We start from the raw sequence: 287,540 nt of genomic DNA on the forward strand, positions 1-287,540 counted from the left end.
CCTCTGGTAGTAGGTTGTTCTTTGTGGAAATATCTCCAAAGCCAACGACAGAAAAAGGATATAGTGATCACTTAGAACATTCAAGAAAAACACGCAAAACTGCCCCAAATTTCCTCTTCATTTGTGGTGCGATTTCTCTCTGCTTCTCCTTCCTTTCCTCTGTCTAAAATTGCAGTATCTGAAACTGGCTTTAGAGTAAAAAGGAAGACTCATTGAGTTGTTTATGTTAGTAGCTGAAAATCTGGTTTTACTTTAAAAGGAACTCTTTACATAAAATAATAATATGAAAAAATAACATAATCAGTATTTCAAAATGTTCCTATTTCAAAACCCAAACAAACGCCTTTGAAAACTCTACTTTCCTAGTTCTGTTTTTTACCAGACATGGAAAACATTGAAACCAAACCAATCCCTCAGAAATGTGTTCCTAACCACAACTCCATGTAGGCAGACAAACAGAATTGATGTCAGTTCCTGGAAAAGTCAGACTCGGGAGCCACATTAACTATTTCACCTCCTCTGCTCCTCATTCCTGGTCTGCTCCTATTCAGAGATAGTGATGGCCAGTCAGACATATCCCTTCTCTTCCTGACTCTGCTCTGGTTGGACCATCTCTCTTCTGGGTTCTGGAACATCTGCCCTGGATTTCCAGGAGGCCTTTTGCTGGCCCCTGGCTCCTTTGTAAGAAACCACCACACCCTCTTCCAAAGCGTGCGTGCTCCCTAAATAGATTTAGTAGTGTCTGACTGTTGTGACCCCATGGGCTGTAACCTCCCAGGCCTCTCCGTGCATGGAATTCTCCAGGCAAGAATACTGGAGTGGGTTGATTTCCTCCTCCAGGGGATCTTCCTGACCCAGAAATCAAACCCACGTCTCTTCTGTCTCCTGCACTGACAGGCAGGTTATCACTAGCGCCACCTGGGAAGCCCCTTCCAAAGTGTACAATTTTGCATTCCCACCACCAGTGAAGGAGGGTCCCTGTTGTTCTACATCCTCACCAGCATTTGTTTTGATATTGTTTTGAATTTAGCTGTTCTGATAGGTGTACAGTGGTATCTTGCAGTGGTATCTGGAAATTTGCAATTTCCCAGTAATATACGACATTGAGAATCTTTTCATATGTCTGTTTGTCATCTGTGTGTCTTATTTGGTGAGGCGTCTGTTCAGGTCTTTTACTCATTTTTAAACTGGGTTGTTCTTTTTTTTTTTTACTGTTGAGTGTTAAGAATTCTTTGTACATTCCACATTTGTTTTTGTTTGCCATTGTGTACTAGTGCCTACTGAGTGATTGAAGACGTGAAAGCAAAATGGCAGATAATTCAAGCTGTGGCTAAGGATAGTTATTGAAATAAAAAGTGTAAGAGTGAGTTGAGAAGAGAATATTAGGACCAAGACTGTGAGGATTTCTCTCATTTAAATGCTGGATAGAAGAAACTCTCCAAATGGATGTTTGGAACACAAAGCAACTCGACCTCATTAACCATTAGAAATGCAGATTATAACCACGATGAAACAGTATAACACACCCACCAGAATGGTTGCAATTCTTGGAAAGGATGGAATTACCAAGTCTGAGCATCTGGAATGCTCATACTCGGAGGGAACTGTAAATTCATACAAACAACTTGGAAAACCAGTGGCATCAATTAAAGCTGAATGTAGGGGGGTGGGAGGGAGGCATAAGAGGGAGGGAATGTATGTGTACTTACAACTGATTCACGCTGTTGTACATTGGAAACTAACACAACGTTGTAAAGCAATTATACTCCAATTAAAAATAAATTAAAATTGTATTTTAGTATTTAAAATATATGATTAAAAATAACAAATATTTAATACTGAGTAGAAAAAAAAGCTGGATGCATTTACATTTAATCACCTAGCAATTACATGATTGCTCCGTTTCCGTTTCCGTTCCGTCGCTCAGTCGTGTCCGACTCTATGCGACCCCGTGGACTGTAGCCTACCAGGCTTCTCCGTCCATGGGATTCTCCAGGCAAGAATACTGGAGTGGGTTACCGTTTCCTTCTCCAGGGGATCTTCCCGACCCAGGGATCGAACCCAGGTCTCCCACATTGGAGGCAGAACCTTTAACCTCTGAGCCACCAGGGAAGCCCTATACAATACAAATACAGCCAACCGACTGATATATAGAACTTCATGGTTCTATTTATAAAACATTCAAAACCAGGCAAAATGAATCTGTTGTATTAAAAGCCAGGATAGTCATTATTTCTAGAGAAAGATACTAACTTGCAGGGGGAGGTCAAGGTGAGGATGAGTCTAAGCTTCTGGCATTTCCTGATCTGGGAGTTGGTTATCTGACTGTGTTCAGTTAATGATGATTCATCAAGCTATTCATTTTATGGTTTGTGAGCTTGTGTTTATACATTAATTAAAAATGTATTTAAAAAGAAAAAGATAAGTCTGTTTGGAATCCTCCAAAAGGAAGCCATAATGCTTTTTTCCATCCCCTCAGTGCCTGAAAAACTGTGACTCTATGAGCCATTATAAGAGCAAAGGAATTTGTTTGTAAAAACTTGTCAACTGTTTTTAGTGTTGATGCTTCAACTTAGAACCTAATATTATTGTTAAGAAGAGACTTACCTGATGGTCATGGAATGATAAAAATATTTGGGAAGTTGTCTAGGATGTTTTGGAGAAGGAAATGACACCCCACTCCAGTATTCTTGCCTGGAGAATTCCATGGACAGAAGAGCCTGGCGGGCTACATACAGTCCATGGGGTCACAATGAGTCAGACACGACTGAATGACTATCACTAGGATATTAATGGGTCAGGAGAGAAAACACGTGGGCCTCCAAACTGTGTTCTGCTATCGGTTCTTATCAACATAAACTTCTTTAGCCAAGACAGTTGTAACACACAAATGAAATGATTTATTGCCAGGATGCTTGCTCTGGTGTTTGTAAATCCACTGTTGATGAATAGCAGAGTCAAAAGGAGCTCTCAGCTGAGCTTTAGGAAGTTGCTGAGAAATGCTGCGACAGTTTCCACCTCTGAAACAGGGTTGAGCATGGAAGGTTGTCCACAGGGCTGGGTGGATTCTCAGCTCTCCCGCTTCCTGGAGAGAGGTGATTGTTAGTGCCTTGAATTGAGGTGACTGGGGTGAAACAATCAAATTCTAGCAGAACAAAAGTATGCCAGAATTCTGACCAGAAGAAATGGTTTGTGCCCTCATCCTGACACTGGCTACGTGACTGTGGGTCCTCTCTGCACCCTGGGGTCCTCATCTATAACCTGGGGGTGATTCACCAGCTCCCTGGGTGGGATGATGGCCTCACAGACGTGAAAGCATTTAGCATGTGGTGTTCAATAAACATCCTCCTTGTTCTTTTCATAACTGAGAAATGAGGGGAAAAAACACGTGTTATACAGACATGGAGATGAGACTTGTGGTTGCCAGGGGGGAGGGGATGGGGGAGGGAAGGATGGGGAGTTTGGGATAGCAGATGCAAACTAGTATATATGGAATGAATAAATAACAAGGTTCTACTCTATAGCATGGGGAACTATAGTCAATATCCTGCGGTTAAACCATAATGGAAAGAATATTTTAAAAAGAATATCTATATATGTATAGCTGTGTAAAGTGAAAAGCAATGGAGAAAAGGAAAAATATACCCATTTGAATGCAGAGTTCCAAAGAATAGCAAGGAGAGATAAGAAAGCCTTCCTCAGCGATCAACGCAAAGAAATAGAGGAAAACAATAGAATGGGAAAGACTAGAGATATCTTCAAAAAAGTAGAGATACCAAGGGAACGTTTCATGAAAAGATGGACATAATAAAAGACAGAAATGGTAGGGACCTAACAGGAGCAGAAGATATTAAGATGAGGTGGCAAGAATATACAGAAGAACTATACAAAGAAGATTTTAGTGACCCAGACAATCATGATGGTGTGATCATTCACCTAGAGCCATACATCCTGGAGTGTGAAGTCAAGTGGGCCTTAAGAAACATCACTACAATCAAAGCTAGTGGAGGTGATGGAATTCCAGTTGAGCTATTTCAAATCCTAAAAGATGATGCTGTGAAAGTGCTGCATTCAATATTCCAGCAAATTTGGAAAACTCAACAGTGGCCACATGATTGGAAAAGGTCGATTTTCATTCCAACCCCAAAGAAAGGCAATGCCAAAGAATGTTCAAATTACCCCACAATTGCACTCATCTCACACGCTGGCAAAGTAATGCTCAAAATTCTTTAAGCCAGGCTTCAACAGTACTTGAACTGTGAACTTCCAGATGTTCAAGCTGGATTTAGAAAAAGCAGAGGAATCAGAGATCAAATTGCCACTATCCACTGGATCATCAAATAGGGAAAGGAGTATGTCAAGGTTGTATATTGTCACCGTATTTATTTAATTTACATGCAGAGTACATCATGAGAAATGCTGGACTGGATGAGGCACACGCTGGAATCAAGATTGCTTGGTGAAATATCAATAACCTCAGATACGCAGATGACATCACCCTTATGGCAGAAAGTGAAAAAGAACTAAAGAGCCTCTTGATGAAAGTAAAAGAGGAAAGTGGAAAAGTTGGCTTAAAACTCAACATTCAGAAAACTAATATCATGGCATCTGGTCCCATCACTTCATGGCAAATAGATGGGGAAACAGTGGAAACAGTAGCAGACTTTATTTTGGGGAGCACCATCACTGCAGATGGTGACTGCAGCCATGAAATAAAAAGATGCTTACTCCTTGGAAGAAAAGTTATGACCAATCTAAACAGCATATTAAAAAGCAGAGACATTACTTTGCCAACAAAGGTCCATCTAGTCAAAGCTATGGTTTTTCCGGTAGTCGTGTATGGATGTGAGAGTCGGACTATAAAGAAAGCTGAGCGCCAAAGAATTTATGCTTTTGAACTGTGGTGTTGCAGGAGACTCTTGAGAGTCCCTTGGACAGCAAGGAGATCCAAACAGTCCATCCTAAAGGAAATCAGTTCTGAATGTTCATTGGAAGGTCTGATGTTGAAGCTGAAACTCCAATACTTTGGCCACCTGACGTGAAGAACTGACTCATTTGAACCGCACAATTGCACTCATCTCACACGCTAGTAAAGTCATGCTCAAAATTCTCCAAGCCAGGCTTCAGCAGTATGTAAACCGTGAACTCCCAGAGGTTCAAGCAGGTTTTAGAAAAGGCAGAGGCACCAGAGATCAAATTGCCAACATCCGCTGGATCATGGAGAAAGCAAGAGAGCTTCAGAAAAACATCTATTTCTGCTTCATTGACTATGCCAAAGCCTTTGACTGTGTCGATCACAATAAACTGTGGAACATTCTGAAAGAGATGGGAATCCCAGACCACCTGACCTGCCTCTTGAGAAACCTGTATGCAGGTCAGGAAGCAACAGTTAGAACTGAACATGGAGCAACAGACTGGTTCCAAATAGGAAAAGGTGTACGTCAAGGTTGTATATTGTCACCTTGCTTATTTAACTTATATGCAGAGTACATCATGAGGAACACTGGGCTGGAAGAAGCACAAGCTGGAATCAAGATTGCTGGGAGAAATATCAATAACCTCAGATATGCAGATGACACTACCCTTATGGCAGAAAGTGAAGAGGAACTCAAAAGCCTCTTGATGAAAGTGAAAGAGGAGAGTGAAAAGGTTGGCTTGAAGCTCAACATTCAGAAAACAAAGATCATGGCATCTGGTCCCATCACTTCATGGGAAATAGATGGAAAAACAGTGGAAACAATGTCAGACTTTATTTTTTTGGGCTCCAAAATCACTGCAGATGCTGATTGCAGCCATGAAATTAAAAGGCGCTTGCTCCTTGGAAGGAAAGTTATGACCAACCTTGATAGTATATTAAAAAGCAGAGACATTACTTTGCCAACCAAGGTCCGTCTAGTCAAGGCAATGGTTTTTCCCGTGGTCATGTATGGATGTGAGAGTTGGACTGTGAAGAAGGCTGATCGCCGAAGAATCGATGCTTTTGAACTGTGGTGTTGGAGAAGACTCTTGAGAGTCCCTTATACTGCAAGGAGATCCAACCAGTCCATTCTAAAGGAGATCAATCCTGGGTGTTCATTGGAGGGACTGATGCTGAAGCTGAAACTGCAATACTTTGGCCACCTCATGCGATGAGTTGACTCACTGGAAAAGACTCTGATGCTGGGAAAGGTTGGGGGCGGGAGGAGAAGGGGACGATGGAGAATGAGATGGCTGGATGACATCACGGACTCTGTGGACATGAGTTTGAGTGTACTCCGGGAATTGGTGATGGACAGGGAGGCCTGGCGTGCTGTGATTCATGGGGTCGCGGAGAGTCGGACACGACTGAGCGACTGAACTGAACTGAACTGATACTGGGAGAGATTGAAGGCGGGAGGAGAAAGGGACGACAGAGGATGAGATGGTTGGATGGCATCACCGATTCAATGGACATGAGTTTGAGTAAACTTCGGGAGTTGGTGATGGACAGGGAGGCCTGGTGTGCTGCAGTCCACAGCGTCTCAAAGAGTCAGACACAACTGAGCTACTGAACTGAACTGATATATGTATAACTGAATCACTTTGCTCTACAACAGAGATTGGCACAACATTGTAAGTCAACTATAGTTCATAAAAAAAACCCATGTTGTAATCGATATATTTTTCAGTAAACATACACTTTTTGTTAGTAGAGTTGTTGAATATATAACTTATCCAACGGCTTAATCTCCTGATAAGTGTTTCATCCTCAGAGGACCTTGGTTTAAATCCTTCTTGCCATTTGTTAAATATATGATCTTAAATAAGATACTTCCAGGGCTTCCCAGGTGGCACTAGTGGTAAAGAACCCACCTGCCAATGCAAGAGATGCAGGAGACACAGGTTCAATCCCTGGGGAGTTTGATCCCTGAGTTGGGAAGATCCCCTGGAGAACGGAACAGCAACCTACTCCAGTATTCTTGCCTGGTGAATTCTGTGGACAGTGGAGCCTGTTGGGTTGCAGTCCTTTGGGTTGCAAAAAGAGTCAGATACAACTGAACATCTGAGCGCACAAGTTACTTACGGTGTCTGTAATTTAGTTTTTTTCCTTACAAAACAGCAAAATGTTACTAGTTTCCCTACAGGCTATTGTAAGGGTGAAGAGTGATGTGCAGACTAGTCAGGGGTCTTTGTTTGCAAGTGAAGCCCCCTCACCTCACCTCAACCACAACAGCGAGTGTACTGGCTCTTGCTGCCGAATTCAGGCCAAGGCAGAGGTGACCTGGTCTTGCTGTAACTGCTATTGTGGACCCATGTTGGCAGTTCAATTTTTCTGCAACAGACACCATGAAAGAGGACCAAGCTAGGCTCTCCAGGCTTAAAACCAACAGTATCAATGCTGGGACATCCCTGGTGGTCCAGTGGCTGAGTCTCCACGCTCCCAGGGCAGAGGGAGCTAGAGCCCATGTATTGCACCTTAGAGTTCTCAGGCCACAGTTAAGACCTGGCGCAGCCAAATAACTATTAATGACTAAATAATTAAATATTAAAAAAATAATAAATGCTGTCTCCTTTGAAATTTTCCTAGTCACCTGCCCATGCTCCCTCAAGGTAAAGTCTGTGACCCTCGGCCATTCCCCTTTTTTCCCTGTGGATGTTGGTGGGGTCATCACAGCTCTTCCCCATCTCTCTGAAACGGGGGAAATTGAAGCAATCTTGAGCTTTCTTGGACTGACTTGGACATGTCAATTCTTTCTTTCCTAAGGGTGAGTTCTTTTCCAGCAGACACATTGCTGGCAGACATAAAATAAGGGGTGGCTTTAGGGGGGTCTTGGTGATGGGTATTGCCTTTAACCCCAGTGCACTTCAGTCATGCTCTCCTCCTTGTGCATATAAATGCAAATCAACCTGTTCATTTTTCTTTATGCATATGAGAAATAGTATCATATATTTGTATTTTACATTTTTATGTTTTATATTGTTTATGAATGTATAGTGAATAGTTTTTCTACAGGTTCATTGAAATCCTTATTAACTGTTACTATTCCTTGAAGTATTGGAGAAGGCAATGGCAAGCCACTCCAGTACTCTTGCCTAGAAAATCCCATGGATGGAGGAGCCTGGTAGGCTGCAGTCCGTGGGGTCGCTAAGGGTCAGACACGACTGAGCGACTTCACTTTCACTTTTCACTTTCACACATTGGAGAAGGAAATGGCAACCCACTCCAGTGTTCTTGCCTGGAGAATCCCGGGGACAGGGGACCCTGGTGGGCTTCTGTCTATGGGGTCACACAGAGTCGGACATGACTGAAGTGACGCAGCAGCATTCCTTGAAGTATATAGCACAGTATTTAAAAGCATGTGCTTTGATCTAGGAAAAAATGTGACTTTCAATCATTGTTTCATCACTGTCTGCTGGTCTTGAATGTTTTAGGTTAACCTCTGTTTCAGGCTTGGTTTCCCTACAAAATTATCTCATATGTGGCATTAATAACCATAATTTATGCTGAGACATTTGATGCATATTTGCTTGTCTATTACTTTTATTATTTATTTGTATGTTCATTCAGTCTAGGACTGTAGTCTTCTAAAGAAATGAATGCCTCAGATTCCTATAAAAAACTAACAATATATATAAAAGAATAAAGCAAAATGTATCACTCAATTCAGATTGTCACAGCAAAGTATAATAGGTGGGGGACTTAAACAACAGAAATTAATTTTCTCCTAGTTCTGGAAGTTAGTCGGATCAGGGTTCAGCCAATTCCGATTTTGGTGAGGGCTCCCTTCCTGGCTTGCAGATGTCGCCTTCTTGCTGCCTTTCCTCCATGTGTACACAAAGAGAGTGAGCAGAAAGCAATCTGATGTCTCTTCTTATAAGGACACTAATCCTATCAGATCAGGGCCCCATCCTATGACTTCATTTGATCTTAATTACCTCCAGGGGAAAAAAAAATTACCCTTCCCTGCTGGCTCAGTGGTAAAGAATCCGCCTCCAATGCAGGAGATCAGGGCTTGATCCCTGGGTTGGGAAGATCCCCTAGAGAAGAGAAAGGCAACCTACTCCAGTATTCTTTCCTGGAGAATCCCATGGACAGAGGATACTGGCAGGCTACAGTCCATGGGGTCACAAAGAATAGGACATGACTGAAGGACTAACACTTTCACTTTACACCTCCAGAAAAGCCCCATTTCCAAATACAGTTACACTGGGGATGGGGCTTCAACATATGAATTTGTGAAGAGGACACAATTTAGTCCATAGTATTAATACAAAAATAACAAAATTAATCTAAAATTGAATAAACTAGAAACAAACAAAAACTAACTGTACATTAAATAATTACATAGCCACACAGAAAAAAAAATTAATTCAATTAGCTTTTGAACCAAGCACTCTGATTGTGTACCCTTAGTAGATAGAAGGAAAAAAAAAAAGAACTGCAGAGGAACTGTGGATTTCCTTAGTATTTTTGTCATTGTAAAGGTATTGATTTAGTGATGTTGGAATTATTTTGTGTGTATTGAAGGATACATGTGTTATGGTTTGTTGGGAATCATGGGAAAGGGAAATATAATTGTCATGAGAAAGAAAAGCTGTGGTTCTATTAGCTGTCCACAGGTTTATCCAGGCAAGAATACTGGAGTGGGATGCCATTTCCTTCTCCAGAGGATCTTCTTTGCCTAGGGGTTGAACCAGCGCCGCCTATGTCTCTTGTTTTGGCAGGTGGATTCTTTACCACTGAGCCACCTGGAAACTCCTGGTGTTTAAGTACTATTTCGTATTAAAAGGAATCAGGGCTGCTTAGAGAAATAGTTGACTGCAGGTCTGGGGCAGGAAGTATTATAAAAGTGAATCTGAGACCTTTATTAGGTCAGATAACTTATTAAATATAAAGGGAAAAGATATCTTAAATGGAGAAGTCTGGTGGACACCACCTGCCCTGAGTTAGCATCACTGGTAATGGGATAAATTGACATCTGTGTCCCATGCCAGGACACAGTGGGAAGGACAGAGCATTACCTTTGTAGTTTTCCTGCCAAACCATTTGACCTGAATCTAATTAGGAGGAAAGAAGGATTCATAGCCAAATTATGGAAGATATTCTACAGGACAACGAGCTCTTCAAAAATGTCAAAAATCTGAAAGATAGGAGGAGACAGGAAACTGGATTATGTAATAGAGGTCAGTTAATATAAAGTTAGTTATCATAATTGTTGCCACCTGATGTGAAGAGCCAACTCATTGGAAAAAGACTCTGATGCTGGGAAAGATGGAGGGCAGGGGGACAAGGGGGTGACAGAGGATGAGATGGTTGGATGGCATCACCGACTCAATAGACACGAATTTGAGCAAACTCTGGGAGATAGGGAAGGACAGGGAAGCCTGGAATGCTGCAATCCATGGGGTTGCAAAGAGAAGGACATGACTTAGTGACTGAATAGTAACAACATGTTAACTATCTCTGGAACAATAATATTATTTTAATTTTATATAAGAATGTTTTGTTCTTGGGAGATACAGGCTGGAGTACTTAAATGATGGTTAATTTGCTTTATTTAAATATATATATATTTCTGTACTTCCAGACTCCTGGATTTCATGGGCCAAAATAAATTTAAAGATAACAATATACACACACATATAAAACAAAATAAACCAAAAAATGGGGGAACTGATACAAAGCTGATGTAAACAATTAAAAAAAAACTCATCTATTATTCCATCTGTTATGTCATTTAAAATGTTATTTTAATGAAATAATGACCGCAAAGGAAAAGGCAGTCTATTATCTCAGGGTGAAAAGTTTTCAAGCTGGCTGCCTTGGTCCGTGTGAACGCACACATTGTTCTTGTACATTGCGGACAAATGAAAATGGTGGCGGCTGGCGTGGCCCCTGGACAGGTGATGGGGGCCTCCTGGTGAGGAATCGCATCAGCAACATCCTGGCTGGGCAGCTCTGCTTCCAGCCTCCAGGAGAGAGAGGAGGAAGTGAGATCCTTCCTCCGGAGCCTACCCCGCTGGACACCTCGGAGAGTATGAGTCTTGTGTAGAGGAGCTGAAAGCGGCTGCTCAGGGCTCCCCCTCTGCTCCTGTGCTTCTGAATGCAGCACATCAGAATTTAGTCAGTTCAGTTTTTCCCCTTGGATGAGGTAAGCTATGAATCCAGAAAGAAATAAACTGGGAACCTATCTTCCCCCACTTTTATGAATATGCTTGTGACATCTGAAGGCTGTCATGTTTTCCTCAGTCATCTCTAGATCTAACACGCCCATCTTTCAAACATCCTTCTTAAGTTGTGGGTTGGTTACTTGATTTTTTCACTTTTAAGTTTTCCTTATATAGCACTGAGAAGGTATTCACTCCATCTGTAATTTCTCAAAGTCTAGACTCTGAGATCACTGGAACTGTCTCTACAGCTCTAGTTAGTGCTTGCTTGTGTGTGTTGTGTGTGTGTTTGTGTGGTTGTGCACATACGTGCTAAGTCACTTCAATTGTGTCTGACTCTTTATGACCCAAAGGACTGTAGCCCGCCGGTCTTCTCTGTCCATGGGGATTCTCCAGGCAGGAATACTGGAGTGGGTTGTCATGCCCTCCTCCAGGGGGTCTTCCCAAACCAGCGATTGAACCATGTCTCTTATGTATCCTGCATTGGCAGGGGGGCTCTTTACCACTAGTGTCACCTGCGAAGCGCACATGTATGTTAAAATCATGAGGCTGAAATGCAGGTTTGCTTTCCTTGAAAATGCTTTACATCACGCGTGTTGGAGACCCTCATCTGCTCAGAGGTGGGGTTTCCCTATTTTCCATCTTTCTCTTTCTTAGCTGAGCTCTCTAATCTCTGGCTCCTGGACTATGCAGAAGTCAGGTCCTCCTGGCTGCCCCAGAGTGATGCTACCAAACGCCCCTCTGGCAGAGCTTCTTCTGACCCCAGTGTCTTTCTAGGCCAAAGGTTCCCAGACAGAGCAGTTAAGCGAGGATGTCTTACATCTGATAATAGACTTGTAAACAACAAGGAAAACAAAAACTAAAAAATCCAAACATTGCCAGTATTACTACTTTCATTCATAAAAGAAAGGGCATTTTAATATCCACAGAGTACAAAAGTCATAGGCTTGGGATAACTTAGGAGCCGTGCTTTCAGCTGTGACATCGATTGGGGCCACAAGAAAATGCCACACCTGCATTTGGGAGCTCATGCCCAGAACCTCAGCCAGAGACAACCTTCAGTGTCTCCCTGAACAACGTACTTCTTAGGGTTTAGATGAAATACATTACTCAGGTGATGTCTAGTAGTGGTGGCACAGCTATGACACAGTGTAAAAAGTGGGAAATCCTCTCAAAAAGGAAGGATGATGTCCAATGGGACATGAGAGGACAGAGAAAATAGAAAGGCTCAGGGTGCAGCCTAAGAAAGAGACTTAAAGAAGTAATGCAGTTGAGACCAAAGTTTCTCAGATTTCAGTTTCTCAGACATCAGCATCACTCACAGGGCTTGTTGAAACACAGAATCTGGGCTCTGATTCAGTGATTTGGGGAGAGGCCTGAGAACTTGAGTTTAGGACGATTTCCCAGGTGATTCTGCTGCTGGTCTGGGGACCAGAGCATCAGAGATGCAGAGATTGGGGCTTCGGCAGAGGTGCAGAAGTAAAAAAGCAGAGTGGCTTGGTGCAGGTAAGACGGACAGCGGGCTTCTGCAGAAGAGCGAATGCCATGTGAAAAAGCTTGGACTTCTCCTGGACAGGCAATGCAGAGCCATGCAAGGTTTCTGAGCCAAAGAGTAGAATTTAAAACAGAAGCGCATAAACAGGAATGAAGTGCTGACACAGGCTACAACAGGGACAGACTTTGAAAACATTATGCTCAATGAGAGAAGCCAGTCACCAAAGACCACATATCCTATGATTCCATTTATGTGAAATATCCAGAGTCAGCAAGTCCATGGAGACAGAAAGCAGATTAGTGGGTACTAGAGGCTGGGGAGAGGAGGGGGTGAGCAATGACTGCTTAATGGGAATGAGGTTTCCCTTTTGAGGTGATGAAAATGTTCTGGCATTAGATCCTGGTGACAGTCATAACACTCTGAATGCGCTAAATGTCACCAATGGTAAGTTTTATGTTATATGCACATTTATCATGATTTTAAAAAAACACCCAGTGTCATATTTCCTACAAAATTAGGTTATATCACAATGAAATACTCTGGATATAATTCTAACAGTTAAAATATGTATATTTGTATATATAGAATAGTTATAAGCATTTCTTTTCTCAGCTATTTGTAAGGCCTCCTCAGACAACCATTTTCCCTTTTTGCATTTCTTTTTCATGGGGATGGTCTTGTTCACTGCCTCCTGTACAATGTCACAAACCTCTGTCCTTAGATCTTCAGGCACTCTGTCTATCAGATCTAATCCCTTTAGAATTTATTTGCTTTGAATCTATTTGTTACTTCCATTGTATAATCGTGAAGGATTTGACTTCAGTCATACCTGAATGGTCTAGTGGTTTTCCCTACTTTCTTCAATTTAAGTCTGAATTTGGCAATAAGGAGTTCATGATCTGAGCCACAGTCAGCTACCAGTCTTGTTTTGCTGACTGTATAGAGTTTCTCCATCTTTGGCTGCAAAGAATATAATTAATCTGATTTTGGTACTGACCATCTGGTGATGTCCATGTGTAGAGTCTTCTCTTGTGTTGTTGGAAGAGGGTGTTTGCTATGACCAGTGCGTTCTCTTAGTGAAACTCTGTTAGCTTTTGCCCTGCTTCATTTTGTACTCCAAGGCCAAACTTGCCTGTTATGCCAAGTATCTCTTGACTTCTTATTTTTGCATTCCAGTCCCCTATAAGGAAAAGGACATCCTTTTTGGGGTGTCAGTTCTAGAAGGTCTTGTAGGTCTTCATAGAACCGTTCAACTTTGGCTTCTTCTGCATTACTGGTTGGGGCATAGACCTGGATTACCGTGATATTGAATGGTTTGCTGTGGAAATGAACAGAGATCATTCTGTCATTTTTGAGGCTGCACCCAAGTACTGCATTTCGGACTCTTGTTGACTATGAGGGTTACTCCATTTCTTCTAAGGGATTCTTGCCTACAGTAGTAGATGTAATGGTCATCTGAGTTAAATTCACCCATTCTAGTCCATTTTAATTCACTGATTCCTAAAATGTCAATGTTCACTCTTGCCATCTCCTGTTTGACCACTTCCAATTTACCTTGGTTCATGGGTCTAATATTCCAGGTTCCTATGAAATATTGTTCTTTACAGCATCGGACTTTACTTCCATCACCAGTCACATCCACAACTGGGAGTGTTTTCGCTTTGGCTCCGTCTCTTCATTCACTCTGGAGTTATTTCTCCACTCTTCTCCAATATCATATTGGGCACCTCCCGACCTGGGGAGTTCATCTTTCAGTGTCATATCTTTTTTTCTTTTCATACTGTTCATGGGGTTCTCAAGAAGAGAATACTGAAGTTGTTTGCCATTCCCTTCTCCAGTGGATCAAGTTTTGTCAGAACTCTCCACCATGACCTGTCCATCTTGGGTGGCCCTATATGGCATGGCTCACAGTTTCATTGAGTTAGACAAGGCTGTGGTCCACGTGATCAGTTTGATTAGTTTTCTGTGACTGTGGTTTTCATTCTGTCTGCCCTCTGACTGATAAGGATAAGAAGGTTATGGAAGCTTCCTGATGGGAGAGACTGATGAGGGGGGGAAACTGGGTCTTGTTCTGATGGGCTGGGACCATGCTCAGTAAATCTTTAATCCAATTTTCTGTTGAGGTGTGGGGCTGTGTACCCTCCCTGTTGTTTGACCTGAGACCAAACTATGGTGGAGGCAATGAAGATAATGGTGACCTCCTTCAAAAGGAAAACTAAATAACCTCTTGATGAAAGTGAAGGAGGAGAGTGAAAAAGTTGGCTTAAAACTGAACATTCAAAAAACTAAGATCATGGCATCCGGTTCCATCACTTCATGGCAAATAGATGGGGAAACAGTGGAAACAATGAGAGACTTTATTTTGGGGGGCTCCAAAATTACTGCAGATAGTGACTGCTGCTGCTGCTGCTGCTGAGTCACTTCAGTCGTGTCTGACTCTGTGTGACCCCACAGACAGAAGCCCACCAGGCTCCCCCATCCCTGGGATTCTCCAGGTAAGAACACTGGAGTGGGTTGCCATTTCCTTCTCCAGCAGATAGTGACTACAGTCATCAAATTAAAAGACCTTTGCTCCTTGGAAGAAAAGCTATGACCAACCTAGACAGCATATTAAAAAACAGAGACATTTACTTTGACAACAAAGGTCTGTCTAGTCAAAGCTTGGTTTTTCCATTAGTCATGTGTGGATGTGAGAGTTGGACCATAAAGAAAGCTGAGCACTGAAGAACTGATGCTTTTGAATTGTGGTGTTGGAGAGACATTGAGAGTCCCTTGGACTGCAAGGAGATCCAGTCAGTTAATCCTCAAGGAAATCAGTCCTGAAAATTCATTGAAAGAACTGATCCTGAAGCTGAAACTCCAATACTTTGGCCACCTGATACGAAGAACTGACTGATTGGAAAAGACCCTGATGCCAGTAAAAATTGAAGGCAGGAGGAGAAGGGGATGGCAGAGGATGAGATGGTTGGATGGCATCACCCACCTGATAGACAGGAGTTTGAGCAAGCTCCAAGAGTTGGTGATGGAGAGGGAAACCTGGCATGCTGCAGTCCATGGGTTCACAAAAAGTTGGACATTACTGAGTGACTGAACTGAACTGAACTAATAAGAATTTCAGGATTACAACTTTATATATAGAAAAAAGATCAGAAATAACTATGTGAGCATGTGTGTATATTCTGGATGATGAATATAATGTGATTTCCCTTGTGTTAAAGTTTAAAATTTTTTCAATAAATATGCAGATGCCAGTGTGTGTGTACACACTTAGTCTTGTCTGATTCTTTAGTACTCCATGGACTGTAGCCCACCAGGGTCCGCTGTCCATGGGATTCTCCAGGCAAGAACACTGGATTGGGTTGCCATTTCCTCCTCCAGCAGATCTTCCTGACACAGCAATCAAACCCGAGTCTCTTTTGTCTCCTGTATTGACAGGCAGATTCTTTACCACTGAGTTACCTGGGAAGCCCTAATATGCAGATCAGTTTAGTTTAGTCACTCAGTCGTGTCTGACTCTTTGTGACCCCATGGACTGCAGCGTGCCAAGTTTCCCTGTCCTTCACCAACTTCCGGAGCTTGCTCAAACTCACCATTGAGTGAGTGATGTCATCCAACCATCTCATCCTCTGTCGTTCCCTTCTCCTTTGGTCTTTCCCAGCAGAGCTTCAGCTTCAGCATCAGTTCTTCCAAAGAATGTTCAGGACTGATTTCCTTTAGGAATGACTGGTTTGATCTCTTTGCTGTCAAAGGGGCTCTCAAGAGTCTTCTCCAACATCACAGTTAAAAAAACATCAGTTCTTCGGCACTCAGCTTTCTTTATAGTCCAACTTTCACATTCATACATGACTACTGGAAAAATCATAGCTTTGTCTAGACGGACCTTTGTTGGCAAAGTAATGTCTTTGCTTTTTAACATGCTGTCTAGGTTGGTCATAGCTTTTCTTCCAAGGAGCAAGCGTCTTTTAATTTCATGGCTGCAGTCATCATCTGCAGTGATTTTGGAGCCCAAAAAAATAAAGTCTGTCACTGTTTCCATTGTTTCCCCATCTATTTGCCATGAAGTATGGGACTGGATGCCATGGCATTAGTTTTCTGAATGTTGAATTTTAAGTCAGCTTTTTAACTCTCCTCTTTCACTTTCATTGAGAGCCTCTTTGGTTCCTCTTCACTTTCTTCCATAAGGGTGATGACATCTGCATATTGAAGGTTATTGATATTTCTCCCCGCAATCTTGCTTCCAGCTTGTGCTTCTTCTAGCCCAGCATTTCTCATGATGTACTCTGCATATAAGTTAAATAAGCAGGGTGACAACGTACAGACTTGATGTGCTCCTTTCCCAATTTGAAACCAGTCCATTGTTCCATGTCTGATTCTAACTGTTGCTTCTTGACCTGCATACAGATTTCTCAGGAGGCAGGTAAGATGGTCTGGTATTCCTATCTCCTGAAGAATTTTCCACAGTTTATTGTGATCCACACACTCAAAGGCTTTAGCATAGTCAATGAAGAACATTGGTTCTTCTGGAATTCTCTTGCTTTTCCTATGAAACAAAGGATTTTGGCAATTTGATCTCTGGCTCCACTGCCTTTTCTAAATCCACCTTGAACATCTGAAAGTTCTCCATTCATGTACTGTTGAAACCTAGCTTGGAGAATTTTGAGCATTACTTATGCTAGTGTGTGAGATGAGTGCAATTGTGCATTAGTTTGAATATTCTTTGGCATTGCCTTACTTTGGGATTGGAATGAAAACTGACCTTTTCCAGTCCTGTGGCCACTGCTGAGTTTTCCAAATTTGCTGGCATATTGAGTGCAGGACTTTCACAGTGTCATCTTTTAGGATTTGAAATAGCTTAGCTGTCAGCATGTCCTTCACCTCCTCTATTTTGTTCACAGTGATGCTTTCTAAGGCCCACTTGACTTCACACTCCAGATGTCTGGCTCTAAATAAGTGATCACATCATCATGGTTATCTGGATCATGAAGAACTTTTGTGTATAGTTCTTCTGTGTATTCTTGCCACCTCTTTTTAATATCATCTGCTTCTTTTAGGTCCATATAATTGTGCCCCTTTTTGCATGAAATGTTCCCTTGCTATTTCTAATTTTCTTGAAGAGATCTCTGGTCTTTCCCATTCAATTGTTTTATTTCTTTGCACTGATAACTTAGGAAGGCTTTCTTATCTCTCCTTGCTATTCTTTGAAACTCTGCATTCAGATGGATATATCTTTCCTCTTCTCCTTTGCCTTTGGCTTCTCTTCTTTTCTCAGCTATTTGGAAGGCTTCCTCAGACAGCCATTCTTCTTCTTGGGGATAGTATTACTTATATAATTGAAACATATTTTAAAGAAGGAGAAACAGGAGAGTACCAACTCTGGTGTAATCCCACCAAGAATAACTCAGAGGTGGTGGGAAGGGGTTGAGCCTGAGCTTTGGGGCAGGCCTGGATCTCAGGTGTGAGACTCTGGAGGGCACAGGAGCGAGGAAACAAGCCATCTTGAGCAGAAGTGATGATCATCCACCATCAACCCCCAAGAGTACACACCATGGTTTTTCCAGAGACCTCCTCCAGGATATCCAGCCTCCCTCTGGTACTTCTCTTTGGGTGTTTTCCTCATTGAGGTGTCAGCATGTCCTAGGATTTCATTCATTCATCCATTCATTACTCAGCCAGTATTTATTGAGCACCTACTGTGTGCCCCGGTGCTTCATCCATGGAGTCAAGGTGCAAGCACGCAGCAGTGTGAATCCAGCCAGCAGGGTTTTTCAGGGTTTCTCTCTTTCATTTTCTAAAAACAGACTTTTTCTCTTCCTGGTCTGCACTGTAGCCCCCTCTCTCAGTTCCCTTGGGTGGGGAGGAAGTATTTTGCCTTTTTTTGTTTTCACTTCTCTGGATGATGCCCCGAATCAGGCTGGACATTGCAGGCAGGACAGGTTCCGGAGTGGTGATTGTCTATGAAGTGGTGTCATCTATGAAATCTTCCCAAGTGGTGACTTCTCCTCCTGGGTCCATGCCCCATGCAGGAGCCTGGCTAGTTTACTCTGAATGACTCTTCAGCTCTGACCCACCTCTGCTTCTGCACCAGCCCTTTCTCTCCAGTGCTGATACTTCCTGGTCTCTGGCTTCAACCTCACAGGCCACGTCTTTTCTGCTCTGGGCCTGGATCTATTATCTTCCATTTAATTTTTCTGTCATTATTGCCCTCTCCTCACAACACTGATGTGGCCCAAATGGACATGCATATTCATGGGTTCTCACTCTCTGGTATGGCCTTCAGTTCAGTTCAGTTCAGTCGCTCAGTCGTGTCCGACTCTCTGCGACCCCATGAATCACAGCACGCCAGGCCTCCCTATCCATCACCAACTCCCTGAGTTCGCTCAAACTCATGTCCACAGAGTCGGTGATGCCATCCAGCCATCTCATTCTCGGTCGTCCCCTTCTCCTCCCGCCTCCAACCTTTCCCAGCATCAGAGTCTTTTCCAGTGAGTCAACTCGTCGCATGAGGTGGCCAAAGTATTGCAGTTTCAGCTTTAGCATCAGTCCTTCCAATGAACACCCAGGATGGATCTCCCTTAGAATGGACTGGTTGGATCTCCTTGCAGTCCAAGGGACTCTCAAGAGTCTTCTCCAACACCACAGTTCAAAAGTATCAATTCTTCAGTGATCAGCTTTCTTCACAGTCCAACTTTCACATCCATACATGACCACGGGAAGGACCATAGCCTTGACTAGATGGACCTTTGTTGTCAAAGTAATGTCTCTGCTTTTTAATATACTATCAAGGTTGGTCATAACTTTCCTTCCAAGGAGTAAGTGTCCTTTAATTTCATGACTGCAATCAGCATCTGCAGTGATTTTGGAGCCCCAAAAAATAAAGTCTGACACAGTTTCCACTGTTTTTCCATCTACTTCCCATGAAGTGATGGGACCAGATGCCATGATCTTTGTTTTCTGAATGTTGAGCTTCAAGCCAACCTTTTCACTCTCCTCTTTCACTTTCATCAAGAGGCTTTTGAGTTCCTTTTCACTTTCTGCCATAAGGGTAGTGTCATCTGCATATCTGAGGTTATTGATATTTCTCCCAGCAATCTTGATTCCAGTTTGTGCTTCTTCCAGCCCAGCGTTCCTCATGATGTACTCTGCATAGAAGTTAAATAAACAAGGTGACAATATACAGCCTTGACGCACTCCTTTTCCTATTTGGAACCAGTCGGTTCCATGTACAGTTCTGACTGTTGCTTTTTGACCTGCATACAGGTTTCTCAAGAGATATGGCCTTAGAGGTTCAGGAAACAGTCTATTTCTTCGAAGGATCAAAGCCAGAGGTAAGTTTGGACTGTGGCCTCCTGAAGCCAGGGCCTCCTTGGTGACCTTCTGCATCTCTAGCTCCTGGCCTCATGTCTGGCACACTGTGGGTGCCTGGTTTACACCTGGGGAAACAGAGTCAAGACCAGTATGTATGTACACTGGGTGGCAGACTCAGGACAATGAAAAAAATAAATTAATTGTTGTTTTTCAGTTGCTCAGTTGTGTCCACCCCAAAGAACTGCAGCACACCAGGCCTTCACTATCTTCCAGAGTTTCCTCAGACTCATATTCATTGAATCGATGATGCCATCCAACTATCTCATCCTCTATTCCTGCCTTCTCCTTCTGCCCTCAATCTTTCCCAGCATCAGGGTCCTTTCCAATGAGCCAGCTCTTTGCATCAGGGGGCCAAGTATTAGAGCTTCAGCATCAGTCCTTCCAGTGAATGTTCAGGGTTGATTTCCTTTAGGATGGACTGGTTTGATCTCCTTACTGTCCAAGGAGAAATGAAATCAATAAGATGTATAAATACAGAAAGATTTACTGTAAGGAATCTGTAGGGTTGGCCAGCAGGCTGGAGACTTGGGGTGGAGTTACAGTTCAAGTCTGAAGACTGTCTTCTGGGAGAATTTCCTCTTCCTTGAGGAGATCAGTCTTTCTCTGTTAAGCTCTTTAGCTGACTAGATGAGTTCTGCTCACATAATGGAGGGTTATCTGCTTCACGCACAGCCTACTAATTGAAATGTTTATCTCATCTAAAAATACCTTCACAGAAACATTGAGAATAATTTTTAAATTTATTTTTCATTAAGGTGACATTGATTTATAGCATGATATAAGTTTAATGTGTACAACATTATATTTTCTACTTCTGTGTACAGCTGTAGCAGGCTCACTGCTAGAATGACGTTTGACCAAACACCTGGGTACCATGGCCTTGCCAAGTTGACACATATAATTAACCATCTCGAATATTATTGTTGGGTTTACTGTTTGCTCTTTAGGTAAGAATGCCAGGGTGGTAAGAATAACATGTGAAGTGGAAAATGTTGTGTTTCATAGACATGATCTCATTTGTTCTCTTTGGGAGGGACTTCCCAGCCTTGCAGAGAATTCTAAGACATTCCACGTGGCGTCCTAGTCCCCTTGGCGCTTCCAGTCAACACTCAATGGCAGCGAGTATGTAAGCATGCTGACAGCACCTCCTCTCTCATCTTTGCAGCTAATTCTTTTTATTTATTTTGGCAGCACTTCACGGTGTGTGGGATCCTAGTTCCCTGACCAGGGATCGAGCTGTGCCCACCTGCAGTGCCCACCTAAGTTAGAGTCTTAACCAACAGACAGCCAAGGAAGTCCCTGCAGCTAATTCTTGATTCTCTATGTCAGCTCGGGTATTTTCCTTCCTGCTCGGCTCATCATGTTTACCTACACACCCCTGCCAATGCCTCAAACCAAAAACCAAGTACACCTAAATGCAAGATGTGGTAGTTAAGTCGCTAAGTTGTGTCCAACTCTTTGCAACCCCATTCTCCAGGCAAGAATACTGGAGTGGGTTTCCATTTCCTTCTCCAGGGATCTTCCCAAACCAAAATCAGAACCTGGGTCTCCTGTATTACAGGCAAATTCTTTACCATCTGAGCCACCAGGGAAGCCTGCAGTAGTTACAGTGCTCACTGTCTGCGCTGGAATCCCAGGCTGGCTGCATGGGCACAGCTTCACAGAGACCATCTGCCTCCGTTGCAAGGTCAATAGCACCTTCTTCCAGGCAGGAGGAAGTGAGATGCTGGGCAGGGTTGCAGCTGGTACCTAGCTGGCAGTCAACACTCAGTAAGTGTTCGTGCTCATTGTTAAGGATCATTCTCCCTTCCAGACTTCCACGTCCAAAGGGCAGAATCTCACCAGTGACCCTGACCTAATCTTTCAGGTTCCCTTTCCTCCTCTCCTATCCTCTATATAAAAATGTCATATTTTTAGCAGAGAAATTTCAAATTTTTTATCCTTCTTCCCACCAGAATCCAAAAATAAGCTTGATGAGAGTATAAATTTGCTCATGGAGAGTAACAGAGAAAATAAACAAATACTGCTTTAGAGAAACAATGTGTGACACCCCTGTGACAGAATGACTGTGAGGATACAGGCATGTGTATGTGCCAAGTCACTCAGGCATGTCTGACTCTCTGCGACCCTGTGGACACTAACCTGCCAGGCTCCTCTGCCTGTGGGATTCTCCAGGCAAGAATACTGGAGAGGGTTACCATGCCCTTCTCCAGGGGATCTTCCCTACCCAGGGACTGATCCCGCATCTCCTGCACCTTCTGCATGGCAGGCGGGTTCTTTACCGCTGAGCCACCAGGGAAGCCCGGTGAAGATATATAAACAAACATAAAGAAAAACCATGTAAAGACACGCACACACACACAAAGAATGTGTGGCTCCAAAGGTCAAACAGTGGAGTCCAGCCAGTGTGAATGGGCCCTGCTCCTTCTGCCCCACTCACTGCCTCATGGAGTTCTAGGATTTATGATTTGCTAGTCGGATAAGTGGAAAATGATTTCTTGATGCTTTAATCTGTATTTTTCCTCACTTCCAAAGTTGAATACTTTCTTCATATATTCATTTCCAACTTGTGAATTGCCTGATCATGCCTGTTCATTTTTTTAAAAGACTTTTTTTTTTTAAGAGCAGTTTTGGTTCATAGCAAAGTTGAGAGGAAAATACAGAGATTTCCCATATGCCTTCTATACTGACACATGCACAGCGTTCCCCTTATAGACATCCCTCAGCAGAGGGTACACTTGTTACAACTGATAGCCTACATTGACACATGATAATCATTCAAAGTCTGTCATTTACATTTTACTCTTTGTGCTGTTCATTCTGTGGGTTTGGATAAATGTATGATATGTATCTAGCATTAGTTTCATGCCGAGTATTTTCACTGTTCTAAAACTCCTCTGTGCTCTGCCTGTTCATCCCTTCCCCCCGACCCCCAGTGATCTTTTACTGTCTTCATAGCTTTGCCTTTTCCAGAATGTCATAATTACCCAAATACATAGCCTTTTCAGACTGGCTTTTAGCTCCATGTCTTTCATGGTTTGATAGCTCATCCCATTTTAGTTTTGAATACTATTCCATTGCCTGGATGGACCACAGTTTATTTACCCATTTGCCTACTGAAGGACATCTTGGTTGCTTACAAGCTTTGGCAATTATAAACAAAGCTGATGTAAATAGCTGTATACAGATTTTTTTGTGTGGATATGTTTTCAACTCCTTTGGGTAAATACCAATGAGCATGATAATGGATTGAATGCTTAAAGTATGTTTAACTTTATAAGAAGCTGTCAAACTGCCTTTCAAAGTGGCTGCACCACTTTGCATTCAGCGATGCAATGACATTCTAGTTGCTCCACATCCTTGTCGGCATTTGGTATTGTCACTGTCCCTGATTTTGGCTGTGCTGACAGGTATGCAGTAGCAGTACCGCACAAGCCAGCAATCACGTTCCTTAATGTGAGTTGTAACAAACTGGCATGACTTAACTGTTTAACATGCACAGCTGATTCTTGCATCATCTTATACTCATGGAAACTTATTTACTGCAAACGTCTTTCTAAATCTACCTCACGTATACATTTTATGTATTACCTAAGTGACATATACCACAGCACACTGTAAAGATAACCGAGTAAAGATATCCGTTTGCTTAATCATTCCTAAATGCGAAGAGATTTCAGTTGTTTCACCCCTTTAATATCATGATGTATGCAGCTGTCCTCTTCCATCTCAGCAGAGATGGCTTTTTGTTTTTCAAATGTATCTGTTTCTTTGTGTGCATGTCTGTTTGTGCACAGTCAGGCTTCTATTTGCTCACTTTTCTGTGTGTTTTTCTATGTTATTGTCTGAAAGAGGATTTGCTGGATCAATCAACATGGTCAGTTTTATGACTGTTATTAACTAGATTTTAAAAAAAGAATGGGGCAATTTTTCCTGTCCCTTGGTAAACTTTTACTAAATAATATTTGTTGGTGAATTACTCATTTCTTTTAGAAGAAATCCCCAACCAGAACTTTCTGAGGTGAGGTCCAGGGTAAGTATTCAGGTCAGCCTTCCTGTTATGTGGACACACCGGTCCTGGGGTCTCCGAGACCTCCAGACCCACCAAACAAGAGTCTCATTTGAATTACATGAGAGGCCAGAGACCCTGCAGGAAAAAGTCCTACACAGACTGAGGTGAAAAGATTAATTTCTAATCACCTTTCTTTTCTGTGGCACAGCCCCATTCCCCCCCCGCCCCCAATCTAGTCATTTTCACATCCTGGTGACACAGAGGTGACCCCAGCTTCATCTATAGGCACCTCTCATACAGATAGATAATTCCATTATAAATTTAGACCCTGACCAGTTGTAAAAGTGATTTAGTAGCTAATTATGTTTGTCACCAGCAAAGTCCATTAACAATCACTGGGAAATAAAAATAGAATCTGGGTGATGAAATAAAGCCTAACATTGTTTCTGTGCTGAGTCTAGTCCCCTGGCTCCCAGGGCATGGTGTGCAGAAGCCTGGAGCCGGACACCTCAGACCAGGGTTCCTGGTGCAAAATGGTGGCCGCCTCAGCTCAGGGACCTGTGCAGAAGCTCCGCCCCCAACTCTGAGTTGATGATGGTGAGCGGGCTGTGTGCAAAGATGCTGCACCCTGCACTGCCATCTGGAGCGAGGGCACCAGCTGTGCCTGGATGCCCAAGAGAACCCCGCCCCTTCCCTTGAAAGCAGCCCAGCCCTGCAGTTGGCAGAGTGGGTGTTCTGGAGCATGACCTCTCAATTCTCCATGTTTTGATTGAAGAGTCAAGCTTTCCTTTGCTTCTGAACTGAACCTGGCTTCAGCTCTACTGGCTTCAAGGACACTTGCCCTCATGGGGGACAGGAGGGCAAGTGAGCTGCTGAGTCAATGCTAGAGAGCCCTGAGTAGAGCATGTGCAAGCCCAGGCAGAGACTTCCCTGGGAGGTGGCATCTGAGCACGTCTCTGGGGGTTGATGGGTTCTACCAGCAGGCAAAGAAAAGGTTGGTTTTGGCGCAGTGTTATCACAAGATGTACTTAAGAGTTCAGTTGCATCTTGTAGGTGCCACTGAGGACTTCACAGCAGCAGAAAAGCATAAATTCAAATTAGCCCAATGACCTTCTGGTTTACAAAGATTTCACAGGAAACTTTTGCCTATTCCATCTTTTAAAAATTTGATAAGCCCTCAGTTACATATTGGATTTTTATCTTTGCTTCTCTTCGAATTTGCAGAGAATTCCAGAGGAGTCAGGTTGGGCCCTTCCAACAGTCATCCTAGAGTATGTTAAAAACATTCCTAGGGAACATTATCGGAGAAGGCAATGGCAAGCCACTCCAGTACTCTTGCCTAGAAAATCCCATGGATGGAGGAGCCTGGTAGGCTGCAGTCTGTGGGGTCGCTAAGGGTCAGACGCGACTGACTGACCTCACTTTCACTTTTCACTTTCACACATTGGAGAAGGAAATGGCAACCCACTCCAGTGTTCTTGCCTGGAGAATCCCAGAGACAGGGGAGCCTGGTGGGCTTCCATCTATGGGGTCACACAGAGTCGGACACGACTGAAGTGACTTAGCAGCAGCAGCAGGGAACATTATACCTTTAACAAGTGGAGACCTACTCCTTACAGACACTCCCCAAATGCATCTGGGAGCAGCCACTGTCTCTCCTGCCCAGGAGAGCCTGGTGCATCACTTTGGGGTGGCCCCTGGGACCAGGGTTTCCTTGAGGCCGGTTCTTAAGCTCCCAAGGATGACTTGGCCCAGGAGAGGGTATAAATCCATGACGGTGATCCACAAAGTGTTGGCACTTCGTGAAGTGCTTGCCTGGTCAGAATGAGACACAAGTGAGGAAATTTTAATGGGGTGAGTGTGGGGAGAATAAAACAGGTGGGTGATTCTCAGAGGGAAAGCCCGGATCAGCGACTACTAAGGGGGAACCCAGAAGCCACACAAGCATGGCAGACACCTAGGCCAGCACAGAAGCAAGAGGAATGGGAGAAATGAAAGAACAGGGGGTTGGATGAGAAATTCTGCCAGCCCACTTGTCTGGGGTGGTCCTGCCCTTAAGGACCTATTGCAGTGTCAATGGAAAAGCCTCCCACCCTGGTTTGGCTAACTTTCAGGAAATGAGAACCGGTTTGGTTGACTTTGGGGAAGTGAGAAGCAAGGCCAAAGGGAAGCACTAGGACGTGGAGATTCAAGTTGTTCTGCCGGGGATGTGAGATGGCCTTGCCAGAGCCTCTTGACCACGGCCGCTCTGTGTCTGTGTGGCGCTTGTCCTCTGCTCAGCGGATCTGAAGACAGGAGGCCCAGTGCCCAGTGCTGGGAGACTCTGGGCAGGCCTTTTTTCATCCTGTCCTTGCTTTAGATACTAAACCAAGGACAGGTATCGATACAATAATCTCCATGCTGAATAAGACCTATATTTCATCCATGGCTACTTTTTGAACAATTTAGTCCCGATTTATGTGAGTGGGTAAGCCTCCAAGCCTGCCCAAGCCAGGGGAAGCTACTGCCTTGGGGGATTCACTGCCAACTGTCATGGATTTTCTTTGAGAGAAGGGCACTATTTTGACTCTGGCCTTTTAGAATTCTTCTCTGGAGGTCGTGATTGGATGTTCCCACGACATGGGTGGTGGGTAGCTTTAAGGTGGCCTCACTAGGAGCAAAACCCAGATAATCGAGGTGGGGCAGTGGTTCACTGAACTGCAAGGTCAGGACAGAGGCCTGAGAGTTTGGTTAGGGGATAAAGTTTAAAGAAAGTTGTTTCCAATCTGAAATGCCACACCTAACTCAAGTACCTATGTCCAAAAGCCTGACATTTCTGTAGTGGATGAGGTGCGCGCGCCACTGTGGAGACAAGCCCCCAGTCCCCCAAGCCCACTTCGGAAGGATGCAAAAGGTCCGCCAAGCCGCCTGTTTCTAGCGGGGGTCTGACCCCAAGCTGCAGCATTTTCTGTGCCCTGCACAGCAGCTTCCTGCCTACAATGCGCTTCCCCTTTCAGACGCGGCCCAGCCTGCTTTGGGGGGAGGGATAGGCCTTTGCTTCTAGAATCACTTCCGATGACATATGGAAAAGCGAACGTGGGGGTGAGACTGGCAAGCGACCTGGGGGTACACTGAAGCCCACTCCCCACCGCACGAGGAACTGCGGGAGAGGCGGGCTGCATGATCAGACCCTCCTTCTGTCCGACTGCCTCTGTCCAGTGCGCTTAGGCTTCAAAATGCTCCCTGAAGATCCCGGGTGGACAACATCCCCTTTACCGAGGGGGACGAGTGTCCAGTCGTGGGCCCCTGCCTCCGCGGGCCGGACCGGTCTTCCCTCCACTCCGTGGCCTGGGAGCCGGGGGCCGGGGGTGGGGTGAGCGCTGCTGAGCCGGGTCCGAGGCCGGGCTGGCTGGAAGGAGGAGGCCGGGTGCCAGGACGCCAGGGGCACGCGGGCGGGGGCCCGGGGGCTGACGCCGTCAGGGGCGGTCCTGGGAGCCGGCCGGCGAGGTTCCCCGCACCCCCGGGAGGAGCCGGCGGCGGCCACGTGACCCTCGGCGCGGCCAGAGGCCCAGAAATAGCAGCTGCCGTGGATCCGCCCGCGGGCGGCGCGAGGGGAGGCGGGGACCGCAGGAGCCGGCTGGCGGGGCGCGGAGCGTGGCGGCCCCGGAGGATGCGGAGCCCCTGCCCGGCCCGGCCCCGAGCTCATGATGGCCATCCGAGAGCTCAAAGTGTGTCTTCTCGGGGTGAGTCCTGCGCTCCTGGGGCCGCGCGCCCCCCTACCCCCAGCGCCCTCCTAGTCACCCTCCTCCCTGCGCCCTCGTCCCCGCGCCCCCTTGTCCGCCCCGCCCCCCACCAGCCCCCCGCCACGTCCCTGCGCCCCCGTGTCCCCTGCGCGCAGCCCCCTCGCCGGCCCGCTCCCTGTCCCGCCCCACCGAGTCCGGTCCGAGCCTCCCTCGGGCTTCCTGGCTCGTCCCCTCGCCGCGCCCGCGTTCCCGGAGCCCTCGTCCTCTCGGGCCGCCCCGGGCCGGGACCCCTCCGCGGGGACACCAGTCCAGGACCCCTCCTCCGTGGGCTTTCTCCTTCGCCTTTAATAATTTCCTTCCGGCGGAAACTTTAAGTTACTCAGCCAAGGCGCGGAATCCTTTTGCCTCCTGGGGGGCAATTAGTTTATTTACTTTTTTAAAAAAGAAAACAAAGCTCAACTCGGGGTGAAAAAATGCTCGAGGGGACGACCTGGCGGGAATGTAGAGGGAGAACGCACCGGAGAAAACTTTTCATGCTGCGAATCAGGGCAGGACGACAGAGTCCTCCCCTGTCCCCACTTCCCCTCCCGAAGTGGGTCCTTCTGACCCCAAAGAAACATAGAAGAAGCCGGAAACAAAGACAAACACAAACTCCCCAGTGGTGCGGACCTGCCCCTGGGGAGTGCTCAGGGAATTCAGCTGGCGTTTTGGATTGCTCGCTCTTGGGTACCCACACCACATTCCGGAATTGCTTCTTTGGGAAGAGCTGGTTTTCAGCCCTGGTTTTAGCAGCTTTTGGCACGGACGCCTAGTGTTCAGCCCTTGGCAGTTCTGGTCTCCCGAGAAAACAGTTTCCGAAAAAAGCAGCAAAGGTTGGACCAGTTCTGTTTATATCAAAGCAGTGCTAACTGGTCTGTCAAGAGGGTTGTGCAGAAGCGGATAAAGAAAGAATGGTTCTAGGTTAGGGCCGGATCGCCCAGGACCCTGAGGCTGGGAAAGATTGAAGGCAGGAGGAGAAGGGGGCGACAGAGGATGAGATGGTTGGATGGCATCACTGAATCAGTGGATATGAGTTTGAGCAAATTCCAGGAGATGGTGAAGGACAGGGAAGCCTGGCGTGCTGTAGTCCATGGGGTCACAAAGAGTGGGACACGACTGAGTGACTGAACAGCAACAACAAGGGGCTGTCTGGACTCCCTGGAGGCCTTTCTGGAACCTTGGGAGGTCTGCCCTCACTGTCCTTTGCTAAAGTCCCATTTACACTAGGTTGTCCGGTTGGCCTTGGTCTCCTGATTCATCCAGGGGCATCAGGCAGAGGCCCTCCCTTCTCTGTGCCTATCCCCATGTTGGACCATGGCCTGGATCTGGTGGATGCTGTCCCGGCCTCCCTCTGTTGACCTTTGTCAGAGCTGCAGGGGTAGGTGTCACCTACTGCCAGGCTCTCTAACATAAGCCAGACACAAATTCCAGGAATCGCGTGTTTTCCTCCTGAGGAGTCATTTCAGCCTCCAGGAAGCACTTCAAAGACTCAGAAGGTTGGGTCCCCAAGAACCAAGAGGCAACTTTGACGTATGTTGTGTATGTCAGGATTGGCCTTGGGAATAAATAAAGTCAGAAATGATATGCTTGTCCCAGCACATGAATTATGTTCAATTTTTCTGTTTAAAGATAAGTCTGTTTCCTTCTACAGTCTGGTAGGAAGAGCCCTGATCCGAAGCAGCAAGCCTGGGTTCTTATGCTCTCCTGCTCACTGGCTGTGCAGTTCTGGAAAAGTATCTTGATCACTGCATCTGTGAAGTGGACGTGATAACATTTTCCTGTTTAAGGCAGAGGACTAGAGCAGACGATCTCCTAAGATACACAGCGCCATTTCCTGCTACCCTGTGACTCCAGGATGATAATTAGCAAGCTTAGGAGATGAGAAAGCTGGGGGAAGCCCCTGCACTACTTTTTGCCTTATCTCTAAGGATGGAATGCACTTGTTCAGTGACTTCCTGGAGACAATGCCTCTCCTTGTGTGCTGGTCCTTTGCAGAGTCCCAGAGGTAGGAGGCTGGGCTTGAAAGAAAAGAACAGCCCCACAGCAGTTCAGGAAGATAAATCTGAGCAGATGAAGACTTTGAAGTTTCAATCCCATCACCCTGTATCTGTGGTCTTCTTTTTTTGAGAAGCGCTAGGTTTGTTCAGATCAGAAGCCATTTATTTGAAATCTCGGAAAGGGCCATTGCTTTTATTATCACACTGAGTAATGTGTCTTAAGTCCCCTGGTTTGGCTGGTCCCATCCTGTGTGTGTGACAGCTAGATTCTCAGCTGTTCCTCAAGCAGGGCGATGCTCTGGTTGAGATAGCACTGGTGGTGATGGTGGTTTAGTCGCTAAGTCATGTCTGGCTCTTTTGCGACCCCATGGACTGTAGCCCGCCAGGCTTCTCTGTCCATGGGATTTCGCAGGCAAGCATACTGGAGTGGGGCTGCCATTTCCTCCTCCAGGGGATCTTCCCTACCCAGGGATTGAACCCAAGTCTCCTGCATTGCAGGCAGATTCTTTTATCGCCGGGCCACTAGGGAAGCCCTGAGATCGCACTGGGTGTGGCCAAAGCCAATCTAACTCTCTTGGTGGATCCACAGGAGAGAGAATCCTGTGGATCCACCCCTGGAAAAGAGATTCAGTGCCAAGCTCACAGTCCTTTCAGAATTTTAACGGGAGCCCTGGTTCCTCTGTTCTTTGTATGGGAGGCCTGTCTTTTGTGGATGAAGTCTTGCAGGCAGTCAACACTCAGCTTCCTAGTTTCAGCCACTGCCACGCCTTCCTGAAATCTCAGGCCCTTGCAGCCACGCCCACTGCCAGCCCAACTGAGAAGGTGATGGGAGCGGGACCACATAGCTGCCGCCTTGCTGGCTCACCAGAGAGGCTGAGGGGCTGGTCCTTTAGTGCTCGGTGATTGTCCCTGGCACTCGGTGATCACTGGGCGACCTGTTTCCCATTTAAGGCCGTGGTTGTGCTCAGCTCGGGTGGTGCAGGCATACCCCCCTCTAAACTAAAGGCCCCCACGTGGGTGAAGATTCCTGACCCGAGGGTCACTTGCAGCAGATGGCAGTGGGGTTTGCCAGGTGGCATGCACCTGTGCCTTTCAGAACCCTGATCTCACTTCTCTTGGTACGTGCTTCCACATGGAACCACAGCCATCTGTGGAGCATTCCCCGAATGCTTTGTGCTCTTGGAAAAACGAAGGACTGAAAGTGTGGGGTTTATTTAGGCTACCTGTTAGAAATTCTTGGCTCTTGTTGTTTCCATGGGAGGACTTGGTCATATTTCTCCTGTGCCTTCGTGAATGCCCTCCCCTGGGATAAGCCCAGGTGTCTTGGGATAGAGCTGGGCAGCAGACTGTCCGAGTTGGACTCTTAGGACCCATGAATGTTACTCTTGCCAATTAAAGTGCCAGTCTTCCCGCTTTGTGAATCTCAGTTAGTATTATGAAACACATAGCTAAAAAACAACTCCATTAAAAACAGCAAAGTATGTTTTAAAAAAAAACTAACAAAAACAATATTGAGGCAGCAGCTGTTCCAACCCCAAAAGTGGAAAGCGTCCCAGTTTGCGTTTTTAACACACATCACCACGTGGCAAAAAGCAGGAGGGAGGGAGAGAGAGAGAGAGAAACAGGAGGGGAAGGAGGGGTAGGGCCAGGGGAGGGGGAGAGGTGCTTTCCTTTCTTTTATTATTTCCTCTGGGTGTGCGCACTTAAAGACTGCTTCCGAATGGAATCCCAGGGAGATTTATATTTGGCCTTCGGTTGTCTTGACGACAGTTTAGAGATTTCTGCCACTTCCTCCCCAGCCGTCAGGGGCCTGGTGAGGCCTCTCCTCTGGCCTCTGTTTGAAGAGCAGGCAAGTCCCTGGGATTCGCTGTGACATCTGGGCGGTGAGGACTTCACCAGAGAGGGCTGAGGGGTCCCCGGGGGCACTAGGACCCATGAGGCCTCTCACAAGAAGCAGGTCAGCCTGACCTGTGGACCTTGGCCTGGCTGCTGTGGGTGAGGGTGAGCGCCCATTACTGACAGTAGTCTGTAAGGTGATGTGACCCTGTGGGGTCCTGAGGGAGGAACACATGCATAGCATGGGGAGGAGCCGCCCAGGCAACCATCAGCGTTGTCTAAGTCTGAGGTTCTGTTGTTGGTGCTGGCGCTAAGCTGTTTAGTCATGTCCAACTCTTTGCAACCCCATGGACTGTAGCCTGCCAGGCTCCTCTGTCCATGAAATTCTCCAGGCAAGAATACTGGAGTGGGTTGCCATTCCCTTCTTCAGGGGATCTTCCAGACCAGGAATCAAACCCGGGTCTCCTGCATTGCAGGCAGATTCTTTACCATCTGAGCCACCAGGGAAACCTACACTTTGAGGTACCAGGACATGAGGAGATTTGAGCTCAGGCATTAGAAAAGGTCTTCAAGTTCACTTGTGTCCGACAGGTTAGACTAATGTCTAACCTACTCCACTTCCTTTTGTCTGAGTTTGTATAATTTGTCACATGTGTTAGGAACTGGAATAGGCTTTCCTTCCCTCCGGCTTCCCTGGTGGCTCAGCTGGTTAAGAATCTGTCCGCAGTGCGGGAGACCTGGGTTCGATCTCTGGGTTGGGAAGATGCCCTGGAGAAAGGAACAGCTACCCACTCCAGTATTCTGGCCTGGAGAATTCCATGGACTATATAGTCCATGGGGTCTCAAAGAGTCAGACACGACTGAGTGACTTTCACTCATTTTTCTTCCCTCAGTTATCCACTGATTATCGACAGCTTCTTTCGTGCCGGGAGCCGAGGGTGGCGGCAGGTGGACAGGACAGCCACGAAGGTCGTTCAGTCGTGTCCGACCCTTTGAGACCCCGTGGACTATATAGTCAGGGATTGCGTGTTACATTTGCTTCTCACATCTTTCATCTGAGACAGTCCCGCTTTTTTTTTCCCACCATGACGTTGGCACCTCTGAAGCATCCAGGCCATTTGGCATGTACAAAGCCCTGGGATCTCAGTGTTTCTGGTTTGTTTCCTCGTTGCTTCTTCTGGGTTCAGGCGGGACGACCGTGTAGGTGATGTGGAACGGTCTTATTTTTTCTGTGCCTGCGTATAACGTGGGAAACATCTTTCTCGTTTAGCTCTGTGGCTTTCAGTGAACACTCCTGGCTTCTCTGACTGTGCAGTGGTGTGTCTGGACAGAACAAAGGGCCTTGCCCTTGCGGGTCTGGCGCTCTAGCAGGGACTGAAGGTGTAGACTGAAATCTACTGGGGGTGAGTGAGATGCTGAGCTCACCCGCCCACCAGCCCAGTTCTCCTCTCAGGGCTCCGGGCCCGGTCTTTTCCCATGAGCACTGACCACCTCCTAACAGACCAGATGATTTATTTTCCACACTTGAGTGCTAAAGCTGCTGAGAGTCGCGGGTGTCCTGAGGAGTTTGTTGGCAGAAATACAGAAGAGTGGGATTTAACATCAGGGTCCCCTGGAGAGCTTCTCCCCGCAGAACCTTCGGACTCCAGGAGTCTTTTCTGATCAGTTTTCTTGCTCCTGAGGCCCAGCCTTCTCCCAGTTCTCTGGAGGTCACCATTACGCCTTCTGCTTGCTGCTGCTGCTAAATCGCTTCAGTCATGTCCGACTCTGTGTGACCCCATAGACGGCAGCCCACCGGGCTTCCCCATCCCTGGGATTCTCCAGGCAAGAACACTGGAGTGGGTTGCCATTTCCTTCTCCAGTGCATGAAAGTGAAAGTGAAGTTGCTCAGTCGTGTCCGACTCCTAGTGACCTCATGGACTGCAGCCTACCAGGCTCCTCCGTCCATGGGATTTTCCAGGCAAGAGTACTGGAGTGGCTTGCCATTTCCTTTTCCACGCCTTCTGCTTACTCCAGATCTAACCCAGAATGCAGCCTGGGCTACTTTCAGTCTCCATGGAGGCACCTGGATGACTCGGGCTGGTAGAATCTAGGGGAGGTCATGTCCCTCCTACTTTCTTTCCTTTGAGCAAGATCTGGGGAGCTGGATTCCTTTGCATCAACAGTCTGTGTTTTCTAGAAGAAACAGACACCTGAGTTTTCCAGAATAACTTCCTTTCTGCTCTCATGGAGTTGCTAGTCTAATGAGGACATGCTAATGAGATGCCTGGTCCTGAAAAGTGCCTCTTCACCAGCCAGCCCCAGAAGAGGAGGAGAAAGAAGGAGGGTGGGGGAGGGGATGGGGAGGAAAAGATAAGAGGAAGGAAGTATGAGTGAGGGAGTGAGACGATGAAGACCTGGGCTTACACACACAGACACACAGACACACACACAGACACACAGACACACACAGACACACACACAGACACACAGACACACACAGACACACACACAGACACAGACACACACACACACACACACACTGTCACATAACAAAGCCTTTCTCATTCTCCTCCCGCCCTTTCTTATCAAACAATTGACCAGGGTATTTACATTTTTAGCAAGCTTAATTAAGAAACTCTTTCTCTGTGTGTTTTTGAAGAACATCTCATAGCATCAAAGCTAAATACTTCACAGACCCCTTTCATTTTAGGAGCTAAGATACTTTCTAAACTTTTTCATAACAAACTTCTGAAAAGCTGCTTTTTTTTTTTCTTTTCATTGTCTGAGTTCGTCTTCATTGAATTTTGGATCTAATGATGAGGTTGGGGAGGGATTAGGGGTGAGATGGCAGAGACGGGGTCGTCATCAGGATGACGCCCTCAACGTTTTCTCTTTATTAGGACGTGGAACTGTATGGCTTTGCCCGGGTCTTGTTGCCTCGGGTGGGATGGAAATCCCGCAGCTGTGAAGACAGCATCCCACCTGCCCTCCTTCATCTCGCGGCCACCTCCTGATGGTTCTTCTCTCCCTGTCTTTTATGTTCAGATGACTCCTTCATTTTATGGTCAGCATCCAGCCCGCTGTCCTGCTCCCTGGTTTTCTCTGCGCTTTTCAGCCCCACAGTCTTCCATTGCTGTGTTTCCTTATGGGTGAATCTCAGTCTGTCCTTTAAAGAGACACCAGGGCTGGGCTCTTAGAAGAAAATGTTCCTGACTCTGCTTTCCAGCCCTCTGAGCAGGGGGTGTGTGCTGAGTCCCAGCGAGTGACCTTTTCTTCCGCTGCCAGTATAGACCAGAAACCCAGCCAGCTCACCCTGTGGGGAGTAACGCAGGCATTTCATGAGGCTTCTTGTTTTAGTTTTTAAAAAGGGATCTGTATAAAGTAAATGGGGATTTCACTAATGGGAAGAGTGCTGTGGGGATGAACAGAGACTCTTACAGGTGTGCGCATGTAGGCCGGTATGAGGACTTGCCACAGAGCTGGGGTGCTGAGGGTGGCTCTGTCCCTGGGTTTCCAGCCCAGCAGGGTCCTTGGGCTGATTGAACTGGAAGGGGGAGGAGAAGCAACAGCACCAGGCGACCCTGACATGTCACGTGATGTCATGTCACATGATGCTCAATTGCCAGGTAAGGGAGTGGAGCTTTTAGGGCCTTAACAGGGCCCCAGAAGCACAGCCCCGAGAATATTTTTTTAAAGAAAGACATTGCTTTAAAAAGATGCAGTGTATTATTTCTAGATCTCCATCTCAGATTAGGTTAATCTTACTTAGTAAGATAACTAGTAGAATCTTTTCTCAATAAGAATAGAAATATTTTTGAAACTCTTGCTAAAGTTATAATTTATGATTTGAGCATGTTGCTGCTATTGATGTGAATCGCATGATTGTGCGTTTTACTCCTGTCAGCCCTGTGCTTCCCATTTGTTAATGGTAATTACTGTGTCACAACTAACCACGTGCACACCCTTAGTCTTGCTTGTGAGCAGTGTAGTTGCAGATGCTCTGCTGGTGTATTCTCTGTACGTCCTCAACTTCTTCCTTATTAAAATTATCCATGGGTAGAAGAAAAACAGTAATTATAAACTTATAAGCACCATAATAATTTGCAGTTGCCCTCAGCCCTGATCACAACAACAGCGACATCAGTAACATTTGAGGAAGATTGAACACAGGCCTGGAGTTGAAGCCAAAACTTACTCTGTTCTTTCTCAGGCAGGAAAGTGCTTTGAGAGAGTAGCGTTGAAATGAACACATTCAGTTCAGTTCAGTTTAGTCGCTTAGTCGTGTCCTACTCTTAGCGACCCCATGAACCACAGCACGCCAGGCCTCCCTGTCCATCACCAACTCCCGGAGTTCACTCAAACTCATGTCCATTGAGTCAGTGATGCCATCCAGCCACCTCATTCTCTGTCGTCCCCGTCTCCTCCTACCCCCAATCGCTCCCAGCATCAGAGTCTTTTCCAGTGAGTCAACTCGTTACCCTGTGTAAAATAGCTAGCTAATGGGAAGTCGCTGTATAACACAGGGAGCTCAGCCTGGTGCTCTGTGACAGCCTAGAGGGGTGGGATGGGGTGGGAGGTAGGAGGGAGGGCAAGAGGGAGGGGACACATGTAAACCTGTGGCTGATTCATGTTGTTGTATGGCAGAAACGAACACAATATTGTAAAGCAATTGTCCTCCAATTCAAAATAAATTTAAAAATTAAAAAAAAAAGAAAAAAAAAGGAAAGCACTTCAGAATGCCTTGGATGAAGAGGGATGTCTTGAAATTACTCTAGTTTATGAGTATTTCTGTAATTAGGACAGCTGACATGTACCGAGGGTAACTCACATGCCAGACACCGTGCTGAGTGTTTTGGCTTTCCGTTGCTTTGTGACAGACCACCCCAAACTTGGTGCTTAAGACAACAGTTTATTGTTCCTCCTCACCGACTGCTCTGGGGGCTGACTGGGCTCAGAGGGGCAGTCCTTGCTCAGATGGTGGCCGGGGCTGGAGCTGAAGTTGTAGTCGCTTGGGTGAGGCTGGCTGCACCCGCTGGGTGACCAGACATCTGTATTCATGTGAGTTTTCCATGCTGTCATGTGGGCTTCCTCACAGTGTGGAGTCTCAGGGCAGTCAGACTCCCTCCACAGTGGCTGGCCATCTCCAGAGCAGGAGTTGTGTTGTGAACTCAAGTTTTCATACATGGCACACAGTGAGGCCAAACAAACTGAAATGTCAGAGTTTACAGCAGAGAATGGGGTACTGCAGGTCTGAGCAAGGAGAACAAACAGCTCATGCTCAAAAAAGTCTGAACTCCTGAATGGTTTGGGGGGAAGAGTTTTATAGGAAAATTTGGGGTAAGGGCAGGAAGCAGGTTGTGCTCCAGGAATCTTGTGCTCAGCCTGAGGTTAGCATACTCCACCAGGGTGAAAGGATTTTGAGCATGACCTTGCTAGCATGTGAAATGAGTGGTAGTTTGAACATTCTCTGGCAATACTTTGACCACCTGATGCGAAGAGCCAACTCATTGGAAAAGACTCTGATGCTGGGAAAGATAGAAAAGGCAAGAGGAGAAGGGGGCGACAGAGGATGAGATGGTTGGATAACATCACTGACTCAGTGGACGTGAGTTTGAGCAAGCTCCGGGAGATGGTGAAGGACATTGAAGCCTGGCGTGGTGTGGTCCATGGGGTCGCAAAGAGTCAGACACAACTGAGCAACTGAACAAAAACAACAGCCTGGGTGGGGGCCTTAGTTCCTGCAGAAGAGCTCAGAGATACTTTCTGTGCATCCCTGGAGCAGGAACCAGGACCTTGCCCCAAGGCTGCGCTACTATTTCCTGTGTGCTTTTCCTTTGTTTCTGCATCTCCTCCCTTCCACAATTAGAAACTGCTTGAGTCTGCCCTTTGGAACTCGGGGCAGGTCTAGGAGTCCGAAGCCTTTTTCCTACAAACAAGAAACGGGGGACAAAGAAAGGCTTTTGTTCTCACGAGGGCCCCACAGGGTCCTGCTCGGTTTCTGTTCTATGAGCTTTGGGTGGATGCTCATAGATCACAGAATGTCATTTCTGTCACATTTCACTGATCAAGTCAGACGGCCAGCCCAGAAGCAAAGGGAGGATTAGACTCCATCTCTTTTTCAGTCTGTTGAACTGGACAAGCGTTTCACCCGCATCATGCATTAAAGGAAACTGAAGCTCGGGGCCAGGTAACAGCACAAAGACTCCCAGCTGATAATAATACTAATAGTAATAAGTGAGCTTTTGAGGATTACAACCAGCTCTGCATGACCCTGGAACCAGCGCATGCAGCCTCTTTGCTGGGCTGCAGACTTTTTCAGTCACAAATTACTTGTTCTGACTGGCATGTGGCACAGTAGAATGGGGTCACAAAAATAAAGAAATAAAATAACTCATCAAATTGAACCAGGTTTGAAGTACTTCCCTGGATAAGAAAGTGAAAGTGTTAGTTGTTCAGTTGGGTCCGACTCTGGGTGACCCTATGGAGTGAGTATCCTCCCTGAAAGAAAAGGCAGGTACCCTCAGTGTCAGGGTTCTGGCCAGGGTTGGGGAGGTGAGATGACTGGCCTGAACCAGCCGTGAAGACGTGAAGTGGTGTCTGCAAGGAGGCTGGGACACACGCAGGCCACAGCATGCTTGCCACAGGGACGCCGGCCCGCCCTGGCTTCACTTAGCACCTCGCAGGGGCAAGCGTGCGGTCTGGTCCCTGAGTTGTTGCATTCAGTCTTCGGTCAGCCCTGTGTGGCAGCCCCTGCCTGTGCTTTGTGGTGTGAGATGGGCTTTGGTAGGTCCCAGGCATTCTGGACGTCACAGGGCTGTGTATGCAGAGGGACCTTGGGCTCAGCTTTATCCGTTGCCCTTTTTCCAGCTCGTGTTCAGGAAGCCCTGGATTCCAGGCCTTTTCTTCCTTCATTCCCTCAAGGGATATGTGTTAAGTGCTATAATTGTTTCAGAAAGTGTTGGTTCACAAACTGTGATCAACCTGCTGGATGCATTAGGAGTTTCTAGGGCTGCAGTTCAGCTGTCTTCACAGCTAGATGGGCCTTCTGCCAGCTGAGCACAGTGGACGCTGGGTCACCCTCGGGTTGGCAGACGTGGCTTGCTCTGGCTTTGTCACGTCCTTGCTCGATTCCCCTGGGAGATCACATAGCTACTGGGGTCCAGATTCCCACTTTGTAAAATGCTGGCAGTTTGCACAGACAACCCCTCTGACCCAGCCTGGCGTGTCATGTTGAAAATTCTCTTACCTCTTCTTTCGAAAACCATTTTACACCCTGATAATCTTGAGGCTTAAGACAGTCTAAGTAGATTCTTTGCACAAGAGAATCTCCAATTAGATTTTATTTAATCTGCTTAGCCATGGGATCTGGCAAGGCATAGGTGATAAGTAATAGCTTTTGATTTACTGTGTGATGTTGTAGAACTTCATTCTTTTCATGAATTTGACCTGATTTGTAACATACTCTTTAAAAAAAAATTGACATTAACACTGAATAAGTTTAAGGTGCGAGCTCAGTGGCTCTGTCGAGTCCAACCCTTTGCGACCCAGTGGACTTTAGCCCACCAGGCTCCTCTGTCTATGGGATTTTCCAGGCAAGAATACTGGAGTGGGTTGCCATTTCCTCTTCCAGGGGAACTTCCTGACCCAGGCATTGAACCCGAGTCTTCTGCATGTCCTGCCTTGGCAGGCAAATTCTTTACCACTGAGTTTAAGGTTAGGTGAGTGTACACTTATGTGTTGTAATACGATTGCTAATGTAGTCCTATTGGTCAAACTGCATAATTATAGTACAGTTTTTGTCTATTCTTCGTACTGTGTCTTAAATCTCAGTGGCTTATTCACTACTTGTTACAACTTCGTGTCCTTAACAATAGCAGTCTCTGCCCCCCACCCCACTGAACCCCCACCCCCTGGTTAGCACCATTTTACTGTCTGTTTTTTACAGGTTTAACTTTTTCAGATTTAACATATAAGTGGTAGCACCCAGTACTGGTCCTTCTCTGACTTTTCTCACATGGCATCGTGTGCTCAAGGTCCATACATGTGGTCACAGATGAGAGGATGTCTTCCTTCTTCATGGCTGAATAATACTCTCTTGTCTGTATGTACCACATCCTTCTTAATCCATTCATTTGTTGATGAGCCCTTGGATTGTTTCCATATCTGGGCTCTTGTGAATAATATTGTGGTTAACATGGGGTGCAGATATTTCGTTGAAATCCTGTGTTCATTTCCTTCGGGTATAAGCCCAGAAATGGAATTCCTAGATCATATGTTAGATCTGTTTTTAATTTTTTGAGGAGCCTCAATATTATTTTCCATAGTGTTAGACCAATTTACATTCCCACCACAGAGCACAGGGTTCCCTTTTCACTACATTTTCACTACAATTTGTTGTCGCTTGTCTTTTTTGGTGATGGCCATTCTAACAGGTGTAAGGTGATATCTCATGGTGATGTAACGTATTCTTTACATCTTTGTACTGAAGTGTAAGGTTCTTGCAAAAAAGCTCACAGATCTTATAGTGAGCAATGGGTTTTTACAAAGTAAACTGACCCATGTAAATGTCCAGATCTAAGAGCAGAATGGAAAAACAGTGGAAACAGTGTCAGACTTTGTTTTTTTGGGCTCCAAAATCACTGCAGATGCTGATTGCAGCCATGAAATTAAAAGACGCTTGCTCCTTGGAAGGAAAGTTATGACCAACCTTGATAGTATATTAAAAAGCAGAGACATTACTTTGCCAACCAAGGTCCGTCTAGTCAAGGCAATGGTTTTTCCTGTGGTCATGTATGGATGTGAGAGTTGGACTGTGAAGAAGGCTGATCGCCGAAGAATTGATGCTTTTGAACTGTGGTGTTGGAGAAGACTCTTGAGAGTCCCTTATACTGCAAGGAGATCCAACGAGTCCATTCTAAAGGAGATCAGTCCTGGATGTTCATTGGAGGGATTGATGCTAAAGCTGAAACTGCAATACTTTGGCCACCTCATGCGACGAGTTGACTCACTGGAAAAGACTCTGATGCTGGGAAAGGTTGGGGGCGGGAGGAGAAGGGGACGACGGAGAATGAGATGGCTGGATGGCATCACCGACTCTGTGGACATGAGTTTGAGTGTACTCCGGGAGTTGGTGATGGACAGGGAGGCCTGGCGTGCTGTGATTCATGGGGTCGCGGAGAGTCGGACACGACTGAGTGACTGAACTGAACTGAAGAGCAGAATATTCCTGGGAATTCCCTGGAGGCCTAATGGCTAGGATTCTGTGCTTCCACTGCCAGGGACCCAGGTTCAATCCATGATCAGGGAACTAAGATCTCACAAGCTATGAGGCATAGCCAAAAAAAAAAATTAAAAACCGGAATATTCCAAGTAAGTGTTTATGAATGATTTTCTGCACCTTTACCAACACTGAATATTATCAAAACTTTTTATCTTTGCTGATGTTATAGATAAAAGATGATAACCTGTTCTAATTTGATTTCTTTAATTATGGATGACTCTCAGCATCTTTTTATGTTTATTGACTAGATATATTTCTTGTTATCTACATATTCACATCATTTACCTAATTTTTATTGGGTTATTTTTCTTATTGACTTGTGAGACCTCTTTGTGTATTAAGAAACCAAACCTTTTGTCATTTGTATTGCACAAGCCTTTCTTCAATTTGTTGCTCTCTAGTTTACTTCTTTTTTTACTGAATTAAAAATCATATTAATATTTAAAAATCTTTATTTAGTCAAATATATCAATATTTTCCTTTATGATTTTGGTGTTTATGTCTTTCTTGGAAAGTGCTTCCAGATTCTAATATTGTAAAATTTTAACCTATATTTAAATTTTTCTGTTGTCCATTCATAGTGTCTTAAATTTTTTTTAATTAAAAAATATTTTTTTTTATCATGTGAAATTTATTTTGGTACAAAGAGTCAGGTTGGGATTCAGATTTTTTTTTTTACTCCAAATGTCTAGGTAGTTGTTTTAATACTGTTTATTGATTAGTTCATCATTATTCACTGGTCTGATATGTTATTTTTTATCATAAATGAAGTTCCCGTATGTATTTGGGTCTGTTTCTGGACTCTGTATTGTTCTATTAAAAAATGCACTGATTTCTGAATCTATCAGGTTCAGGATAATTTAGAAATTGTGTGAAGAAACCTGCTTTTGGGGACTGAATAGTGCTCGGGTCTTGGGCATCCAGGGCTGCAAGTATGATCTAGTTGATTGGTTTGCTGATGGAACAAATATTAATATTAATGAGCACAAGCTTTACTAAGTGCTGAGTGTATTGCGAGTTTTGTTCATCTGTGCCAGTGTTCATCTTACCGAGATGATAATCTGGAACATTGCATATATGGAATTCATTGAGTGGTTAGTGAAAGATGCTATAATGAGTGAAAAATTTGAGAGGAGCTAAAGGGAAAGAGTGATGTGAGCTGAGCCTTAGCTGGGTGGTACCCATCTCTGAAGTGTGATGACTTGTGTGTTTGGACCAGTTTTAGAAAAATAAGTAGGCGAAATGATGAGTTAACAGTTTCCACCATCTACAGCACTGGGGTATTTTCCATGCTGTGTTTCTTTATTTTTCCCCCTTCAGTATGAGTGGGATTACTTCTACTGGAGTTAGTCCAGAAAGTGCTGTCAATGGGAAAGTTAGTGATACATTGAGCTTAACGTGTAACACAGTCCGTTTAAAATGATCCTGGATCCTGGATCCTTCATCTTCCACAAATAGAGCAGGGCTGGAGTCCTTGTGACAGGCTGAAGCTTTCTGATGCCTGTGGTGATGGACTGTAAGGCATATTCTCTGGTCAGTGAAGAAATGACCCTGCATCACAGCGGGTCCAGCACTGCTTGTTGCCACTTAGGAGGTGCAGAGGCTACTTTCAGAAGGACACTCTTCAGTATCAAGTGTGAATCCAGAGGCACAGGTTCTTCTTTCTAGAAAACTGATTCCTCCTCTCTGCCAGGAGTCCCAACCTGAACCTGAAGTGTCATCCCATTCTTCTGGGCTCCCATCACTTCCAGGAGTTGGGCAAGAGAGGTATGGACAGAGTTCCTGGGACCATGGGCTGCCACTTGCCTCCCAGCTGGCAACCTCTGCTCCTGCTCTGGGGGCGGATCCACATGTCCTGGGCACTGTGTCCCAGCCTCTCTGTCTCCAGCCCCTCCTCTGTCTTTAGACTCACCTCCCTCCCATGAGCCCTCATACGTGAATCCACGCACATGACTGATGAAATCTCATGGGTGTGAAATGGGCTCATTGCTCTCTGACGGACAGAACTCCCTTTGACTGGAATGTTAACACTTCTGTTGCCTGTAATCCTCAAATATCACGGGATGGAAGACTTCCTTGGGTTAGTTTCCAGGTCACATGTAGGGTGGGCAGGATTCTCAGAGCCCCTGCAAAGTGCCCGAGGAAAGAGCTGCTTCTACCTGAGAACTAAACTGAGTTTCATCTGGAGTTGGGTGTGGTGCCCAGACTGAGTTGTAGAAGCCACAGAATTAGCCAGAACGAATGTGGTCAGTGTTTGTGTGTTATTTTAGGAAATTCTTTGGAGTCTTAAATTCGGAGGGAAGCAGATCATGCCTCTGAATAGACTCAAAGAGGCCAAGTACCTCTCGGGCAGCTCGGCTATGGGCCAGTGACCTAGTTTGGACAGCCTGAGGTCTGCGCCCTGGACCTGGCCTGGGAGCCAGGTGACAGTGGGGAGCTGTGCCCGCAGACTCATGGTTGGCCTGGGGTTGAGGCATGATTTCGGCTGTGACCATGGCTCTCCATTTTCCTGAGAATCCCATGAGGAACCCATGTGGCTCACTGTGTCCCGCAGTGGTGCTCTTCTGGTCCTGAGGTATTAACAGAGCTCACGCCTCATGGTGCCAGGTGATGGAACGGCAGTCTCACATCAGCAGCATGTGCTGGGCATCTTGTGTGTGGTCTTATTCTCACAAAATCTATTTCTTCTTTTGAAAAGGGGCACTTTTCCTCACTCTTTGCCATCTCGATGTAGAGAGTACACAGCATCTTCTTTGCCATTAAGATGTTTAATTTTGAGTCTGGACTTTGGATCTTGAACCCAGAGCTGAAGCTGTGGAAGCTGGCTGTCCACTGTTATCACCGCTCTGTCTCCCTGTCGAGGCCACAGGGGGACCGAGCTGGCCCGGGGCCTCCCCATAGGTGGTGCCCTGTGATGCTGGAGGCAGCGGAGCCTTTCCTGTGACTGAGAGGGAGTTCCTGCTTGTTCATTCATACTCAGAGCTGAAATTTGTTCATTTATAAATTTCTTGACAACTCGGAATATGAAAATAGTGCCATTCAACCTGGGAGTTCTTGGTAAATATTTACTGATTGTGTTAACATGATCTCAGGTGTCCAAAGGCAATTTGGCAAATGTTAATAATTAATTAGACTTACCGAAGGCAAAAGAAGTCTCCAGTGGGTCACACTTTCAGTTTCTAAAAAGCCCTCAGACTCCAGTGGTGATAAATTTGCTTGAAATGTTGTCTAATCTGTGTTAGAATACACAAGTGTATATTAAAAGCAGAGTACTGTTTTATGTGAATTTCTAAGCTTCCCCCTAAGACTAAAAGGTAGTGCTTTGAAATATTGGATGAGAAGAACCAGAAGTCATTATTTTTGTTTTTAAATCTGTGTGGTCTTCACTTTACTCTTTCAAGTGTCTATTAAAATATATCACCTATTTGCACTTATGAATGTTTTATATGCCAGTTGTAAAAATGGATCAATGGATTTATGTGTCTAGCAGAAGATCAGTTAATTGGTTTTGAATGGTGTGCCAAGGTGACACAGTCAGTTTTATGATTTCCATTGATGATGGATTTTGCTCCCGTGACAAGGTCAACCACATAAAAATTCCAATCAAATGCCATAAAAAGCACAGTTCCGTATGCCAGTCTGATTCTGTAGGAGGCTTTTTGTGGCAGGGCTGGCAATTCCGTCTGTCCCAGCTTAAGGTCAGCCCTGTTCTGTCTCTGTAGCAGGTGATCACACACACAGCTTCCTGATACACACAATACAGTGAAAATACATGGATAATATGGATTTCCATTACAGGTCATTTGAATCTGAAAGCGTGTTTATTTTGATCGCAATCAAAGCTGGAGTGTAGCTGCCATAATTCAGGAGGGCAAGGGCGGTGCTGGTCTCTCCTGGTGACAGTCTGTTTTTTCTCTCCTGCTTGGTATCCCGGGGGGAGCTGGTAAATACTGCTGTTAATTACGTGCCGCTCCTAATGGGCAGATGTCTGTCATCCCCGACTGCAACTCTTGATCAAAAATTGAGTAGCCAACGCGAATAGCTTGTGCTTATTATTCTGGTCATGGAAGAAAGCAGGTGTCACAGCAGATCAATCTCAGATTGGTAATAGGTCGTTGAGAAGGCAGAAAGTGGCAGGCCAGGACAAATTGACCCGTACCTGTCATATAATCTCAGGGAACAATGGTTGATTGATTATGCGTGCTGCAGCTGAAATATATAGCTTAAGGCATCTAAGTCAGGGTCAGGGGGTTCCAGCACATACCCCACCCCCTTCTGCTGCTTTCAAGGGCCCCTGTTACTGAATGGTCTTAAGAAGAGTTTTGTCTGCCCTAATGGTAACCAACAAGACAGAATTACCAACGACTTGGTGTTGGCAGGCAGCCAGCGTGTAAAGGATGCTCGCTGCCGTGGCACCCCTGCTGGGCCTTATGCGTGGAAGTGGATGCAACTGCTGAAGAAGGGCCAGAGCTGCCCTGTGGGGCAGAGAGCGCAACCCGGGTCAGATGATGTCCTGCCAGCCCCGGGTGGTGGGAAACCGAGTCTGGGCAGACAGAGCATCTGCCCAATAGCTAAATGTGGGTAAGTGGCATTTTCCAAAGAAGGGCATGGTCTAGAAAGAATATGGGTTTAAAGAAATGGTGTACTGTCATACTTGTATATAGATATATAAGTAAAGCTTATCAATTTAGATTTGGAAATTGTGAGATTTCAGACATAGGGCCAGAATGAATCTACCTTATAAATGAATGAGGAATAAGCAGATATTGAGGTCTGACAAGCTCTAAGGATAATTCTCAGCCTGTTTAGAGGGATGTGTGGGTTGTTGAATTCTTTAGAGGCACTGTGTTGATGAGGATACAGGCTGAGATCCCAAAGTCCAGGAACTTAGGCAGGAGAGAAACCATCTCTTTCTTCTTGATCAACTCTGGTAGCTGATTCAGGACTGCTGTAATGGATTTGGGGTCAATTTATTGCCTCTACTTCTATCCCATTTATTGGAACCTAGTCTCCTGACCACCTCTACAAGCAGGGGTGACCTGCTAAATCTCAGGGCTCTTTTTGTAGTGGATGAACAGCAGCAGTGATCCTCTCCCATATGCTCCTTTCATGTCCTAACAAGGTCACTGCCAGCATATGAAATTTGAAGACAGTGGGTTTATTACTTGACCAGATCTTTAATATGAGCCGTCTCTCAGACTCTGGATTCTAAGGAGAGAGAAGCAAGTGTTAAGCTGGTTTGTGGAGCCTCTTAGACTCAGATCCCTCACTTGTATAATGTTGGTAAGGGTGTCTGTTCCCTAGAGTAACAGTTACGCAGCACAGATAACATGAGACCACGGGGGCCCCTGCCTGTCATGTGATAACATCTCAATAGAAGGAAGTTCTTCCTCTCCAGGAGGACTGGTAAAGGTCATCTACTTCCCCGGTGTTTCTGGAAAAGCAAGTTGATTTGCTCAAAAGTTACCTTAGTTTCCCTTATTGCACCAGGATTACACCACGTTACTGTAAAAGTGCTTTTACCTCTCCACATGCAGATTTAAAAATTCTGTGATGAGCTAACGTTCACCCAGAGGCAACTCATACCATCCAGACACATTTTCTGGCCCCATTGCACCAGTGCTAGAAAGAAGGGGCAATAGAACAGGTGTCTGGGGCATGAGGCATGCCCCGTGAGCTACAGTCTCCGAGGCAGAGTGGATATTCTCCACCTGGCCTGTAGCCCGGGTCCCTGGCTCCCGAGCCCAGACCCTGTCAGGCGAGCTGCTGGTCCTGGGCAGGCCCCTGGCAGGTGCTGCTTTTGGGCAGGTGTGATTCCTGCTGGGGAATCTTGTGCTGGAAATGTGAGATGGCCAGTGGCACCCTGGACATGTGGACATGGCAGCTCCAGTTTTGGGGGACATCAGTAAGTGATGTATCATAGGGACTGAAGTCCTGAGGTTGGCATTGATGAGGCTTTAGTGGGAGGATCCGCCGTTTGGGAAGCCACGTTCTTTCCCATTACTGCCCCTCCCCAGCCGGGGTCCCACGTGTGGGCTCCCAAAGCAGTTCCCCTAGCGCTTTGCGGGCTTCCCTGGGCTGTGCAAGGGGGTGTTGCGGAGCACAGACTTCAGGCGCGGGCTTCAGTAGTTGCCGCTCCTGGGCTCCAGAGCACAGGCTCGGTAGTTGTGGTGCTCGGGCTTAGTTGCTCCACCGTTTGTGGGATCTTCCCAGGTCAAGAATGGAACCCATGTCTCCCATGTTGGCGGGTGGATTCTTTACCACTGAGCTGCCAGGGAAGCCCCTGAATTGTTCACTTTAAAATGATTGATTTTGTGTTATGAAAATTGCACCTCAACAAAAACTACAAGTGTAGACTACTTCCACATGTGATATGGTTTAAACGTGAGTAGTTAGGAGGCTGGAGAAGGAAATGGCAACCCACTCCACTGTTCTTGCCTGGAGAATCCCAGGGACGGGGGAGCCTGGTAGGCTTCCGTCTGTGGGGTCGCACAGAGTCGGACACGACTGAAGCGACTTAGCAGCAGCAGCAGCAGTTAGGAGGTAGAGGGTTTAGGTCACAACATTAACATTTCGCCATCAGAGACACACGACACATAGGACGTCAGCGAAGGAGCTGGCTTCCAGCAAGTTTCCTGTACGTCCACCTTTGTTTTGCTAACTCTGATTAGCACAGTCACAATGAAGCACATCCCATAGAGGCCAGAATTTGTGACTCGGGTGATGGCCGTTTAAAATTTGGATAATACAAAGGAGCATGGGGAGAACATGTTAGTGGAAAAAGTTAATGTTTATACAGAGAAACTTAAGGAAACAGAATGTGCATGCTGATTCCTCTACGTAGGATCACATCTGTTCCTACTTAAAAATAGATCCAAGGAATCCTTGTGTAGAATTACAAAGTTCAAAGGCTACAAAAAAGTACAGCCGTCCCAATTTTTGTTGTTCAGCCGCTCAGTCTTGTCTGACTCTCTGCGACCCATGGACTGCAGCACACCAGGCTTCCCTTCCTTCTCTAGCTCTTGGAATTTGCTTCCAATCTTGGATGGCTACTGTTAATGTATCTGTGTGATTTTTTTTTTTTTAAGGATGTGTTTCAGGATTGTGCTCACACCCCCAGATTTTTTAAAAAATAAAGAAGTCATTACAGATCTCTAAATGGATTTTTTAAAATCTATAGATCTTAGAACGCTTTCCATACGTAGCAGCTCCATACATCCGTGGCAGACTTCATTCTTTTGAATGACTGCATAATCACTACGATGACAGTTAGCCAGCACTGTTCTCAGTGCTGTGGATGTATTATCTTATTTAATCTTTACCACAGTCCTCCTTGGTGGGCCCTGCTACTGCTCCTGTTTCACAGAGGAAGGAACAGAAGCACAGAGAACTAGTAAGAAAATCAAATCTCGTGTGTCAGACCCCAAACACACACCCTGACCACCCCCAAATTCTGCTCCCCTGCACAGTTAGTTTGTGGGTGGGCTGGGGGCTGTCATGAGTTCCGGTTTCCCTGCAGGCCACCTCCTGTTATTTTCCATTCTTCCTTTGTCACAGCATCTCCTAGGATGCACGCCCCCTGTGTCTCACACTCTGGGTTGTGATCTCTTGGGGTCTGTTTCCTTGGAGTTCTCTTCATGTTTTCCTCCAGTTAAAAGAGACAGGGAACAACTCAGAAGAGCAAAACAATTATGATTAAGGTTTACAAAATTATTCCCTAATAGCTATCAGATTTGGATCCTTTAGCCCAGAAAAGAGAGCATGCATAATTTCTTTTGCGCACAGGAAGAAATCTCGGAGACTCATCTCCTGTAGGGGAGTCAGTCCTGGGTGTCCTCCTGGGATGCTGTCTGGTTGAGAACCACTCTGAGATTTTCTGGGTGCCCCTGTCTGCCCTGCCACGTGGTGAGTGGACTCCAGGGTATACAGCGGGGCTGGGGAAGCCCCCACCCAGGGTGCCAGGGCCCTTACTGTTTATTTCTTCCTTTTCTTGGCACTGGGTCATTGTCTCCCATGCTGAGCTTCAGATTGAACAGAAGCTGGTAACCCAGCCCATGGATCAGAGGGTAGACACTGGGTACTTGGTGACTTCATGGCATTATCAGATGCAGGATGTTGCAGAGAATAGACGTGCACTGGCATTGGTGTTTAACCTTTTTTAGAGAAGCTAATAGACACCTGGGACTTCCCAGGTGACACAGTGGAAATGAATCTGCCTGCCAATGCAGAAGACTCAGGAGATGTGATTTGATCCCTGGGTCGGGAAGATCCCCTGGAGGAGGGCCTGGAAACTCACTCCAGTATTCTTGCCTGGAGAATCCCATGGACAGAGGAGCCTGGCTACAGTCCATGGGGTCACAAAGAGTCGGCCATGACTGAGCAATTGAGCATGCAGGCAAACGGACAGTGCAGTGATGCTGGCCAGCCTTGTGGCTACTGTTTTGAGGAAGTATGAACATCGAGCTGGTTTGGATCTAGAGTCCAGATCAAACGTCACAGAAAACTCAAGTTCCAAAATGTTTTCCTTCAGTCAGCAGAATGGCAGAATGCTACCGCAGTCTGCTTGTCCTGGCTGACTCCGTGTTCCTGGTTGCCAGATACAGTTTGCCGTTTAGATCCATTTAGCAGAAAAGGATTCTGTCTTGTAAAAACACAGGCTTGATGTGTGCCGGCACTTGGGAAGCTCAGTTAAATATTCTAATCCTTTTCTGGGATAGAGGCAGGCACACAAACAGAATCGTGTCACAGATTTACCTGTGTGTTTCTATACATGTCAGACCTTGGGCAAGTCTCTTTTGTGCTAGATTGGGTAAGGCACCAGATTCGTGGGTGGGAAAGCAAAGTTTGAATTGAGCTGCTTGGGTCATGTGGTCAGGTCATGGTGGAACAGAAGTTTGTGCTCTCAGGTCAGAGAAGGTCTTTAGTCCCATCCCTGACCCCTCAAGCTGTCCAAACCACCGAGTGAAGAAACACACTTCCTTTGGTTCGTCTGACCAAATTATTATCTAGCAACTTCTGGCCTGGTTGCTTCAATCAAACTGCAGTCTTCCTGCCTGCTTGTGAGAGAGTCCGGTGGGGGAGGAGGGGGCAGTGTGGATGGGTCCCCAGAGTCAGAGCCTTAGCGGACAGAAGGGTTCAAGTTGAAACCTGAATGGTGAACTCACCCCTGGACCAAGTCATCCATCATCTTTCCCGGATCATTGCTTTTTCTTCCTTGTTTTGTTTTTAAATAAAGTCAATCAGTTGTGTTTTTGTAAAGCTAGAATGTAGAAACGGACATTCTTGTCCTGTCACTTGGATTCTGAGTGCATGTGTAGAAATGCCTTTAAGCCATGACCGTGACCTGAGATGCAGATGAAATACGCTCGAGGTTCGTGAGTGGCCGAGGGGGTGCTCCAGCTGGAGGCAGCCAGACTTTACTGCTGGCCAGGCCCAGACATCAGGTGACATTTTCCAGCCTCCTGTTTGATGGGAGAGCAGCACATGAAGTTATGGTTTGGTTGTGCTGCTGCTGCTGCTGCTAAGTCGCTTCAGTCGTGTCCGACTCTGTGCGACCCCATAGGCGGCAGCCCACCAGGCTCCCCTATCCCTGGGATTCTCCAGGCAAGAACGCTGGAGTGGGTTGCGATTTCCTTCTCCAATGCATGAAAGTGAAAGTGAAGTTGCTCAGTCGTGTCTGACTCTTCATGACCCCATGGACTGCAGCCTACCAGGCTCCTCTGTCCATGGGATTTTTCCAGGCAAGAGTACTGGAGTGGGGTGCCATCGCCTTCTCCCATGGTTTGGTTGTAACTGCCTGCAGAAAACAGTGGGTATGATGATGTGATGGCCTAGTCCAGTGGCGGGAGGAGTGGGCCTGGAGGTGGTGGGAAGTGACTGGGGTCAGCAGTAAAATCCTTACAGATGCTTCCTCCTGGGGGTCCAGCTTTGGAAGGGCAGCCTTCTGCTGTGCTTCCTGTGGCCGGCGGGGGAGGTTCCAGTGTGCCCTGTGTTAAGTCACTTCAGTCACATGCGACTCTTTGTGACCCCATGGACTGTAGCCCGCCAGGCTCCTCCGTCCATGGGATTTCCCAGGCAAGTGGATTGCCATTCCTTCTCCAGGGGATCTTCCCAAGCCAGGGATTGAACCTGAGTCTCTTGGGTCTCCTGCATTGTCAGGCAGGTTCTTTGCCACTGGTGCCACCTGTAGCCTCCTGCTGCTTCCTGTGGCCGTCAGGGGGCTTCCATGTGCCCTGAGACCCAGTTAAAAAAGAAGAAAGATACAGAGTGTCTCACAGAACCCAGAGCAGGAATGTAGCTGGTCCTCAGGAAGATACCAGAACCATCTTTGGGCCACTTGGCTTAACTTCTCTCCGCACAGCTGCCTCTGCTTTCTAGCCCAGGGAGTTGAAAGGTGGCTCCCTCCAGCCTCCCATCCACATGGTGTGGTTCTAGCCTCCGGGGCCTTCGTCCCTGTGTTTCCCTGTCTCTGTGTGTCAAGGAGGAGGGAGGGCACACTGAGATCGAGTCCTTCCCCCCAGTGCTGGACTGTATTGATTGTAAATCTGTCTGTGACACCGACAAGGCTATTTGGTTGAACAAAGACATGAAATCTGGGAGCTGGGGCAGTTGTAGCTTAGGCCAGCCTCGGCATCCAGGGATTTCTGTATTTGGTGGCATAGTATTGAGAAGATCCTAGTAGATCATTCTTTTAAAAATTTCTACTCCTGATTATGTCCTACAGGTTGTCTAATATCTTAGTACAGTTTTGCATGTGTGCAGTTTGTAAATAGATACACACCTATCAGAGGATCCACACCTCATTTTCTGCAGTCAGGGATGTGCAGTCAAAGCGGCCTGAGACTCATCCTTTATGGGATGTTCACAGTCCATGGAAGGTGTTGACCCCCAGTGTCTCTGGGAATATTCTCTTCTGGAAATATTCAGTGATTCGTACGAGGGACAGTTCCTATCTTGGGAAGCATAAACTACGTATTTTCTTTCTTGACCCTAAAATAAACTTCTTAAAGAGTTGTATGTCCACCAATCTTGATTTATCCACAAGGATGACTTCACGTTGTTGGTACATGAAGTTCAAACACGTTGATCCCCTCCTGTCAGCGTGAAGAGGTAGGGATTCTCTTGGTAACCGTGATGCGGGTACCCTTGTGTTTCCTGGTCAGATTTCTTAAACTGAGTGTGCTAGTTTAGCATTTATTCCCAAAGAACATAGATGGAAAGTGAGGGGGGCAGTATTAAATAATTTCCCTCCCAGTTAGAAATTCACTGCTGCCTTTCCTGTGTGTTTTGTAAAGTCTCTGAAACGCTCGCAGAAATGCTGGATGACAGAGGGACTGAGCCGTGAGAAAGTCAAGCCGGCGTGATGGTTATGGGAATGGCTCTCCTTGCACTCTGCAGGCTCAGCCCCCTCCTTCTGATGCCCAGACTCCCGCAAATACATCTCCCCCCTTCTGTGACCTCCCCTCCTGAATCTAGCATGGGCATCAAGTCTGGGCGGAATCCAGTTGACCCTCAGACGTATAGGATGATTCCTCCCCTGTCATGGGTCAAAAACTATCACTGTTTATGGGGAACAGTGACAGTCAGGAAGGTAGGTGAGTTGTGAGCAGAGGCTGGCGTCTCGGCTCATCAGTACCTCGCAGGTATGTTGACTGCTTCTGGCCAACGAGGGAGCACGTGTGAGTGCTGCAATCCAGCTTCGTGACTAAGGATCACAGCCGCTAACTTTCTGCATCATGTAGGAGCTCGGCTTGGGGTCAGCAAAGTGTTGAGTGTTAACTCAGGCCAGCGAGTGGTCTGAGGACAGCAGCTGTCAGGCTTGTCAGGGTCAGGACATAGGAAGGATTCCATCTGCCCACCCTGCAGAGCTGAGCATGAGCGCCTGCTGAGTCTCTGTGTGGAGTCTTAGCTCTGACACGATAGGCTGGCCACCGTCATCTGTGAAAACACCTGGCATATAGTAGATGCTCAGTAAAAATGCAGCAGGTGTCTGCAGTCTCCTCAATACCTGTTTCCTGGTTTGGTTTCCTTCCAGTCCTCTTAAAGGTCCCCCCGTGCTGGGTCTTCTTGATTCCACTGCCATTGGGATGAAGCCCAGGCTCCAGGGGCTGGTGGGGAGGAGGACCACGCCTCCTCACCCAAGCCCGAGAGCCCTTGGGGTCCACGGCTGTGCTTCCCACTTGAAGGACAAATTCATGGTGTGGTGGTACCAGCTGATCCTAAGGCCAGCAGAGCACCCTGGGTGGTCACCGAGTGCTGTGGCTCCGATGTTTCTGTTTCCAGGAGCCCCAGGCTGGGGGCGGGCAACCTGGTGAGAAAGGGGGGCCAAGTCTCAGTGTTCTAAAACCCAACATGGGGGCTGGCATCTGTCACTTCCACCATTTTTCTGCTTTTTAAGAGCGCAAGTTGTTAGGTCCAGGCCACATGTCTGTGCTAAGTGGCTTCAGTTGTGTCAGACTCTTTGCAACCCCATGGACTGTAACCCACCAGGCTCTTCTGTCCATGGGATTCTCCAGGCAAGAATACTGAAGTGGGTTCCCATGCCCTCCTCCAGGGGATATTCCTAACCCAGGAATCAAACCAGTGTCTCTTACGACTCTTGCAATGGCAGGCAGGGTCTTTACTGCTGTGCTACCTGGGAAACCCCCTAGCCTACACACAGGGGACCAAATACCAGGTGTCAGGAGTCACTGAGAACCACATTAGAAGCTGCAATTATGATCATTCTGTGTCCTTATTTGCTAGACTTGCAACTTGGGAGGAGTGAGTATTGGGTGTTTTATAAGAACATTACAGAACAATAAAATCCCACGTTGGTACAGGGAGCCTGTGCAGGCCAGCGGGTTCCCCGCTGGGAACAGGAGGCTCGTGTCTCTGCCGTTTGTCCGGAGAACCTGGCTTGCCCAGTCACCACCCCACACATGCGCTGCTTGAGCAGAAAGAAAGGTGACAGAAGAGCAGGTGGTTCCTCTGGCAGGAAGTGAGAGTAAGTAAAACACAAGATTAGCAAAATTTTTAAACAGTTAAGGGCACACTTTGTAAGACTCAGACACACGGAAATGTCTGCTTTGCTGCACAGAGTCTGTGCACTGGGACTTGAGGGCTCTCTGAAAAAGCCGAGAAGCAGCGGGGCTGCTATGCGGAAGTGGAGGGTGATGGGACTCGCCATTCTTCCCCTTTTCAGAAGCATCTTCCTTGTTCTTTTCCTTCTTTAACTTGTCTGAGGAGTGAGGCAGAGGAAGGACTTCTTTCGGAGCCGGCTGGTAGAGAGATGGAGCCCCTGGTGCTCACCTTTTCCCACGCCAAATACTCAACTTCAGTTTCCCTAGAACTCCTAGGACATGCCTTTGCCACCTGGAGGATGGAGAGGCCACCACCTGCTCTGGGGCCAGAGCACTCGATGATTGATGGAACGCTAGACTCTTTAATCCACTAGATCCGCCAGTGCTGGAACAATGAGAGGCAGATAAATGTAATGGAAGTAAGATGGGATGACATTTAAAAAAAGCATAAATATTTTCTTACTAGGAGCAGTTTTTTTGGGGGGTGGGTGACATCCCAGAATCGAGGCCACCTGTTCTTTTTAAACACCATCCCAAAGTCAGAGAAGACCTGGGGAGCGTCTTGTGCTTAGAGACCCATATCCCTGGACAGGCTGCTGTAATTCCCTGTCCTTGGGTGATGCTTCCAGGACTTAAACTTGACCAGTGATAGGAGGAGACAGGGCAGTTCAACTGAAAACTTTTCCACAAACAATAGAAACCAAACTAGAATCTAGATAATGTACTTTAAACTAGAAGATCCTCGGTGATGATACGAAAATCCAGTGTGCTTCAGCTGAGTCCCAGCACTGTCAAACACATAAATAAAATAATATTAAAAAATAAAATAATAATATATTTATGTTTATTATGTTCAAGGAAATAAAAGTCATGATTTCAGACTTTGGCATGCCATGAAAAACTGTATTGTGAAAATTTTATGGTGGAAAAAATGCAATAACTGATATCAGAAAATCAATGAATGGGTTTATCGTCATGTTCAATACATCTTTAAAAAGAACTAGAAGATAGGTCAGAATAATTCCAAACTGAAACTCAGACAAAAAAAGATGGAAAATAAAAGAAGATAAAGACGCACATGGTACTGTGAAAAAGTACAGTACAGGCACAGCTGGTCACAGAAGAAGAGAAAAGAAACACAGCTTCAGGAGATGATAGTGGACATTTCTCCATAGAAAATGCCTGGCTGGGTGCCGGGAGCTTTTATGAGCTCAGCGTTTGTCATCATCGCTGTGAATGTTTAGTCCACTCCTGCTCCGAAGAAGGGTTGGGATTATTGGCAATAGGTGTGGAGTCCAGATGCAGGAGTCCCCGAAGGCGGGCAACAGAGGATGAGATGGTTGAATTACATCACCAACTCAATGGACATGAATTTGAGCACACTCCAGGAGATGGGGAAGGACAGGGAAGCCTGGTGTGCTGCAGTCCATGGGATCGCAAAGAGTCGGACATGACTTAGCAACGGAACATCAAATGTTCCCCAAAAATCTCTTCGCTCCTGGGGTGTTCCGCTTGGACTGTAGGCCTGAGAGTCTGATTGGTACTGGCTGAAATCCCAAGTTTGAAAGTAGAATAAAGTTTCCTATGGAAATAATATTATAAATGGATGTTGGGGTCTTCATTGTAGAGAGCTATAGAGCAAGCCCAAGCTTGGGAAAGAATCATGATTTATTTAGAGCATTATGTCAACAAAAAGATGCATGCCTGAGTTTTAAAAGTTTGGAACCCAGCCATCAGCCATCCTGTTGATGTCTTGGGGTGGCCTGTGCAGTCTTGATCACCCTGGCTTTGACACCCTGTCTGATTCTTTTGAAAGTTTAGGTCTGATGTGTAAGTGACCTAGGGGTTTCCCAGGTGGTGCTAGTTATAAAGAACCTGCCTGCCAATGTAGGAGAAGTCAGAGACCCCTATTCGATCCCCGGGTTGGGAAAATCCCCTGGAGGAGGGCATGGCAACCCACTCCAGTATTCTTGCCTGGAGAATCCCACGGACAGAGGAACCTGGCTGGCTACAGTCCATGGGGTCTCACAGAGTCAGACACAATGAAGCAGGTTAGCACACAACGCAGCACAACCTATTAGGGAAAAGACTCTGACCAAGAATAAATGTAGATACAGATGTACGTGTGTGTGTGTGACTGAGTCGCTGTGCTGTACACTTGAGACTAACAATGAACGACATTGTAAATCAACTATGTTCAATTAAAAAAAGAAAATAATTGGTTTTATGCTGATGCCTCCTTCGTAGCTGACAGTCCCCTTCTCATTCGGGCAGGACCTAGCAGATGTGTCTTTAGGACTAATGACTCTCTTATGGGTGGTGAACCTGGAAAGCAGTAGGAGAGGCGCTCCTCGTGGGTCCGAGAAGTGAACTTCTTTTAAGAAGACATTTACATCTGTCGGGGCTGGTGAGAGCCTTTAGGGGTTTCACGGGACTCGGAAAACTGTGCTCTGACCCTCCAACCTGCTGTGTGACCTCAGGGAAGCCATGCAGCTTCCTTTCCTGCAGATTGGGGGCTTGATGGGCTGTGACAACGTCCTGTCATTTCAGGAAGCGGAGCCGGCTTCCTTCCAAGGGCGTTGAGTCCCCTGGAAGTCACGGGGCCAAGGAGAAGGGGTGAGCAGCCTGTGCCTCCCGGCCCTCCTCTGATGCCTTTATCCACCCAGGAGTTGCTGCATCAGAGCTTTGCAATTTCCTGTGGGACAGGCATGATCCGGGGCGTTTTCCTCCTGCCTATGTGTATGTGTGTGTGTGACCGTCTGAAAGAGGTCCTGCAGGAAAAGGAAGTCACCCAGCTCAGTGATTCATGACAACTGCCCTGCATCCTGCTCTGCCATCCTCTGCCATCCGCGGGCAGGGCCTTCCCCTGGTGGCCGGCGGGGGAATGGCAGGCCCGGAAGCAGGCCATCCCCAAGTTATCACAAAGCCTCTGACCCTACAAATGATTTTGTCGTCGTTGTTCAGTCACTCAGTTGTGTCCAACTCTTTGGGACTCCATGGACTGCGGCACACCAGGCTTCCCTGTCCTTCACTATCTCCTGGAGTTTGCTTGAACTCATGTCCGTTGAGTTGGGATGCCATTCAACCATCTTGCCCTCTGTTGTCCCCTTCTCCTCCTGCCTTCAATCTTTCCCAGCATCAGGGTCTTTTCTAGTGAGTCGGCTCTTGGCAGCTGGAACCCTTTGGTAGAGCAAGTAGATGGGCTCCGAAACGTGCCCCCTGGAGCAGAGTGCTGCCCATGAGAATGACCCCTTGGGCCAGAGCCCTGGATGCCAGCCGCTTTCTTAGAGGACAAGGGCTCTGCTGCTGGGGGGAAGCTATCAAGGGGCTGTTGTCCGCGCTGGGTACGGGGAGGCCTGGGTGCAGCCCAGTTCTTCCTGTCCAGAGTCGCTGGGGCTGCGAAGACTGCAGGGTGGTAGGGGTCTGCTCTTTCACAGGGACTTTAAGCTCAGCTGAGATGGGAAGGATGGGGCTGTGGTTTGGGGACACTGAGAAGCATTAGCTGGAGTCCCTCCTGGGGATGCAGCTGGAAATAGCAGTCGCATCGATCTGGAGTCCAAGGAGCTGGTGTTTCCTTTCTGTCGTCACCTCTTTGAACTCTGCACATCGACCCAGGGCTGTAAAGATGCAACGTCTGGTGTGGCTATTTCCCTGGGCTCAGAGCCAGTGCAGGCCACGTGCTCTGGGAGGTGACACCTTCTGGACAGTGACCTTCTGATGAGGATCCCAAGCCCGACGCCCTCCTGCTCCCGGGTTTGCTAGGATTGTCCCCTGAATGCGGGAGTGAGAGGGCATACCCGTAATTCAGATGCCGATGGTGTTTCAAATCTCATTTCATATTTCAGTGTCTGGAGTAAAACACCTTTCTTTGAGTTTCAGCATTTTCTCCTTGATCTGCGGGCTTTTAACGTGAAGCTTTGAAGAGAAGCTCATCACTGTCTTTTCCTTCTTGGACTAGGTGTGTCTCTTTTCCCTCTCACTTCTCTGTCTCGAGTCTCCGCAGTCCTCCCAGAGCAGATCTTTCCATGTGTCCTGGATCTCCTCGCCGTGCGGCCACTCTCAAAGGCTTTGTTCTCCTTTGTCCTGCTTTCTGGGCAATCTCTGGACTTCACCTTGCCAACTCTTCCTTTGAAATTCCCATTTTTGTCATTATGTTTAGTTTCTGAGGGTCCGTCTTACTTTCTGAATGATCTTCTAAAAATGCATCCTCTACTTTTCTGTGGGTGTAAATCTCCAGTATTTCTTAGATGAGTATTTCTTTGTAAAAGATTAAAATGCATCCCCAGGGACTTCCCTGGTGGTCCAGTGATTAGGGGTCCACGCTTCCAAAGCAGGGGGCATGGGTTTGATCCCTGGTCAGGGAATCAATCATGCATGCTGCATGGCTTGGCCAAAAGAAAAAAATAAAAGGAGAATGTTTAAAAAAATAAAATGCCTTTCCAAAGCTCTGTTTGCACAGGGGCTGGTGGGTGGGGGCACACGTGGCCTCTAGTTGGGGAACTCCACGTGTTCATAGCTGGGTCTGCAAGCAGGGAGACACACTCACCATCTGGGCTCGCACAGGGTGGGGCAGGGTGGGGTGAGTAGCTCCCCACCCACACCCGAGCTGTATGTAGGATCATGGTCCAGCCTGTGTTTGACACAGGTTTTCTGGAGTCAGCCTCCAGCATCCTCCCAGAACATCCCTCCTCTTATCTCATGGCTGGGGCGCCTAGGTGTGATTCTCTGCAATCTGGCCTCTGATTCCGATATTCTGATTCCAGCACTGCCTCTAGCTCTTGGTACCTTCAGGGAACGTGGGCAGGACTGACTTGTTCTCCCCGCTGAAGGCCCTTAGGCTGCAGCTCCTTCTTTCACAGTGACCCCACCCTTCCTCCCCCAGCTGTTCCTCTCTGTCCTCACTTGTCTGATGGTTGTCTCTTCTCCCATCTCTTTGACCTTGTGACTGTGTTTTTTTACTCCTTAAACCATTTGACAAGGGATTTGAAAAGGACTGGAGAAAAATGCACTTGGGACTTACCAGATGGTACTAGTGGTAAAGAACCCGCCTGTCAATGCAGGAGACTAAGAGATGCGGGTTCGATTTCTGAGTCTGGACGATCCCCTGGAGGAGGAAATAGCAACCACTCCAGTATTCTTGCCTGGAGAATCCCATGGACAGATGAGCCTGGCTGGCTACAGTCAGGTCGCAAAGAGTCAGACACGATTGAGCAACTTAGCATGCACACACAGAGAAAAATGCATGCGTCTGTTTCCAGTGTGTGAGTGGACCCCTTTCCTAACAGCTTTATAGAATTATTTAACAGAGAAAGAGCTGTACAGTTGGGCAAAACTGGAGGTTCTTATGCAGCCATCAGATTCTAGAGAGAAAATGATAAACATGCACTTAGAATTTATCGTTCTTACAGGATGATACCTAGAAAAATAGGTTACATCTTTTTAGAGTGCTAAAGGTTTGAATAAAATCAGTTTCTACCAAAACAAAGTGATGTGTTGCCATACTTCTTAGATCCCTCCCCAAATTTCCAGATTTCTGGATGTAAATGTACTGGAACATGCCACTTCTAGGTTAATTATTGTGTATAGATGGCACATGTTTCTGAAACTTATTTTAGCATACTTCTTTTATGAAGGCAATACAACTTCATTGTCAAAATTTCTGGTATGAAATAGAAGAAAATATCCCACTTCCCCCGAGCTGGAAGTAAGCTCCCCTGTGTGGTTCTGTTTATACTGGGTCAGAACCCGCACCCATGGTCTTCATGGCTGTATTCTCATCCTTTTCCAGGACACTGGCGTGGGGAAGTCCAGCATCGTGTGTCGATTTGTCCAGGATCACTTTGACCACAACATCAGCCCGACCATTGGGTAAGTTCTCATCTATTCTTCCGATTCACCTTTCTTCCTTTCTAAGTACCCAGAGAGGTCACAGTGTCTGAGCCTTCGGGGGTGTTCATCCCAGCCAGGGAGATTCAGTCTTGACTGTGAAGACTTGGACACAACTCAGGGACTTGGGCAGTGTGTCCGGTCTTCTTGTCCCTGGAGTCCCCTCCACCCTGCACCAGCCGCCCTCACTGCCGCCTCGGGTTGTTTCCTTGATCTCCGAGTGCATTATTCTGCAGATCATGCCGACTTTATTTCCAGATGGAAGTCGAGATCTGGGACGAATCCCTGAAGGTCCTGCTTGAACTTGCCTGCCAGGAAACCTGGGAACGCGTCCACTCACAGCAGAGCTGTCTGCACGGCTCGTGGGCAGATTGATTTTCCTTTCCTGGCTTAATCCAGTGTCGGCATCTCTGTTCTGATGCTTCGGAAGGGAGGGGAGGATTGCCCTCCTACCCCCTGCCCTGCCCAGACCCCAGCCTTGGGACGTGAGAGCACTTCCTGTTCGCTTTCTCCTTGCTATGGATGCCTTCACCAGATGTGCTTCTGCTGTGCTGTTTTGCAGGTGGTTAATTTTTCACCATCTTAGTACTTGGCCCAGTGTGTTTTTCTCCGTGAAGACAGCATGCTCTCTGCAGAGAGCAAAGTTTGGTTTTTCTCAGCAGGGAAACAACGGGTGTATCAATTTGGGGAACTGGGTAGGATGGATGAGGACAGGGCAACAGCCTCCATCAGCCTTGAGTGGAGGAGGTTCACGGCAGGGCACATGGCAAGCTTCTGACTCACAGCCGTCGAGTCCACTGGGAGTCCACCCGCCTCCCACGGTGATCACTGCCTTGGGAAAGACTTCAGGCTGTGAAAGGGCATCGTTTCTGCACCGAAAGTTCATCCTTGTCACCCGGTGACTCATGAGAAACCCTGACTGCTGTTCAAGCAGATTGTTGGCATCATGAACAGACGTGTGCACCTCTCTTTCTAGTTTGACCTTTACAAGGACATCATGTTTCTTCTCTGCCAGATTCTGCTTCCCGCAGGTAATGAAGCCAGTTCAGCATTGCTCACCCCCATCGCTTAGGAAACGAAGACGCCTGAGAGTCTGAAGTTGAAAGCTAGCAAGGAGGCAGAAAAACAAACAAAAAAAACCCAAAAACCCAACCAAAAGAGCAACAGTTGTCAGTCTTCATTTCAAACAGTAATCATCTTTCTCCTAGTGGCAGGAAATCAGGAACAGAGAGAGGTGTCTGCACATATAGGGATGTGTGTGTGTGTGCATGCTCAGCCGTGTCCAACTCTTTGCGACCTCATGGACTGTAGCCCACCAGCCTCCTCTGTCCATGGGATTCTCCAGGCAAGAATCCTGGAGTGTGTTGCCATGCCCTCCTCCAGGGGATCTTACCGACTCAGGGATCAAACCTGCATCTCTAGCATCTCCTGCATTAGCAGGCAGATTCTTTACCAGTTGAGCACCAGGGAAGCCCCACATTTAGATGAACACATACACATATAGGGGCTTCCCTGGTGGCTCAGCTGGTAAAGAATCCGCCTGCAATGCGGGAAACCTGGGTTCAGTCACTGGGTTGGGAAGATCCCCTGGAGAAGGGAAAGGCTACCCACTCCAGTATTCTGGCCTGGAGAATTCCATGGACTGTATAGTCCATAGGGTCACAAAGAGTCAGACACAACTGAGTGACTTTCACAATTCTTCACAATACACATATATGGTATGATATGCATTGCTGCCTTCACTAGAGCTGTTCCTAGTGGGCTCACCGTGTACTGACAGGGACTTCACAGCTGTCACTTCCTCATTTGACCCTGAAACAGCCCATAGATCACGCAGGGTGGATTTGGGGCCTATTTCACAGATGAGCAAACTGAGGGACTGTGACCCTCATCCCCCAGGGTGGCCATGGGGCTCTGTCTTCTCTCCTGGCTGTGCTGTCAGATTCTTTCTTGACCAGGGTCAAGGCCGTCTCAGGTCTCAGGCTTACCTCCATCTTATCTGTAAAATGAAAAGCGTAGTCTGGGTATATTTTTTTCCCCTAGCTCATGAAAGTCTAAGATTTTAAAGGCATGAAGTTAGTTTTCTAAACCTGAGAACTTTTTGTGAGCAGAGTTGCTGTATTATTTATCCCATTGCCTAGAATATTGAAGAATGAATGAAAATCTGCTTTGTTGTTTAGTTTCTAAGTAACTTGTTTAGTTGGTAAGTGACTTGTTTCGTCGCTAGGTTGTGTCTGATTTTCTGCGACCCAATGGACTGTAGACTGCCAGGCTCCTCTGTCCTTGGGATTTCCCAGGCAAGAATACTGGAGTGGGTTGCCAATTCTTTCTCCAGGAGATCTTCCTGACCCAGGATTGAACCTGCATCTCTTGCATTGGCAGGCAGATTCTTTTCTACTTTACCACCGAGCCACCTGAGAAAATCTGACTTACATCAGTGTAAAAACAAAACTAAGCATCAAGACAAAATGTTGATATAGCTGTCTACATACAATTTTAAAAAGCATTTTTGGAAAATGTTCCATAAGCCAAGTTAAAGGGCAAAGGTCAACTGGAAAAATTTTTTTAAAATACACTGTTGCAAAAAGTTGGTATAAAATAGTCAAAAAGGACACAGGAGGGATGACCATCCCTGCTAAAAAGTAAGCAAAGGTCATGAACTAAAGATTCACAAAAGAAAAACAACTGAACAGTAAACACTAAAATGATGTTCAGACTTAAGATAACGGTGACAAAAAACCAGAAATGAAATACCATTTCCTGTGTGTCATCCTGGAGCAGATTCGAAAGGCTCTTGTTTGAGGAAAAAGTCATCTCATACATTTCAATGGGTGTATAGGTAGGTACAAGCTACCGTTTAGTGAGCGTAGCAATGTGGAGAATATATGCTTCCAAGAAGTCCAAAGAATAGTTGTACAAGCACACAAAGATTCAGGTTCAAGGATATTCATTTAACCATTGTCATAATAGTGAAAACTAGGTGATCATAACGTGGTATGTAATACACAGTCACCAGGTAATGATGCTGATCTATAGTCACAGAAATAGAAAGATGTCCACAATATATCAAGTACAGGAGATATGAAATCTATGTACCATCGACTGGGGGATAAAAGTTGTGTCAACACCATTTGGAAGACAATACCAACTTATTAGCAATGATTATGGCTGGGTAGTGAAATTACAACTGATTTTATGTTCCTCGTTTATATTCATTAAAAAAAATTTTTTTAGTGGAGTACTAATATTGCTTTTCCAGTGAGTCAACTCGTTGCATGAGGTGGCCAAAGTATTGGAGTTTCAGCTTTAGCATTAGTCCTTCCAATGAACACCCAGGATTGATCTCCTTTAGAGTGAACTGGTTGGATCTCCTTGCAGTCCAAGGGACTCTCAAGAGTCTTCTCTAGCACCACAGTTCAAAAGCATCAATTCTTTGGCGATCAGCTTTCTTCACAGTCGATGCTGGGAAGGATTGGGGGAGGGAGGAGAAGGGGACGACAGAGAATGAGATGGCTGGATGGCATCACCGACTCGATGGACATGAGTTTGAGTGAACTCTGGGAGTTGGTGATGGACAGGGAGGCCTGGCATGCTGTGATTCATGGGGTCGCAAAGAGTCGGACAGGACTGAGCGACTGAACTGAACTGAACTGAATATTGCTTTTATAATGAGAAAAGTCATCAAGAGATTTTGATTTTTGGAGTATATTTGCTCTGATGAGTAAGCCGGGATGTACAGTTTAAAAACTCTTCAAGAATGAAATGTCATGCGGCAGATGCGATTTTGATCATGTTAGGTTATATCACTTAGAAAAATGCTTAGAATTTCCATCTAGTGCAATTGTGTGTTGATAATTAGACCTCTCTGAGTATTCACCTTTGTGTTGAGTACATTGTGGGGACAGTCATGGGACCTGCAGGGACGAATATCTTCTTCCCTGGAACTTCAGTGGTCTGCCCTTAGTCTCAGGGAAGATTAGGAATTGAGGAAATCTTACCAGGATGAGCACTGAGTGGTTGTAGGGTTGGCCTCTCGCTGGACCGTGAGGGCCCTTGGGGTCCATGAAAGTGAGGGAAGACATCCTGATGCTTTACCCCTGCAAACTCCAGTGAAGAACAAGAGGAGGACACCTTTATTGTCCCTAGAAAGTGAATTTGGTTCAGTGATCATGTCTGACATATAGTCTAAATTTTCATTTTTCCAGTTGTCTTCAAAATGTCTTTGGAGTGCTTTTCCCACTAATCCAGGGTCCAGTGAAGGTCCATACAGTGCCTTTGGTGGGTTTGTCTCTTTCCTCTCTCTTAATCTAGATTTTCAAACAACCCCCCGTCTTTGGTTCTGTTCACTTTTCATGACGTTGACTTACTTCAGGCATTTGGGCCCGTCATCTGTTAGAATGTTGCCTATTCCGGATTTACTGGATTGCATCCTCACGATTAAATTCACATTAAACATTTTTTGGCAGGAACTCTGCACAGGTGAACCGGGGATGCAGGTACTGACCACACCACGTCAGGAGGCTCCTCGTGTCTGCTTCTCCCACCATCAGAGGCTTGCTGTTGTTTAATGAATGGGGAACTTTATCACACAGGAAAAAAACAAAACCAAGGCTCCTCAGCGTTCCTTGTGTTAGACTTTTACATCTTTTCTGAGCACTGAGAAAAAGCTTAGGAGGAACTATGCAGAAAAGAAAGTATCAAGTGTTTCGTTATCTACTGAGAGTTTCAAATCCTCCCTTTTTCACGGAGAAAACAAGTATTTGTTCCTCTACCCATCTTCATCCCTGCGCTTGCACAAGCAGGGTGAGGGTGAGACACGGTATTCCAATGGTTGCTGCCAGTGCTGAGGTCATAGAGCAGGGAGTGTGCACCACTGTTTACACCTCTGCAAGGCCCACACTCTCATGTGCCCGGATACAGCGCTGTTTTCACTCTTAACTGTGATGATGATACATTTTTAAAATCTAGGTTTTCTTTTTCCTGATTTCAGGCATCTAATTTCTTAGGACTGTTGAAGATAAGTGTTGTTTTTTTTTTTTCTTTTTTTGTAATTATTTTTTATTGGAGGCAAATTATTTTACAATATTATATTGGTTGGTTTTGCCATACATTGACATGAATTCGCCCCGGGTTTACATAAGTTCCCCCTCCTGAACCCCCCTCCCACCTCCCTCCGCCCTTTATCCTCCCTCTGGGTCATCCCTGCATGCCAGCCCCGAGCATCCTATAACATGCATTGACCCTGAACTAGTGATTCATTTCACATATGACAACATACATGTTTCAATGACATTCTCCCAAATCATCCCACCCTCACCCTCTCCCACAGAGTCCCAAAGACTGATCTATACATTGTGTCTCTTTTGCTGTCTCGTATACAGGGTTATCATTTGCATCTTTCTAAATTCCATATATATGCGTTAGTATGCTGTATTGGTGTTTTTCTTTCTGGCTTACTTCACGAAGATAAGTGTTTTGAAATACAGTGTGCTGAATACACTTTTTGCCTCCCCCCGCCCAAGTCCCCTGCTGGACTAACAGAAGAGGCGGGATTTCTTCTTTGGGGTGACAGGTCCCCTTTCCTCTCCATGGCCCCTAGAGGAGAGCCTATAGGGTCCTGCCAAGGTCTCACCTGTTGGAAACAGGAGTCTTCGTGAAGGTCGCAGGAGTGATCGGTAATATGCCAATGTTGCTTCTCTTTTTCAGGGCATCTTTTATGACCAAAACTGTGCCTTGTGGAAATGAACTTCACAAGTTCCTCATCTGGGACACTGCTGGTCAGGAACGGGTAAGGACATGCTGCTGCTGGCTTCCTGGGGAAACGATGCCAAACAGCACTGGTTTCTTTGTATCTGGCAAGACTTGGTGACTAGTGATAGAAACCCAGCTTCAAATGAGTTAAGAACAAAAGGAAACCTGCTCTTTAGGCATGAGGAAGCAGAAGGGGCCGAATCCCATCCCTGCCAATGTGCCGTCAAAGCTGCACGACTCTATTCCATTTTCTTTGCTTGCTGACCTTGAAATTGACTTCTTTTTAGGCCAACCCCCCTGGCCATCAGCAACCCCCAAAATAGAGCAGCTCTTCCCAGGCAGGGGGCTCCTCTACCTGGTCTGCGCTGTGTGCTCAGGGGATATGGCGCCCCTGCTGGCGGGGCCAGGGAGTGCACTTGCCCCAGGAGGTGGCTGCGCTCAGTTCCACCTGAGCCCCATAGCCTGGGAGCTGGACAGGCTTTGCTCCCTGAAGTCTGGGTTCCCATCCTGGGAAATGGGGAAATGGGCACTGGGTTACCAGGAACAGTGGATGACGGCTCTCTCATTCCTGTTTTGTTCAGTCGCTAAGTTGTGTCCAGCTCTTTGTGATCCCTCCTGCACTGCAGCATTCTAGGCTTCCCTGTCCTTCACTATCTCCTCCCATCTCTTATTCCTAATTCTTTTATTTCCTGAAAATGTTTGTGGAGAAGATAACTCCAGAAGCTCCATCTCTAGATGGAGGTGAAATAATAGATACCCACAGACTGTCTCGAGCAGGGAATGTAATAACTAGGGCATATGTTATCAGAGTTGAGAGGAGTGGCCTGGATGGGTGAACACAGGGCTCACCAGTACCTTCTCTCAACCAGTCAAAACTGGCCCCAGAGCTGGTTATCGCAGAGTAAGACAGGTTGAACTTGCCCTGGTCTGTTCCCGGCTCAGATGTCACCGTCTCTGCCCACCCCACGTAGAATGCTGGCACTTCCTCACTCCCCACCCCAACTCACTCCCTTTCTCTCCACAGCCCTTGATATGTGTGTTCAGGTGCTCAGGTGTGTCTCCGTGGACACAGCTTTGTGACCCCATAGACTAGCCTGTCAGTCTCCTCTGTCCATGGGATTTCCCAGACAAGCATCCTGAAGTGGGTTGCCATTTCCTTCTCCAGAGGATCTTCCCAACCCAGGGACCGAACCCATGTCTCCTGCATTGGCAGGCGAGTTCTTTAACCACTGCGCTACCAGGGAAGCCCACAGCCTTCACCACCCTCTAACATGCCCCTCAGTTCGCTCATCGATTCTGTCAACCGTCTCCCTCTCACAGGAGAATCCAGGACTCAGATTAATCCATTGTTTTCATTATCAGCTCCTCACACAGCAAGTGTGTGTTTATACGAATTTCATTTTCTATAAATCCCCTCTTAAAATGAACATTCCAGTGCTTGTAGATGAAGCTGTCTCAGAGGTTTCCTTTCCTTTAATGAGGACGAATCTTCTGGCCTCAAATACTACCCTCGTTAGAACGTCTGCTACTTCGCTGTGGAATCAAGAACTCAGATTAGCACACAGGAAGCTACTACCTGGGGCCCCTCTTTCTCTCTGACCGTGGGCCATACCCACTCCCAAAATTAGGGGCCTGGAGTCCAAGGGAAGTGACAGTGTAGGGGTCTCTTCTCTATGTCCCTGTGTGTTCTCTGTAGCAATCGGCTAGATTTCTGTTTTTGGAGTTGGGGGTTTGGAGAAGGAAATGGCACCCCACTCCACTATCCTTGCCTGGAAAATCTCATGGATAGAGGAGGCTGGTAGGCTACAGTCCATGGGGTCACAAAGAGTCGGACACGACTGAGTGACTTCACTTTCACTTTCCTTAAGCAAAGAGATTTTCTTCTTCCCCATTTTACTTTTGCTCATGAAATAGTTGCTTATGCAGCTGCTTTTTAAAAAATAATTTTATTTATTTATGTTTGGCTGAGCTGGGTGTTCCTTGCTGTGCTCAGGGGCTTTTCTCTAGTTGCAGTGAGAGGGGCAACTCTCTAGTTGCGGCACACTGGCATCTTATTGCAGTGGCTTCTCTTGTTGCAGCTCCTAGGCTCTGGAGCACAGGCTCAGTAGTTATGGCCCACAGGCTTAATTGCTCTGCGGCATGTGGGATCCTCCTGGACCAGGGATCGTAGCTGTGTCTCCTGCATTAGCAGGCAGATTCTTTACCATTGAGCCACCAGGGAAGCCTCTGCAGCGGCTCTTCCTGAGTGTCATAAGTCAGTTCTACACAGAGAGGCAGCGTTGAGGCTCCTGCTGCCGCTGCGTGTCCTCTAGGCTGTGCCCCAGTCTTGTGCTCAGTACCTTCTGTGCACTAATGCGTGTAGCCCACTCACGGCACTCAGCTGGGGACTGTCTGTGTCGCCATTTACAGGGGAGGTCACCCAGACTCAGAGAGGTTGAGTAACCTGGTCAAGACCACAAAGCAAAGAAGGTATAAAGCAGAAATTTGAATCAAGCAGTTTGGGTCCTCTGATTGATAGTTCAGTATTGATGGAAAAGAATCACACAAAACCACACAATTAAAATTATCCAAACTCCAATGGCCCAGATATTATTTCTACTGTTGACATTAGGTAGCCATTCTCCAGATAGCTCACTGTGTGTGTGTGTGTGATAATTTCTTATCAATGGGATCCTGATTCTTTATAACCTGCTGTTTTCACTTGTGTTGAAGTGTCCCTAGAGGGAGATTTCTGTGTGATTGAAGCCGGGTTCTTGACATTGACTTACCTATTCTAATAGTCATGAGATCAATTACTTTGGGTGAAATTTGCTCTAATGTGACTATCAGAGTTTGGAGTCTGGCCCACTTAGCATCTCAAAGCAAAATCACCGTAACATTTCTTTCACAGGCCTGTATTTTTAATTATTCTAATTGCTTTTATAAAATTTATCTCTCAGGTTGTAGATACCTGTGACTAACTATATCACTGTGTCTATAATTTGAAAAGCATAAGCCTCATATTAGGGCTTCTTCTTATACTCCAGGGAAGGGGGTTTGGGTTTGGGTGGTCATTTCAGGTGAATCCAGGTTTGTGGCGTGTGAGTGGACAGAGTCCACCTGACCTCATGGTCATGGATCCCTCTGGCCCTCAACAGCTTGGTGTGTTACCCTCGGGCTGACCTTGTCTCGTTCCTCCGTGCAGCCTGCTCTCGCTCCAGTGATGGCAGTTTTTGAGTCGTTTTGGCAGCTTCATGCTGGACTTAATCGTGCTTGAAATGACGTTGCCTCATGTTTGAGCTAAAAATAAATTCCCTGCTGTTGCTGGTGCGGATTGCGGTTGGTTCTCTCATTAATCGTTGGAGTCCAGTGCATTTTATTTTCCCTCCTTATCATTGTAGAAATCTCCTGCTGTTCTCCTTAGTTTTCACAATGCTAAACCCGGTCTCTTTGGATTTATGGGTTGACCGTATCAAGACAGATTTAACTGCTCAGCGCGGTGCTTTGCATGTGATGACTCCTCAAAACTGGACCATATCTGCGTCTGCCTGGCACACATAGCACCCCTGTCAACGTCCTACTTACTGTGGTGCTGAGTCTACATTAGATGTGGCACAGATTCGTACTCTCCAAGGATGGTTTTTCCCTCTGAGCACTGAAGATGTAAAAGGATCCTGGTCTCCTGTTCCTGTAGAAGAGTGCATTCATTCTTTCCTGTTTGTTGTAAATTTTATTGAAGTGTAGTTCATTTATGATGTTGTATTAATTTCTGCTGTATAGCACAGTGGCTGAGTTATACACACACACATATATATTCTTTCCGTATTCTTTTCCATTATGGTTTATCATAGGATATTGAATAGAGTTCCCTGTGCTGTACAGTAGGACCTTGTTGTTTATCCATCCTGTGTGAAATAGCTTGCATCTGCTAATCCCGGACTCCCAGTCCATCTTCCGTCTTCAACCCTCTGTCCCTCTTGGTAACTACAAGTCTGTGCTCTGTGTCTGTGAGTCTGTTTCATAGATAAGCTTATTTGTGTCATGTTTTAGATTTCACATACAAGTGATATCATATGATATTTGTCTTTCTCTGTTTGACTTACTTCACTTAGTATAATAATCTCTAGGTTCACCCACATAGCTGCAAGTGGGATTGTTTCATTTTTTTTTTATGGTCGAGTAATATCCCACAGTATATAAGTACCTCATTTTCTTTATCTGTTCCTCTGTTTATGGACACTTAGCTTGTTTCCATGTCTTGGCTGTTGTGAATAGTGATGCTATGAACATAGGGGTGCATGTATCTTTTCCAACTAGAGTTTTGTCTGTGTATAAGAGTGCATTCATTCTTGACATGTTGTCTTTTGCTTTTAGTTCAGCCCTATATGATGGGCATCCTCCAATTCTTTCAGTGGCAAATGGTAATCCATCGAGTACCTCTGTTAAAAAAATGGTTAAAAAAGTGTAACCATTTCCAGTTGATTGTTGAATCCAGTTTGTTAAAAGCTTACCGTTTTTGAGATTTGCGTGTTGACTCTGCTGCTCCCCAGGGGGGTTGTTTTGAGAGAAGAGTGCCCTGTTGGAGCTTGGAGGCGGCTTCTGGGGTGTCCATCCTGTCCTGTTCACAGGGGTTGTTCTGTTGGTTTCTGCTTCATGCTGACAGGTGAGTAGGGGCAGCGGTAGGTCAGCAGAGCCTCTAGCATGATGCGCTCAGGGACTGGAGCTCGGAGAGAGCCCTGGAGAGGGAAGGGAATTTATCTGCTGAGCTCTGTCGTCCCAGCTCCCACTGTCAGGATTTGTGAGGGGAAATGAGACTTCTGTGCCAGGGGGTCAACTCATTCCTTCCTTCTGAGTTTCCTCTGATTTCCTCCTTTGTTCTTTCATTTCAACTGGGGACCAGTGTATCCTCATTGCTACTGAATATCACAATGTGAGACGAAGCCTTACCTTTCTAGATGTATACTTCCGAATCTTTCTGTGCCTGCTTTAAAACACAGTCACAATCCATAGAATAACTCCATTAAAAATATCAGCATCCTGGAAAAATGTCAGACTTCCTTTTCCTGGTGTGATCCATCAGAGCAGCATTATTTTAAGAATCTAACCTGGAAAAAAAATGAACATCATCTTACTGTTTTGTTTCATTTGATTAGAGTCTTCATTGTAGTTGTCTGTCTTTCCTAGTTGGCTTGTTGTTTAGTTGCTAAGTCGTGTCCTACTCTTTGCGACCCCATGGACTATATAGCCCACCAGGCTCCTCTGTCCATGGGGTTCTCCAGGCAAGAATACTGGAGTGGTAGCCATTCTCTTCTCTCGGGGATCTTCCCCACCTGGGGACAGAACCTGAGTCTCCCGCGTTGCTGAGATTTGGGTTCTTTACTGCTGAGCCACCTGGCAAGCCCGCTCATTTCCCTCCTTGGGCTCAGCTCCTCCCATCTCCCATAACTTGGAAGCTTAAGTAATGGGATCATAGATGCTAGGGGGCAGCTGAGAAAGCCGTGGCCTCAGTATTGGGTCTGAATGGGTCCTCGGGAAGGAAAAGAGAATCAAAGACAGCAAGTTCAAGGTCAAGTTCAGGTTCTTTACAGACATTAAAAGAAACTTCTGCTCCCTTTCCTTCTTTCTTAGGGCCCTGGAGTTCGTGGTCAGGAAAGTGGTTCACTATTCATAGGCTGTGGCTAAAGTCAGAGGAAAGTTTGACCTTCAGGCGTCCTTGAAGAAAGAGGCCTCTCACAGGCTCTGAAAGAGCTGATCTTTGTTTTCTCCCCAGCTCGCCCTACAGCCCCTGGAGAGAGAGGCCACCTCCCAGCACCAAGCCTACACTCTCAGTGCTGCTAGAGAACGGGGGGTTCACCCTCGGCCCCTCCTCACAGACTTCCACGGTGGGGGGTGTCTGCCTTCAGTGGGAGGAGGTGGGGTCCATGCAACGCCCCTTCTTAAAGAACAGTGAACAGTGCTTCCACAGTGTGGACTGAGGTCTGAATTAGGGAACTATGCCCTCCCTCCATCTCCCCCACCAAGAAGGCTCTCAGAAAGGAAAAGTGGGTGAAGGTTGTGTGTGAAGCTGATAGCTCAGAGGCCTGCAGATGTGCTATTAAATGAGAGCAGTGCTGTCGATGGGGCCCGGGAGCCTCAAGAGTCACTTTTTAGTGAAAAGTCACCCAGCGGGGCAGAGACCCGGTGACAGAAACTGAGGAAAAGAGTGTGACAGTGGTGTCTGGGCTGGGGCAGAACTCACCGACCTGGCTCCCAGGGTTTGTTCTGTGTGGGGGTGTTAGTGTCATTTAGGAAAATAAGATTTTAGGTGCAGAATTGGCCTGCTGGGTGTCAGAATGTTGCTGACAGGAGAGAAAGAGGAAAGACACGTCCGTGTACTGAAAAAATAAATCCAGTAAGTCCTTCAAGAAACACTGCAAAGTCTGCCCTCGGTGGGTGGGATGGGAATGCTGGGAAGGGGGAGGGGACGGGGAATGGGGACTCAGGAGCAGCGGTGGGGTGGGGGGGTCTCAATCCTGAGCTGGTCTGAAGGGACCCAGCCCCTTCCTCCGCATCCTTCCCACCAAGGCAGACCCTCTGCTCCCCAGAGAGCATCTCCCCCTTCTGGGGACCAATGCGGCTCCTCTGGATGAAGACTCTTGGCTCTTAGGGCTTTTTCTGTCTTTAGTCTGGGATGTGATGCCATAAGGTCTTCGCAGGTGGCGCTAGTGGTAAAGAACCCGCCTGCCAATGCAGGAGACGTAAGAGAGGCGGGTTCAATCCCTGGGTCATGAAGATCCCCTGGAGGAGGGAATGGCAACCCACTCTACTATTCTTGCCTGGAGGATCCCATACATAGAGGAGCCTGGCGGGCTACAGTCCACGGGGTCGCAAAGAGTCGGACACGACTGAAGCGACTTAGCATGCATCCACATGATGCCATAAGTGACTTCTCATTGTGAGTCAGGGTCTGCACCTCTTGGCTAAAGGCCAGTCTCCTCCTGGGACTCTCAGGGGACCTGGGGCAGAGAGCCCAGTGGTGGGGCGGGAGGCAGGACTTTGGGGCCCCGCTGGGGTTGTGCTTGTTAAGAACTGGAGATGTTCTTTACCTGGTGGGCCTTCTCTCCTCCCCTGCTTTCCCTCTTTTCCTTTTACGCAGCTGATTTTATACGTCTGGTTAAAAGACAAGCAATAAATGTCGTTCCTGACAAGGAAGTTAGACACACAGACTTTGTGTAGCATGGAAGGGCATGTCTGTGAGCCCCTGCAGGTCCTGTATTGGGGACAGAGGCGTGTCCTCTGAGTGGGAACTTCATCTTCAGAGCGGCCGCTCTGAAGGAGCCACCTCCTCCGTCCCCTCTGAGGAGAGTGAGCGCTTCTGAAGGATAGGGGTTTGCCGTCGTCTTCACCATCTCCGTCTGTTTCCTGTGGCTGTTGTAACTCACTTGTAGTGCCTTCTAACAGCCTGGGTTCACACCCTCCCAGGTCTGGAGCGTGGGCCGGCAGGTTCATTTTTGGAGGCTCTGAGAAGAGTGGGCCTGCAGTCTTTGCCTTGTGGCCCATTCATCCATCTTCAAAGCAGAGCATCTTCAAGCTTCTCTGACTCCCCCGCCTCCCTCTTCCATCTGAGAGCACGCATGTGGAAGACACTGCGTGATGCCGCTGCCCCCACCTGGTAGCCTGGTGTAACCTCCCTTCCCAGGACCAGCTGCCCACCTCCTGCTGCCCTGCGCTGCAACAGGTCACAGGTCCAAGGATGAAGCTGTGGACATCTTGGAGGACTATTGTCCTACCTGCTGACCCTCTGTCCCCATCGCTTAGAATGGCCCTGTCATGTACCAGATGTCCAGTAGATGGGTGTTGAATGAATGAGCAAAGTTAGTGCCAGCCCGTATCTTCATGACACCTCTGAAAGTGATGCTTCATTTCAGAGAAGAAACTGAATAGTGGAAAAAGAGTAGAATTTGGGGTCAGAAGACCTACATTTAAGGACTTTTAAGAGCTATGTGTCAGTGGGCAGCTTGCTTAATCATCCTGAGCCTTGGTTTTCTCATCTGTACAATGGGACACCCCCACCACCATCTAGCCTGCCCATCCACACAGGGTTATTGGCTCTTTCATTGCTGAAAGTTTGAGTTTCTGCTGCTGCCCAAACAGGGGGTTACGGAAGGTTCTGGGTGGAGGCGGTAGCTGAGAAAATGTGTGAATGGAGGAGGGGCAAGCTCTGTGGATGTGATTCCTGAATGCTGAGGAAATCCTTTGGCATTGGCACTTTAAAAGAAAAAAGAAAGTAAAGGGGGAAAAAAATCCCCTTTCATTGCAAAAGTAATGTATACAGTTAACATTTTAAAAGAGTTCTTTCAGGAAACGTGAAAACAAGTGATGGGTTTGCCTGTAATGGCATTATTCAGAAATAGCCATTTTGATAGGTTTTTCTATTCAACTTTATGTTTTGGGTTTTTAGGACATCTGAGGAGGCATATTAAATAGGCCTCTGCTTTCTGTGGAGAGCGAGGGTCTATGTAAAACTCAGAAACCTTCTTCTGAATGGTACAGAAAGTATATTCAGTGATGGTTTTTTCGTTCAGCTTCTGCCAGCCAGGAATGTCGGGAATGTCAGGAATGCCCTTCCCTCACGTCCCCCTTTGTTTGAATCCTGAGGGACCTCAGGACTTGTTCTGGCTTCTGCCCTAGACTGCCCACTGCCCTGGCATTCTGGGGGGGCTGAGGATTTCTGCTTGTGTGCTGCCCCCACCCCTGGCACTGGCCCCCGGACTGTGTGAAAGCATCACACAGGGGACCAGTGCTCTCTGAGATCCTCAGACAACCAAGCCCTGCGGCTCATGGGTCCGATGCCAGTGCCCTCGGCTGGGGTAACTCTCACCCGGGAGGCAGAGCCCAGCTGGGGTTGGTCCTTTTTAGGAAACTTCATGTATTTTCCATCACTGCTCCTTCTTGACATGCAGAACATTGCTGCTATGGAATTTATGATGCCACAAACCTGCATGTAAGGAATTTTGCCTGAAGTCGACGGGGTGGGCTAAAGGACTGAGTTTCCCGGAATGGTACTTTCCCCTGTGTGCTGACTGTGTGTGTGTTTTTGCGCACAGGATGCTGTGGGATGGGATGAAGGGAGCTTTGTGTTTCAGGTGAGGCAAGAGCAGGGCGAGCGCTCCGTCCAGAGTCTGTCTGACCTTGACCTTGAGTGTCCTCACAGAGCTGGGGAAACCTTAGCTGTCACCACCCACCCCCGCCCACCCCAACCCAGACTGGTACTGAGCCAGAGGCAGGTCAGCACCCCGTGCCCCTAAAGTGGGTTCTCAGGACACTCACTAGGTCCCTAGATGTTAAGAAATATTACTTGAAAAAAGGTAGAAAATAATTCTGAGTGAAAGCAAAATAAGTTTCTTTATTATAGAAAATTTCAGAGCCTTTCATGTACCAATAATACTTGGTGAACTCCAGGGAAGCATTATAATATGTTCAGTTGTTCAGTTGCTAAGTTGTGTCCGACTCTTTGCAACTCCGTGGACTGCAGCACGCCAGGCTTCCCTGTCCTTCACTGTCTCCCAGAGTTTGCTCAAACTCACGTCCATTGAGTTGGTGATACCATCCAAGCATCTCATCCTCTGTTGTCCCCTTCTCCTCCTGCCTTCAATCTTTCCCAGCATCAGGGTCTTTTCCAGTGAATCAGCTCTTCACATCAGGTGGCCAAAGAACTGAAGCTTCACCTTTACCATCAGTCCTTCCAATGAATATTCATGGTTGGTTTCCTTTAGGATTGACTGGTTTGATCTCCTTGCTGTCCAAGGGACTCTCAAGAATCTTCTCCAACACATGGTTCGAAAGTTTTAGTATGTAGCAGTTCCTGAAATTTACTTGGCCAAGAAACCTTTCCAAAAAGCACCTCGAGGGTACAGTGTCCTGCAGGACACCCCTCCTTGGGAAATACTGAGCCATCTTGCCTTCTATGCTGTTTAATATTTTTCAGAAACTTGAGTTTAATTGCTATCCAGTATTCCAGCTATTAAACCAACCAATCTTTTGAAACTTTGTTAAAAGTTTAAAACAGAGTTACAGATTTTACCATTTGTGATAAACTGGTATATATAATTTAACCAGAACCAAAAAAAAAAAATTAGTATTGTGTGAATTCTGAAGCACTTTCAACACGTTGTAGGAATAATGTGGACTTTCTTGAGTTTTACACATTCATAAGTGAATGGTCTGTATCTCGTGCCCTTGTTGGTTTTCTGTGAGCTGTAGTTTCTGGGAAGTGAGCAGCTCTCATTCCTGTAACTCTTGTAATCCAGTCATTCGTGTGCCTCCTTCATGAGGGTTCAGTATGACTGTGGTGCTGTTATCCCTCTGATAGGAACTCTAACTCTGTGTAAAGCCCCAAAGTTCTGTTACTTATTTTTATTTTATATTGTACTATATTTCATTTACAGTGTTCAGTTTGTTTCAGGTATATAGCAAAGTGATACAGTCATATATATATATATATATATATATATATATATATATGAATTAAGAAAAGCAGTTCCCGTCTTTTGATGGGGTTCTCATGATTCGTGACATAAATGGCATTATTTTGAGAGAGGGATAACTTAGGTATGGCATTGGGTTTTTTTTTTCTTTTTGCAGCCTGAGGCAGTTGTAAAATAACTTAATGTAGCTTTTTACAACTGTAAAGATACAAATGAACTATTCTATAGTATTTTTTCATTTGGTGAAATTTTAACTGTTAATGTTTCTGGCATTGTGCTTTGTACCATTTATTAAATAAAAATTCAAAAAAACATAAATAAACCAACCTATGATGGTTTCTTTGAGGCCACCTTTGATCATCCCCTTCAGAAGTGAAACTGTTGAGTCAAAGTGTACGAATGTTTCAAGACTTTTTTTAAATTTTAACTTTATTGGAGTTGTTGATTCACAGTGCAGTGTTAGTTTTAGGTGTTTCGCAGCATGACTCAGTTATACATATATTCATTCGTTTTTGGATTCTTTTCTCATGTAACTTACTTATCACAGAACACTGAATACTGTTCCCTGTGCTATACAGTAGGTCCTTGTTGGTTATCTATTTTATATATAGTAGTACTCTTGCAGTACCTGTTTTCATTTTTCAAGCCCAGTGTTTTCACTATATATCTATATGTCCACCCCCCTCCCCCAGGGAAAAGAGTAGGTGTTGGCACTCAGAAAACAAAAAGTAAGTATTTTGATTTTCTTAAGTGTGCATGTTTTGCTAGAAAATAGAACAGACATAAAAGTCTACTGAAAAATCATGTAACCAACCCTTTAAATGACTTATTCAGTGGTTTGTAGCCTTACGGAGAAGGCAACGGCAAGCCACTTCAGTACTCTTGCCTAGAAAATCGCATGGACAGAGGAGCCTGGTGGGCTGCAGTCCATGGGGTCGCTACTAGTCGGAGACGACTGAGCGACTTCACTTTCACTTTTCACTTTCACACATTGGAGAAGGAAATGGCAACCCACTCCAGTGTTCTTGCCTGGAGAATCCTGGGGATGGGGGAGCCTGGTGGGCTGCGGTCTATGGGGTCGCACAGAGTCGGACACGACTGAAGTGACTTAGCAGCAGCAGCAGCAGCAACCGTAAGTTTGTTATTGATATCTGTAAGTCTGTTTTGTAAGTAAGTTCATTTGTATCTTTTTAAAAACTTAGATTCCACATATAAGTGATATCATATGGTATTTGTCTTTCTGTGTCTGACTTACTTCACTCCGTATGATAATCTCTGGGTCCATCCATGTTGCTGCAAATGGTATTATTTTGTTCTTTTTTTAATAGCTGAGTAATATTCCATTGTGTACCCCAGGAATCGAGCCTTCATCCCTTAGTCTCCTGCATTGGCTGGTGGATTCTTTACCACTAGTGCCACTTGGGCAGCCCATATGTATACCACATCTTCTTAATCCATTCCTCTGCCAGTGGACTTGTAGGTAAGCCTTTGTAAATACATTGTCCAGATGCTTTCCAGAAAGGCCATGCCCATGTATCCCTCTGCTGGTTGCTGGAAGTGGGTGGCACTTTGCACCTGTGAAAGCTGAGGGTCTAAGACGCTCAGAGAAGGGCAATCCCTTGCCCTCACCCTGTAGACATCTGGCAATTACAACACAGTCACACACACATTCGAACATAAACAGTCATTTCTTTTGAGCGAACACATTGTCTGTTCGAAGCGCCCTGTGCTGCTTCTAAACGATTAAATGTCACCTGAAAGTTATCTGAACTCTCTAATGTGGCATTCTAGATATAGTTAGGGAGGAAGGGATTTCGAATTGGCCTCTATTGTGCTGATTTTCAAATAACCTTTCAAGGTGAGTCGTTTTGATAAGTTTTGTAAACTTCCTGTGATTGCGCACTTTGTTTCTAGAAGAATCTTTTACTCAAGTGTTTTATCAGTCTTAATTCCCACCTCATGGAAATGGAATGATGTCATGTTGAATACTGAGGCTGTTTGTGGTGCTTTTGTTTTATATTTGTGGGGGAAGTATACACATTGTAGGCAAGATGTGATGTATCTTTCTGTCCTCCACAAACATCCTTTTTGTCAATGCCTTATTGGGTTTTAGAACTGAGACTTGAACTTTAGCTCATTAAAACCCCCAAGTCCCCGGCAATAAAGTTGAAGTGGTTTTACCCCCGGATTTATTTCAAAATGATTCCATTTGGAGGAAGGAAAGAGCAAGTAATGCATTATATAGAAAGCTCTAATCAATAATTCATGAGACCTGTACACCAGTGACTGTTCCAGATTCACTTCATGGCATTACTGCTGAGAACTGTTTTAGAAGATCCACAGTTTGTGTCTGAGTTCACCAGTGTCTCGATTTTCGAGATGTACGTTTGGTACTGCCTCTCCTACTTCAAGTGTTTAACTGGACTTTTCTTAGATGAAGGCTGTTTTGGAAAAATGGGCATTTTATGTAATTGGGCTTCAGGAACACTTTATTCCTTTCCATTAGCAAAGCAGGAATGTCTAGCAAACACATGGCTTTTTCCTCCTTTATGGCAGGAATTCTGATTTTGGTTTCTGCATCTGGAGTGGGTTGCCAAACAATGGATTAAAAATAGATGTTTGAGGGCTGACAAGGACAGCCCAGAGCTGGGTAGTCAGTGCTGATGGAAAGCTCTGTCCTCAGTGAGTCATGGTCAGTGGCCAGGGCCCTCCTGCCGGGAACTCCTGTGTCCATCCTGAGCTCCATGTAACATGTGCCCCCTTCTGAAAACCACACGGGTGCAGGGCAGCTTCTCATGGAATGGAGACTCGCCCGAGGGCCAGAGGCTAGGACGGGGACCTGCTTCCTTGTACACTCTGGTGAGGCCGTGCTAGCATCCTGCAGTCGAGGGGAACCTCGGGGGTAGACATGCGTCCAGTTTCCAGATAGGATCATTTGAACTTGGCCAGTGTTGGTTCAGTGAAAAGCACTGCACAGGAAGTAAATGAATGATGGTTTTATTGTTTGCCAGGAAAATGTCCGTCCTTCCTCCCCTCCCTGCTCCCCCCACCCCGCCTCTCTCTGCTTTTATTTTTATTATTTTAAATTTGGTTTTTATTTCATATTGGAGATTACAATGTTATGTTACTTTCAGATGTACAGCAAAGTGATTTTTATACATATATATAAATCCATATAAGAGACATGGGTTTGATCCCTGGGTTGGGAAGATCCCCTGGAGTAGGAGATGGCAACCCACTCCAGTATTCTTGCTGGAAAATTCCATGGACCTAGAGGTACCTGGCAGACTATGATCCACAGGGTCGCAAAGAGTCAGATGTGACTGAAGCGACTTAGCAAGCACATATCCCTCTGAATCTACTGTTTTATATATAGCAGAGTGTGTATGGGGCTTCCCAGGTGGCACTAGTGGTAAAGAATCCATCTGCCAGTGCAGGAGACACAAGAGATGCGGGTTTGATCTCTGAGTTGGGAAAAACCCCTGGAGGAGGAAATGGTCACCCACTCCAGTATTCTCGCCTGGAGAATCACATAGACAGGAGGACCCTGGCAAGCTACAGTCCATAGGGTCACAAAGAGTCAGACATGACTGAAGCAACCTAGCCTGCATGCACGGTGTGTATATGTTAATCCAAAACTCCTAATTTATTCCTCCTAGCTTTCCTCTTTGGTAACCATAAATTTGTTTTCTTTGTCAGTGAGTCAGTTTATGTTTTGTAAAGAAGTTCATTTGTACTATTTTTTTAGATTCCACATATAAGTGATGTCATAAGATACTTGTCTTTCTCTGTCTGACTTTCCGTAAGCAGTTCTTTTTATTTTTTTCTCCTTTAAATATTTATTTATTTATTCATTTACTTGGCTGTGCTGGGTCTTAGTTGTAGGTTGTAGGATTTTCGTTGTGGTGTGCTGGGTCCCTGGTTGCGGCATGTGGGATGTAGTTCCCTTACCAGGACTCGAATCTGGGCCCCCTGAATTGGGACGGTGAAGTCTTAGCCAATGGACCACCAGGGAAGTCCCTCGGTAGTCACATCTTTAAATACATTCCTGTGGATGAGTGAGGGCCTCCCTCCCCAAAGCCACACCAACTCCAGTTACGATGACTTTTTAATACTTAATAAATAGTCCATCATTGCATTTGTTTTCATTTCTTTTATTATCACTGAACATGTTTAAAAATATTTATTGGCAATTCATAACTCTTCCTCCGTGATTCATCTGTCTATATCCTTTGTTCATTTTTCTACTGAGCTGTTATCTTTTTCTCATTGTCTTTCAAAACCCCTCTGTGATGTATTCTTCAGATATATTCGTATATATTTAAAGGTATATTCTTCAAAATAGACATAAAATCTGTGTGTGTCCCCAGGATAAGTATCCGTCCTACTTGGGGATAAGTGGTTCTTGGGGGGTCAGTGGTTCTGACCAGGGATGATTGCTCTGTTCACGTTTGGAGCGAAGCTCATCTCGCTCACCATTTGTTGAGAATTTGCAGGAATTGCCCAGCCCCGAGGGCAGAGGCCGAGGTGCCCCAGCTGTGGTGTTCCTCCCTAGAGGCTGGCCCCGGATTGTGTGATCTGTGTCCTTAGTAGACATCTTATTGTTGTATTATCCTAATGAGATTGTCCTGGTCCATCATATAAGATAAACAAAGAGCAGTAAAGAAAAGAAAATTCCTAGGACAGCCACACTGATAATAACGTTTACTTTTGGCCGGGCCCAAGAGTGAGTTCCATGGTCTGTAAACCACAAGGGTACGAGCTGTGGTGGAGGAAAATGTATTATCTGAGTCCTGGCGAAGTCCTCGAGGGGGAATCCAGGGAGCCTATGGGGCTGGTGTAGGACGATAGTTTTATGGTAATGTGGGATTGCGTAAAACATGCTTACTTTGGCCTAAAACTGTCCTGGGGAAGTCCTCGAGGGGGAATCCAGGGAGCCTATGGGGCTGGTGTAGGACGATAGTTTTATGGTAATGTGGGATTGCATAAAATATGCTTACTTTGGCCTAAAACTGTCCCTTGCTCCTCAGTTTCATTCACTGGCCCCCATGTACTATCGTGGATCTGCGGCAGCTGTTATAGTGTACGACATTACCAAGCAGGTAGGAATGCCCCCTTTAGAACTTTGGTGCCATTTATGGCCTCTCTCTGTTCTAGAAGGACTGAAACAGGGACTTCACTGCTTGAGTCCTGCCCAGAGCCTGGGATGAGGTTGCATAGTGTGGTGCAACGGTGGTTGCTGGGAATGCACACTAAATGCTGAGTTTATCTTGTCTATATGTAGCAAGTGGAGAAAGAGTTGGGAACCCACACAGGTATTCTTACCTGGAGAATACCATGGACAGGAGAGCCTGGTGGACCACAGTCCATAGGATCGCAAAGAGTCAGACACAACTCAGCGACAAAACAACAACAACATGTAGCAAAGCCTTTCAAATCTATTTGCTAAATTAAACAACAGTCATCATTCATTTTTAAAATTGATTGTCTGTTCGTAGGGGTAAGGTCATGCCTACTAATACTGTTCACCAGAATGTTCACTTTTTTAAGAAAAGGAAAAGTATTTTTCAGTTTTGCATCTTTGGTTATTGTTGTTTAGTCACTAAGTCATGTCCAACTCTTTTGCAAAAAAATCAAAGATATATATATATATATATTTTTTCTTTTCTGATAAATCATGAACAACATTGTTTCAGTCCTGTAGCTTCGTCTTATTCATGTTAAGGCAAGGCTGTAATTTAAAATTAATGTTATTAGTAGAAGGAAATGACTAACATGATTATCTTAACTTCATCAAGTTTATGTTTTAGAAAAGGAACCTTTTACAGCCTATGTAAGTAAAACTTAGTTAATACTAAATTTTGTGCCAAGATTGGGGTTGTATGTTCATCTGTGTATGTGTGCCCCCTGAAAATATTTTTCTTCAATGGATTATATTTGGTTTGTATTTCTATGTGGTTGAGATATTACGGTGATGGGTCTTTCCCAAGGTTGACTACACTTTTGGTTTAGGATTCATTTCATACGTTGAAGAAATGGGTGAAAGAGCTGAAAGAACATGGTCCAGAAAACATCGTGATGGCCATCGCTGGGAACAAGTGCGATCTCTCGGACATCAGGTGAGAGGAATTTAAAAGATGTGTGTGGGGTCCATGTCCTCCACCCTGAATGTCTGTGCCTGAAACGCTGTCGTACACATATGGTTAAGTCTGTTCTGTAACCCATGTCATCCACTTGTGGTCGTCAAGGTGTTATTTATTCAAGCAGAGTGGAATTGAGGGGAAATAATTGGGAAACGCAAATATGAGGGAGCACTCACTCATGAAAATTACCATCAAGTCTCCTATATAGAGCACAGTTACACTCCTGACTCTACATGTCTTTGGGCTAAATGGTTTCATTATTTTTTTAAATAAATTAATTTATTTATTTTACTTGGCCTCACCAAGAGGCTTGCAGGATCTTAATTCCCCAACCAGGGGTGGAACCTGGGCCTGGCAGTGGAAGCATCCGGTCCTAACCTGTGGCCCACCAGGGAATTCCCTTATTATAGTTTATTGTTACCTTTTCTGTTGTTTTTGTCATTGTTACCGCCATTACCATTTTAGTAACATCTTCATATGGGTGTTAGAATTCTTCAGTTTCCATAACGTCCTGTTCGTTTTCTTTCTAGACTTTAATTTAAAGGATGTGGCCGGGTCAGTATGAGCTCACTGTTTTGTTCCAAGATCTGAATTTGGTGCCTCATGTGTGAACGCTTGGGCTTCCTCCAGAGAGAGTGGAGTGTCTGCCTTGGCTGTTTCTGGGCAGTCATTGTGAGTAAGGAGCAGATAGAAAACAGGACCCTAAAGCGTGTGCGTGTGTATGTGTGTATATACACATGTGTTTTTTCTTTTCTGAAAAATCATGAACAACATTGTTTCAGTCCTGTAGCTTCGTCCTACTCGTGTTAAGTCAAGGCTGTAGTTTAAAATTACGTTATTTGGATATTGAACTACTTCTGCTGGAGGAAGGTTTGTGGGAACCCGGACTACGCAGAGAGAGCTGTGATGGTGGCTTTATCTAGTCTGATATGCTTATTACTGTTTTTACTAAATAAAACTGAAATAAAAAAGGAAACAGTGAATTTGCATTGTCTCCCTCCCCTGGTTAATTTAATTCTCAGCAATGCGAGTACTTGATTTTCATAGAGACCACGACCCACGCTTCAGGTTTTGCTAATCCAAACATGATGAAACCAAAGCGTGATGAATGATGAAAACAGACCTTGTGGAAACCCTGAAGGTAGTCTCTGCCAGGTTGCTCTGTTTCTTTGGGATTTCAAAAGCTTTATATCACATTGCATCAGGTTGGTTTGTAATCACACCCATAAGCACCGCTTAATTGTAAGTTTTTCAAGGTACAAATCTTTAAACTATCTATACTTAGTTTAGGTTTCTGCTTTCTTTACTGTAATCCTGAGACAGCCTGATCATCTAGAATTCCAGCCTAATGGCTTTCACTTCTGTTGTTGGAAGGAGGTGGGGTGGGCAGATGGAGGTGGGCTCTGATGAGAGAAAGTCTCTGCTGTCAGCCGACACCACGGATTGTGGTAAAGGTGTGACTTTCAGTGAACTAAGCCTTGAAGATCGTGGGAAAACTGATGGGTGACAGTTTAAGCAGAAAATGATTTAAACGTGAATGGAATTAGGACTCTTGATTACAGGGAATTGAAACCCAGTTGAAATTAATTTCAGGAAAGAGTGGAATCTGTTGCAAGATACTCATGGCTCAGACAGTAAAGAATCCCCCTGCAATTCAAGAGACTCGGATTCGATCCCTGGGTTGGGAAGATCCCCTGGAGGAGGACAAGGCAATCCGATCCAGTATTCTTGTCTGCAGAATTCCATTGACAGAGGAGCCTGGTGGGTTATAGTCCATGGGGTCGGAGACAGTTGGACTTGACTAAGTGACTAACACTTTCAGTTTTCACTGGTATCCACATAGTGAAAAAAGAGAGGTGCCTTTAGCTCTGGTATTTGGTTTGTTCCATTTTTGCCTCTAGAAAGATCCTGGCCTGACGCTCTTATCTGTTTCTAAATTGCCGTAGAAGGATTGCCCCACATCATGACACAGCATTTGTGGCTGATGAAGAGGATGTAATTGGTACGTGATTTACATGAATATAAAACTCTGGAAGACAGTTGGGCAATTCCTTTTAAAACCAAGCATGAAATTATTGTGTGTTTAGCAATCACACTCTTTGGACATTTATCCCAGAGAAATGAAAACGTGGGTTCACAGAAAACCAGCACATGAGTGTTCATAGAAGCCTTGTTAGTGGCAGAATCAGTCCGGCTGTCCTTCAGTGGACACAGCAGGCGTGTCACACTGTGGAATACTACTCAGCAATGTAAAGAAACAGAACAGATGCAAGCCACCTGGATGAACCTGCAGGGAAATACAGCTGAGTGAGTAAAGCCAGTACTGAGGTTTCATGGTGTATGATTCCACTTGTATAATGTTTGGGGAGTGAAGCCATTTTTGAAACAGAGAGGGGTTAGTGGTCATGGTCAGGATGATGCATGGGGGGCTGGGGGAGGAAGGGCAGCATGGACATCCTTGTGATGCTAGAACTGTCACCTCTCTGTGCGGGGGGGACACACAAACCCACACGGGTGATAAAACTGTGTAGAACTTAATTCACACACAGGAGCACCAGTAAAACCAGGGGAATCTAAACGAGATGGAGTGTGGGTGTCAGGATTCTGGGTGATCTTATAGTTTTGCAAAATGGTGCCATTTGGGAAAACAGGGCAACTCGTACATAGACTCTTGGTATTATTTCTTATAACTACGTGTGAATCCACAGCTACTCCAGTAAAAATTTCAGTTCACAAAAACTGGATTTAGATTAAAAAAAATTAAGTAAATCTTAATCAGTGGTGTGTGTGGCTATGTATATGTACACATACATGCATGCATATTATATATGTTGTATATGATGAACTAAAGCTTTGTAAACACACTGAGCCAAAGAATGAGTTTAACCACTCCCTGTGCACCCCCACACACACATGCTGTACAGAACAACAGGGGAACCATATAAAAACTCCCATTTAGGAAAACCTGGAGGGGGAAGCCTGGTGGACTGGTCCTTGCTCAAAGGATAAACTTTCTCCCTCTAGACAGAAATAGTCTGGTAAGTGATAGGCCTGTGAACCTAGCGGGCACCTGCTGTTGATTCCTGTCCATGGCAATAGAGTCGAGTTCTTGGTCAGCCAGTCCAGCTGCTCCGGATTCCGCCTGCTGGTACGACTTTTCTGGGGCATTAGCCAAGCATGTACACTCGAGACCTTATTTAGAGCTTGACCTTCTTTTACTTTAATCTAAAGTACTTGGCTTCTTCTGTAATTGCCAGAGACTACAGTTTGGTTTTCACTGGCAGTTGGAGAAGGAGCGTGTATAGATTTGGGGTGTGTGTTTGTGTGTGTGTATGGGGGAACCAGGCTCACCTAACAGACTTTGGTTGGTTGTGTAAGCCTCTTAATCCTTGTGCCAAGCTATGCCTGGCATAGTTTGAAAGTAACCCGGAATTGAAATGGGATTAACTCCCTGACTTGACTCAGCCCACTGAAGGCACTATGAGAAGTACAAGGAAAGGGAAGAAAGTGTCTCCTTAGAGCTCTTTCCTTTGGGGAGCCAAGAGGGCCACAGGGTGGGAGAGCGGGAAGGTGCCTAGTGAGCAATAAAAACTGTTAATAACGTTCCATGTTCGGGTGCAGGGAGGACAGAGGGATTCGGGAACAGGAAAGCCCACAGTCCCGGAGGTGCTGGGGAAGGCTTGTGGATGCCATGTGTCACACACTGGGCTGTTCGGGAGGAGCTGAGAAGGAGGCGATTCCGGGAAGGGAAGACAGTGGACAGAGGCGGGCACATGGGAGAGCCTTTGACAGGTCTGCACTTGGGAATGGGGAGAAGATGGGGGTGGTACTTGGACAGTCTGTAAACGGCTTACAAGTGTGTGGAGTGTTTGGGTTGATGTGCGTGGCCGGGGTGGCAAACCCCTGGGGTCCTGCCGCCTGCTTGTGTCTCTCATACCTGGGGCTCCATCGTCCATCCATCATGACTCTGTCTTCTCCTGAGCCTCTGTGGCCTCAGCTTCTTCTCAACCTAGATCTTCATGGAGTCACCAATAACTAAAGCCGGGGAGCTTACCTGCCAGCATCAGGGCAGGCATGGGGCCCACTAAGGTTCCTGCAGTTTCCTGTGTAACAGCCAGACCGAGGGCCTGGGCTGGGGGCTGGATGGTGCAGGCTCAGCCCCACTGTGCAGCTGCCCGAAACACACACCAGCCCCATCAGAAGTCACCAGGCACCAGTGGTTTCAAGTTTGGGGAGAAAGTCAAGGGCTTTAACAGAGGAGAAATATATTTGGAAATACATATTTTTGACTAAGAATACACAAATTGCTTTCACTTCTTACATGTGACTTTAAAGCCCATTCCAGTCTTCACAGTGGGCCAAAAATGGTCTAAGTATTTCTTTAAACTTATACAGACCAAATGATAAAACTTTAGATGTTGGGTGATGAAAATCCAATTTATTCCAAATACCAAAAAGCACAAAAGCCAGTGAATGTCAAAAACCACTACTGTACAAGATATGGAAATATGCTGCAAGTTTTAAAACCCACCCAGGGAATTCCCTGGCAGTCCATTAGTTAAGACTCTGAATTTTCAATGCCCCAGGTTCAATCCCTAGTCAAGGAACTAAGATCCCACAAGCCTCGAGGTGCAATATAAACAAACAAGTAAAGGTCCGTCTAGTCAAGGCTATGGTTTTTCCAGTGGTCATGTATGGATGTGAAAGTTGGACTTTAAAGAAAACTGAGCACTGAAGAATTGATGCTTTTGAACTGTGGTGTTGGAGAAGACTTGAGAGTCCCTTGGACTGCAAGGAGATCCAACCAGTCCATCTGAAAGGAGTGTTCATTGGAAGGACTGATGTTGAAGCTGAAACTCTAATACTTTGGTCATCTGATGTGAAGAGCTGACTCATTTGAAAAGATCCTGTTGCTGGGAAAGATTGAAGGCAGGAGGAGAAGGGGACGACAGAGGATGAGATGGTTGGATGGCATCACCGACTCGATGGACATGGGTTTGAGTGAACTCCGGGAGTTGGTGATGGACAGGGAGGCCTGGCATGTTGCAGTTCATGGGGTTGCAAAGAGTCAGACACAACTGAGCGACTGAACTGAACTGAAATGAGTGACTGAAATCAACGCACCCAGCATTTTCCTTCCGTGAGATAAGGAGGAGTAGAGTCTGCCCTGTTACAGTGTGTGCTCTGAGCTCTGAGATGCACAGTTTTCTGTGTTGTGTCGGGGCTGAGCCTGCATCCCTCATCCAAGCAGGAGGAAGGAACTGATGATTGTCCTCCCCAGACAACGATCCGGTATTGCTTTCCATTTCAGTTATAAAGCACTCTTAATGAAGAGACAGGAGGAGTGGGTGGCAGAGGAGGAGATGGTTGGATGGCATCACCAACTCAATGGACACGAGTTTGAACAAACTCCAGGAGATAGTGAAGGACATGGAAGCCTGGCGTGCTGCAGTCCGTGGGGTTGCCGAGTCCAGCACGACTTAGAGACTGAACAACAGCAACAACTTAATGAAGAGTCTATAAAATGTTTGCGTGTATCTTAAAGAATCATATGAATTTTAAAGAACTAAATGAACAGCTCTGAACCTGCGAGTGCACCTCCCTCTCCAATCACATCCCCTTCTCTCCCCGCACAAGTCTCTGCTGCTGACTTCTGCGATAGCTGTCGCTTTCGTCCCTTGTCCTTTGCCACCCGTGTTTGCCTTTCTCAACAATAGGCTCAGGCTTGCCTGCTTTTGAACTTTGCACAAATGAAATAACCTATGTGTCTTAGATAATGTCTTGTTTCTCACCCTGGGAGATTCCTGACGAAAGTTAATTGTCCTTTGCCCGTTTCCAGCACACAGTTCTGTTTGACCTGAGTGTAACACAGCTTATCTCCCCATCCTGCAGTGGTGGGTATTTGCATGATTTCTGGCTTGTTGTTACTATGAACAGTGCTTCTTGAATATTCTTGCACATCTCTTAGTGCCAAGTGTAAGCATTCCTTTAGGCTCGAGTGTGTGAGAGCCTAATTGCTGAGTCATGAGCTGAGTTTTACCGAGGTGACACCAGGGTTCTCCGAAGGGGACACAGGCTATGCAGGAGACACCTGGTGCTTTCTGCCCTGTAGGGCGACAGGGCGAGGGGAGAGAGCTGATAAGAATTTCAGTTTGCTTTTCCTTAGTTACCAGCCAAGTCGGCACGTTTTCATTTATTGGCCATTGAGATTTCTCCTGGTGTGAGGAGCCTGTTCAGGTCTTTGCCATTCTTTTATGTTGGGATGTTTACCTTAATCTTACTTGTTCATAGCATGTGGTGGCTCAGTGGTAAAGAATCTACCCACCAATCAGAAGACGTGGGTTCCATTCCTGGGTTGGGAAGATCCCCTGGAGAAGGGAATGGCAACCCACTTCCGTTTTCTTGTCTGGAGAATCCCATGGACAGAGGAGCCTGGGGGGCTACAGTCCATGGGGTCGCAAAGAGTCAGACACGAGTGAGCGACTGAACAACATTTGTCTATCTATCTATCTGCTCTCTATCTTCGATAGTATATGCTGAAATATCTTCTTCAAATTTATGTCTTATATTTTCACTGTCTTTATATTTTTACATCATCAGAAGTCTATAATTCCTACCTAAGAGAATTAATCAATTTTTTTCCTTTATACCTTTTTTGGCATGGAGGGTGGAGGGAGGATGAGTCATTTAAGAAATCTTTCCCCACCCCTAAGATCAAGAAGATACTCCCTGTGTTGATTATATCTGAAAAGCTTTGCAGTTTTGTTTTCCCATCTGTCCTTAAGTCACTTGGCCTTGATTTTGTATATGCTGCCTAGGTTCTCCTACGTAGACGTCCAGGTGTCTCAGCACTGCTGGTTGTAGAGTTTGTTCTCTCCCCTCTGCAGTGTCTCCATCTCAGTCCTGTGTCATGCGCCCTGGTGCACAGGTCTGTTTCTAGGGCTCTCGGTTCTGTTTCACCAGCCTGCTTGGTCATCGTCACACCTATACTCCTCTGATTTAATTATCACAGCCTTATCGTGAGTCTTGATAAATGGTCTTGGACCTCTCTGTAGGTCCAAGAATGGACCTGGAACGGTCCAAGAATGGTCTGGAATCTCTGTAACCGATACTTGTTGGCCACAGGGAAGGTTTCTTGAGAGTGTGTGGTATGACTGTGGATTTGTGTGTTCCGGTCTGCTGGAGATTAGGAGAGAGCTGGGGCCCAAATCTACATGTGTGTACTGGAGAGTGTTTATTTTTATAGCTAATTTTAAACTTAGTAGTGTGTGTGTGTTCAGTTGTGTCTGACTCTTTGCCACCCCCTGGACTGTATCCTGCCAGGCTCCCCCGTCCATGGAGTTCTCCAGGCAAGAATACTGGAGTGGGTTGTGATTAACTTGTCTTCAGGAGATCTTCCTGATCCAAGGATCAAACCCTGGTCTGCCCGTTGCAGGTAGATTCTTTACCATCTGAGTCACCAGGGAAGCCTAAATAAACTTTATTTTAGAATAATCTTATATTTATAGAAAAGTTGCAAAGTTAGTATGAAGTTCTCATATACCCCACATCTAGTTTTCCCTATGTAAAAAATATATTTGTTTATTTGTTTATGACTGCACTGGATCTTCCTTGCTGCATGTGGACTTTCTCTAGTTGTAGAGAGCAGGGGTTATTCTCCAGGTGCTGTGCAAGGGCTTCTCAATGCAATGGCTTCTCTTGTTGCAGATCACAGGCTCAGTAGTTGTGGCACAGAGGCTTAGTTGCCCCACAGCATGTGGGATCTTCCCAGACCAGGGCTCAAACCAGTGTCCCCTGCATTGGCAGGTGGATTCTTATCCACTGTGCCACCAGGGAAGCCCTGTTTCCCCTACTTTTAACATCTTACAGTCATTACTGTGGTACATTTGTCACAACTGAGCAACCCATCAGTTCAGTTCAGTCGCTCAGTCATGTTAGACTCTTGACCCCAAGGACCACAGCATGCCAGGCCTCCCTGTCTATCACCAACTCTCAGAGTTTACCTAAACTCATGTCCATTGATTTAGTGATGCCATCCAACCATCTCATCCTCTGTCATTCCCTTCTCCTCCTGCCTTCAATCTTTCCCAGCATCAGAGTCTTTTCAAATCAGTTAGCTCTTCTCATCAGATGGCCAAAGTATTGGAGTTTCAGCTTCAACATCAGTCCTTCCAATGAACACTCCTTTCGGATGGACTGGTTGGATCTCCTTGCAGTCCAAGGGACTCTCAAGAGTCTTCTCCAATACCACAGTTCAAAAGCATCAATTCTTCAGCCTCAGCTTTCTTTATAGTCCAACTCTCACATCCATACATAACTACCAGAAAAACCATAGGCTTGACTAGACAGACCTTTGTGGGCAAAGTAATGTCTCTGCTTTTTAATATGCTGTCTAGGTTGGTCATAACTTTCCTTCCAAGGAGCAAGCGTCTTTTAGTTTCATGGCTACAGTCACCATCTGCAGTGGTTTTGGAGCCCCCAAAAATAAAGTCTTTATTTTTTACTGTTTCCACTGTCCCCATCTATTTGCCATGAAGTGATGGGACTGGATGCCATGATCTTTGTTTTCTGAATGTTGAGCTTTAAGCCAACTTTTTCACTTTCCTCTTTCACTTTCATCAAGAGGCTCTTTAGTACTTCTTCACTTTCTTCCGTAAAGGTGGTGTCATCTGCATATCTGAGGTTATTGATATTTCTCCCGGCAATCTTGCTTCCAGCTTATGCTTCTTCCAGCCCAGCATTTCTCATGATGTACTCTGCATATAAGTTAAATAAGCAGGGTGACAATATACATCCTTGACATACTCCTTTCCTGATTTGGAACCAATCTGTTGTTCCATGTCCAGTTCTAACTGTTGCTTCCTGACCTGCACTCAAGAGGCAGGTCAGGTGGTCTGATATTCCCATCTCTTTCAGAATTTTCCACAGTTTATTGTGATCCACACAGTCAAAGGCTTTGGTATAGTCAATAAAGCAGAAGTAGATGTTTTTCTGGAACTCTATTGCTTTTTCGATGATTCAGCAGATGTTGGCCATTTGATCACTGGTTCCTCTGCCTTTTCTAAATCCAGCTTGAACATCTGGAATTTCACAGTTCACGTATTGCTGAAGCATGGCTTGGAGAATTTTGAGCATTACTAGTGTGTGAGATGAGTGCAATTGTGCAGTAGTTTGAGCATTCTTTGGCATTGCCTTTCTTTGGGATTGGAATGAAAACTGACCTTTTCCAGTCCTGTGGCCACTGCTGAGTTTTCCAAATTTGCTGGCATGTTGAGTGCAGCACTTGCACAGCATCATCTTTCAGGATCTGAAATAGCTCAACTGGAATTCCATCGCCTCTACTTGCTTTGTTCATAGTGATGCTTCCTAAGGCCCACTTAACTTCACATTCCAGGATGTCTGGCTCTAGGTGAGTGATCACGCCATCGTGATTATCTGGGACGTGAAGATCTTTTTTGTAGAATTCTTCCTTGTATTCTTGCCACCTCTTCTTAATATCTTCTGTTTCTGTTAGGTCCATACCATTCCTGTGTTTATTGAGCCCATCTTTGCATGAAATGTTCTCTTGGTATTTCTACTTTTCTTGAAGAGATTGCTAGTCATTCCCATTCTATTGTTTTCCTCTATTTCTTTGCATTGATTGCTGAGGAAGGCTTTCTTATCTCTCCTTGCTATTCTTTGGAACTCTGCATTCAAATGGGTATATCTTTCCTTTTCTCCTTTGCTTTTCACTTCTCTTCTTTTCACACCTATATTCCTTAGTTATTGATTCTTCGTTTCTGATACTTTTATTAACTTTATTGATTGTATTGATAATTTATAATTAAATCCATACATTACTGAGATTTCACTCCTCCCCCCTCATATCCCTTTTTTATTCTGGGATCCCATCCAGAGCACCGTATCACATCCAGTTGCCAGGTCTCTTTAAGATCTTTGAGCTGGGACAGGTTCTCAGACTTTGTTTTTGATGACCTTGACAGTTTTTAGTACTGGTCAGATAGTTTGGAGAACTGTCTCTCCTTTGGAGTCTGTCTGCTGTGTTTCTCGTGATTGGACTAGGGGGCGGGCATGTGTTTAGGGGAAGAAGACCACAGAATTGAAGTATTCTTTTCGTGACTTTATTACCAGTTAAGCAAGGATTTGTGTTATCAACATGATAACATCCCTGGTAAAGTGGACCTTGACCTCCTGGCCGAGGTGGTGGCTGTAAAGTCACCCTCCCCTGCTCTTTGGAAGGCGGTCCCTAGGCACAGCCCACACTTGAGGGTGGGGATTGTGCCCCACCTCCTTGAGGGAGGAGTCCTGATATGTTATTTGTAATTCTTCTGCAGGTGAAATTTGTCTCCCCTCCCTGATTTTTGTATTTAGTCATTTATCTGTATCAGTGTGGACTCACAGATATTTATAAGTTTAAGCTATAGTGCAATATGGTATTACTTACCTTGTTGCTCAAGTTGCTCCAACTTTGGCCACTGGGAGCCCTTTCTGTTGCTTCTGTGTTCCTTTAACAAATTCCCGTCATTTTGGTTCTTGAGTACTTCCTTACTTTTTGGCACAAGATGTTCCAGACTCATCTTGTAAGTTTTAGGCTACAGCTCTAGACTCAGCCATTTCTCCAAGTAGCTCTTGTTGCTTCTACTGGAAAAGGGTATTTAGAAACCAAGATCTGGGATGACTGTGCTCATTGCTACTGGAATGTCCTTGAGTCTAGGTAAACAGAGCTAGGAAATATGTGTATGGATGCTAACTGGAGTATACACTTACATGTATCTATATTTCTATAATCATTCATTTATATCTATATTGAGATAAACATAAATTTATATTGATGCCTCTGACTCTAATCCAAAACCACAGGACTCCTTCTAACCTTCTTTAGGGGGTAGGGGAGAGATTTTTAAAAAGTCAGCCACTAAGCACACAATTAAGCAGAGGGACAAGCTTTTTTTCCTGGAGATTTTCTTAGAATATACTAGTCTTTCATCTTTCACTTAACATATTGCCCAGACCTTTCAGAGTTCAAAATGTAACTTCTGTGAAGAATTATAGCCATGTCAGTGGTTACTTTCAAATGGCACAATATTTACTTAAGTACTGTTCACTTTGATAGTGGACTGAGTCATTACTGTCAACCTGAACTGAATGCTTACTGTGTGCCAGAGACTGTTTGGAGTAGTTTGTCTTAATCTTCACAGCCCTGCCTGTGAGAGTCACCATCGTCCTCCCAACTTACCAGTAAGGAAACAGAGACGCAGATTGAGGGACTTATCCGGGTCCTGTGGCTGAGAAGGTGGGGGCCCAGCTTCAAACCCAGGTATCTGTCCCAGACATCACTTTGCCGACTAAGGTCCATCTAGTCAAAACTATGGTTTTTTCAGCAATCGTGTACGGATATGAGAGTTGTACCATGAAGAAGGCTGAGCACCGAAGAATTGATGCTTTTGAACTGTGATGCTGGAGAAGGCTTTAGAGTCCCTTGGATTGCAAGGAGATCAAACCAGTTAATCCTAAAGGAAATCCACCCTCAATATTGATTAGAAGGACTGATGCTGAAGGTGAAGCTCCAATACTCCGGCCACCTGATGGGAAGAACGAACTCATTGAAATAAGACCCTGATGCTGGAAGATTGAGGGCAGGAGGAGAAGGGGATGACAGGATGAGATGGTTGGGTGGCATCATCGACTTGATGGACATGAGTTTGAGTAAACTCCGGGAGATAGTAAAGGACAGGGAAGCCTGGCGTGCTACAGTCCATGGGGTCACGAAGAGTTGGACACGACTTAGCAACTGAACAACAGCATCTGTCCCAGAGCCTATGTTCATGTTTTGTTCATCTCTTAAGAAGTAAAAATAGGATCCAGGAGAAACAGTGATTTCTGAATCACTGAGAGAAAATAAATGGTAACCGATTTGATAGAGAATTTCAAGTTAACGACCTTTCCCAGTGGTTTCTCTGGCCCCTTGGGACTAGCCTATGTTTCTGTCTGGAGAAGGTGTGTTAGGAGGATAGGAGGCGGAGCAAATGGCCAGGACCCCCCCTTGAGACCCTGTGTTTTCTGCTCAATCCTCATTCAATTCAAATTGTGGCATTTCCATGAGAAAACAGTCCATCTAAATCTGTGACAGGAACCTGACACTGCTTGTTTGAACTTGACACCAGGAATGTGGCCTGGTGGAGAGCATTTACAGACACATATTAACAAGCAGGCTTGGTCCCCTGGGAGCAGAAATCCTTCCCAGGGTACACATGCCAAGTGCTTTAACTGTAAGTGCTTAGAATCGTTATAAAGAGTTATTGTCCAATCAGATATTTATTGCAAAGGTAGTAATTCTTTTTTTTTTTAAAGTTCATTTAAGTTTTTGTTCCACCTTACAGATAAGCCAATCCGAGAATCTAAAAGTACTGGCATGTTGAACAGAGATTTTGCAGCTTCACTTAATTGCTAAAATGGTTGCCTCTCTGGGTGTTACACAAATATCTTGGATATTTAGATAAAGTACGAGCTGGCAGGAGCATAGTAAGCCTTGATTGTTCATTTCAGTGGCTGCTCGAGGGAGCTGGGGAGATGGAGACCACTTCAGGGCACATGACAGCCTTTGCAAACAGCCTGCAACCTGCCTCTGCTGGGTCTTGATGGGATGTTGAGATTTCCATTGCTTTTGGCTAGAATGCCTTAAACGTGTGGGCAGTTTTGGCAAAAAGTAATGCCAGCAGTCAACAACCTCTCCCACTCAGGGTGCTGTGTTGTGTCCTCATGGCCAGCTGAGTCGGTGGTGTAAGCTTGACCTTGGAAAGGGGCTATGGTTGGAGGAGAGAGTAAACTTACAGGGCAGATATTTTTCAGTGAAATGGTAGCTGTCTTATCCCAGGTGGTTGGCAGAATATCAAATGTTTGCTCAATGCTGGTATGGTATTTTAGAAATTTGATGTCCACACTAGAACACACCAGAACTGTTGTAGCCACACGTTCCAGGAAACAAACTCACTCAGAAGGACAACACAGATAGTGAAGTGCAGTTTATTACACCGGCGGGCCCAAGGCAGAGTCTCCTTTTAGCCAAGGACCCCGACCAACATTTGTGAAAATCTTTTATACCCCATGTGTATGTGTCTGAACCCACCACTCCAAATTCCTTGAGACTTACCTAAACCAAGGAAAATACAACCCCAGTAACCCCATCATTCACGTGCTATGTGCTCATGTGCTCAAACAGTCAGTTAGCCAATAATCAATAAGCCCAAGGTTACACTCCGATAGATACAGAAAAATTTATGGCCTGTCTGGAGGAAGGGGTGATTAGTGTATGTTTTCTCCTAGAAGATGAGTAACCTAGATACGATCTTCAAGGTTCCCCTGTCTGGAGGGGGTCTTATCCTTCTGTTGTCATTTTCATAGGCACTAAACACAGAGTTCAGAGTCCATTGGAAAGGTGGCTGAGCATGATCATCATGAACAGGCCTCAGATGGAGTCCAGGCCCTATGAATTCCTTCTTCAGAACCACTAGCTCTTTGGTAATAGCTCAAGAGGCCATTATTTTTTTATCACTTGTAAAATGATGTCTGATAAATGTATACTTTATTGTCCTGGGTATATAGTCTTCATCTTAATATAGATATCTGAACTCTGGACTTCATAGTGTGGGATTATGAATTGCATAGACTGCACAAGTATCAAACTCAGTATCTTACAGTCTACCTTCTACAAGAGTTGTTCTCAAGCTATCAAAAGTGTAAGAAGATATTCAGAGGTTGCTACAATGCCCGTTTCTAAGATGAGCCCACTAAACATTCTGGTTCAGTAGGTCTGGACACAGGGGTCTTCATTTCTAATAAGCCCTGAATTATCATGGGATCGGAGGTCTGTGGAACACACCTGACACTGATGCCCCTCAAGATGCCTGGTGGCATCCTCTGAAGACATCTAGAGAAGCTTTGTGACTATTGTCATGAGACAGGAGAAGAGCAGAAACCTTGAATGTTTGTCATTTCGCTTCTTTGTTTTTTTCATCAAAGTGTTTTGTTTTTTAACATATGTGTTTACTCTTCTGGGAGAATGGAGACTTTTGTGCACTTTCTCTAAGACACCTGAAAACGTCTTAGAAGATGTGGTTGGGTTGTTCTGCAATTACCCACGAACTCTTTGGAATCACATGGTGACCCTGCCTGCAGAGTTTGAGCCTGCCTCTCTCTCCACACACTAACACTGCAGATAGTAATCATTTCATCTTGACCAGTCTGATGTGTGAATAAAGTGATCCTCATTTTCGTGTACATTTCTTTCATTGCAAGCAGGATTAGGAAAACTAAGATTATCTATTGAAGAACTATCCTTTACTTATATACAATAATCAATTAGGAAATCAAGTTGAAGTGAAACCCTCTTAAAATAGCAGTGTAAATCTGAGTAATAGACTTTTTTTTCTGTGTGTGTCATTTTTAAAATTTGAAATATTGTTAATTCCTAGGAATGAATTTAGCAAGAATTGAGCTAGACCTATATAGATAAATGTTACAGTTCTAGGTAGGATAAAAAAAGGTGCTTTTTCCTTGGATAGGAAAACTGAGTAGTATTGTAGAAATGTCAGTTTGTTCTAAATTAAATCATGAATTCACTGAGATTCCAGGTAAATTACCTCAAATAATTTAAAGTAACATTTTAGAAAGGGTTTTACAAAACGATCCTAAAATTCACCTAGAAAGATAAAGAGGCAAAAATAGTATTGGAAGGACTGATCTCAGCATATATTAAAATATATTTTAATATAAAATATTAATAATATTTTTTATATAGCATGTCACAGAAATGGACAGAAAATCAATGAGCAGACCACAGAATCTAAGACATAGGGTAAAACATGTAGGGATATTTAGTATACAATAAAGGTGATATTTAAATAAGTGCAAAAAAGGGGATAGTTAAGTACATGGTTTAGGGATAATTAGGAAAAAATGAGAGAAAATAAATTCAAAATGGATCAAGGATTTAAGTGCAAAGTAACAAAACCATAAAAGTTAGAGAAAGCAGTTGAATCTTTAAAAATAACCTTGGAATGAACTATTTAATAATGATACAAAACTCAGAAGACATAGAAGAAAATGATCAGTAAGTCTGATTATATAAAACTTCTGTATGGCAAAAATGCTATAGACAACATCTAAATACAAATGGTAAGTTGAAAGAAATGCAGAAAATATATTACAAAAGGCTAGGTTCCCTAATATGCAAAGAGCACTTACAAATAAATAAGAAAAATCCAAACAATCCAAACCAAAGTGTGCAGAGAACAAGCACAAGAATTTCATAGAAAAAGAAGTATCTGTGGCTTATAAAAAGTTGTGTTCCATCTCGAATAAAAGTTACTCTGAATTAATGTCAGATTTTCCTCATGGAGAAAGAACTTTATGATGTAATTTTACTCTTGGAGTGATTTATGAAAGTTCCGTTCAGTTCAGTCGCTCAGTCATGTCCGATTCTTTGTGACCCCATGAATTGCAGCACGCCAGGCCTCCCTGTCCATCACCCACTCCTGGAGTTCACCCAAACTCACATACATTGAGTCAGTGATGCCATCCAGCCATCTCATCCTCTGTTGTCCCCTTCTCCTCCTGCCTCCAATCCCTCCCAGCATCAGGGTCTTTTCCAATGACTCAACTCTTCACATGAGGTGGCCAAAGTTAGTGTATCCAATATTTTGGCCACCTGATGCGAAAAACTGACTCACTGGAAAAGACCCTGATGCTGGGAAAGATTGAGGGCAGCAGGAGAAGGAGACAAAAGAGGCTAAGATGGTTAGATGGCTTCACCGATTCAATGGACATGAGTTTGAGCAGGCTCCAGGAGTTAGTGATGGACAGCGAGGTCTGGCATGCTGCAGCCCATAGGTTCGAAAAGAGTTGGACACGACTGAGCGACTGAACAACACCAGCAAATGTATTTAATGCTGTAGCCTGTGTTCCCTGTTCTGTGGAGTAGTGACGCCTTGCCTGGAAACCTTTCTGGGCGATTAAACAAAGGGCATGAGTCAGATAAACCTCCTCGGGCTCGGAGGTACTTTGAACCTTCTGTTTGCCTGTTTCCTCCACTTGATTCATTTCCTCAATCTTTGGGACGTTTGCTAAGAAAGTGGTACCATCTTTGTAAAGATTTATTCTGGAAACTTTGGTCTGTCTTATCTATGTGCCAGGTACTGTTTTGAGCACTTTATGATATCAACTTATATTTAAAACGGAAACGCGTTCATGCCATCTGGCAGCAAAGGGGACTGAGACCTGAGCAAGGGAGCCGTGAAGAGGCTGGCCGCTGAAGGAGAAAATCTCACTCCCGTGAGCAGCAGGCTGGGTTGCCTTTCTGACGTGAGTGCTGTTCACACATTATGAACGAGAGTTCAAGGCCAGAGCATTGCACTTCTGCACAGAAGGCCCATGGAGGTCATCGCTCCCTGCTGTCAGGAATGGCACCCGAGGGTGGAGTGCTGGTCTGCCCCAGCCTGCGGACTGGACTCCCCTCCTCACAGGCGGGGCCCCCGGAGTGCCTTCTTGGGGTCCCTTCCCCCCTCTCCCCCTACCATCCGTGGAGGAGGCTCACAGGGAATTAAATAGCCCGAGCCTGGAATGAGTCAGCTGCTGCGTTGCCGGGTTACACCCGCCAACAACAAAACAAGGACCCTCGTTGGGCAGCCCGGCCTGTGGAGAAGTCTGCAGCCACAGGAATGTGGGTTCCCGCCCTCCTCCCCCGTGGGGTGCCTCCCAGAACCTGTGGCCTCTGCCTGAATGGCAGTGCGTGGACCTCCCTGCAGTGTGACCTCTGAGGACTGTTAGAGCTTGGGGCTGGGGGAGATGCCCCCTCTTGTGTGTTTTTCAGCCCTAAGTCTCCCTCCTGGCTGGGTGAATCTTCGCCCCCTCCCTGTCCACACTCCCCATACTTCCCCTGAAGTCTGCTTGGACCCTCTCCCTGAGTTCTCCTCTCTGTTGAGGGCCACTTGCGGTGACGGTCACCCTGCCATTCAGGTGCTGACTGATTGCCTTGTAGGAGCCCGGCCCTGTTAGGATTCCTGTGTGTGCGCTCACTTAGTCATGTCCAATTCTTTGCGACTCCATGGCCTGTAGCCCGCCAGGCTCCTCTGGCCATGGGATTCTCCAGGCAAGAATACTGGAGTGTGTTGCCATGCCCTTCTCCAGGGGATCTTCCTGACCCTGGGATCGAACCTGGGTCTCCTGCATTGCAGGGCGATCTCTTATCATCTGAGCCACCAGGGAAGCCTCCCCAAAGCAAACAATGGTCCTGATTGCAAGAATCCACAGCCCATTCAGGTGACGAGTCTCACCAGGGCCCTGGACTCTCAAGGAGTGGGTGCTGCACTGCACTCTCTAGGAGGCCTCATGTGGACAGTGGTCAGGGGGATGTCGAGGGGTGGACAAGAACAGGGACCCAGAGACAGACGTGAGCTCCGGAAGCACCCATAATGGCTGTCGCCTGGGCATGAACAGGGAGGTCTAAGGCAGGAAGCCTCTAAGTCCTGCTGAGGTGCTGGGTTTTACAGGTTAGAAGACATGGAGGAGTTCCATTCACAGGAACATTTGGTGGATTTGTGTGTTGATCCCCTTGGTGGGCCTGCGGGTGATGACTGCAAGAGCTAGAGGACTAGTCAGAGGCACCCACAGGAACCTGGTTGAAGCATAGCATTTCTGGAAGTCCTGCCTTCCTGGATGTAACTTCATCTTGAAAGTCTAAAAGTACTCTTTCCCATCAAAATTGACCTGCTGTGTGCTTATGCCTTGGCTTGGGTGGACTCGCTTCAATTTACCTATTGAAAGCCTAACAAAGCACCCAGCCTATGGCAGATACTTGGTAAATATTTGTTGAAAGAACTGAAGGAAAGTTATGGATGCCATGGTCTTCTGTGAGGGTGATCACAGAAGGCCCATCTCGGAGGTGCTCTCCAGCCCCTTCCCCGGGCTGTGCGTGACCTCTCCTGACTCAGCCAAAGGACTTTCCAAGGCCACCCATTGGTCACGTGTCTGTTGGAGGCCCAAGGCAGCACATGCTCACCTTCCCAGGGTCTCCTTTCAGATTGTAGCTGTACTGTTTGTTCCAACACCAGTTCTCTGACACCCATTGGGTGTCCTGCAGTCCAGCTCATTTCTGATGTTAATCTCAGTTCACTGACTAGGGAGAGGGATGCCCCTGGCCCGCAGGCTCCTAGGGCGAGAACCTGTTCTTCAGGACAGGCTACACTTGGCCCCTGCCCCTAGCCCTGCCTGCACCATGCTGCACTCTGGGGACATTTATTTGTCTGTAAAGACCGAAGGAACAGCCTCAGGAATGTGGGTTCCTATTGGGTGGTTGGATGGGAGCAGTGTGAGCAGAACCTGCTGGGCTGGCCCAGCCTCCGCCCCAAGTCACCGTGTCACCTTGGCAGGTCATCTGTTTAACGAGACCTGTTTCTAAACCTGGGGGAAATCGGAAGACACGTTTGTCCTCTCTCCACCTTCCAGGGCCCAGCGTTGTCAGCTGTGAGAACATCTGCCCTTCTCGAAGGCTTCCCATCACCCTCAGGGTGGGTGGTTTGGATTTTGTCACGAGTGACTTTGTTCTCACCGTAATCCTGGTAGACGGTATTCTATTCCTCTTGGTCCCCCAAGAAGGACACACTGAAGCCTGAACTGACCTTCCCTCCCTTGAGGGGAGGGTTCTCCACAGCTTCCACGGTGGCCAGAGGGCCCCCCGACACACACCTGTGAGCACACACAGTCTCCTCTGCTCCACCTTAGGGCAGGGAGGAGCCCCATCCTTTGAGCTTTGGTTTGATAAAGACGGCCAGGAAGGAAAAAAATAAAGAGTAACTTGCCAAACTGAACCTAGAAAAGCCCTCTTCTGGGATATTTCATCTGTAAAATTCATCACCACCAAAAAGACTTTTTTTTTTTTAATAACTCAGAGGCCTGGGGGCTTGTCTGTTAGAAACGAGGAAGAGGGTATATTCAAAAGGGTCATTTTGCCCGGGTGTCCTTGGTAAGAATGATAAGGCAAGTTTAGAGTCCAGCCAACATGGCTCAGGTGTTCATGTGGCAGTGGGTCCCACACCACATGAGGAGTGAGGGCGCGCCCACCTGGGGGGCCTCTGTCGGGCTCTGGTCCATGTTCTCGCTGCCCCTGGCGGCCACACTTCAATGGCGTCCTCCATGGCACCTGCCCGGGTTCCGTGGATCAAACACTCGTCTCTCTACCCTCTACTCCTGAGCACTTACTTTGTTATCTCCGTGTTGCAGACATTATAATGGTGTGGCTTAGTGTGTCCATAGGCATGTGTCTCTTTGCTCTCAGGTCTGTTCCATAAGGCAGGGACTGCCTACAAGAAAGGGCTGGTGTACAACTGTTCTCTATAAATATTGGTTGAATCAATGAATAAACTTCTGGAGAATAGGGACTGTGTTTTTTTTAATCTTTCAATCCACTGCAGCCTCTTCACCTGAGAGAGTACATCAATAAATGTCTTTTTAGATTATTCATCTGGATTGAGTTCATGTCCGAAACCTTTGCAGTAACAGCCTTTTAAAGGAGAAAGTTCAAATATGCCGTTGGAACTGTAAATGTGTTCATTGCCAGTCTTCCAGATCACGTCACGTGTTTTCTCTGATTTGTAAAAGGCAATATACAGAAAGTGTTAGAAAAGCACATATGCGAGTATGTGCACATGTACAATTTTTAAAAAACATTGAGTCATTATTATGGGAAAAAAATTTGGAACCAATCCTAACTAACTTGGAAAGCTGGCCTCACTTGTAATGCCTTTCCTACTGTTCTGGAATTCTCTCCTTTGGTGGGACCAGGGACAGTAGCTTATACACGCATGTCCTGTCTCCATGGATGCCAGCGACTGGGTTTCAAGCTTGAAAAAGCTTCACCCACGTTTCTGATACTTACTGGGTGACCGAGTTGTTATTTTGCAGGCCCACGAGGGAGCTGTTTGCACGTGAGCTGTTTCTTTGCTCTGCCGGGTTATTTATTCTGTACAGACGGGCATTCACCTCTGCTGGTCTGCCCTCTTTTCCAGGGAGGTACCCTTGAAGGATGCCAAGGAGTATGCAGAGTCCATCGGTGCTGTCGTGGTTGAGACAAGTGCAAAGAATGCGATTAATATCGAAGAGCTCTTTCAAGGAATCAGTAAGTATCTGGTCTGTGTTTTCAGCATAGTTCGCATCTTTATGCTTCTGGGGCTCAGAGAATAAAAGCCACGGAGCTCTGGAGCAGAGCATTTCCTCTGAGTTAATTTATCTGGTGCCGCAGACACTGAACGCTGCAGCCTCGCCCAGGTTCCTGCAAACCCACACAACCCCTCGCTGTTCTCTGTCTCCAAGAGTCTGTGCTTTCACCTGTCCAGTCTGTGTTTCATGACTCAGAATGAATTAACTCTGTTGCAAAATAAAATGTATTTTACTTACAGAATTACATGTTCTATAGCATTTTATGTTCGTGTGTTGAGGGGAGGGAAAAAAAAAGAAAAAGATATGGAAAACCAAAGTCACCCATGAAGCTGAATGACTCTGGGCAAAGGAGACAAGAGAAGCTTGCAGTCGTTTTTTTGTGTCTGGTGATCATCAACAAGAAACAGTGTCTCCCTCCTATGAGACCTGTGGGTAAAGAGTCTATGTGGAAAGGTTTTCCTCATTTCTGATTTTTTTTTTTCATTAGGGTTGATTTACAGTGTCATGTTAGTTTCAGGTGAACAGCAGAGTCATTCAGTTATACGCATGTCTTTGTGTCTATGTGTGTCTTATATACATGTATGTGTTCTTTTTCAGATTCTTTTCCCTTATCGGCTATTACAAGATAGTGAGTAGAGTTCCCTGGGCTATATAGTAGGTCCTTGTTTTTCTGTGTTATATACAGCCGTGTGTATTTGTCGCCCTGTTCCTGTGCAGCTCCCCATATTTTCCAGAGCTCTCTACCAGCATCAGTGCAGCTCTGTGTACCTGAAATTCACCTTGGGATTTCTGCAAGAGTGAGGAGACCTCCCAAGGTTTATGCAAAGTCATGTTTTCAATAAAAAAATGACATAAAGACTTCACAGAAGAAAACAAGCCTAAATCCAAGCGTTAGTCTCTTAATTCAAAAGATATTCCTTTGCATGGCTCAGCCAGTATAAATCTCTTCAGGCACATGAGGTCTTTTTTCTTTTCCCCTCCATGTGGCATGTAGGATTTTAGCTTCTCAACTAGGAATTGAAACTGCCCCCCCTCCCCACCACAGTGGAAGCACAAAGTCTTAACCACTGGGCTGCTAGGAAAGTCCCTTTCTTTTTTCTCTTTTTATATGAGGTCTTTATGGCTCAAAGTGATGGGGACTTGCATAAGGAATTCCTGAGAGCCTGGTGGTCTACTTCATTTAGGAAAAATAAATATTTTGCTTATATAGTGCTTAGTCACTCAGTCGTGTCGGTCTCTTTGTGACCCTTTGGACTGTAGCCTGCCAGGCTCCTGTGTCCATGGGATTTTTCAGGCGTTTTTCTTACACTGGGTAATTACGTCTGAAACAAATAATTGCTTCAATGTTTGCTAGCTCATTAATGCCCCGTTTATCTTATGAAATCGTCTCTGTTATCGTCCGTGCTTTACATGAGGACATTAAGGTATGGAGAGGTTTGCAACTTACTTCCAGTCACACACAGGGGGTCAGTCCTGAGAGCAGGATTCCAGAACCCATGCTCTGAGCCTACAGTCTGTCCACTTCTTATTGCAGATGGCAGCTTCTGGTAACGTTATTCATGATGGTGAAAAACAGGAAATGACTTAACTGCCCAAAACTTGGGAAATGATTTTTTAATAATCCCGGAACACCAGTATAAACTAGTGATTAAAAACAAGGATGTAAATCTGTCTTTACTGACATAAAAAGATAAATTGTTGTGTGTGAAACAGAAATTACAGAACACTTTGTCTAATATCCTGATTTTATAAAATGTGAATCATAGACTACATTCCCTGGTGGCTCAGACGGTAAATAATCCACCTGCAATGAGGGAGACTTGGGTTCGATCCTTGGGTCAGGAAGATCCCCTGGAGGAGAACATGGCAACCCACTCTCGTATCCTTGCCTGGAGAATCCTCATGGACAGAGGACCCTGGAGGGCTGCAGTCCATGGGGTCGAAAAGAGTCAGACATGACTGAAAAACTAAGCACGTAGACAATGTAATTGTAAATATATTCTTTGGGGCAAAGAGTCAAAGGAAACACACATGTTAAAGTGTTAACAGTGGCTGTTACGTGGTGGTGAGATTGCAGGGGACTTAAAAAAAGACTTTGTTATGGAAAAATGTAAACATACACGCCGGTAAACTGAAGAATGTAATCAACATCAGGTTCGGTCATCACTTGGTGCCCTTGGAGGATTGCTTCTGGGACCACTGACGCCAAAGCCAAAGATGCTCAGTCCCTTATATAAAAGGGCATTGTATTTGTGTATAAGGTACACACATCCTCCCATATACTTTAAATCATCTCTAGATTGCCAGTAATACCTAAGACCATAACAATGCTATGCAGTTGTAAATACAGTGTAAATGCTATTCAAGTAGTTGCCAGTGTGGCAAACTTAAGTTTTGCTTTTTGGAACTTTCTGGAATTTTTCTGAACTTTTTTCTGAACTTTTCTTGAATATTTTTAGTCTGAGGTAAGTTGGATCCGAGGATACAGAACCTGCAGATATATAGGGCAGACCATACTCATAACCAAGCTGCCTTCATCCCTACCCCACACATCCCCCAGCCCGCCCCTCCCCCCACACCTGTATTATTTTGAAGGGAATCCAGGACATCATTTAATCTGTAAATATTTTCAGTATGTAACTTTTTTTTTTTTACAAAGCAATTACATGGTGGCATTCATCGTCATAATGCTATTATCATATAATGACATTGAACATGTGATGTTCAAATTTTTAGTAGCTTATAATTATCAGAAATGATTTGTTTGCATTTAACAGTATGTTTGGGTCAGGATGCAAATAAACTCCATGTAAAGTGATAAAATTAGCTGGTGTGCCTTTTAAGCCTCTCCTTCACAATAGGTTCCCTCCATGCAGTTTCTTTGTTTGAACAATTAGGTCATTTGTCCTGATCCAAGTTTGTTGTTCAGTTGCTAAGTTGTGTCTGACTCCTTGTGACACCATTAATTGCAGCACACGAGACTCCCCTGCCCTCCACTATCTCCAGGAGTTTGCTCAGACTCATGTCCATTGAGTTGGTGATGCCATCCAACTACCTCATCCTGTTTCCCCCTTTTTCTGCCCTCAGTCTTTACCAGCATCAGGGTCTTTCCAGTGAGTCAGCTCTTCACATCAGGTGGCCAAAGTATTGGAGCTTCAGCTTCAGCATCAGTCCTTCCAATGAATATTCAGGACTGATTTCCTTTAGGATTGACTGGTTTGATCTCCTTGCTGTCCAAGGGACACTTAAAAGAGTCTCCCATGGCATTCCATAGCATGAGTAAAAATTTGTTAATCCATTCACCTGAACATTTGCATGGTTTTCAGGTTTTAGTGATTACAGGCAAGGCTGTGATGAGATTTCACGCACAAGTTTCTGTGTGGATAAACACCTAGAAGGAGTGTGGCTGGCTCCTATCATAGGCAATAGTCCATATTCTAAGGGTCCCCCAGCCTGTGTCCCAAAGTGGTTTTAGCATTTTTCATTCCCACCCCTAATCCCGCAGAGCTCTGGTAGCTCCAGCTCCTTGTCAGGTGGGACGATCAGTTGTTAAATTTCAGCCATTCGGATGGGAATGTGATGGTCTCTCCTTGTGGTTTTGACATCCATCTTCTGATGACCGGCAGTATTGAGTGCCTGTTCGTGTGCTTATTCACAATCCTGTGCCTCCTCTGGTGAAGTGTCGGTTCAACTTTTGCCCATTTTGTATTGATCTGCTTTTTTTTTTTAAGTATTTATCTGTTTTGACTGTGCTGGATCTTTGTCGCTTAATGTGGGCTTTTCTCTAGCTCCAGCATTCGGGGGCTACTTTTCGTTTCGGCGCCCTGGCTTCTGACTGCGGTGGTTTCTCTTGTGGAGCACTGGCTTCCACAGTTGCAGCATGTGGCCTTCAGTAGTCTCGGCTGGTGGGATTCGTTAGTCTGCAGCATGTGGGCTCTTCCTGGACCAGGGATCGAACCTGTGTCCCCCTATGTTTGCTGGTGGATTCTTAACCACTGGACCTCCAGGGAAGTCCCTTGAGTTGTTTTATTATTTCTTCACTTAATCATCAGCAGTGGCTCATCAGTTGTAATAAATGGTCCCCACACATGACAGGTATTAAAATAGAGGACATTGGGGATGAGGGGGAGGTGTGTATGAAAACTCTCTGAACTTCATGCTCAATTTTTTCTGTAAACCTAAAACTGCCCCTCCCCCCAAATATAGTCTACTAATTTTTTTAAAAAGGGAAATGGTACCTTTGAATAGCAAGGAAGCCTAATGATTTTAAAGGAACGTAAGCCCCTCCATGTTGAAGATGTTTGGTGTTTTGGATTCAAGGTCAGTGGTGATCTCACCCCTTACTTCCTTCTTTGCTGGGGCACCACTGTTCCCATGGCTCCTGGACTTGAACTTCAGTTTTCTTCCTCCCTCTCTCACCCTCCCGCCTCCGATCAGTTGTCACATCTGCCAGGTATCTTCCTGCAGTCCTCCTTCCCTCCCTATTTTCTACTTCTCTCCACAGCACTCTCATTATCCCCGAACAGGATTTCTTGCCAGCATCCTGGCTGAATCCACTTCCTGAATCCTACGCTATGCTCATCCTGCACAGAGTGTTAGCGCCTTCCTAGGTCTAGACGCTAATGTTCCAGGTTATCTCGCAGTCCCAATGTTGTCTTCTTGATGGCAGCAAAAGGACAGTTCAGAGGACAACCTCAGGTGTCACAAGTGTGGCGCCAGCCCCATTCTGTATTCCTGGGGCAGGGTCACCTGATTGTGAGCTCTGCAGTGGGTCAGAGAGGACCCCTCCGCCCCAAATAGAGAGACTGGGAGATCGTGATTAAGAGCAAATGCTGCCGAATCCTAGTAAACGCAGTCAGTTTGTTAGTGTGTTAGTCACTCAATTGTGTCCGACTCTTTGTGACCCCATGGACTGTAGCCCACCAGGCTCCTCTGTCCATGGAATTCTCCAAGAAAGAATATACTGGAGTGGGTTGCCATTCCCTTCTCCAGGGGATCTTCCTGACTCAGGGATTGAACCCGGGTCTGCCGATTCTTTCTTGCAGGCAGATTCTTTACCATCTGAGCCACCAGGGAAGCAGGTAAGCATAGTCAGTCTACTTCTCTGGATAATTCAGAAAATCAGAATTGAGAAATGGAAGTGACAGGCAGGTACCAGCCCCTCTACCACCCATCCAACCAAAACGGAGCCTGGTAGATCCAGGGGCCGGGGTGAGAGAGGGAAGCACCCAGAGAGCAGCTTGGCAGGAAGAAGACGCCAGGCCTATGCAGGAAGCGGCTGGTCCCCAGGACAGCTGCCGCTGAGTGTGCTGTTTTATTTTTGTTGTGTATAAAAGCGTCACAGCCTCAGTCCAGAGCCACCACAATTTACAGTTTACAGGCCTGGAATCGGTTTTCTCCCGTAACTTTGTTCTTGAGGAATCATTTACAAAACCTGCTTTTTCTCTGGGCTGTCAACTTTCAGGAAGACAGAACTCAAAAAAAAAAAAAAAAGTCTTTTAACTTTTCCTGAGTAGAATCTTGCACAATCCAAACCTTATTAAAATAAACACCCTGCTGTGGGATTTATCCTCCAGAGGACCTGTTTGGAGACTGTGATCTCAGAGGACATTTTGTAACAGCATAGACATGCTCGGATGCCCAGAGCCTTTTCAGATGTGTGTGTGTGTGTATGTTTGCCCTATTCTGTGCCCATGTAATTAATACTGATTCAACAGTGTTCCAAGGTGATCGCCTTGGTACCGAATGCCATGGCATTTTCTGGAACTCTTCTTTTGTGTAAGTATGTTTAAGCTTTCAGTAAATTCCAGGGAACTTAGACCACAGGATCTGAGTTCTCGGTGTGTTTCCACAGTTCTGGTGGCTTCCTGCTCTTTTTAAGGGGCTTGCCTCATTATTGTTGTTCAGTCGCTAAGTCAAGTCTGACTCTTTCCAACCACACAGACTGCAGCACACCAGGCTTCCCTTCCTTCACTATCTTCTGGAGTTTCCTCAGACTCATGTCCATTGAATTGGTAATGCCATCCAACCATCTCATGCACTGCCACCCCCCTTCCCCTCCTGCCTTCAATCTTTTCCAGCATCAGGATCTTTTTCAATGAGTCAACTCAAGTGTCCAAAGTATTGGAGCTTCAGCCTCAGTCCTTCCAATGAATGTTCAGGGTTGATTTCCTTTAGGGTTGACTGGTTTGGTCTCCTTGCTGTCCACGGGACTTTGAAGAGTCTTCTCCAGCACCACAGTTTTATGACTTAAGAAATCATAAGTGTACTGCAGTAATTCCTTGGTGGCTCAGCAGTAAAGAATCCACCTGCCAATGCAGGAGACTCAGGTTCAATCCCTGGGTCAGGAAGATTCCCTGGAGAAGGGAATGGCAACTCACTCCAGTATTCTTGCCTGGAGAATCCCACGGACAGAGGAGCCTGGTGGGCTACAGTCCATGGGGTCACAAGCAGTCAGACACAATTGAGCAACTAACATTTTGCTCTGCTTGTTGATGGCATTAAGATACTGTTTCCTGTGAAGAATGTCTCTAGAGGCTTTCCCGTTAACGCTCTGAGTGCATTGGCAGGATGAGGGATGGAAACCCAGTGTTAATACGCAGCGTCGCTGGGACCATCGCAGTTCCCCAGCCAGGTCTATTTTAAGAAGCTGAGGCCTCACTGTTGCTGTTGAAACTGAGAGGCAGTCGTTCCAGTGGGCGGGTGGGAGCAGGTTGGGAGCGAGCAGCGTGCTGATGCCTGTGTGAAGGCGGATGCAGAAAGCTGGTTTTACCTTCCCTTTACTTTCTAAGTCTGATGTCACACAGCCCAGGCCGGGGGGTGGCATGCTGGGGGGACACTGGGAGAGGTAGCCCCTCCACTTGGTTGTAGCCCACAGGTTGTACACATGACATGGGGGAGCGGGAGCAGGCCCCCATCTGCACAGGGGGTCATCTGGGAACAAAAACTCACCCTTGGCCTCCCTTCCTTGCAGGTCGCCAGATTCCACCCCTGGACCCCCATGAAAACGGAAACAGTGGAGCCATCAAACTGGGGAAGCCAACCTCGCAGGCCGGCCGGCGGTGCTGCTGACCCGGGGCTGTGTCCCCTGTACTTGAAGAGGCCGGAGCTCCCTCCCTGGGCACTGCCTTGGGGCCTCCTGCCTCGGTAGTCTGGCCCCTGGCTCAGAGGGAGGAGAGCCCCGCAGAGAACAGGGCAGGAAATGTCCCTGGAAAAGGATTCTGGGAAACTCTGGGAAAACCCGCCACCCGGCCACAGAAGGGCCTTTGGTGTGTGAATTCACTCAGAGGGAACGGATTTTCGGTATTAAGTATAGTTGAGTCTTTTTGTTAAAAGCCTTAAAATATTCTTAAATTTGTATAGAAGTCTCACTGGCTTATGTGTGTGAGATTCTAAAGTGGAGCTCCACTCTGATTTCTTGTGTTTCTAATCAAATGTCAGGAGCTTCTTCAGTGCTATTATTGCCGTAGGTACTCGCCAACTTTTGCTGAAAGGTTCCCTTAATTTTCCTTTCAGTGAGGTGTAATTGGACCATCTACGGTAGAACTCGAGCTTGTTATGAAAGTGGAGAAAGATGTATTAGGAACTGTTGTCTACATCTCTGACTTTTACTCCGTGGACATTTTTCTACGCCTTGGTCATATAAACCAACAAACCGAACCCGACTACAGTATTTCACATTGTGCTGGGAGTTGGAGGCCTGGTGTTGGAGATCGTTTGGAGTCATTACCGTGTAAGCAGTGACAAATGCAGGATATAAATGTTATTCCAGAGCCCACCGGGTTTGCATGACCTACAGGGTAATAAATCCCCACTCTCTTAGGGAAGTTTCTCACAGTGTTATTTTACTAAGAGAGTGTGACATAGTGCCATATCCCGGGAACAAATTACCTGGATGATATTTGAATCTAAATTGTAGGGCAAACTTCTCATATTAAACAATATCAATGAATAATTGATTACAGGAAAGCCAGCCAGAAGTACTGGCACAGTAAGATTCTAGACGCCTGCCCCCCTGCCTGCCCCTCCTCCCTGCCCCACCCAAAACTACGAAATCAGAGGGTCTTTAAGAAGAGGCCAAGCTTTGGTGGGGTGGGTATCAAGGTTGAACAGAAGTCTACCCCTGGAATGCCTGTTAGCTGGGAATGGGCTCCAATGAACCTTCCCTTTTCAGACTCCCTGTCAGCTCAATGAATTGTTTTGTGCTCAGTCGTATCTGACTCTTTGCGACCCCATGGACGGTAGCCCGCCAAGCTCCTCCATCCTTGGGATTCTTTAGGCAAGAATACTGGAGTGGGTTGCCATTTCCTCCTCCAGGGGATCTTCCCGACCCAGGGATCTAACCAGTGTCTCTTATGTCTCCTGCATTGGCAAGCAGATCCTTTACCACTGAGCCACCTGGGAATCCCAGTGAATTAAAGATGTCTGAATTCAGTGGAAGGGAAGGGAAGAAAACTGTCCCTATTGAAAGTTCACATCCTGTTTTCTTTCTAATTTTCATAAAAACCTGGGATTGAGAAGCGGTTGTTTTCCTAGGAAGGCTCAGGATGAAAAGTGAACCTTGGAGGAGATTCAGATTGGTGCCTTTTGTGGGGTGAGATGTGGCTGACCAGGTATTGTGGTAACAGGGCCAGTTGGTACCTTCAAGGCTCAACAAACATTCATTGAAGACCTACAATGTAAAAATCAAGAGATTATGAGCCGATGAAAGACCTCGAACTTTCTGTTACTTGGTGTGAGCCATTCTTGAACCCTGCCATGCTGGTCCCACCAGCCCTTGATGGTTGGGTATACTGAGTCTGCTGTCAAAAAAAGTGAGAGTCTTTGTGAGATCAGGTCTCCATTCACACTTCTTCACATGGGCTGCAATGAAGAAAACTGTTTGAAATCTCAGACTTAGGTTTTTTTCAACTTGAGAATATATGTTGTCAATTTGATGCTCTTACCACCTCACTCAGCTTGCAAGAATCATTTGACAATCTTAGGACATGGAAGCTGAAAACACATATTTTTGGTTCAAGAGCTTAAACTCCAGATGGGTTCCCCTAAAACAGTTGGCAAATTGGAACTTGGACACCGTGGTAGGGCCTTTGCAGGGTTTTAAGGATTTTGTGCACCTTGTCAACATTATGGGCTCCATGATTCTGCTTGCAGGCTGAGCCATTATCTTGCCTCTTAACAAAGTTTAAAAAAATGTGGGTTGCACATTCAAGTGACCTCATTCCAGGTGGCATGCAGGCTTATTTTGGAATTTTTCATCATCTGGCAGTCCCCAAGGACCAGAGCTTGTCTCTAGACAAGGTTGCCTAGCTAAGGAGGCGCATGGCCCGGAGGAGTTTGCAGCTTTGGGCTGGATGTTCAGCGCTCCCATCTTGTATAAAAGAGCTGGTCTTAACCACACAGAGCAGGCTACCCACCCGTGAGCCTATGGCTTAGTTTCAGAAGCCCACGTGGGTGGGAACCACTCGCTTACCTTTCTGTGCAGCCTTAACTTTTCAAGGCATCGGCCGGCCACGTGCCTGTAGTCACTCCTTGTAGCAGTTGTGGAAAGAGAAGACGGCCCTCGGGCACACAGAGATTCGCAGGAACGCGGGGTCTTTTCTGAAGCTGGAGGCTCGAGCCTTGTCCACAAGGAGCCTTGCTTATCTTCCTTTATTTTGCCTTGAGATTACTTTCTGACTGTTCTAATCTCTGAACCATAACCGTGTGATGTGATGTAAAGGAATGGACATTAGTGTTGTTCCAAGTTGTCCAGCAGCATCCTTCACCCAGTTTCCCCAAATGTGCTCTTCTGTTTTCCTTCCTCTCCCGTGTGGTACGCATGCACATGTGTGTAAATACAACTTCAGATTTGTTACAGCGACCCTGGCTGAGTGTGGCTCATGACTCAATCGTGTAAATCGGGCATGGGCTCTCAGGGGGATTGTCTCCCCGTGGGAATTCCCCCAGGTGGCAGTGGAATTGTGCCAACACTGCATGCTCATAATTGAGCTGCCATCTTTATAGTGGGGAGCGGTGTGTCAGGGGACTTTCTTGCAGACCAGAGAAATCTGGAGAGCTGAAGCCGGCCTTTAGCCAAGCAAAGGGCTGGACCCCGTGGAGGACCCAGGGGGCTCAGGTGACCGAGGTGTGTCCCCTGAGGTTGAGGAACGTGACCTGTAATGGCGCAATAGGCTCCCCTCAGGGCCAGCCTGCTTCTCTCTACTCTGCGACGCTCATCACAACTTGAATAACGAGTGAAAGAAAGGGCTCTGAGCCACATTCAGCCCTGTTAGGTTCTGGTTTAACCTTTGTTACTAAAACCAGACCCAGAGATCCAGTGTCAGCACTTGATTGTGTCCACTGCCCCCTCCCTCGCGTTTTCATAAGGGGCCTCTGTCTGGGCTGGACCCAGTTCTCACGTATAGAAGACGCCGCTGCAGACCTTAGGACCTACCTGTCCACCTTGTATTCTGTAGTAAAGCACTGCCTTCCACGTCGTCCAATTGTACCTGTTATTTTTGGTTTAACGCACACTGATTCATACTAATAAATATTTTAAGTTTTATCAAGTTTGTCTTTTTCTTACTATAACGTTGGGTTGAATGATTGTAATTTTTAAGTCAGTTGCTGGCAGTGGGTGGAGGCGATGGGAGACCAGTGTCTCTAAGCCTCAGTTCCCTCATATAAAGATTTCGAGTGTAATTCAAGTGCACCCTTACCCACAATTCTGGAATCTCAGAAGCCTCAGAAGGGACTTTTTCTGAAGTTTGATACAGACTCCTCTGGCTGTAAAACCAGAGCCAAGCGGATGTGATGTTCTTCATCCCACCAAGGAGAGGGGCAATATCTGCATGTCCTGTTGCATAAATCCTGCCGTTTCCTCATCGGTTGATCCTTGGCTCTGCTGTAGGCTCTGTGATAGATGCATCAGATTGCTGTCAGAAAACCCAAGCAAGATTCTGAGTTCCCAAAACCCCTGTCCCCAAGGTATCACACAAGATATGATATCCACCATATTCATGAGGAACTGACCATGGGGGCTCTGGGCAACCAGCGGGGTCATGTATACACAGACTCCGACCCCTAGGGGTCTCCTGAGTGGGCTGCACGGGTTTCACTCGACAGAGAACACCTCCTGGCACAGAGCCGATGCTCATAAACAAGACACTCGATGATAGTGACCTGTTTTGCCCCAGCTGCTGCACCAGGTATTTTATATCACATGACCTTCTGTTTTCACAATCCTTAATCAGGCAGATACCACGATTGCATCCATTCTACAAATGAGGAAAATGAGGCCCAGGAAGTTAGTAAGTCACGTAAAACCATAGACTAGGAAGAGCTGTTGTTGTTTAGTCGCTAAATTGTGTCTGACTCTTTTGTGACTCCTTGGATATAGCCCACCAGGCTCCTCTGTCCATGGGACTTCCTAGGGCAAGAATACTGGAGTGGGCTGTCATTTCCTCTCCTGGGGATCTTCCTGGACCAGGGATCGAACCCACATCTCCTGCATTGGCAGGCGTGTTCTTTACCACTGAGTCACCAGGGAAGCCCAGACTAGGAAGAGAGGAGGAGTCAAATGTCAGCTTCTGTTATTTTTTCCTTTTTCAATTAAGATTTTTTAAAAACTTTTAAAATGGAGATATAATTAACACATATTAGTTTCAAATGTACAACATAATGATTCTATATTTGTGTATCTTGTGAAATGATCACCATGTAAGTCTAATTAACATCCGTCACCACACATAGTTACAAATTTCTTTTTCTTGTGATGAGAACTTTTAAGATCTACTCTCTTAGCAATGTTCAAATATGCAGTGTGGTATTACTAATGATTAATTACATATTAATATATTGATTAATTATAGACACCATGCTCCTGGGGGATTTCAGCCTAAGGAACATGGTTTTACTCTGGGGACAGCTCTGTCTTCCGATTCCTGCCCTTTCTCCATAATATGTGGGTTTACAGGGCTGTGCGAACTCTGGCTGGTTCATGGGTACACAGGGCTGTATGGACCTGCTCTTCCTGAGCCCCCTGCCTCCTGCTGGTTCCCAGGTGAGGCCTTTGGTCTGGCCTGGTCCTGGAACTGGGAACTGTTAAGGATGGAGGAAGCTGTCTGGGGTTGGGGCCCATGCTGTCACCCACTGGTCAAGCCTGTGTCCCTGGTCCTTGTCTCTCACTGCAAATCCCCCTGCACTGTGGCTTCTTTGTTCTTCTTGAGCTTCTCCTGGTTAGAAGAGAAGCTCAAGTCTCAGAACATCACAGCCCCACTTGAGATGTGAGGACCTCCCTGGCCCAGCAATCTACCCGTCGCCCCTGCTGCCATGGGCACATGAAGCCCACATGGCTGTGGCATTTCCTAGCCTTCCAGGTGGTGCAGGAGGCAGATGCTCCTTCGCTTCTAGCTCTCCTCTGAACACGTCCAACCCGGGTCCTTGCTGAGGCTTCTGTCTAGAGAGGGAAGGCCAGGATTCTCTGTCACATGGACGGGGGCCATGTTCTCACTACTGCCTCTTCTCAGTTAGGGAACTCTTCCGTGTCGTAATCTCGCTTCCCAACATCCAAACCAGACGTCTGACCAGCAGGTAGGACTTTGCAGAAGAGGGTGATTTAGTTGAGAGGAGACCTTGTTGTTCAGTCGTTCAGTTGTCCGACTCTTCGACCCCTACTGCAGCACACCAGGCTTCCCTGTCCTTCACTATCTCCTGGAGTTTACCCAAAGTCGTGTCCATTGAATGAGTGATGCCATCCAACCATCTTATCCTCTGTTGTCCCCCTTCTCCTGCCTTCAATCTTTCCTAGCATCAGGGTCTTTTCCAATGACTTGGCTCTTTGCATCAGGTGGCCAAAGTATTGGAGCTTCCGCTTCAGCATCTGTCCTTCCAATGACTATTCAGGGTTGTTTTCCTTTTAGATTGACTGTTTTGACTCCTTGCTGTCCCAGGGACTCTCAAGAGTCTTCTCCAGCACCACAGTTCAAGGCGATCACAGAGGAAACCTTAGTAGATGGTTGTGGTGGCCAAGTCATAAAGAGAAGGCTGTGGCTGGGGAGTCCTGGAGGAAGCGGGTAGGTAAGGTGGTTTCAAGTCATCCCTTGGATGGGGCACACGGCAGGCAGCCCAGCCCAGTATCAGGAGTGTGGGCTCGGAACCTGCCCCACAGATGAGATCTGTGACCTTGAGTGGGTCCCATAACTTCTCTAAGGCTGAGTTTTCTCACTTGTAAGGTGGAGATCACAATGGGACTTACCTCAGTGGTTTGTTGTAGGAAATAATGTCTGTGAATTCATTTCAGGGACTTGGGATGGCCCCACACACAGAGCAGCCCCAAAACCCAGAGTGTCATGAAACTCTCAAATGGAACACTTGTGAAAACAGAGAGGGCAGGCCGGCTGTAGGCTCCACCCCGGTACAGGTTGTTACTTGACATATGATGTTTGGTTGGAGAAGGTTGAAGGGGATGGCCTTGCTGGTGCCATGAGGCACCTGTGAAGTAGGGGTGAGTAGAGACCAGGAACTGGAAATGGAAAATAATGAACCTGGGGTCCTAAAGGAACCGGAAATGAGGTCAGACAACCAAGCAGAAACAAATGAAGGTGAGAATAAAGGTCAGGAGGAGGGAAGGGGGCTGCTTTGGGGACCTGTGTGCTTAGGGGGTCAGCTGCAGTGTCAAGCTAAGCAGAGAAGTTTGTAGTTAAAGGGAGAAAACCTAGGTGAAGATTACGTGTAATCACATGCTGCTTGGTCTTGTGTGGAATCAGTTTAGTTCAGTTCAGTTCAGTCGCTCAGTTGTGTCCGACTCTTTGCGACCCCATGAATCACAGCACGCCAGGCCTCCCTGTCCATCACCAACTCCCGGAGTTCACTCAAACTCATGTCCACAAGGTCGGTGATGCCATCCAGCCATCTCATTCTCTGTCATCCCCTTCTCCTCCCGCCCCCAATCTTTCCCAGCATCAGAGTCTTTTCCAGTGAGTCAACTCGTCGCATGAGGTGGCCAAAGTATTGCAGTTTCAGCTTTAGCATCAGTCCTTCCAATGAACACCCAGGATTGATCTCCTTTAGAATGGACTGGTTGGATCTCCTTGCAGTACAAGGGACTCTCAAGAGTCTTCTCCAACACCACAGTTCAAAAGCATCAATTATGCAAATGAATGTATCAGTTAGAAGACTACCTTCACGTGCTCTAAGAAGGATGCCTGCCCGTCTTCCTTGGAGTAGATGATCAGAATGCTTTTGTTTCTTCTCTGATATTTTTATTTATCTTTTTCTTCAGGAAGTCCATTATTACAGGTTATGTCCAGCCATGTGACTCTCCAGGTCCCAGCACATACCCTGGAGGCCTTTGTCCACGAGGTCAGCAATGTTCAACGTATACACTTGGGGGCATCCGAAGCCCTGCAGGCCGTGCACACACTCCCACCTGAGCAGAGCGGTGACTCCCCCAGCTCTCCAGCCCAAGTTGTCCTGCCTAAGCAGGGGGACTTTCTCAATTCCTCAGCAAAAGCCATCCCGTCCCAGCAGGTTGACACTTCCAGTTTCCCAGAAAAGGCCATCTTATCAAAAGAGAGGGAAATTCTTGATTCCCCCCAGAAGAACATCTTGGTCAAGCAGGCTGCCACCCCCAATTCCTCAACCCAAACCATTTCACCAAAGCAGGGTGATATTCCCAATTTCCCAGAAAAAACCATCCTGCCAAAAGAGGGTGACATTCTCAATCCCCCCAGTAAAACCACCCTGCACAAGCAGGCCAACACTCCCAATTCTTCAGAAAAAACCACCTTGCCCAAGCAGGACAACACCCCCAAGCCCTCAGCCAAAACCATTTTGTCCAAGGAGGCTGACGCCCCCATCTCCCCAATCCAAACCATTCTGCCCAATCAGTCTTATGCCTCCAAATTCTCAGAAAAGAACATCTCAACAAAAGAGGGTGACATTTTCAACTTCCCAGCCAAAGTCATTCTATCATGGCCAGCTGACTCCCCCAATTTCCCAGCCAAGATCAATCCATCATGGCAGGCTGACTCCCCCAAGTTCCCAGCCAAGATCATCTCACCCAAACAGGCTGCCTCCTCTAACTCCCCAAACCAAATCCTCCCACCCAAGCAGACCGACTCCCCCAGTTTCCCAGGCAAAATCATTTCATCACGGCAGGCTGACTCCCCCAAGTTCCCACTCAAAACTACCCTGCACAAGAGGATGGACATCTCCACGTCTTCAGAAAAAAACATCTCGCCCAAACAGGGCAATACCCCCAATTTTCCAGCAAAATTCAGTTTGCCCAAGAAGAGTGAAACCCACAAATTCACAACCAAAGCCATTCTGTCCAAGCAGGGTGACACCCCAAGGTCCTCAGCCAAAACCATCCTGCCCAAGGAGGGTGAGACCTCTGAGTCCTCACTGGAAGCCATTCTGCCCAAGGCGGGTGAGATCCCCAAGTCCTCAACCGAAACCATTCTGCTCAAGGCGGGTGAGACCCCCAAGTCCTCAGCCAAAACCATTCTGCCCGAGGAGGGTGAGACCCCCAAGTCCTCAGCCAAAACCATTCTGCCCGAGGAGGGTGAGACCCCCAAGTCCTCAGCCGAAACCATTCTGCCCGAGGAGGGTGAGACCCCCAAGTCCTCAGCCGAAACCATTCTGCCCGAGGAGGGTGAGACCCCCAAGTCCTCAGCCGAAACCATTCTGCCCGAGGAGGGTGAGACCCCCAAGTCCTCAACTGAAACCATTCTGCCCGAGGAGGGTGAGATCCCCAAGTCCTCAACCGAAACCATTCTGCCCGAGGAGGGTGAGATCCCCAAGTCCTCAGCCGAAATCATCTTGCCCAAGGAGAAGGAGACCCCCAAGGCCTCAGCTGAAACCATCCTGCCCGAGGAGAGTCAGACTCCCAAGTTCTCAACCGAAACCATTCTACTCAAGGAGGGTGAGACCACCAGGTCCTTAGAGGACACAGTCTGGCCCCCAGAAGGCAATAGCCTGCAGTCAGACAAAGTCACAGAGTTCCCGGGTGAGGACCTGGTGAAGGTGATCCTGAGCAAAGAAGACTTTGAGGTGGCACTAAAGGACGCTGGGGAGCGGCTGGTGGCCGTGGACTTCTCGGCCATGTGGTGCCAGCCCTGCAAGACCATCAAGTCCCTCTTCCACGCCCTGTCCCTGAAGCACGAGGATGTGGTGTTCCTGGAAGTGGATGCTGACGAGTGCGAGGAACTGGTGAGAGAGTGCGAGGTCGACTGCGTTCCAACCTTTCAGTTTTATAAAAAAGAAGAAAAGGTGGGCCAGTTTTCTGGTGCCCTGCACGAAAAACTTGAGACACTCATTAGAGAATTAAAGTGATCATGTGTTCCAAAAGCATTAGAAATCGCCGGCTATTCATAGCTTCTGATTTTCTTATTTACGAAAAAAGGTGAGGGGTGACGAAAGTGTGTGTTTGAATGGCACCTGCTTGTAAATCAGAAACATTAACTCTACCCTTTCTGAAAAGCCCTAATGTCTGTTGTGCCCATGTTCTTGTTGATGGAGCGGGTGTGAAATTATAATATCATTTCCTCTGATGTAGATGGCAAGTCCAGCTGTCCTACTTCCCCCCACCTCTTTTTTTGGCCGCACTGCATGGCATGTGGAATCTTAGTTCCCCAACTAAGGATTAAACCTGTACCCCTTGGACTGGAAACCCAAATCTTAACTGCTGGACCATCAAGGAAGCCCCTGTCCCCTATTTTTTTAATCTCGATTTCTTTTTTAACTCACGAAAAATTTTTTTTCACTCACTCATATAGTCCTTGGAGAAGGAAATGGCAACCCACTCCAGTGTTCTTGCCTGGAGAACTCCAGGGACAGGGGAGCCTGGTAGGACGCCGTCTATGGGGTTGCACAGAGTCGGACACGACTGAAGCGACTCAGCAGCAGCAGCAGCAGATAGTCCTAGCGGCAACATTGGAAATTTAGGTAATTCTTTTGTTGTTGTTGTTCAATAGCTAAGTTGTGTCCAGCTCTTTGCCACCATATGAACTGCAGCATGCCAGCCTTCCCTTCCTTCACTATCTTTCAGAGTTTACTCAAACTCATGTCCATTGAGTTAGTGATGCCATCCAATCATCTTTTCCTCTGTAGTTCCCTTCTTCTCCTGCCCTCGATCTTTCCGAGCATCAGGGTCTTTTCAAATGAGTCAAACAGGAGATGGCAAGAGTGAACATCAACATTTTAGGAATCAGTGAACTAAAGTGGACGGGAATGGGATAATTTAATTCAGATGACCACTATATCTACTACTGTGGGCAAGAATCCCTGAGAAAGAATAGAGTAGCCCTTATAGCCAACAAGAGTCCAAAATGCAGTTCTTGATTGCGATCTCAAAAATAACAGTGATTTTGGTTCGTTTCCAAGGCAAACCATTCAACATCACAGTAATCCAAGTCTATGCCCCAACCTCTAATGCTGAAGAAGCTGAAGTTAAATGATTCTATGAAGACCTACAAGACTTCCTAGAACTGACACCGAAAATACTCTTCTGTAGAGGGACATGATTTAATGATGAGTGGGAATTTCTTTTCTGATGTTCATGAACCTTTGGGATTTCTGATAAGATATTTTTGGAAGTAAAGAACTTGAAAGAGTCACGTATCTAACCTCCTTCGTGTACAGGAAGTGCTACGGAGACGTCAGGGAATTTCACAGGCTCTGTAAACCTCTAAAGGGGTCATCGGTGTCAGAGCTGAGATGGAGGCCATGGTTCCAGATTTTAAGTTCGGACCTCTTTCTACTGACCCATGCTCACACAATCTGAGACAACACAAAACTTGAGGTTTACTGCTACCAAGAGCTTTATGATTCACATTTCAGTTAGTGTGACCCTTGCTGCCATTATGACATCAGCACCCTAGTAGCAAGTTCTTGCTTTGTTGTTCTGGCAACTGGGTTTCCAACACCTGCTCTCAGGTGTCTCAGAGTATGTGTGTATGTACGTATATGCATATGTATGTACTCGTATGGGCTTCCCAGGTGGCTCAGTGGTAAAGAATCCACCGGCCAAAGCAGGAGACACGGGAGACGCAGGTACTGTTCCTGAGTCAGGGAGATCCCCTGGAGGAGGAAATGGCAACCCACTCTAATATTCTTGCCTGGGAAATCTCATGGACAGAGGAACCTGATAGACTACAGTCCATGGGGTCACAAAGAGTCAGATACAGTTGAACGCACATGCACACACACGTATACAAATATGCATGTGTTTACATGTAGTGAAGGGAGGGGTACACAACTCTGGGAAGGCAATTCTGGGGGCCTGAAACACCGGGAGCAAATGGATGGCTCTTGAGGGTCCAATTTGCTCCAGGGAGGAAATCTACAGTATAAGAGAATTGGTCCATGCTCCTCAAACCATCTGCCTCAGCACCATTCTTTCATCAGACAGTGGCCAGGACAGACTCATGTTCTCTGTACTCAGAAGACTCAAATATGGACACTCCATTTTGCCAACTAAGAATCATGTACTATAAAAAATGAGCCAAGCAGCTGTTGTCACCTCTAATCTTCAGCATGAAGGAGAAATAAGGCACACTTCTAACTAGGAGCATGATTCCAGATCATCGTCTTGGCTGTGAATGATGATAAATCTAACTAGAGTCTTTGTAAGAATCAATAGAAAACCTGTTTGAGTTGCTAAGAGAACTTGACAAAATGGTGGTATTCAGAGAATACCCAGAAGTCAATAGTGTCCTTGATTCAGTGATAAGTGATTGGGAATCTTCATGGGAAAATAGTGATGAAAAAATAAATACCTGGCAACACTCCTAACTAGAATGGTAAGGATGATTAAGACTAAATCTAGAAGTTTGAAGACATATTCAACAAGTAGGTCTAAATGAAGTGAGATAAGATATCGATTCTTTCCACTTAATTAATAGACAATATAATTCCCAAGCAACATTTCAATGAGTCATTGGGAGAACCTCAAAAAATACTTAAAAATCATAGATAGGAAAAGACAGGAAAAGGTCTAAAAAGAGAAGTAATGAAGAGAAATTTGCCCTATAATTAGTATATAGTATAATTATATTGCTGCTACTGCTAAGTCGCTTCAGTCGTGTCCAACTCTGTGTGACCCCATAGACGGCAGCCCACCAGGCTCCCCCGTCCCTGGGATTCTCCAGGCAAGAACACTGGAGTGGGCTGCCATTTCCTTCTCCAATTATATAATTATACTAATATACTTATATACTAATATAATACTAATATACATATAATTAGTATAGTCATTGCGTATAAGTGTGGTGATACCAATAGTAGTATTGAGAAGGGAAGAAAAGAGAGCAATGAATCATAAAAATAACCAAAAATCAGAATTTGGTATGTAAATAGTAATATAGGAAAGAGAAAACATTTCCGTTCAAAGGACCATGACTAGATTATTATATTTTTAATTGTATAGCAAAATTTAGATCTTTAGAAAAAAATCAGTTGACATCCTTATTCCCATGCCAGATACCAAATAAATAAAAAAATGGATTAAAAAATTAAAAAATAAAACATGAAATCATTTAAAAATTGAAGAAGATTTAATTAAAATATTCCACCCACCTGATTCATGTATGGGAAAAGAATTTTTCAAATACAAGTGCAATTAAAGACTTTTCAACATGTAAAACATTTAAACATTCCCATGTCAAATTAGAAACACAATAAGAAATAAAAACTGGAAAAATATTTGCCAAATAAATGACATAAAATTCAATGTTTTTACTCTAAAAAAGTACTCCAGCAAATCAGTAAAAAAAATAGAGGACCCCATTTTTCTGGAGCACCTAGAAATGTAAGCCAAAGACACAGTTTATATTAGAGTAAGAACAAATGGGTGATAAACATGGACATTTTTTACTAATAGGAAAATACAAGCAAAAGTCACCAAGACTTTGATAGCAGGGTTCACTGGGATGCAGGAAAATAGCCACTCACCAGCTGCCAAGAGTTAAGATGCTGCAAAGCCTTGGGACACAGCAGGATAAAAAAGAGGCAGACCCTTTGTGAACCTGAGCCTGTGCATCCATCTGCACCAACCACCATGGCTGCTGGGAGTGGGATTAAACAGACAAAACAAAAAAAAAAAAGGCTCTCTCACAGCCTTGGGGGCCGGAAGTCCGAGGTCAGGGTGTCGTCATGGCTGGTCTATGCCGAGGCCTCTCCCAGGCTTGAGATGGTTCCTTGTCACTGTTTTGTCTTCACGTGCAGGCCTGGCATCTGTGTGCCCAAACCTCCTCGTCTTATGACACCAGTCAGATTGGCCTAGGGCCCACCCTGACAGCTTCATTTTAGTTTAATCAAGTCTTTGAAGAGCTCATGTCCAAACACAGTCATTTTATGAGGTATGGGGGCTGGGAATTAAATGTGTGGATTTGGGGGAGGATATAATCTAACCCTTAGCAGCTCCAGCTGAGGCTCAGGGTCTGGCCTCTGGGCTGCATCTCAAAAAATAAAAGGTCATTTCCAGGGAGATGTAGGAGCTCACATCTGGACACTGCCAATCAGGGAAAGGGGTGTCCTAAGAAACTCTGCCTCAGGGCCGCATGAGTCAGCCCAACAGTGCCAGGGGGGTTTCTCCAAAGGCCCGGGAGGACATGGTACCAAGTGGTCTGTGGTCCCCCTGAATGCAGGCCTTGAAGCACAGACCGAAAGACCATGATGCTGAGGCCATAGGTGCAGTGAGGCCGGTCAGGGTCCATTGCTCCAGACAATTTCCCCACCTTGAGAGAAGCCTTGGGGCTGGGAGGGCCCATCACCAAGCTCCCATACTGCAGGGCAAAAGACCTGCGCTGACCTCTTACCCTCAAGCAGGCTGGCCAGGGTGAGGTGGTGTCAGAACCCCTTCTGCTCCCCCTGCAGGAGGGAGGGGAGTGAACTCAGGGTGGTCAGGATCAGGTTAAACCAGCATTTCTCAAACCACTGGTCATAAAACCACATGAAGAGCTGCTAAACACCCAGATGTCCAGGCATCTATTCTCGAGAAATCAGATTCAGTTGTGCATCCAATCGGATTTCCCCTGTAACTATAGCTCTTAAAAATAAATAAACTCTATGCTTTATTCAAAAGACAAATTATAACACTCGAGTTTCATGAAAGACTGCACATGGAACACAAATCCAAAGAGAGCAGGAAACACTTATGAGCTAGGCACTCAGAAAGATGCAAAGGATACGAACAGAGTGAGAGAGTTTGGGGGTCTGCTTTTCAAAGTGATGCTTTAGAAATGCATTTTTCTCCAAGTGTGAACAATTTAATTTCATGGTGGGGATCTACACAGAGGTTGAATTCATAGGGGATTCATCCTGTTCCTCAGATGCTTAACATGTCTGTCTCTTTGAGGAAGAAATGTTCAAATGTTTCAAATAAATTATGCTCAGTAAATACGTAAAAGATGTTGGTAGATTGTTGCTTAGAGAATCCCATTGTGATTTGGGGCAGGTTTTAAGATCTTGCAAAGGAAATATGAAATGGTACATTCTGTGGAGATAAAAGTTGACTAAAAAACAAAATAAATCAAAAAGTACAAGGAGAAGGTGGCTGCAAATTCTAAAATAATAGTGGCACTTTAATCAGGAGCTCCTTTATACCCATGGTGAAAAAGAGTCAGCCACGGCAATGATGAATTTAAGCATCAGTGTAGCAAGGAGCCTGGTAAAGCTTCACGGTTCAGGAAGATCAAGATTTTCAGATTCTAGAGCAGAAAAAAATGATTGATTCGAATATATGAAAACATAGAAAGTGGTGAGCATGAGGTTAAAGTTGGTAAAGAGAGGTAGTGATTGAAATGAAAGAAGGTAAATTGTTAAAACCGGGAAAATATGTGATTTTTCTGTTGCCTATCGGTAGGAATTTTGGTGCTTTTATGCTCAAATGTCGAGTCGGCTTCTTTTAGGTTAAGATGGTGATTTCAAGCAAGAGTGAGATGTGGCCTGGGAAGATGGGAGAGGAGCAGGGTTGCTCCGGCATTGAGCGTGTCCATGGTCTTGATTGCTTTCACTAAACACCCGGAGGCCTCTGGCCTCCAGAGACCACTTACTGGTGGGGTTTGAGGAGGGTAGACAGGAGGGCAGCTTGAAAGGCAAAGCTAAATGCAGCTCTGATGACTCATAGATCAATATCTTTCACGGACATTAAGATGGCTTGGAGGAAGTCACCAGCCAGCTAACGATTCTCAGAAATGGCAGATGAAGCCAGTCGCCTCCCAGAGAAGGTTTTAAGGAGATTTCCTTTAAATCACACCGGTTAAGGAGGGCCAGGCTGTGGGTGTGTTATTACGCTCTCACGGACAGCCAAGTAACTGGAATTGGAAAAGCCTCTTGGTGAACCAGTTCTACATCAGTGGCTTTTGGGGCTCTCCTTCCTATGTTAATCTCCTCAAATAATTTCATCTCTCCCTCTGAGCTTGAAATCACTCCTATAATAAAGGTGATTACTTTCAAATAAACTTTGTTTTTGTATCTGAGTTTTTTTAAAAAAGCATTTACAAATCTGAACAATAACCTCACTTCATTTTGGATTGCTACTTTCATATATGCATTTAGATATAAAGGTGCTAAAATAAAATCGGGAGTTTTGCACATTGGATAACAGCTGCCATCATTTGTCCTCTTCAAGCCCAACCCATGGTACTGATTCTTTCCTTACAGGCTTTAAAAAAAAAGGGTCAAGATTTATCATATATGGTTCAGACACTACACATGTTTATTGTTGATATTTGGGTTGAAGGCAGAAAGATGGGTGCATATGTCAGAAATGAGCTCTATTCAGAGCCAGTCGAGAAACCGTTTTGAATACAATGAATACTTGGAAATCGTAGGTTCTCCCCTGGGAAAACTGTTTAGTGGTTCATATGACACTGAAAACTCCTCTGTTTCCAATTAAAATTAATAAATTGATTTGTAATTCTTAGGACTTTCCTACACCTCATTGACTTGCTTAAATGTGAGATCTTGATAACCCTTGTTTATCTCCCGGATGGAGATTCCATGTCTTTGCAACACTTCAAGTGAAATACATCCAAACGTCCCCGATGTAGGAAGGAAGAGTTGAGCTGACCAGCAGGGGCATGGGGACTTCCTGCAGGTCAAGGGTGAGTAAGGTCTCTGTCATTTCTGGCAGCAGAGGACGCCAACAAGCAGGAAATGAAGCAGTGAAGATGAGACCCAGGAAACTGGGGGGTCTGCAGAAGTTGCCACAGCCACAGGGGTGATCCGTGGGTACAATATAGAACCTGGTTACTGGACATTGGAATAAGATGAGCTCACGGGAGATGACGGGGCAAAGGATGAGAAGCGGAAGAGGTAGTCACCTGGGACAAGCAGCGATGAGTGCGGCAGAAGTACAGTGCAGAGCTGGGTCATTCTGGCTTCAAGGCCGTAGTCAGGATGGACAAAATCTGTGCTGCTCTTTTAACATATTTGTTGTTTAGTTGCTCAGTCATGTCTGACTCTTTGCTACTCCATGGACTGTACCTCACCAGGCTCCTCTGTCCATGGGATTTCCCAGGCAAGGCTGCCATTTCCTTCTCCAGGGGATCTTCCCCATCCAGGGATTGAACCTGTATCTCCTGCATTGCAGGCAGATTCTTTACAGCTGAGCCAGAGAGGAAGCCCTGCAACAAACTCATGATTTCTTAAATAAATCATTGGGCAACACCAGAAATCTAGAATTGTATTGCTTATGAAAATGTGAGAAACTGGACGGCTATAACTAGAGTGTATTTACCAATCTTACTCAAAGCTAGGTAATAGCCTGGGTGGCCAAAAACTCCATCTGAAGTACAGTATGTTTAACCCTGTAATGGGGTTTGCTGTGCCTGATGAAAAACAATACAAAGTTTGCTAATGTGTAGGGGAAGGAATGAGCTGGGTCTGAGGCAGCCTTGGGTATTCCGTGTACTTCGACTTCTGATAATTTTCAACCCTATTATTTAAAAAAGAGAGAAACACCTAGATTTGTTTAGTAATCACTGGCGAATTTACACATAACTTAGGTAAATGTTCCTTTTCACAATGCCTCAGTTATTTTTATAAGAGAATTAGAAGCAGGGAAATAGTTTGCATATCATATAAAATAATCGGTTGATTGAATGTCTTTTATATTTTCAATGAGTAGTAATTATACCTTTTCCTGTTATTATATTTCTCTACGTTAGGTTATTTGTCAGAGATGATTTCAACCAAATTCTGAAGTTGAAGTGAAATTTGTTAGTACGCACATAGTGTACTAAACGGTGGCTCCAAAGATATTAGATCCCAACCCCAGGAACCTGTAAATGTTACCTTATTTGGAAAAAGGGTCTTTGCAGATTGTGATTAAATTAAGGGTCTTGAAATGAGAAGATAATCCATAATTATCTGGGTGAATCTTAGAGGTCTTCAGAGGGGAGTTATCCAAGAGAGGCAGAAGGTGACTCAACACACACACATGCACAGGAGAGGGCCATGTGAACATGGGGACCAGGTAAGGACTGCAAGCAACCACCAGAAGGAGAGAGGATTAAAGAACAGATTCTTCTCTAGCATCTCCAGAGGGGTTGCTGCCCTGTTCACACCTTGACTTTGGACTTGTGGCCTCCAGAGCTCTGGGAGAATAAGCAACACTTAGTGGTAATTTGTTACAGAGGCCACAGGAAACTAATATGCTGCTGCTGCTAAGTCGCTTCAGTTGTGTCTGACTCCGTGTGACCCCATAGACGGCAGCCTACCAGTCTCCTCTGTCCCTGGGATTCTCCAGGCAAGAATACTGGAGTGGGTTGCCATTTCCTTCTCTAGTGCATGCATGCATGCTAAGTCGCTTCAGTCATGTCGGACTGTGCGACCCCATGGACAGCAGCCCACCTGGCTCCTCTGTCCACAGAATTCTCTAGGCAAGAGTACTGAAGTGGGTTGCCATTTCCTTCTCCAGGAAACTAATATACTAATGAATAAAATAATTTTACTGTTTTGCAATAGGTGCATAAACATAAAACAGCAATGAGAGGTTGGTGTTAGGATACACTGAGGATCAATGTGTTATTGCACCTGAAATAAGCATTTCTAGCATGATGCTTTCTTTAATGGTCTAAAAAGTTTGTATTCTGTCCAGTTATAAGAATATTATTCATACACATCTTTTAATTATTTTCGTTCATCGTAGGGTCAGGTAGAATGGACATGTTGGCTATTTTTTCATAACACAAACCATTGCATGAAAAATAGAATTGTATTTTTTATTATATTTCTCTTTTTATTTAGCTCCTCTGCTAGTTTTATGAACCAAGAGAATGGTCAGTATCACAGATCCCACGTGAAAGATGACCTATGAATATTTTTTTTGACAAGAAGATTTTTAATTTTTAAAAAAATTTAATTGTATTCAAGTTTGGTTGATTTCTATATATATGTATGTATATTCTTCTCCATGATAGTTTAACATGGAATATTCAATATAGTTCCCTGTGCTGTACAGTAGGAACTGTTTAGCACAGTTTAGGAACTCTTTATCCATCATATATATAATAACTTGCATCTCCTAATTCCAAACTCCTAACCCACCACTCCTCTAAACCCCCTCCTCCTTGTAACCACCAGTCTGTTCTCTATGTCCATGATTCTTTTTTTATTTCATAGATAAGTTCATTTGTATCATATTTTAGATTCCACACAGAAGTGATATCATATGGTGTTTGTCTTTCTCTTTCTGACTTACTTTACTTAGTATGATAATCACTAGGTCCATCCATGTTGCTGCAAATGGCATTATCTTATTCTTTTCCACGGCTGAGTAGTGTTCCATTGTATATATGTACTATATCTTTTTTATCCATTCAGGAAGATGACCTATGAATGTTAACACATTCATCGGAAGGCAAACAAAGCTATAGGAAAACAGTGGTGTTGGAGCAGGAGACGTTTCTAGGCCTTCCCCCTGGATGGGTGAAAGGGTATGTGCAGGAAAGGAGGAGCAGTTAGCCAATGGAGCTGCCCCAATAGAAAGCCTTGTGCCAGTGCTCTGTCCAGGATCCATTGATGGAAGAGATGCTGAGTCCCCAGGAGGAAGGAAGGGAACACTGCAGTGATTCCCTCACGACTACCCCCAGAGGGACCTCTGGCCATTGACTCAGGTCACTACATACCAGGGAGAAGGCAACAACCAGATTTTCCAGTGTTTTGGACACAGTCTTAGCTAACATGTATACTGCTGTGAAAAGAAGAGAAGCGAAAAGCAAAGGAGAAAAGGAAAGATATAAGCATCTGAATGCAGAGTTCCAAAGAACAGCAAGGAGAGATAAGAAAGCCTTCCTCAGCCATCAGTGCAAAGAAATAGAGGAAAACAACAGAATAGGAAAAACAAGAGATCTCTTCAAGAAAATTAGAGATTCCAAGGGAACATTTCATGCAAAGATGGGCTCGATAAAGGACAGAAATGGTATGGACCTAACAGAAGCAGAAGATATTAAGAAGAGGTGGCAAGAATACACAGAAGAACTGTACAAAAAAGGTCTTCACGACCAAGATAATCACAATAATGTGATCACTGACCTAGAGCCAGACATCTTGGAATGTGAAGTCAAGTGGGCCTTAGAGAGCATCACTACGAACAAAGCTAGTGGAGGTGATGGAATTCCAGTTGAGCTATTTCAAATCTTGAAAGATGATGCTGTGAAAGTGCTGCACTCAATATGCCAGCAAATTTGGAAAACTCAGCAGTGGCCACAGGACTGGAAAAGGTCGGTCTTCATTCCAATCCCAAAGAAAGGCAATGCCAAAGAATGCTCAAACTACCGCACAGTTGCATTCATCTCACACGCTAGTAAAGTCATGCTCAAAATTCTCCAAGCCAGGCTTCAGCAATATGTGAACTGTGAACTTCCAGATGTTCAAGCAGGTTTTAGAAAAGGCAGAGGCACCAGAGATCAAATTGCCAACTTCCTCTGGATCATGGAGAAAGCAAGACAGTTCCGGAAAAAAATATATTTCTGCTTCATTGATTATGCCAAAGCCTTTGACTGTGTGGATCACAATAAACTGTGGAAAATTCTGAAAGAGATGGGAATCCCAGACCACCTGACCTGCCTCTTAAGAAACCTGTATGCAGGTGAGGAAGCAACAGTCAGAACTGGACATGGAACAACGGACTGGTTCCAAATAGGAAAAAGGAGTACGTCAAGGTTGTATATTGTCACCCTGCTTATTTAACTTATATGCAGAGTACATCATGAGGAACACTGGGCTGGAAGAAGCTCAAGCTGGAATCAAGGTTGCTGGGAGAAATATCAATAACCTCAGATATGCAGATGATACCACCCTTATGGCAGAAAGTGAAGAGGAACTAAAAAGCCTCTTGATGAAAGTAAAAGAGGAGAGTGAAAAGGTTGGCTTGAAGGTCAACTTTCAGAAAACAAAGATCATGGCATCTGGTCCCATCACTTCATGGGAAATAGATGGGGTAACAGTGAAAACAGTGTCAGACTTTATTTTTTGGGGCTCCAAAATCACTGCGGATGCTGATTGCAGCCATGAAATTAAAAGACGCTTACTCCTTGGAGGGAAAGCTATGACCAACCTAGATAGTATATTAAAAAGCAGAGACATTACTTTGCCAACAAAGGTCTGTCTAGTCAAGGCTATGGTTTTTCCAGTGGTCATGTATGGATGTGAGGGTTGGACTGTGAAGAAAGCTGATCGCCGAAGAATGGATGCTTTTGAACTGTGGTGCTGGAGAAGACTCTTGAGAGTCCCTTGGACTGCAAGGAAATCCAACCATTCCATTCTAAAGGAGATCAATCCTGGGTGTTCATTGGAAGGACTGATGCTAAAGCTGAAACTGCAATACTTTGGCCACCTCATGCGGCAAGTTGACTCACTGGAAAAGACTCTGATGCTGGGAAGGATTGGGGGTAGGAGGAGAAGGGGACGACAGAGAATGAGATGGCTGGATGGCATCACCGACTCGATGGACATGAGTTTGAGTGAACTCTGGGAATTGGTAATGGACAGGGAGGCCTGGCGTGCTGTGATTCATGGGGTCGCAAAGAGTCAGACACGACTGAGCGACTGAACGGAACTGAACTGATACTGCAGATCAGAAATGCCACCGGATGTGTATCCCTCAGCCTGCCTCCTGCTGTTGGGCGCCTTACCAGTTGCCCCCTTACCACTATACCACCCACCTGATGGTCGTTTTCTTGGGCCCTGAGTGTAAAATGAGCATCTCAATGATTTCCTAAGAGAGAATGTACAGTCAGGGACCAAGCACCCTTTACTGCACTGCCAACATGCAGTAATTTATGTGTAAATATAAATTCTCTAACTTATATAATCATTTCCAAAATTGCACCATTACTAGGTTGTCTGGGCAGGCGCACTCTAGTTTCAGCTTAACATATTTCTTCTGAAACTGAACCACACTATAAGCTGGATCAGTGATAAACCCCACACTCTCCGGGCTGGACTTTACATAGAACTATAGACTCTTAAAGGACAAGTCATTCACTTTAAAATCCACTGCTAGCATCTGAATTGTGATTTCGTTCCCACTCTTTAGCCTGACAATTCTTCAAAATTCATGTTTCTATTGACCTTTGGCCAGATTAAAAATAGGAATAATTATATCTTGGTTGCCACATGATTGTTTTATTTCTCTGAGCTTGTCAACTCACCCTCCTGGGCAAGGACAAAGGGCAAGAAGCAGTCTGGCAGCTCAGCTTGCTTCTGACTCTGGTCAAGGTGCAGTGCGGGTGACCCAGGCTACCTTGGAAGGTGAAACTGGCCGGAGGAGGAATCGATGCTGCCGTGGAGCCCGGATGTGTGTGTCACTTGTCTTTGCCAGCAGGCTCCAGCCCTGGGCTCAGTCATTTAAAGAGATCTGGGAGGTGGTAAATGGCGTGTGAAAAAGATAGGCATGTGTGTGTGTGTTTTCAAGGGTTCCAGGCTTCTTTTTTTTAAAAAAATAACCTCTGTAAGGAAGTAAAACTTTGAAATTACTGAGACTAGGATAAATTAAATTTCTCAGTCTTTTTTTAAATAGCTGATTTACAGTGTTGTTTTAAATTGTGCTCTACAGCAAAGTGATTCAGTTATATGTATATAAAATATATTCTTTTTTAAAAATATTCTTTTCCACTGTAGTTTATCATAGACTACTGACTATAGTTCCCTGTACTTCCCAAGTGGCGCAGTAGTAAAGAATCCACCTGCCAATGCAGGAGACATGGGTTTGATCCCTGGGTCAGGAAGGTCCCCTAGAGAAGCAAATGGCAATCCACTCCAGTATTCTTAGCTGGAGAATCCCATGGACAGAGGAGACTGGTGGGCTACAGTCCATGGGGTTGCACAGAGTCAGACAGGACTGAGCATTAAGACCACTGACTATAGTTTCTTGTGCTATTCGGTAGGACCTTATTTAACTATACATAATAGTCTGCATCTTTCTAAAAGCCCTTTAGTTCCAAGGAAGGTCCTCCATCTGAGGAAGCAGCTTGGTGAGTTTCTGTGATACAGCTGTGTAATTGCATTGGAATAAAATTAAATCTCCGTACTTGGCTTTGATTTCTGTTAAACATATAACAAGTAGACAAGGGCTAAAGCCACTGTACCAAGTGAAGTGCTGAGGATATTACAATGTTAATGCTTCCTCGATCAACTCGATGTACTTCTTTCATCATACAAACCTGCCAGACGAGTTCATGGGGGTCAGTAGGGTCTGGCCACACCTCCAGATCCACTCAAAAGATGGTTGACTCCAGGGTTCCTGCCCACCTCACAGGTGTTCTGGTGGTGGTGTGTGAACTCATCCCATCCACGTTTAGACTGAACTTTCCAGGTTCCTGATTGTAACTTTTCAGGCCTCATAAGGCTGGGTTTCTACATAACCCTGGGGTCACCCAGCCTTCACTCGGGTCACAGGCTTAACCCATATGAGTACAGGTCCTTACTTATCTCTGCACTGAAAAGTGACCTGCAAATGCATTCTTATTCTTGTTTTTTAAGGTCACAGTTAGAAACTTACTTCATATGCTGACAAGATAAATCCAGACTTGGACAACACACAGGGATCCACAGGAGAACTGGACAGAATTTCTTTGGAAGGAACTATTTGTCAGAGTGTGCTGTTGAGTTTCCAGTGGGGACAGCTTCATTTTTTAAATTATTTTTTTCAGATACATTTATGATACTAAAGAGATAATGCAACTATATAACCTCTAAAAAGGAGCCAAAAATGAATGTTTATCCTTGCCTGAGAATGAGCAATTATAAAGTAAATAACAGCAATGGTGACATTTACTATCTCACAAGTGCCAGACATTGTATTCAATGTTTACAAGGCTCCTCTCCTTTAATTTTTACAACAGTAAATAGTTGTATTATCCCCTTAGAAACTAAAAGGACAGGAATTGAACCCAGACTGGAGTAAGTCTAAGCTCAGATCCCCAATATTGCTTTTAAAAGGCCAGGAAAAGTGATGTAAATAAAAAGCCTCCTTGAGAAGGAAGAAGATGGCCAAGGCTCTGTTACAGAAGGACCTGATTAACTGTGTGCACTGAACAAAAGAAACGCTTTCATTCTTTTGTTTTATTGTGATTAAATATCTCTGACGTGAAATTTACCATTTTAACCATTTTTCCAGTGTGCAGCTCAGTGGCAGTTTGTCCCAAACAAGACCTCAAGCAACAATTGAAATCAATGAATAATAATAATAAAAAAACACCCAAGGTTTTATTTTCAGAAAATCCTACAAAATTATCTTCTGTTTATGAAGTATCTCATCAAGAAGATGACATTTGGTTGTGGATTTAAATGTCTAACAACTCATATATGTGTATGGCTGATATTTCAAAGGAGCTATCAAACTGTGGGATCTGTCTTATAACAATCATTTATTAAAAGCTCAATGTTTGCCAAGTATCACACTGAGCACTTTGTACTCATCAGCAAAAGTAAACAGAAGTTGGAATGTTGCCATATTATAGATAAGGTCATGAGTATAACTGCACAAACAGGGCAAAAAGTGATGGAGCCTGGATTCTAGTATCAGTTCAGTTCAGTTCAGCCGCTCAGTTGTGTCTGACTCTTTGCAACCCCATGGACTGTAGCACACCAGGCTTCCCTGTCCATCACCATCTCCCCGAGCTTGGTCAAACGCATGTCCGTCGAGTTGGTGATGCCATGCAACCATCTCATCTTTTGTTGTCCCCTTCTCCTCCCTGAGAACCCCAAGAACAGTATGAAAAGGAGTCCAGTATGCTGATAAGCAAATATGTGCTGTCTGCCCTGGGTTCAGGTTTTGGAAGGCTCTGCAAAGAAGCCTGTATTCAGAGATCACTAAGGGTCAGACACGACTGAGCGACTTCACTTTCACTTTTCACTTTCACACATTGGAGAAGGAAATGGCAACCCACTCCAGTGTTCCTGCCTGGAGAATCCCAGGGACGGGGGAGCCTGGTTGGCTGCTGTCTATGGGGTCGCACAGAGTCGGACACAACTGAAGTGACTTAGCAGCAGCAGCAGCCCTGGGTTCAGGTTTTGGAAGGCTCTGCAAAGAAGCCTGTATTCAGAGATCACAAAGAGTCAGATAACATCAAATGTGGATTTATTGTTCATAGGCATCTTTGGATTTCCTCTTGCTTGCTTTCTTTTTTGAATAAATGTATTTGGGGGCTTCCCTGGTGGTCCAGGGGTTAAGACTCTGTGCCTCCAATACAGGCAGCATGGGATCAACGCTGGTCAGATAACTAAGATCTCATATGCTGCGTGGTGCAGCCAAAAACTATTTTTAAAAGGAATAAATGTATTTGTAGGAGAAAACACATTATTACTGCAGAGAATCTGGGCTTCCAGGGGCTCTGGTCTTTGTAACCTAGAGAAAGAAAATGGATGAGCAGGAGGAGAAGACAGATTCAATGCGAAAGGATGGATTGAGGAAAGTATACAATTTTGGAGGCCAAAACTACTGACCCAAGCAATCCAAGGAAACATATATGCCTCTTCTTTTGTCCCTGCTGTGGAGAGGGATCTAGCATTTGGTGAGGCTGGGGGCATCAGGGGTAGGAGGGAGATGGACGTTCTCCTAAGTCCCTGATTGGAAATGTGAACTGCTACAACCCTTTGGATGAAATGTGTGCCATATGTATTGAAATAGGAAATAGGCTTGATCCAGAGGTTCCCACCACCGGTCTGCTCCCTGTGGAAATAAAAGCATCCCTGTGAAAATAAAAGCATCTTGCGGTAAGGACACATGTTTATCGCTGTGCTGTTTGTTGGGATAAAAGCCTAGGTCAATTTACATGTTCATCAATAAGGGAACAAGTGGTACCATAATAGGGTCATCTAGTCTGTGGATTCAGCTATTAAAAGACTGAGTTAGATCTTTGCCGATTGACCTGATTAGATATCCATACTAAACTGCCAGGTGAATAAAGCAACTGGATATGTTCTTATATATTTTATAAGAATTCTTATTTAAAAAACCCCCAAACATACTAGCCATATTTTCCTAAGTCTGGATAAGTTTGGGGAACGGTACACAATCCAGACAGTTACACTGGTCACCTGAAGTGGTGACAATTGCGAGATTCAAGAGGAAGTTTCTTATTCATATGCTTCTTGGGTTGTGTCACTTGTTACAAAAATCACATATTGCTTTTACAGAATAGAAGATTGAGAAAACATTCTTCAAATTGTTTCTCATAAACAAAGATTATTCCTTATAGTTTTAACTGCTTTCCGTAGTCATACATGGGGCTTCCCAGGCGGCACAGCTGTAAAGAATCTACCTGCCAATGCAGGAGATGCAGGTTTGATCTGTGGGTCAGCAAAACCCCTGGAGGAAGAAATGGCAACCCACTCCAGTGTTCTTGCTGGAGAATCCCATGGACAGAAGAGCCTGGCGGGCTATGGTCCATGGGGTCCCAAGGAGTTGGGCATGGCTGAATGACTGAATACATTTTTTTTTCTAACTCTTCTTCCAGCATTGATTTTATCTGGTGAAGTTTCCACCTGCCTTCTCTTGGAATCTCTATTTCTCACAGAAGTCTGAAAAATACGCTACAAGGAGTACCCCCAACACACCCACACTTTCATCGTTGCTTCCCTGGAGTGCTTCCTGACCTCGTGCTTGTTTCAGGTGGTTCTCACTCTCCATCATCAGTTCAGTTCAGTTCAGTCGCTCAGTCGTGTCCGACTCTTCGTGACCCCATGAATCACAGTACGCCAGGCCTCCCTGTCCATCACCAACTCCTGGAGTTCACTCAAACTCATGTCCATCGAATTGGTGATGCCATCCAGCCATCTCATTCTCTGTTGTCCCCTTCTCCTCCCGCCCCCAATCCTGCCCAGCATCAGACTCTTTTCCAGTGAGTCAACTCGTTGCATGAGGTGGCCAAAGTACTGGAGTTTCAGTTTTAGCATCAGTCCTTCCAATGAACACCCAGGATTGATCTCCTCTAGAATGGACTGGTTGGATCTCCTTGCAGTCCAAAGGACTCTCAAGAGTCTTCTCCAGCACCACAGTTCAAAAGCATCAATTCTTCGGCGATCAGCTTTTTTCACAGTCCCACTCTCACATCCATACATGACCACAGGAAAAACCAATCATATCTGAGTGTTTTAGAAAGAGTCCCTCGTGCTCAGTGACTGTTCCATTCCCGTTTTACCTCAGCGCCCCCTCCCCTTTCATACCCTTACGTGGATGGTTCCTGGTCTTTGCCTTATAAGACCGCTCAGCAGATTTCTACACTTCTCACCTTTCTTGGTCCATTCCTGGCTGCCCAGACACCTCCCTCTCCGCAGCCTCCACTAATATCCCAGGCAGGAAGCAGCACAATTAGGTGCTTACACAACATGGGGGAGGGGCAGGCTCTCCAGGGCAGCTGCAGCCTAGGAGGCTGCAGGTCCGGCCTCTGACCCGGGGAGCTGGACTTTGCACTCAAGCAGGAGACGCTGCCTCTGCTGACCCTGCACTACTTACTGCCTCTGGAGACCAGAAAGCCAGAGTCTGGGCACTGGATCACTGCTGCAGAAAGTGTCGAGGCTCCCCACTGCCTCCCCAGAAAACAGATAGGGGCAGAGAGCTGGCCTCCGTCTCACTTTCAAATAGCCCAGGAGCCTAACTGACTGGTCGAACTGATGCCAAGAACAGAATCCTAGCTGCAAAGGAGCTATTTCATGCTTGTCTCCCCTCTTCAGATGGAAGGGCAGAGGCCATGTCTACTGGCTCACCCCTGAATACCCACCACGTGCTGGGCAAGGCAATAATTTAACACTGATAAAGTATTAACGCATGTGATTCTCACGACAAACCTCGGAGAGAACTTTTGTTATTTTTTCCAACTTACAAATGTAGAACAGGCACAGAGAAGTGAAGTCAGTTGCTACGACCACACGGCAGACAACGGTACTTGAACCTAGCCTGTACTCTGTACACTTTACTGCCTCATATCTGTTGAAGATATGCTCATTCAAATGTTTACTGAAATAAATTATGAAGAGAATTGTCCATAAATTCATAATTACAGAGCATTGCTATAATAAAGGTTAACATATTTAAAGATGGAGAAGACAATTGTACTTTGTTATCATTTGTACTGGAAATTGGTGGTGGTGTTTTTTTTTCATTCTTCCCAAACTCCTAAGAGATAATCTGTACAAAGGTGAGTATTACTCATGATTCAAGTGGGTTGAAGTAATATTTGAGGACTTTGTACCTCTTGGACATCTGAAAACTTGGGAGTTAAAGAATATGCTTGAGTGTATTTTTAGCTATTACCTTAAGGGATCTTTGGGAAGCTGTGTGTCAATGTAGAAACAATAGAAGTCAATTACACTTAAAACAATTGTTGCCTTAATCACTTTCGAGTGTCATTTTATTGTGGCTTTGGGAAGAGGGAAAACGCACAGAAGAGAAAACTGGGCAATTCATCCCCTCCAGTGTTCTTGCCTGGAGAATCCCACAGATGGTGGAGCCTGGTGGGCTGCCGTCTATGGGGTCGCACAGAGTCGGACACGACTGAAGCGACGCAACAGCAGCAGCAGCAGTTTAGGTCTATTACTGATGTGAGATGCTCTCACCTATGTTTTCATTTCCATATTTAACAACAAAAGTAACACTTGCCAACTGTTATGAGGTTGTTCTGAGTAGCGTGTGATGTTTGTAAAGTTCTCTGAAGTGTAAGAAGAAAGGTATTAAAAAACACCAAAGCACAAACAAGACTTCTCTGGTGGTCCAGTGATTAAGACTGTGTGCTTCCAATGCAGGCGGTGTGGTTCAATCTCTGGTCAGGGAACTAAGATCCCACACACCATGTGGCAAAAAAAACTAAAAACCAAAAACAAAGCACAAAGCACTTAAACAGTGCACGGTTGAATGAGGGGTAGGTGAATCAGGGGGACTCTGAGTCATTCACAGGGCAGTGCTCTAAAATAGTAGAATTCTTCCAAAGAAGTTTCATGTATTCTTAGACTACCAGATATGTAGATTCTTACGGGTTTAGTCTCTATTCCATTTTTGAAGCTATACTGCAAAGAGAAAGTCAGTTGATTGCAGAGGCGATGACTGAAATAGGCAGAGGTTTCTGAATGATACAGATGTGGAAACTGGAATATAGCCATTTCCAGCTTCCTCTTGAACTCACAGTGAATTTGCCAACCTGCCCCACAGCAGGGAAACTGGCAAAGCCCTCAGCCTGCTGGGTCTGCTACCTGGGGTTCCCAGTCAGCTTGCTGGGAGACAAGTGTTCACCTAATCATGGAGGGGCCAGTCGGCCAGGCCAACTTACCCATGGATTAGAGTTCTGCAGCAAGCTGAAAAGGAACTTGACTTTGTGATAGCTTAAGGGTCGTCAGTTCACGACTAAACATATATGGGACCACATACCATGGGGAGATTGTCAACCTCAACTATTTTGTTTTTAAATCTTAAAGCCTCTTGAACAGATTTTCTGTATTTTCCTTTAAAGAGAATTGAAATTTCAAAATAATTTTGTGAATAGAAGAAAGTCAAAGGATAGCTAGATTTAGAAGATGCTTTTCAAACAATTGGCTCCGTGGTAAAGAATCTGCCTGCCAAGGTAGGTGACATAGTTTCCATCCCTGGGTCCAGAAGAACCCCCTGGAGAAGGAAATGGCAACCCACTCCAGTATTCTTGTCTGGAGAATCCCCTGGACAGAGCCGCTTGGCTGGCTACAGTCCATGGGGTCACAGGGAGTCTACAGGACTGAGGACGCACGCATTTCAAACAAATTAAGGTCTGGCATCCTGCTGAAGGTACACTGCTCTCCTTGGGCACAGCCTACAGCCTAGTGCGCATGCTAGGTTAGCTACTCCAGAGAGCTGTTCCCAAGTGGGCTCCGATGCCTGGACTGCAGTGAGGACGTGGACTCTGTGTCCAGGGCTAGGCCACTGTCCCATTTGTCTGGTTTGTTTTCTAGACCAACTGGGCTCCTCCTCCACCGCGGCAGCATCAGTTTGAGCGTTGTTTCGCGGTGCTTCCCAGGGATTTGAATTCGAGCAGCACCATGACGGTTGATTTACAGCACGCTCGTTTGTTTCATGTTCCTGTCCCCGACTACCCTGGCGATCCGTTAAAGACTGGTCAGCAACTCTGCTGTTGGCAATTTTTCTCCTTCGGCTCAGTTTACTACAGGCTACCTTAAATGCTGCAGATGGAATTCGCTGCCAACATGTGAACGTGACAACTGTTTTGCTTTGGGCTCATCGTTATCAATCAAAAACCGAGGAAGAGACAGAGAAACAAACGCTGTAGATTCTGACTTTTATTTCCAGTTTGATAACGCGTGCCTCATCAGGTCCCCAACGACGCGTCTGCTCGTTAGAGGAGGTGTGTTTCCTCAAGGGCTTTTGCATCCCAGAAGAGAATTCGGGAAGCCGGAGAGCCTGGACTGGAGAACCACAGCTGTACCGACGGAGGAATGGATAGAATTAGGGAGGGAGCACACTGACAGATCCTGGCCTGTTTCCCTCTGGGAAGCTTCTATACTTCTAACCGGGAAACCTCGGGGCAGTCTCCAAAAGTTGTTTTCCTTTTTTCAGGGCATATGAGACATCCTTTGGGAACCAAAATGAGTGTTGGCAAGCCTCACCCCAGCCTCCAACCAACCCTTCTTCCCGCCCGCGCTCAGCCGCTACTACAATTCCCAGCAAACACCACGCAACGCCGCAGGAGGACCGGTCCGGCTGGAGACCCCGCCCCGCGCGGAGCACGCTGGGAGTTGTAGTCCACGGGCCTGTTCACTCCTATTTCTGCTATTTGGCATTCCCTCTTGGGAGATGGCGATGGGCTACCATAGCGAGTTTTCCAGTCCAGTCTCGTAACTGCAGCTAAACGTGACCGAGGACTGCGCCCTCCCGCTCTGCGGTGCGCGCCGCGTCAGTGCCAGGGAGCTGAGCTCCGCCCCGTCCACGCCCGCTCCCTTGACAGCTGGGCTAGGCTCAGAGCGCGGCGAGCTAGGGGTGCGCAGGCGCAGCAGCCGGTCGCGCCTGGCGGCGTGGAGGGCGGGCCGGGCGCGAGGCCTCGCGGCAGCCGGGGCGCGCACGTAGGCACGCAGAGCCGTCACGTGGGGCGCCGAGGATCGCAGTGCGCGTGGCCGCGGCGGCTGGTGTGGGGTTGAGTCAGTTGTGAGACCCGGAGCTGCGGACCGGCGAGCGGCTCAGCGAGTCGCCGACAGAGCGGCGGGTGTCGGATTCGGGAGCCGAGCGCTGGCCCCGCGTCGAGCCGGGCAGACCCGCGCCGCCGCCGCCGCCGCCGCCGCCGCCCCCCGCCCGCAGCCAGCGACCCGCCGCGGGCGCGCCCCCGCTCTGCGCTGTCTCCGATGGCGTCCGCCTCCGGGACCATGGCGAAGCACGAGCAGATCCTGGTCCTCGACCCGCCCACAGACCTCAAATTCAAAGGTGGGCAGGGGCGGCCTGCGGGAGCGGCGGGCGGGGGGCGGCGGCCGCGCCCGGTGCGCCCCCTCCCCCGCCGCCCGCGCCCGGCCCGGCCCCGCCCGCGCGGGCGCGCGCCCCTCCCGCCGCCCGCCGCCATCTTGCGGCCCGCGGGCGCCTCGCTGCGGCGGCGGCCTGGTCCTTGGCCCGCGGGCCGGGGCGGGGTCCGGGCGTGGGCGGCGGGCCGGGGACGCGGGGCGGGCGGGGCGGTCGTCGGCCCGGCGCGGGCGCCGGCCGGGCTTCGCGTCAGCGGGCCGGAGGCGGCCGGACATCCTCCGCGCCGGCCGACACCTTCGCGGGGCGTCACCTGCGCGGGGACCCGGGGGCCGCGGGAGCGACTCGGGCGGTTCTTGCTGGGGATGCTGCGGGCGCGGGGAGCTTGCGGAGCCCGTGACTCGCCCTTCATTCCCGGGGCCCCACGACCACACGGGCTTGGGACTGTGAGGCCGCTCCAGTGCTTTAGAGAATCAAACCGAAAGAAATGGAGTGCGAAAGAAAACACCTTGGTTTCCGTAGGACACGTTTTAAATAGTTTTAGGAGCTTTAAGATGTTGTATTCTGCCGCTGTGAGAGGAGTGTTGTGTAAAGCCTGTATTTTGCAAGCTCTAAAGTGCATTTGCGAATTTCTTTGAATGGAAATGTCAGTGAGCCGCCTGTTAGGTGAGGATTCGGTTTTAAGACGACTCCACGAAATATTTAGAGAGGCTTCTTAAGTGCATTTTATTGTAGCAAGTTTATGGGCGTAACGTGAGTTTACATAGTTTTCGCTGAAAGGGGGAAATAAAACACCTAGGGGAATCATGAATACCAAAATTCAGGTAGTACTTAACTCTGTAGCTGTTATATGAGAATGGAAAATTTAAACCTTTATGGTAGGTAGTTCTGAGAATTTAAGTGTTTTGCACTTATTTGGGGGGAGTCTGATTTTACAGAGGAAGTTTTCTCCTTGTTAATCTGTGTGTGTTGCCATTAGGGACTTGGAAGCCGGTAAAACTAGTTTTAGGTCAGGAAGTATTCGCAGAGTTGGACAGTTTTTTCTTAGAGAAGTGGGTATATTTTCAGTGACATATTTCTGGCTCAGTCGTCTCCGTCTTTTTGCTGACTCCATGGACTGTAGTCCGCCAGGCTCATCTGTCCATTGGATTCTCCAGGCAGGAATACTGGCGTGGGTTGTCATTTACTTCTCCAGGGGATCTTCCTCACCCAGGGATCGGATCTGAGTCTCTTAAGTCTGCTGAATTGCAGGTGAATTTTTTACCGGCGAAATCTTCCTTGGATTCTTTACCGTTTCAGTAGTAAGAGGCTAATAATAGCAGAGAGGCAAGTTAAAGCAACAACCAAAATCCAGACCCAAAGACTTGCCAGATGCTTATTTTAGGTATTGAAGAATTACTAGCCATAATTACAGAACAGATTCTTGTGTTATGGATGAAAGTAATTCACAAGGCCTATTAAAGTTTGGACATTAGTTGACTTTTTTAAAAAAAAGGATTTCATGGAAAAGTTTATAGGGACACATATTCAACTGGGCCACTTAGCAAACACTGTTGACAGCTTTGTATCATCTCTATATTTGATGAAGAGTATTCAACAATGAGTAATTTATTCAGCAAACATCAGCTTAATTATTTGGGGATTCAGTGCTCAGCAAGGTGGAGAAAAGACCCACAGTTAGTTTGTAGTTTAAGGAGTAAAACATGTTTTTTCTTAGTGCTTGAACTCCCAGACGGAAGAGGCACGCAGATGCTGTAACAGAGGCAAAACAAGTATGAGGAAAGAAGCCCCTTCTTCCTTCCTCCCCACTTGTTGTGGGGAGGAGTTGTTCAGTCGCAGAGTCCTGTACGACTGACCCCATGGACTGTACTATAGTGCATCAGTCTGCACTGTTCTGCACTGTCTCCTGAAATTTGCTCAAATTCATGTCCATTGTTGGGTGATGCTATTTAACCATCTCATTCTCTGCCACCCCCTTCTTTTTGCCTTCAGTTTTTCCCAACATCAGGATCTTTTCCAGTGAGTTGGATCTTCGAATCAGGTGGCCAAAGTATTGGAGCTTCAGCATCAACATCAGTCCTTCCAGTGGATATTCAGGGTTGATTTTCTTTAGGATTGACCGGTTTGATCTGCTTGAAGTCTAAGGGACTCTTCAGAGTCTTCTCCAACACCTTTATTGGCTTGCTTTCAAATGGGGAAGCAGGAGGGCAGGTCATGGGAATGGTTTGCTCCTTTCCTGATGTGATAAAAGGTTGGCTTGTGCTTAGGTACCCAGGTTGTGCTGTGTGCTTCTGTTTAAGAGTAGGGGATGGGGAGGATTCGGAAAGCAGAGGGTAGGATGAATTGGGAGGCTACATTTGGTGTCATTTGATTTCTTCATTCTTAAAAAGTTATGCTTTTCGTCAGAGGTAAATAAGTTGTTGATGGAAACCTCTCTGTATTATAAAGACCAGTTCAGCATTAAGTGAGGAGACTCATTTGGAATCGGCCATTCTCTTCATGCTAATTTTGATGATGGTGTGAAAAAAATCTTTCAATTCTACTTTAAATCATCTGTAGTTTTTAGTTGAAGTAGAAATCTGTTAAAGGCTATTTTTGCAAAATGTCATCTTCTGGTAGATTTATTTGAATTATTTTAACTTTACACTTGATTAAGATAGTTTCTCCAAGAATGAGTCATTTAATCATTCTGAGATTGTATGGTGCATTTTTTTGTTACATGCATAATAAAATCATCTTGCTATGCATTATTGGCACTTTGCACAATTTTGGAGAAGCAAATAACAATACATTTCCTACATTAATATTTTATTCCAGTTTATTGTTTTTTGCAATTGTTTATATGAAAGTACTTTTATAATGACATGAACTCTGAAGTAGTTTTTTTGTTGCATAAGTAAAGAAAAAGATGTAGATAATTTAAAATTCCTTTTTTTAAGCTTTGGCAGTAATTTGGCCTAGAATTCAGATGTGAAATTTGGTATTATTACACGTGAGACTTTTTTTTGGGGGGGGTCTTTAAAGTGTTTATTTACTCTTGTAAAATTTTTCCTTTGTATTATACTACATTTTATTTTTCCAACCTGTTCATTTTGGAGGAAAGTTTGGAGAAGAAAGTTTAGAAAGTGCTGAAATAAGTTGTGAATATATTTTTCCTGGTCATGATCAGAGAAAGCAAAATAGACCAAAATCATTGTGTTGAAGGTGGCCCATAGTAATAGCATCAGTAAAGAAAACTGAGCGCTCTGAGTGACCAGGGACCAGAGTTGTTCCGACAAAGCATCTTTGGATAGCAGCACATCAGGAAGACGAGATCCGAGGGAGGCTGGAGAATACGCCTCCTGGTGGGTCTGTGGCACACTTGTAGGTGTTTCAGCTCATTCATGTCTCACAGTGGCTACATCAGACCCCTGGCTGATTCCCCACACCCTGGACATGGATGTCATTTCTTCCTTAACAGTTTTCGGGGAGCTCTCGACTGCCTTCTGGGTGAGCGTGTGACTTTTAGTGTGGCATCCACGCTCTCTGGGATGTGCTGTCCCCTCTTGTAACACCTGTTCATCAGCACACATCCACACTTCCCTGAGAAGGCAGAGCCCTTCTCGTGTCCAAGCTTGTTGGTTCTGCTGGTTTTGCTGGTTAAGGTAGAGATCGCTCATGACTCAGACCATGTTCCATCCGGTATTTTCTCTGTATCGTTTTCAACCACTGGCTTCTTCCTTTAAACATAAGAACACATATACCTAAGTCTTCCCTTTCAAAAACAAACCAGCAAAATATTGTACTTCCTTGACTCCCAGCTCCCCGTGACTCTGATGTCTCCTGGGCTTTGTTTCCTTTGCGGTCGGGCTTCTTGGAAAAGCAGCTGGAGTTCCGGGTCTCTTCTGATCGCCACTGTGGTGACCACGGTGCTTTCTCTTTCCCTGGCCCTGTCTTTGGCACTTGCCAGTGTTGACAGCTCATTTTTAATAACGCGATCCTTCTGACTCCTGTGGCACAGTTGTCCTCCAGCCTTCATCTTTGCTGTCTCATTTGTGACCTCCTTTTTCTTAAATGCTCACGTTTTTGAGATTCTGATTTGGTTTCAATTCTGTCTCACTCTGAGCTTCCCTTGTGCAGTCCTCCTTGTTTTGAGGGCTTCTCTGTCTCCTACATGCTCTTTGCACATCGCCACACCCCCAAATCTGTGTTGAGTTCACAGTTAAAATCAGCTTTGGGGGATTCCTCGTGGTACAGTGGTGAAGACTGTGCTTTGACTGCACGAGGCATGGGTTTGATCCCAGGTTGGGAAGTTCCTCATGTCGCCAGTGGAGGCGGGGATCCGCTTTGGAGTACATACTGATTGGGTGCATGCGTGCTAAGTTGCTTCAGTCATGTCCGACTCTTTGCGACCTTATGGCCTGTAGCCCAACACACTCCTCTGTCCATGGAATTCTCCAGGCAAGAATACTGGAGTGGGTTGCCATGTTCCCCTCCAGGAGATCTTCCCAACCCAGAGGTCGAACCTGTGCCTCTTTTCTATCTCCTGCATTGGCAGATGGGTTCTTTACCCCATACTGATGATTTCTTGACTATCCTGGATTTGAGTGTTGCTTAGGTGGCTCCCTGGTAGCTCACCTGGTAAAGAAACCGTCTGCAATGCAGGAGACTCTGGTTCGATTCCTGTTTGGGATGGTCCCCTGGAGAAGGGATAGGCTACCCACTCCAGCATTCTTGCCGGGAGAATCCCCATGGATAGAGGAACCTAGCGGGCATGAGGTCGCAAAGAGTCAGACACGACTGAGTTACTAAGCACAGCACAGATGGTGGCTCCACCTGCAATGAGGGAGACCTGGGTTCGATCCCTGGGTCGCAGGCCCCCTGGAAAAGGAAGTGGCATCCCACTCCAGTATTCTTGCCTGGGAAATCCATGGACAGAGGAGGCGGGCTGCAGTCCATGGGGTCACAATGAGCAGGACTCGACTCAGCACACATGCACAGACACCTCAAACTCTGCATATCCTGAACTGTGGTTTTTATGTGCACGCCTACTCCTTTTCCTATATTATTAATTTCTTTTTTGTGGCATCTTGATTACTCATTCCAGAAATGCTGTGCACATCTAATAATTAAAATCTGTATTTTTGCATCTCAGAGATAACTTTTGAATCTCTCCTGTTAAGTGCAGCTCAGTTTCTCAATTCATTTAATTCATTCAGCTATATAAGAAAGATTTGAGTTTCTACTATACGTGATGCACATTGAATAAGTGTTGGAACTACAGTTTCAAGTAAAAGAATCTTTATTTTTATGAGGTGATTGTCATGGGAGAGGTAGAAGCTAATCAGATCATCAGAAGACAAATTAGCTTTGAAGAGTCTGTGGTGCTGTGAGAACGTGGAGTAGGGGTCTTTGATGTGGTCGGCGAAGGCTGCCACAGGGTTAAGATTCAAGAGCGAGTGGAAGTTGCCTGGGTGAAGAGGAAAGGAGCATGCTCCTGGAGCGGCAGGTGCAAGCGGTTCTGAGGCAGGAGGGTGTGGTGTTCGACGTGCAATAACCTCTCCTGTGTTTACGAGGCTGCGGGGTCAGTACCCCAGTCGCTGGGTCAGCCAGGATGCATGGGTGTTGGCTGAGTAGTTCTGTTTGTATCCTGACCCACTGTTGATCTTCAGTGGGGAGAAGGCAGAGGTGTGGAGGTAGTGGGCTGACTCCACATTTGTGTTGACAGGAGTGTTGTAATCTGGTCATAGTGGGGACTTGTGGTAGAGGGAGCTAGAGATGACCCAGGCTGTGGCTGCCGTCCACACAGGTGCTGATTGCTAGAGGGGCAGTGGTGGGGATGGTGAGACGTTTGAGGGGGTCTGTTGGGTGTGTGCACTGGGGGAGAGTGTCTGGACAGCGCTGAGGTCTCTGGCTGCACAGCTGGAGAGGGGAGCTGGCAGATGCTGGCAGAATTCAGGGGCGTGGGGGCATACCTGCGGGAAGGTCCTGATCTTCTCACATAGGGTCGCTGCATTGAGGTCCTCCAGCTGGACTTGAGGAGGGAACCCATGGGCGTTTGGGGGTCCAGGTGCCTGACTCGGGAGGGATCTGGACTTGGCTCGTTTCTTTGCTTCAGGTGATTCTTATTCCTCCACCGGTCAGCAGGCTGTTCTCTTTCTCCTTGTGTCCCACTTCCTCCAGCGTCCGCACGGATGCTGAAAGAACTACCCTTTGAAAAGTGCACACCTGATCGCATTGTTTCCCTGGTTGAAGAACCTGCAGCATTTTCCTGTTATGCACTTAAGGGAGCCCAGATCCACGCCTACCTCTTCGGTTCTCCTCTGCTGTAGCTTTGCTTGCATGCAGCGGTTTCTCCAGACGCTGTCCGTGCTGCAGGCCTCTGCATGCTCTTTTCCGAATGTCGTCCCCGCCTGTCGGGAGGAGTGTCTCTCCCCCCCAGGAGCCCTACCTCCGGTGCCATCTCTGGCTCTCCAGGCCCCGGGCCGCTGCCGTTTTCATGACCCTGTCCTCGTTGCTGCTCACTGGCAATTACAGCAGTCACCACATGGCACAGTACTGATGTTTACATAGTTTTCTCTCACGAGCTGTTTGTGAAGCGCTTTTATATCTGTGATTGCCCAGTGTTGATCGTGTTAGTAAGACTCCGACCGTCTCTCTGTCCTAGAACTGTCATGGTTTTAGCCTTGCCTCCTTGAGTCGATGCTTCATCTGCCTTTCCAGGTAGTGTTTTCAGAGCTTGTAGCTCCAGAAAAGGGTATTTTGTTAAGAGCTGACTACTGTGCTTCACCTTTTTCGTTTGCGAAGTGAGAAGCAGGGGTGGGTGATTTCTCAGTGGTGGTCTGGCTGTAAAGGTTTGTGAATGCATAGCATGGTTGAGTGCAAAACGGAAACAGTTTTTCTGTGAAATGGAAGAACATAAGAATTGGGAGACCTTGATTAGGTTCTTTTGAGTTTGGTATTGTGTGATTGTTAGTATTGGTAATTTTGTTGTTGTTTTCTATATTGTAGTAGTTACCTGTTATTTTTCCTTTCAATAAAATGTTCATTAACCATGTGGAGATGGTCTGTGAGGCGAGTCTGTTAGCAAGGACCCCTTTCATTGCTTTCAGAGGCACTTGCTAACTCTCTTTTTCTTGTTGCTTCTGTTATCTTTACTGACCCTGCAGTGAACTCCTGTCTTTCAGAGGATGTAGTAGTTAATATAGCATGGGTCTTGCTTTCCTTAATAAAAAACTGGTTTAAAATAAAATAATATTTGCCAGTTTATTAAACTTTACTGACCACAAAATGTAATATTTTGTGGCCACTAAAGAAAAATTCTTGATTAAGAAAAATGTAAAGGGAGGGTTAGTTATTTTTGCAAATGCTTGTTTACTGGGCTTATTATGCTTAAAACATGACTCAGATTACTCTCTAAAATTCCTTATGAAAACTTTCAAAACATTCATAAAAAACTTTTTATATACTTAATCTCTGTATTCTTTAATAGCTTTATATATCGTAAGTTTAATGATTATTAGTATTTTACTCTTTTGGGGAGAGTAGGATTACTGTAGTATTTTAAACAAATTCTGGATATCATAACATCTCAAGCCTGAATATTTGAGCTTACATTTCTAATAAAAAAAGAGGCTTTCTCTTTACATAATCATGACACCATTGTCACTTAATAAAACCAAAATAATTCTTCAATAATCTGATATCTGGTCTTTTGAAATCTTCCCATAGTCCTGATTTTTGGTTGCTGGGTGTCAGGCTGTCCTAATCTTTGGCAGTGCCTCGTCCACCTGCTTTTTATCACACCATTCACTTGTTGAAAAGACCCCCTTATTGTCCAGTGGAGTGTCCCAGACTTGTGATATTTCTGGTATGTATTTCCTGTAAGTTTGAAGTTGGATTTAAGGGCTTCAAGATTCAGGTTTCAGTGTTTTTTTTTGGTCCACATACTTCATAGATAGAATTGTGTCACATCAGGTGATAATGGCGGCTTGTCCCCCTTCTAGTGATGTTGATTGGTGATGACAGCCTTATTCCTCCCATGAGAAGTTGCGTAAATATGAGTGCATTTATGGTAATATGTGTGAGGAAAAAGATCAGAAAGAAAAGGATGTTAGCAGTCCTTAGGTCTGCTTTAGGATGCTTTTGGTTTTACTTTTCTGTGTTTTTCAAGATTTCTGCATGAACATTCAATGCTTTTCATAGTAAGAGAAAAAAATTATTTTGTTATTAGGCTTGATACTTCGGGAGATTATATCAAAAGTTTCAATTGTCCTACAATGAGGTGACTAAGGTCAATAGAAAACAAATCTGTAACCATCCAGTAACAGTTAAAAATTAAGGTATTGTTTGAAAGTGAATCTAATTTATAAATTATAACTATCCTGTGACAGCTGACAAATTGAGCTCCTACTGTCAGCATCAGTTGGTGGTCCCTGGTGAGAAGCATGGTAGATTGTTAAGGGTGTTTATTTCTCAGAGAATCGGCCCTGCCCACAGACTGTATTTAAGAACAGTGTGGACACTCACAGGAGCCCTCCCTCTATGTCCAGACTACTGGACTCATTGGTCTTGTGCTGGGCATCTCCCCCAGGCTGGGCCATGTATGTATGGATGGCTGACAGTCAATATTTTGATGTCTCCTCCTTAAACTCAGCCTTTGAGGTCGCAGAGGCTTGGAAACAGTGGCTGGAGTGGGCCCTGTGCAAGCAGAAGCAGCTAGCTGAGAGGAAGGGGAGAGCAGGTGGCAGAGAGCTCATGGATGCAGGTAGCAGTTTCTCTTGGAAGTAGCCTTTTGTGAGGCCTACTGTACTTCATTGGAGAAGGAAACGGTAACCCACTCCAGTATTCTTGCCTGGAGAATCCCATGGACAGAGAAGCCTGGTAGGCTACAGTCCACGGGGTCGCATAGAGTCGGACACGACTGAGCGACTGAATGGATGGAACTGTACTGCATTCACTTCCTGTGCCATAAGATTGAGTGCATCTTTAGAATCAACTCTTAAGTGTGATTGTATTCTTCCTAGTAAAACTCCTTGCTTAAATAAAATTAGACTACAAAACTTATGAGAACATGTTCAACTTGATGATTGTGACACATATGTCACCTTACAAAAATAATCTCCACCAATGTCTTAAATTTTTATAGCTGCCATGTTTGATGCTGTGTTATTAATAGCTATATAGTTTGCTTAGCTGCTTTTCTCTGGCATTTGGGATGTTCACTGTGGTAGAGTTACTGTCAACATTTGGTACTGTTTTCAAAATTCATGTTTACATTAATGAGATGTTTAGTTATTTGTATTTCAGCTTTTAAAGGATATGATTGAATTCAGTTGCCATTTTAAAAATAGATATGTTAAAGAATTGTTAATATGAGAGGACTTTACTAGTTTCCAGTATAATTTGACAGGTTTCTTATGGGCTACATTTTGACAGCCTTTTATTTTGTAGTTATATATTTCTATATATATATATTTATGCACATTTATTTTGGTGCTTGGATAATCTGACATAAATTGGAGTGACTGGTATAACTTTGAAGATATAGAGTACCTTTGCATCACAGAATGTGTTTTCTGTTTGTCTTCTCCATGAACAAATTTTACGTTTATAGCTTATAGGGGATGGAGAAGGCGATGGCACCCCACTCCAGTACTCTTGCCTGGAAAATCCCATGGACAGAGGAGCCTGGTAGGCTGCAGTCCATGGGGTCGCCAAGAGTTGGACACCATTGAGCAACTTCACTTTCACTTTTCACTTTCATGCATTGGAGAAGGAAATGGCAACCCCCTCCAGTGTTCTTGCCTGGAGAATCCCAGGGACAGGGGAGCCTGGTGGGCTGCCATCTATGGGGTCGCACAGAGTCAGACACGACTGAAGTGACTTAGCAGCAGCAGCTTATAGGGGAAAATGAATTCTTTGGTTTTGTTTTCTGAGTATGGTTCCCGCTGCCAAACATTTCAATAACCACATTTTCCAAAGATAGCTTTTTCGTATCTTCTCAGTACCCCCACCCTGACTTTAAAAATAAAAGCTTTTATGAATAAATTAATATGAATTCATGTTTAAAAATCCCTTCTGATTGTAAAATCTGTGCTGAAAGTTGAGAAAGTATAGAACAGTATAAAGCAAATTCTCAGTCCTGCCACCTGATAACACCTGTTGCTGCTGCTGCTAAGTTGCTTCAGTTATGTCTGACTCTTAGCGACTCATGGACTGCAGCCTACCAGGCTCCTCCGTCCATGGGATTTTCCAGGCAAGAGTACTGGAGTGGGGTGCCATTGCCTTCTCTGTAAAATTTATAGTATTGTGATAATTTTTTCATAGCTATTTTGCTTTAGAGTTATAAGTGGTGCTAAAACATTTATTTCAAGTTCTCCCCTATGTATCCATATCTCTTTTATTCTTTTCCATCCTACCTACCTAGGTTTTAAAAAGTAGTCTAAACTCTTCAGATATGAAACACTTATTTCTGTTTTAATGAAGATGTTCACTTAAGCAGCCTCCATATTTAGTGTTTAATTTTGATTGCAAGCATTAAATTTTATGTGTGTGTACATCTGATTTTTCTTTATAATGTTGCACAGTGGAAGAACATAACATTTATATTAAAATGTTATAAATCAAATTGTTTCATTTCTTTGTGAAGACAGTGCAGTTGTGTATTCTCTCCCACTGGTTTTCAGTACTGTGTCACAAAGATTGTTTAGGTCAGAGTGAGCAGTCTGTGTGTCAGAAGGTCAGAATACTCCTAAAATGTTTAGTAGCTTTATGCTGAATATCAGGAAAGCTGTGATCATCTGAGACTGGATTATCTGCCCTGCTTCCCTGGAGTAGTAGGTGTTTTCTAATTAAGGCAGTAAAGTTGTTCTTAAATGTCGTGTAGTTTTAGGACTGAGAGGAGTTTAGGAGTTGGAGCTGGTTTTGTCTGTTGAGCTAGAGTGGGGTTAGGCTGTGCTGGAGAAGTGACACGATTTGCTCAAGGTCACTCCCTTCCCCCCGCCCCCCACCCTGCCTCCCACAGGGAGGATCGAGTCAGTGCTTTGACTTCATGGTGCCCATGCTTCTTCACTGGCAGGTGATGGGTGAGTACTTGACTGTGTGCTCAGAACACTGCTAAGTTAACTGAAAGTGCTCCCAGGTAAGGAAAGGACATGGTTCCTGCCTGCTGGTCACTTGTAACCCTGACTTCAAGCCCCTAAAAATGACCACACACTACTACCTTAAGTAGATTTTGGAGACTTTTCATGATGCATTCTGAAGTTCTTTGCTGATTATGTAATATGGATAAACAAGGGCAGTGAAGCAGTTTAAGAAATCAAAGACTTTCTTAAATAGTTCCGTTCAGTCGCTCGGTCGTGTCCAACTCTTTGTGACCCCATGGACTGCAGCACTCCAGGCTTCCATGTCCATCACCAACTCTTGGAGCTTACTCAAACTCATGTCCATTGAGTTGGTAATGCCATCCAACCATCTCATCCTCTGTTGTCCCCTTCTGCTCCCGCCTTCAATCTTTCCCACCATCAGGGTCTTTTCCAATGAGTCAGTTCTTCCCATCAGGTGGCCAAAGTATTGGAGTTTCAGCTTCAGCATCAGTCCTTCCAATGAATATTCAGGACTGATTTCCTTTAGGATGGACTGGTTGGATCTCCTTGCAGTCCAGGGTACTGTCAAGAGTCTTCTTCAACACCAGAGTTCAAAAGCATCAATTCTTCGGCACTCAGCTTGCTTTATGGTCCAACTTTCACATCCATACATGACTGCTGGAAAAACCATAGCTTTGCCTAGATGGACCTTTGTTGGTAAAGTAATGTCTCTGCTTTTTAATATGCTGTTTATGTTGGTCATAGCTTTTCTTCCAAGGAGTAAGCATCTTTTAATTTCATGGCTGCAGTCACCATCTGCAGTGATTTTGGAGCCCCCCCAAAATAAAGTCTGTCACTGTTTCCATTGTTTCCCCATCTATTTGTCATGAAGTGATGGGACTGGATGCCATGATCTTTGTTTTCTGAATGTTGAGTTTTAAGTCAACTTTTTCACTCTCCTCTTTCACTTTCATCAGGAGGCTCTTTAGTTCTTCGCTTACTGCCGTAATGGTGGTGTGTTTAAATAAAATAGTGACGTTTGGCTTTTGTATTAATCTCTGTGTCCATACTTTTGTAATAATGAAACCTTATGAAAAGATGTGTCTAGTATTTTAATAACTATAAACCATCTTGAATTGATTAATTTTGTTTCCTGAAGTGGTCCTCTGTTTGTTTTTATACTAATGCTTGTATGATGACATTTATTCAGTACCTGCTGTGCCAGGGATTGTTCTAGCAGCTAAGGGCAAGCTGCACAGGAGATCAGTCTTCACAGAGCTCACTTTCTCTCAAGTCTGAAATTTCAGTGTGTTTGGGGGAAAATGGAGTAAAGGTAAATAAAGTTAGGTAGCTACAATGGCAAGCCACTCCAGTACTCTTGCCTAGAAAATCCCATGGATGGAGGAGCCTGGTAGGCTGCAGTCCGTGGGGTCGCTAGGGGTCGGACACGACTGAGCGACTTCACTTTCACTTTTCACTTTCACACATTGGAGAAGGAAATGGCAACCCACTCCAGTGTTCTTGCCTGGAGAATCCCAGGGACGGGGGAGCCTGGTGGGCTTCTGTCTATGGGGTCACACAGAGTCGGACACGACTGAAGTGACTTAGCAGCAGCAGCAGCAGCAGCTACATGTTTTCGGGCATTCTTTGGTGTAAAAGAGAAAAGCTGTTTTCTTGGTGTTTGAAACTTGTTTCTGGAAATGGCTTTCCTGTGGAAGCAAGGGAACTGCAGTAACCGTTAAAAATTGTTTTCCCGTGTTACTGATCTGACTGCATTTTCGTGCCTCAGTGCTGCCGAAGTCGGCCTAGGATGACTTAGGGGTTAGGAGTAAACACAGCCAGGCGGTTCACATAGAATATGCAGGGGATTTATGAGAATCCAGGCCCTGGAGACAGACCTGCCTTGACTTCTCACTTGCACGGTTCTATGCTTGTCTGACCTTGGACAAGTGTTTTCATGTTTGAGTCACAGTTGACTCATCTGTAAAATGAGAATAATAAGTAATAAAAGTATCAGCCTCATGGCTTGTTATTAGGGTTAGATGACATAATTCATGCAGAGTTCTTGATACTTGGTGAATGTCCAGTAAAGGCTAGATTGTGAAAGCTGCTGTGATCACTTCAGGACATTGAGTCTGCTTCAGTGTTGTGGGTGCAGTGGAAGGCATGGGACTCCTGGGTTTAGAGACCAGGGTGTGTGATGGTCAGGGCACTACAGGCAGCATCTTCATAGCTGTGTTGGTTTCCTTTGCCCTTCATTCCATCGGGTGACACACAGGGCTTCAGTGTAGGCGGGTGCTGCCCACGTGGTGGATTTGTGTCATAGCTGAGAAACTGCACGTAGGACCCTGAATCTTTCATGATGGGCTGCACAGAAACCTGCCTGACCTTTTTGCAGAGGAAGACCTGAGCTTTATCACGCTGGATAGTAGAGAAGCCTACTCTCTCTGGGAGGAGTTACTATCTTCTAGGGCTGTTGACTCTGCTGTATATCCTTGGAAAGACTGTGTGAAAGCCCCCAGGGCCTGCACTGGCCAAGCTGCAGAAATGCCAGGACCCATGGAGACTGGTCTGCCAGCAGGCCTCCGAGTCCCTGGTCTAAAGGATGCCACAGCCTTCACGGGGTAACGGCCATGCACACAGTCGTTTATTCTGGAGCTGTATCCCAGAGACCTTTTCTATTTCTGTAATGCTCTAGGCTGTATTCAGGACCACGTATCCTGAAATACAGGATCGATTCTTTTCTCAGTAAGCAGATACTATTGAACTCAAGTTGGTATACATGCTGAGGTGTTCAGGAGTTTTCAATTAAACCTTGGAATGCAGGAAGATGAGATGGATGGACACAGATAGCTAGGTAGGTTGCTAGGTCTTACAGTAACAGCAGGTGTAGTTGTAGAGTCTAGGTGATGCATATAGGACTATTCACAGTTGAGTTATTTTCATTTCTCTGAAATTCTTCAAAATGCTGAGAGAAAAGGCAACTGTTCTCTCTCCTCCACTGCAGGCCCCCCCCCATCAGTTTTCTTTGTAACCAAACAAAGCCTGGCATTTAAAGAAAACTTTTAACAGCGATTTACATCAAAATATGATAGATGATAACCATTTTAAAGATTTGTTTAGTCAGAGTGGTTCTACTTTTAGCTGTTTTTAGCTTAATTCGATTCCTTTTAAGATTGGATGGTTTGGAGAACTATTTAAAAGGAAATCATTGCTCTAAATTTTAGATAGCCAGTGTTTCATGCCTGGAATACATTTTTAGGTCAAGGAGTCAGGCCGGTCTCCCTAAGGACAGCCTTCCAGGTGAGTGGCCCTAAGCTTTTCCTACATTTCTGAAGTGTGAGGGTGCAAGTTTTTCCAGGCTTTTTAACACTGAGCCCACATTGAAGTATGTTACATTTCTGTCAGTTTGGGGGTGAGGCTAGGTTGCTGGTTTATGGGGAATGGTAACTGGTAGAGTGAGGGCGGAGTACCGGGTGACACCAAGTGGCCTGGCTGCTTAAGAGGAGAGGAGAGGAGCCTGTGTAATGAAAAGGTAGACTTTTAATAAAATTAATTTTTGTTTTGTTTCTTTTCGGTAAAAGTTTAAATGTAACCTGTTTTGTGTAGAATTTTGTTTGTATATTTTTACGTGTAAACAGTGAAATTTCATCTCTCAAGTAGGGAATACCAGATGGTATCTGTGGTTGGTGATTAGTTTACTACCAAGTAATCTTAAATGGACTGTTGGAGTAATTGTGTTTCTGAATGTTAAACTAAGCATTTATGTTGGACACATGGCTGGATTTCTCTCAATTACAGGGATTGTTTTAGAAATCCTCAAAACATGAGTGTTTATTTCCTATGTAGTTTGCTTCAAATGTTTCACTTTTTCATCAGTAGTGCTTTTCACAGGTTTTTTCAGTTTTTTTTAAAGTTATACCAAGAGTCATCTTTTCTTAAAAAAAAAAAAAAAACTTTTACTGTTTTTCATAAAAGAAAAATCATGTACAGTTGATAGAATTATCACAGTCAGTAGCCGTGCAGTCACGGCCCAGGCTCGGAAACGGAAATCAGCTTCAGCAGAGCCCTCCTCTCCCTGCACAGTTAACTCCTCTTTTTTACGGTGACCATTTGCATGTCTTTCTAAACTGTTTAAGCACCTAAGCGTTGCACGGGTTATTAGGAAAGCTGGAGAGTATTGATAGAATGCAGTAGTTTTTAACCTTATTTGACACAGTATCCCGTTTTAACATTTTATATTTTGTAGTGCCCAGTTTTGCATTCTGAGATGAAATTCATGTGTGAATTACCTACCAACGTACATAGTTGAAAATCTAAATATAAGACCTAACTATAAGATACAGGAGAAGAAACTGGATTTGTAATAAAATAGGCATTTTGATGTGTGTGTGTTGAGCATGACTGTACTAGAAGACTAGTAGAAGGTCTATCCTGTATAGACTATACTAGATGTGTATCTGTATAGATAGACAGATGACTATAGAGACTGTACTGGAAGACTAGCAAAGTAGCCGGATGCCTGTGACCTCCTTCAACAAGTGAGCTTCGGTTTAAGGGAAGTGAGGCAAGAGTTGTCTCATGGAGGCTGACCGGCTTTCTCTAATGTCTTGAAATAAGGGCGAGAGAATCTTTATGCATGTGGGTGCACTCACATGACTGTCACCCACACGTGTGCTGACTGTCCCAAACGTGTTGCAGGATTCACATGTCCTGAGTGGCATTGCTGTTGGTAGAATAATTTTCTGTATTGGTGAACTCACGTTTTAGATTTCTGGAGAAAGAGAACAGAGTTTTTGCAATAGATGTATTTCTGGAAAAGAGTTTTTTTTTTTTTTTTACCAGTGTGGGTGTCTGGAGGGGTGTGTGAAGGTTTGGTGGGTCCTTGACTGCGCGGGTCTGCCTGGGCGTCACAGAACACTGCTGTCTTCCCCCCAGCAGCAGCTCCTCCAGTCCTCATGTCAGACAGAACACCTACATTTAATTTTGTGAGATTCTCAGAGTTTCTGTGACCCACGAAGTGTAACAGATATCTCTGCCTGAAACTGCTTCCAGCTATAAATCTGGTTCTTACACTTGTGGTCTTTAGTACTTGGTGATTTTGCATTTTAACCCGGAAAATGGCTTTGGACTCTGAACTGTCTGCTGGAAGCAACTGTTATTGAGAGACTTGGTTAGAGGGATGCAGTGGTGCAGAAAACCTCAAATTCGTTTGTTCAGTGGGTTTATTACAGGTAATTTACATTTTACGGAGAAGATTAACCTATTCAGTTAAGAATTTGGTTTTAGTGAAATTTTTTTCTTTTGACATATTACTTCATCTTTAGATAGTTTGCATTTTCATGTCTAGAAAGATCACAATCTGTTAATTTAAGATTTATATTCCCTGATGTGCAATCTAAAATGTGAGTACTGTTTCAGAATTCATATGTTGATGAAAATTGACACATGGTCATTTTAAAAATCAGTTTAAAAAACCAGTTATTTTACCTTATTTTGAATAGTTGGCACTTTCCTCTAAAATTGGGGAGATTTTAGAAACTGAATTTAAAATGACAAGGTTACATAATTATGAAAATACAGGATTGTTCTAAATTAAGATTCATAAAATGTTAGCTATTTTACTAATAAACTTCTGAAAACAAACTTTTAAAAATTATACTTAGTGCTAATGTTAAAATCCTAGTTGAAATAACAACATAAAAATTGACAGGTTCTCAGTTACCTGTCGGAGAAGGCAATGGCAAGCCACTCCTGTACTCTTGCCTAGAAAATCCCATGGGTGGAGGAGCCTGGGTAGGCTGCAGTCCATGGGGTCGCTAAGGGTCGGACACGACTGAGCGACTTCACTTTTCACTTTCACACACTGGAGAAGGAAATGGCAACCCACTCCAGTGTTCTTGCCTGGAGAATCCCAGGGACGGGGGAGCCTGGTGGGCTTCTGTCTGTGGGGTCACACAGAGTCGGACACGACTGAAGTGACGCAGCAGCAGCAGCAGTTACCTGTAGTAACTTGTGGATTTTGAGAATGTTAGGAAATGGGATCTGTCTCTCTAAGATTCATAGTTTTACCAGTGGGTTCACATGGCAGAATGCACAGCTGGGGCTTTCCCCTTACTCCCTGGGTGGGTGTGTGGGGATGGGGTGGCCAGCTGCTTGTCAAAATGTATAAGCAGTAGTAGTGCTGGGAGGAGCAGCAAGAATATGAGATACTATGCAAATACAGTGAGTGACTCGACCGTGAAGTTAAAGTGAGCTGTCCAAGAGATTGTAGTTCTTGTGTATATTGTATATATTTAAAAAAAAAAAAGCCTACTTGATTTAAATACCTATTTCATGTTAAAATTTTTTCTATAACTGGTTCTCTGCCTTTGTGTTTTCTTTTAATGTTCTCTTATTTCGAGCTCCTCCCTCTCATCCCAGTTCCAAATCTTTGTTAGAAAATACAACTCAAAAACTTTAAAACACAGATTAGAATTAATTTATCTCCTGGAACTTGAAGTCAGTGCTTTTTCCTGGCCCTTCATTTGAAGCCTCTGCTCTCCTCTCATCAGTTTGGTCTGCTTTCCACCCTGCCCTCCTCACTCTGTCCTTCATCTGTCTGTGTGTTGTTCCCCTTCAGGCCTTTGTCCTGGATAATTTCCCGCTACTCAGCAAAATGGGGAACTTTATTTGGCAGAGTTGGGGAATTTTCTCAGTCTGGGATCCTTACTAGAAACATTTTAAAGCATACTAAAAACATTTTAAAGTTTTAAAAGATTAAAGTTTTAAAAGACATGTTTATTCTGGTTTATTTAATTTCAGCCTTGAAATTTGATTTCAGACTTCTAAAGTTTTTGGTTTTCTTTTTCGTGTAGAAACCACTTAAAATTGCTTTTGGATTAGTGAGAAGTGTGTGGTTGTTGCTTCTCATGGGGACATATTTTTTAAGTTTTATCTTCTGTCTCCAAATTAACCAGTATTCAGTTTATTGTCTAAATCTGCATAAAATGTCTTTCAGCTTTTCTTGAACCAAGAACTTTACTGTTTCTCCACACCCCACTTTCCCCCTTTTTTAAAAACAAAAAATGGTTTTAGATTTACTTAATTCAGGCAGTACTGCATCACCGTTCTGGCTTCTTTGTTTTGCAGTTTTATGTTTGGGTGTTGAACCAAAGTTTAAAAAAACCTTTGTATGTAGAGCATTTGACACAGTTATCTTAGTAAACATGTGACAAACATGAGTGAAAGAAGGAGCGAGTGAGGGGATCAAAGCTGATGGAGGTGGGGCGGGACCCCCTGTCTCTGGGCCTGCTGGCTTTAGGTGAAGAGACTCTGTCTGCTCTTGGCTCGGTCAGGTAAGTCTGAAGACGGGCTCTGGTTTGCAGAGCACTGGAGAACCGATCTCTTCAGTAATGTGGTAAGCACATACTGGGAGAATACAGTTCGGGGCTTATTTTGTAAGTTGTGAAACTTTCAGAACACATTTTACTTGATGGAAACAAAAGTTCCAGTAGGGATTTTATGGGTTGGTTAGTGATGAGGGAGAGCGCACAGGCCCTTGTGAGTCCCCACCTGTGCGTGGACTTCAGTACACACTCTGCATAAAGTCGAGGTTAGGTTTGTCCAGTTTTGAATTCTGTTTTTGTGTGGGTGTGAATCCAATTACATTTCCCTCCCCCCCCCGTTTTTGTTTTTTAAATCTTTCAGGCCCCTTCACAGATGTAGTCACTACAAACCTTAAGTTGCGAAATCCTTCAGATCGAAAGGTGTGTTTCAAAGTGAAGACGACAGCGCCTCGTCGGTACTGTGTGCGGCCCAACAGTGGGATCATTGACCCTGGATTGACTGTGACCGTTTCAGGTAGCAAATGTTCATGCTGTCCTCTCACTGTGTGCAGACTGCTGCAGAAACTGTCTCCCCCTTCTCTTGGGGTGGAGTGGGAGTGTGTTTGGGGGTGGGGTGGGAGGGTATGTGTGGTGGGCTGAAAGCAGTTACTGTCAGTCTAAAATGTTATGTTGTTCTTTATTTCTGCAGCATCCTGTGCCCTTATTATTTGGTCTTTGAAATTTTGTATCATTTTTGGCTTTGCTCATTCTCTCCCATAGATCACTAGGTGTTACGTGTTACATGCAGCTGCTGCTGTTGCTAAGTCGCTTCAGTCGTGTCTGACTCTGTGTGACCCCATAGATGGCAGCCTACCAGTACATGCAGCTATGGAGGGATTATTCTCAGTCTTTTGCTTAAGAATGTACAGTGCATATCTTTGGCCAGTAACTTACAATAGTTGATGAGGCTTCTGTCTTTATTGTTAATGCCAAATGTCAGTTTTGTTTCCCTTCTGTGTTTACTTGAAGTCCGCGGCGTGTGCTTGGTTCCTTCCTCACACGGATTGCTTACTCCTGCCGTGGTGTAGAGTCAGTGCCCCCAGACTGTTCATTCTTCCCTCATGACACTGTCTCACAGTGGAGGCAGGAAGGTAGTTGAGGGTACAGTTTACTTAATGGCAGCACCTCTAAGGCCCCACACCAAGACCAGTTTCTCCCGTTTTCTGGCCGTGGTTCTCACCTTTGTGAAGGCCTGTCATAGCAGCATGGGCTTCTCCAGATTAGAGTCTCTGTGGATACAGCCCAGAAGTGTGTGTGTTAAAGCACACAGAGTATGCCTGGGTAATCCTGACGGGTATTACTAAGATATTAAACAATTCTGTATCAGTGTTCCAGTTTTCAGGCCCACAAAGCCGGCTGGGGGCTGGCTCCTTGAGACGTTTCGCGGTGGAACCTGATGCAGCGGCAGTTGAGACCAAACCGCAGTCAGGGTTTGTGGGGCACCGAATCCTCCCTCAGTAACTAGCCCCGGACGCAGAGCCTGGAGGCCCTGGAAAAGGAGTGTTCTGGTGTGGCGGCCAGGCAGGCTTGCTGTTGTGTTTGTCCGAGCTGTCAGTTCATGGGAAAGGTGGCGGGCAGTGAGAAGAGTGAGCAGTGGGCACGTGTGTTCTGGAAGTTGTTCTCTAAGGCCACAAGCCTGCAGCTCACTTGGAAGAAAATAAAATAATTTCTATCCACATGGTTAAAAATGGATTTTGGCGCAAGCAGCTGTACCCCTTGGACTCCATGGAGCTATTCAGAATGACTTTCTTGGAGGGCTCTAATTCACTGAGCTTTTCCAGCATTAGTGTTTTTTAAGAACGTGTATATACTTCTCAAAGCACTTTCTCCCACATAAGTCCCCCCTTGTATTGAGCATCTGAGTTACTAAGACCTCCAGACACACTGGTTCTTGTGTCCACACGCATCCTTGACGCCATTCCTCCACTTGGAACATTGGCACTCCAGCTTAGTGCAGCACTTCAGTGGGTGAGGGGTTCTCCAATCACACTTCCTCCAACTGCCCTCCTTGATTGATTGTCTGCATATTCATTCTAGCACGCACTTTTATGGATTAAGATTCTTTCCTTGTTATGAGGTCTGTCAGCAAGTCAAAGTCTTGTCTTTGTTTGAAGTTTTCTTTTTATTCAGTTTCTAGTGAATATCCTGGGGTGGTTGTTCAGTGAAAGGTGTTCTTGGAGATAGATTGTGCATCATCTGGATAAACGCGCATTTATCCTGTGTGTTTTCTCTTTTCCATAATTTTGCTTATTTTCTTATTTAAGGCTGCTGGTTCTTTGTTGCTGCACGGGTGTTCTCGAGTTGTGGTGCACAGACCTCTCATTGCAGTGGCTTCTCTTGTGCAGAGCACAGGCTTTCGGTACTCGGGCTCACTAGTTGTGGTTCCTGGGCTCCCGAGCACAGGCTTCAGTGCTTGTGGCGCAAGGGCTTATTAGTTGCCCTGTGGCCTGTGGGATTTTCCCGGATCAAGGATTGAACCTGTGTCTCCTGCATTGGCAGGCAAATTCTTTGCCACTGAGCCACCAGGGACTCCCCCTATCCTGTGCATTTTCTACTGCTGTATATTTGGCCGTTAAATTTTTTTTTTTTTTTTACCATGATGGGAGTTAAGGATCTCTCGGATGTAGCTTATAAAGAAGTTCTTATATAATTGCTATTTCTTGCATTTGCTTAATTGCATCTGAGTTTTTGAAAATGTTGAGATCTTGGAAATAATTTAAATGTTAGCAGGGAAGTTAACTCCACAGTATTGTGTACATATTTTGTGGAATAGCTGATTCATTGTTTATAATCTCTTATTAGATTTATATTACATAATTTAAACCATACAGAGCCTCTAAAAAACCTCTTGTAGGCCATTGAAAACCATAAATGCTTGAGAAAAAATTGTAAATATGATTAGGACAGTGAAAAAAGTTCAGAAATCATGAGGCTGTATGGTTTCCTTCTACACTTTGTTGGCTTAGACTCATTTAAGCACACTGATAAACTATTGAATAGGTGTTTATTTAAAATCTATTTTAGAAAAAGCTAGTTATATTGAAGCACTAATAAATGGTAGAGTTTTAAGTTACCTAGAATTTCTCCTATAAATATTCTCGTTGTCTGATTATAAGAGCTGTTATCACTAAATACTAATGTGAAAACTAAATTTATAAGTGGTTTTAAATACACATTTACTAGATTTTGAGTTTATAGGCATTGTAATAGCAAAGTTTTGAAAATTTTCCAAACTTTAGAGAGGACAGTTATAGATACTTATATTTTAAAATAGCCACTTATTTTGTGGGTTGTTAAACATGTAGCAAATTAAAAACGTAGACAAGGTAAAAATAATTGAAAATCATAAAGTTGATTCTGAATCAACTTTAATAATCCAGTATTTCTTGCAGCTTTTCCTGGTTTTCTTTAAATTTTCAAATTAGTGAGTGAGTGTTGGGAATGGTCAAAAGTCAGTGATGTGTCCTTTCTTCTTCAGTAATGCTGCAGCCTTTTGACTATGACCCCAATGAGAAGAGTAAACACAAGTTTATGGTACAGACCATCTTTGCTCCACCAAACATTTCAGACATGGAAGCTGTGGTGAGTAGAGAAATTGAACAGAAATCTTTTGGGGGAATGTTGTTTAAACTTGGGTTTTGTTTAGTTCTTCATTGAGAAACCTACTTTTTAAAATTAAAAAAAATCTGTACATCTCTTCACTGTGGATAATCATAACTCATGTCAAGAATGAAGGAATTTTGAAGTCTTATTTGTTAGAGACGGTTTAGAAGTGCATTGCTAACAGTGAAGCCCGGTCATCTCTAGGGATGTTGGTGTGGTTTTAATGGTGGTGACAGTAGCTCTTGTAAGGTTCTGTAGAAAGTTCTGTGGCACCTGGAAACCCCCCAACCGCTGCCTCCGGGCAGCTACACTAACCCTTTGGCTATCCCTTGAGAGGAAACCTACTTGTCGCAATTGTATTTCCTCTGTCTCATTGTTTGGTTTCCTTTGTTTTTAGTGGAAAGAAGCAAAACCCGATGAATTAATGGATTCTAAATTGAGATGTGTGTTTGAAATGCCCAATGAAAATGATAAATTGGTAAGTAGGATAATTTAAGAAAATTGGAAGCTGCTCAGCCCTTCCACTGAGATTTAACTTCTGCTGCTGATTTTGGCCTTGGTGGGTGTGTGATGCATGATATAGTTGTTCTGGATTCGGTGCTTAGGTTTTTTTTTTAAAAACATGGTGTGGACGTGCTCTTTTCATGTTACAACATTTTGTTTGTTCAAGAGTAAAAGTTCTTTTAGATACTTTTGATTAAAAGTATGATTAAAAAAGAAATAATTTAAAAAGCAGCATGATGGAGAAGAACCAACTCTTCCTTCCAAATTAACACTTAAACCACTTTAAAGTTCTTTGTTAGAATAAGATGTGTGTATACATAAATATAATCAAGTTAAAACATTAACTGGTTTTTGGCAGCTGTATACCTGCAGTCTGGGGGTAAGATTTAATTTACATGGACAGATTTATTCCAGATTTGGCTGTTCCCAGGTATTTTGTTCCCTGTTGTTATTGGTCAAAATAATTCTGATTTTATCCCTTAGTAAATGATGCGTTTTGATTAGTGTGAGGCAAATAAAATTTGAGAGACAGTTTAAAAAGTAGCCTTAGAGAATGGGTTGTGGTCACTTTCTCTTTTCCTTTTGTGAAATGCAAATTTGAATTTTTTTCTGTGGTTTTTAGGAGGGACTTGAGGGGTTGGGGGCGGGAGGAGAAGGGGACGACAGAGAATGAGATGGCTGGATGGCATCACCGACTCTATGGACATGAGTTTGAGTGAACTCCGGGAGTTGGTGATGGATAGGGAGGCCTGGCGTGCTGTGATTCCTGGGGTTGCAAAGAGTCGGACATGAATGAGCGACTGAACTGAACTGAACTGAACTGAGGGGTCGGTAGATTTGTGTGCGTGTGATTTAACATATAATGTAATATGAACACATAGCGTTGTTTGGCACAATTAGATTATAATCTGACATGACTGTTGTCTTTGCTCTGGAGGCCATTTGCCCTGTTGAAAAGTAAACTTGCAAGTTAAATACATGGGCTCAATTATTATGTTTCTCTTTGAGGATAAGCTGAAATGAAAAAGTGCCTGAGTGGTAATTAGGTGTTGACCAAATCATTTATTGTGTTTTTAATGCCTTTTTAAGGGGATTTTGAAATATTTGCCAAAGACAGAGACTGTGAACACATGTTCTTACTGGAGAGTGAGGTTCTGATGGTGCAAGGGCACTGGTGAAGTTTTGACGCTTCCTACATAGAGTTCACTTTCTTTTTTGCCGAGGCTGCCAGGAGGCTAATAGCTTGCGTAGTTTTTACTGGAACCAAGAAAGCACAGTAGCACATTGGGTTGACTTGTTTTATTTCTAGTTTTATTGAACTGTAGTTGGCATGCTGTATAAATTTAAGGTGTCAGCATAAAGACTAGTCTTCCATACATTGTGAAATGATTACCTCAGTAAGTTTAGTTAACATCCATTGTCTCATACAGCTACCAAAAAAACACTGTTTTCCCCTGTGATCAGAACTCCTAGGATCTGCTCTCTTTAACAGGTGTTGAGTGCCCCATGCAGCAGTGTTAACTGTAGTCACCGTGCTCTATGTTACATCCCGGTTCTTGTTTATCTGGAAGTGTGTACCTTCTGACCACCTTCATCCAGTTGTTCCTCCCCATATGCGACTCTTATAGCCACAGACCTATCTCTGTTTCTGCGAGTTTGGGACTTTGTTGCTGTTTTATGATTCCATGTATAAGTGAGCTCATCATACAGTGTTTGTCTTTCACTTCACTTAGTGTGATGTCCCTAAGGTTTATCCATGTTGTCACGATTCGCAGGGTTTCCTTTTTAATGGCTGGATGATACTCCATTGTATACGTGCATTCCAGTCTGTGCATATACACCACAACTGCTTTATCCACTCTCTTGATGGACACTTAGGTTGTTCCCGTGTCTTGTCTGTTGTAGGTGATGCTACTGTGTGAACATGGAGGTGCAAATACCTCTTCTACATAGCGCTTTCCTTTCCTTCAGATAGAGTCCAAGAAGTAGAACTCATTGGAATAGGGTTGACTTATTTTAAAAACACATTTGGGTATTTTCTCATTCTTATGAGTTTTATGCGATTTTTACAGTTGTTTAATAAGCACAGAGCTGTCTTTCAACTGGGCTTCTCTTATGCTCTGGATTGGAGACCATTTGAGATTATAGTCTGAAAAGGGCCGGGACCAAGTAGTATTGGAAACCAAACCAGAAACTGAGGGGGAGATGCGTTGACTGAGAGATGGGCCTGGCCATCTTCCCCTTACACAGGGAGGCAGCAGGTACACCAGACAGCGGTGTGGCCCAGATTACCCCGCAGAGTGGCTTTGGACCTGCTGAAGGCTTGAACAGACACTGCATGGTGAGCTCAGCACCCCACACTATGGTGCGAAAGCCAAAGTAGTTTGGTCCTAAAAGTTTTTCAGAGCAGGTTGTTAGTAACCTGGAGTGTGTTCAGTAACTTCAAAGTTCTCCAGAGAGTAGCTGATCCTGAGCTTCATATACTGGCTGCAGAAGGATTTGCACTTATTGAATTACTTGGACTTGCAGTATAGTTTTTACTGACCAATTAAATTATAGGGAATACTTGCTAAAGGTAATGATTTTTTAAAAGTAATTGATTATGAAAAACTTTAAATACCTAGAAAAATGAACAGTAAGTTAACCCCTGTGAACCAGCTTTATAAATAACGACCAGTTTGATTTTATTTCATCTCCATCACTTCCCATCTCACATACTGTTTGAAGTCACATCTCAGACATAATTAATTTCAGTCCATTACTGTTTCAGTATGTATTGTTCAAAGCTACGGATGTTAAGAGAAGTAGAAGAGTGAAGACAACACTGTCATTAATCTTTGAAAGTTTAATGTATCATTAACATCACGCTGCCAGGCAGAGTCACAAGTGTCATCTGGACATTTGTAGTTTGTTTGATTTGAAATCAAACATACTGCTCTTGGATGATATGTTTCTTAAGACTCTTAAACTATAGATTGCCTTATTTTCCTCTTGAAAATTGTTTATTAAATCAGGTTTGTCCTGTAGAGTTTCCTGTAGCCTGGGTTTTGTTGGTTTCATCCTTCAGGTGTCATTGAACTTTTCTGCTGTTTTTGGTATTTCCCATAATTGAATCTAGACACTGGATTAAATTGAGGCTTATTTTTTGCTGGTGAGGGAGAGGCAGGACTGCTGTATAGATGATTATCTGTTCTTTCAGGGAGGCACATAGTGTCTTTTTTGTTTTGAAGCTAGCAGCTGTTGGTGTGTAGACAGTGGTTCCCAGCCAGGGGACATTTGTCCCTGTCTGGAGGCATTTTTGGTTGTCACAGCGATTGGGGTCGGGCAGGGGGGTGGGTGTCTACAGACAGCTAGTGGGTAGAGGCCAGGGACACTGCTCAACTTCTCCAGTGCACAGGACCATTCCCACAGCAAAGATTCCCTAGCCCTAAATGTCAGTAAAATCGAAAGTGAGAAAACATGGTTTAGGTCCATTAATTCACTTAAGGTTGCGTAATGGTGATTCTGTCATTCCTGCTTCACTGTGTTAGAAGTATTTGGCACTCGTTTGATATTTGCTGATACAGTCAGTGGTGGAGTTCTCAGTCTTTCTCTTAGATTAGGAGCATCCACTCACTGTGTCCTTCTGACGATATGTTCCATTAGCTTTGCCACCTCCTTCCTTATCTCCTCTTTGCTGTGTTCTGGGGACTCACGGACTTAAACTCATTTGTGTTTCAGCCCCTTAGAGGTACGTGTTGGTACCAGGTGTTCTGTAAAATCCTCTTTTGGAAACTGTTCCTGCTTAAACTCATTCTTGTGCTGCTAACCTGCAGGTTCTACAAGAAAACCTTGTGACACAGGGATCACTAAAGTGGGCACAGCCTGCCCCAGACCTGCCATCTGAATTGTTGATTAGTGACTTCCTGTCGAGGTGTCAGCTTTCTGTTGTGTCAAAATCTTTATAGAAAATGTGAAGCATCAAAGTAACCAAACCGGGAGTGTTTATAATATAAAAAATACAAAGTTTTTGTGTATTTGTTATAATGATTAAGGATGAAACCTTATATATATGTATGGATACACACACGTGTGTAAAAATACATTTGAAACACCTCTTTTCTAATGCTTTATTCATGTAGTGATAAGACCCTGTTGGTAAGACCCTAATGGTATCTTGCCACTTCCAGTTCAGTGTTAACTACAGACGATGTTAATGAAACTGCTCTAAGATCATATGTGTCTTTGACATATTACTTTCTTTCTAGCATCTATAGGTACACTTTTGAAATTACTTAATACCCCATTTCTGTATATGTGTCTTCACTTTAGTAAGAACTTTGTTTATTAGGGAATTAGGGCATCGTTGAGTTGTGTTTTGCATAGATAAAGTTTGTCAGTTTACTACAGATAAATTGGTTGGGTGCCATATGAAGCTGAATGCTAACTACACAAATTGATTAAAGAGGACACTCCCTTATTCAAGGGAAAGGCACTTCTAAACAGTAGCATGTATTTTTAGAAGTATGAAACATTTTTTAGTATATAGTTACAATTATTGTGTAGTAAATTCCTATGGTGACATGGTTTGACCTCTTATTTGTTTAGTTTGTTCGTTTATATGTTTTTAAAGGTGTGTTAATTTCAGTAAAATTCAATTTAGTCTTGACCAAGTTGCTGGTGTTAGCCTGTGGTTTAATACACAGCTCCGTCCAGATGGCACTCACATTGTATTCAGCGGTTAGTGTGTGGAGCTGAAGAGAAGCCCATGCCAGTTAGCGGCCCGTTCCACATTCACTGTGAAGAGTTGCCCATCTGAATTTAGGACCTTTAGTGATCAATTTAGAAAGCTTTAGTTAATAGCCAAAGCTGATAGATCATGTAGTAGCTCTAATAGTTGTTACACTTTGTTCTCAGAGTTGGTGTGGCAGCAAGTCTCGGCGTTGTGACGTTGCCTCAGTGTTTCTTAACGTTTGGTACCCCATCCCATTCTCAGCCCTGCCCGCAGCCCCCACACCACCCCAGAGAAGCAGCCGGTCAGTTCAGCATGTTGGGTCAGGCACCCTGTTTGAGGATCCGTGTCTTTCTAGTGTGCTGTTAGTTCTTGGCATTCACTGTTCCTAAAGACAGTTGGAAACGAGTGTGTTAGTATCTTGTTGATTTCCTTAGGGTTTTTAGAACCTTGATGCCATATATATACCTAAGAAAATGAAGTTTTTGGTTATCTTGTAGGAAAGGTGCTAGTATAGTGGTTGAGTCCATGTTTTTTTTTGTTTGTTTGTTTATCGTTTAAGGAAGTCAATTTTGTGATGAAACAGTCATAATGTATTTGAACCATCATTAGAATATGGGCTTCTTTTTGGGAAATAGGTCTCTGATTTGGATCATACATAGAACGGCCTAGGAGTCCAAGAAACCTTTTATTTTAGAATAAAAAGAGGTACTGTTACTAACACTTCCTGGACAGTTCTGTTTTTAGGCACTAAGACTTGTGGCCCTCAGGGCTCTGAGCATGTCGTTGGTGCGTTTTAGTAAGTTCATGGCAAGTACAGTTCTCTGAGCTATTAACTCTTATTAGTTATGATTATCTCTGTATTATGAAATCTGATGTCCGGTTAGTGTTTGTGGTTTTTTTAGGATGAGTGTGGTTTCAAATTAACTTGTTAGTAATGATATTTGATCACTTACTCAATTCTGTTGAAATAAAATTTTTGATTTTTTTTTTTTTAGGCCACCAACTCTACTTGACATTTTCCAAATTTTAAAAAAGTGTTACATTTCATTTATAAGCCCTCCATTTAACATCTGTTAATGACATTTGCTTTATGATATAATGTTATTTTCAAGGAAAAAATACTTATCATAATGAGTGAAGGGCAGTCAAGAAAGGGAACCTCAGGGGTCCCGTGTATAAAGATTTTTTATGATTAAGTGTACATTATTTTCTTTTGAGATAAAGAACAGATTGCCAACAGTGCATTATCAAGTAAGATGGAGTTGTCTTATCATAGTTATGTATAGTGACCTGGATATCAGTAAGTATTTATTTGAGTCTGCTACAACCTTTTTGTATGGTATTATCTTTATGTGTGTTAAAGGAATTTGAGAAGATAGAGAACTGTGGAGATACAATGGTGTGCTAGAATGTTCAGTGTGTCTTTGTGTCTTGATCGTGGGAGGTAGGTGTGTGCGCGTGCATGTTTGTGTTTGGGGGAGGGGTGTCTGTGCTGAATACAGAAGTGTATAAATTATTGCAATTTTTGAACCCTTGAAAAAATACATTTAATTTAAACATTATTCAAGTTGAGTGTTTTCAAAGGTAAGAAAACGGAAGTGCTTGTTCTTCAGGTATTGACAAGTATTCATTGGTAACAAAAATTAGGAGCCACGCAGGTAGAAGGTCCTCATCCTAGGACAATGTGAGGCTGGCCTAAGGTTAATAAGGTTTATACATTTAGTTTAGTGAACGTAATGCAAGTTGATTGTAGCTAATTCATAGAGAAACTTCAAAAAGGTAATTTTTGCTTTAACATAACTATTATTTATTCCTATTTCTTACTTGTGACACATCTTTAGAGAATAAGTTGAATGTTGAGAGCCTAATGATCTCTATGTTAGTCATCCTCAGTCCCTCGCAGGAGCGGTCAGAGCTGAGACTGTGTTTCCCCCGCACCTCAGGGTCTCGCTCCACCAGGGCCCGCCGTGGCCGTCGCTCCGCTGAGCAGCATCAACAGCACAGGCACAGCACCTACCACTTACAGTGCGAAGAATGAGCCCAGGGCCTTCAGTGTGTTCAAACAGGAGAAGCAGAAGGTTTGTTTCAGGGAGCTGACAGATAGCCGAGTCTGCCAGTGTCACTGATCACGGTGACATAGTCACTGCACGTGCGAGGTGTTTATTGTGAGTGTTTTATGTGCAGTAACTGGAACTGAAAATTTCACCTGCTTTTAAAATGACAGCGGAACCACAGTCACTTAAAAACCACGCATACAAATTCATCCTTTTAAACAGCAAACAGAACACTCGTAACATCACGGTCGTGAGCAGAACAGTGTAAATGGGAGCATTATTATGAAATGGGCGTGCTTTATCATTGTCGCTGAGGTTTGGGGAGCATCCTCTGGGAAAAATATGACAGGGGCAGCAGGTGTCAGTCAAGGGGGAGGAGCTGGTGGATGTCACTTTCCAGGTAGGTGTTTCTGCTTATACATAAGAAAGATCAGTGAGATTTCTGCCTTACATCATCTGTCCCATGCAGCTGATGGTCACTGTCTTTAACTGTCGGAGCTGCTGGGGGTAGGAGAGTGGTGGCAGGAGCCCTGCAGATCTGAGGTCACAGTGGAGTTTATTAGTGTCTCCGCGTGTGCACCTGTGTATATGCTTGTGTGCACCTGACATCCACTGGAGCACGACGCTGGCACAGCTATCGATGACCTTGACTTCCTGGGGATGTCCCGGGTACTGTAGGCTGCCTCTCTCTTACATTTCCTGCTTCTGGGGAGCTCCAGCTTTCAGAGAACACGGACACTAAGGCTTCAAAAACCTACTCCTTTTTCTAAAGACCTAATACTTCTAACAGTTTTGTGATTTTAGTTTAGACTGCAGATGTATTGCTACTTCGGTAACTTTATATTCAGACACCGCCTCCTCTCAGCTGAGGTCTTACTTGAGCCTCCTGCGGTTTCCTGCCGCAGCTCTGGGCTTTGCCCTTCACCCCCTGCACATGCCCTGGACCCCCCAGGAGCCACGAGTGTTGCCCAGGTGTGTGTGCTTTCCCTCCTCTGTCCATCCCAGGGATTCAGTGCAGAAACCAAATTTGCCTTTTCTCCCACCATTCCTTTTCTGGCAGCCCCTAAGCCCTCACTTTTTCTAATTATCCCTAAAGGGAATAATTCAGAGCATTGGAACTGAAATTCTGAAGGCGCTTTCTGAACAGTACAGCAGTAAGCTCCTCTCCTGGTGCAGGGGCTTGCTGCTGATGGGCTGAGTCACGTGACGCAGGGCAGCAGGCAGCTCTCAGTGGTGCCATGGCCGAGGCTGCCGAGTCTCTTCCGAGTTGCAGCATTAGATGTGTGCAGCGGCACTGCTGCCCGACTGCTCGGAGTCACAGCTTGTTGAATGCCTCTGGTTGGCGTCCATGGCTCTCAGAAGAACCCGTCTCCTCTTTGGGGAGCGCCTGAAGCAACTCTCGAGGAGGGACCATGCAGTGGAGCCTGTGGTTAGGTCCCAGCAGCGTTAGTGTCTCCAGCTTGTCCCGCACCAGTGACGCCCCCTGCTCAACTCTTCTTTAGTCACCCCAAGTTAGGTTCTGTATGCTTCCACTATAAAATAGTTAATCAGTAAATTGGATTTCCTTGCCCCTGCTGTGTGTGCTGACTGGTTTGCAGGGACCTGAATAATTGTGAGCACAGGGTGTGTGTGCACTTAGTGTGACTGTCTCATGACCTGTTGGGCTCACTTCTGACAAGTGTTCAGGCCTCACTGTTATCCTGTGCATTCTAGTCTTAATGTGTATGCTCCACAGATTGGTTATGACATTTCTTTTCCTTTTCCTTACAAAGGCAATATAACTACATTAAGGAAAATTTTCAATAAAAAGATATAATTCTGTCACTGTGAGATGCTGTCAGTTGATGTGGTATTTAAAATCCCAGAGTGGGAGCTTCCCATCAGATGTTAATAAGAGTGAAATGTTTAAGTAACTTTGGTAAGGCACAGAATAGTATTTAGTGACATCATGTCATTTAGAATGACACTTAAAAGATGTACGTATAAATGAATAAAGATTTAAAAGTTACATGTATACTGAGTTTAAAAAATGTGCATATGAAAGAATATTGGAAGATAATATAGGAATAATAGTTATGTTGAATTGATGAGAGAATGGGAGGTAATTTCCTCTCATATTCTCAATTTTCTAGAATTTCAAAAATTTGTTCAAAAATAAAAAGCCATTTGGGAAGAATTTGATGAGTCCTTGTTCTAGTTTTGTCTTTGCTTGGTTGACCTTTTATATCTCCTCTTAATTTTTTAGTCAGCTTTCTGGCATGAGGGTGATACTCTTTCCCCAAACCGGAAGAGTGCTGAGTTGTGGTATTGTGGACTGTTTGTCTTTATGGAGGAAGGAAGGCTGCATGCCATCCTGGTTCCCAGATGCTGGGCTGCTTCTAGGTAGAAAGTGAGAAGTCACTTGGGAAGCCATTTTGAAGTGAGCTTTAGTGACTATGAAGGAAAGGAAGAGAGAAGCTATTGGTGGAGGGTACCAGCATCTGAAACGGGATTTTTAGCAGACCTGAGGGGCTTGGCTGGGAAGGGAGAGAGGGGGGAAGAAGGTTCGCACGGAAGCAGAGAGGATCATGAAGCAAGCTGCTTGCACCCGGCCTGGCAGGGATGCTTCGGAGAGAGATGGGGATCTGAGTGTTGACTGGGACCTCTCAGTATAATCAGTGGTGTTCATTTTTACATGGATCTAGCAGCAGCAGCAGACATAACAATCAGAGCGCAACCCCTTCATAGGAAGTCCGTCTTGTCCCCATTTGTACTCAGTGTGAATTCCAGAACTGGGATGCTGTGGCAGGTGTTGACTGTAATTAAATCCTCTGGTGAGTACTGTGGAACCTGCCATAAAGTTGATTTTGAAAATGTTTTTGGTAGAATTCTATATCTGAATAAAGCAGATTATACCTTGCTATCTGAAAAGTTAAATTTTTAGCTAGTAGAATTTTAATCGAAGGTAAGACTTGCTGTGCTAGTCCTATTGGGGTGCTTGAAGGTGGAGAGGAGGTTTGGGTGGACAGGTGTCCAGTTGAGGCTCAGGGCACCTGAGGGGGGCCGCCAGGTCACGTGGGTTAGTGCTGGCTGGACTTAAGACGTGGGGCTTGTAATTTAAAGTGCCAGAGCACCACTTTGGCTCTGTACTGAATCTCATGACTTACAGCTGGGAGTGTTGTTTCATAAATGCGGGGATCACTCATGTTTGAGCGCAGTTGTCAGGCGGACTCCTTGCCTGCTTTTTCCCCATGACACATGTTTGTGCTCATTATCTCCCCTTCAGGCTCCAGATCCTCCAGTGACTTTTTCTGTGAACAGAACTTGGGTTTTCTCTCACGCAGTTCTCTTAGGTGGTCTGATTTCATTTGGTTGCGACCGCATCTCCCTGCCCTCTGGCTTCTCACTCAGGCTGCAGAATCAGCACTGACGGTGAACTTTGTGTGTGGATCCAGGCAGGCGTCCCTCAGTGTCCTTGTTGAGTGACCACTGGCTGGGGTGCTGGGTTTAGGGGTGAGCACACCAACAAGTGACTCTTGCTCTCCCAGACTTTGAGGTGTTGTAGGGAAGAATCTTGGAGGATGATGCGAGCTGCATGCGAGCTGCTCTGGGGTGGGAGGTGGACGCAGAGCAGGGAACCACGTGTTCAGACCTCGGTGACCACTCAGGCTCACTGTTGTCCTGTGGAGCTGGTCACAGGGGGCCAGGTGTTGGACATTTAAAAAACTTTAATATTGAAATTGAAACCTGTCAGAACTTTCTGTGTAAATAATTTCTTGGACAAGGATGTGGAATATAAAGTTTTGTTTCAGACCTGTAAGGAGAGTTGTCCGTTGACAAACTCCCTGCCTGCTATGTTTGTGATACAGAATGACATGGAACCCAGCAAAGCCGTTCCCTTGAACGCTGCGAAGCAGGACGGGCCCGTGCCAAAGCCGCACAGTGTTTCCCTCAATGACACCGAGACGAGGAAGCTCATGGAGGAGTGCAGGCGGCTGCAGGGGGAGATGATGAAGCTGTCGGAAGAGAACCGGCACCTGCGGGTGAGTGCGCGCGTGGTCCTGCCAGTGGCGGCCGTGGCCCCGCCAGCAGCTGGCCCGCGCGCTGGGGGCCGGCGGGGCCTTTCCGCTTCCTCTCTCGTGGTGCAGCCTCCGTGTGCCGGGCCTCGTCTTGTTGGTTGCGGCAGCAGTGCCGTCCCCGCGAGGGGTCCCCGTCGCCCAGGGCGGGGCACTTGGGTGTGCTGAGTTGGAATGAAGAGACGCTATGAGTCACATAGTGCAAGAAAGACCCCCGTTTTGTACTGTTGGAATAACACTGGATTCTGTTGCATTCAGTAAAAGATACATTATTAAAGCTAATTTTATCAATTTTGGTACCTTTTTAATGGGCTTAGAAAATTTTAAATTTCGTGCATGGCTCCCATTGAAGGCTCCTGTGAGGTGGCTTGACCTGTGCGGAGATGGTTTTTCTGGCTGTTTCTCCCTCTCCGAGCCCCTGCCCCGAGCACCGACCTGGAGGGTGGAGAGATGGTCTCTGTTTCACAACCACACACAGCCCTGTGCAGTTTTAAGGGGGCTGCTGTTTGCACTTTTCTTTTACCTTCCGTGACCTCAGTTCTGTGTTTGGTGGACGGTGTGCTCCCCGGCATGCTGAGCCCAGGTGTTCAGAGAGCTGAGGCCTGAATGCCAGGAACTGCCAGGCTGACCAGGCTAGGAGACAGGTGATGGAATTGAGTGATGTTCTCTAGAAGATGCTGTTTGAAGTAGCATCCTGCTTTTTAAAAGATAAAAGAACTTTGAAGACCGCTGGTGCACTGAGTTGACCTCTGGCCCTTTAACAGCTCGCATCAGGGCTGTCCTTGCGGCAGCCTTCCTGGCCAGGATCTCCCCACTGCCCTTCACCTCCCCACCCCCGCTTCCTCATCCAGCCTATTCATAGGAGTCTGCTGTGAGCTCTTAACTCATGTCTGGGCCACACCCCAGACCAGGGAGGCAGTCATCTGGAGTGCCTTTTAAAGTTCTCTCTGGTACCGAGAGTCATTGTGTTGTCCACATAGGACTAACAAGAACAAGACCCAAACCCACACCCCCTCCGAGCAGCCAGTCATGCAGGTAGACAGCATGACATCGAGTGCCTGTGGTGTTCCTGGTGAACGCACGAGGGGAGGCAGTGCGAGACGTGAGACCAGCTTGTGCTGAGGAGGTGAAGGGTTGCCCCCTCTCTGGTCAGGGTGGTAGGCCAGGTGAAGCTGGCTGCCTCGGCGTGCAGGTGTGGGTGTTTTCCAGGGCCATTCTGCAGCTGGTGAAGTGTCGTAAGAGCCGCCTCCCTTGAGTGGCTGCTGTCGTGTTACTGAGAACCTTGTCCTCTAGAGTCCCAGATTGACTGCTGTGTGAGACAGCATCAGTCAGGATGGAGCGGCCGCTCTGGTCTGGAAGTGGAGATCACCTTGCAGAAAAGTGCTCTCCAGTCCAGGCATGAGCCTTGGGGGCGGGTCCTGCGAGCAGCTCTCCCGCTCTGTTGTGTCCCTCCTTTCTCAATAAACAGGGTCCCGTGTCTCCTCCGTGGTCCAGGCCGGGTGCCAGCCCTTTACTCACACCCCCTCTCTCCCCCAGTCCCGCAGGGTCCCAGCTCTTCCTGTGTGGGGCTGGCTTGCCCCGTGTTTGTAAGCCAAACTCTGACTAGCACTGACCTGTTTCTGGTCGTCTGTGGCTGAAGGGCCCATTGTGAGGACACTGTGGGCCCCCTGGGTCACCAGCGTATGGCTCTGTTCTCTGTCTGTGGATTTGTAGCTTGTGGTCTGATGCACATTTGTTTTTGAAACCTCTTTTCGTGCCTGTGTTTTTTCCTAGGATGAAGGCTTACGGCTCAGGAAGGTAGCACATTCGGATAAACCTGGATCCACCTCAGCTGTGTCCTTCAGAGAGAACGTCACCAGTCCTCTTCCTTCACTTCTTGTTGTCATTGCAGCCATTTTCATTGGATTCTTTCTAGGGAAATTCATCTTGTAGAGTGAAGCATGCAGAGTGCCATTTCTTTTTTCCTCTTGACCAGAAAAGATTCGTTTACCTGCCATCTCACTGGTAGTGTGGCCCACGGCGACCATGCTTTGTGTGTGCAGCGTCATGTAGGCCTCGCCCGTAACGGTCTCACGGTTAGAAAGAAACACGTAAGAGCAGAGTGCTGGGCTCCGGACAGCGCCGCCGTCACCAGACCGTCCCTAGCAGGTGTCATTGCACATTCAGTCCTTTATGAAATTCATAAATAAAGAATTGTTCTTTCTTTGTGGTTTTAATAAGAGTTCAAGAATTGTTCAGAGTCTTGTAAATGTTATTTTAATAATCCCTTTAAATTTTATCTGTTGCTGTTACCTCTTGAAATATGATTTATTTAGATTGCTAATCCCACTCATTCAGGAAATGCCAAGAGGTATTCTGTGGGGAAATGGTGCCTCGTACAGTGTAAATTTTCTCCTTCACCTTTGCTAATATCATGGCAGAATTTTTCTTATCCCTTGTTGAGGCAGTTGTTGACTGAGTTTTTCATCCTTCCAATCCTGTCCCATGGTATTTAACACAGAAATAATAAAACTGTTAACAGATTCTTGCTCAATAGCTTGTTGTGTCTGTCGTGTCCTGAGGCGGGTGCCAGGGAGCGCGCTGTGTGGTGATCTGGGGTATGAAACGCATGACTTATCTCATGGAAACCCTTGCAGGTGTCATGGTGTTTGTGGTTCAAAGGCCTCATTCCTTTAAGGAAAGGAATTGATAAGATTTCAGGACACTTTTGGTATTTTGGAAGGTCATAATCCGTTTGTCTTCAAGATAATACAAAATAAGCAAATATCATGAGAATTAAAAAAAGTGCTCTAATGTCAGTCAGTTTACGTGTCTGCCCTGTGGCGCGATTCTGTTTAATTTTTCTTGTTCTTAGGTTCTTTGAGTGTCTGTCTTCTCAAGAAAGACTAATTTTCCTTGGTTTTAATCACTGCTTTTTGACCAGCCTAGTGATTTTGTAGCATCTCAGAATAATACATAAAAGTACCCACGCAGCTCCCCCTGGCCCCGATCCAATTTGACATGTGAGGTAACTTCCATTATGGAATTTTGGTATTACCGAGTAAGCCTGGGGAGTTCCTTTGTGAAAAATGACCTTTGCAAGTCTCTGTGTCAACCAAATGAAGTGGGTTTTTGGTGTAAGTGCGTGGCGGGGTCTGGTGTACTTCCCTGCACTTAAGTCTTGTGTCTCATTTAGTTCTGTGTTGGCATAGAAAATCTTGAAACTAGAAAAAATATTCACTTTTTCTACTAAGTACAATCTAATCCAAGCAAATTTTGATTTTTGAAAATAGATGTTGGTTTTGTAAAAGAAGCACTGATAATCTGAGAGGGAAGTTGGACTCGGGGACCTGGCATGCAGTGAAGGATGTTGGCCCCACATCTGTGTGTGCATTTTATGAAGGAGAGAAACAGTCTGGAGTATTTGGTTGCATTTTCATTTCAGATGTGTTTTGGGCTTGTCAGGGCCATGTGCTGTATGGTGTCTTCTAGAAAACCCCTTGCCTGTGTGCATGAGTTACGAGAACACATGCATGTCTCTGGAGCCACCCGCCTGCCCGGGGCCCAGGGTGGACGCTCCTCCTGCTTGGAACCTGGGAACACACCCCGTCAGTGCAGAAGCAGGCACTCCCTGGCCTAAATCTCTCCCTGTGATCAGTGTTACTGGTGATGAGCATCGGGCCGACAGTTTCAGAGCTGTCAGTTTTCAAGCTAAATTTAGCAGAATCCCATTTGATGGGAATCCTGTGCAGTTAGTTTTCATTTTGTTCAGACCCTTTGTTTTCTGATTGAGGGCTCTGAGGCCTTTTGAGGGGCTGAGAACTTCCCTCATGTCTCACGGGAGGTGGAGGCAGGGCCGGACCAGGAAGCCTGTTCTCTGGACTCCAGCTTCCTGTCTGTTTCTGATAACTTTGACATGACAGGAATAGTGGACATTAATATGCTGTTTAATAACAGTGTGAAATTTCCTGTCCTAAGATAAAACCACAGGCCGCTATGGAATAGTCTCACCTACATGTCTGGCTTTAATGTTTAGGCTAGGACTACCCCCTCCCAACTGGTAAGAAGTAAATGCATTTTCCAGTAGGCATTTCACAGACTGCGTGATGCAGTGGTTGGTCTTAGCTGGGAACCGTCTACAACATAAAAGTCCATGTGGGCTCCTCCTCTGCTTTACATTCCAGGAAGCACTCTAACTGTATGGGAGGTGCCTCATTTCTGTATGAAGTGTGATTTGGTTGCTTTATGACAGTTACTTGAGAAGAGTCCCAGCTGTATTAATTGACTGGTAATATAGAGGTTAAACTATCTTTAACACTTACGTGTTTAGAAATCTTTGCTTTGCCTGCCTGCTTACTTGGAATGTAAGCACGAGGGGAACGCACTGTTGACATCACCGAAGCCACAGCCACGTAACTAAGGCCTTAACGTTCTTATGTGATGCTAAGTGTACCACCTTCCTACGTTCTCTCTGTAACTAATGTACGTAATTTTCTCAGTCTTGTATTTACAAGAGACAGATATAAGAGTTATATTCTGAGTGTGTTGTATGTCACCTTAAATGACATTGGAAAAGAGTATGTATCAAAGTTGGAAATTCTCGTCAGGGAAAAGTAATATTCTTAATTTCTCTTTCTGTTAATTTAGCTCAGAAGTTCCCCTAAAACGGATGTTGTCTGCCATGGGATTTAGTTCTGGATTGTAATCATCCAAAATATACCACTTTGAAAACAAATTTTACCCATAAGGTAAAAAATACAGTTCCTTACAGGGTTTATCCCTGAATTGTGATCTTCTGCCACTTTAAAAACATTCAAGCACTAGTTTTCCCAGAGCTTTGCACATTGCTTTCGGTGATTCTGGTATGTGCATAAATTTTAAAACATTGACCTTTATGAGAATTAGGGGGCGATCAAGGTTTTACCATGTGGAAAAACAACAAAACGAGGTAAATAAGTGATCTTCATATGCTAGCTTTCAAAGGAAGATAAACTATTGTGTGAATAAATAAACTGTTCAAAAATGTGGTGAAGTGTCGTTTTCCTTTCTAGAAAACAGCAACAGGGGATTTGAACTCCATGGAGTATGGCCATGCATGTGCTCATGTTGCGTCAGGGAGTGATGGCCTGTCACTGACTGGGACTCGAGTCTGCTGGCAGGTGGTCTTCTCTTCGTGACCTTGACTTGAAGTTCAAGGGCTTTTGGGTAGGAGATGGGGACAGCTGCACTCCAGTCCTGCCCTGAGAGCCGAGCTTCTGGAGAGCTTTGGGCAGCCGTGGCCTCTTGGGAACTCCCAGCCTGTGGGGCGGGCGCAGAGAAGTGAGAACATCACCCTCAAAGGGAGAGAGAGTTCGGTCTTCCTGCATTTCTGATTGTAGAAATCATGAGGTGTGCATTTTAGGCAATTTGGAAAATATATTAAAAAACTAATGCTAAGTTCTGTCATCCAGCATCAGTTTCTGTGAATATTTCCCTATAATAATACTGATCAAGCATAACCATAAATTACATACAAGTTTGCATCTTTTTTTAACTTAATCTACTTTCTCAGGTTTATTGAAAACCAAGTGTAAGTGACTACAAAGATGCTTTCTGTGACCCTAAAGCATCTTTATCATCCCATTCTTGACTGTAAGGTTTTGAGCATTATAACTGCAGTGTGAAGCTCGACTGGCCAGTTAATTCCCTTTCTGGTTATTCATATGTTCCCTATTACCACATCGCTCTTGTTTTAAAACTGGTTTTCTTGTTTTCCGGTTGTTCCGGTGTGTATTAGTAACACTCACCTTGGAAAAGGTGTAGGAAACTACAAAGATAACAATTCGTTATGTTAGATTTCAGTGCTGGGTGACCTGACCCATGCGTTAGCGGGTGTGATGCACTTCAGAACGTGTCCTGACACTTGACTGGTACCTGCAGAGATACCCCTTGATTGGTGGAGAGTGGAGACCTGGCTTGGTCTTTGGTTTTTAAGCTCCAGTCATTTTAATCTGCAGCCAGAAAACTGCTTTTAAATGCCAAAGCAAGGTACAAAATAGGTTTTGAGTAAGACTGAAGTCTTTAACAATATAGGTAACCTGCATTTTCAGAATTTTTAGTAGGTTAACCTTTATTAAGTTGCAGGCATCACCTTTAGGGATTGCTACTGCATGAGCTGTCTTTGTGAAGTTAGGTTGGTTAGAACACCAGTACAGTTTTTTTAGCTTGCAAAAGGATCTGAATGAATCGTCTGTCCAAAAATGAATGATTTGACAAATGTTTTGAGGTTCAGCTTTAATAACTGCTTTGCTGGCAGACACCCAAAGTGATTACCCACCTGAGAAACGTATTTCACCCATCATGTTTCTCAAAGCATGGAATGGTTTTCAAGATCTTTATCACAGTGTGCCAGGGGTTACTTTTAGGTCAACTCGTAGTCCTCACCGCCGTCCTGGGATACAGGTACTGTTCTTAGTACCTTTGTTGGGGAGGGCCAGACAGGCTTAGGGAAGTGAAGGATGCTCAGGTTTAAGGGCTCTAGGTAACAGGTCCAGCATTGGGTCCTGGGGATGTGGTCCTAGAGCCCAGGCTCTTATCCACTGAGGTCCATCTCGTGGAGGGGGAAGCTCGTGACCTGTCCTAATCAGCGCCGTCTCTGGTGTGGTCCTGTGATGCCTGTGGTCAGCTGCACAAATGATGCAGCCCTCCCTCTGTGCCCAAGGATGGATGGGTTCCAAGATTCCCCCGGGAAACCATGACCCGGGGTGTCCAACAGTCAGTTGTACGAAATGGCAGTCCCGTCAGCGCTCTCGTATCCATGATGCGCAGCCCACACATGCAGGGGACAGACTGGACCTTGGAACCTAGTGGTCCTGAATTTTCTGAGACCTTTTTTCTTGCCTTTATTTCCTGTAGAATTGAAATAACTGGCCACTAGCAATCTCAGCTCTTAAATAAAGCCAGGATGAGCATAGCCAAACACGTTTATCAATGTCACATAAGCAGGAGACTGTGGAACTCAGAAACTGGCTTATGTGTGACCTTCACAGCTGGAGGAACAGAGTGTGACCTCAGTCTTTAATCTACAGGGTCCTTAAATATTTAATGATTAAACCAAGTGTATGGATTTTGATTATTCATAGTCTTAAAGTTGTGATACTGTTTATAATCCTGGAGAAGGAAATGGCAACCCACTCCAGTATTCTTGCCTAGAGAATCCCATGGACAGAGGAGCCTGGTAGGCTACAGACCATGGGGTCGCAAAGAGTTGCACACAACTAAGCTACTTCACTTTCACTTTATCATCCTACAAAGAACAAAAGAGATCAAGTGATGTACACACTTAAGGATGAGAAAAAATGTAGATTTTGGAGGGGAAAGAAATGACAACTGAGTTACAAAAAAAGTTATGAAGCATGGCAGGTACTTGTCCATTTGACATTTCTAGCAGTAAGAATTCCTTATTTTAAGAAGTAGAGGTTTGTCGGGAGTTACTTGAAGAATTTAATGTAGTTTTAGGGGGAAACTTGCTTTTTCATCGTGTGCTGTTTTAATCTAAAAGTGTGTATCTTTAAATGTGCAGTATGTAGATAAATAGACAAGGGTGTGTAGCAAGCTACTTTGATTTAATATTAGGGAAATACTTGATTTGAAAAATCCAACTTTTAACTTTGGAGAAGCAAAGGGAAGCTTTGTTGCAAAGTATTTCTTCAAATGCCCTTCTGTACTTTGCCATCAATTAAGTTTTGTGAAATAACTGAAATAAAAATCAAAATTTCTTGTAAAAGTTTAATGATCATGTTTAATTTATCAAATTGAGTTCTCATCTTCTTAAGGGAAAAATGCTCTTAGGCTGTGAGCACCCCCCCCCTCCCCAACCCCCATGGAATTTGTTAACTGGGGAATTTCCTTACATGTTTTAAGAAATTAGTTTCTTACCAAGATCCTACATTCTACAATGAGGAAATGGCTTAAGAATCTTAATTTTTATTTTATTTTTAAAATTATTTTATTTTATTTTTTAATTTATTTTTTTTTATTTTACAATATTATATTGGTTGGTTTTGCCCTACATTGACATGAATTCGCCCCAGGTGTACATGAGTTCCCCCTCCTGAACCCCCCTCTCACCTCCCTCCTCCCCTTATCCTCCCTCTGGGTCATCCCCGCACACCAGCCCCGAGTATCCTGTAACATGCATTGACCCTGAACTGCTGATTCGTTTCACATACGGCAACGTACATGTTTCAATGTCATTCTCTCAAATCATCCCACCCTCACCCTCTCCCACAAGGTCCCAAAGACTGTTCGATATAACTGTGTCTCTTTTGCTGTCTCGTAAACAGGATTATATTTCCATCTTTCTAAATTCCATATATATGTGTTAGTAAAGGAGATCAATCCTGGATGTTCATTGGAGGGACTGATGCTAAAGCTGAAACTGCAATACTTTGGCCACCTCATGCGACGAGTTGACTCACTGGAAAAGACTCTGATGCTGGGAAAGGTTGGGGGCGGGAGGAGAAGGGGACGACGGAGAATGAGATGGCTGGATGGCATCACCGACTCTGTGGACATGAGTTTGAGTGTACTCCGGGAGTTGGTGATGGACAGGGAGGCCTGGCGTGCTGTGATTCATGGGGTCGCGGAGAGTCGGACACGACTGAGCGACTGAACTGGACTGAACTGAACTGAACTGATACTGTATTGGTGCGTTTGTTTCTGTCTTACTTCACTCTGTATAATAGGCTCCAGTTTCATCCACCTCATTAGAACTGATTCAAATGTATTCTTTTTAATGGCTGAGTAATACTCCATTGTGTATATGTACCAAAGTTTTCTTATCCATTCGTCTGCAGATGGACATCTAGGTTGCTTCCATGTCCTGGCTATTATAAACAGTGCTGCGATGAACATTGGAGTACATGTGTCTCTTTCAATTCTGGTTTCCTCGGTGTGTATGCCCAGGAGTGCGATTGCTGGATCATATGGCAGTTCTATTTCCAGTTTTTTGAGGAATCTCCACACTGTTCTCCATAGTGGCTGTACTAGTTTGCATTCCCACCAACAGTGTAAGAGGGTTCCCTTCTCTCCACACCCTCTCCAACATTTATTGCATGTAGACTTTTGGATAGCAGCCATTCTGACTGGTAAAGTGTTCCTTTGTTAGGCAAGTGGTGGGTGGAATTTTTAGGGAGGTAAGTACATCGGAATATGTGCTTAGGTTCTTGACAGTGAACTTTATAAAGTGCTCAAAATGTGTGTGTGTGTCCTTGCAGTGTTTGCACCGAGAGGCCATGGGAGGGCACATGCTGTTCCAGGTGTTTAACAACATAATATTGCTGTATCTGGTTGAGGCAGTAAAGGTACAAATGTTTCCAAGAAGTAGGTTTCAAGCTATGTAAATAAACTTTCTTTCCATCCAATACTTAGATCCCTTAACTCTAAAAAAGTACCTTGCAGAGAGAGGCCTGGTTAGATTGCACCACTGACTCAGTGGACATGAATTTGAGCAAACTCTGGGAGATAGCCAAGGACAGGGAAGCCTGGCTGCAGTCCATGGGGTCACAGAGTCAGGCACGCCTGAGTGACTGAGCAGCAACAGAGGCCAGTAGGAGACAAGGTTTCCGTTTGCCTGTGTCCCCACCCCAGGGTCGCAGGCCTGAGATGGGCGTGCCTGCAGGATGGGGTCGCCTTTCCCCGGGGCTTCGTTGTTTTCACCATGAACTTTTCCTCAGCTTTGACATTTCATTTTTCCATATTTGCCTTTGATTTCTTGGCTTCTTTTAAAAAAGAAATCATTTACGGCAGAAACGAGCACAACAATAGTGGTAAAGCAACTGTACTCCGACAGGAAAGGAGAAAAGGAACTCATCAGAGAGAAGGACTGACATCCCCTTTCCTGAGGACACTTCCCTCGGGCAGACCGCTGACCCATGGAGTCTGGGGGTCCTTCTCGTCCTTGCATCAAGATATTTCCCCTCTAGTACGTCCCCATCAGCATGTCATGTGTTTGCCTGTTATAATCTGTGACATAAATGCCATCTTTTACTCAGCGGGTTATGTCAAGTTCTCCCTCCCCTAGAAGTTCTTGGAGGCGTGCACATGTCCGGGAATCTCCCGTGGCATGTCTCATACGGGTTCCAGGACCTAACACACCACGTTCTCCTCTTCCCTGCCAGCTTGCACTCGTCACGGATGTTTTGCTGCCAAGGCTGGCACTGAAATTGTGACAGCAAGACCCCGAAGGTCCTGGCCCTTCTGCTAAAGCTGCGTCTCTCACAGTTTCGTTGTAGGAGGGAGATAGGAAGGTGGGCAAACGCTGCCCTCCAAGCTGCCTGTGTGATGTGTGTACACAGATGCACAGAACTTGAGCTGTAAGGACAGTGAGTCTAGGGGGAGGGAGGCGAGAACGCAGGTCCACATGTGGGACCCTCCTGTGGCCACACTGCCTTGCTGTCTGCTTAACGCACGTGCTGTAGGTTGTGTGTTCGTATGTGTGTTGGACGGAGGTGGTTTTTCTTGCATGTTTTGAAAATGGAGGAATGTAAACACTGGGGCTTCTCACTTTGAGGAAACTCGAGGCATGGACTTGGTTTCCACATGGGATTCACTTCCTGTTTGAAGGCTCTGTCTTCCTTCTGGGTTGGCGGGAGGAGTCCTGGACTCACCTGAGCCGGTGAGCCAGCTCAGCTCCTCATCTTGTGGGATTGGCGGCGACTCCTCCCCTGAGCTGGGCACTGGCGGGTGTGGGCCGAGGTACGATGACACCCGGTTGGGATTGAGTTCTGGGCGGTGGGATCCAGGGGAATCTTATTCTAAGGGGACAAAAGCTCCCTGAAGATACTTGACCTTCGTCAACAGGTGATTGGGCCCAGATGGTCCAAAGCGTCATTGGCTGAAACACCCTTAAAATCTGAGGAGCAATGGAAGCCACTTCTAGGAGGAATCACTGTAGGTCAGAGCTTATATAACTCCGCTCTGGAGCACCTTTTAACACAGGAGAACTGGGAGGACTGGCCTCTGCAGGCTTCTGTGTTGAGCCGAGTCCTGGTCCCAGGCATGGATCTCCCCGTGCCCCACCGTCTTTGAGAAGAAGGTGAATGAAGCTGCAAAATTTTCTTTTGTTGTTGTTTAGTCACTAAGTCATGTCCAACTCTTTGTGACCCCAAGGGGTGTAGCCCACCAGGCTCCTTTGTTCATGGGGTTTACCAGGCAAGACTGCAGTGGGTTGCCGTTTCCTCCTCCAGGAGATCTTCCTGACCCAGGGATCGAACCCAGGTCTCCTGCATTGGCAGGTGGGTTCTTTATCGCTGAGTCACCAGGCAGGCCCCATATTGGCTTAATGATGTTCAATTCAATACAAATGAGAGCACGCTTTGGTCTCAGTCTCTCAGTGCTGGGTGTATTAAGTAATTTTCTGCTTTTGAATATCTTGGCGTCAAGACCATATTCCACACTTATTACACACTGCATTAGTGGCTAGAAGCTTGTGGCCAGGATACGGTTTCAGAGTTTAAGCATTTTGCAACCCAGGCTCTTTACAACTGGCCTTTCAACCAGTTAACTCAGATGACTAGCTATATATATGGTAGTTTCGAGTATGAAGCATGAGTTGCTTGTGAAGGAAGCATGTCAAAGGGTTTACTAGCCTGGGGCCTAGGCTGATGTGGCGTGGGTTATGTTCTGAGTTTGGTCACATCCCTGGTTATGACCTGTGGTGTTTTTTCTCTGCGTCCCAATTTTTCTGCTCGTAAGAGGGCGTCCTACCCACGCCTGCTTCACTGAGTGTGAGGGGGTGGGAGAGCAGAGCCTGGTGCCAAGCGGGGACGCTCAGCAGATGGAAGCAGGTGTTGTCCACCTACAAGGGAGGCAGAAAGTGGGCCGTTGTCTGATTATTTGGGTCAAGAATTAAAGTGCAATATCCAGAGAGGGGACTGGCTTGACATTTTGAAGTTGTGAACCAGATCTGCTGAATGCAGTGCCTGGTTGAATGCAAACCCCTTTAACTGACCCTGGCTTTGGAGAAGAGACGAGCCTGGGTTCGGGTTTCAGCTCCGCCCTTGCACATGGTGCGACCTCTGCAAGGCCCCCTCAGCAGCCACACGCCTGCTGGTCACACTTCCCATGCAATCCAGGGGGGTGTGGTGAGGGCTGAAGGGCACTTTAAAGAACCCAGCATACTTTGGGGTACATAATAAGCATATTGGCGTTTGTACTCTGTCCTTTGATCATGTATCAGAAAGATACAGTAAGTATTTAGAAGTTTCTAACAGCTGTTTAATGGAAGTGAGGACCTTGAGTTAGAAAATGTAAAAATACCTTAACATTTAGAGAAGCGGGTTGTTCTTACTGTGTTACACATGAAGCATTTTGATTTATTTCCTCTTTTTTTTCTGAATATGAAGGTGACGCTGACTTTAGAAGCTTAGAAATTATAGAGATGCATATATTAGAAAAGAATTCTGATACTTCTCCCCAGAGATGGCTTATCAGCAGCTTCTTGAATGCTGAGTATCAAGTACATAGAGTTAGTATAATATTTGATGTGCTGCTGCTAAATCACTTCAGTCGTGTCCGACTCTGTGTGACCCCATAGAAAGAAGCCCACCAGGCTCCCCGTTCCTGGGATTCTCTAGGCAAGAACACTGGAGTGGGTTGCCATTTCCTTCTCCAATGTGTGAAAGTGAAAAGTGAAAGTGAAGTCGCTCAGTCGTGTCTGGCCCTTAGCGACCCCACGGACTGCAGCCTACCAGGCTCCTCCATCCATGGGATTTTCTAGGCAAGAGTACTGGAGTGGCTTGCCATTGCCTTCTCCGAATATTTGATGTAAATATACATTAATTACTGAAGTCCAATACTTTGGCCACCTGATGCGAAGAACCAACTCATTGGAAAAGACCCTGATGCCTGGAATGATCGAAGGCAGGAGAAGGGGAGGACAGAGGATGAGATGGTTGGACGGCATCACCGACTCAGTGGACGTGGGTTTGAGGAATCTAGGAGATCGTGAAGGTCAGGGAAGCGTGATGTCCATGGAGCCCGTGGGGTTGCAGAGTCAGACACAGTTGAGCGACTGAACAACACATACAAGTCTAGTTCTGTGTGGGTTGTACTGGGCTGCAGTGGGGTCATCCTGGGGAGAGTTTGGTCCTGCTGAGGGCACCCCCAAAGCCCTCTCCCTGCGAGGCAGCAACGCATTCTCTTCCTGTCCACAGCTCGTTAGCTATTGTGCTAAACCACCTGGTCTTAGCAAATGCTCCTTAAAATCTCAGCCTCAATATTGTAACCGCTGTGACATGTTCGAAAGGAGAATCACCAGAATTCACTGGTTTCAAGTAACACCTGTGCTCGTAGCTTCTTTCAGGTTTTCTAAAACTAGGTCACTAGTAGGTTTCCTAACCTCCAGAACCTTGCCATTTGGCTTTGGCTGAGAGGTGCGACTGGGTTTTAAAGCAAACAGGGATGTTGGAGTGTAGTGTGACCTCCACGGGGTACCTGGGGAGACACTCACTGAGTTCCAGGTGTCAGTGGGGTTGGGCTTTGTTCCAGGGGATAGCTGGAGCTAATGGCTTTCTAAGAAGATTTGGCGGAGAAGGCAATGGCAAGCCACTCCAGTACTCTTGCCTAGAAAATCCCATGGATGGTGGAGCCTGGTAGGCTGCAGTCGGTGGGGTCGCTATGGGTTGGACACGACTGAGCGACTTCACTTGCACACATTGGAGAAGGAAATGGCAACCCACTCCAGTGTTCTTGCCTGGAGAATCCCAGGGACGGGGGAGCCTGGTGGGCTTCCGTCTATGGGGTCACACAGAGTTGGACACGACTGAAGTGACTTAGCAGCAGCAAGAAGATTTGGACACTTTGTTTTAATTTGTCGCCTTCAACCCCGTGTCCCTCAGTCCTTTCCATTTGTTTTAAGTTAAATGATAACCACCTTTTCATTTTTAAAAATAGTAAACCAAAGGCTGTGTGTGTGTTTGGGTGTGTGTGTTTTGGGGCTGTGTGTGTGTTCAGTCATTAAATTGTGTCCATGTCCGACTCTTTGAGACCCCATGGACTGCAGCACACCATGCTTCCCTATCGGGGACCAGCCTCGATATGACCCAGGGTATCCTCGGGATGAACGGCGTCGGCGTCAGAGAGAGAGAGAGAGAAAGAGAGAGACAGGGGCTGATGATTCCTTGGTTTACGCTGGAAACCAATAAAACCTCAGCACGAGGCTTGCTCTGTTTACGTAGGCCGCAGGCGCCCTCTCGAATCACTGGAGGCACCCCACCAGGGCACCCCCTCGAGTGGGTCTTAGAAGCCCAGGCAGATAAGTAAACTCAGAGGGCCCAGCGCTCCAAGGATCTCAACCAGAAAAAGGAGAATAGAGAAAAGGATGGAAAAAGAGAAAGAACGACACGGGGAGACCAAGCTTCAGTGAGCAAGGCCCAAAACTTTATTTTCCAGTGCTGCTTTTATACCCTAAGTTATGCGCATAAGAAACAGAGAAAGGGAGGTATAGAGTCACGCCAAAATCGCGTGGGGTCAGCAGTCTTGACCCTTATCAGGATCAGGGCTTATTTTTGTGTGTCTTGTGATAAAAGTTTTAGGTGGTTTACATTCTCTTCTGGCCAGGGGGCCTGCTAACAGTTTATGGCCCTCTCTCCTAACAATAGGTTAGTTAGCAAGTAAAAGGCTTATATTCTTTTAAGGTGACTTTCCTAGAGTTAGGTGCTAGACACATAACAGAGTTACATTCCTATAAGGCACCGGTGTAGTGAGCTGCAAGAAAGGAATTTATTAACTTAATATCTGATGTGGTTAAATCAAAGGCTACTACTTATATTCTCTATGTGATTAATATATTTCCAAGGATACAATAGATAGAGGAAACTGCAGCAAGCATTGATTCAACAATGAAATCTTTTTTAGTACTACTCTAATGATTTTAACTTCTTCAACAGATTCCTGTATTTTAGAATATTAGGCTTTCTGTCCTTGCATGGCTGGGAGGCTATAAACAGTCACACTCATAGTTGTAAGAGCCCGGACAAACTTGTCATGCAAGTTAGAAAGCTATCAGAGGGGCTTGGATTGGAACACTCCTATTAAGCCGAGGAGAACTTTTAAACTACAGCTCTGAATTAATGTTTTCAGAGAAAGGTGGTTGGGGGGAAGCCCCTGTAAGTATTAGAGGACTTGGTAAGAGGCGTAAGATAGTAAAGCAGTCAGACTCCAGTTTTCTTTGGGGTAGATGCTCAGGTAAGTCCAGGGGGTTCCTCGAGTCCTGATTAGCCTTTGCCCGTCAGGCCTCTTCCCCAGTTGACCTTTGCCACGGGTAGGATTTCCCTCGCTGGCTCCCGGCACTTCCCTGTCCATCATCTTCCAGAGTTTGCTCAGATTCATGTCCACTGAGTCAGCGATGCCATCCAACCATCTCTTCCTCTGTTGCCCTCTTCTCCTTTTGCCTTCAATCTTTACCAGCATGTTGGTCTTTCCCAAAGGCTGGCAAGCTCACAAATGAATTGTTGTAAAACTTAATTCTGCCACCAGGTGGTAGTGCAGTCTCAAGTCTTGAGGGGGACGGGCAACCCCAGCAAGCTGGTTTATCATCTCAAACAAATCAGACTTTTATGTTTATTATGCAGTGTCATTACCAAATGAAGGAAGCATTTGTCTTGATTCTAAGGATAGATACGAAACTTCTCCCCTCTCCTTCAGAAGATAACAGATAGCTGATGTAAAGTTTGTTTTTCCATTATAAAATTGGGATAATTATAGCAATAATGTGGGTAAACGCTAGTGATGTCTTTAATGAAAAGATGCTATAGAATAAAACCTTTAATTTCATTACTGATTTTCGTTGTAAGCTTTAATTTTTTACAGTATCTGATAATTGCATAAGGCGTTATGTGTTTTTCTGATTCTTGATGAGCAGCTTTTTAAGTTAACAGTTGTGGTTGAATTCTGGGTTTCATGTGCACACCCTGCCCACCTGGCTAATGTGTAAGAGGCCTGTGTACTGACTTTCAGGTTGAACCTTGAGGAGGGAAGAGGAAAGCTTCAACACGGGCTTGAAAACAACAGAAATTTTAAAAATAAATCTCCTAAGCAGAGACATCACTTTGCTGACAAAGGTCTGTATAGTCAAAGCTATGGTTTTTCCGGTAGTCATGTAGAATGTGACAGCTGGACCATAAAGGAGGCTGAGTGCTTAAGAATTGATGCTTTTGAACTGTGGTGCTGGCGAGACTCTTGAGAGTCCCTGGGACTGCAAGAAGATCAAACCAGTCAATCCTAAAGGAAATCAGCCCTAAATATTCATTGGAAGGACTGATGCTAAAGCTGAAGCTCTAACACTTTGTCATCTGATGGAAAGAACCGACTCATTGGAAAAGACTCTGATTCTAGGAAAGATTGAGGATAGGAGGAGAAGGGGGTGACAGAGGGTGAGATGGTTGGATGGCATCACTGACTCAATAGACATGAATTTGAATAAGCTCTGAGATGGTGAAGGACAGGGAAGCCTGTGCTGCAGTCCATGGGTTCGCACAGAGTCAGACACGACTGAAGTGACTTAGCTTGCACGCGCATCTTCCCAGCAGAGTGTTTCCTGACGGTCTTGGTCTACGACAGTGATGCTTCTGGCTGGAGACGCCTGTGGTGCTCACCTCGATCGTCCCACCTGCAGCAGCCCCTACACACATCTCCCTGACCAAGGTCCAAGGATGTGGCTGGATCAGGCCTTGTGGGTCTTATGACTGCAGAAATGCGCCTCAGCAGCAAGCACCAGGAAACTTGGAAAAAAGTTTTCTGACTCACCAGTCCTGAAGGACTTGCGGCACCCCTGGACCGCACACTGAGGTCCAGGTTGAGGGCGAAAGGAGTGAGGGCCCGGGGCCCGGCCTTTGTTGGGGTCCCAGGTGGGCTGCTCTGTGTTTTGTAGGTTCACTCTTTATTGGCAAGTTGAAAGCATAAGGGTAGGAACTGGGGTACAGGCAGAGAGGAGCGGCTCACTCAACAGGTCAGTTATCTGGGTCACCCAGGGCCTTCTGAAAGGGGACCTTCCTGGGTGGCCGGCTCCTCGCCGAGCTGTGTAGCTAGATGTCTTTGAAGAGGGTGCCTCCACAGTCACAAGCTGACGGTCAGGAACTTACTGTTCTGGGGGTGGAGCTGGCCTTGGAGCCTGGACCCTGTCATCTGTGCAAACCTTACACTTGGGCAGGTGGGCAGAGGGGACGATGCCTCTGGGTGAGGAGCTCTGGTCCCATGGCCAGGCTGGAACTGAACGGCAGTGTCTCCCCTGAGATGAAGGGGGCATCTTCCCCTCTGTCTGCACAGTGCACCAGGATGAAGGGAATGATTGGCCTGCTCCACAAGCAGCTCCTCCTAAAGCTGCCAGCCTTGAAGGGGAAAGAGAGGGCGGGGGCCACTGGGACCGTCTGCTTCTCGTTAGGCTCTGCAGAGAGTGAGGCGTGGGTGGAGTTCATTATCGCCAGTATATGGTTTATCCTAAGGATGAATAAAGACACTTCCTCGACCTACCTCAGTGGAAAGGAATGATGCCTCAGGACACTTATCAATTTAAAAAAATCCGATTTTAAATTTTGGGGAACAGTTTTAGATTTATTCCTTTGCATACCATTTCTAATGATGTTCTTTGACTTCTAAGAAGACATTTTTGATTGACCGTAAAGAATAAAACAATCTTTGTGGTGTCCAAACCATGTTCCACAAATTCAGCCTGGAAGCATCTGTAAAAAGGAAACAAACAAACCAAAAGATGCCACACAGACTTTTAGAGACTAGAATGTAACCTTTAAGAAAATGTTGAATGCAAAGCAGGCATTCCATTGAGTTTTGACATAGTTTGGATGGTGTATTTCCTGTGAAATTGACTAGGCTGTGAAGGCCCACCTGCCGTTTCTCCACATCACTCCTTCCTTCTGCACCCACAGACCCTGCCATTGTTTGGGGGGGGCATTTGCCAGGTTAAAACATTGACACTGCTTGTTGGGGATCATGTGATATGAGCAGTCAGAAGTTAGCGGGAGACTGCTAGAAACTACTGGGACATTTCATTTTCTTATTTTTGCTTGTGTCATTTTTCCCTTGATACTGTTTTCCAGATTGAAACATGAATTTGGTTGGCTTTGGGACCAAAGTGGTCATCTTGGGACCATGAAGTAAAGACTGAGGATCATAGACCTTTTCTCCTGCCAGCCTTCCCACCACTCACAGTTGACCAAAGGTGTCCATTCTACTTCCAAAACCAGGCAGAGAGGAACTGGGAAACCTATTGGCAGGATCTGCTGCTTCCCAATAGATTCTGCTATGTTTGAATGGTGTTCCTGAACTCTGATGTGTCCTAGCCTGCCCTTGCTACAGCCTGTCTTTTAAATAATTTATCTGAAAATGTCATCATTTCATCTGTATCCTGGGACGATATTTTTGCTGGGTGTACCATCTAGGTTTGCAGTTATTTTTTTTAAGTCCTTTAAAAATATGCTTCCATTGTCATTGGCTCCCTCTGGTCCTGTAAGAAGTCAGCCATCAGTCTATTTATCTCTCCTTTAAAGGAATTTGCCTCTTGGTTCAGGTTGTTTGGGACTCTCTGTGCTTCCTGGACCTTCATGTCTCCTTTCTTCAGTAGGTTAGGAGTGTTTTCAGATATTATTTTTCCCACTAGGTTTTCTTTTCCTTTATCTTTCTCTTCTCCCTCTGGGACCCTTATATGGCAATGATTGTAAGCCTGATGTTGTCTCTGAAACTATCTTCTCTTTTTTCTTTTTGCTGGTTCTGGTGGGGGTGATTTCTACCGGACTATCTTTGAGATCCCCAGTCTATTCTTCTGAATCATCTAATTTGATCCTGGTTTTCTCCAGTATATTTTTAAAATTTTAGTTATTGTATTCTTCAGCTCTGATTCAGTTCTTTTAAATATTATATCTCTTTGTTAGAGTTCTCAGTGTGTTCCTCCATTCTTCTGAGTTCAGTGAGTAATTTTATTACTGTTACTTTTTAACATTTATTTTCATTTATTTGACTGCACTGGATCTTAATCATAGCTTGTGGGATTTAGTTACCTGACCAGCGACTGAAACCTGGCCCCCCCACATTGGGAGCGTGGAGTCCTAGCCTCTGAACCACCAGGGAAGACCCTACTCTTGACTCCTTACCTGGAAGATTGCTTATCTCTGTTTTGTTTAGTTCTTTTCCTGAAGTTTTGTCTTGTTCTTTTGTTTGGGACATATTCCCTTGTCTCCTCATTGTGCTAACTGTCCAAAACATATGGACATTGGTGTTTTGCAAAAGCTCCATGTGATTTTAATGAGTACTGAGATTGAGATTTTTCCCAGCATAAAATATGATAAAAGTAATACTAAAAGGGAAAACAACAGCCTAATCTCACACATGGATATAGCTGCAAAATAAAATATTAATATATAAAAATCAACTGTCATAAAAATTTCACTAAATAGACTTTATTGCAGCAACACATGAATGAGTCCCTCACAGAAAAGTTATGAGCATAATTTATTACATTGCATTTCCTATGGAGAAAACCCATAAGAATCTATCAATATATGTTGAAAATTTAACAACCAAATAAAAACTTTTTAATATGAATGGAAAGAAATTACTGAGATGTAATAAAATCTGTTTGGTAGATATTATAATTCCTACCAGTACCTGGTTTCTGTCTGCTTCCAGCCATCCTGATGGTTACACTTTTTGGTCGCCCTGAAGCTCTGTGGGTGGAGTCGTGGTGCGGATTGGGGAGGTGAGACCCTGTGTGCTCTTCCTTACTTGGTGATCCAGGAAGCTTAGTGTTGTGATGGCAGAGTCATGGGATCAAGACGTTGTGTTTTTCCATGGGGAACAGCGTGCCTGGGTTTATCCAGACCCAGTGTGTGAATCCACTGAGATTTTGGAGTTGTTTGTTACCACAGAGAAGATAACCTCTTTTGACCAGAGGTTTTGGGAAAAGTTTGCCTGCAAAGGGCCCAGATAGTAAATATTTCAGATATTACAGGATACGTGGTCTCTGTCACAACTACTCGTCACATCCGTTGTAGCAAATAGCCACCACAGATAATATGTGGTTGAGGAAGCATGCCCTGTTCCAGTAAAACTTAATTTATAAAAGTGGGCAGCGCTTGAAATGTAAAACATACAGCGTTTCTTTCTGGGTCTGACTTAGTTTATTAACATAAGACCCTCCTGGTCCACCCGTGTTGCTGCAGATGGCAAAGCTTCACTCTTCTCCATGGCTGAGTAGGAGTCCATTGTGTGTGTGTATTTGTATTTACACATCCAGTTGTCAGTTGATGGACACTGAGGTTATTTACACGTATTGGCTATTGTCAATAATGCTGCTGTGAACGTTGGAGTGCAGGCACCTTTTCTAGTTAGTGTTTTCATTTTCTTTGAATACAAACCCAGGAGTGGAATTGTAGGGTCATATGGTAGTTCTGTTTTTAATTTTTTGAGGAACCTCCATACTGTTTTCCACAGTGGCTGCATCAACTTACATTCCCACCGCCGCTGTATCAGGGTTCCCTTTTCTCCACACCCTTGCCAGCATTTATTACTGTCTCTTCGGTGGTGGTCTTCTGACAGGTATGAGGTGATATCTTGTTGTGGTTTTGATTTTCATTTCACAAGCCTGTTGACCATTTTTGTGTGTTTTCTTTGGGGAAATGTCTATTCCTCTGCTCATTTGAAAATTGAATTGTTTGCTCTTTTCATCAACTCAATGGACAGACATTTGAGCAAACTCTGGGAGCTGGTGAAGGACAGGGAAGCTGGCATGCTGCAGTCCACGGGGTTACAAAGAGTCAGACACGACTGTCAGAGTGACTGGACAACAATATGAAAATATATATGAATATAAAAGGATATATATGTACATACACACATATTTGGCCATGCCTCATGGCTTGTGGGATCTCGGTTCCCTAACCAGGGTTGAACCCGGGCTGCAGCGGTGAAGGCACTGAATCCTAGCCACGAGGCCACCAGGGAGCTCCCTGTTTGTTTGCTTTCCTGTTGTTTGAATTTTTAAATATTTTTGGATATTAATTCCTTATCATATATACGATGTGCAAACATTTTCTCTGTAGGTTGGCTTTTCATTTTGCTGATGGCTTTCTTTGCTGTGCAGAAGCTTTTTAGTTTGGCCCCACGTGATCGTTTTTGCGTGTTTTAGGTGAGCGCAGGGGCTCTTGCAGTCAGTCGGTTAACAGGGGAGCCAGGCAGTTGGGCGTGCAGGCTGCCCTCTGTGCACATGCCGTTAGGTGAGGGCACAGCGCATGAACGCAGGAGCTTGGACGTCACGAGGGACAGGAACAAAATAAGGAAGCTTGTTCTTCTGGCTCTGCTGTGGCTGCTGGAGGAGGGCGGGCAGGGAGGCTGCGGCCGATGCCTGCCTCCTGACCTCGAGGGCCAGACTGCTGCTGGCATTGCCTAACCACGATGGTTAACGAGCCTGCCTCCTATAAAGTCTGCAGATGCTCTCCTGAGAAGCATGCAGAATGCATACCCAGATGATTTTGTGAAAAAACTAATTAGGTTGTTTGGTACAAAAGCTGCACATGTTGAGAGTTTGTGAAGTTTCTGAGGTCCCAGAGAATCGGGCTTCCTGGTGTCGCTATCGAACACCATCAGTTGTTTTCATTTTTTCCTGAGGGGCACTGATGCCAAATTGAAATCCATCAGTCAACTCAATTCATTGGGATGTGCAGAGCTTGGACTGTGGGCTCCACACCAGGCTTAGAGCCTGGACGACAGGAGCTATGTATGACACAGTCCTGACCTCCGAGGAGTTGAGAGCCCATGCTTTTAAGGAAGAAGTCCAAGTTTCTTAACTTATGTGGGCTTTCACGTCCTGGCCCCGCCTCATTCTGCCCCCTCTCCTCTGGGGCAGAATTTTACTTTTTCAGGAAATAAAATGTGGGGCGGTCTGAATCTCCCTGTGTCCATGGAATTGGGCCCACAGCATGCTGAGTGACCGTGTCCTTGTGCTGCCTGGGGGTCTTGGGGACCTCACCGTGTTCCTGAAGAGCTGGTGGCAAGTTCCTTATGGCTGGCAAGACCTCCAGGGTCATCCCAGTTTTCTTGTCATCTTCAAGTCTCAACTGAGAAAGCAGGAGGGGAGAAGGGGGTGGAGGCTTCAATATTTGAAAGCACCGAACCCAACAGAATTTATGTGGACATTGTAATTATTACTAGGCTGAATTAATGAACTCTGTCCTCTCCTTTTTTGGCTGGAAGAACATAAAAATCCCAATGAAAGGAAACAGATGTCTTTGCTATGAGCATTTCCAAAGGAAACTGCAGTTAAAAACTGAGATGCCACAGAAAGCCCTGCCGAAAACGGAGATGCTCTGGTATTGCTTTTGCTCCCCAGCGGCGTGTGAGCGGAGTGGGTGCCTCTGGCCAGCACAGCCCCCACATCAGAGGAACCACACCAACAGCGCCGTGGAAACATTCGGGGAAAAGCTTAAGTTGTGCTTCTTGCTGCACTCAGATTTCCTTTCAACCAAAAGCTGAGTCAAAGAAGTCAGTCCCCAGGAGAACTTGTGGGCTGGTAATGAAACGTGATTTATGAGCCAGGAGGAGCAAAGACCGCCCACGGGGAGGGTGATCCTCTGTGCTCAGTTTCTAGGCCCTGGGGTAGCCGGCGAGCACTCAGGGTCACCGCTCAGTGGACGAGACCCCACATCCTCAGCAGGAAGGGCCTTTGCCCAGGGTCACTGCTGTCAGGGAATTCTAGGCCGGCCCTCCAGCTGGACTCTGTGTCCAGGGTGTGACCCTGGCTGGTGGCTTGGGTGCACTGGGGAAGCCGCCTGTCTCCATGCAGGCTGGAAGGATGAATTTCTTCTCTCTCCAAGCAGGGAGGTCAGTGCACACTGTCCCTGTTAGAGTCTGCTTTCCTACGAAACATCAGAGTGCAGAGTTCTGTCCGTGTTTTCAGGGAGGCCCAGGACTTATCTCCTGTCTCTCCATCTTTGCCGTCTTCATCCTCCCTTCTCTTCCTTTCCTTCTACCAGTGCTGTTCAGAGACTGAGACTCAAGGAAAACAAGAGGGAAGCTTGGCACATCCCACTAGTGTGGAGGGGACCCCAGAGGTGGCACTGGTTCTTGTTGTTGACGGAGTCTAGTGGGCGCATCCAGCCCTGGGTGCCAGGTAGCTGGCATGGTGGTCCAGGTGGGAGAGCACTGGTTTGCTTGGCTCTCTGGCAGCCACTCTGGGACCAGGAGGCCTCAACTTCTCCAGGCCCTTCTGCTGGCCCCGGCCCCTGGCTGTGTTCCACTGGCTGAAAAGAGAGAAAGGCCCCATGGCTCTCGTCAGCAGAACATTTGCTTTAATAGATGCCTTCATCCTTTGAGACCGCTGGACCCCGCAGGGCTCGAATGAATCACCAACTAAAATGGATAGGGCATCAAGTGTCCAGAGGAGGTGTGGGTTGGGCTTCAGGTCAGCTCGACCATTCTTGCTCTCCTGTTGGATCTTGTTTGTTGGATGTTCTCAGGCAACTTTTGAAGGATATGGGTGGGTGTGCCCTAATTTTGATTTGTAATTTAGCTGTCTACTTCTAAATTAAAATGCCCGGCAATAAAAAGGCCCAGCTCTTGGGTCCAGGAAGTGAATTGCAGAAGCTTGGGGAGGGGTGATGGGAGCCAGTGGGCACAGGCTGAGATGGGCTGGGATGGGCTGCAAGCTGGTTGAGGATGAAGTTAATCCTCAGTCCTGGAGGGTTGTGCCTGCCGGGAATAATCTGAGCTGCCACTGTGTTAACAGAAGTGCAGTGTTCAAGGCATGAGGGCTCATCCCACTCAGGCTTTGCTGGACCACCCGAGCAGTGTGACTGGTCCTGCAAGGGGCACCTCTCTCCACATCAGGGGCACATCTGATGGGGCACTTTGCCAAGAGGGGAGCTGGGACCTCGTGGGCCCCCAACCATGCTGTATGAGAAATGGGGGAGGGGGACACACACCTCGGCTGAGAGAGCTGATGAACCCCTGGATGGTGTAGGCGCTGCTCCCGTGAGGCTGGGCCAGGACACCATGTGGCGGAGGGGGGCTCAGCATGAAGGGACCCTTCAGTTGAGCCCCTGGGGGGCAAGGATCCCGTGATGGGGGGATTACGTACCTACCTGTGGTGCGAGGGTCACAAAAAAGGTTGGAATAAGTGACTTTAAAGTCTTCTCCAGCTGGGAGATTTTTATGATTTTCAAAGGGACAGATCTGTATTTTTCATGAGTTTGAGTGAAATCCGGTGTGTCAGGAGGAGTCAAGCTCCTGGGTGATCCATAAGAGCCACTGGGAACAGCTGGAGTGGGACTTGGCTCCGTCTGTGCCCAGAGCCCACACCCTGTGTGACCCTGGATTCTCCCTGTGGTTTGACGCCCTGGAGGCGTGCCTGCCTCGGTGACCCTGTCCATGTCGAGCGTGTCCCTGGGAGCTGATGGTTAATTGTCCATGACATTTGCTGGTCATCAAAGAGTTGGTAGGGAGCATGGAACACAGGATTCGTTTCCCTCCTCTGATGCTGCCGTGCAAACCCATGCGTGTTCTGGGAGAGGCTGAGCAGCCCTCTGTCTGGGCTGACAGCAAGGAGACAGGTCCAGGCCGCCTCCGAGGAACCCAACACATGGGAGCATACTGAAGCCCAGTCATTCCGAGTTTCTGATCCGGGGCCAGAACGCAGGCTATTCGAACCCTGAAGGCAAGTCCTCCTGCTTTTGCTTCTTGCAAGAGAAACAGAGGGTCAGTGCCAGTCACCCTGGTGGGGCCCAAGGCGACCGGTTAGAAATGTCTCTGAAGGCCATGTGTTAAGGCCATGTTTCTAAAGGCCCCCAGTGAAGATGGGGTGACAGGAAAACTACAGAACTACAGATCACCCCCCCACCCCGCCTTCCCCCACCTGCTGAAAACAGGTTTCTGGGCTACTTGGAGGGAAACAGTGTCAGACACCCCGGGGCCTCCTCACACCGCCCCGCCACTGCTCTGAGGATCCTGGCGCCCACACTCCCGAGGCCGGATGTCAGCTGCCTCACTGGGTCCCACTGGGCTCTCAGTGGGTACTGGGATGCCCAGAGGACACTGTCCCTGGTCTGAGGGTGAAGATGACACTCAAACCTGCTTGGTACTTGCCTTTCTTACAATTCACCATTGCCTTGGGGTGGGCAGGACCTTCTGGAAAGGCTCTGTGACTCTGGCTGGTGTGGACGAGCTGCCAGCTGAGGGACAACAGGTGTCTGAAGACCCTCAGTGGGGGTCACTCTTCAGGCTGACATCTGAGACCAGGGTTCCCAGCTGGGTCACAGTCCCGGGGCATGGCTGGCTGGTGAGGGAGACATAGATGTGAAAACAGGGGCATGACCCAAGTGAGCTGAGGGCAGTGTGTGTGCTGTGTGTGCATGAATGTGCGCATGGTGGGGCAGACAAGATGCGGCTAAGGGAGAAATAACTGATGGACTTAGGGAGAGGTTGAGCTGGACTTATTCTGACCACATGTAGCCCTAGAGTGGTCATGTTATAAATCATTTTCTTATGAGGAATTCACTTCCTGAGCTCTGCACAACTTCCCAAGCCTGGCCTGTGCATGAGAACAGAACCTAGAAATCCGAGAAAATGATGGTTTGTGCAAATGTGGTTTGAGACCACAGCGGGTGATCCCGCCAGCTTGGGGGAGTGCAGGCTGGACAAGCTTTGGCTCTCACTCCCAGAGCCTCCAAGGTGGAAGGAACTTCCAAGAGCACTGGTGACCACAGGGCCTTGAACACTGGACTGAAAAGGGAGTTAAAGGGAGTTGGGGCCTGGGGATGTTCCCTGGGTTGGAGCATCAGTATGGCCTCTGTTCCTCAGAAGTGGGGTGTCCAAAGCCCACTCAGCTCCCTCTCTGGTCCCGTCTGCAAGCACATCCATGGTTCTGGCACCCGTGGGCACACACTGTGTGCCCAGAAATCATGGCTGATTTAACTCTTGAAAAATGAAATCCTCGAACAAACGAATTGCTCTGGTCCTGAGTCAACAAGAAAGGTTCTCTCTAGAGTGGTGTCTTTTTCCTTCTGCCCCTTAGCCGCTCTATGGCTGCTCTGTGTCGTCCGGAGCTTTCTTTGGGCAGGTGCTGTGATGTTTTGGCCTCCGGAGGGCGCAGCTCAGAGCCTCCCACATGTCCTGCCCAGGTTAGAGTAAAGTTGACCTGAGTGGATACCGAATGACTGTCTGTTAAGGTGTAGCAGGCAAATGGAGGGAGAGGCTCTGAAACTCTTCACTGAGAGAGGTTCTGAGATGTCTCATTGCATCTAAGGCACTGCAGTGATCGCACTGTGGAGATTAAAAAGAATTTCACCAGCACCATACGAGTAGGTCTGCTAACCCCAAAGGTCTGAGGGCCCGGGGTCCCCTTTGTGCAGCTCTGCAACTCAGACCACACCCGCCTGCCTCCTGGGCACTGCTCTCGGATGGTGGGGTGCACCCAGGGTTCTCACCTCCCCCCACCGGCAGCAGGATGGCAGGTGCAGAGCAGACCCTTCCTGGGCGGATGATGACTGCCCCACGGAGGGCCGGCAAACCCCTACTGCCACATGACCCCGTGTGCAGTGTCCTCCCTGAGGTTTCCCCGGGCGGAGGCTGCACAAGGATCATCTCCCGGGCCAGGCTGCAGCTTCTGGTGCTCCATAGTCACCATGGCTCTTCCTCCCAAACTCTGCAGGGAGGCCTTGGTTTCCATGGACAACCCTTTAGTAGTTGTGGCATGTGGGCGCAGTAGTTATGGCTCCCAGGTTCCAGAGCACAGGCTCAGTAGTTGCAGCTTGAGGGCTTAGTTACTTCACAGTATGTGGGATCTTCCCGAACCAGGGATCAAACCTGCATCTCCTGCATTGGCAGGTGGATTCTTAACCACTGAGGCACCAGGGAGGTCCATGCATAGTATCTTACGCACACTGGACACCAAGTCAATGAAAGCTGTGCTTCTTCTGCACTAAAAACTGAGGGGCGAGGCTGTGTGTATTTCATTTCTGTTCACTTTAGGATTTAAAATTCCTCTTGACAATGTACAAGAGACCAGTGGGACAAGCACTTACCTCTCGACTGGCTATTTAGAAGTCATCAACTGGCTGAGCAGACGGATCCCACCCTGAGCTGTCACCGTGGTGGTGGTTTAGTCGCTAAGTCCTGTCCGACTCTTTGTGACACCATGGACTGTAGCCCACCAGGCTCCTCTGTCCATGGGATTCTCCAGGCAAGAATACTGGAGTGGGTTGCCATTTCCTTGATGGATGGATCTTGCCATTTCCAAGATCCAGGGGAATCTTTCTGACCCAGGAATCAAATCCTGATCTCCTGCACTGCAAGCAGATTTTTTACTGACTGGAGCCATGAGGGAAGCCCCACTCTCAAGGCAAGCCCTTTCTTTTAAGAGAACATACAGTATTCTGGGCTCATGTATTATGGCTGCAAAGAGCCACGGTAGGAAACCAAGGAAACGGCAGGCTGGATGATTCGCATCAAAACCGCTGGGCATTTTACAGAGCATCTCAGTGGAGCTAGTTGTGACCACAGCATCATTCTGCCCATTCCTGGTCTTCAGAAGGCAAAGCAGGCACTGACGTCACCCGCCCCCTTGTTTGTTTCGCTGGTTTCTGAGGCACAGAGGATTTAACCCACCCAATCTGTGAACCACAAACCCAGCCTGTGACGCGGGCAGGGCTGGTCCTACTGGCCAGGTGCTTGGGGCCCATGGAAAGCACATCTGCAGTGCACCATGCACGTTGCTGTCTCTGGGCATTGGGATACCTTGGCATGATGGATTCTATACTCCACGAGACCAGTGCAGTGGGAATTTCGCAGCCTCTAGGACTTCTGTTCCCGGCCTTTTCTCTCTGTGACTTTGGATCCACACGGTGAAGATGCCAAACCCCCTTCAGAGCTTTATGGCCAGCAAAACGCTCTCACACCCGGTGGTCTGTTTGTCCTCAGGACAATCTGTGGGGTGGCCAGGACAGTGTGATCAAATGCAGGGTGATTAAGTGTTCTTCGGTAGCAAGCCACACAAACCAGTTTTGGCTAACTTCAGCCAAAAAAAAGAATTTATTGGGAGGCTATAGAAGGTTTTTATAAACTTTCTTACTCCACAAATTATTTTGTGTCCATTTATAAACGTGGGACAATGCAGAAGAAAAACCAGTTGGCGGAGTTAGCGTGAGTGGAAAATAGAGGATGGAGTTCCGGCTACTGAAGCCAGGAAAGGGTCCACATCTGTCCCCTTGATGGGAGAGTCTGAGGCAGCAGCCCTCGGCGGGCATGGGCAACGGGAGGGTGGGACTGTGTTCTGGGCTCTGCTGGCGAGGCTTTTGTCCAGCTCTCTGTAGTTTTTTCAGAAAAGAGAAATATCCCTGGCTCTATGATTACTGCCTCGAGCCACCTCCTTTTCTCTGTCTGCTCCCCTGTCCTGGCTGAGAGCAGCCTCGCCATGGCTTCAGCATCTTTCCTGAGCTCTGGCCTCCAGTTTCAGACTCCTGGATGTTCCCACCTCCAGGACCTGCACACGCTTATCCTTATTACGTCCACAACAGAAGAGGATAGTGTTTCTCCATCTGTATTTTCTAGCTGGCGCAGGAGCACATGACATTTCCCATCTGGAACGCCTCAGGCCCTTTCTCTTCTGTCTGGGGAATGACTGTTGACCTTTTAAGTCCTGTTCAAAGGTCACCATCTCCAAGGCTCCTGCCAAGTCTTCAGGATGGAGTGGTCACTGCCTCCTTGGTGTCCTGGCATCTGGCTCCTGGTGATCATTGAGCCCATGGGCTACTGCCACCCTCTGTGTGTCTTGATCTAGGGCTTACTTTGACCAACATGCACACTGGGATCAGCACAACTTTGTCTGTGGGAATTCCTCCATAAATGCTCCCTGATGAAGAAGGCTGGGGTAGCCGAGGTGGACTCTTTCCTGATTGCCTGGAAGACAGTCCGGGTCACCGCATGCGAAGATGTGCGCGCTCGGCCCAGCAATGAAGAGAGATCCTGGAACTTCCGACCTGGTAGGTCAGGGCCTCTGCAGGAGAAAGACACAAAGAACTCCTGCAGAGGTGACAGTAACAAAAGCATGGTACAGTTTTTGGTTTCTGATCTCTCTGAAGAGCTACAGAAAACAGAGATTATGCTATGAAACAGCAGTCAGAAGCATTCGCCTGGCTGTGAAGTCAGAAGCTTTTGCCTGGCTGTGATAAAGTTTGCCTGCGGCTGATTTAATGCAAGACTGTCTTCACCTCTAAACCATCCCAGAAATACTTGAAAGTGACTGTGTTCTGGGAGATTCCTCCAGGCAAGATCTCCTTGAGCCTGGGAGACACTAGGGCTTAGTGAAGTCTGGCATCGATAGATAAGTCTGTCAAGGAAAAACTGAGAACTTGATGTGAATGATTAGATGTTTCTTTGAAGCTTGCCCCTCTTATGATAATGAGCTATAGTTAGTTACATGCTTGCATCTCAAGAGGATGTGGCCAACGATGAAACAGGTCCCTGAAATAAAAGTATCTAAAAGCCGAGTCATCTTGAAAATATCAACTATGACTTAAAATATTTAAAATGTCTCACAATGTTTATGATGTATTTTAGACTTTTGGATGGGCAAAGGCCCTAAGATGAGCAAATAAAGCCATTAAGACTTTTGCAGTGTGGAATGAAAAGATGGGAAAGGGTGATATTATACAGTTGATGCAATCATAAGATGCTTCAGTCGGCCTAGTGCTCAACCTAGAGACGAGAAGGGAAGTTCAGGGCTGATCAAATGTTTCAGTGTACTGAGTAAAGTAACCTTTTATAGAACGTGAATTATTATAAATACAGAGAAGAAGACTAACTCAGGCAGGGACTGAGGTGTGCGATGCTGGGGCAGGCAGTCCTGTCCCTCTGTGCCACTATTCCTCCTCTGCAGCCAGCGAGCCTTTCCAGTCACTCCTCTGTCGCAGAACCTCAGTTCAGAGAGGCAGATGGGTTTGCTGACCGGCTTGATTTCCTGTCTCAGATCATGGACCCACAGTACATGCTCCTCTGTTCACTAGTGAGCTCCCTGGTGGGCAGGATTTGCCTTTCTCTGCTCTGAAAGCTCAACCCCAGCACGGTTCCTGGCAGACACAGAGCTCAACAGACATTTTCCAGACTGGATATACATTTATTCAAGCATGACTCAGTTTTCACCTTCTCGCCTCATTTATTCTTTCAGAGACCACACCTGCAGGTCTGGTTTGCGGCTAGAATAGGAAAGGATATGTGTTTCCATGGAATGAAGACGTGTCAGAGTGAGCAGGCAGGTGGCAGAGAATAAGGGAAAACAGACAGGGACCCGAGAAGCTCTATAAGGTAAACCAGCTGGACGTAACACTCAGAGATGAGAGGTGTGGTTAATGCAGAAGCTGCCGAGTAGACGTGAGAGTGCAAGCCTGCAAGGAGCTGACATTGGCACGTGGACTGTGTGTTCCTCCACAGGGACTGTAAACACACGATCTTACCAAGAATCTTCCATTTATAGCCTATTATTTTCTCCCTGGATTGTCACCTTTTCTCTCTGCCTAGTGTCCCAGCTCCTGGTTATTGGAGTCCAATGCATCTGCAGCTCCTAGCTGGAATGTTTATGGAGTGTCTGATGCCCAGGCACTGAGAGCTCTTCCTGTCTCTGGGATTAGATACTCAAAGACAGAAAGCAGAGCACAGGACCTGTGCACGTGACTGAGTTAGAGCTTTCTAGAGCCATGTGCCTGGACCTTGTTACCTTAGCTCTCCACAGAAAAGCAGTCACTGAGTTAAGATTTAATGTCACATCTTCAGTTTTCACAGAGGGCAGCTGACACAGAAATGCACGTTTGAAGAACAAACCGGGGTCTTTCAGAGAAGCAAAGAGGAGGACTTTATCGCATTACCCAAAGTACACGAAGGTTTACTTAAGAACTTGCAGAGTAGAGAAGGCTTTGCTCCCGAGATGAATCTTCTCCAGTAAGAAATAGATCCTGCGTTGTCACAGGGGACTCGGGACTGGGTCCCCAGTGGCTGCATCCCCACGCCCCTGTGCCTGGTGCTGTTTGCTCTTCAATCAGACTTTGACTCTAAGTTTACTAGTCGTTTTTCTGTTGTATATTGTGTATATATCCAGGAAGATCCCCTGGAGAAGGAAATGGCAACCCTCTCCAGTATTCTTGCCTGGAGAATTCCATGGACAGAGGAGCCTGGCGGGCTATAGTCCATGGGGCCAGAAAGAGTTGAACGTGACTTAATGACTAAACAACAAACAACATATTGTGGTTGATTTTCTAAGTTGTCTCAAATGTTTATGGCTATGTGTGCATGTGTTCTTTTTCCTACTTACCTACCCACCTGCCTACCTGCTTACCTTCTTAATTACCTACCCATCAGCCTTCCTACTTAACTACCTGCCAACCTACTTACTTACCTATCTATCTTCTTATTCACCTACTCACTGTCTTCCTAACCATGTATATGGTACCCCAGAGGTGCTTGGTTGAATTAAAGGAAGAACCTGATGAGATGGCTGTGCAGTGCTGTGCTCAGTTGTTTCAGTCGTGTCTGACTCTTTGCGACCCTACGGGGTGTAGCCCACCAGGCTCTGTCCACGGGATTCTCCAAGCAAGAATACTGGAGTGGGTTGCCATGCCCTCCTCCAGGGGATCTTCCCAACCCAGGAATCAAACCCACGTCTCTTACATCTCCTGAATTGGCAGGCAGGTTCTTTACCACCAGCACCACCTGGGAAGCCCTATCCACCCCGGCACCTCCAGGTAATTCCAGTGTGACTGCCTGGGGGGTGGGGGCTGCTGCTCTGTTTGTCTCCCAGTGCAGAAAGATAACACGATGGGATGCATGGCAGAGACCTTTGGAAACAAATGTGGGTGTTCTCGCTCTTATCTAGAGGGAAATGCCAGCTCCACAGTGTAATCAGCTTAGAATACAAATCAGATAGTCACAGGCATGCCTGAGCCCTTCTACGAGATTGCAAGAATATCAAGGTCAAAAAGAATGAGTAAGAGACATTCGGGAGATGCGGGGGCCTTAAAAGTGCTTTTCATCTCTGACTTTGAAAAAATTATCAGCTGGGATGAGAGAAGTGGCCCCTCCCAAGGCAGCTGGTGCCCTTGTCCTAAGATGACCGCTGGAGCAGAAGGAGCCCCGGGAGCGGCTGCCTCCTGCCGGAGGTTCTGAACTCGCTTGGCTTCCCTTGTCAGGACAGGCCCGTCACGTGTCACCGCATGATTGGGCTGCTGGGGGACAGACGCGGGGGCGGGCGTTTCAGGGCGTGAGTCCTGTTAAGGTGGGGATGCTAACGTGGGGAGAGGGCTACCAGATTTAGAAACAAAGAAACAAACTCCCCAAACCAATAAAGACAAACGAAACTCCCCCACACCAAATGCCAGATTACACTGATTTCAGATGAATGATGAAAAGTTTTTAGGATAAGTATATCCCATGAAACATGTGAGATAGGCTTATACCAAAGCATTGTTGGTTGTGAACCTGAGCTCCACTCCTGTGGGCATCTGCATCCCATCTGGTGGCCCTGTTTGGTAGGGAGCAGGGGAGACTCGGTCTGTGAAGGAGCCCCACACTGCCAGGCACATCTCTCGTCACATCCTGGCAGGTAGGACTGTGTGCATCTCTGTCTTCCTCACAGAGCTCAGTTCCAGGCGGGGCCTGCCCACCGTGGGAGGGGCCAGCACCAGTCCGGGCTTCCTGCTCTCTTTCACGGGGAGCTTCCTGGGGAGAAACAATCAAAGGACCAAGCCTTGGCTGCATGGTGTGTGGTTGTGGGCTTGGCCTGTGGTCTATCCAGGCATGGCTGACCATCTAAAGGGATGTGAACAGCTCAGGGGCAGGTGGGGGCCCGCACTCCAGGGCTCTGCTGTCGGCCGCCTGGGGGCAGCAGAGGGCAGCGGACACCTGGCCTCTGAGTGAGGGGTGGGGTGTCCCCACCTTGACCCCGTGGGTGTCTGGATGGTTCCAGGCAGCAGGGCAGGACTGTGAGCCTCTGAAGGACTCAGAGAGCTGGGGGTCTAGTGGACAAATGCAGAGCCCTGGGGCCACGACGGGGGTGTCTCTGCTTTGACCTGCCCCCTTGGTGCAAAGGAGCCAGACAGTGCTACCCAGTGTCCAGTGGATACTATGGGCCCAGGGGGGCTTCGGGGGAACCTGGATGGTGTGTGTGTGAAGGGGGCAGGGGTGGCCCCAGGCAGGGGAAGGAGGGGGGGAGAGGGCGGCCCTGGACTCGGCAGGTTTGTAGGGTTAAATTCTGAACTTTGGTAACTTTAGAAATTATGCATTTAGATGGGGAAACAGTGGAAACAGTGTCAGACTTTATTTTTTTGGGCTCCAAAATTACTGCAGATGCTGATTGCAGCCATGAAATTAAAAGACGCTTACCCCTTGGAAGGAAAATTATGACCAACCTAGATAGCATATTAAAAAGCAGAGACAATACTTTGCCAACCAAGGTCCGTCTAGTCAAGGCTATGGTTTTTCCCGTGGTCATGTATGGATGTGAGAGTTGGACTGTGAAGAAAGCTGATCGCCGAAGAATTGATGCTTTTGAACTGTGGTGTTGGAGAAGATTCTTGAGAGTCCCTTGGACTGCAAGGAGATCCAACCATTCCATTCTAAAGGAGATCAATCCTGGGTGTTCATTGGAAGGACTTATGCTAAAGCTGAAACTCCAATACTTTGGCCACCTCATGCGGCGAGTTGACTCACTGGAAAAGAGTCTGATGCTGGGAGGGATTGTGGGTAGGAGGAGAAGGGGACGACAGAGAATGAGATGGCTGGATGGCATCACCGACTCTGTGGACATGAGTTTGAGTGAACTCCGGGAGTTGGTGATGGACAGGGAGGCCTGGCGTGCTGTGATTCATGGGGTCGTGGAGAGTCGGACACGACTGAGCGACTGAACTGAACTGAACTGGACAAGTTAGGAGATAGGCATAAGCAAAGGAAGACGGAAGGAAAGTCCGTCCAGGCCCTTTTCTCCGTCATGACCACAGCTGTGGCTGGAATCACTAGTCTCAGGCTTCCTCTGTGGACTCAACTTGTTTTATTTGTACAAAACTGAAGTCACTCTGCCCGTGCTGTTAAGATCCCCGGTTTTTCCTCAGTACTACAGGATGAGCGTTTTTCATGGAAGTACACATCCTCAGATGACTTTCACGGTTGCACCTAGTTGCACGGTCACTGTGCTGATTTGTGTCACCCCTGCTGCCATACCCTGCCTTCTCCGGTGTCTGGATGAACCGGGTTTCCTGGGGACCAGGCAGGGGCTTTTTCTGGGGGAGGGCCCGGCAGAGAAGAAGGTCTGGACACCACGTGGCCACCATAGGGAGAGAGGATCCCACAGCCAGACTTGGGGCCATGATCAGCTTCCGCTCAGTGTCCGTGCCTTTAGCTTGTGGGGCTTGTTCACCTGACCGAGCTCTACAAGCTTAAGGTATGAATTCACATCCCCACTCAGAGGAACATCTGATGGGGACTCAGGAGGGAAAAGCTGTGTAACGGCTGGCCTGGCGGGAGGATGCAGACGTAGAGGAAGAGATAAGGTTACACGCCCCAGGCCCCACCGCTGGCTAGTGGAGCCTTTGATAATCAGCTCCAGTATCTCTTTCATGTCACTGAGCACGGAATGAGGCTCCATCAAAGAGCCTCCTTCAGAGAAGAAACTGGAACAGGCTGGACGGTGGAGCGGCGCTGGGAGGGGCAGGGCTGGGCGATCAGCACCCGGTCCCGGGCCTCCATGCAGCTTTGGCAGCTGTGTTGGCTGTCCTGGGGTCTCCTTGGGCCCCCCTCTGCTCCCTCCAGAGCCCAGCTACCCTGGCCTTGGAGTCCCCGGTACCCGGGAGCTAGTCAGGCTGAGCCCTGGAGCGGCCGCAGAGCATCAGCTACACAGCCTCTCTGTTTTTTCTCCCCATGCCTGACTTTTTCTTCGCGTTAATCTGCTCCGAGATACGCGTCCGTTTTCAGAGACACTTGGGCGTCCAACAAAAACAGGCGGAAGAATAGCTCTCTGTTTGCCCGCCTTTAGGAATCCCGAAGGCCTGCGGTGACTCACGGGGCTCTTGGCTGGAGCCTCCCAGTGCCTGGGGACCCCGGGGCCCACTCAGTGCCCAGGGCACATGATTTGACTCTCAGGTCACCCATGGGAACCTTGAGCCTCTGCCTGCCAGTTGCCTCCTGACCTGCAGTGCCACCAGCATTTGTCAGTCTTCAATGAGTTTTCCTTTCCCTATAAATGTTTACATTTTGACATGATGTAAAGTGAAGAAAGTCCTGCTGAGAATTCCCACCTGAGATGAACACGTGTGATGAATGAGCACATGTAATGTATGAACACACGTGACATGAGCTTTAAACATGTGAAACCCAGGAGTGAGCCACCAGGTAGCCTCCAGCCGCTTCCCTGGAAGGCAGTTAAACAGGGTGGACAGTCCTTGTTAAAACTCCTGCCCATGGTTTAGAAATGACCAAACACTTGACATGAAGGCTCATGACCGCTGATAGGGAGGTGCATGGCCATTTGGCAGTGTTTCAGGATGGTGGGTTCTGACTTCTCTCCTGACGATGCCACCGCAGTTCTGGCCTCTGTTGTCACATCTTGCTGGTCTCATTCACGCTTTCACTTCTCATCGAATGGCAACACCCGGGCAGGAAGCCATCCTAGAAAGGGTGGGAGTGGCTTTTGGGCTGCGCCGGGCCACGGACCAGCCGCACCTCCTGTGCCATCTGCCCTGCGTGCTCGGTCAGTCTAGACCCGTGCTTGTCATTGGGAAGGAGGGGCTGGCCTTTCTCTCCACTGAAGCTTGAGAGTCAGAGAGAAGCTGCTTCGGAAGCACTTTCAGGGCTGCTGAGGATTTTGTCAGCTATGATCCACACCTTAGAGTCCAGGGTTACAAATTGGACACATATTGAACATGGCCTGGCTTTCAGCTATTAGAGGGTCAACCGCTTGACCAAGGGACTAACCTGGACTGCCGTTTCCAAGCCAGCTGGCTCCAAGCCAGCCGGCTCCAGCCACCTGACGCCAGGCAGGTTTTGGACCTTAGTTTGTCCCCTTGGGCCGGTCCTGAGCAGCGGCTTCCCCGTTGATCTGGCTCCTCTTTCCCACACTGACCGTTGGGTGCCAAGCTGGGCACTGGTCCTCACTCCGGCCCTGCTTCATCCATGGGTGTTCCTGAGCCTTGAGTGAGAGGCCCGTCCTATGTGGGTTGGAAGAAGTCTGGACCCAGGAATGGAGAGGGGTCTCCCCATTACCTCTTCTTCTTCTTCCTCCTCCTCCCTCCACACACAGGTCTTTCTCAAGGTCCTGTCCTCATCCTTGTTAATATTAAATATATATGCATGCTTCCCATGTCAATCCTGTGGCTGGAACAGTTTCCTTTTGTGCATGGTTGTCCTGTAGGAACTTTAGGATGATCCATGCTTTATTTCACCTTCGTACCCCGATGGTGCTTAGCATAGTGCCTGGTACATAGTTGGTGCTCAATGAATATCCATTAAATATGTTAATACATGATGGGAAAAGATGACATAGAAATGAAGTTTGCCAGAAGTGTGAGCTTCATCTTGGCTTGTGATTTTCCCTAAAAGGACTGTGACGCTCTGAGGTATCCAGTTCTTGGCTTGGGAATCACGATTTTTCTCAGGATCCAGGCATGTTAAGGGCTGGGAGTGAGAACAGGAGTGGGATGTGCTCATTTATTGAACACTTTATTAAAATCAAATATTCATTGTGTCCCCAACCATGAATGGAGCCAATGTCATTAAAAAACAAAAATAATCCTACCAAGGAGGAGAACAAAATCTCTAATTCTAAACCTTGGCGTATCAGTTTGAAACCAAACCTGTGTGTTTTAAATTAATTGAGCTAGAAAACATAAAAGCATCAAAACATTTTAAATTCAAAATATTTTAATTTTGAACGGTTTAGTTGTTAGGGTCCCTGAAAAAGCACATTCTCTGCTGGGTGTAGTCCTCCTTTGTCGAATTCAACAAGTGTTTATTAAGAGCAGGACATTTATATGTCGGTAGCATGTAAACATAGGTCACCAACCCAGGAGGCTCAAGGCACTGAAGACGTTTTGTTTGGCTTCCTGGAAGCCCAGAGGGTAAGAGATGTTATAAGTGGAAAACAGATAAAAGAAACCATCCCTGCGAGTGCTAGCAATGACACCCAGCCTGACTTCTCCTGCTCAGCCTGCTGGGCACTCTGAAAGGCTGAGCATCCACTCTGGCTGTGGACCTGATGAGTCGAGTGGCCGGGCGACAGACAGTGGGCAGCCTTCGCCGTGCGCCTTTCTGACCTTGACGGGTATGTCGCCCTGTTTGACTGGACCAGGGACCGGTGTCTCTGGCTCCCACAGGAAGACGTCCAGGCTGAGCCCTCCTGGAAACGGACTGGGAGAACTTGCCAGATTCCTCCAGGAAAGCCAAGAAGTCCTAGTTGATTTCATGGTCATTTTCACACCGTTTATCAAAGATTCTCTGCTTCAATGTGAAGCTCCCAAATATGGTATTTTCACGAGCCAGGCTGGAATGTGGCCGAGTGCCTAAGCATGTAAATATTTACCAAATAAGCAAACACGTCTGGAGACGTGTTTCTGACGTAGCACCAGTCCAGCGGAGAAGGCAATGGCAAGCCACTCCAGTACTCTTGCCTGGAAAATCCCATGGATGGAGGAGCCTGGTAGGCTGCAGTCTGTGGGGTTGCTAGGGGTCAGACACGACTGAGCGACTTCACTTTCACTTTTCACTTTCACACATTGGAGAAGGAAATGGCAACCCACTCCAGTGTTCTTGCCTGGAGAATCCCAGGGACGGGGGAGCCTGGTGGGCTTCCGTCTATGGGGTCACACAGAGTCGGACACGACTGAAGTGACTTAGCAGCAGCAGCAACCAGTCCAGCAGCTGTGGGCGTTAACTCGCAGAGGGAGGCCATTTTCTGGATTATTCCCAGCAGGGCCTGAGGAAGTTTATCAACCTACAGATTTTTTAAGGTCCACAGAGCCTGTGGAGGACAGTCTACGTTTTCCGAGAAAGGTGATGTTTTGTGTGTCAAGAAGCTGTGGTGACCGCTTTCTGAGCTGAGAGTTTTGGCAAAGACAGATGGGGTGAAGGAGAATCCAGAGGTATCAGTCGGACTGGGGTTCATCTGAGTCTGAGCTTTGGTGCACTGTGTGACTTCCTGCAAGTAACTCACCTCCATTGCCTTCTCTATAAACGAGGGCAAGCAGTCCATCTTCTGTGGGGGTGTTGAGGGTCAGGGGGTGATGAGTGTAGACATCTAGTCAGACCATGCACTCATGAATACTAGTTTTCCTTTCTTCTGAATTATTATTATTATTATTTTTTAACTTTAGGGTTCTCCCCAGCATCACATTCTGCCCCACCAGGATATTTTTTGTAGCCCTAGAGGCATGACATTGAATCCACTTGTTCCTCATCTGTGGATACTAAAAACATCAAAATGTTATTCCAGCAGATGGTTTGATGTTCAGAAATCCTAAGGTGGCAGGACTGGGAGGGCATCTGACAGCTAGAGTTCAAGGCCACGTGGGTCACTGCTGTCCATGCCCTGTCCACCTAGACAGACCCCAAAGACAACCCGTCTGTTTAATAGTAAAGAATGACATGTGATTGCATTTTTTTTGCTCTCTGGTATGATCACAAATATCTTCTCATTTAATCATCAGTGGAATTGTAGCATGTATATTATCATAAGTGACCAGTCCAGGTTCGACGCATAAATTTTCCTCTGTTCATTTCTTTGCATTTGTGCTTTTTTAATAAAATTCTTTTTTAGAAATAAAAAAAAATAAATAAAGAAGAAAAAGTAAAATAAAAAAAAAGCAAAAAAAAAACAACCCTGTGTGAGCATGTGTCTGTATCTGTCTGTCTGTATCTGTCTGTCTGGGGGGGTCCTGTCTGTGTGTGTGTCTGTCTGTGGGGGTCCTGTCTGTCTGTGTGTGTCTGTCTGGTGATGACATCGTTATCTGACTTCACAGATGGGTAAACTGAGCCTCAGAGGGATCAAGCAACTTATCTGAAGGCAAACCCCCCCACTTTTGGCAAAAGTGTGTTTCAGACTGTATTTTCTGTCTTCACACCTGGAGCGTGCCACACTCTCATGAGGTCTGGACACCAGAGGTTGTTAAGCATGATCCATTTCTCCCTTTGGCTTAATTTTGCTTGGTTTTCTCTGGAGACCCCCACAGAGGTCTCAGGACAGGCAGATCTTGTGGACTCACTGGGCAGTGAACAAAGTTACTGAGGGTCGGGCTCAGTGCAAATTTTGCAGGCTGATGATTTGAAAGAAAAGCAACCTAGCAAGAATCGGAGTTGAGGACACAGGGGACGTTTAGAGGCTTTATTTGGGCAGGCGTTCCTTAGTTCATTCAGCAGTTTTTATCGAGGTCCTGCCACGCAGCAGGCACCATGTGAGGTGCTGGAGGGCCAGTGTCAGCTGTGATGGATAGAGGCCTTTTTAAGTGGTGCAATGTCAGCCCTTCATCGACTGCTTTAAGCTCACAGGTGGAAAATGGGCTCAGCAATGGGAAATCGAGGGCCAGGTGGCTGGTCACTGATGGCCCATCCTTGGCCCTACAACTCTCGACTTCAATCCATTGCCCATGCGGTCACCAGCCCAGAGGAGAGCAGGCATCTGACACCCCTCTTCTCTCTACATCAGCAGGAAGAACACACACCCTGTTCGTGGAGAGTGGTTCCAAAGCTCTGCTTTATGTCCTATCCTTATGGCCTGGGTGACGGTGTCCATTCGATGGATCCCTTGGGAGGAAAACCGGAACAGCATCCCTGGAGGGGGAACTGGCTTGGGGCTGTTGCTGATGCCATGGCCCCCAGACCTGGGCGCCTGGAGAGCAACTCAGGGCTCATGTCCCTGCCTCCCTGTGCTCGGGACCACCATCCTGGTCCTGCCTCTGAGGGGGGCACTGCTTCCCACAGGAGGAGGGCCAGCCCCAGCAGAGCCTGGATTCTTTTCAGTGGTGCCTCAGAAGCCCAGGAAACAGGCAAACAACCCCAAATACACGGGGGTTCAGTCCTGACGCGTCTGGCCTTGTTCCCCTGAATCAAGACATCCGGTCACTTCGTTTCAGTGGGACAAAGAGTCTTTTATTCTTAAGCCAGGATTTCATGTCTTTAATCTTTTCCAGAAGAAAAGAGTTCTCATTACGTCTGCGTCTTATCACATCGCTGTGTATCGTAAAGATGCTGTTATCGCCTCTTCCTTGTGATTAACTGGCCTTGAGTGATTCTGGCCAACGTTGTGAGCTGCGCTGGGAAAACAACGGCTCCAATATCCCCAGCTGTCAGCAGAGGCCAAGCCATGGGCACTGTTGAGGAACCCACCAGAATTTTCGCAGGGTCTTCATCACGAACACGGACAGCAACAGTTATTTGTCCAAACCACAGTGAAGAGAGGCTTCTTGGGCAGACACACTGTGGCACCTGCAGCCAGAGCCCGAGCTGTTGCTGTTGTTCAGTCACTAAGTCGTGGCTGACTCTGCGACCTCATGAACTGTAGCATGCCACACATCTCTGTTCTTCACTATCTCCTGGAGTTGGCTCAAACTCATGTCTATTGAGTCGGCGATGCCATCCAACCGTCTCATCCTCTGTCCCCCACTTCTCCTCCTGCCCTCAATCTTTCCCAGCATCAGGGTCTTTTTCAATGAGTTAGCTTTTTCCATCAGGTGATCAAAGTATTGGAGCTTCAGCTTCAGCACAGAGTAAGATTGGAGCCCCGCAGTCCCAGGAGGCTACGGCTTTGACCCCGTGACAGTAACTAGACCTGAGAAGAGGGGACGGTGGTGGATCCAAATTCTGGAGCTGGCAGAGGTGGTGACTGAGTGGCAGAGAAGGGACGAGGAGGGGTCGATGGTTCCCTGCTCCTCCCAGCTGACCTGGCTGAACCCCCTCTACCCAAGCCCAGCAGCTCCAGGCCCAAAACAGTCCTTTCCTGGCCAGTTGCACAACCACCAGGCTCGGCTGCTCCTGCTCAGCAGCTCCTCCAAGAAAGGATCCATTCCAAACCAGCGTGGCCGAGAGCCTGTGCGGTCCTCCTCCAGGAATCAAAGAGCTGCACTCTCTTCCAATTCATTCTGGGGGTCCCAGCACATGGGGGGGCTGGCCTGGAGCTCTCCCATTTCACCCATGGGTATGACTCCACCTCTTCCCAAGCTTCAGGGTGCTCTCCCCGCATCAGTGGCCCCACCATCCCTGCCCTCCGCTCTTCCTGACAGCAGCTGTGTGGGGATTTTGGGTTGCAGCCTCGCTTGTGAAAGCACGCTTGTAAGTAGGCTGCGCATAGCTCACAGGCCATGCAAAAAGCCTGGCTGAATTCAGTTGCTTTTGGGACAGCTGGTTCTGTGGCCATCGCTGGGCTGACTCTGTTTCTCCATCTGAGGTCCAGTCATCTTGGTGGCAGGTGGTTTTCTGAGATCCACTTGCTGGGCCATTTCAGGCCACTGAAACTCCCTTGCTGGGATTAACTCCGCTTAAAGCTTACACTATGTTGTTTTTGCAAAATCCTCTTGGTTTAGGAGAGACTAAGAAGATTCTTGGTGAAAGTTAGACAAACAGCTGAGTTATCTGTGTCCAAAGGTAAATCATGCCCGGGGACAGGCAGCCAGGGGAGAGGAGCAGATGACATACTGAGGACGCAGCTGCCACCAGGAGCTGGTCCATGGAAGTGATGTAGCAACACCTGACGCTTTCACCCGGTTGGTCTGATGAATGCAGCTAAAGACTTTCGGCAGCACAGGCCTGGGTTCTGTGGGTGAAGGCAGGGACACTGGCGGCATGGTGGGGTGGGGTGGTGGAGCTGCCTGTCTGCATCCTGGGACCGCCCAGGTATTGCTGCCTCTTGGAGATAGGCTAACAGAACCAGGGCCAAACCAAACCTGATTCTATTGCCACTGGCATGGCAGCAAGCAGAGATGCTGGCTTGGCATTGCAAAATGTGCTAATTTACCCATAAGCAAAGGAGATTTCAGTTGATCTCTGCTTTGTTTTTCCTTCCTTTCTGTCTTGTTTGAATGCAAGTATTATCTCCATAACTGGATGAAAAATGAAGCTGCACTTTGGAGGGGACTGTGGACGGCAGGATCCTGAGAGCCGTGTGAGTGACCTGGGTCACACTGAAGGCACACTGAGAAAGGGGGGCCCTGGGGAAGTTGGGCATGAGACGGCCAGGGGTGCAGGACCCCGGAGAACAAGGACTTGTCAAGTTTGGTTGGGAGTGGGAGTAAAGTGCAAAATAGAGAAAGTAGGTATTTCTTTTGGAATATGTCCCCAAGGGTGGCAAAAGTGCTGGCTTGAGTGAACGGAGAGCCACTGAGCCCCGAGGCCACGGTGGGGCAGACGGCCCCTGGAGATCTGTGTGTGGTGTATTCCAATTTACCTCCCTGGGTGCTGGAGAGCACAGGGAAGCGTGCAGAAAGCATCCGTGCTACTGCCATGGACAACCACCTCCTCTGTCCCGAGCATCCCCTTCAGTTTTATGTGGAGGGCTTCCCGGGCTGGCGCCACGTCTGGGGTGCACTGTCCATGTCTCATGGTGATGATGCCTTGGATGTACTGCTGGGTCCTCATGGCCAATCTGTGTGTGGGCCACCCCCATGTGAGGCCCTCAGGACACTCCTGCTCCTGACTTTGTGGCCCAGGACGTCTTAGAAGAGAACCCCAGTCCCCGGTGTATGTCCTGGGCCCAAGCTGGGGACAGCTTTGTGGCGGGCACCTGGCAGGGCACTCCACCTCCTTTTTTGGAGTCTGCCCTGATCCTTGTGAGCCTCCATGGTCACCAAGTACCTTCTTTCCTTGGAAGGAGTTTTCACTGCTCCTTAGGCCCAGAAGCACCCTGTCCATCAGCTCATCCTCACTAGGGCCCAGAGAAACATGGACACAACTCAGGCATCTGGGGGGAGGGTGGGGATGCTGCCACCCAGAGTGTCATAAACAGCCTCCTGTGAGCAGGGTTCAGAGGTCATATGAAAATTGAAGAGTCTCTATCATGGAATCATGGTGAAGGTGCAATGAGCTCTTGTCACAGGCCTAACACAGCACAAGGTGCCAGCTTGATACATGGCAGGTAGATGCTCACATGGCACTCACCTCGGATACGGCAGGGCGTGTCCTCTGCTGGCACCACCGCCACCCTCCAGGCCACCCCAACATCGCTGAAGCCTGAAGGAGGGGTGCAGAGCTCACGGTTCACAGCGGTGGGGCCAGCTGCTGCTTCTACTCGGCCAGGAAGACCTTGAGCTGGTGCTTGGCATTTGTCAGTGATGCAGCACACGTGTGACACGTGAAAATGCACACTTGAACTTGAGCTTTGGTGTCTGCTTCATCACGTTTGCTGTGACAAATGGCATGGAACCACTTCACAGGGAAAATGCGTCTTTTCAGAACAAACATCCAACAGAGAAATCAAACTGATAACTTTGGGCTGTCGCTTGGCCATCTGCCAATTCTACTCATTTCCTCCTTTATCAGATGTGGCTGCTCCCCTGTAATGGGCAGTAGACGCCCAGAGTGAGAGCGGGCGAGTCCGGCCCTGGGGCCACCTGCTGGAGACTCTCACAGCTCAGGGACCACTGCCCACGCTGGGGTCTATCGGGCTTCAGTGGGGGAAAGTGGGTGTCTCCACCTTCTCGGCTCTGCCTCCAGGGTTCAGTTAACTGGTCCCTAAGATGAAAGTGGGAGGAGGACGTTTGGAGCAACGTTTACCCTCCTTCTGGAAAATGGCCTCGAGCTGCGGTTTGAAATAAGAGATGCTCTTTAAGGATTAGTTGTATTTGCAAAAACCACATCAAGTGGAAAACCCAGAACCACAGAAACTCTGGTCTTGGCCTTGAGTTGGAAGATGTCGCAATGGTGTGAACCAGTAGTGACCTGCCAGGAGGTGCCCGGGGGTCTGGTCTCACCTGAGTCAGCCAGAGAGACAACACCCTGATAGAAAAGGATCAGCCCAGCTCCTGAGTCTAGGAGTGCCCCAGACTCAGACGGCTCTCACAAGTACCCTTCTGGGAGGTAGGCCCGTCCCGGAGTGGGCTGGTATGAGTCTCGGCACCTCGGCTTGGAGCCCTTCCCTGGTGCTGATGGGGTTTTGGGGAGCTGTGTGGATGTGACTGTGTTTCTCCTTTGTCAGGAGGTTCTGTAGGGACAAGCCGTCTTACAGTCTGATAGTGAAATCCAGTTGGCCGAGCACTTGCTCTACCAAAGGGAGTTCTTTCTGGGGAGGTGGGGGGCAGCCTCAGAGATCAAGAAGGGGGCCTGGAGGCAGCTGAAGTCGAGGACTCTGTCCAGTGCTATGGTCAGGAAGAGGGCTTGGGGGGACTTGGCAGGTTGACACTATCCTTACTTAAAGGACGTGGTCCCAGGGCTGCTGCTTATCTTTCCCATCCCCCTTCCCAGGGAGGCCACCAGTCACCTTGCTTGTCTCTCAGCCTTTGGGGTCTCAGAGAATTTTGCTTGCAGCTCCACCTCCACACTCTGATCACTTGGAGGAAAATCAAACGAGCCCCCCAAAGAGCTCTGCATGGGGACGATAAGAGTTTTCACAGCCCCTGGATCCAGCGTGGGCAGGAAGTCTCTCTCTGCTGGTTCTGGCCCGCCGTGTCCGGCTGAAACAAGTTGAGACAGCCAGGTGGGTGGGGCTCTGCCTGCATGGGATCCAGATGGGGGGTGCTGGCAGGGAAGAGGGGACATGGAGCGGGGGAACGCTGAGAAGGAGGTGGGCCAGAGGACTGTAAAACACTTTGCTGTGAGTCATGAATGAGACCGCCCTTTGCCATTTTCCCAGAAATGGCAGTTAAAGAGTTTCGGTTGCTCTTCAAATATTTCTGGTTGTCAGCCTGCCTCATCCCCGAAGGGAAGGGCAAGCAGGTGTGCTGTGTGCTGTGCGGGGGGCCTCACAAAGTGGCCCTCACTCCCCATCTGCAGGGCCACCTGCCTGCGGTGCCCTGTGGATGCTTGGGCAGTAACACCTGACTGCCGGCGGAGGCCCCTCAGGTCGTGTGAGGTGTACAGTGAGGTTTTAATAAAAAGTGTTTAAGCCAGGCTGCCTTCTCCTCCTCCCCCTCCACACCGTCCCCACCTCTTCTTCTTCTTCTCTGTCCTCTTTTTTTTCTTCCTCCTCTCTCTCTCTCAACTGCAGTAAAATATGCAGAATGTAGATGGGATATTTCTAACCATGTTTCAGTGCATGGTTGGGTGGTATTAATTACACTCACATTGTTGTGCAGTTACCACCACCATCCGCCTCCAGACTCTTGTCATCTTACAAAACTGAAGTCTGAGGTTGCACAACCCCTCCCACCCTTCCCCCAGCGACTGGTAAGTAACCCCTACCTGACCTTCCATCTCTGTGGCCTTGACCACCCTAGGTCTCTCATGTGAGTAGAGACATAAAGTCTCTGTCTTTTGGGACTGGCTTACCTCATTTATCATAACGTCCTCGAGGTGCATCCCTGCTGGAGCAGGTGCCAGGACGCCCTTCTTGTTTGGGCTGGATAATTGTACGCGTATGCACAGACCACATTCTATTTACCTGTTCACCTCTTGGTGGACACCTAGGTGGCTCCTCCTCTGTGGCTACTGTGGATAGAGATGCTGTGAACACGGGTGAGCAAATATCTGGTTGAGTCTCTGCTTTCAGTGGTTTTGGGGATAAACACCCAGAAGTGAAATAGTTGGATTATATAGTAATTCTATTTTTCATATTTTGAGAAGCTGTCATACTGTACTCCATAGCGGTGACTACACCACTTTACACTCCTACCAACAGGGAACAAGCATTCCAGTTCCTCCATATCTTGGCTAAAACCTATTCTTGTCTGTTCTTGTTTAGGACAGTAGCCATCCTCATAGGTGTGAGATGGCATTTCGGTATGTCCTACTCTCTTTTGACAGAAAGTTAGATCACATTGCTTCTCTGCTCACAGCCCTCTCAATGGCACCAGCTGCAGTCTTCCTCACAACCCCCTGGGCTCTGAAGGGGTCCTCTGGGGCCTCTGGCCTCGTTTCCTGGTGGCCCCACACTTTCTCAGACTCACCCTGAGATCCAATGTCCTCCCTGTGAGACTCCCTTCTTCTCCAGCCTGCCCTGGACCCAACTATTCTGCTCTGCTGTGTTGAGGGAAGTCAAAGGAGCCTAGATTTCAGTTTCAGTTGCTGAGACCTCTGCCTCTCCAAATCAGCTCTGCAGAGACAACTTGTCTATTTTTCTTGCAAAGATAGCAGCCCCTCACCCGGACACTGGGTCCCTCACCCTGTCACTGGATCCACTCACTTGGCCAGTGGATCCCTCACCCAGTCACTGGATCCACTCACTTGGCCAGTGGATCCCTCACCCTGTCACTGGATCCACTCACTTGGCCAGTGGATCCCTCACCCTGTCACTGGATCCACTCACTTGGTCAGTGGATCCCTCACCCTGTCACTGGATCCACTCACTTGGTCAGTGGATCCCTCACCCTGTCACTGGATCCACTCACTTGGTCAGTGGATCCCTCACCCAGTCACTGGGTCCACTCACTTGGCCAGTGGATCCCTCACCCTGTCACTGGGTCCACTCACTTGGCCAGTGGATCCCTCACCCTGTCACTGGGTCCACTCACTTGGCCAGTGGATCCCTCACCCTGTCACTGGATCCACTCACTTGGTCAGTGGATCCCTCACCCTGTCACTGGATCCACTCACTTGGTCAGTGGATCCCTCACCCTGTCACTGGATCCACTCACTTGGTCAGTGGATCCCTCACCCAGTCACTGGATCCACTCACTTGGTCAGTGGATCCCTCACCCAGTCACTGGATCCACTCACTTGGCCAGTGGATCCCTCACCCAGTCACTGGATCCACTCACTTGGCCAGTGGATCCCTCACCCTGTCACTGGATCCACTCACTTGGTCAGTGGATCCCTCACCCTGTCACTGGATCTCCCATCTGGTCACTGGATTCCCCACCCGGTCACTGGATCCCTCATCTGGCCACTGGCTGCCTCCTTCACCCTGTTTTCCACCACTGGTGTGTCACCCCCTGGATTGGTGCACCTGCTGGCACCCTTGTCTGCCGTCCAACTTTGGGAGGTATCTGCACAGGGAGGCGGGGGTCAGCTCTGCTCTGTAAATTGCCAGCATGCAGACCACCACGGGCAACCAGCAGGTGCTCAGTAGTTGCCAGGTGAGTGAAAGAAAGCAGCTTTGCTGAACCGGAAACTGATTTCATAGACTGACGAGTTTTTAGGTACTGACTTGTGAGGAGGTTTATCTAAATTCTAGTTTTTAATGGCTCCTCCTGGATTTTCTGGTTTGTAACCATATCATCTACAAGCAGGGACCATTCTTCTGTATCCTTTCATCTGTTTACATCTCCAGTGTAATTCTGGACGCCAGGGTGGCAGGGACCCACTTGCCTGGCTCCTTCCTCCAGATACACATTCCATCATGTCCAGGACGTGCCACCTGTTCTGATTCTACTTAGACGCTTTGGTTACATCAAGAAGGGGGGATAACACCCTGAAACACCTCTTTGGCATCTTGGTTTCTCTGGGCTTCTTGATGTAGGGATTATGTTAATGGGTTTCCTAGAACTGGTCCATCTTTGCACCTTTACCTTTCAGTCCCCAAATCACTCTATGGTGGATGCTGGAGGCATGACCCCTCCTCTCCAGGAGCCGAGAAACCCCCACTGCCTGCAGCCCTGCTGGCTTCCCAGGAGGACTCAGGATGGCTTATTGCTTCTGAATCAAACAAATGAAGAATGTGATTCAATTAGAGGCCGCACAGTATAAACCCAGATGGATTTACATTCAGCCAGGCAGACATGTGGTGCGAGGGGAACTTCCTTCACTGCGGGGTGGGAAGCTGGCTTTGAAGTCTGGGGCTGGGCCCCCCGCACTGTCGTCACCTCCCCCAGATGCCCCCCAGATGGTTCCCACCAGATATTTCAGGCTTCAGTGGAGAACAAAGCTCCCAAATGTTCATCTGGAAGCCCCTGGCTCTTTGCTATGCAGCCCACAAGGACAGAAGCTGTTGTCCCTGTTTCCTCGCTTCTGAGTGGGTTGACGGCACCTCCAAGCCCACACAGCGACTCTAAAGAGTAGATAAAATTGGTGCGGAGGTGAATGTACCAAATCTGTGTCTCAGAACAAGTCTCTAGAGAGCGTTAAACAGAGAAACAAGATCCCCTTTGTTGTAATTCTCTATGGCTTCCCTTGGGCAGGAAGATAAGACGGGAGGAGGGTGCTGTGTGCTTTTCTTGGTTGAAGATGGACGTGTGTGGACCACGCTCATGGGCAGGGACTGCCTGCCACCCTGCAACCACCCAGCACTGAGCTGTCCTGTCTGCACTCTGGTCCCTGCATCCGCTCTGCTCCTGGGTGGGTACTAAACTCTGGTCCCCGCGTCTACTCCGCTCCTGGTGGGTGCTGGCTGTCCGATAAGGCTGCTGTGCTCAGAGCTGGGAGCCGGGGATCTAGATCACTGCTCTTCACGGACAGGGACAGGGCAGCCTGGGTCTTCCTTTCCCAGACCTGCATCTCTGGGACATTCATCACGTCCTCTCTTTTGCTTGGGTTTGATCTTTTTCTTTTTTCTTCTTAACTACTGAACCTACTTTGTATTTATTCTAGGATTGAGCAAAAGAGCAAATATGTTGTAGGTAACGAGAACCATGTTTCTCACAGTTGGAAAAGATGTGAATAAGCTGAGGGGTTGGCTGGAGCAGGCCCTGCAGTGCTGGGTTGGATTCTGAGATCTGAGAACAAAGTCACATCTTTGGTATACAGGCACGAAGTTAGATACTTGCGGGTAGAAACTTGGTAGGTGACATACAATTCATTGCACATAAGGATGGACTATTTAACAAAAGCAGCTGGGACAGATGGTTATCCATATGAAAACAAATAAAAATCATGGCCTTTCTCATACTCTAAGAAAAACGAATTCCAGTTGTGTTAACATTTAAATGTGAATTAAAAAAAATTGGAAAAAATTATAACAGCACATCATTATGTCCTTTGGAGAGAATTTTTTTTTTAATCAAGACACAGAAAAACACAAGCAATATATTAAAAAGTGGCTCAGCTGGTAAAGAATCTGCCTGCAATGCGGGAGACCTGAGTTCGATCCCTGTGTTGGGAAGATCCCCTGGAGAAGGGAAAGGTTCCCCACTCCAGTATTCTGGCCAGGAGATTTCCATGGACTGTATAGACCATGGGGTTGCAAAGAGTCGGACATGACTGACTGACTTTCAGGGCTTCCCTGATAGCTCACAGTTGGTAAAGAATCCGCCTGCAATACAGGAGACCCCAGTTCAATTCCTGGGTTGGGAAGATCACCTGGAGAAGCGAAAGGCTACCTGCTCCAGTATTCTTGGGCTTTCCTTGTGGTTCAGCTGGTAAAGAATCCACCTGCAATGTGGGAGACCTGGGTTCGATCCCTGGGTTGGGAACATCCCCTGGAGAAGGGAAAGGCTACCCACTCCAGTATTCTGGCCTGGAGAATTCCATGAACTGCATAGTCCATGGGATTGCAGAGTCGGACACGACTAAGCGACTTTCACAATACATTTGATCCCAATAAAATGAGAAATTTGAATCATCAAAAGACACTAAAAAAATGAAAATCAAGTCACAGTCTGGAAGAAAATGACTGTGACACACTGAAGTAGCTAAGGACGAGCATCCAGCATGTGTAGAAACCATTGGGTCTGACCTTCTTAGGAGGACAGTGTGTTCCACGGGACAGCCTGTGTCGGGTGGGAGCTGCTCTGGGAGGGGATGGGGGAGATCAGGTGGCGGGGATTGATGACTGCTTGTGGGCGGCAGAGCTTACAGTAGTAAGAAAGCCAGGGAAAGTCCAGGGCCTGCAGAGTGCTTGGATGATGAGGCTTCTGAACAGCAGTCTGGACGGCCTGGGAGGCAAGAGGGGGGCGGGGGAGGAGGGAGGGAGCCAGGCCCTGAGGGGGTCCTGAAACAGTCCTTAAGGGACAACAAGTCAGGAGACTGCCCACCAGGGAAAGGGACTGTCCTAGATGAGCAGAAATGGAAAGTCTTCTTGAAACATCATTTGGACTCGGGTCTTTGTATTCTTTTGCTCCCTTTGCCTGAAAGAGCATTAGGTTGCTTCTGAAAAGGAAGAAGAAATTAGCTCAAATGTGTATTGTTTTTTCCCATTAATTATGCTTTTCTAAAAGCTAAAGGGTCCCATCACTTCATGGGAAATAGATGGAAAAACAGTGGAAACAGTGTCAGACTTTAATTTTTTTGGGCTCCCAAATCACTGCAGATGCTGATTGCAGCCATGAAATTAAAAGACGCTTGCTCCTTGGAAGGAAAGTTATGACCAACCTTGATAGTATATTAAAAAGCAGAGACATTACTTTGCCAACAAAGGTCCGTCTAGTCAAGGCAATGGTTTTTCCCGTGGTCACGTATGGATGTGAGAGTTGGACTGTGAAGAAAACTGATCGCCGAAGAATCGATGCTTTTGAACTGCGGTGTTGGAGAAGACTCTTAGAGTCCCTTGTACTGCAAGGAGATCCAACCAGTCCGTTCTAAAGGAGATCAATCCTGGGTGTTCATTGGAGGGACTGATGCTAAAACTGAAACTGGAATACTTTGGCCACCTCATGCGACGAGTTGACTCACTGGAAAAGACTCTGATGCTGGGAAAAGTTGGGGGCGGGAGGAGAAGGGGACGACCGAGAATGAGATGGCTGGATGGCATCGCCGACTCTGTGGACATGAGTTTGAGTGTACTCTGGGAGTTGGTGATGGACAGGGAGGCCTGGCGTGCTGTGATTCATGGGGTCGCGGAGAGTCGGACACGACTGAGCGACTGAACTGAACTGAAAAGCTAAAGCATCCTAACTTGGCCTCAGATTCCCCCCACTCTTGCCTGCTTCCTCCCCATCCCCGCACCAAGGCCCAGCTGCTGAAACCAGGGGTCTGCTTGGTGGGGGGCAGAGCAGGGAGAGGGTGGAGCCTGTGGATACCAGTTTTCTCATTGGGTCTTCTGCCATCATCTTGTGTTTTTTTTTGTGTGTGTGTGTGTGGCTTAGATGGTAGAGAATCTGCCTGCAATGCAGGAGACACAGGTTCAGTTCCTGGGTTGGGAAAGTCTCCTGGAGAAGGGAATGGCTACCTACTCCAGTATTTTTCCCTGGAGAATTCCATGGACAGAGGAGCCTGCTGGACTATAGTCCATGGGTTCGCAAAGAGTTGGGCACAACAGAGTGACTAACACTGCTTTACAAAAGATTAGGAAAAACAAATAATTTCCTTTAAAAAATTGGTTCTATGGCTTGTTTTCTTCTCTAGACCATTGGAAAAAAATTCAGTGGTACTGTGTGAAGGGGAAAAAAAAGTTAATAAAACTCTTCCCAGCTTTCATTATTTTTATATCCAGGAGGGAGTGGAAAAATCAGCTTTTCAGGATCACTGACCCTGTGGCAGTTTGGGCGTGCTCCTGTCTGTGTTTAGAAAGCCTGTCAAGACTGATTGAATTATCTAATTAAAATAATGGCCACAAAGGGCCTGTTTACTTTGGCCCAGGCAAGGTCAGCCCAGCCAGCCGCTCCCCTGTCCTGTCTGTCCTCCCTGTCCTGAGAGGGTCCCTTCCCCTCAGGCTCCCCAAAGGACTCAGCTCTGAATAAAAATATGAAGGTGGGACCCACATCCACGGATGGGGTTAGGACTCACTCCAGCGGTGTGGAGGTAGTGCTTTAGGTCACTAGGACCTTGCCCTTGTCAGGACCTATTCACTGCAGAGGCACTCTGTGAAAAATGGAGACAATCATGACATTTATTATTTATTTATTTACTTATTTAAAAATTTTTAACTGAAGTATCATTGATTTATAGTGTGTTAATTACTGATATACAGCAAAGTGACTCAGTTATACATACACCTTTTTTTAAAAAAATTGGGGTATTGTTGCTTTATAATGTCATGTTATGGACATGAGTTTGAGTGAACTCCGGGAGTTGGTGATAGACAGGGAGGCCTGGCGTGCTGCGATTCATGGGGTCGCAAAGAGTCGGACACGACTGAGCGACTGAACTGAATTGAACTGAACTGAATGTCATGTTAAGTAAAAAAGCTGGCTTACACTCAACATTCAAAAAACAGATCATGGCATTTGGCTCCATCACTTCAGGGCAAATAAACGGGGAAAAGTGGAAATAGTGGCAGACTTTATTTTCTTGGGCTCCAAAATCACTGCGGATGGTGACTGCAGCCACAAAATTAAGACACTTGCTCCTTGGAAGAAAAACTAGGACAAACCCAGATAGCATATTAAAAAGCAGAGACATCACTTTGCTGAAAAGGTCCCTGTTGTCAAAGATATGGTTTTTCCAGTAGTCGTGTATGGATGTGAGAGTTGGACCATAAAGAAGGCTGAGTGCCTAAGAACTGATGCTTCGAATTATGATGCTGGAGAAGATTCTTGAGAGTCCCTTGGACAGCAAGGAGATCAAACCGGTCAATCCTAAAGGAAATCAACCCTGAATATTCATTGGAAGGACTGATGCTGAAGCTGAAGCTGCAATACTTTGGTCATCTGATATGAAGAGCTGATTCACTGGAAAAGACCCTGATGCTGGGAAAGATTGAAGGCAGGAGGAGAGGGGTGACAGAGGATGAGTAGCTGGATGGCATCACTGACTCAATAGACATGAGTTTAAGCAAACTCTGGGAGATAGCGAAGGACAGGGAAGCCTGGCATGCTGCAGTCTGTGGGGTTGCAGAATCGGACATGACTTAGCTATTGAACAAAATAATGGAACCCAGTCTCCAGAGCCAGGCTGCTAAGAAAAGACTCTTATTGTCCCAAGTACTTGGCAGATGGAAACCTTTGGAAAACTGGGTCTTACACTCAGATTCTTGAAAAACCTCTCTCCGTGCGGCAATGGCTTATTCTTGCCTTCGGCAGTCCATAGTTCCTAAATAAAAGGCATGATCACTGATTCAATCAAGTAGCCTCAAAGATGAGCAGATGCAGTTAGACATGAAAATACATATTATATAGCAATGCTTGATTTTTACTCATTGCTACTAATATAAAAGTTCTGTCACTGATGGTTACTCTCAAAATTACACTGGAAGTTAATTTCATTTTGAAATAATTAAGGGTGGTTTTATATAACATCTCTTAAAGTGTTGGAGGGCAGGGAGAATGAATTAAAACAAACAGCACCTGGAAATACTCAGGTTGGTCTAAACGATCAGAAAGATGGAGCAGCATTGGTTCCTTTGGTCTAAAGCCACACAGACACGTGCAGTTTCTGAGGATTAAGAAATACAAATCCATACACTCCACAAATTCCACTGAGGTCGAACCTCACCTCATAAATAGATGTAAGGCTTTTAAAACTGATGCTCGGACATTCCAGCTACACATGATAAACCCTCTCCACCCATGGCTCTCCGAGTCTAGTGGGCATTAAGGGAAAAGCCCCTCCTGCCTGGGCTGCCCTGTCAGAAAATCCATCTTCCCCTCAATGAGGAGAGGCAGCCCGCCCCCCCCACCCCCGCCAATCTTCCCTCCTTCTAGTGAGGCCTTGAAACAACTGCCCCCTGGAGAGCATAGTAAGGCCCTGACGGCCTGGGAGGACTCAGACCTTTCTGGTCTGAGGGGAGAGTTTACGGGGATAAGACCCTAAACTCCTGGCCCCCATTATCACTCACTGTCCTGCTGTGAGTCCACACACAGCTGGCCTGGAGTGTTCCCAGGCGGGAACTTGCCTCTCTAGCCCACCCCGGCAACCCCTCCTCCTGCCCCCTCCCCTCCCCCCTGCCATCCGCCTCCTCCTTGCCCCCTCCCCTCCCCTCCCCCCTTCTGCCCCACTCCCCTCCCCCTCCCCTCCCCCTGCCATCCCCCTCCTCCTGCCCCCTCCCCTCCCCTCCCCCTTCCCTCCCCCTCCTGCCATCCCTCTTCTCCTGTCCTCCCCGTCCTTCCCTTCCCGTCCCCTCACTCTCTAAGGACTTTCCAGTGGGATGAAACTCTGCTTAGGACATGCAGGGGCCATGTAGTGACCCAGGCAGAGGTCCCCAGGCCACTTGCATGAGGTGGGGGGGTGGAGATGGGAGGAGAGAGCGGGCCAGGGCACCACAGGGGACACGACTGGGATGAGGAGCAAAGCCTGCAGAGATTGGAGCAGGATTGGGCAGAGTGCCTGCCCCTCTGGGGTTCTTGGTCGTGGCATCAGGTGCCCGGCCTCCGTGGTCCTGGAGAGCAGAGATCTGACAGGGACCTCAGTTCCATCAGCGAGCGCCCTGGGGATCTCAGGGAATCGTTTTCCCTCCACAGGACTCAGGCTTCTTCTCTGTCAACAGATGGAACAGAGCCTATAACCTTCGAGGTTTCTGCCGGTTCTGCCCCTCTGTGTACCCCATCCTGACCCGGGCCAACCTGAAAAGCCTCCTTCCTTGGTTTCCTACTCATGGAGGGAGGGAGGGTGGCCCGGACTGACACGTACAGCTGCACACGGAAGCCTGGATTCTGGATGCAGTTAGTGTGCAACCACGGCATGAGGGGCCAGGTGGTCCCGGGACCCCGTGGAGCTGTAATCCTCATGCCTCTTTGGAGCAGCTTCATTCATCACGCTCAGTCTGCAGTCCCTGCTAATCCTTAAATTCTGACTCACCTGGACTGAGACCTTTCTTCTTTGGGTGGGGAATTTCCATTTGTTAAAGCGGCTGCCTCTCTCAATATTTTGGTGTTTAACTTTTGAGGATTTTTCTGCTTTTAGGAAAAGCAGAAAAGTCCTATTTATGAGCTTAACTCTTCTGGGAAAGATCACAGTTACCACCTATGCTGGGGGAATGTCAAGTCCACCTCTGATCACAAAAAGCCACCACCATTGCTGGGGAAAATTAGTGTGAAATGTCCCGCCTCCCCACTTCCCTGCCCTGACTCTGCGAGGAGGGCAAAAGTTACAGCGGAAACCACAATATTGCCCCTAGTGATAAAACATCTGGGCTTTGTCTTCTGACAGCATTTATTACTGTCTTGGGATTCGGTGCGCTGATTTTTGCCCAGCAAACGGTGTCTTGGTTGTGAGTGAGGTGACAGGTAAGGCTGTGGGGTCATCGCTTGCCTCCCCACCACCCTCCACCTGGACCTCTTGGAGCCTCAGTAAGCGCAGCCGGGGCAGGTAGGACGTGGTCACCCTCCTTTGCTAGTTTCGAGCATCTTGAATGAGCTTTGAGCTTTCCTCGCTGGATTGTCAACTCCTTTGGATTTTCGGCCTCTCCCGTCATGCACAGTATATAAACTCTGATCCTGTCCCCCAGGGCGGGGTGGGGGGCTGTGGATCACGAGCAGGACCGCCAGGTCACTTTACAGAGCCCTTGTTGTCTCATTTATAAAATAAGGGTAATATCAGTCTCCTGGGGTTAGTTTGAGGGTCCAGTGGGTGCTGTCCTGCACATCAGAGGCACATCCTCTCTATCAGAAAGGGTTGGGTTTGTCAGGAAGAAGAACTGGGCCCCCAAGGCTCAGGGGTCGCTCTGTGCACCTTGCCTGGAGTCTCAGAAGGAAGGCTCAGGTAAAAAGTGCAGACGGACCAGGACTGGCTGCCACCCCCCCTCCCCAACCTTGACTAGGATGGGGGTGCTGACAGCCAGTCATGACTCAGTGGCCAGAGGGGTGTGGACTCTGCGGTGGGCGACCCTGTGAACCACCTATTCCTTCGTCCTCTACCACAGAGGCTCTTCACCCTGCACATTGCACCTCGGTGGAAGTGGGGATCTCCGGGTGGACCCTTACTCAAGCTACCAACACAGAGCAAATTAAGTCAGCAATTTTCAGCCCAAACCCTCCTCTAGTTCTCTTTTGCTCATGACCGTGTCTAGCCCTGCAAGGCTTTTTGCATTCAGTCAGGGACAGTGGAGATGGGAAAGACTTTCACCTTTGGTCAGTTTACACACAGAGGCAATGAAGTCCAGAGAGGTTGGACCACGTGCCTGTGGTCATACAGTGTGTTACCGATAGAGCTGAGACTGGACCCAGCTCTTCTGGCTTTCAGCCAGTCTCTCCCACTTCCCTGTGCTTCTGGATCAAGTGATGTGCACAGCGAGGATAATTCAGAATTGAATGTATCCTGTGCAGTTTGTAAGCATTGCTGTAGGCAGTAAGGTGTGCTATGCAGAGCGGGTACAGAGGTTCAGGGATTCTGAGTCCCACCCCTGCCTGCCTACCAGCTGGGCTCCCGGGCCAGTCACTGTGCCTTTTGGGGCCCCATTTTTCTTGTTTTAAAATAAAAATGTGGATTCTAAGGCCTCTTCCAGCTTCAGAAATTGGAATCTGTTCCTAAATTGAGCTACACTTAGAGAAAGCTTGTGGTTTAAAGGTGTCACATGATGAACACTGGGTCTTTCTGGAGAAGGGTCGTTACCCACAGAAGAGGTTGCTCTGATAATTTCAGATTCCCCACAGCAGTCTGTTTGGAGGTGAGCTGGTTCTCTGAGGCTGTACAACCTTGGACCACAGAAGTAGAGGGCTCTGGCAGCATATACATGGAGGCCCATGACGTGTGTCCCAAGCAGAATGGCCTGTGGCCTTGCCCAGGAACCCGGCACACCCTCATCCATGCCGGGTCCCCGGGGCAGAAGGATGAGATGCTGGGGTCTGAAAGGACAGTGACCATAAACATAGGCCCTCACTCTGCAGGCAGGGTCCCCCACCTTCATCTCCTACCTCCATCCACCTACCCCACAGACAGGCCAACGCCCCGGGGCTTCTCACTGTCCGTAAGCTGAGAGACGGCTCACGAGCACAGACAGGCAAAAATGAGGCCCACGCGGTCATCCATGTTCAGCAAGGAAGTGGCCTTATGAATAATTCAGAGCTGCTACAGATCCACACAGCTTTCCCACATTGCCTGCTTACGGGGAGTGCTCCATAGATGTTTACTGAATGACTGAATAAATTAACATACAAATGAGTATTCTGCAACTGGTTTTGGTATTTCTATTTGCACATCTGTTTGTTGAATGGTCTGAGGATCCACAGCCGCCCTCATAAAATGGTGAAGGCACACATGGCCCGGATACCATGCACACCAGAGCTTGCATGGCTCCCTGCTGTTCACCCAGCAGCGGAGACTGGGGGCCCGAGCCCTTTGCCTGAAGCCCAGCAGCTTAGAACCACGAGGCTCCTGACACACATACTCTGTGTTGAGTCTGGGTGGTTCCACACTCATCCTGGGTTGTGACCGTCTCCCCTGGCCTTGGTCAGAACTGCAGATGGCATGGCCCTGGTGACACTCACACCCTCCTTCCTGGGACCTGGGACCACACCATGTGTCATGTTTGCAGATGGTTACTCACCAGGGTTCTTGGCCTCCTTAACCAATGGGATTCTATCAGAGACCAGACAAGAAATTTAGGCCAGTCTTTACCAGGGCCCTGGCTATGGGGCTTCCCTGGTGGCTCAGAAGGTAAAGAATCTGCCTGTAATGCAGGAGACCTGGGTTCCATCCCTGGGTCAGGAAGATCCCCTGGAGGAGGGCATGGCAACCACTCCAGTATTCTTGCCTGGAGAATCCCATGGACAGAGGAGCCTGGCGGTTACAGTCTGTGGGGTCACAGAGAGTCAGCCCTGACTGAACACACGCACAAGATATAGAGTTACTAGCCCACATTCAGTAAAGTCTTGGGAGATGCAGCTGGAAAAGCACTTTGGGAAATACAGAATCAAGATATCTCATAGCATGTTAAAAGAAAAATCTTAATATCAAAGCAAAAAAAAAGGCCCTGGAAATGGCATCTGTATATCCATCAGATACACAGATGAGGAGGTTGGAATTTTAGCTGGAGTCTGGAGGGAGGGGATTTCCTTCAATGTCAGTTCCTTCTCCCCGGGATTTAAATGTAGGAGCTGTCCAGAGAACAGCTGAGTTGGGGTGAGACAGGAATGGTGCATCTCCAGCAGGCTCAGAGCCCATGCTACCGTCCAGTTCTGGCCCTGCCCTGCTCAGCTGTGTGGCTTAACCTCTCTGTGCCTCAGTGTCCTTATTCGCAAGTGTTGTTATGAAGACAGAAGGGATTTAAATATAACCCACTCCAGTATTCTTGGCTGGAGAATCCCATGGACAGAGGAGCCTGGTGGGCTACAGCCCATGGGTGGCAAAGAGTCGGACACAACTGAGCATGCATGCACGCATATGTAACGTGTTCAGAGTTTTGCCTGGAACAAGGCAAGTGTGTTGTGCACGTGTCCCTGTGGGGTCGTACGTAACAGGGTCTTCACACTGACTGGGTAACGCTGACTTCCCAACAGTCCTCTCCGTCAAACGAGCCGGCAGGACTGGGTGAGGGGTGAACCCTGGGATCCGCTTTCTCACCTGAGGTTCTCTGTCTGTTACCTTCCGCCTGACTGAGCCCTTCTCGGGTCTCTTTGGAGCTGGTGGGCAGTGGAATTCTGCAAGCAGGTGAGGTCACCGCCTTCTTTCTCATGTAGCAGGATTGCTGTTACAGATGGATAAACTTTTTAAAAAATACATCTGTATTTAGTGCTCAGTATTTAAAAATTATGCCAATTGCTTTATTGGCTCAAGATCAGCCAAAGAAAAAAGGGGGGAAATTTTGCCTTTCAACAGAGTGATCCAAAAAGCTGAAATTCCCCTTGCCCCACCCTGCACCCGTAGGCTTATTTATGGCTTTCTTTTCGGAATTCTTTCCTTTGGTGGTGAAGACAGGCACGGCGCCTTTGAAGTGGGCCAGACATGTTTTCTGCACGTGTGAGCAGCTGTGGTCTCCGCAGGCCTGGTGCAGATAAACTGGTTTCCCTACGGTTTCCAGCCATTGGTGAAGGATCCACGTCCTGCAGGACTGTGCACACGACTTGATCACGGCAGACAAATAAGGGGACTTCACATGCAGCCCCTCAGTCCCTGGGAGCGCTGGCCTGAGGCCACTGCAGGCTCTGTGGCCCAAGACCTGCTGTGCTGGCCTGCAGGCTCAGCATTGCTCTCCGTCCGGTCTGCACCGAAGTGGCTGCCATGTCAGAAGCTGCTCTGCATTAGTTCCATGTTGAGGAAGCAAGTCCCACAGCACAGAGGAACGAGCACAGGGTCCGGGTCGCCACGTGTCAGCCTAGGTCCCAAACAGAGCGTCCACCTTGGGATTCTGTTCCCATCGCGGTGACGGGTTGGTCCTACTGAACTTCTGGCCTCTCCTTTCCTGCTGAGAGCAGAACCTATGATTCTGTAATTACATGTCAATTAATGTGACAACTCATGGACCAAGTGCAACCAACATGCAGGAGGCCCTTAGTAAGCTTTACTGCTGTGACTCTCATGATCACACTTGGCTTTAAACGGGGCTTTCAAAGGAGTTCCCTGGTGGGCTATTGGTTAGGATCTGGACTCTCACTGCTTCAGCCTGTGGTCAGGAAACTGAGATCCTGCATGGCCAAAAAGACTCAGAAAACCATGATTTCAGAGAATAACAGCCTCTGAGAGGGCATCGTGATTCTACTCTATGCAGTCTTGTCCAGGACTTTTCCTTTCTCTGAGTTAATATTCCTAACACTTTCAACACTCTCCCGTCTGTACCCCTGAGGCCTCCATACCATGTCTCTCCTTCCCTACCAAGTCAATACCCAAGAAGTTAGCTTGGCTGACTTTTCCTAACTTTCCGTTAACCATCAACCCTCCACTGCAGTCTCTGCCACTAACAGCCACTGGAACCGTGGGTTCTTCCCACAGCCATGCCCTTGGGAAGCACCTTGGCCCCTCTACTTCTCTGGGTCATGTGGCCCTGTGGCTCTGTCTGCCCTGACCACTGTGATGTCCAGAAGGGTGGCCCCTGGACAGACAGTTATTGAACCAGGCAAATGCATTGTTCATTTAATTATGTAGCACTTACATTTAAAGCAGCTATCAAAAAACTGTTCAGTATGACTGCACCACTTGGGTGTGTGTGTCTAGCATTTTCAATTGCAAAGGCTATGAAACCTAAACACAGAGCAAGAATTTCTGATGAAAATTCAGCATCTAAGGGGAGATGTGCTGAAGGGTAAAACACATACCAGGTTTCTGCGATCTGTTTCGAAAAGAAGATCGTAAAATCTACCAGTACAGTTTATATGGATTACATTTTGAGATCATAATATTTTGGCTGTGTGGGATTAAACACAATTGATTATTAACATTTATTTCACCTGTTTGATTTTCTTTTTAATGTGGCTACTAAGTAACCTTTGTGGTTGGCATCTTATTTTGAGAACTTTTAAGATCTAGTCTCTTGCTGTTTAGTTGCGAAGTTGTGTCCGACTCTTTGCGACCCCAGGGACTAGCCTGCCAATCTCCTCTGTCCATGGGATTCTCCAGGCAAGAATACTGGAGTGGGTTGCCATGCCATTCTCCAGGGGATCTTCCCCACCACCAGGGATTGAACCCAAAAGTCTTATGTCTCCTGCATTGGCAGGTGGGTTCTTAACCACTAGTGCCACTAGGAAGCCCCTTGTGTTAATTATATACATACAATTAATATATTCTATTGAAATTTAAAACCACGAGAGTAAAATTGTTCTGGTGAATATTGAACTTGTATGAAAGTCCTGTCAACCAGATGTGGAATTTTGCTGGCATTTCCTGGGATAACGAGACTCCTGGATTCTCCTCCCCTCACAATGGAGCTTCTGCTCCATCCATCAGGATGGCCTGGACACTCCAATCGACTAAGGAAATAATCAGCACCACGCTCTCAGGGGATCTGTTGATTTCTGGTCCATTTGTTATTCATAACAGATCAGATGGTTTCCACCCATCTGGACAGGTTTTATTTATCAGTGTGTGTGTCACATGTGTGCACAGAAAAAAGACTTGCCAGGTTTCATTAAGCAGGGTCTTCAAGGAGCACAGGAGATGTTTTGTTTCTTTCAGGAGAAAACCTGGTGCGCACTGCCTTTGATCTGGGCACGAGATTAGTGCGGAGTCAGATGGAGCAATGTTCCGATGTCACAGGTGACATCGCTGAGGCCGGGCTGCCCAGGAGTGACGTTAGTTCAATAACTTACAGCCACGTGTAGGATGAGGGACAGGCCTTCATGCTGAAAGCCTGTTCACGGTTTGCAGGACCAACGGCAGGAGGTGAATTCCAGTTTGTCAATATTGTGAGTGTGCTTTGGGGCAAGACTTGCTGAGTGGGCAAGAAACAAGCATTATTTTATTCATGTACACGTCTCTGAAAAATTTGGAGAGTTGGTATGTCATACCATGGAGTTGGTAGACAAGGTAGAGAGTGTTAAAGAAGTCATTCAAAACAGGCCATGGTACCCAGACCTGGACCTTAACCCGGGGAAGCATCAACTCTCCTTCAACCAGGGAATTCTTTCAGGCTGTGTCTGAGGGTATAATTGTGGACAGACAGGTCCCAGGGGTGATGGGTGACCCACCGTAGGTGTGTTTCACTGAAGGAGTGACCCCTGTGCGACTTGGAAGGGGGCGCGAGGTGGTGGCTGTTCCCTTGCTCATCAGATGGCGTAGGTCAAGCCAGAAGCCATCAGCTGCCGGCTGCCTTGTCAGGGGGCAGCTCCGGGTCCCAGGCGTCTCCTCCTTGTCATCAGTGTTTCCTGCGGGTCATCCACGTGAGCCCAGCTGGGGAGACAGTGATGCTGTCCCTCTCTGTCTCCCCGGCAGGGCCCTCTTCTCTCCCTGGGGTCCAGCCCTGCAGACCTCTGGCTGAGCAATAGCCCCAGAGGTGGCTCACTGGGCTCTGGGCCCCGTCTTGCAATTAACCCCGATTTCCAAAACAGCTCAAGCGGTCTGTGGCAGGAACACACCTTTGACGTTTCTGAGAAGAGTGCTCTGGGGAGAAAGGCGGCGGGCTCTTCTCTGCCCCAGAGGTAATGACGGGAGGCGAGAGGGGGCACTGGAGGCCGGTCCAGGGACATGCCACTGGGGTGGGTGCCCGACCTTGGTCGCCGTAACTGAAGAGCAGGGGGCGTCTGCCTCGGAGAATCTTGGAATCAGGTAGGCTGTCTCTTTACCACACGTATGGTGTTGCCACTCGGCAGCTCCTGACAGGAGACCAGATCTCAGAACAGTGATGGTCGAGGCAGATGACCCTGGTTCAAGCCCCAAATCCTCCTGCTGCTGACAATCCTTGACCTCTGACAACCCACTTACTCACCTCAATCAAAATACGAGGGAAAGAGCAAGTCCGGTGTTACTGGTTATTTGGATATTTAAGCCACATGATTTTTGTTTCAATGCCACGCAGTCCACAAAGTGTTACACAAATGTTCTCTTTGTTGATGTTCTTTAAAAGGGCTTTCCTGGTGGCTCAGCTGGTAAAGAATCCGCCTGCAATGCAGGAGACCTGGGTCCAGTCCTCGGGTGGGGCAGATCCCTGTGGAGAAGGGAATGGCAATCCATTTCAGTATTCTTAAAATAGTAAAACAGTGGGTTTACACTTATCGGTCTCTAACAATGTTGTGGAAGGAAAGACATGGATGCAGTGAAAGTCAAACCGCTCTCAAAACAGCAGGTGAAAGTCGCCACCATTCCCTGGTGGCCAGCCATCAGAGACACTGGGGTGGGCGTCGCAGGCTTGTTCTCTGTCCTCATCTGAGGCAGGCCCAGCCTGGACCAGTGGGAACCTTCAGAGGGAAACAGGCAGGGACCAACACACACCGATCCTCACGTAGAAGGGGGAGAAACTCCCCAGCTCGAAGCCGGGGAAGCCAGATCCTCACGGCCTGCCCCACTCCCAAAGAGAAAGGATGGGATTTGTTACTTTAAAAGATAGAAAGACCAAACTGAAGATCCTGCATGGAAGTTTCTACCAGGCTGCGTTTCTCAAAGACTCCTTCTCACGATCATTTCAAATCAGCTGAATTCATAAAACTTTATTGTGTGGTGCCGACCTTCTCTCTTTCAGAGGTGTTCTCAGCAGAGTCTGACACTCATTGGAGCGCTGTGATCTGAGGATGCAGGGCAGCGCTGTGGACTTTGTTTGGTGACTGCATTTGCAGACGAGGTCCAGTGAAAATCTGTCCTGTTCTTGAAGGCCCACCTGCGTGGGGTGGGAGCACTTTTACCTCTGAGGGCAGGCCCGATGGTGTCCCAGCTGGCGTGGTGATCGCAGGGCAGGCTGGTCCGCACCAGGAGGGTGGGGAGAGGATGCCAGGACAGGTGGCAGGGAGTGGAAGCAATGACTCCAGAGGTTTGGAGGACAGCAGGGTTCATGAGAGGCTCCCTGGAGCGGGCAGTCATGAGACAGGGAGGCTGCTGTTTCAGACATGCGGCCCCCTGCAGACTGGCACCCACCCCTCAGAACCAGTCTATGGGCCACCCGGGGGCAGAGGCTGCTGCGGCCCCTCCCCCCCCGGGAGGGGTTCTGACCCGTGTGGCCTGCGGGCTGGGACGTCAGACAGGTGTTTGTTGGGGGTCAGGCGAGGGATGGAGGTGATGCAGGGGGTGGAGGGTTAGGCAGGTGCTGGGGGGTCATTCAGGAAGGTGCTGGGGGTCAGACAGGGGTGGTGGATGAGGCAGGGAGCAGGGGGTCAGGCAGGGGGTGAGGAGTGAGGGAGGTGCTGGGGGGTCAGGCAAGGGGACTGATGCCCTGGGGAGTCGTAGGTCCCGAGGAGGCACCGGTCTCCCTTTCTGTCTCCAGCTATCCTGCTGAGGAGCTCTGTAGGGATGTCAACGCCAGGCCAGCCCGAGGAGACACTCCAGAGACCCCCACACTTTGCGCACAGTAGGGTCTTGGTGGGCGTTTATCCATCTGAGCTGTTTATTCCTATGTGGTGGGTCCTATCTCACCCTGGCCGTCCCAGTGGATCAGAATTGACTCCTTGTGCCAGAAACGCTCGTGGTTAACAGGTCCCTTGATCTTTTTTAGTCACTTGAGATGCTTTTCGCTTTGTAATTTAAAAAGCCCACAAGTTCACTTTAAAGAGCCTCTCAACTGTGCAGGTGGGAGGAGCCAAGGGACCCCAACTGCTCACGGGCTCCTCGGGAGAGTTCGGACAAGAGTTGAGAACCCACGTTCAGGGAGGCTGAGAAAGCATCTTCCTTCTCCCCGGGGCTGGCGGGGAGTAGAGCGGGGAGCCCAGGAGGCGGCTCCCAGGTGGATGAAAGCTGGGCGGAGAGGGTGGAGGCTCCTCCGAGGTGCTGTGGCAGGGAGGGCAGGGTGCGGGAGGGCTAGGGTGGGAGGGCTGTGAGCCCAGGCTCCCTATGGGAGCAAATGCTACAGATCTGTGTGCGAATCACCGAGACCTTTTTCTTTTGTGGACTCTGAGAATCATTTTTTTCTTATTTATTTTTAATTGAAGGATAATTACAATATTGTGTTGGTTTCTGCCATACAATATCACTGAGATTTTAATTATATGTATTTCAGCAGCTTGAGTTAAAAGGTCAGACCAGAGGCTGGGCCTGCTAGTGTGTGTCAGCAGCTGGTGTTGCCCCAGCGGGTCAGATCGTTGGATTTGGAAGTGCATGTATGGAGATCGCTAGATCTAACCCTTCACCGTTCGATGTGGGATGACCCAGGCACAGGGAGGGGTACACGTCCTCAGATATAGCGTCCCCGACTCCCTGTCCCCACGCCCGGCTTCCTCAGGGCTGTGGTCCTGCCCACGCAGGCGGCCTCCAGCCAGAGTGATCAGTGATGCCTGGCATCAGGGGGGCCTCTGCTGGAAGCTGAGCTGGAAGAAGCGAGGGCAGGTCGTGCCCTGCTTCCAGGGTGGAGGTGGGGAGGCGAGAGCCTCTGCTTGTCCCCCTTTCTGTGCCCCCTACCACCCCCGCCCCCGGAAGCAGCAGGAGAGCTTTCAGCAGCCATGGGGAAGCACACATGGACTGGCGCTTTGTGTCCTTTCCAGGGCATTTGATTAGCTTCCTCGACTTTATATATAGTTTTCCAGGAACAGGCTGATGAGCTTCTCAACACAGGGATATTAATACCCCAAGCAAAGCACATGAAGGAAAACAGCCACCAGGGTGGGACGGTCAGGAGAGGGGGAGGGGGAGGAAGAGAGGGACTCATGGCCATGGAGAGAAGAAGGGACACAGGCATGCCAGGGCACCTGCTGTGGATTGTGAATGATCTGTTTTATAAACAGCTTAGGATCCCAGGATTCTCTATAGCCCACGAGGTGACAGGAAAAGTTGCTTCTGATGATTGTATTTCATATAATGTCATAACTTTATATATTATTGTCTGATACTCAGTGGACATGAGTTTGAGAAAACACCAGGAGATGGTGAAGGACAGGGAATCCTGGCGTGCTTCAGGTCATGGGGTCACAAAGAGTCGGACATGATTTAGTGACTGAACAACATCATCTGATACTCAGTATATTGGAGTTAGCATGTGGGGACTACTTAGCAGTAGTTTCCACTCCCAGGAGGCGCAAGTGGTAAAGCACCAGTCTGCCAACGCAGGAGACATAAGAGCCTCAGTTTCGATCCCTGGGTTGGGAAGATCCCCCGGAGGAGGAGGGCATGGCAACCCACTCCAGTATTCTTGCCTGGAGAATCCCATGGACAGAGGAGTCTGCTGAGCTACAGTCCATGGGGGTCGAAAAGACTTGGACATGACTGTAATGACTTAGTACAGCACAGTACCACTCACCGACAAGCCCCCCCCCCCCACACCCCGCCGCTGCAGGTTGCTAACTCTCCATCACGGTGTTGAGAGGACCCAAGACAGAGCCTCAGCTCTGGCCATGCAGAGTCTGAGCCATCCCTGGAGGGCAGGGCACTGTTTTAGGAAGACAATCTGGGGGCAACTCCACAATGGAAAATCCCTGGTTCTGTGAGCATCCAGGGTTAAAAAAAAATGTGTAGACTTATTTCCTCTAGGAGGCATGAATGAAAAACATGACCTTTATTGCACAACTGGAAAACTAACTAACATGGCGCAAAGGAAGACTGTCTTTTCTTAACTGAGTTGTCAGGAAAACTATCAAGCCTCAGCTTTGGGTAAGCAGCTTTGCTTTTATCCTGGGCAACGACTTGAAAGTAGCAAGTGAGCTTGTTCTCAGGGGCATCTGTCACACACACAGTGGACACCTCGTGTATCTGTGTGTGTGTTTGAGTTTGAGTCCCTACAAATGGGGTGGGGGTGTGGAAGCTGGATGAAGCAGGAAGGTGGCGCCCTGGCTGTGCAGGGGACATGCAGGTTTGTGGGACCAGCTGGAGAGAGGAGGAAGGTCTGGGGCTGCGGGTTGGGAAGGTTTGGGTTCCACCCCCAGGGGTCACCTTACCCTGAGAAATACTCCACCTAGGGAGCAGGAGAAGACACAGAGGCTGTGTCTTCTGGGGTCGCTGTAACTTGGGTAGCTGGGAGTCCAGGTGATGAAGGCTGGGCCATGTGACATGTGGTCCCTCCCCAGAAATGCACTGCCTGGAGTGCTGTAGGGATGACCCAGAAGAGATGCCCTATGTAAGCCCGGGGCCAGGATGGGGGGAGGCGGGCCCAGCAGTGCTTATGTGTGTAGGGCCAGACTCCACACATGTGGACGCAGCGCCCCATATTCTGTAGGGGAAAAAGTAGGGTCCTGACTGGAGATCTTATAGAATCCTCATGGACCAGACCAGGGACTATTGCAATGACTGGGGGTTTGAGGAGGGTCTGAGACCAGGGTCCTCTCAGGATTGAGATGGGTGAAGGTGCCCACACCACAGGGACCATGGGGCTCCAGCCAGGAAATTGGCCCACCCAATTGCCCTCCCATCAGGACTGAAATGCCACAGAATCTCAGGAGGGGAGGGGGCCCACACGGCAGGGATCTCGAGGGAGCCGCTGGGTGATTCAGGGGCTGAGACACGCTGCAAGAGGCCGTGTTCCCCACCCGTCCTGCCCCCATTCACCTGCTTGCAGAATCAGGGTCAGTGCAGACGTTGTGCAGAGAAGGCAATGGCACCCCACTCCAGTACTCTTGCCTGGAAAATCTCATGGACAGAGGAGCCTGGTAGGCTGCAGTCCATGGGGTCACTAGGAGTCGACTGAATGACTTCACTTTCACTTTTCACTTTCATGCATTGGAGAAGGAAATGGCAACCCACTCCAATGTTCTTGCCTGGAGAATCCCAGGGATGGGGGAGCCTGGTGGGCTGCCGTCTATGGGGTCACACAGGGTCGGACACGACTGAAGTGACTTAGCAGCAGCAGCAGATGTTGTGAGTTGAGCTCACATGGGAGCAGGGTGAGCCTGGAGTCCAGACGCCGTGTCCTTGTGAGAGCAGGAGAGCACGTAGAGATGCATGTGGAGGAGGTCGCCTGGCTGACGGAGGCGTAGACAGATGCCACACGAGCCGAGGGCCACCTGGGAGGGGCAGGAAGGGTCCTCCCTGGAGCCTTCAGAATGGGCACCGCCCTGGCGACACTCATTTCTAACTTGGGGCTTCCAAGGCTGGGAGAGAGTACATCTCAGTTGTTTTAAGCCCCTGGTTTGTGGTCGTTTATTCCAGCGGCCCCAGGAAATGAGACCGAGGGGTTTATAACACCCGACTCCTGCGGCCTCTTTCTAAGGTGTCAACAGATTTATACCCAGACACTCACACAAGAGGAGAGCAGTCTCGGCAGCCTGTTCTTCTCTGGAGGCCAAGGACCAAAATTCACCAAATAGCGGCACCTCGGGGATTACAGGGCTGCATGAGGCCCGGTGTGAGGGGGTGCTCGCTGACAGTGGGGGTGTCTGGAGAGGAGCCAGGGTGTGGGGGCATGACTGCCACTGGGTCGCTGAGAGCGGGTCTGCGGTGAGGCGACTGTGAAGCAAGGCCGTGACTGCACCCACCCACCCCAGTCTCCCTCTTGGCCGTTTCCCAGGGAGACCGTGCCCTGGGGGAGGGGGAGATGAGACTTCAGCGGGGTGGGGTGGGTATGCGAGTCTGGCTGGGACTCACGTGCCACCATGATCCATCAGCCAGGGGAGGGGTGTTGGGGTCAGGTCCCCCCGCAGCCAGCCAGGTGTGTCTCTGAGCCTGTCCCACGTGTGTGTCCAGTTCTGGATTCCATCATCCATGTGGACACACTTGGCAGAATTCCCACGTTGCTCCTCTGACATATGAAGTGACCCACAGGCTCTCGGGTGGGAGAGGCCAAGTGGAAGACTCCAGAACAGCCTCTGGGCGTCCCTGGGACTGCAGAGCTTGGGGCCACTACCAGGGATGTGAAGGTCAGAGCTGTGCAGCCCACTTACCGTGACTGTTCCGCCCGTGCAGAGGGTGAGTGGGTTTGAGGAACCAACTGATCACTGTGGACCAGGTCAGATGGTGGCGCAGTGCGGTGGCTACTCCGGGTGCGTGTTCTCCATGTCCTCCAGTGGCTGGTGGTATGCAGTCATTAGGCTGGTGGACGCTTTTCCCTCTGTACCTGTTGGTAAGGACCACGAGAAGCAGTTTGTTTCCCAGCAGGGCTGGGGACACACCTTCGCTGAACTGACCATCTGTCCCCCCGCCACTGTATGATACATCCACCAGCACAGGGCTCGTGCTGGTCTCTGCACCAAGCGGGACAGTGCACCGGCCTAGGACATCATGGTAACTGATGCCCTCATGCTGACCGGACTCCAGGGACTCAGCTGGAGAGAAACAACCTGGACTCCGATAAGACCTGTGTGTGGCAGAGGGTGGAAGTTGATCTCATAGAAACTCTGCAGACATCTTAGGGGGCCCGGTGCTCCAAAGCTTGTCAGAAAGTAAGTTTTGCATCTCACACTGCCTCTGCTAAGAAGAAAACACAAAGTCCAGTGGGCTTTCTTGGAGCTTGAAGGCAGCAAATAATTCCTTTGGCCACGTCACTCTGACCCATTTGCTGAGTGACCCTAGAGGCAGCTGGTTTGGGTGGGTCTCTTGGCAAAAGAAGGTTCTGCAGCTGATGGCCATTTATCTGGAGATTTAGCAACCAGCGAGGGAGGTGGGACCCTCAGGGAAACTGATGTGTCTGCCGTCTCCAAAGGCCACGAGGCAACACTTTTCCTATTCTACCCGCTAAGCACATGTTCATGGAACTGGGATTGAGCAAACAGGCTTCTAAGATGAATTTGGAGATATTTATTATCTGGATCCCTAAACAAATAAACCGACCAGCCAGCCAACCCCAGAACGCTTTAAGGGTTACTATGGCATTCTAGGAGTCTTAGTTCCAGAGATCCTTAAGGCTAGAGCTTACAGAAAATTCACTGAGCACCATTAAGTGTGTCTATCTTTGTAGGGCAGGGGGACTTGTGTTTATATCATGGAGGGAGCACAGTCATGAGACCAGAAGCTTGGTGCTTTCATAAGAGCTCTGATCAAACTAGGAAATCTAAATTCTCATCTGGGTGTTCCCAGAAGAGTCGCTTACTCACTCTCTCTAGGTCAAAACTTCCTCATCTGCAAAACAAATAGGCGGGTTCAGATCAGAGGAGAGATTAATCTCCCGATTCAGTCCCAATCAACTGGAGACCAGGGGGGCGCGGGGAGGGTGCAGGGACAGATGTCTGCCTGGAGCTTGTGGTTTAACAAGAACCAGGTCTTCAGACCACGATCTCTGAGGCTCAACTTTGCCACTTGCCAGTTTTGTGTTTGAGTTCCAATTCCCTCAGTTTTAAAGTGGAAATGCTGTAGTGTAAATACCTCTGTGATGTGGAGCTCGTACCGGTTAAACAGGTGCCTATCAGGTACTGAGAACTGTGCCTGGCACCTGGTCAGAGTTCAGGGAGCGTTAACCGTCGGCATTCGAGACAGCAACAGCGTTGCTATCATTTATTCCCTGCTTCCTCTTCCCAGGCACCATTCTGTGCTCGGATGGCAGAACCCGCTGACTGCATTTTAGAAATACCGATTCCTGGTTCCAGAACTGGAGATTTTGGTTCCATGGATCCAGTTTGGGAACAGGGATCTGTATTTCTGGAAAGTTTTTCAGAGTCATGATGACTGGGAGCCTTGTTTGGAAATCCAGGCTCTTGCCAACACACACATGTGCATACACACACACCTCAGGTAAACACTCCCACATTCACATCTGTGTAATAAAATCTATTTAAAAACAGAGTTATAATTAGAAAATTCCTGAGTCTCACAATAAAACACTTCCTTATTTGTACCCGGCCTCTTCTAAAGGGTTGTGGTGGCCGAAAGTGCCCGGGTGAGGAAGCCCTAATTAGACTTCTTCATCTGACTTGCAAGAAGGCTTTGGGGAAAGACTCGCTTGGAGGAACGTAGGGGATGGCCAGCATCTGGACACTACTGCAGGGTGATGGCACATATCTGGCTCTTGGGACCAGTGGAACATATTCCCTCCTCCTTTCCCTCCAGATGTCGGAGGATGTGAGAGACAGCCCAACAGTGAGCACTTGATCAGACTCTGGCCAATTAGAACCCGCAGCCCAGCAGGCCTCTCTGGTGTTCACCGCAGATGTCCAGGTGTTTCACGCTGCCCAATAGGCCTTCAGTCAAACAGGCTGTGGACCTTCTCGTCCCCTGCCCCTTACACACAAGTGCCTTGGAGGCCCAGAATCAAGTGTGACAGCTGCACATGTGCGAGTGGGCATCCCAGAGTGGATGTGGTGGACATTGGCTTCCATGGAACCTGAATTAAGCAAACACCCTTCACATTCCTGCTGGGCTCTGCTGTGCCTTCTCAAGGTTGCTGAAATTGAATTCAAAAGCCAAACACGTGTGCTGGCCGGGCTCATACAGCAGCTGCCGATTGCAAACACATGGCTTAGCAATGCATGAGGTGCTCGGGGTGACGTTTGGGGTTGCTGATTAAGTGGGATAATCAGCAGAAACATCATTCAAATCCCTTGCCCTGTACACAAGCACACTTAAAAATTTTTCTTTCTTAAAAGCACTAAAAAAAAAAAAACCTCAGATGAAAATGCTTAATGATCCTGAAGATGGAGGCTAAATTTTGGATTTGAATTTTGCAGACGTCAGTGGAAAATGCCAGATAAAGCAGGACGTTGTGCACTTAGCTTCTTGCAGCCTTGGGTGCAATTTCTGAAACAAGGGAGATTAAAATCCATGACCATAAAGAGTCTGATGAAGGTATCTTCGGGTCACAGGCAAGAAAGAAATCCAGCAGAAGACAATTCTGTTCCATCAGTCAGGGTTGCCTGTGGGTACCAGGTGCCGCCAAGCCACATGCTTGACTCAGAGAACATTCTTGGGCATAGAGGGGGCCAGAGGAGGGGGTCACAGCCTTGCATCCCCTCCAGAATCCTGGGTGGAAACACTTCATTACTGGCAAGTGTCCAAGTCCTTACCTTTGCCAAGTGACTCTCTGAGCAGGTCTGGTCTTAGCAGCACGGGTGAGGGTGGTGTGGGTGGAGTTTGAACAAGGATGGTGGTCCTGCCACATGGAGGAAATGGAAATCTGCTGCACAGAGATCCTTAGAAAGGCTGCTGATGACCAAGCCATTTCACTGTTGGGAGTATTTTCTTTTGCTGTGTGCCACTAAGATAACACCCAGGTGGGGGAGGCTGTACGGGTCAGATGGGCAGAGTGTGCCCGGTGCAGTTTGGAGGGCAAACAGTTTGTGTTACCTGTGCCCACACCTTTTTTGAAAAGACGGGGTGTTGAACCCCACAGTGGGTCTGTCTGCCCAAGTTTCAGGGTTCCCAGTGAGGCCCTGGTTATCAGCGAGGGCCGCTCTGAATTAAAGCAGGGCACCACACATGAGGATTTGTGTCCTGTTATGCAGACGATTTTGTTTCACTTTGTTTCATTTCTCCTGGCCTCCAGTGCAAGAGCAGAGTCCATGAAAGCTCCTGGTTGTCCACGACAACGGGTTGAGGGAGGGCTCTGGGTTTACTAGTCTGTGGTGAACTGGCCCCTTGCTGGTGTGGTTCTCCAAGAGACCTCTGCATCCATTATCTTTTATGCTTGCTATCATCCATATTCTAAAACATTCAAGATAACCCCATTGGAAAAGACCCTGACGCTGGGAAAGATCGAGGGCAAAAGGAGAAGCAGGAGGCAGAGGATGAGATGGTTGGATAGCATCCACCAACTCAATGGACGTGAATCTGAGCAAACTCTGGGAGATAGAGAAGGACTGGGAAGCCAAGTGTGCTGCAGTCTATGGGTTTGCGAAGAGTCAGACACGACTGTTGAACAACAACAAAAGTGTTCAGACTCTTGGTATTGCCTTTAGCTTTAGGTGAGAAAAATTAATCTCTGCTTGAGTGAGAGCAAGTTCTAGTGCTTCAGATCATCAGATTTTCAAAGTCTGGTATCTTCTAATCACCTTGTAGAAGTGCATTTAATGATGGGATTTACTGCATTTATTACAATCATGGACTGCTTCACAGTTATATCAGTAAATAGTGTTTCTCCAGTTTAAACAACTCAGGGCTCTCCTGTAACTGCTTAGCAGTTGTGAACATGTTCATCTTCCAATCTCAGCACAGCGGGTCATGTACTTAGCAGTGATAGATGGTTCTAATTGTTTTTTTCCAAGTGTTTATTTCTGCATTTACTTACGCAGTAAGCATCCAAGTGTCTCCTGTGTATACGGCCTCTGTTCCAAATGTGCCAAGCATGCCCCATCCAGTTCACACATGATCACTGCTCCCTGAGACGTGGGAGACCTCATGGTCCCAAGAGCTGTCAGATCCAGGGGGGACCCTTCATGTGCCCAGGACTTGGGGGGACTGGGTGCTGGTGATCAGCAACTTGGACTGCTTCCCTTGACCTCTGCGATATTTTGCTGTCCTTCTAACTCTCTGCTGACTCATCTCTTAAATGTCAGAATTCCTCAGAATTCAGCTCTTGGTCTTTTCCTCTTAAGCTGTCATCCAGGCTGGGCCACCTCTCCTGTATGCCAATGACTCCTGCATCTTTCTCTCAAGGCTGACATTGCCCTGGAGACCTGCCTCCTACCCCCACCCCCACCCCAGGGGTGTCTATCAGTCTCTGTCTGAGATTGATGTCAGCACCCTGTGTTCCCACGTTCTCCGAATATTCCACCTCCAGGAACTGTGTCCGTGTTGATCATGAGGCGGTCAGAGGTGTCCAAGATCAAACACTGAAGGTTGGTCTAATGTATTAGAGTGGATTTTCCCTGAAAAGCACAAATCTCTTACATTGAGATCTTTCTGGAGTGACTGAGAAGGGGTGGTGTTAGGGCCACTTTCTTGGCAGGCCGTGGAGAGCGTTTGCCTCTCTGAGTGACCCATCCTGGGTGTCAGGGACCAGGAGAGTTTGGGAACCAGTCGTATCTTGTCCTGTTCTTGGGAGCTTGTCAGACTGGGAGTGAGTGCATTGAGAAGATGGAGACGATGGGGTTCCAGGAGGGTTCCCACCCCTTGGTCTCAGTTCCAGGAGGGTCCCCACCCCTCGGCCCCAGGGCAGCCATTGCACATGGCATTGGCCGCACAGAGTTCCCTGTCTGGGCTACATCCTGGGGTCTGTGCCCAGATCCACGGGGCTACTGGAAACCCTCACTCATTCGTTCATCAAATATAAGTGAAGGGGTGACCTGGCAACCCCACCCCTAGGTAATTACCCGAAGGAACTGGAGCAGGGGCTCCAACAGGCACATTCACAGCAGCCAGGAGACGCAAGCAGCCCAGATGCCTTGATGGACGGATGGATAAATAAAATATGGTAGACATATGCAATAGAGGGGCTTCCTAGCTCAATGCTAAAGAACCTCCCTGCAATTCAGGAGATGAGGGTTTGATCCCTGGGTCGGGAAGATCCCCTGGAGAAGGAAGTGGCAATCCACTCCAGTATTCTTTCCTGGAGAATCTCATGGACAGAGGAGCCTGACCGGCTACAGTCCATGGGGTCACAAAAAGTCGGACACGACTGAGCACGCACATATACGATGGAACATAATTCCACAGTACAGAGAATGAAAACACAGATAAACCTTAACAACGTTATGCTCAGTGAAATAAACCAGAATCAAAAGAACAAATAGGAGTCCACTTACATGAAATATTCAGAAGAGGTAAATTCATAAAGACAGAAAGTAGACAGAGGTTTCCAGGGGCTGGGGGGAGAGAAGAGAGGGGAATTATCGCTGAAGCGGGGGACAGAGTTTCTGTCTGGGCTGATGAAAATTTCGGAAACACATCATGCTGATGGTTGCACAGTACTGTGAGTGTAATTAATGGTTGAAACAGCTAATTATATATATATATTTCACCAAAATAGAAAACTATGTAAGTAGAGGGGTGACATTTACCGTTATGGTTCCTAGTGTGCTTCTGCATAGCTGTGAGGGGGCGGTTCCGGGGCAGGAGTCAGGCCTGGTGGCACCGCAGCCTCCAAGTCCAGCCCCAAGGAGGATCTGGAGGTGGGTCTCAGTGCTGAGCCGGGAGAGGCATTTTATTAATTACACATGGAGAGAACTTTTTATTTCTGTGGGACTCAGGGGCAGAATTGGTAAGTCCCTTTTCACTCTACATATGTTTATCCCTTCTTTGTGGAGGGGGCAGAGAGGCTGACTGTGGGCTGGGTGAGTGTTCCCTGGTGACACACTTTGGAGGGCCTGGCTGCAGGACATGGTGTGGAGGACACAGGACACGTGTGGTAGCTGGACGTGGAAAATGGGGTGGAGGTGGCGGGGAGGCCTTGACTCTTGGTTCAGAGTGTGTGCTTCAGCCCAAGAAGCTGAGGGTTCCTGAGCAGCGTGGATGGGAAAAGCTGACCTCCCGGGGCCAGGTGGATGTTTCCTGGGTAGGCTAGACTGTCAGGCAGTTCCCAGGAGGCCCATGTGGCCCACTTGACTTCAGTGAGGCGCAGGCACTGGCATCCGCAGTTTGTAATTATGTTGATCATGACTCTTTTCCACCCCGGCTCTCCTTTCTCTTCTTCATTTTTCTCCCCTAAAAAAACAAAACACACACACACACAGAAAAGCACTCCTCCCCATTTCCTTCAAAGCTCTGTGGCATCTTCAGATCTGGGTACTTGAAAGCTAAGGCTGATCTTAATTTCCGATGGACATAACGTGCGTTGGAAATTCTTTTCCACATCAAATTAAGTCTGTCTTGGACTGATTTCCTGGAAGTGTTTTTCATTAGAATAATAGTCCTCAGCTGAGAGATCAGAAGACCCGCTACCACAGAAGGGGAAACAGAAAAAGAGACAGGGTATCGTCAAGTGCATCCCCCAGGAGGCACCCAGGGGACGTGGCCAGGGAGAAACGCTCCCATCTCCAGGCTGGTGTCCGAAAAGTGGCTCTGGGTCTTGTGGGCTACCGGTAACTTCAGTGACAAAGCCTTTTTTTTTTTTTTACTGAAAGCATTAAGAAGAGAGAAACTGAATTCAACCAGCCAAACTGCCAACCGAGCAGCCAAGTTCACTGTGCACCGACTGACTGCCCACCCATCTGAGGTGTCAGGCATCTAACCACTAATAAGACAGAGTCTTTGAATGAGCGTAAATCTCTCACGGGACTTGACTCGGGGACGAAGACAGAGCTCCCCCGTGTGTGGTGGCTTTTTTTCCTGGTGGAAACATGCCCCTCTGTGCAATGCACACACACACACACACACACACACTTGGCCTTGCCTACAAGGGTTTCAGGAGGGCGGAGGAAATCCTTGAGAAATTCTTTCCTCCTCCTCCCGTCTGAAACTTGACTTGTTTACTGCAGCCTGTTAACGGCCTTGAGAGTGTCTTTAATCCCTAGCCAGGGTCTTTAAATGTAATACATCAATAACAGGTAATTATTCACTTTGACCTCCTTGCTCTTTCCCCGTACCCTGCAGGGTGAGCCTTGGAACTTCTAAGTCCTGTAGCAGATTCTTCCCATCAGAGTGTCAGGGCTCGGAAGGTGCACATCGGGGTATTGGTGCACTGGCTTTAATCCATTCCCCACCCCTCCTCTCGTCCTAGCCTTGTGGTCACTGTCGGGGGCTGGCGTTCCACCTGCAGGTTTAAAGTCGGCACCACTGCAGGCCCAGACGAACTGTCTCCGTGCACCCACCTTATTGCCCCGAAGGATTGTATGCGGCTGGTTAGTTGCTCCCAGCCTGTCAGGTTGTTCCAGTTTTGAATGTTCAGGAAAATCCTGTCAAGTTCAAAACTTCCTTTTGCCCCAAACTGATATTTGCTCTGAGAGGCCTGAACACAATGGTCCGAGGAGCTTGCTCTGAGGTTTGGTGCCCGGAGCTCCTGTAGCAAGATTCCCGAGGCGGCACGGTTTTATTTGTTCTGTTGCCAGCTCAGGGTTGGATGACCTGGTCCCTGGCTCTGGTGAGCTGCTGGATCAGCCCTGTCCTGAGGACAGCTGTGTGTACTGTCTATGGGCGAGGATGTGTCTCCCCCACGGAAGCCACGTGCACAGCCTGCCTTCCCTTCCTGACACGTGGGAAAGTGAAAGTGTGAGTTGTTCAGTTGTGTCTGACTCTTTGTGACCCCATAAACATGCGCCCACCAGGCGCCTCCATCCGTGAAATTCTTCAGGTAAGAATACTAGAGTGGATTGTCATTCCCTTCTCCAGGGAATCTTCCCGACCCAGCAATCGAACCCAGGTCTCCTGCAATGCAAGCTGATTCTTTACGATCAGGGAAACCCATACATGTGGGAATAGCCACACAAATGCTCTAATTTTGTTGCTAAAGCATTGCATTAAATGCTGCAGGCTTGGTTTTCTGTTCAAATGACATCCTTACTGTACACCCCAGGCTCCCTTGTGTGGATGAAGGGATGTCCCGGACATCAGCCAAGGCAGGGACACTAATGACCATAAATGCTGATCACTCAGAGGAAGTGAAGTCTTAGGGTGCAGAGTTCTGTCAAAACTTCCTACCTGGGGCTCCTGCAGAAGTGACATCAGCAGTGAATGAGGAACTCACTGGAGGTTTAAGGGTTGGCCCCACCAGGGCTTCCCTGGTGGCTCAGAAGGTAAAGAATCCTGCAATGCAGGAGACCTGGGTTTGACCCCTGGGTCAGGAAGATCCCCTGGAGGAGGGCATGGCAACCCAATCCAGTATTCTGGCCTGGAGAATCCCCATGGACAGAGGAGCCTGGCAGGCTACAGTCCATGGGGTTGCAAAGAGTCAGACATGATTGAGCACAGCACAGCACAGAGTTAACTTGAGGGGAACATGAACGTATTTCCTGACACTGGAAGCAATACCTACATTTCTAGACCCAAACAATCAAACTGCACAATTGAATCCTGTGATGTTACTCAGACGGTTTCCGCACTTGCTAATGATAGAAACTCACTTTGAAGGTAGACACAACAAGGTCTTACAGGATGTTCTGGAGTCTCGGGGGGAGCTGTGACTAACAGGGTGGAAACTTTCACTTTTAAACCTGATTTCATCCTTAACCTTGCTGGTGACTTCTGACCTCTCACATACTCTTTTGGTGCCTGTTTCCCCATGATTGTGATGGCTACGCCATATCAAAGGGGCTTCTACGTGTCATGGAGACCTCACATGATTAAGAAATATGTTTATACTGAAGAGTGCTGAGGACGTCAAACTCCGTCTCTACAGCATGTTCAGTGGTCCCCAACCTTTTTGGCACCAGGAACCAGTTTCGTGGAACACAATTTTTCCATGGACTGGGAGTTGAGGGGGGATGATTCAAGTGCATTACATTTATTGTGTACTTTATTTCTATTATTATTACGTCAGCTCCACGTCACATCATCAGGCATTAGATCTGAGAGGCTGGGGACCCCTGCTTTCTTTTAATCAACGTGGTAAAAACGAAAGTCAGTTTTGGGATGTTATGGAGCTCCACATGCTTCTGGGCTGAAGCCCACTTTCCACAAACTGACTGTCAGCTCCATAGCGTGCCCTGTCCAGTCAAAGACAAGCATCCCGAGACGCATTGGGGGCATTCCATTGGAAGGATGACCAGTAGTCTCTTCTGCCCACTGCAGAATCTTCTGTAATTTTTTCCAGCAGAAATTAAAATAAGAGAGGATCTCCCTGGAGTGCCTGGCAGATGGTAAGTGCTCAGTAAACACTATTTATCACCATACCTTTGCTGTTTTTTTGCCCAAGTTCTGGGCAGAGGAACAGCTGGTGGTTGATGTGAGGAACTCTTGGACCAAAGTCCCGACCACCATTTTTTCCTTTCCTTTGGAAATAGACAGATCAAGCCACCAATGTTCATCTCTCACAGATCAGTGCTTTTTATGTTAGGAAATCTTTTCTCTGATGTGCACACAAAAATCTTCCTTTTCCTTGATCCCTTCCAATTCTCAGTTCCCCATGGTAGGAAAATTTCTGACTCCAACTTGTAGTTAAGTGTAAGAAAAACTCTAATGATGTTCCTCTGTTAAGGAAAGAACAGTCTGTAAGTTTTAACTAAAATTCAAATGATAAAGTTTAGATTTAATCATCTCAGCAAATAGAAGCCAAATATCCATTGCTCTGAGTAGTTGACTACTCAAACATTGAGACAAGAATAATGTAAATTAGAAGATTTAAATATATTAATATATTTAACTTGCCTTTATATATTTATCTGTTGTTGTTCAGTTGCTAAGTTGTGTCCAGCTCTTTGTGACCCCATTGACTGCAGCAGGCCAGGCTTCCCTGTCCTTCACCATCTCCCAGAGTCTGCTCAAACTCACGTCCATTGAGTCAGTGATGCCATCCAGCCATCTCATCCTCTGTCGTCCCCTTCTCCTCCTGCCTTCAATCTTTCCCAGCATCAGGGTCTTTTCCAGTGAGTTGGCTGTTCACATCAGGTGGCCAAAGTTTTAGAGCTTCAGCTTCAGCATGGGTCCTTCTAATGAATATTCAGGGTTGATTTCCTTTAGGATTGACTGGTTTGATCTCCTTGCAGTTCAAGGAATTCTCGAGAGTCTTCTCCACCACCACAGTTTGAAAGCATCTATTCTTTGGCCTTCGGCCTTCTTTATGGTCCTACTCTCACATATATTTATTTATTGTTAAAGTTTCTTTTTTTTGTTTTTTTTAATGTGGACCATCTTAAACGTCTACTACCTGCACTGGTAGGTGAAGTCTTAACCACTGGGCCGCCAGGAACATTCAAACTTACTTTTCTCTATCTCTATTATGTAAAGGCAAGCTAAACACTCAGGCAGGTGAGACTTGCCATACCTGCCTGAATCCTGTGTCCAGGGTTCTGAGCTATTTCTGTATTCCGAGGCACTGTTGTTCCTGGCAACTATGGTTCACAAGCGACTTGTGTCCAGCCTTTCTTAGAAATCTAGCCCTGGTCATGGGGAGGCCGACCTGGAGGAGAGACCGAGCTTCAGAAAGTGTGGGCTCTGTGTAGAAACCACTGCAACCAAGAAACTCAGCCTGTGCTTCCCTCATCATCAGTTTATTCTGAAAGAGACTACTGTTGACCACGATGGAAACTTCCTTCTACAAAAAGAAGTGAAGTGTTTGTCTGAGGAGCGAAACAAAGCCAATTCAGCTGGGTGGCCTGGGGCAGGACTGACCATGGCTGATGACGACTCAGCTTTTCACTGTCCCAGGGCAGCAGAATTGGGCCTTACCTGTGAGGTTTTTGCAATCACCTGAGAGGGTGGAGGAAAGGACTGCCCTTTCCTGCTCTGGCCTAGCTGTTGGAGGCCCATGCATTATTCCTACAGGTTCCTACAGTTTGTTCTAGGATCTCCCCAGTTTCAGAGCGTCCCCTAAGGTCACCGGGGAGGGACCCTGGCTTTGCTGTGCGTACAGGAAGCAGGTGGGTGATTTGGTGGAGTGACTTAATGTCACCTCCTCACTGTACTCCACTGCGTATGAAGAATCACAGGATTAATTTTTGGGTGTGGATGAGGGCCAATGGGGGATTGCTTTATTATGTTCACTCCAGCCTCTCCCCGGGGGACCATATGAACACATGCTTGCAGCAGACCCCGAATGCCAAAAATGCATCCAGAAGTGCCCTGGGACTCTTCTATCTCCTAAAGTAGTTGAGACATCTCTGTATTCTTGCTGAATGGTGTTCATTTGGTGTTCCAGCTCCTCTCCTGGCCTCAGCTCCCTCTGTCTTTAGGGCTGTCCGTGTCACCCCTGCCTTGGTCTGCAGTGCTGAGCACAGAGCATCTGGTCACACAACTGTTTCTGGTGCCAACACACGTTTTCTCTCCCATTGCTGTTAATTCTGCAGTGAAGAGGGGAGATTGATGGGGAATGTGTCCTGGGTCTTTTAGGTCCTACTTTGGTTTCATAGTCCCTGTAATCTGAGCTCCCCAAACTGAGTGCTTGAGTGATGACTGTCGGATGATGGCTTTATCCTAACCGGTTACTGGACAGTCACGTTTGGAGGTGTGTTTATACTGTGATTGAAACAGGGGTGCTCAGAAGACCCTGGGGGAGTCTTGCGTGGAGAGGCGGTGCTCCTGCTGCTATGAGGTCAGCTCCATGTGATGCCTGCCCCCTGCCCCGAGACCCCTGGTGCAGCTGACCTGTGGTGGGAAACCCACAGCTCTATGTGCATGAGCCACTGCTGCTGCCCATCTGAAATAGCCACGGCTGTCACGGGGGTGGTGGGAGAGGGTGGTCATGACAGAAGAAGGGCGGGGGCTCCCCTAGTGAGGCCTCGCGGCTACGGAAGAGGCAGATTGTCCGGAGGTCCATGGTGGCAGCTCTGACTCCGCCCACCGTGGGCTGGGGGATCCAAGAGGTGCTTGGAAGGCCTCACATTCCTCTTATTTAAGAGGTGTGTGTGCACATTTCTGGTGCAGCTATTTATAAGCATACTCATGTCTCAGTCACCATGCTTATTAAAGGCACAAATACTTTACCTCTTAGCAAAGATGAAAATAGTTTTCACAGATTTCCTGGCAGGCAGCATCACAGCCTCGCCAACCCCTTTCATCTGCAGATTTCAGCCTCATAAAGTATTGATCTGGGGAACAGAACTCGTTTCAGGGCCACATTCCCAAGAAACATAAAACCAGCTCCCCCAGGAACAGAGTGCCTGCCTCCACCCGAGGAGATCATGAATGTAAGCTAAGTCGCTCAGTCATGTCCAACTCTGTGCGACCCCATGGACTGCAACATGCCAGGCTTCCCTGTCTGTCAGCAACTCCCGGAGCTTGCTTAAACTCATGTCCATTGAGTCAGTGATGCCATCCAACCATCTCATCCTCTGTCTCCCCCTTCTCCTCCTGCCTTCAATCTTTCCCAGAATCAGGATCTTTTCCAATGAGTTGGCTCTTCCCACCAGGTGGCCAGAGTACTGGTGCTTTGGCTTCAGTATCAGTCCTTCCAATGAATATTAAGGGTTGATTTCCTTTAGGATTGACTGGTTTGATCTCCTTGCAATCCAAGGGACTCTCAAGAGTCTTTTTGAGCACCACAGTTGGAAGCATCAATTCTTCAGCTCTCAGTCTTCTTTATGGTCCAACTCACATCCTTACATGACCTGTCATAGCTTTGACTTACATGGACTTTTTTCGGCAAAATGCTGTCTCTGCTTTTTAATACTGCTGTCTAGGTTTGTCGTAGCTTCTCTTCCAAGGAGCAAGCTAAAAGAAAAAGTAAAAGTGTTAGCTACTCAGTTGTGTCTGACTCTTTGTGACTCCATGGACTGTAACCTACCAGGCTCCTCTGTCTATGGGATTCTCCAGGCAAGAATACAGGAGAGGGTAGCCATTCCCTTCTCCAGGGGATCCTTCCGACCCAGGGGTCAAAACTGGGTTTCTTGCATTGCAGGCAGATTCTTTACTCTATGAGCCACAAGGGAAGGCCTGTGATAAAAGAGACCTGGAGTCAACTCCTGGTCTGTTCATTATTGTTTCTTGCGGGGTTGGGGTGGGGTGAGGATGCGATAGGAGCTCAGCACAGTGCTGGCCACAGAGTAGGGGCCCCCAAAACAGTAACTGCAGTTAATGTGTATTGATTGGTTTATTAATCACATGAACAAATGAGCAGGGACCCATGAGATTTTGGCTATCTCCTTTCAGGGTGTGTAGCCTAAATGCCCGGAGAAGGCAATGGCAAGCCACTCCAGTATTCTTGCCTAGAAAATCCCATGGATGGAGGAGCCTGGTAGGCTGCAGTCCGTGGGGTCGCTAAGGGTCGGACACGACTGAGTGACTTCACTTTCACTTTTCACCTTCACACATTGGAGAAGGAAATGGCAACCCACTCCAGTGTTCTTGCCTGGAGAATCCCAGGGATGGGGGAGCCTGGTGGGCTTCCGTCTATGGGGTCACACAGAGTCGGACACGACTGAAGTGACTTAGCAGCAGCAGCAGCAGCCTAAATGCCAGCTTCTTTCTTCCCAGATCATAGTCACCAAATTCTCACCAAAGTGAGTACATGCTTAGCGGAGAGCAGCTCAAGAAGAAGCCTATAGACCTGGCCCCGCGCTGCTGCCCTCACAGCTGGTTCCTAAGCAAGCGTCCAGCGAGGCAGGCTCATGAAAAACAGGCTGGCCAGGAAAAGCCTCTCATGTTTAATACATGTTTAACACACTGCAGACCAAGGGAATTGTAAAAATAAAGTAAAGGCTGTGATGTCACCACTTTTTGAAACCCTTGAAAATTCTTTCTCTTTCAACCATGGGATGAGCAAGCATGGTTTAAAACTCTGTGATGCTTTAAAGTGGATGGCATCTTCTTACGGTTTTTCTGATGACACCTTTAGAAAGATGGCATCTTCTTGTGGTTTTTCTGATGACTTGGACCCATCTTCAGGGCAGAAGATGGGTATTGCAGGCATTTTCATTTGTTTTTCCAACACGATGATTGCCTAGAAGAGAAACTTTAACAATAATAAACAGCTTTAATTGTCAAATACATCTTTGATGATATTTATGGGCAGAAACGGAACATTCTGGTGAGTGGAACAGAAACCTTCTTGGGGGATGGATGGTGGAGGAGTGGGAGGGAGTTCCAGCATGGAGGCTGGAGGGGACCCCATTGGGCAGCAGCCTCTGACTTTTCCAGGTGAGACGCCCCTGGTGGTTTCAGACAGTGGGCTCAGGGCAGTCAGGCCCTTGACTTCAAGCACACGCTGTCCAGGACAGCAGCTTGGCTGACTCGTCCCCAGGCCTACAGAGGCATCCACTGCCACACAGTAATAAAGGTCCTCGGGCTGTGCTGCTTCCTGACAGACCATTTTAACTTCCTCGGCTCCCACCCCTCCTCCACAGCCCGCCCGTGTCTCCTGTCTCCCGTCCAATCTCATCCAAGCTGTGGCTCAACCAGACGCACTCACTATGGAAGCTACTGGGTAAATGAACGCTGCTGACACTGCTCCAGATCCCAGGCCCCTTCTCTCCTCCTCAGCTTCCTTCCCATTCCCTCTTCTCCAAACACAGGGCTGGTGTGAGCGACGGGATAGCTGACGGAACAGAGGACGAGAGCCAGGACTCTATAGGTCATGCTCCTCCCTTAGACACGGGAAAAGGGAGTGACAGCAGGGGGAAATGCCTAAGTGTCCTCTGGTCAGCCTTTGCGAGTCTTTACAGGTAGTCCTAGAGAGGGCTCCCCCCTTTCAGACCTTCCTGATAGCCTCTGTGTGCAGTCCTGAACAAGCTCTATCCTTCCTTCACTCCATCCGGTTCAACCCCATCCAGTTCAGTCACTTGGAAAGGCTGATCTGTGCTGGGCACCAGCCACCGGGGCCCTTTCTCTGCCTTCGGGAGCTCAATTAACTGCTGTAATAATTTGTTATTATAAATGTACACGTTTATTTTAGAAAACCTGAAAGCTAGAGCAAAACACAAAAACTGGGGGGAGGGGGGAAAAACACCTTTGATCACAGTTGAGAGATTCCACCTTGATAATTTTACTATGTGTATGTAGGTACATATATAGTATATACACCCACACAGTTGACTTCTGTTTTAATTACACGTTGCCTTGAATCTTGGTTTATTTACAGGAGCTCTGTCTGGGTACTCTCTGCCTACCCGGGGTCTCAGTGTCTCCATCTGTACCCTTGGTGGACAGCAGTGTTGGCTGTTTCCCTCATGAACATGTTGAAAGGCTGATGTAGATGTAGACCACTACCTGTGGTCCGTCCATCTTACTTCATCTGTGCCTTGTCTCTGCGGCTCCTGAGACTGACTTCACAGCACAAAGAATGACTCCATTTTCAGTCCAGGGCGTTTTGTCCATGGGAGACCAACCATCCCCAGCCTGGCTTGTTGGGAGGACACCCTGGGCTCTGAGACGGGGGTTAGTCAGAGCCAGGGCTCACAGGGCAAGCAGAAATGCTGCCCTTCTGCAGAGGGGCCTCAGGACCTCTTCCCAAGGGCAGGCAGTTGAGAGGAGCCTTATCGGTGAGGGCAATCTACAGGAGAAGCTGGACGTTTTCTGTACTACAAAGGCGCTGCTTTCTTCTCAGCCCTGACAGGCGCTCTGGAGATCAAGAAAACTGTTGGCCACAGTTCTGAAAACTCCAGATAAAGGCTTTGATTTGTTAATTAAATTTTTTGCTATCTACATTTGATATCTCAGCCAAATTGTATCCGCTGCAGAAACAAGAAAGCCCCCACTTCAAACGGGCGCCCACTCGGTGACCTGTAATTATGGAATTTACTGCTGGGGAAGCGATGTCTGGGGCTCTCCTGCCGCCCTAGCGCCCCGCACAGTGCCCCCAGGGTCCGCGCTTGTCGGCTGATGCCAAGGCACTGGGCTCTGCGCAGGCGCAGAGAGGCAGGGAGCCAACCTGCCTGCCGGCCCCGCCCATCGCGCCCGGCCCCGCCCATCCCGGAGAACAGGTCTGTTTATTGAAATGAGAGAGGGGTAACCTACTTGCTCGGAGAAGGCAATGGCACTCCACTCCACTACTCTTGCCTGGAAGATCCCATGGACGGAGGAGCCTGGTAGGCTGCCGTCCATGGGGTCGCGAAGAGTCGGACACGACTGAGCGACTTCACTTTTCACTTTCATGCATTGGAGGAGGAAATGGCAACCCACTCCAGTATTCTTGCCTGGAGAATCCCAGGGACGGGGGAGCCTGGTGGTCTGCCGTCTATGGGGTCGCACAGAGTCGGACACGACTGAAGCGACTTTGCAGCAGCAGCAGCAGCAGCACCTACTGGCTGGGCTTCCCAGGTGGCACTAGTGATAAAGAACCCACCTGCCAATGCAGGAGACTTCAAGAGATGCGGGTTCAATCCCTGGGTGGGGAAGATTGCCTGGTGAAGGGAATGGCAACCCAAACTAGTATTCCTGTCTGGAAAATCCCATGGACAGAGGAGCTTGATGGGCTGCGGTTCATGGGTCGCAGAGAGTTGGACATGACTGAAGCGACTTAGCAGCAGCAGCAGTAGCTCCTGCTGGCTTCTGGCTCCAGGCAGGTCTCTGTCACTCCTTCTCTGTGGGTGTGGATTTTATTAAAGGATATGTAGGAAATGGCAACCCACTCCAGTGTTCTTGCCTGGAGAATCCCAGGGAGGGGGGAGCCCAGTGGGCTTCCATCCATGGGGTCACACAGAGTCGGACACGACTGAAGTGACTTAGCAGCAGCAGCAGCAGGGGCCTTTATGCTTCCCTGGTGGCTCAGGCAGTAAAGAATCTGCCTGAAAACCCAGGAGACCTGGGTTTCATCCCCGGGTTGGGAAGATCCCCTGGAGAAGGGAATGGCAGCCCACTCCAATATTCTTGTCTGGAGAATCCCGTGGATGGAGGAATCATCTGGGTTATAGTCTGTGGGGTCCCAAAGAGTCCTCATATAGGGCTGCTTCCCCGGGGAAAGTGACTTGGCACACATGCGCATGCACATTCAGAGTCTATGGGCAGAAGGCACCCCAATCCAGCCAGGGTGGGGCCTGCCCCTGCCCTTTGTCCTCACCTGCTCTCAACACGCTCAGCGCTGCTCACACCTGCTGCTCTAGTGTCTCCTGCTCAGATCAGGGGGGACACCTTGCAGCTGGTGGGTGTGGGGTTGGACGGCACCTGGGAAAAGGCAGAGCTCGTGCCACCAGGAACCATAACAGTAATTAATCGCCAGGGTAATAATTATCTCACTGTAGTGGCAGTGCACTTGAAAGAATGTTCTTTGGGAGTATTTTTTTTATGTCCTAGATGAGCAGGAATATTGGGCTTTTGGAGACATAAAAGAAACGCGAAGAAGACCAGTCTGGGATCCATGTCAAGGGCACCCATTGTGGTTACTCAGTTGTCAAGTCGTGTCCAGCTCTGTGTGACCTCATGGACCGCAGTAAGCCAGGCTTCCCTGTCCTTCACCGTCTCCCGGAGTTTGCTGAAACTCATGTCCATTGAGTCGGTGATGCCATCCAACCATCTCATCCTCTGTCGTCCCTGTCTCCTCTTGCCTGGAATCTTCCCCAGCATCAGAGTCTTTTCAGCTGGCCCGAGTGAGTCAGCTGGCCAAAGTATTGGAGCTTTAATTTCAGCATCAGTCCTGAGGGCATTGGTGGTAGTCACTAACTTGGCACCATTGACCTTTCTGGGCATTTTTTTCTTCTAAAGTGTTTGAAAAGTATAAATCCGGGAGACAGAACAATGAGGATGAACCCCAGGGCCCTGCTTCGTGTATGGACTCTGCCCTTTCCTGCTCTTGAGATGGGGGCCAACTGACCTCTGCTAACCAACTTCCTGGTTTTAAGGGTCTGCACAGACCCTGGGACAATTTTGAGAACCATCGCCGTGGACTCTGGGTTCTCAGGTCTGGCTCCTCAGGCTACCAGTGATTCCATGCTGCTGGCCTGGCTCTGACTTCTGGGCACTGCTGGATGGAATGGGACTCTCCCATCTTTCCCTCTGCTTCCTGGCTGCTCTTGGAAGCTAACACTTACTCCAGTCTCTCCAGCTCCCAGGTCCTGTCCTTGCCCTTGCAGGGTCCTTGCAGGAGGGAGCTCACCTTGGAGTTTGCTTGTTTGCAGGCTGAGAGCTGGTGCCAGGCCCGTGTGTGCCCTGCTCACTGCCCCTTAGCCCCTGCAGCCATGCTGTGTGCTGGCCAAGGGTGAGTACCAGCTGGGGTCAGGGCCAGCCCCTGGGAGCTGCTCCTGAGCCGGCTACCGGGCAGCCTCGGGGCTCAGCTAAGCGCAGGCCTCGGAAGCCCAACTCTCAGGTTGTGTCTTCTTCTGGGATGTTGTCTGCTTGAACACAGCACAGGGAGCCAGAGGCGTTGGAGGCAGGCCAGTGTGTCCCACATTCACCCAGTGAACCCAGAGACCAGAGAGGGCCATGGCAGCCTGTCACCCTGGGTCCAGGCACTTGTTCCTGAGCCGGCTCTGCTCTCAGGCCCTCGTCTGCCATTGGGCTCAGCCTTCTGCCCACTCTGCCTCCATGCCCCGCCCCCCCCCACCTGCCACCCCCGGGATTGGCAGGAGCAGTTTCTGTTGCTTCCTGCCCCTGACCCCTGTCCTGGGAACGTGCCTAAGGGCAGGGCCCCTGGATGGTCAACATCCCACTGAGCAGCGCCTCCTCCTAGTCATAGGAGGTACTTCAGAGCAGAGTAATCCCAGGCATAAGATTCTGCTTTTCTGTGGCTCAGAAATCTTCAGTGCCTTCCCCAAATCAACCAAGTAAAGCCAAAGCCCTAGGAATCAAATGGCTGAACCACCTGCTTTGTGTCACTATGCTCTTTATCTCGCCCGGCACCAGCTATAGCCACATGAGTGCCCTTCACATGGGTCTAGGCTCCCTGATGAAAGCCCTGGGGCCAGGTGCATCTCAGAATTCGGAACTCCTCATATTTCAGAAAGGAGATAAGGTGCACGTGGCATGTATCATACTAAGTAGGAGACACAGAGACTGTAAGTAGCTTCATGGCCATTCAGGGCAGGTTTTGCTGCCAAATGAGGTTTGAAACCTTTGTGTTTCTGCGCCTCGTGAATTTCAGGCTGGAGGCAGAAGCGCCGTGGGCATGTCTGTCATCATCACCCTGAGCTGGGTGGCCTCAGAGGGATCGAGGGACCTTGGCTGGGGCTGGAGGGACAGCAGGCCCCAGGTGATGGGTGGGGTCAGAGGACATCCTGAGGAGCAGGGGCCAGGCACCACCCATCAGGCAGGGACCAGGAAGGCGCCCCAGAAGGTGCATTGTGCTGGTAACCAAGGTTACCCTGGGAAGGACAAACACTGGCACAGCTGGGCCCTGTGGGAGATGCCTGCAGTGAAAGACAAAGCCAGCATCTCCAAGTGTCCCTTGGCCACTTGATGTTTGACTGATTCCCATGGTGGTTGGGAGCTTCTCTGGTGGCTCAGATGGTAAAGAGTCTACCTGCAATGCAGGAGACTTGAGTTCAATCCCTGGGTTGGGAAGAGCCCCTGGAGAAGGGAATGGCAACCCACTCTAGTATTCTTGCCTGGAGAATCCCATGGACAGGAAAACCTGGTAGGTTACCATCCATGGGGTTGCAAAGAGTCAGACACGACTGAGCGACTAACAACACACACATAGTGGTTGGAATGTTCCTGTGGACACTGGGAGGACTGGGTGGATGGGGAAGCTGTTTCTGGCAAGACTGGGGGAGGCCACATGCGGTGGTGCTGGCACCGTGCTCATCTTCCAGAGAGGATGCTGCCGTTCAGTGACTCCCCCAAGACGGACAGACAGCAGATACCCAAGGCTGGCTCCCTTGATTTATTCTGAATTTTCCTTCTTTACTAAACCATCGCCCCATGCGCTCTGAGACTCCATGCCAGAGGTGGAGCAGGAGGGAAGAGGAGCGCATGTGAGGGCCGCATGCACCCAGAAACAGCCTCAGTGGTGTAGCTGATGGCCAGTCAGCAAAGCCCCTCGTATCATAAGCAGGGTATTTCTTCTCAGAGCCATCTGTCCCCAGAATCTGAATAACCAGCTGCATGGGATTGGGAAGCCACAGAAAAACAGTATTTCTGAAATAATGGAACTTTGGCTTCTGCAGCTTTCACTGGATGCCTTGGGTTCTATTCCAACTACATTATTTTCAAAATTGGCATAGAGCATTTTCTTTTTTTTTTCCCACCAAGTTTGCTATGTACCATTAAGGATATTTTCATGAGATTGTTTTCACACATGCTTTGGGTTTTTTAAAAAAATTGCTTCTTCCTGTATTGCCAGAAAATGGAAAGACTTCAGGATAATTCAGTCCAACAAGTGTTTGGATTTTCTAGGCTGTCACAATGTTCAGCCTCATACTTTGTATGAACCCAAAAGGGAGGAAAGGATGATGAACAGACTGAGGCGTTCTGTGTGGAAAAATGAGGAGACTCCTCACAACGGGAGGCGAAGGGACAGTTAGGTCATTTGGTCCAGAGTGAGAGAGCCGGCGCCCAGGGCTCGCGGACCTTCTGTCTGGTTCCATGCTACGTGACTCAGCTAACGAGCTTTCCACGACCTGCCTTTGGAAAAGTATCCACAAACATACAGGGTTTCCTAGATTGGGGAAAACTCCTATTCTCATGAATTTTCTCACAGTTCTTTGTCCTTCACTGACGATTCTGTGCCTTCTGTCTTGGTGGTTACACCCTTCCAGTAGGACAGTTCACAACTGTTTATTTTTTCCCCAGCCGCACCTTGCTGCCTGCAGGGTCTTAGTTCCCTGACCAGGGATAGAACCCGGGCCCTTGGCAGTGAAAGTGCAAAGTCCCAACCACGGGACTTCCAGGCAGTTCCCAGCATTGCACAGCTCCTGGTTTGTGTCTGTCTGGTATAGCCCCATCGGGTAGCCTCAGAACGCCTTCAACTTGTTTCACGCTTCTCCACTTCCGGAAGGCTCAGGGCCAGGTTGATTTTTGAGGTGATCTGAGCTGAAGTTCAGACCTGGCATTATGTCTGAATCTGAGAATCAGGGAACTATTGGTATTTTCCAGTGAGGAAGGACATAGGATCTGCAGCTCCCCTACTGGACCTATGGTCCGTCTCTCAGAGCCTCATGACCTTGAGCAAGTTACATGACTTTCGCAGCCTCCATTTCCTCATCTGTGAAATAAAGAGACTGTAGGGCAGGGCTACACAAGTGACGTGTTTGGCACGTACCTGACTGTTGGCCACCGCTGGTACTGGGAAACAGAGCTCAGGCTCTGGACAAGTCATGGGAGATTTAAAGTAGATTTTCTGAGTTTGGATCCTTGGCCCCCTCTCCATGGGGTGTGGTCTGCTTCTCCTGGAATGGCCATCACCCTGGGCTGGCCCGGATCCCAGAGTGGGGTTGGCACCTCTCACCTCTGGTCCTTCACAGCTACTAGGAGCATCCTTTGCTCTCCCTGCATCACCTCACCAGGCCCACTCCTCCGTGGTTCCCAGGTGAGCACCTGCAGGGTCCCTGCAGGGCCACCCTGGAGGAATCGTCTGCACGGTCGTCAAGGTAACCCCGAGGTGAGTGAGGACCAGAATGCTCCTCCCCCACCCAGTGCTGTCTCAACGTTGAAGCTTCATGCTTTCGGAGGTTAGCACTACCCTGCAGGGGCTGTGTGGGTCTGGGACACTGAGTAAGCCCTTACCGCAGATCCAACCACTGACCTTATATCAGGAGAGGCCCCTCCCCTGCACGAGGCTGGCAAGGACAAGGACTCCTCAGGCCCAGCAGCTCCAGGCTCTTAGATGCAGAATGGAAGCAACTGGTCTCCACCGGGGGTCTGGGGTTCCTCCCCGGGCCCCAACCACCCTCCACACATCCGTGTTTGCAGAACGGTCGCTCCTCTTAGGCCCCCAGCTCCACTGGGTCACCTTACACAGGAAAGCCTGTTCTCATCCTGAGTCGACAAAGAGTGTCTACAGGAGAGTTTCCCTCTGTCTGTGGCAACAGATTTTCAGATTTTCCGGGTTGTGATGCACATCAGCCAGGCAAGATCCCTCTAGATCTGGGCATGGGTCGCCGTGGCTGCAGGGTCTCCGTGGACCTGGCCCCCGGCTGTGATCCCTGATCACGTTCCCCGAGCAGTTCCTGGCTCCGTCATCACTGAGTAAACCAGCCAGACACCATTAGTGGTGTTTGGCTGTTTGGCTAAATCTGCCACCACTTCCTGTGTGACATGCCAGGTCTGTTCTGGTCCCATTATGGCCTGTGCTTGTCCCCACTTATGAATGTTCATTCTTATGGGAGGAGTCATGGTAACACCTTGGTCATCTTACCTGGCCGGTGTCCAGTTCCTAATGGAAACACATTAGGAGTATCTTTCGTATTTGAAAAAGCAAACAAATGTGCACTTTCTCATATTAATCTCTGGCAGGACAAAAATTTATGTCAGGAAGAACAAAGCGCTCAGAATAGCGTCTGAAATGTAACTCACGTCTAAGGTGTTTCTCTCTCAGAGGGTTGCAATCTGGCTGTCTCGTGGAGGCAGTTCTCTGATACTAGCACCCTGGATGTGATGGACGTGAACGGTGAGAGAAGGTCATCCCTTGAATGGTGAAATGTGGCTCTTAAATCCATTTCTTCCACTTGGAGACGGGACAAAAGGTATTTCTCAGACTTTATCTCAAATGCGTGTCGATACTGTTGTGATTGATAAATACAAACCCAGCTGAACATTACTGAGTTCGTGACAGCTTTCTGTCCCGACCGTCAGCACATATCTTTCTAATCAGTGTATCCCAGGCATAGCCTCCACTACGCAGAATGGGCAGACTTGTCATTCAAGTGGGACCTTTGGGCTTGGAAAGTTCCAGAACCCATGAGGACCTTCTGGGGAGCAGAACCTTTCTAGCTGTCTTGTCCAGGCTGCCCCTTCACAGGGCAGGCCTCTACTGGGGCATTCGAGTCACTGAATCCTTGCATCAAAATGATACATAAGGGACTTCCCTGGTGGTCCAAGTGGTTAAGACCCTGTGCTCTCACTGTCAAGGGCCCGGGTTTGATCCCTGGCTGGGGAACAAGGATCCTGAAAGCTGCATGTTATCGCCAAACCATCCCCCCGAAATCATTCATAGAACAGCCCTCAGCCATAACTTATATCTTGATGCACATATAACAAGTAGGTTCCCAGCACCAGGATTTGACCTTGGGTGCCCAGGATGGGGTGCTTGTGGAGGACACAAGGTTCCTGGCTGGCCTGGGCAGGTTTCAGGAGGGTCCAGCCCTGGGTGTCCCCCATGGGTCCTGGCCTGACTCAGAGCCCCCAGAAACCCTGCAGAGGGTGTCAGACCCCAGGGCGGTTGAAGCAGGGGAAAGCCTTTCTGACCTGGTTCCTCCTCTGGGTCCCCACCCTGTGCTCCACCGGCCCTTCCAGGAGACCCGGCAGGCTCACAGAGCTGCTGCTGCTCACTTCAAAAGAAAACGTTCCTTTAATCTCTGCGGTGAGATTAGGAGTCCAGGCACACGGACTTGTGTCTGAGCACTTTAAACACACTCCTGGGAAAACATAAACAGGATTTATACGAAATGCTTTAATCCCCCCAGAGAGCAATGAACTCTCATGAAAGATCACCAGCCGGCCGAGAGCCAGTGGATGTTTGCTTGTGTCTATTCCTCACCTGGGCCTTGGGGGTGGCCCCTCACCAACCATAAACGCCGCCCCATATGCCTCTCGAGGCAGGTGCCGAGTGGAAGAGACAGGCCAGCGGGAACGGTCTGGGGCTCAGGGCCTCCTGTTTATAAACAAGCTTCCATGTTCAGTTTCAATGGCTCTTTCTTCTGCTGGGGAGTCTAGATGGTCCTCAGGAGGTTCTGCCGTCCACATGTTCCTAAAAACGTGAGGTATCAGTGAAGTTTTGGGGAGACTGATTCATCAGTCCACATGTGTGTTGGGATGTGGCCATGACCGTTAATTCTTCTGAAAAGAAGTAGCTGATTGGTGAATCAGGACTTTTACAGCCTCGCAGAACTCAATAAGCGAGTGGATTTCACCACCGTCTCCTGCAGTGGTCTTGTTGTGTGTGTAAGGAAATGGGGCCCAGAGAGGCTACAGTCTTTCTCAGTGTCCCATGGCAGCTATAGAAACGTCCAGATGTGTTTAGAGCAGGACACGTCTGTGTGTAGATCCAACACTGTACATTGTGATGACACGTTAGAGTTTCTGCTTCAGTTCAAGAGATCGAGGAACTTATAGACTTCGTGGTAAGAGAAAAGATACACAGCTGCTCACACACACACACACACACACAAGACACACATGCACACACCTATACAGACACACATGCACACACCTATACAGACACACACACACATATATATACACATACAGAGACACACACACACATGTGAGCACATTTTATTTTTGCAAGGGAAATTGAGAAAAGAAGTGTTGATGCCAACTCCCACATCCTTAGAAGAGAAGGCAAGCCCTCTGTTCACTTAAAGTGTCTGAAATATTAATTATGTTTTCTTAAAACTACTTGAGTTCTTAAAGTGGAGAGCGATTTTAAAGTCAGGTGGGACCAAGAGGAAATGACTTAAATATCTATTTCTCTTCCCTGTGAGTTAATGTCTCCGTTGTCCGTGTTCTATTATGTCTTTGGAAATAATGACTCTGCAGGTTTATTTTCCTTTTATTTATTTATCAATCCATTTTTTGGCGGCCCTGTCTGGCCACAGGGGGACCGGCTCTGGGCCTGTCCGGAAGGGCTGTGTGCAGGGTATTGTTTGCCTTCTGTGTCTGAATGAACATCTGGCCGAAACTCTCAGCCCAGGGCCATCGGTTTGTTTTTAGCTGGCGGGAGTCGGGGGGTGGATATGAGTTTTCTGCCCTTTCACCCCCATTGGCCTGAGAGACTCTTGGCTGCCCTCATTGGTGGAAAAGGACCAGAGGCCCCAATAGAATCAATACTTTCTTCTGTTGCAGGGCCTCTGAGCTGTTTGTGATGGAGCCACGGTGGTCAGCAGTGCCTGTTCCGCTGCTGGAGGGAAAGCGGGAGGACCCCAGCTCTCAGGATCACAGCTCCTTCGCTGCGTCCCCAAGGATAGAGCACACATCCCAGCAGGACAAGAGTGCCACAGACGTGCCTGGAGGGGTCAGTCCTGGCCAGTGTGGCTGAGCCCCTCAAGTAGGGGGCTTATCTGCCTCGCTCCTGGCCTCTGTGTTGCTGTAAATGAGACTTGAAAGCCAGGCTCTCAGTGGATTAGGCCTAAAGATTAGCAAGAGTGTCCTGTGCTGAGAGGCCTGCATTCTTCTCTCTCTCCTGAGACCCCGAGGGCTAGCAAAGGACCAGTGTGTCCAGTACTCTGGCGGCAGCTGTCAGGCAGGCAACCCCGGTGTGAGATGCAGGAGGGGGCTGTGTCTGCTCACTCTGCTCTCCCTTGCCCCCGACCCGAGCATCCCTGTGCCCACCACCCCCACCTGGTGTGTCTCCTAGACAACCACCAGGGAGTCAAAACCTGGAAAAGAGGGGCAACAAGGTTCTCTTCCAGAAACAGCTGGGCTCCTGAAGCCACTTAGTGCAAAGGCTGGAGGGACCGTTTGATGTTGGGGGTCATGGGTGAGAGTCCCGTTGTTGGTCTGGACAGACAAGCAGGGTGGGGGGGCAGCAGCCAAGCTCCCTGAGGGTCCACTCCCCAGGCCTCTTTAGGGCCTCACCATCCTTGGGCCTGTCCATCCTCAGGTGCTGGGCTCTCAGATGCCGAGGGGACAGATGTCATTCACTGAGCAGGAAGCAGCTTGCAGGCGCCCTGCTGTGGACAAGGCCCTTGTGAGTGAATTGCATGTTGTTTTCTGCATTCCCGTGGGTAGAACTGGGAGCCAGCGGGCTGCTAACCTCGTGGGTGCTGTGGGATCTTCTTGCGAGGATTCTCTGTATGGTTCAGTCCTCTGTCCTCACAGCAGCGCTTGAGCCCCAGGGACTGACCTGGTGGTGCAGGGGGAACTCGCTCAGGGTCAGTGCTGCTAATGGGTGGCCAATAGAGGATTCAAATCCAGAATTTCCGGTTTACTGGGGGTGGTGGGGTGGGGGTGGGGGATGCCAGGGCCACCTCCCCTCCCCCTGTTAGTCCAGGAGGTGGGATCTGCACTTGGCTCGGGGGAGGCACCCCCTCAACCTGGCGCTGCCCGCTGCACGTGGTGACCAGCTGTGCTCCCGCCAGCCTGGGTGGGGATGGAGCAGAGCCAAGACCGCACATCAAAGACAGGCAGGGGTGTGTGCAAGCCTCCTTCCTGGCTCCCGCCTCCCTCGTGCTTTTCCGAGTGCCGGTGTGGACAACCATGGTTGAGCACTGGGGATCCCGTGGTGCGGACGGAGTCTGTTCTCCCAGCTTCATCCAGTCCAGTGTCAACTGGTGATAGGTGGGCAGGTGGCCGGTAGTGGAAAGGGCGACAGAGGCTTCTTTTTAGGATGTTCTTATGACTTTCACTGGGAGGTAAAGGCCAAACAGTGAAAACTGCTTAAAGTAAAAAAAAATAAATAAAACAAGCAGAGATCAAAGTGCGTTGATTCTTAGTCATTTAACAGCGCAGGAAAAGCAGTGATCTGACCAGTTGTTCAAAGGGTTAGAAAGCATAAAATCCCTTTAACAAAACTCTTTGGAAGGTGATAATTCAGAAACAGAAACCTACGAAGCACCCGAGTCGTGAACAAGCTGCACAAGACCCCCAGACAGGTTCTAGTCCAGTGGGGAGACTGACTTCAACAGTCTCGGTCCCAAAAGCATACAGAACACTCTGGACCAGAGAGTGGGGGTGGGGGGCTTTTAGGGGTGCGGACACCTCAGAGTCTTTCCCACGATGACAGTATTTTGGCTGAATGTTGAAGGGTACCTGGGAGGTCCGTAAGCAGAGCTGAGAGCAGGGCACGCGCTGAGAGAAGAGCACCCATGGGTTTGGAGGTAGCAGGGGCCTGATGAGTTTGGGGGCCGGCTCCAGGACCATCATTCTGGAAGTAAGCCATGCTTGCTCTCCATGTAGGTGACAGAAAGGGACTCTGACTCATTAAAAGATAAGATGCCTTTCACTGTGTGGTATGAGGATGCCCCAAGCTTTGGGGGTAACAGACTAGGTTGAGGTCTTGGCTCTGCCATGCTATTCCTTCGTTTGAACCCATGGTGTGATAAACAGAAAGAACAAGCTGGAAACACTCACCAACACTGGAGATGGTGAGGCCTGAGCTGGGGCAGCAGTGTATGGGGAAGACAGCGGGGAGGAGGTGTTTTCGAGAAGCAGGAGGTGTTAGATGCCACAGATGTGAGGTTGAGGGGATTTGAGGCTGGCCCTTTGGTGGGACCGTTGGTCAGACAGACAGACACCCAGTGACACCTACATTTCAGGTAATAAGGAATGGATACTTTTAGTATCAGGATGTCCCATGCAATATTTGACACAAACTTATAAATGTATGGGCTTACCAGGTGGCGCTAGTGGTAAAGAACCCACCTGCCAATGCAGGAGACATGAATCAGACGTGGGTTTGATCCCTGGGCCTGGAAGATCCCCTGGAGAAGGGTATGGCACCCCACTCCACTATTCTTGTCTAGAGAGTCCCGTGGACAGAGGAAACTGGCAGGCTATAGTCCATGTATACATTTTTTAAATCTGACAATCTTTCTCTCTGGACTTAAGGTGGAGAAGTCAGCTACACAGAGAACACAGAAGAACAAGTAGTATTGGTGATCCAAATCTTTGCAGTGAGCAGGAGGAGACATCCAGTTGGCCATTGTTGGATATATGTGTCTGAAGTTTGCAGAGCTATCGGGGCTGAAGTCACCAGCATATTTCTATGGAGGTTGAAACCATGGAATGTGGATGAATTTTCTTAGGCACTCGAGGAAGTGAGGGAAATCGTAGCTCCAGGATGGAACTCTGCTTTTCAGGTGACTTCGAGAAAGTCATTCATCTTCTCAGAAATGCTGTTCCCCATCTGTAAATGGAGACAAATCAAACCCATGTCAGACACTTGTTATCTTCAGATGTGACACCATGTGAAAGGCCCTCGGTACTTTGCCTGGCTCTTACATTTATCAACATTATCCTTGTCATCCTAAGTGTTACTTAAATGGATCATACAAACCAGTGGGCAAAGATGAACCAGTGTCTACGGAAACAAGTATGTCAAAATATTAGCAAAATAATACTCTTATTAAGAAACAAATGCAACAAGAGTAACCACAAAGCCCTGAACTATGGATTATTTTATGTAGTACAAATAGTAGGAGAAATCAGAGGGATACATTTTTTACTGCAATAATCTCAATTTTATTAATTATGTTCTCCAAAGGATGAAGTGAAGAAAGATAATTTGCACCACCCAACACACCACACCAACAGTCTTTAACAAAGTGTTTATTTTCTTTTTCTTTGGCTTTTCTGGGAAGAAAATGTTTCAAGATGTAAGTAATATTCATTCTCTATAGCAGGAGAAAGAATGTTAATTGTCTGAATTGGCCCACAAATACACACAGACACACACACATACACACACACTCAAACCCCTACCTGATCTGTCTTCAGATTTTGCCTGGACATGCCAGCCCCACAATGACTCACTGTTTGTTCTGTACACACGGAAAGAAGCAGGACCACCGGGGCTTTTTAATCTTATACCAAAGGTGGGAAACTAATGCCTCAATGAAAGGAAAAGGGAACATCGAAATGTTTGGAAAAACTCAAAAAGCTAATTCCTCAAAGGATTCCCTGGACCTCATCTTGGGTACTATAAACAGTTTTTGAGCAGTCTGTGTTCATAATCTATTCAAACATTTATTTCAAGCTTCTGTTTGATGCACATATTCTGTTTGTTTCCCACTGGGTGTCGAAGTAGCATCCTGACATGTTCCACCTGTCAATTAAGCCGCCAGAATTTATAAAAGAGCTCCCAGGGCCTTCCTCTAGTGTAGTAAATAATCACTAGGAAACCAAGAGGTATAATGATCAGATGAGCCTCTGAGCTTCTAGGTGGGGAGTGGGGGCAGGAATGGAGGGGAAGGCTCTGATTTAAAGACACTCCTTCCACACTTGCGCTCAGAGAGGAACACTGAGGAAACAGGCAGCCCCTTGTTCACTGCCTCCTTCATTTCACACCCGGAGGCTTTGCAGCCCATGCAGGAGTTCGGTTCTGTGAGATGGGAATGGGGCAGACAAGCTGACAGCCCACTTCCTGTTACACGATGCTTTCGGGCTTTGCTTAATGAAAAGAACAAAGTTCGAGGAAGGGAGACCCTGAGATTAACTCTGCCTGGGTGGGACCAGAAGGCTTACCCTGAGTTTTCCAGCTGGTTGCTCAACCAGTCTTAAATGCAGAGGCTTAAGAACAGAAACTTATTGCCTGGTTTGTCATGGTCCAATAGTCTCCTACAGAACTAGCTCGGCCTCCCCTGGACAAGCTCTACACTTACTCCAGCCTCCGTGTGGCTGGGTCCCCTCATGTCTGTCTGCACGACGACAGCCTAAGCCACGGGCTGGCTTCCCAGCGCCGGGGTCCACCATGCACAGTGGTGTTTCCTACAGGTTTGCTATTGGCGTGACCAGAGGCAGTGGCTCTGGAAAGCACGAGTGCCCTGGAGGAATTCCTGTTACCTTCTGTCCTCACCCACATTGTCTGTTCTAAATGAAGGGCTCCAAGTGTTTGGTGCCAGTCATTCTGCATCTTTGTTGGGGAGATGTTGCCCACCGGGGAGGAGGCGAAGGCGGATTACAATAGTAACAACAAAGTGTAGAGATTGATACCTCAACCAGCGGATTAGAATCGCAAAGGCGTTATTATTATTATTCCTATTATCTCAAACTGTCACAAACCACTGATGGGCCTGTTAAGAAGACTTTGGCCCAACTGACCAATTCTCGGGGCTATGAACTGACTTTGCTGAGAAGCGATGGGCCTGTTGTGAGCCCAGGAGGACGTACAATCACTTTTCTGCTCTTACTCTACTGTCTCTTCTCATCTAGGGCCCTACACTTTCTTTGGAAACAAAATTCGTAATAAGTAAGCAGCATTCAGTGAGGGCATACACACATTTTGAAAGCGAACCGACCAGATTTCCTTTTATGTATATTGGTATGGAAAGGTCTGCTATGAGAAACCTTTTGGGAACTATAATCTTGTCAGCAATCATTTCACTTAGTTCAGCAGAGAAACAAAACTCATACTTTTTTTTAACTTTAAACTTTTTGTTTTGTGTTGGGGTATATCGGATAGTTTCGGGTGAACAGTGAAGGGACTCAGTCGTACGTATACATGGAACCATTCTCCCCCAAACTCCCCTCCATCCAGGCCGCCACATGACATTGATCAGAGTTCCTTGTACTATATAGTAGGACCTTGTTGGTCATCCATTTTAAACAGAGCAGTGTACACATGCCTTTCCCAACCCCCCTAACTATTCCTTCCGCCAGGCAACCATAAGTTCATTTTCTAAGTTTGTGAGTCTCTTTCTGCAAAACGCATTCTCTTTTAATTTGATTAATTAAGGCCTATGGAAGAGGATACCAGTGTGGGGGCAAGGTGGTGGGAGACACTTGGACCACTTTGTGCATCAGTTCTCTCTGGGTGACGTGTCTATCTTCTCTCATTATTCACCTGATGGAGCCCTGACAGTGCTGGGTATGGAACCAATAAGAAGTTTCCACATATCGTCAGATCCGCGGTTTAGTCTCAGGTCCATCATCTTTGATGATCTGTGCTTCTTTTTCAGCAGAGTTGTCCTGGATTCCGGTTCTTCTCAGACCTTCAGACACAATTAAACGCCACTGTGAGGGAGAAGGGAGCTGGACTTGTCACTGCGTGTCCGATCTTCCCAGACTCAGATGAAGGAAGGTAGGACTAGTCCTGGGCCAGACCTCAGCCTCCCCATCTCTTTCCCATCTCACCACCTTAGAAAAGAGAGCCGGACTTCCCTGGTGGTCCAGTGGTTAGGGCTCCAAGCTTCCACTGCAAGGGTCATGGGTGTGATCCCTGGTCAGGGAATTAACTAACTTAATAAATAAAAGAAAATACAAAGAGAAAACCTAAAATACTGAAATCAACTTTGCACCCAGGGAGGAGGCCTCATCAAGGGGCCCCACCCACCACCTTTGTATTCACCATCAGGCCTGTGAATCTCTGCATGTCAGTTTGCAGGGTCACAGAGGGTCTTCCTTACCCAGTGTCTATATTGAAACCACCTGGATGGGCTTTCATAAATGAAGACTTAATTAAGAAAGCCAAGACATTTGTTGTTCATCAATAGTTGAAATGGATGAGCAAACTCAGGAACTAAAAAACGCCAACCAGGAACAAATGAATCACCAGCAACAGACTCATGTCAGAGCCTCTGAGAGTTTTCTAGGAAATAAGTACATTTAATTCAGAATTGAAAATGCCTTTTGCCATCACTAATAAAACATTTTCTAGTGGACAGAGGAAACGATGATTTGATTCTCCACATGTATGTATACATGTTTTTTATATATGTATGATATAAATATGGATGTATATGTATACAAGCAGGTACAGCCATGCATTGTAAGCTTTATGACACACTGGAGACCCCATCCCATGGGAGATGGAACCTGAGGTGCCTAGGGGTGCACGCTGGGCACATACACCCTCCTTCTGGTCTAGCTCAGCCTTTCCACTCCTGAGTCAAGTGACTCAAGAGAAATGTGTGTCCAGGATGTGGCCGTTTTCTGCAGCTTTGTTTGAAGTAGCCACAACAGGAAATGCCCCAAATGTTCTTTGGAAGGATAAAGGAGAATCATTTTCTCCATTTATGCAGGCCCCCAAGACCAGTTTTCCTCTCTTAAGAGCATTTTCTGGGAGAAACAGTGAATCTGCATCCTTGCTCTGTTGGGAATGTGTGTGCGTCTCTCCGGGACCGAGCCTGGTTTCCAGCCTGAGTGTAGACAGACTCAGGAATTAGTGCCAGGCTCCCTCCCAGGAAATGTGGCACAGAGCAGGAAGATGAGCGAGACCACTGTCCTCTTTGCACGTTGGCTGCATAAATGTGTCGTGTATTCCCCTCACCTTGTAGTTGTTTATGGACCTCCTTCCCTGCAGGTAAATCTGTTGTTTCCTCCACAGCGAGGCATGATCCCTGTGCTTTGATGGGTCCAGAGGGTCTTTCTCTTGGCCTGATCACTTTGTGCCCCCACCGACCCCCCTGCCTCCCACAGGTGGACGGGTAAGCACTCAAGCTGGTAGGTGTTTGCAACCAGCTCTCTCGTCCCTCTTATGAGCAACCGTGACCCAGGACAAGTGGTCTTCACTGCCCTCAATTTTCTGCATTGTCACCAACCAATATATAAATGTAAGGTAATTTGCCTCCAATAAAATAAATTAAAAAAAATTTTTTTTCTGCATTGTGAAACTGACTAAAGAGTTAAGATGTTTAAGATTCAACGATTTTGTGAACCTTTGTGATTTTTATCTTCATCTGAATGAAGAGTTGGTAAGAGGGTTTGGATGGGAGTTGGAGAGAGGGGACATCTTCTGTGACAGCCCATCGCCTGCCTGTGGGACCAGTGACTCTCCCTCAGACATGCCTTCACCGTGGAACTGCTGTAGTTATAGCCATCTGTTATCCTTCTCCAGGGCAAGGACCATAGTTTATTCCACTTTGTCTCCCTAATACTTAGTACCTAGCTTCATGGGCCGGTCCTCAGTAAATACTGCTGATGAATAAGTGGGTCTGGGATAGATGGACACACGTTGAAAACAGATGGAGTGAAAACCATTAACAAAAAAGGGCTAAGACTCTGCTTCAGCGATTCTTGGGGAGGGGGAGCCAGATGGCATCTAACAACTCTTATGGGTTTTAGTCACAAATTGTGTTTTGATATTTAAGAAGCCTTAAAGAAGTGTTCCTTCAAGTGGGCTTCTCCAGTGGCTCAGATGGTAAAGAATCTGCCTGCAATGCAGGAGACCCAGGCAAGGCTCAATCCCTGGGTTGGGAAGATCCCCCTGGAGAAGGAAATGGCAACCTACTTCAGTATCCATGTCTAGAGAATTCCATGGACAGAGGAGCCTGGCAGGCTATAGTCTATGGGGTCTCCAAAGAGTTGGATACGACTGAGCAGCTAACACTTTTACTTTCACTTTCAAAGGAGTGTAGGAGATGCTGTGTCCTCTATAGGAAGCAGGTGCTAAAAAGAAGCCGTGTTCTGGTTTCTTTGACTCTGCTGGGACTGGACTCACATCCCCTCCACCCTGCTCAGAGAACAGAGGCCATTTCAGATCATCGGGAGAAAGCTTGGCTCAGTTCTTCTCATTAAAGAGTTGCTGTTAAACACTCCCAGGCAGATGCCCAAGGGGGCTTGGCCTGGAACAGATTTAATTCTTTTATTTAGTGCCCCTGAGGACGTGGGAGTGGTGTTCACCTGGCCTCCAATATCCAGGAACCACGTCACAAAGCCTTTGGGTTGAGGCACTCCTGTTACCCTGAAATGAATGGAGCGTGCTTGGCCCCACCGTCCTGAAAGGCCACGTCGGGCCCGTCGAGGTCGAGTGCACTTAATCGTTGGGGATTTCCTGTCTGGAGAGTGAGGGGTGCAGCTCTGCCAAGTGTAATTAAACCTTCACCCTCAGATGCTTCTCAGCATTTATCCACAGCAACATGTGGTTTGTGTCTTGCCTGGACTTTTAGGGTTATTGCATTGAGAGAGAGAGTGGGGAGGGGGCGCTTTTTTTTTCTTGAAATTTCCCACTTGTCTCTGAACTGTGCAGTTTTCCTGAGGAAGAGCTGACCTTCCCAATACCCCCAGAATGCCACCCTGTTCTCCCCCATTTCTCTCCTTACACGTTGAGGGGCTCAAGGGTTCAAGGCTATGCATGGCTGGGTGTCTTCTTTTCAATCTCCAAAAAAGCCTGTCCATTCTTCTCTGATGTGGGTTTTCATTTCAGATTTATTAAGGTATTGGAACACCCTTCCCTTCTGAGCTCTGAGATGATCAAGTGCACATTTCATCTCTGTGTTTGTTCTACACATAAAGCATTTTGGACCGCTGGGCTTAAGGCATTTCACTCATATTTGTGTGGAATAGTCCCTTCTTCAAACTATACTCTCACATCTTTGCTGAAAATAGAAGCCAATCTATTTCTGTGAACTGTAAATACAAATCCATGATAAAGGACAAAATACATTGATGGAAGGAACCCAGGTGATTCTCCCGTTTGATAGCTTTCAACTCAGAAGGTGGAAATAAAACAAGGCAGGTGGGACTGGTTTCCTGGGAGAAGATTCTGACTTCAGCTTCAGCTCCCCCGCCCCCGCCCCCGCTGTTGGATAAAGGTTGGCCTCACTGTCATGTGTGTGTATCCTTTTGGGCAGAAACTACTTTCCCGATCTCTGAAGACTCCCAGATGCCCATCTTCTTGGTCAAGTTCCCAGGCTGGGATGTTAGTGGGATTGGGTGCCCAGGCACCCCTGGAGAATGTTTGCCCTGAGATGCCTGCTCACATCTGGTGTTTAGAGAGGATCTGAAGCAGTCTGCATCCTTCTTGGCCTTGACAGAGTCCATAGTGCATTTTCCCAAGCACTTTGCCCCTTCATTTTAAAAGTGATCTATTTTCTCAAGGAAATGCAGTCCGTATGTCTCTGACTCACTTACGCTGAACTCATCAGACTGCTGTCAACCGGTGAAGTCCGGTGGTGTTTGCAGCACCCAAGGGAGCTGTTGCCAAGCTTCGCAGGGTATGGGGTGCACGGCCTCTACTCGTCCCGCTTCAGACCATGTCTCCTCCCACAGGACCTCAGGGGGCCAAAGTAAATGGAACTCTCCATGCCTAGAATCTGTGAGTGATCCCCCTAAACCTGCCTAGGGACTTAATAAGAAAAACCTGGGCTCGCTTCCCACCTCCCATCTCCTCTCTGCTTCCCTTTCCTTAGAAAGCACTCAGCGTTGTGAGTCTGGGAAGGCAGATAAATGTAGGGAGTTCTGACATTGGTCTGATGACAGAGGGCCAGCCCGGCCTTGGGTTCAGCTGGGTGCCTGCCATTGACCTGACTTTCCTTGCCTGGGGAAGACAAATGAGCATCCCAAACAAAGAGCAAGCAAAACTCAGATTCTCTAGAAGCCGACCTTCCACTAGGAGCACCACCAACCCCGAAAGGCTTCCCAATCTGCTGTGATATGTGGACAGAAGACCTCAGCAAAGGGCTCTAAGACCAGAGGCTGACTGAACACAAATGCCGACAGTGGTGCCCACCACTGAGCCTGCATGGCTGAGGCTTCTGCCGCTAACTGCTGCCCAGGGCTCAGCAAGATGTTTCAACATCACAGAAAATGCAGCTATGTACAGTTCTGTGGGAGGAAAGTAAGTGCCTGCACATGTTTTAGACACGTCTTCCACATGGTCAAGGGAAACAGCTAGAAAATTCTGGTAAAACTAAGTTAACCCCCAAAGTTGAGTACCCATAAAATACTGCTGCCTCTGATATTTAAAGGCAGAGGATGACAAAAGTCACCTTGTGTTGGTTGTTTCCTGAGAGCCAGGAATGTCATGTACCTTATGTGCAATCCTACCCTGTCTATCACTTCCCTTGTAGTCGGGAGGACTCGGGTGGAGGTGGCACCCTTAGGAGGTGGTGGTCCTGACCCCTAGCCTCTCCAGCCCCCACCTGCCGGCTGCTTCTCCCAGGACATCATCCATCATAGATGCTTAAGGGTCTGCTTCTCTCAAAAAGGGAGTCTGCGTTTTCTCTCAAGGAGGCTGTAGTCCAGCCTCCCTCCGCAGGTCAACACAGGACTGAGTCAGACACCACCCAAGCCAGGAATCAAGGCTGAACTCTTCCTTCAAGGAAAACCACGTGGCAAGAAGGAATGAAGACACACGCACTGCATCTGGAGGAGACTGGAATTGCCCTGATATTTTCTTGAGAAATAATTTCGGAGAAGCCAGAGGTGGAGTCAGAAAGCAGGGCCCCAGGAAAACTGGGGAACACACACATGTGCCCAAAGAGGCAGCTGGGCTTCAGCGGGGGGACTGAAGCTGGGAGACCACCACACCCATTTCCCCACCAGCTGCCTGAATGGGCAAATGAGACTCATGTGAAGTGCCTTATCCTAGCATCTGCTCGTGGCCATGGCCCTGTCATAGGTGAACTTGAATCTGTAAACAGTTTAAATTTGACCAAGGCAATGTTTTTCTCAACACAGAGTGGCCACCTTGGTTTTTTGACAAGGCACCCAGAGGTCTAATCAAGGCTGGTCTGCGGGCAGACTTCTGGACAAGATTGTGGTTTTCTCCTTTCTGTTTTCTGGGTGTGGTTGGCACCAGGGACGGGGTTATACTGGATTTAAGCACATCTCACTGCACATAGCTCAGTTGGGAAAGAATCCGCCTGCAGTGCAAGAGACCCCAGTTTGATTCCTGGGTCAGGAAGATCCCCTGGAGAAGGATAGGCTACCCACTTCAGTTTTCTTGGGTTTCCCTTGTAGTTCAGCCTGCAATGAGGGAGAGCTGGGTTCGATCCTTGGGTTGGGAAGATCCCCTGGAGAAGGGAAAGGCTATTCACTCCAGTATTCTGGCCTGGAGAATTCCATGGACCATATAGTCCATGAGGTCACAATAAGTCGGACACTACTGAGCAACTTTCACTTTCACTCCTCACAGAAACTGGTCTGCAGAATCAGGCCAAACCCAGGTCCTGTGGCTGGTTTTCAGCCTTCCTGCTTCTGGTCAGTCCAGAAATTCTGGGGTCGGGGGTGAAGCCCTCTCTATCCTGCTTCTAGGCCCCTTAGAAGACCACATGTTCAGAAAGATGTGCTTCAAAATGCAGACCAAAAGAAAATCTTCCTGGACACTTTTCAGTCCCTTAAAATGTGTGTGGGTTTTGAGACAGTAAAGAGCTGGTTTTAATCTTGGCAAAGCTGAGGGAAACCAACATGGTTCCTTATCAGCCCAGTTATTTATCAGGAGTGAGATAACTTGGAGAGAACTTCACAACCAGCGGAAGGTGCTGGGAGATTGCTCACAAGCACTAACTCTGAGGTCCCGTTTGAAGCCTGTCTTCCCCGGCCCAGTGTGAGGCCAGGGCCGCCCTGATTCCCCTGTGTGGGCGGTGGGGCCTCTGGCTGTGTCAAGTTGGAGGAATTCAACAAGGAGGCAAAGTGGGAATGTCTATTGATTCTTTTTAAGGTTTCCCGGTGCATTTTTTAATAGTTTTTATTTTATAGGAAACATCTATTGGGTTTTGGATGTTATATTATAACTGGGGGAGGCTGAGCCAACTGCAGTGTGTGTGTGTGTATGTGTGTGTGTGTGTGTGAGTGAGCAAGAGAATTACAGAGAGCCAGAGATAGACTGAGGGGCTGAGAGACAGAGAGCAGAGTGATTCTCCCGAAGCTCCCAGAACACATGCTCTCCATTCTGTGTCTCTGAGCCAAGCTGAGGTTCCCACCACCCTCTGGCCTTTTCAGATGTGACCCAGATGACAAAAGCACGCAGGATTTGAACCCTCGTGAAAACCAGTGTGACCCACTCCCTCCAACGACAACACACGGAAATTAAAATTCCCAGAATCCATGACCCCTCTCAATCACTGGGAAAGTCCCATCTCAGCCCCGACTTGAAGGATGAATGTGTTAGTCCCCCGCAGCCCTGAACAGGGCTCAGAGCAGGGCTTTGATCTTCCTACATGAGAAGAGTGACTTTAAATTATGAAAGATTGCTTTTGATGACGGGAATAAAATGGGACTGCTCCCACCATGCCGTCTCCTCGTCCTCCCCTCTCACATTCCTGAACTTCCCATCTGGGTATCCAAAAGCTGACAGATCGGGGGAGAGGCAGGGAGGTGTGTGTGTGTGACAGCTCTGCTGGAAGGGGGTGTGGACAATGGGGGTGGGCACTGGGAAACGCCAGTCCGGGCCTGGTCCTCTGTGCCTGGTGCATGGATGTCCAGCCCACATGATAAGGTGCCAGCATGGGCTTGCTGCTGGGATGGGGGGAAGAAGGCAGGAAGGGATACAGGAAAGGATGCAGGGGGTGGGGAGGCTGGGAAGGGGAGATGAAAGGACAACTTCTAAGACTCCTTTAAGTTGTACCATCTTGAGCAGAGCCAAGCCTGAATCATGTAAAAACTGGCTGCACGCCCACATCTGGCGATGTTCAAATGGTTTTATAAGCAAGAGCTCTGCACCCGGCATGCGGGTTGGTCGGAGGTGGGGGGAGGCGCCTGTGAGGGGTCCCTGGACTGGTGGCCAGATGGATGCCCTGGTAAAGAGGGAGCCTTTCTGGGCACTTGACCTCCTGGTGTGGCCGGGTGACAGGGTCCTGTCCTCCCCACCAGTACATAATCTGCATTGTTTCAAACCCTCCCCTCCCCTCCCCTCCTGAATTGAAAGCCATGCCTCTGTTCTGTTGTCAGATTGGGAAGTGGAATTTTCTCCAGGTTCTCTGGGAAACATGACCTTTTCCTGGAGCTGTGATTCCATCCATTCCGCCCAGACCCCTCCCCAGCACGTCCTCTGCCCCAGAGGGTGATCTGCGATCCTCAGCACCCCTGGGGCCCCGGTGTTAACTCGCCTCCGTTTGCTGCTTTGGGGCCCAGATGCTGCAGGCTCGTGGCGGCCCTGACCGGGTCTGAGGTCACAGCTGACCGTGCCCCCATGGGTTATGTGTGTCGGGGTCCCTCCTACAACAAGGGCTAACCTGGCCCAGTTTGCGCAGCTCCCGACCCACCCGACACTCGGGAAGCATGGAGATGTGGACCTGAGTCCTCTTTCCAGAGGAACAAAAGAAGCGAATGTGCTGGGTAACACTCGAGGGGTGGGTGGGCAGGCATTCAATGCAGTCCCTGGCCTGGCATTGCTTCCCAGAGAGAGACCCTAGGGAGCCGTGGAGGGACTGCCCTGCAGTCAAAGTTCTTGGCTCTGTCAACTACAAATTGTCACTTACCAAGTTTCGTAAAGAATCAGGTCTGGGGGCCCCCAAACTGGCCCTGAAGTCCCTGACCTGATTTCGATTTGCTCATAAAAACAACACAGTTGTTGGTTCACGTTAAGGCGATAGCACGTGGGTTGCTTCTCGGATTCTAGCTCTGGCAGGCAGGGTCCTATAACCACTGCCGGATGCACGCAGCATCTCACAGGCCTGGCCGGCTCTGCTCTGCTTTCCATAGACAGGAGTAAAGAGAGAGGAAAGACAGAGAGAAATGGAAGTTGAGAAAGTACCTGTTGGACACGGGTTTTGCTGATCTCATGTTTTCACGGCGAATGACGTAACTACTCCTTTTAAAAGTAAGCCTTTGCCACACATCAACATTCATCAGCCATAGGGGTACACATGTCCTCTCCCTCCGGAAACTCCCTCCCACCTGCCACCCCTCTAGGTTGTCACAGAGCCCCGGGTTGTGTTCCCCGAGTCATGCAGCAAATTCCCACTGGCTATCTGTCTTACATATAGGGCAACACAATACTATGAAGCAATTATCCTTCAATTAAAAATAAATAGATTTAAAAAGACAGCCTCTGAATTTCCTCTTTCCTACAGCTTCTATTTCCTATAAAAAGTAGTTTTAGAATTTGACTTAAGCTTTGACTCGGTAGGCTGACCCCCCAGGGACAGTTTTCAATGGCCTGTAAAAGCTGTCAGCCCCCGCCATAGTCCAGCCCGGTGGACCGCAGTCACCCAGCTCAGAGAGCCAGGGTCTGACAGGCGTCATCCTCACAGGAGGCCAGGACCAGGGTGCAGCAGGCAAAGTTGTCCATGTCTTTGCCCTCCCGTGACTCTGGGATACAACCCACTTCCATTTGACTTCGTTCCCTGGAGCCCTGGCGTGTTGTCTCCAGAAACGCAGTGAGAGACAGACTGCAAAGCTCTGAGGAGAGCGTGGGTAGGCAAGTGTTCTTTGCAGTGGGCCAGGCTTCTTTACACATGGCCCTGGTTGGGATTGGGGGTTGCCTGGGTGAGGAAGTGATAAAGTGACTAATAAAATGATCAAATCTCTTGTGTTGCGTGCTGACTTAATCTGGGCACTGGTTTAGGCAAAGCGACTTGCCTTATTTGCCTCCAACCTCCAAAGACATCTTCCTGACATCCCCCTTGACCAGGCAGAGGGAGATGGACCACTGCCTTCAGCCAGGACTGACCTGGGCCGTCCTCTGCTTCCGCAAGCTGTCAATTTACCGAGGGGGTTGGTGCAGATACCTATGAGATATACACAGCAAAATGCATGAAGAAGGGGCCTTACACCTAAAACAGGAATCCTGGCTCTGTTGTTGGTAAGCTGTGAAACCCCAGGTAAACTATTTACACTCTAGCCTTAGTTTTGTCATCTATAAAATGGACATAATAGTACCTATGTCTTAGGGTACCTATGGGTATTTATTGATTACAAAGCACATGTGATGTTTAGCACAAGAGTAAATGCTTAATAAAGAGTGGTCATATTATTACTATTATAACCCCAGGAATCATTATTACATGGTTTGAACCAGGAATTAATAACTTTTTCCAATATGGTATTTAAAAATAAAAATGAAGTCAATCTGATATCTAAAATTTTGCCTTTTCTAAGCCTCAATCATAGATCTGGATTCTGATGTCCAGCATCTTGAAAATGGGCCTGAAAATGGGTTCCAGGGGGCTCACCAGCAGAGTCCCCATGGAGGTGGCATTAGAAACACACTGCTTAGCAGTGACTTCCAGACAAGGTGCAGAGGATGTTACACTCATACACTTGGAAACTGACATTCCCAGTCAACCCGGGGCCAAGCTCTGAGGACAACGTCGGACCTCACAGGGGGAAAACTGGATCTTTGGCTGGAATCCTTTGTGAAGCGTGGGAAGAATTCCCTTCACGGGAATCCACAGCAGAGGCGTGAGATGAGGAGATGGGCCACGCAGAACTGGAGACTGAGCTGGAGGGCTGTTTGGCAGACCAACTCAATTAGAAGAACTCTGCTCAGTGGAAGGTCTTGGAGTGTCTACAGCGTGACCCAGTTTTATTCGTAGGGTCTAGAGCTTCTAGAGGACGCTGTCCACAGTGAGGTCATTTCAGTCTCTAGAGTGACAAGAGACAGAAGAAATGGATATGTAATCTTGCCTGGAAAATCCTACGGACAGAGTCTGAGCCTGGTGGGCTACATTCTGTGGGGTCGCAAAGAGTTGTACTTGACTTAGCGACTGAGCATGCACACAATCCTCCAAAACTCATTTGTTTGGGGCATATGCTTAAATTATGATTGACTTATTTTGTGTGAAAATCTGTGGGTTATCTTAATAAAGCCTCTCCCAGCTTCTCCAAGTTGGCTGTGAAGGGCTGTGAGGTCACTGTCTCCGACCTTAACCTGTCCTTGGCTGTCTCTCTCCTCACTGGTCTGGTCACATCATGGTTGTAGAGATGCAAACACCTCTTGCTTTCTTCAGTAATCTGGACACAGACAGTCTCTCATTTCCAGGTGTCTGGAGGAGAACAGGGTGTGATATTTCCTAAGACGCGGGTCAAGTTGAGGGGTGATGGAAGAGATTGAAAGATAACAAATAACTGGCTCCAGAGGGGATAGCACCCTGCTTCAGGAAGACCTCCCACCCATCAGGGGGAGGACAGGTCATCTTAGAGCCCCCAAGAAGCAGCCCCTCAGGATGACTCTGGAGCCCAAATTGTGTGGTGCTGTCCCACATGGGGTGACCCAACATGAAGCTGTGATGGAAGGATGCGTGGAGAGGACTGGGGGAGTGGGCCGTTTCCTTGAGACTGTCACACTTTGTGCTCTGAGCTTCCTCAGTCCATGAAAAGAGCATTTCTCCTCTGAGAGAATTTAAAAAAAGAGTTTGACACCTTTGCCACCAGCTACAACATGAAAATCTTTCGGTAAAGTGTGGACCAGAGCTACGGGGCCCAGACACAGGGAGCAGCATTTTCTCAGCTCAGAGAGGCAGTTGGCAGACAGAAAACCCACTGAGACCCCTGCTAGATTCTTCTGTGTCCACAATAGTGCTTTATTTTGTGGCATCTAGAGCCACAGAGATCTATTTCGATAATTAGTGAGTCTGAGAAATACTGTTGTGTTGTTTAGTCGCTAAGTCCATGGGATTCTCCAAGCAAGAATACTGGAATGAGTTGCCATTACCTTTTTCAGGGGATCTTTCTGACCAAGGGACTGAATCTACGTCTCCTGCCTTGGCAGGTGGATTCTTTACCACTGAGCCATCAGCTAAACCCTTGCGAAATACTAGCAGCAAGTATTTTCCAAACAAAGAAAGCAAATCGCCTTCAGACCCTGCAGAGGACTTCAGCTATTGTGAACTTTTCATCGTGTGAAATCTCGTGACTGAAGGCGTGTGGCAGAAACTGCCCACTGGCCCTCAAGGTCCATTCCCCACTTTGCTCTCTTAAGGACAGTGTTTACTGAGCTTGTTTTAGGCATTTGGCTGCCTGAATGGAGACTCATCGGGGCGGGCTTTGACTCCCTCTTAGGAGGGCAGTGGGAGTGACACATACAATGTGCCATCACCCCAAAAGGAGCCTCCTGATCCCACTTCTGTATCCCCCTCTGCGTGCTGAGGGATGGGGTGGTCATCAGTGTGTATGCAGAGGGGATGACACACAAGTAGGGGCTCTGAACTTGGGTCCACCTCCCTTTGGGGCTCACGAACTCAGACGGTAGAACTCCATCCTGATTTCCACTAATCCCTGTCTGACATCTAGCCTCTCCTTCATTGTCAGATGTAGTTGACAGACAGCTGTTGTCAACAGAATCTGTGACTTTTACCACGATAGAATTAAGGTAATTTCATATGGCAGTTCCGTTTTTGCAAATATCCTGAAATACCTCCACTCCTCCTATCCTCAAAATTATAATTGACGTGAGGTCTGTTGGGAGACCTGGTTACTTAATGTGCTTGTGGGTCAGTGGTAAAGAATCTGCCGGCAATACAGGAAATATAAGATATGTGGATTCGATCCCTCGGTCGGGAATATCCCCTGGAGGAGGAAATGGCCACCCACTCCAGTATTCTTGCCTGGAGAGTCCCATGGACAGAGGAGCCTGGCGGGCCACAGTCCATGGGGTCACAGAAAAGTCAGACACGACTTAGTGACTAAACAGTGACAAAGATTACAAGGGAAATCAATTACATTGAAGAACAATTATCAACATAACTGGTTCTTTTATGATCTTATGAGTCTAATTTCATGCAGGTAAAAACATTATTCTAAGGTGGCATCCATCACCTTTATCAGACTGCTGAAGCTCCTGATGAGCTGTCAGTTATTAGGTTTTTGAAAGGTTACCTTTAGCAAGGTAAAACTCCATGCAAACCACCTTCTAAAACCCTTTGCTACCGTCACTGCGTGTCACCCTCTGGTTCAGCCGATGAGAACATAGCTGACCCCTGTGTGCTGGCGCCTGCCCCTGGGGTCTCCTGTTTAATTTCTCTTGGCTTGTTTCCCACTCAGGGAAATTGCCAAATGCTCTTCTCCTTAAAATGTTTTTCCATGAACTGCGTTGACTCGCCCTCCCATTAACAGTGTTCCGAGTGTCCTGTGTCCACATTCCAAAAAGTCTCCCTTGGCTGAAGGCCCTGCAGAGCACAGATAGTTCCGAGGCCTGGGGCTCGCTTGGCTGGCGCCTTCTGGCTGCTGCTCCCCCCCGGGCTCAGCTCTGTTGGCTCCTTGCACAACCATCTGGGGAGCATCGCAGAACGCTTTTAAGGGTTCCAAGAGAAGGTTTTCCAAGAAGGGCAGGTCTGGCCTGGTCGAGATGTCTGGTGAGCTTTCTGTAGTTTGTAGCGTCTGCCAGTTAAGACCTGTTTATTGTTTATTATACTCTGTGTGCAGGGGACCTGGGTGATCTCTCACCCGACCAGAAGGGACCCACATGCACCGTTTCGATGGTCTGAATGTTATGGACAGAACAGAGGATAGCATGGCCGACCACAGTTGCCATGAGAGGCCTGGGAGAGTCAGGGTGACAGGAGCCCCCCAGAGTCAGACCTCGGTGCTTGTCTGTAGCGTGGCCGGTCTGGCCTGTTTGGGTCCCTGGCAGTGAATTGTCTGTAATCCTACCTCTCATTCCCCTGGGACAGAGCAGCCACAAACAGGAGCCTCAGGCCCGGGCAACAACACTCAAAGTCAACTCAAAGTCCCTTCTTCTCCACCTTGTCAAATACAGTTGTCCCTCAGTTCAGAGGCAGCTGTGACTGGGGGTCCCTGCAGAGAGCCGTCCTCGGATGGGGAGGAGCCGGCCTCACAGGAGGTGGTTAGGCTCACTGCACATGGGTGGGGCCAGTGCCCACCCTCTGCCCCTCACTCTCTAGCCCACAGCCTCCTCTGGCTTGGCACTGCTTGCCCGGTGGTGGGGAAACTCCCCCCTGTAGGTCACGTGGCAAGGGGCCAAGGGAAAGAGAGGGTCCCTGCAGAAGGACGAAGAGCCATGGCCCCGGGGCACTGATGAGAGCCTGCGGGGTCTGTCCAGAGCTGCCTGCATGAGCCCAGGGCTGGGAGGGCTCAGCTGTGCACAAAGCAGGCTCTGGCTCTGTTCCCCGGAAGACACATGTGGCTCCACTCAGGTTGCTCTGGATCATCACGAAGTATACTCTTGTTGCTTGCTTTGTTTTTGTTTGTTTTTGAAGAACTCACATTTCCTGTGCCAGGGTTGTCCAAACACCCCCATGCCCTGCCCTTTCCAGATGGGATGTCCTTTGAAGGCGCCCCTGGCCCTCTGCCTGCCCTCCAACCCCCTCCCACCCTTAGAAGACGCTCCTGGAGGCCTAACACTGGGGTGTTTGGAGCATTTTCTGTTTTTCAGAGCCCAGGGCCCTTGGGAGTATTTCTCCCGGTGGGAGGGCAGTCCTTTGAAGGCACTTTTGTTTTGAAAGAGAAAAATCAGCTGAAGAAAACAGTGCAAGTTCTCTGGAGGGAAGTTTAGGGGTTCAGAGACGTCAGATGAGAAACATGGAGTCTCCACCTGTGGCTGGACAACACTCAGGCACCTGGGGTCACATGCATCCCAGCATGTATGTGTCTGAGGTGCTCACGTTCACGTGAGGGGGCTCTCTTTGTGTAAGAGAGACTGTGGTGTACTTGTCCTCTGCCAGGAGGACAATAAACAATAAACCCAGGCCCCAGCAGAAGGGGGCCTCCTTCCCTCCTGGGCCCCTGCTCACCCACAGAGGGAGGTAAATCCCATGAACAGGGGAGCCTGGTGGGCTACAGTCCATAGAGTTGCAAAGAGGTGGACATGACGTAAATGACTCAGCACGCACATGGTAGTTCTACTTTTAATTTTTGGAGAAATCTCTGTACTCTTTTCCACACGGCCGCACCAGTTTACATTCCCAC

The 287,540-nt window shown here is 47.1% G+C and overlaps 3 protein-coding genes across 5 annotated transcripts; all 3 read left to right on the forward strand.

Annotated features, from left to right (window-relative positions):
- The first annotated feature begins 27,522 nt into the window (after nt 1-27,522).
- RAB31 (RAB31, member RAS oncogene family) lies at nt 27,523-112,898 on the forward strand. 2 transcript variants are annotated; one of them, XM_055417209.2, is made up of 7 exons: nt 27,527-27,721; nt 59,705-59,784; nt 65,509-65,590; nt 81,029-81,100; nt 82,011-82,117; nt 102,202-102,311; nt 109,326-112,898. In XM_055417209.2, the coding sequence occupies exons 1-7, from the start codon at nt 27,683-27,685 to the stop codon at nt 109,421-109,423; spliced, it is 588 nt and encodes a 195-aa protein (XP_055273184.1). In that variant the 5' UTR covers nt 27,527-27,682; the 3' UTR covers nt 109,424-112,898. The 2 variants fall into 2 exon arrangements, with proteins under 2 accessions (XP_055273185.1, XP_055273184.1); XM_055417210.2 differs by lacking the exon at nt 81,029-81,100 and having other exon boundaries at nt 27,523-27,721.
- Nucleotides 112,899-115,844: 2,946 nt separating this feature from the next.
- On the forward strand, nt 115,845-118,669 carry TXNDC2 (thioredoxin domain containing 2). Its single transcript, XM_088833426.1, has 3 exons — nt 115,845-115,935; nt 116,616-117,313; nt 117,359-118,669. Exons 1-3 carry the CDS (start codon nt 115,863-115,865, stop codon nt 118,667-118,669), a joined length of 2,082 nt encoding a protein of 693 aa, XP_088689552.1. The 5' UTR covers nt 115,845-115,862.
- Nucleotides 118,670-139,939: 21,270 nt separating this feature from the next.
- VAPA (VAMP associated protein A) lies at nt 139,940-176,163 on the forward strand. 2 transcript variants are annotated; one of them, XM_055417213.2, is made up of 7 exons: nt 139,940-140,240; nt 159,023-159,175; nt 162,179-162,282; nt 162,701-162,781; nt 169,465-169,599; nt 173,424-173,597; nt 175,404-176,163. In XM_055417213.2, exons 1-7 carry the CDS (start codon nt 140,162-140,164, stop codon nt 175,560-175,562), a joined length of 885 nt encoding a protein of 294 aa, XP_055273188.1. In that variant the 5' UTR covers nt 139,940-140,161; the 3' UTR covers nt 175,563-176,163. The 2 variants fall into 2 exon arrangements, with proteins under 2 accessions (XP_055273188.1, XP_055273187.1); XM_055417212.2 differs by lacking the exon at nt 169,465-169,599 and having other exon boundaries at nt 139,948-140,240.
- Nucleotides 176,164-287,540: the final 111,377 nt, after the last annotated feature.

Source organism: Moschus berezovskii, chromosome 28 (assembly GCF_049115385.1).
Source record: "Moschus berezovskii isolate FMDL1 chromosome 28, NW_MosBer_1.0, whole genome shotgun sequence".
Lineage (NCBI taxonomy): Eukaryota > Metazoa > Chordata > Mammalia > Artiodactyla > Moschidae > Moschus > Moschus berezovskii.

Bases quoted from the DNA above. Each gene is read 5' to 3' on its own strand.
- VAPA (XM_055417213.2), top strand. From the start codon at position 140,162: ATGGCGTCCGCCTCCGGGACCATGGCGAAGCACGAGCAGATCCTGGTC. The intron at 140,241-159,022 runs GTGGGCAGGGGC...TAAATCTTTCAG, and splicing joins CACAGACCTCAAATTCAAAG to GCCCCTTCACAGATGTAGTC. The intron at 159,176-162,178 runs GTAGCAAATGTT...TTTCTTCTTCAG, and splicing joins ATTGACTGTGACCGTTTCAG to TAATGCTGCAGCCTTTTGAC.
- TXNDC2 (XM_088833426.1), top strand. From the start codon at position 115,863: ATGGAAAATAATGAACCTGGGGTCCTAAAGGAACCGGAAATGAGGTCA. The intron at 115,936-116,615 runs GTGAGAATAAAG...CTTTTTCTTCAG, and splicing joins CCAAGCAGAAACAAATGAAG to GAAGTCCATTATTACAGGTT. The intron at 117,314-117,358 runs GCTGACTCCCCC...CCATCATGGCAG, and splicing joins AAGTCATTCTATCATGGCCA to GCTGACTCCCCCAAGTTCCC.
- RAB31 (XM_055417209.2), top strand. From the start codon at position 27,683: ATGATGGCCATCCGAGAGCTCAAAGTGTGTCTTCTCGGG. The intron at 65,591-81,028 runs GTAAGGACATGC...CTTGCTCCTCAG, and splicing joins ACACTGCTGGTCAGGAACGG to TTTCATTCACTGGCCCCCAT. The intron at 82,118-102,201 runs GTGAGAGGAATT...CCTCTTTTCCAG, and splicing joins TGCGATCTCTCGGACATCAG to GGAGGTACCCTTGAAGGATG.